The sequence below is a fragment of the Mobula birostris genome, chromosome 3 (genome assembly GCF_030028105.1).
Source record: "Mobula birostris isolate sMobBir1 chromosome 3, sMobBir1.hap1, whole genome shotgun sequence".
NCBI classification, from domain to species: Eukaryota; Metazoa; Chordata; class Chondrichthyes; order Myliobatiformes; family Myliobatidae; genus Mobula; species Mobula birostris.
This window is the reverse complement of record NC_092372.1, coordinates 117,386,825-117,642,168: the sequence shown is the minus strand read 5'-3', so window position 1 is coordinate 117,642,168 and position 255,344 is coordinate 117,386,825. Positions and strand designations below refer to the sequence as shown.

Genomic DNA, 255,344 nt, shown 5'->3' with positions numbered 1-255,344 from the left:
GCGGATGGCAGAGGGGAGGAGGCTGTTCCTGTATCATTGGGTCTGTGCTTTCAGGCTTTTGTACCTCCTTCCCAATGGTAGCAGTGAGAAGAAGACATTTCCTGGGTGGTGGGGGTCCTTAATGATGCATGCAGCCTTTCTGAGGCACTGCTCCTTGCAGATGTCTTGGATATTACTGAGGCTCGTACCCATGATGGAGCTGACTAATTTTACAACTTTCTGCAGTTTATTTTAATCCTGTGCAGTATACCCCACCCCCATACCAGACAATGATGAAGCCGGTCAGAATGCTCTCCATAGTACATCTGTAGAAGTTTTCGTGTCTTAGGTGACAAACCAAATCTCTTCAAACTCCTAATGCCTCCGCTGTCTTGCCTTCTTTATAACTGTTAAGATAGGCTAGGTCCTCAAAAATACTGACACCCAGGAACTTGAAATTGCTCATTCTTTCTACTTCTGATCACTCTTTGAGGATTGATTTGTGTTCCCTCATCTTACTCTTTCTAGTCCACAAATCAGTCCTTTGATCTTACTAAAGTTGTTGCTATGGCACCACTCAAGTAGCTGTTATATCTCCTGAACGTCTCCTTGTCACCATCAAGGCTTAAGGGCTTCGGCTCAACGGGCTTAGGTGGAAACGGGCGAGGCGAGGAAGGTTTGGCATTCATTTTCTGTTGTTATTTGAGGAGAGGGGCAGTATGAGTGTGAGGGCAGTTTGCTGTTCTCGGTGTCAGATGTGGGAGGCCCTGGAGTCTCCAAGCCTCCCAGACGTCTACATCTGCGCCAAGTGCATCGAGATGCAGCTCCTAAGGGACCGCGTTACGGAACTGGAGCTGCAGCTCGATGACCTTCGTCTGGTCAGGGAGAGTGAGGAGTTGATAGAGAGGAGTTGCAGGCAGGTGGTCACGCCGGGGCCACAGGAGGCAGACAAGTGGGTCACGGTTAAGAAGGGGAAGGGGAAGAGTCAGGTAATAGAGAGTACCCCGGTGGCTATGCCCCTTAACAATAGGTACTCCTGTTTGAGTACTGTTGGGGGGGACAGCTTACCCGGGGGAAGCGACAGTGGCCGTGCCTCCGGCACAGAGTCTGGCCCTGTAGCTCAGAAGGGTAGGGCAAGGAAGAGGAGGGCAGTTGTGATAGGGGACTCGATAGTAAGGGGGTCAGATAGGCGATTCTGTGGACGCAGTCCAGAGACCCGGATGGTAGTTTGCCTCCCTGGTGCCAGGGTCCGGGATATTTCTGATCGTGTCCAAGATATCCTGAAGTGGGAGGGTGAGGAGTCAGAGGTCGTGGTACATATAGGTACCAATGACATAGGTAGGAAAAGGGAAGAGGTCCTGAAAGGAGAATATAGGGAGCTAGGAAGGGAGTTGAGAAAAAGGAACGCAAAGGTAGTAATCTTGGGCAAAAGAATAAATCAAGGAAGGTAGTGCACCCATGGCTGACAAGAGAAATTAGGGATAGTATCAATTCCAAAGAAGAAGCATACAAATTAGCCAGAGAAAGTGGCTCACCTGAGGATTGGGAGAAATTCAGAGTTCAGCAGAGGAGGACAAAGGGCTTAATTAGGAAGGGGAAAAAAGATTATGAGAGAAAACTGGCAGGGAACATAAAAACTGACTGTAAAAGCTTTTATAGATATGTAAAAAGGTAAAGACTGGTAAAGACAAATGTAGGTCCCCTACAGACAGAAACAGGTGAATTGATTATGGGGAGCAAGGACATGGCAGACCAATTGAATAATCACTTTGGTTCTGTCTTCACTAAGGAGGACATAAATAATCTTCTGGAAATAGTAGGGGACAGAGGGTCCAGTGAGATGGAGGAACTGAGCGAAATACTTGTTAGTAGGGAAGTGGTGTTAGGTAAATTGAAGGGATTGAAGGCAGATAAATCCCCAGGGTCAGATGGTCTGCATCCTAGAGTGCTTAAGGAAGTAGCCCAAGAAATAGTGGATGCATTAGTGATAATTTTTCAAAACTCGTTAGATCCTGGACTAGTTCCTGAGGATTGGAGGGTGGCTAATGTAATCCCACTTTTTAAAAAAGGAGGGAGCGAGAAACCGGGGAATTATAGACCGGTTAGCCTAACGTCGGTGGTGGGGAAACTGCTGGAGTCAGTTATCAAAGATGTGATAACAGCACATTTGGAAAGCGGTGAAATCATCGGACAAAGTCAGCATAGATTTGTGAAAGGAAAATCATGTCTGACGAATCTCATTGAATTTTTTGAGGATGTAACTAGTAGAGTGGATAGGGGAGAACCAGTGGATGTGGTATATTTGGATTTTCAAAAGGCTTTTGACAAGGTCCCACACAGGAGATTAGTGTGCAAACTTAAAGCACACGGTATTGGGGGTAAGGTATTGATGTGGATAGAGAATTGGTTAGCAGACAGGAAGCAAAGAGTGGGAATAAACGGGACCTTTTCAGAATGGCAGGCAGTGACTAGTGGGGTACCGCAAGCTCAGTGCTGGGACCCCAGTTGTTTACAATATATATTAATGACTTGGATAAGAGAATTAAATGCAGCATCTCCAAGTTTGCGGATGACACGAAGCTGGGCGGCAGTGTTAGCTGTGAGGAGGATGCTAAGAGGATGCAGGGTGACTTGGATAGGTTGGGTGAGTGGGCAAATTCATGGTAGATGCAATTTAATGTGGATAAATGTGAAGTTATCCACTTTGGTGGCAAAAATAGGAAAACAGATTATTATCTGAATGGTGGCCGATTAGGAAAAAGGGAGGTGCAACGAGACCTGGGTGTCATTATACACCAGTCATTGAAAGTGGGCATGCAGGTACAGCAGGCGGTGAAGAAGACGAATGGTATGCTGGCATTTTTAGCGAGAGGATTCGAGTACAGGAGCAGGGAGGTACTACTGCAGTTGTACAAGGCCTTGGTGAGACCACACCTGGAGTATTGTGTGCAGTTTTGGTTCCCTAATCTGAGGAAAGACATCCTTGCCATAGAGGGAGTACAAAGAAGGTTCACCAGATTGATTCCTGGGATGGCAGGACTTTCATATGAAGAAAGACTGGATGAACTGGGCTTGTACTCGTTGGAATTTAGAAGATTGAGGGGGGATCTGAGTGAAACGTATAAAATCCTAAAGGGATAAGGACAGGCTAGATGCAGGAAGATTGTTCCCGATGTTGGGGAAGTCCAGAACAAGGGGTCACAGTTTGAGGACAAAGGGGAAGCCTTTTAGGACCAAGATTAGGAAAAACTTCTTCACACAGAGAGTGGTGAATCTGTGGAATTCTCTGCCACAGGAAGCAGTTGAGGCCAGTTCATTGGCTATATTTAAGAGGGAGTTAGATATGGCCCTTGTGGCTATGGGGATCAGGGGGTATGGAGGGAAGGCTGGGGCGGGGTTATGAGTTGGATGATCAGCCATGATCATAATAAATGGCGGTGCAGGCTCGAAGGGCCGAATGGCCTACTCCTGCACCTATTTTCTATGTTTCTATGTTTCTATCAGAGATTCTGCCATCAATGGTTGTATCATCAGCAAATTTATAGATGATATTTGAGCTATGCCTAGCCACACAGTCATGGGTACAGAGAGAGTAGAGCAGTGGGCTAAGCACACATCCCTGAGGTGCACCAGTGCTGATCATCAGTGAGGAGGAGATATTATCACCAATCCGCACAGATTGTGGCCTTCTGGTTAGGAAGTCAAGGATCTGATTGCAGAGGGAGGGAGGTACAGAGGCCCAGGTTCTGTAGCTTATCGATCAGGACTGTAGAAATGATGGTGTTAAACACTGAGCTATAGTCAATAAACAGCATCCTGACATAGGTATTAGTATTGTCCAGGTGATCCAAGGCCATGTGGAGAGCCAGTGAGAACACATCTGCCATTCACCTATTGTGGAGATAGGCGAATTGCAGTGGGTCGAGGTCCTTGCTGAGGCAGGAATTGATTCCAGCCATGACTAACCTCTCAAAGCATTTCATCACTGTAGATATGAGTCAGTCCTGTGTATGACTCTAAATTGCAACCGGTGATGAGGCTCTGATTGGGGACTTTCAGAGCTTTGGGGAAAGTGGAGTTACTCCTAGTCATTCATTGCTTCCAGGGCCGCTCTGACCCGGAATGGTAGCACCTGCAAGGGTTCCTGCTCCAGATACAAGCGAGGGCCAACAGCAGATCTGGCAGGTTCAGTAACTGAACTTATCATGGACAAGGTGGATGAGCTAGGACCTCAAATGTCAATGGCTATAGTACAGGCGGATGAACATTTGGGAAGAAAAATGGCGATTTCTTTAGTTTGCCCAACGGAACGCAATAGCAAACCACCATTGAAATTTGCTAAGAAAACCGTGGTCAAACTCACAAAATGTATCACACAACACCAGCGTCAAGAGGATCTTCAAGACAACTCTGAAGATGTTTCGCTCTGTAGGGTTGATTCTGGCCAGCAGGGGATCCCCGACTGTCATCAAGCTACTGCTCATAAAATTCAAGTAACACCAAAGAAAATTATTGCCACTTGGAATGTAAGAACCCTATATCAAGCAGGAAAATTGGACAATGTGATAAATGAAATGGAAAGACTAAAGATTAACATCATGGGAATTAGCGAAGTTTGTTGGATAGGTGCTAGAATATGTCAGATTAGTTTATTCTTGTGGAACATCCCATACTAATGGAGTAGGAATTCTTATGGATGAAAACATTGCAAATAGTGTTTTAGGACATTGGGCAATATCAGAAAGAGTGCTTCTTGTTAGATTCAGAGGACAACCATTTGATTTAGCAATTATACAGGTATATGCACCAACAACAGATGGAACAAATGAAGATATAGATAAATTCTATGAAGAGCTTAAACAAGCAAAGAATGGATGCAAATTTCAAGATATTGTTATTGTCAAGGGAGATCTAAATGCTAAAGTAGGACAAGGTGCTGATGGAAATACCATAGGAAAATTTGGACTAAGGGAAAGAAATGAAAGAGGTGGGAAATGGGTTGACTGGTGCAAGATGAATAATCAGGTCATTATGAATACCTACTTTAAAAACCATTCAAGATACTTGTGGACCTGGAAAAGTCCAGGTGATAACACTAGAAATCAAATTGACTTTATTACTATGTAGCCCCCCTGGCCACCCTCAGGGTCGCTCGGCTCGCTGTCGTCTAGGGAAACAACCCTCGGCCCTGCCAAACTGGGTAATTAGTTTGTGTGGATGCTGTGTGAGGTACCCCACCCCGCCCAAATAACAGACAATACACCAGATAAGATTAAATGATTTACAGTTTATAGATATTACTGGGACTATATAATTAATAGAGAATAAAATATAAAAGGAAAATAAAAGGCGCCACACTTATCAAAGTTCAATCTCTTCATACACAAACAGTTGGAGCTCAGGACCCTTCTTCCTCACCCTGCGACACCTCGGACCACCTCGACCAGACGCCTGGGACCAACAACGGTGGTCGACCAGTCGCTCCACATGAGTCCGTCTCCGTCTCCTCGCGGAACGCCCTCCTCAGGGTCTGACCCTGTTAGCGGACATCACAGAACCTGGTCCATCCTCTGTCTTGCTCTCCCGCCTTCTGCCCCCAAACCCCGCTCATACAAATCTTCCAGATACACCAAAATTATAACAACTATACCAATTTGTTCATAACATCCTCTTATCACCCCCTAAACCCACAACAAGCCGCTAGCGCAAAGCTTTCTCAGCGTTTAACATAACAAAGAAGCATTCCCGATTATAACATAACAAAGAAGCTATTTTAATTAATCTCCGCAGTAACATAAAAGATGAAACTCCCTTACAACTATAAACCAAAGATTTAGAAACTCAGTGAATCAATGCAAAACTTATCCAGGTGCAGACTGTAATCCTGACCATAACCCAGTAGTACGTCATGTAAAAGTAAAACTTAAAGAACTAAAGAAGCAAAAACCTGAACAATGCCTTGACTACTTGCAATTACTTAAAGAAGAAAACCTAAGACAAAAATTTACAAATGAAGTAAGGAGTAGATTTCAAAGTCTAGAAATAGAATCTGTTGAAGATGATAGCAATCATATAGAAATGAAATTTAACTCTTTGAAGGATGCCTTGGTAGATTCAGCAAAGTTAGTGATTGCTAAAAAAGAAAAAAGCAAAAAGAATAAAGGGATGACAGATGAAATCAAAAATCTAATGGAAGAAAGGAGACAGAAGAAAGCAAATCCTATAGAATGTAAGTCCTTAGATAAAAAAGTTAAAAGCTTATGTCAAAAAGCCAAAGAAGAATTGTTAAACCAGGAATGTGAGCAAATAGAAAGAATCCATATTACTGATCCAAAAAAGGTTAAATCAACAAATCAAGATTATCACTGGTAAAAAGCTCCTCTGTTCTTCAGGTGGATGTTTGAAAGCAAAGGATGGTACCAATATCATTGGAAAAGATAAGATTATGAACAGATGGACTGAGTACACTGAAGACAATTGAGGCGAAAAACCAGAAATTAAGAAAAACATTGAAGGTCCAATTATTTTAAAATCTGAAGTTCGTAATGCAATAAATAAGATGAAGAAAGGAAAGGCAGCAGGTCCTGATGAATTAGTAATAGAACAAATTATTGCCCTTCAAGATTATGGAATTGGAAAACTTACTGATTTAATCAATGACATTTATGAGACTGGAATAATACCTGCAGAGATAAAAAATCAGTATTTATCACTCTTCCGGAGAAAGCTGGAGCAATAGAATGTGAATTACATAGGACCAGAAGTTTAATGAGTCATATCACCAAGATTACTTTTAAGAATTTTGATGACAAGAGCTAAAAGTAAGATACAAGCTGAAATAGGCAAAGAACAATGTGATTTTGTGAAAGACAAAGGTACAAGAAATGCGATATTGATGTTAAGGATACTATCAGAACGAGTTAGTCAAGTGCAAAACGATTTATTTGTTTGTTTTATCGACTACACAGAAGCATTTGATACAGTGAAACACAGCAAGTTACTTGAAATATTACAGAAAACTCTAGATCTAGATTCGAAAGACCTCCACCTAATCAGAAATCTGTACTGAGAACAAACTGCCGCTATAAGAATAGATGGAGAAGTGAGTCAGTTTATGAAAATCAAGAGAGGCGTTAGATAAGGATGTGTTTGCTCCCCTGATTTATTTAATGTGTACAGTGAAACAATATTACAAAAAATAAGAGACATCTTGGAAATCAAAGTTGGTGGTGAAAACATCAATAATTTCAGCTATGCAGATTAATTGCAAGTACGGAGGAAGAACTACAAAACTTAATTGATGTAATTGTTGAAGAAAGTGCAAAAATGGGTCTATCTATCAATTGCAAAAAGATAGAATGTATGGTAATATCCAAAAAGAAGGAGAATCCTATCTGCAGGCTGAGAATAAACGGGGCAGCCATAAAACAAGTAAAGAACTTTTGCTACTTAGGAAGCTGGGTGACATCAGATGGCAGGTGCGACTTGGACATCAAAAGAAGAATAGGGATGGCAAAAGACACCTTTACGAGAATGAAGAGTATACTGACCAATACTAAACTAGGCATGACAACCCGCCCCAGAGTACTGAAATGTTACGTTTATCCAGTTATGTTATATGGCTCAGAATGTTGGACAATATCTAGTAAGATGAGGAAACGAATTGCAGCAGCAGAGATGTGGTTTTTGAGGAGGATGAAAAGAGTATCATGGATGAAACGAATATCTAACGAGGATGTCATGAACAGAGCAAACACAAAAAGAGAAATAATGTATGCGATCATGAAAAGGCAACGTAACTTCATTGGATATGTGATTAGGAAAGAGGAGTTAGAATGCACGGTAATTATGGGAAAGATTGAAGGGAAGAAAGCAAGAGGAAGACAAAGACAAATGATGATGGAGACAGCAGCCAGAGAATTGGAAATGAATACCAATGAATTGATCCACTTGACCCGAAACAGGAGTGTGTGGCTCATGGCAATCAAAGCTCAAACTGGGCATGGCACCTGATGATGATGATGATGATGATGATGATGAGATTTGAGTGCTACTGGTTATAATTGTTCCCCTTTTGAGGCAGGTAGAAATTGTGAGAGATTGAAAATGTCTTTGAACATTCCCACAAGTTGTTTGGCACAAGTTTTCGGAACCTTACCAGGTACTCCATCTGGGCCTGCCAGCTTGTGAGGGTTCACTCCCTTAAAAGGTAGCCTGACGTTGGCCTCTGAGACAGAGATCACAGGGTTATGCTCATTATCTACCCTACTTTTATACCCCATAGTTTACCCATAACTAGACAAAGTATTTTACTCTCTCTAGTAATATACCCTGTAATTGTGTGCATCCTCTGTAATAATTGGTCCTCTGGAAGATTAGAGTGGTAATCAGCGTGTGGATCCAAAAGAGATGGGGGAGATCTTAAATGAATGCTTAGGTATCTGTAAAAATGGATAAATTACTGGACATATAGGCATCTGTTAGTCTCATGAGACCATGGATCTCGTGAGGCCTGGGTAAGGTTGTATGGAAGACTGGCAGTTGCCCATGCTGCAACTCACCCCTCTCCACACCACCCAATGTTGTCCAAGGGAAGGGCATTAGGACCCATACAGGTTGGCACCGGTGTCGTTGCAGAGCAATGTGTGGTTAAGTGCCTTGCTCAAGGACACAACACGCTGACTCAGCTGAGGCTCGAACTAGCGACCTTCAGATCACTAGACCAATACCTTAACCACTTGGCCACGCACCAACATGTGTACTGGACACGTACACAGTATAAAAACACAGCGAATGCTGGAGATACTTCATGGGTCATGAGCCATTGGTGTCAAGCAGCAGCAGATGATGTTTACATTTCAGGATGATGAGCCTGGAATGCCGGAAAACAAACATTTTAAGTTGAAAAGAAGGAAGGAAGATAGAGAAAAAAAAGGGCATGTGTGGGACGGGATCCGCCACATCAACTTGAAATACGACATAGAAACGAACCCTTTGGGCCACCCATGCCGTCCATTTTGCCTACCTACACAAAGCTCATAGCTTGCATTAAAGCTGTATACTTCTATATCTTGCCTATCAATTGTCTGTCTAAATACTGTACCTCTTAATCACAGTAATTGTATCTAAATCCATCACCTCCATTGGCAGCATATTCCAAATACCAACTATTTATACTGGTGAAAAAAATTACCCCTCGGATCCCCTTTAAAATTCTTCCTCTCATTTTAATCTTTTGTCTTTTCTTTTGATGTCCCTTTTGTCAGCAAAAGATTTTGACAATCTCTCCCAAACACACTTCCCATAATCATACATATTTCTAGCAGTTCATCCCTCAGCTTCCTTTGCTCCAGGAAAACGAGTCCATCCTACCCAATTTCTCTCACTGACTGAAGTCCTCCTTTCCAATCAATATGGTGATGAATCTCTGCTGCACTGTCACCAATGCAATCATATCCTTCCTGCAGCATGGTGACCTGATTTTCACACAGTACTCCAAGTGCAGCCTGACCGGTGTTTAATTATACAGTTGGAAAATAATGATCCGAATCTTACATTCTATGTCGTCACTTACGAAAGCAAGGTTACACTATGCTTTCTTTACCTTTCTGTTAAGCTGTGCTGCTGCTTTCAGGGAACAGTGGACCCTTCACTCTCTCTGTTCATCAGTACTCCATCATTTACTGTATGTCCTACTCCAATTTGACTTCCCAAAATACATCACCTTGCACTTGTTGGGATTAAGTTCCATTCAACAACTCCCACACAACTCTCCATCTAATTTATAAACTGCCTTATATAGGCAACCTTCTGTGCTGGCTGTAATAACACCAGCTTTCTTGTCACTCGCAAGCTTACTAACCAGACTTCCCACATTTATATCCAAGTTGGTAATATATATCACAAGCAGCAAAGCTCTTAGCACTGATTCTTGTTCTTATAAACTCCGATCAGAGGGATTTCCTTCCATCATTGCCCTTTACCTCCTATTATCAAGCCCGTTAGCCAGCTTGCTTTGGGTTCTACACGTCATAACCTTCTTGATCGGGTTACCATGCAAGATCTTTTCAAATGCATAACTCTGCGTCTTCTCTGCTTCTCTCCACAGATGCTGTCTGACCTGCTGAGTACTTCAACACATTCAATTTTATTTCAGATTTATAGCCTTTGTGTTTATTTTGATTTTTATTCTGTGATTTAGAAAAGCAGGCGATCAAATCCTTAGCACACAGACTGCGGGAGATGGGAGACCTGATAAACCAGGAGCACTTGAATTCCTTCTCAAATGAATTTCAAACACTCGTAGCAAACCATGCAAAGGACCAGGTAGGTGAACAAACTTTACCATTAGCCAAGTTGATACCTTTTCCCAAGAAAAAGATTTTGGGTGACTCTATGACATGATGCAATCCTGTCAGAAGTACTGCGATTGAGTCAAAATGGAGTCTACAATGCCTTTGAGGACATCTTGAGCATGTGGAGTGTATGGACTGAGCAGAATTCTGGCAAACTCTCTGGATGGCAAGTGTCTGATCAGTCAGAAGACTGTAAGCTCACACCTCGTTCCCATGTCCTGATGATTTGTTAGTGATATTGGTCTGCCCTCACAAATGGTTATAGATCTCACACAGCTATTCATAGAGGTTTCCCCAAATATTAGCCAATATTACTCCCTAATCATGTTAGCACATTGACGTATGAATTAGGAGCAGGATTTCATTACTTGGCTCCTCAAGACAGCTCTGCCATTCCCACAATCATGGCTGATCCATGCAGCCTTAACTTCCCTCACAGCTTCCTTCTTTCCCTAATATCTATCCACCTCTGTCTTAAATAATATTCAAAGACTGCGTTCTAAGGAACAAAGTTCTGAAGACTCACACACTTTGAAAACAAACTATTGACTCTTCTCAGTTTTCATGAATCTTTATTTTTAAAGGCAACATCTGGCTCTAGATTTTCCCAGATGAATATCCTCTGCACATCCACCCTGTTAAGATCTCACAGGATCTTACATGATTCCACTAAACCCCTCTCAAGCTTCTACACACCAATTATGCAAATTGAGCCATTTTGACCTTTCCTCATAATACAGCCTGCCCTTTCAAGGTTGAATCTGGTAAACATTTTGTTTCTAAATTGTTTCTGGCAAATCCTTTGAGACTCTATACACCATATTCCACACATGGTCTCACCAATGTCTCTTAACTGAAGCACTACCTCCCTTCTTTTAAGTCTTTTCCCTCATAATAAACAACAATATTCTGTTGGCTTTCCTAATTATTTGCTGCACCTGCACACCAACTTTTCACAAATGGATCACTTAGACCCCTTCATATTGCTGTGTACTATAATCTCATTATTTAAATTATATGTTTCTCTTAAATGTTTCCTTTCAAAATGGACATTTCTACATTTATCCACTTTACTCCAATTTCTGGATCTTTGCCCATTCATTTAACCTATCTATATGTCCATTTGTAACCCATGAATGCCCCCTCACAACTTACTTTCTGACCTAACTTTGAATTGTCAGCAAATTTAGAACAGGGGACAATACAGCACACAGGCACAGGCCCTTTGGCCCACAATGTTGTGTCCAACCAATAACTAATGAAATGGCCAAGTAAACAAATCCCTTCTGCCTGCCTGCACAATGTCCATACCCTACCATTTTCCTCACATTCACGTGCCTGTCCAAACATCTCTTAAAGTCCCGAATGTACTGTATCTCATCCTACTACCACCTGGGCAACTCACTCCAGGCACCTGCCATGCTCTGTTTAAAAACTTGCTGCTCATATCTCCTTTAAAACTACCCCCTCTTGCCTTAAATGCATGCCTCTGGTATTAGACATTTCAACTCTGAGAAAAAGATACTGTCTGTCTCCTCTATTTATACCTGCCATAATTTTATAAACCCTTGTCAGATCTCCCCGCAGCCTGTGCTGCTTCAGAGAAAATAACCCAAGTTTGTCCAACCTCTCATTATAGCACATGCCCTCTAATCCAGGTACCTTTTCCAAAGCCTCGACATCCTTCCTGAAATAGGATGACCTGAACTGCATGCAGTACTCCAGATGCAGCCTAACTAGGGTTTTATAAAGCTGAAACATAAATTCTTGACTTCTGAATTCAATATGTCAACTAATCTCATGTACCATCTTAACTACTCCGTCAAACTGCGCAGCAACTTTCGTGGAGCTATGAACTTGGACCATAAGATCTCTCTGCTCACGTTTAGGGTCTTACCTTTAACAAGTCTCTTTACCTTTGACCCACCAAGGTGCAATACTTAACATTTGGTCAGGTTAAATTCCATCTGCTATTTCTCTGTCTATACCTGCAACAAATCTAAAATCCTGCTGTATCCTTTGCCAGCCAGTTATGCTATTCACAACACCACCGACTCTTGTATCATCTGCAAACTTACTAACTCACCCATTTATATTTTTGTTATGGTTTGTAACTCCAAAACATAAACTAATCGAAAAAAATACACGTGAGTCTGGGGTGCATGTGCTTAGTTTGTTTTACTTTAATGAGGCACAAACATATGACATAGTGGCGTAATGATGTATGTCATTCACATACTTATATGTATAACCCTTAATGAATTATTTAAACAAAGAATGCTTAATCAAACAATATATTTCCAATATTACTCAAATATTTCTGAAATATTAAATACACCATCAAGTCATTTATCTATATTGTAAAAATTCGAGCATTAATCTTTCTGGCATTCACTGGTTACATTAAACCTACCAGAAAAATAAAGATTCATCAGACTCTACCCTTTATTTCCTGTTTGCTAGCCAATCCTCTAGACAGGGTGCCCCCAGCCTTTTTAATGGCATAGACCAATACCATTAAGCAAGGGGTGCCCTTACTCTCGACCCAGCAAAGCAATCACCTACACTATGAGCTTCGATTTTCTGCATTTTCAAAAATGCCTTCTGTATATAATGCATCTTATCTATATCTATAGCACGTCATTTCTTCAGACCTCTAATACATTGGTCGAACATGATTTTCCTTTCTCAAGATCTTTCTGACTTTGCCTGATTATCTTGGCTTTTTTTGAAATTCCCTGCTACAATATCTTTAATAATAGTGTCATATTGATATTTTTATTTATGTAGAAGTACTGCAGGGTAACAGGCCCAATGAACTCATGCCACCCAATTACACCCACATCATAATGTCATTGTCATACAGCATTGCAGCAGAGAAACAGGCCCTTTGGCCCCTCTAGACTGTGTCTAGTCCCATCGACCTGCACCCATACCGTAGGCCTCCATACCCTTCCATTCATATACTTCTCCCAATTTCTCTTAAATGCTGAAATCCAACCCGTATCCACCACTTCCACTGGCAGCTTGTTCCATACTCTCCCCTCCCTCTAAGAGAAGGATTTCCCTCTTATGTTCCCCTTTCACCCTTAACCTATGACCTCCAGTTCTAGCCTCATCACCCAACCTTCGTGAAAAAGCCTGCCTGCATGTACCCTATCAATATCCCTCAGAATTTGAAATACATCTGTCAAATCTTCCCTTGTTTTTCAATGCCCCAAGGAATAAAGTCCTGACTTATCCAGCCTTTCCCTATAAATCAGGGCCTTGAGATACCCTGCAACATCCTGTACTCTTTCAGTCTTATATTTCCTGCAGATAGGACTGCACATATGTCTTCAAATTAGGCCTCACCAACACCTTACACAACTTGAACACTACATCTCAACTTCTGACCAATTAACCTACTAACCTATATGTCTCAGGAATCCCAATATCAAGCACTAAACACCACTGACATAAATTATCTGGACATTGGTATTATTCTTCTGTCTTTATGGGGGAAAATTGACTTCATATTTCCTGCATTACTACAATGACTACAATTCCAAAATTGTTGATTAGCTATAAAGCTGTGGTTGTTATTTTTCAGCATATCAGCATAGACTTTAATGCTGAAGTTTCTTGAATGAAGCTTCAACCCACAATCTCCTGCTGAAATGCAAAGAATTCAGAAATGACAGAAGGATTTCAGAGCTGAAGCCCTTAGCAGCTAAAGGCAGTGCTGTCACTTGCCACTTAAAAGGCCCAAACAGTAGAAGGTCAAATACATCACAGGGTTAGTTGAATGGCAGAACACCCTCAATAGGATGAATGGCCTAATTCTGCTCATAAGTCTTAAAGCCCTATGGCCTGATGGGGTTGAAGAAGTTTGCAGGATTGAGGTTAAAGCTGGATAAAGATGGCAAAGGGTTATTCAGAGGTACAGAACTGTAAAAGGAAGGTAAAAACACTGAGCCATCTTTTAAGTGAACCCCCTCTCTCTCACTTACTCCAAAGGCATGTGAACTATTTTCCAGCACAGTGAACAGAATCTTCCAGAACCGGTCCAGTGGGAAGGAACTTGCAGTTGAAGAAAATCTGCTGAAGATCTCAGCTTCATTGGGAATGCAAACTATGAAACAGATGCCAAGCCTAATTGAAGAAATTGGGGCTGCCTTGAAAACATTTATTGATACAAAGCTCGTAAGCTGGGTGAGCAATTCGAATGGATGGGTAAGTGATGAAAAAATGAGGGATTCTCCACCTTCATTAATGGGGTCACTGATCACATCCAAGTTATTTGCAACATTCAGATAGACATTGGTAACAAAAACCTGAGATTCTGCAGATGCTGGAAATCCAAAGCAACAGACCCAAAATGCTAAGGAAATTAGGCAGGTCAGATAGCATTTATAGAAATTAATGATGTGCTGAAACTGGAGGTTCATAAAAATTATTCCAGGATTGAATGATTTATCATATGAAAAGCGTTTGATGGCTCTGGGCCTATATTCAGAAGAATGAGCGGAGACCTAATTGAAACCCATTGAATGGTGAAAGGCCTTGCTAGAGTGGATGTTACCTGTGGTGGGAGAGCCTAAGACAAGAGGACACAGCCTTGAAATAAAGGGGTGTCCTTTTAAAATGGAAATGAGCAGGGATTTCTTCAGTCAGAGAGTGGTGAATCTGTGGAATTCTTTGCCACAGAGAGCTGTGGAGGCCAAGTCTTTCCGTATATTTAAGGCAAAGATTGATAGGTTTTGATTGGTCAGGCATGAAGGAATACAGGAAGAAGGTAGGAGAGGAGAAATGGGTCACTCATGATGAAATGGCAGAGCAGACTTGATGGGCCAAATGATATAGCCTTATGGACATTAATAAACAGTCCACGTTTTAGGCCAGCACCCTTCTTTAGGACTGGACGAGTGGTAACATTTTTGGTAATCAAATGTTACTTGACTTCAATACTTAACTCCATTAAATATGATTGTCTCTTGAATCTCTGAAGGGAAATTCCTCACTTTCAACATTGTATCCAGGTGAAATACAGCTGAGCTAAAATGGACACAGGAAGAAAGACTTTTGGCAACTAATGCAGAGAGGAAGGGCCTGCACGTGCTCTGGGTCACTCATCATCCAGATTATACAGTATGAATGCATAGGAAGGAGGTATACATCAGAGGATTAAACGAGCAGGTTGTTCAGCTGAGAAAATTGTGTGAGAATCAGTGCATATGGGCATGAAGAGTATTAATTCTGAAAAGAATTGGAATGAGGAGAAGAATCAATTAAAGCAGCTGGGTTTATGAATGGGTGTGGACTCGAGTGAATGGAGAGGAGTTTTCATAGGAGAGGGTGCACATATGATTAATCAAGGAGACTGGTTACATAAGACTGAAGCAATGCAGAATGTGCATGTGACAGTGTAAACATCAGAGAAGGAATGAGAAAGAGTGTAGATCAGGAAGGTACATGGCAGATTCTGTAAATGTGGAGGCACGCACGGCAACAGAAGTGAATACCAGGAGGAGTGGGTGTCAGTGGGCTCTCTGCATGCAGTCCTGTATAGGCTTGTCTGAATGAGGAAGGGAAAGGGTGGTAGGGTGAAGGAACCATGGTTGACAAGAGATATGGAACAACTAGTTGAGAGCAATAAAGCGGAATACTTAAGGTTCAGGAAGCAATGATCAGACAGGACTCTTGAGAAATATAAGGTGGCCAGAAAGAACTTTGGGGTGGTAGTAGGGGACATGGTGAGTACATAGAACATAGAATAGTACAGCACAGTACAGGCCCTTCAGCCCACAATGTTGTGCCGACCCTCAAACCCTGCCTCCCATATAAGACCCCACCTTAAATTCCTTCATATACCTGTCTAGTAGTCTCTTAAACTTCACTAGTGTATCTGCCTCCACCACTGACTCAGGCAGTGCATTCCACGCACCAACCACTCTCTGAGTAAAAAACCTTCCTCTAATATCCCCCTTGAACTTCCCATCCCTTACCTTAAAGCCATGTCCTCTTGTATTGAGCAGTGGTGTCCTGGGGAAGAGGCGCAGGCTATCCACTCTATCTATTCCTCTTATTATCTTGTACACCTCTATCATGTCTCCTCTTATCCTCCTTCTCTCCAAAGAGTAAAGCCCCAGCTCCCTTAATCTCTGATCATTATGCATACTTTCTAAACCAGGCAGCATCCTGGTAAATCTCCTCTGTACCCTTTCCAATGCTTCCACATCCTTCCTATGGTGAGGCAACCAGAACTGGACATAGTACTCCAAGTGTGGCCTATCCAAAGTTTTATAGAGCTGCATCATTACATCGCGACTCTTAAACTCTATCCTTCAACTTATGAAAGCTAACACCGCATAAGCTTTCTTAACTACTCTATCCACCTGTGAGGCAACTTTCAGGGATCTGTGGACAGGTACCCCCAGATCCCTCTGCTCCTCCGCACTACCAAGTATCCGGGCATTTACTTTGTACTCTGCCTTGGAGTTTGTCCTTCCAAAGTGTACCACCTCACACTTCTCCAGGTTGAACTCTGTCTGACACTTCTCAGCCCACTTCTGCATCCTATCAATGTCTCTCCGCAAACTTTGACAATCCTCTACACTATCTACAACACCACCAACCTTTGTGTCATCTGCAAACTTGCCAACCCACCCTTCTACCCCCACATCCAGGTCGTTAATAAAAATCATGAAAAGTAGAGGTCCCAGAACAGATCCTTGTGGGACACCACTAGTCACAATCCTCCAATCTGAATGTACTCCCTCCACCACCACCTCCTGCCTTCTGCAGGCAAGCCAATTCTGAATCCACCTGGCCAAACTTCCCTGGATCCCATGCCTTCTGACTTTCTGCATAAGCCTACCGTGTGGAATCTTGTCAAATGTCTTACTAAAATCCATAATCACATCCACTGCACTACCCTCATCTATATGCCTGGTCTCCTCCTCAAAGAACTCTATCAGGCTTACTAGACACGATCTGCCCTTCACAAAGCCATGCTGACTGTCCCTGATCAGACCATGATTCTCTAAATGCCTATAGATCCTATCTCTAAGAATCTTTTCCAGCAGCTTTCCCACCACAGACGTAAGGCTCACTGGTCTATAATTACCTTGATTATCCCTACTACTTTTTTTGAACAAGGGGACAACATTCGCCTCCCTTCAATCGTCTGGTACCATTCCCGTGGACAACAAGGACATAAAGATCCTAGCCAGAGGCTCAGCAATCTCTTCCCTCGCGTCGTGGAGCAGCCTGGGGTGTCACAATGGGGGAGGGCATTGGGAGCAAGGGTGGACCCAAATGCAAGACACATCTTGTGAGGTTAATTAAATTGAGTTTATTGTTTGATACCAGGAGAGCAAAGCAGAAGCAGGAATAGCGAACTGGACAAGGACTGAGGACTACGACTAGGCTGGGACAAGCGTCTGGGCTTGGACTGGGAATTGGATCCCAGAACTAGAGGCGACATGAAGAGGCTACAGTATAGACTCTGAGCCGGGGACTGGGCAAGGACCCAGTACCTGGGTCTTGCCTCGGGCTCAGACCCCAGAACCAGGCATAGACATGACATGGGCTAGGGAGAGGAGGAACATGGGAACACAGAGCCTCGGTCTCTGGAGAGCAGGTACATGGAACCATGGACACATACACAGAACACAGAGTCCGGATCCCTCCTTGGGTACAGGACATAGGGCCGGGACTCAGACATAGAACAGAGAGCCGGGACCCCTCCTTGGGTACAAGACATAGGGCCGGGACTCATGACCCTCTGCGGGGCAACGGCAAGATGGCCTGACTTGCCCCACGGAGGTGAGGACAAGACGAGACAAGACATGACCCCCAGCGGGGCAATGGCAAGACGGCCTGACTTACCCCATGGAGGCGAGGACAAGACAAGACATGACCCCCCGCGGGGCAACGGCAAGACGGCCAAACCTACCCCACGGAGGCAAGGACAAGACAAGACCGACATGAAAGAACACCAGGCAGTACCTATCTAGCTCCAGCGATAGAATTAGACCGAGGTGCAGGCAAGGGCTGCAGATGAGGGCTAGAGGCGAGAGGGGTAGAGAAGGGAATCAGACAGGAGGGTAGGACAGGAATCACAGACTGCCAGGGCCAGGACTTGACTCGGAACTTGGATGTTGCCAGGGCCAGGACTTGACTCGGAACTTGGATGCCGCCAGGGCCAGGACTTGATTTTGAACTTGGATGCCGCCAGGACCAGGACTTGACTTGGAGCCTCCGGGTAGTGGCGAGCTCTCAACTCGGCCCGGGAACAGTAGACAGCGGTTCTTGATTCCCTCCGGCGGGTTAACTGACAGACCTACCTCGGTGAGGAAACTTTGCAGGCTCGCTTTGGCGAGGTAACTTGACAGGGTTGCTCCGGTGAGGAAAGGCGAATCACCGGCACTTGCTTCAGGCGGAGACTAGGCTTGCTCTGGCCAGATGACATTGGCACGTCGTACCTTGGTGACTTTGCAAACGCTTTCGCGCCAAATAGCTGAAAGCCAGAGACTATAAACTACCGGTTCAGCTGAGAGTAAATTGCCTCTAATCACCAAGGCCGAGGGACACGGGAAAACAGGGAACCAAAGGGAAACAGGGAGTCAACGGTCCGGATTGCAACATAAACAAAGTAAATTTAAAGAGACCCCGATCCGGACCATGACATGGGGAATATTCCGTCAGGCCCCGGGGAATTACCCGTCCTAATGTATTTTAACAACTCCAACACCTCCTCTCCCTTAATATCAACATGCTCCAGAACATCAACCTCACTCATATTGTCCTCATCATCATCAAGTTCCCTCTCATTGATGAATACCGAAGAGAAGTATTCATTGCGGACCTCGCTCACTTCCACAGCCTCCAGGCACATCTTCCCACCTTTATCTCTAATCGGTCCTACCTTCACTCCTGTCATCCTTTTTTTCTTCACATAATTGAAGATTAAGAAAAGAAGAGTAGGATTAAGAAAATCCCCAAGGTGTTATACACATAAGTAGAGTGAGGGTAGGAATGATCAGAGGTTAAACAGGAAATGTGCATGGAGTTGAACAAGGTGAGCAAGCTAGGGAATTTCTCTTTGGAGTGAAGGAGGGTTTAAGAAGATAAGATGCATTGATAGAGCAGACAGCTGGCACCTTCTCCTCAAGGGCACCTTCTCCCCAAGAGCACCTTCTCCCCAAAGGCACCTTCTCCCCAAGGGCACCTCCCCAGCTGGCACCTTCTCCCCAAGAGCACCTTCCCAGCTGGCACCTTCTCCCTAAGGGCAGAAATATTAATACAAGATGGCATAATTTTAAGGTGACGGGAGGGGGATGTTTTTTTTTTACACAGTGGCTGGTGGGTGTGTGGAACACACTGCCAAGGGTGGTGGTAGAGGTGGATACATTGGAGACATTTAAGAGACTCTTAGGCACATTGATGAAAGAAAAATGGAGGGCTTTGTTGGGGGGATCCAGTAGATTTGTATTGTACATGCTACAAAATGTGTACAATTGAATACAGGAGAGGGTGACTGCAGTCAATTTGCCATCAAAGCTTGCACTTAAGGACATTAAGAAGCAGGTGACCTTTTAAATAAATTGATGCTGTGTGATGCAATCTTGGAATTTAAATACATCACCTTCACCTCAGAAAATGATAGTTAAAATAAGAGCAACGGAATCCAATATGACAAATGGTTTACAAGGTGAATTATCAATCATCAAAAGTACTAAAATGTCAACAAAGCACTTGGATTGATTTTTAGTTGGCTGGAATTCAACAATACTTTACTTATAATTAGCTTATGTAAGCGTAGTCAGTGCATATTCTTCCATGTTACAGGGAGTCCCTGATAGCTTAGGAGAAAGTCCATGAAAATAGTTTATGAGAGTAACACTAGAATTAAGAGTACAGAGCTACAATCACTAATAATTGAGAACTAGCTTTTTTTTCCAGTTCTGATGAAAGGTGTTGGACCTGAAACATCAAATTTGTCTGAAAATACCATTGGATCTGATGATTTTTTTCAGCATTTTCTGCTTTAGTTCAGATTTCCAGTATCTCTCGTATATTACTTAAAATTTTCTGGAGAACTGAGAAAAAGACTTCAAAACTATGATTAGATTGGGAAGATAAATACACAATATACGTTTCTTATGAGTATCTAAATTCAGGGGGCATCAATCAACCAGTATATACAGCAGAAATTAAAGAGAAATGCAGTAGCTTTGAAAGTGAAATATGTAACTCACCACTGCAGGAAAAGGCTGAGGCAATTGATGTCAATCCAACAAAAATAAAACAAAGCAGGAGTAGGAATAGGGAAGAATGCTGAATGGAATGAGTGAGGATTTGTGAGGAATATTAGCACCGACACATGAAGAGTCTGTTATGAGGGGATACCGGGGAAGAGCATTGACTCCAGTCTCTATACGGTACTACAGGGAACAGGAAGGAATTTAACATTGAATATTTTCAGTATTGTATACAGCTGCCCTTAAACTTAATGGGCTAATACTTTTGTGGAAGGTTTCCTGTTTGTGTTCCTCAAGCTGTTAAAGAGTGTGGTCTATCTTCTACATCTATTAAAATAAGAACAACTAACTTATTTACTATTTCCTTTTTCTCTTCATGGTTTCTGTTAGTAGTTTCGTTACTTATCTTATTGCAGCATGTGTAACTTTATGCCCTTGTTTATCATTCTGCAGCCTCTGTCTCCACCTCTCACAAGCTGGCTCCATCTGGCCTAAGACTTTGCTGTAGTAAATTTATGTACTGCTGCCACACGAAAAAAATCATTACATATCTAAATGTTGATAAACCTGATTCTGATATGGGTCTCTACTGTGGACTGAGAGTGGGAAGGGGACAGGGAGAGGGGGATCATGGCTGGGAAAAGAGGAAGGGAGAGGGGAGGGAGCAGGAAGCAGCAGAGAGACATTCTGTAATGATCAATAAACCAGTCATTTGGAATCAAATCACCTTGCCTGGTGTCTCAGGGCTGGGTGTCTGTACCCATGTCACCCAGCCCCGTCCCCTCCACTCACCGGCCCTGGCACTGCTCTGCCACCTGCCCCACACCCTCCAGCCTCGCCATTCCCAACATCCTTTGCCCCTGCAAGATTAACAAACTCGCTCTCTTTTCCACATTGACAAATAGAGCACTGTTTAAAAATCTTAGGCACCCTAGCTACATATATGCACCTAAGACATTTGCACAGTAATGCATATGAGACACATGACATATGAGTGTTCCAGGGAAGGAATACATCTGAAAAGAAAGATGCTGGCAGAGAACTATATTCCGGTGTGGAAGGAGACAAGACCATGGGAAGGTGATTGCAGGCAAGGGAACAACTGTACATGGAGGAGGAGTGAGGTCGTGTAGTGACAGACTATTCACAGGAAAGAGTTTGTGTGTACATGAGGAGTATTCTTGCAGAAGTAGCAGGCATTAGGATTGTAAATGGTACATACAATAAGAAATCTATACCACAGATACAATAAATTGGTGTTGCAGCTACTGCTCCAACCTTTTAATCACATTTCTTTTCCCTCAGGCAAATATTAAAATTGAGTGAGGAGCGTCCAAGAGATCTTCTAACACATCTGCTCAAAGGCTGTCTGCTGCCACCATCCCAGAAAAAAATGATGATTGCACAGAAATGACGTAAATTTTCAATTTGTACTGGAGGAATGGAATGTATATCCCTTAAAGATGATACCTTGTGAGACCACCATGGTGCATAGAGACCTGCAATCAAACATCTGTTCAGGGTTGACTGAAGGTTTCTGTGTATATCAGCAAGTGCAGTATGTGTGAAGTTTGCTACTCTTTTGCAGCTCTTAAAAGCAATCAGTCCTGAAGAATCCTCAGTTCTTTTAGACTCTATTCTCCAGTTGTTGTATTCAGTGAATTTCCTCAGGACCTTCTTCAGTATATTACATTGGATGTGGCAAAAGTGGCACTTTCTGCTCTGCACAATACACATTTGAACTGATATCTGAAAGATTTAAATTTATATACTCAATGGCCATAACATTTATCTTTTCAGTGGATGGATGTGAGTATAATCATATGTTAGTATGAACTGACGATACATGACATTGAGTGGTTTACTATGGGGAAGAGGGTAATAGTGAGATTACGCATGAGGGAATTTGCGTGAGGCAGTATTTGCTAATGTGGGTTTATGTATGACTCTGTGAGTTTGAATGCAGAGGTGTGAATTGATAGTTTTAACGTATAGTTGGGTGTAAGTGAATGCCTGTGACTCAGTGGGTATGACCAAGTGGTTACAATGCTAAAATAGATATGAACTGATTGAATATGTATGTGGATTAACTATTTCAGGTTATTACCTTCCACAAAAGGGATTTACATTTCAAACTGTTTGTACTGTATTAAATCATATTTGAAGGATGAATTTGAATTAAAATAAAACGTCATATTTATCTGTACAAAAGAAGTAAAACAACTTGTTCCATTTTATCAGCAAAGTTGCTCTCCCGAGGTCCTTGACCATGTCATCTCCTCACACAGATCAGCATATTACTGATTGTGGCTAGAGGGCGCCAGTGAGCAATGGCAACATCTTGCTGATGGCCTTACAAAATGACTCAATGCTCTTCTGCTTCTGAACGGCGGTCGGTTGCAGCCTGTAATATCCTTTTCAAGAATATCTGTTTAGGCTGACTGAACAACCTGGCGCTTCTGAGGGGTTCGGCATCGGTGAAATTCCTAATCTGTGGTTGGCTCCGTTACTATCAGGATTCAAATTGTCGAGGATGAGAGTGGAAAACGAACAGATGTCCAGCACTGTGTGCCTGTGTTTGACGGTCCCATGGTGCCTAGTTTGATGGGCTTCACTCACTTTAACACTGAATGCACTCTGCAGCTGTGGACTCACTTTTGGCAGCCCTGCAGTTCATATTCCTGAGCTTTTTGTTTACTTCTTATTTGCTATTTGTGCGATTTGATCAAGGCACTTTGGTGGACTGACTCTGCACCCATCAGCACAGTGCTGAGGACTCTGCAGTTAACATTATTTGTTTACTTTTTATTGTTTACACAATTAGTTTTTTTTTGTACATTGGGTGTTTGATGATCTTGATGGTACACAGTCTTAAGTTTTTAAGATAAAGTCTGCCTTAGGGCAAGAAGGCAGAAACGCCTCTACACCTCTTCCTTCACAAGGCAGACAGCCTGCTGTGAATGCTGAATCATTGGGTGTGAGGAAAGAGTTGGAATGGCAAGTGGGAGGATGGAGGAGGGGAGCAGGGATGGGGACAGCTGACTGTTGGTGAAGGCAGGGCCTGAAGGGTCATATAAAAGGAATGGGTGCAAGATGATAGGTGAAGTATGGTAGGGAGAATAGGGTGATGTGGAATGAGGAATGGCAGGGTTATGAGTAGAGTGATGGTTAGATGGTATAGAAGGGGAAATGGTGGTGGGTGGGTTTGATCAACTGGATTGCAGGAGAGGATCTAAGGCAGGTAATGTTAGGGGCAGCGTGAGGAAGAAGAGAAGGAAGGAAGGGACAGGAGTTGGTAAGAATGGAGTGGGTGGGTGGAAAGGAATAGGGTAGGAGCAGAAATATAATGAGGGCTTGACTTCACCGCAGTGGCAAGGGAATGCAGACACAGAGGGAGACTGGCGGGGTGAGTATAGTCACTGTCAGGTGGGACAAGAAATTGTGGGAAGTGCTGTGAGGGGTGGGACAGGTTTCAAACAGACGGGCTCAGAACAAGCAAGGGGGCGTAGATTGACACGATCACGGCGAGGGGGCGGGGCTTGGTTCGACACGGCAGCGGGGGCGGGGCTTGGTCCGATCGCGGGGGCGGGGGCTTGGCCCGGGCTCGGCAGCGGGGCGGGACTTGGTCCGATCGCGGGGGCGGGGGCTTGGCCCCGCTCGGCAGCGGGGGCGGGGCTTGGCCCGGGCTCGGCAGCGGGGCGGGGCTTGGTCCGATCGCGGGGGCGGTGCTTGGCCCGGGCTCGGCAGCGGGGGGCGGGGCTTGGGGCGGGGCTTGGCCCGGGCTCGGCAGCGGTGGAGGGGGGGGCTTGGCCCCGCTCGGCAGCGGGGACGGGGCTTGGCCCGGGCTCGGCAGCGGGGCAGGACTTGGTCCGATCGCGGGGGCGGGGCTTGGCCCGCGCTCGGCAGCGGGGGCGGGGCTTGGCCCGGGCTCGGCAGCGGGGCGGGGCTTGGTCCGATCGCGGGGGCGGGGCTTGGCCCGCGCTCGGCAGCGGGGGGGGGGGCTTGGCCCGGGCTCGGCAGCGGGGGGGGGCTTGGCCCGGGCTCGGCAGCGGGGGGGGGGCTTGGCCCGGGCTCGGCAGCGGGGGGGGGGGGGTGCTTGGTCCGATCGCGGGGGCGGGGCTTGGTCCGATCGCGGGGGCGGGGCTTGGCCCGCGCTCGGCAGCGGGGGGGGGGCTTGGCCCGGGCTCGGCAGCGGGGGGCGGGGCTTGGGGCGGGGCTTGGCCCGGGCTCGGCAGCGGGGGCGGGGCTTGGCCCGGGCTCGGCAGCGGGGGGGGGCTTGGCCCGGGCTCGGCAGCGGGGGGGGGGCTTGGCCCGGGCTCGGCAGCGGGGGGGGGGCTTGGCCCGGGCTCGGCAGCGGGGGGGGGGCTTGGCCCGGGCTCGGCAGCGGGGGGGGGGGGTGCTTGGTCCGATCGCGGGGGCGGGGCTTGGTCCGATCGCGGGGGCGGGGCTTGGTCCGACGCGGCAGCGGGGCCGGGCCCACGTTTTGTGGAGGAAGAACGGCGGCGGTGCAGTAACTTCCTTCTTCTCTGAAGCGGGCACATTGCAAGTTCGGCGCACTATGCGGGAACTGAGTGAGCAGGTCGCGCTCATCGTGGAGCACCTGCTGGAGCAGGACTTCCTGGAGACGGACTGTGGCGACCCAGGTTGGAGGCACCTGGGGCCGGGCGGGAAGGGCGTTTGAGCGGCCTCCATTGCTGTGGGAGGGGGAATTTGGCCGCGGGGGGGTGGGGCGGTGGTGGGAGAGAGGTGTGCGATGAAGAAAGGGGATGCTGTGAGGGGGATGGATTCCGTGTGGTGGGCTGGAGGAAGAGGGGCTGTGATAGGGGAGGGACCTTGTCGTTTGGAGGGGGATGAGGGCGGCTATCGTGGGAGGAGGGACTGTGTGGGGTGGTGGAAGAGGGTCTGTAATGGGAGGAGGTGTCGCCATACTTGGGAATGTGGAGGAAGTGAAGATGATGGAGCAGGAGGTTTGAAGGCTCTTGCCCATCTAGTTTAAAAATCTTTGGGGGTCAGCGAGAGAGCGAGAGCATGAATAGAATTGTTATAAGATTAATAATGAAAGTAGGAGTCAACTGTTTTCCCTCCTCGTGCCGTTCATTATGATTACCTTTTAAACATCCCACTGCTTTCCCTTATCCCTGGATTCCCAGGTGTTAAATGGAACCATACAAAGGCAGTAATAAACCTCCGCCACTTTCCTGCGTGTACCATGTATTCCTTTGATTTCCTTCATAATTAAAAATTTGTCAAGGTCTATCGTGAATGTGCGCACTGCTGAGGTAGGGAATTACAAGCACCATGTAAGTGAAGGATTTTCTTTTCTCAGGCCTGAATGGCTTGTGCTTTGTTTCGCTGCACTGGGAATATATCAATTGGGAAACAGTTTGCTTATATCTGCTAAATTCAGGAGAGTACGGGTCTCTCCACCAACACTCTCCTTACTGAACAATTCCCCATTACAAGAATTGATCCAATAAACCTTTGGTTACACCCATCTTCTTCCTTGGGTAGGGAGACCAGGGCTGTACAGTGTGGCTTCACTCGGTCTCGTTAAAATTCCAGTAATACCTCCTGTTGAAAAATCTATTTACAATAAGGGTAACCAAGATATTGTGCTCCTTCCTCATTTCTTTCAGTACCTACAGGTTAACTTTCAGTGATTAAACCTCTCACTGTTTAATGATATGCTGCTTTTTTTCTACTTTATATTTCACCTATGTCCTTATTTGTTCACTGTACCTCTTAGAGCATCACTTTACAGCACCAGCGATCGCCAATTGGGTTTCATTTCCTGTTGGCACCTGCTCCTTGTCCATGGGGTTTTCCTCCGGGTGCCCTGGTTTCCTCCTACATTCCATAGATGGTTAAGGTTAGTTGTGGGCTAATTATGTTGGCGCTGGAAGCATTGTGACACTTGATGGCTGCCCTGCAAATCTTTGCTAATTTGATTTAACACAAAAGACACATTTGATTGTGTGTTTTCAGCTAACCTTTAATCCCTGCAATCCACACTGGGACCCAGGTTTCAATCATCAGCAAAATTTTTAACTTATCTCATGGAAATCATTGATGTAGGTTGTACACACCTGAAGTTCCAGCACTCTTCTCTTTGTCAAATACCTAGTCATAGTCTTCCAACTGAATATGATTACTTTCTTCCTCTTCTTTACTGTTCTTTAACCAGTCTCAATCCATGCCAGTATAGTACTCTAATTGCACTGTGATCATATTTGACATGTGGAACCTGAACATCCCAAAGTCACATACGTCTTCTCTTGAATTTGTTTCAGCTTCAGATGGGATCGTCTCTTCATAGCTGCAGTTTTGTGCAAGTAATAACAAAGAAATAAGAAAGCTTTTCAGGCAGAGTGAAGGGACAAGTTCCAAAGCAGAGCAAACAGCCCAATAACCTAGACTCCTATTTGTGCCAAATATGAATTGGCATGGAGTCAGATGATCTGAACATGCACCTTAACTCAAGGAAGTCTAAGGTTATGACTACTGGCAGCACAACCAATTTCAATCTCGATGGAGAGGAAATTGAAGTGGTGAAAGTTTCAACTTACTTGGATCAATGATTAATACCAAAGTGGTAAGCAGTCAGGAAATCCAACGAAGGATCACTCTTGGCAGAGTAGCCATTAAGGATTGAGAGAAGATCTGCAGGAACAAGAATCTATCTCTGCATACAAAGATTTTACTTATGCAGGTGATAGTGTTCTCAATGACATATGGTTGGGAAAGGAGGAGGATAGGAAGTGTATTGATGCCTTTGAAATGTAGTGCTAGAGAAAAATATCACACATCTTGTGGACCTCTCTCAGAACAATCAGTCCTCAACAACAGGGGTCCCCAACCTCAGGGCCGCGGACCAATACCAATCCGCGAAGAATGCAGCGGTGCAGCGGTATCCGGAGCACACCCAGCACATCCTTAAGTAAAAAGCCGAAATAAACAAGCTAATTGATTAGGTAATACACACAAAAAATGCTACCTGGCCTGCTGCGTTCACCAGCATTTTTTGTGTGTATTGCTTGAATTTCCGGCATCTGCAGATTCCCTCGTGTATGCATTTTTAATTAATTAGGTGCAGCCCAGATCAGAGGTGACACCTAATTAATTAGCTTGTTTATTTCGGCTTTTTTCTTAAAGATGTGCCGGGTGCGTTCCGGCTACCGCTGCACCACTGCATGCTTCGCGGATCGGTATTGGTGCGTGGCCCGGAGGTTGGGGACCACAGCTCAACAGGATCAAACCAAGTCTCTCTCAGCAGGACCAAATGACAAGACTCCGCCTGTTGTACTTTGGCATATTATGCGAAGAAACAGCTCCTTGGAAAAGGCTATTCTCCTCAGCATGGTGGAAGGACAACAGAAGAAAGGAAGGCCACCAATCGGATGGACACAATAAGGACAGCTTTACTGCAACGTGATCTACGCTGAGCTGCCTTTGCGTGTATCGAAACCCATTTAGGGCAACTATCCATAGGGTCGCCATGAGTCGACGACTTGATGGCACTTAACTAATCTGTACTGAGGACAGGATTAACTTTCATGGGATATGAGTGGGCCAGAAATAAGATGAACCACTTTTAGACTACAGAGAGTTGAAGATAAAAGTTGTGTCATATTGAGTGTTGACTAAGGTGGGCAGGGACTTTAAATTAAAGTGTGTGACAGTAGATGACCAACAGCAATGTTTAATATTTCATAAATATTAACAAGAAAGAAGTGCCTAACTAAAGGCATTAAGAGTAGTGTTAGAAAGAAAAGGCTGAATTATTTTGTGAATAACAATGGCAGGCTTAAAGATTAGAAAAACTTGAGAAACCAGCAAAGTATTGGGGGAAAAAACTTAAAAGGAGCAGATGTAATGAGAAACTAGGCTAAAAATGTGATAGCTGAGGAAGAAATAAAAGACAGTTGAAGGAGTTCCCATAAGTATGCACAAAAAAATAGCTGAAGCTGAATCCGAATTAAAAGTGAGGAATTTGCAGGGGTGCGAAATGTTGTTTATACACAATGAATACAAATCAAAAAATAAGAAATCGAGGGCGCACATTGTAAGCCTATTAACAGCTGATGTTAGCGGAGATCTTGGTCGCACAAGCATTAAAATTAAAATTCAGGTATTTATTAAAAGACTGGCATATTGGCCTTTTTTGCAGGAGGAATGGAATGCTTATCAATAGGTACATTTTGGCACAGCTATACAAGAATTTGGTGATATTGTTGGCCTCTGTATTTAAGGAAGAATATGATGGTCTTCGAGATTTTTCATGAGATCAAGGTTACCTTGAGCTTGCACTCTGCAGGAGTTCAGAAAAATAATAAATGATATTGCCGAACATGTAAGATCCTGAAGATAAAGTGAAAAGAACAGCAGATGATGCAAATCTGAAATAAAACAGAAAATGCTGGAACTGCTTCTCTCTGTTTACAGTTGCTTCATGATCTAACTACAGATGGTCCTCCGCATCCACGGATTCAACCAACTGTGGATCAAAAATATTGGCAAAAAAATTCCAGGAAGTTCCAAAAAGCAAAACTTGAATTTGCCGCGCGCTGAGCACTACGCTGAATCCACGCAAATGAAGTGATGTGTAGGCATACCCTGCTGTAGCCTCCCGCCATTTCACAGATCCTCAGTCTCTCTCCAGCACTCATTGTTTGAGTGTTGTTCGCCTCGCGTCTCGTTCGTTCGCTACTTGTGAGCGAGAGGAAGGAGTTTAAGGCTAGTAAGGGATGGCTGGCTGGCTATGTAAAGTGCTATAGCCTCAAGAACCTAAAGATCACAGGAGAATCGGCATCGGCTGGTGCCGAGGCGGCATCAGCGTTCCCAGAAGAGCTACGAACATGTACAGACTTTTTTTCTTGTCATTATTCCCAAAACAGTACAGTATAACAACTATTTACATTGTATTAGGTATTATAATTAATCTAGAGATGACTGAAAGTATACGTGAGGATATGCATAGATTATATGCAAATACTATGCCATTTTATATAAGGGACTTGAGCATCCGCGGATTTTGGTATCCGCGGGTGCCCTGGAACCAATCCCCCGCGGATGCCGAGGGACGATTGTATTTCCAGAATTTCCAGCTTTTCTTTAAGATACTGCCCATCTTGAAAGGTTAATATTGAGAGGATACTTGCTTCCTGGAGAATTTGGAATTGAGGTCTCAGGATAAGGTGCACCCTCTTTAAAATTGAAATGAAGAAGCACTTCTGTTAAAAAGCTGTGAATCCTCAATTTTCTACCCAGAACATTGAAGACCAAGATTGATGGACTTCTCGTTCTTAGGGAAATTGGCGAATTATAGGAACCAGGCAAGTATGTGAAAGTGAGATAAAGTGTGTCAAATAATGCAACAGGCTCAAGGGGACCAAATGGCCGCTGCATTTCTTGTGTCCTTATTGTACCCTGTATATGTGGCTAGGAATAACTGTGCAAGTTCCTGACTAGGATGCAGTAGATTGTGGTGTCACTATTTCTTGAGAACAGGCAAGTTTTGATTTGTGCAGCCATTCCTGCTTTCAAGAGGAAGTTTGTTATACTCTATGTTGAAGCAATGCACTTCAGATCTTAAAGATCTTCAAATGCTACCTCAAGTTTGAGTTGGTCTACAAAATGGAAAATATAGTTACTGAATGTTGCACTTTTCTAAGCAACTCCTTCCTTCCTTTATACAATGGACCTGGGAGAGACTGTGCTGTTTTTATTTGCATAGATGTGATGTGGATGTTTACAGTAGACACACAGATCTGGGCCTGCAGCCCAGCTGGCCCATGGAAGCGCGCAGCCACATCCATGCTAACCCCAGTGGTTTGGCCCGTAAACTTCTAAACTTTTCCATTCCATGTAGTTGTACAAGTGTCTTTCACAAGTTATTGTAGCTACCTCAGCCACTTCCTCTGGCAGCTGATACCACGTAGCTGCCGCTCTTTTTGTAAATAAAAAGGTACACCACAAATTCCTCTTAAATCTTTCCTCTCTCACCTTAACCCTACGCCCTCTAGTTCTTAATTCCCCAGCCTTGGAGGGAGGAGCGAGTGCTTTCATTCTATCTATGCCCCTCATGATTTTGTACAACTTTGTAGGATCTCCTGTACTCCAAGGAATAAAGTCGACTGTTCATAAGTCCTGCTGGAGTAAACCTTTTCAGCACTCTTTCCAGCTTAATAACATCTTTTCTATAGCAAGGCAGCCAAGACAGAACACAGTACTCCCAGTCAGCCTTGCCAGCATCTCGTACACTGCACCATGGCTTCCCAAATTTTATACTTAATGCTCAAGCTTCTGATGGCCACCATCCCAAAAGCTGCAATCTGTGACAACACGCACAAAACACTTGAGGAACTCAGCAAGTCAGGCAGCATCTGTGTTTTTTCTCTATCTGTGACTCCACTTTCAGTGAACTATAAACATTCTTCTCACTCATTCTGTTGTACAGCACTCCTAGGGCCTTGCCATTCACTGCGAAAATCTTGCCTAGGTTTAACCTTTCAAAATGCAGCATCTTGTACTTATCAGAATTAAGTTCAGGTTCAACATGAATACAGCCAAATGAAACAGCGTCCTCCAGGGCCAACCTGCAAAGCATGTAGCAGACTGCCCGGAGTATATATGGTGGTGTCTGTCTGTCTGTGCCCTTAACTCCTGGTGGAGTTGCTGGGACGCCATCATGACAAGCTCATTTGGTGTACTATTCGTACGGTGTGTCTTGGGCATCTGAAACCTGGCGGAGCCCCTCCCACTCCCTCTCCCACTCCCTCTCCCACTCCCTCTCCCTCTCCCTCTCCCTCTCCCTCTCCCTCTCCCTCTCCCTCTCCCTCTCCCTCTCCCTCTCCCTCTCCCTCTCCCTCTCCCTCTCCCTCTCCCTCTCCCTCTCCCTCTCCCTCTCCCTCTCCCTCTCCCTCTCCCTCTCCCTCTCCCTCTCCCTCTCCCTCTCCCTCTCCCTCTCCCTCTCCCTCTCCCTCTCCCTCTCCCTCTCCCTCTCCCTCTCCCTCTCCCTCTCCCTCTCCCTCTCCCTCTCCCTCTCCCTCTCCCTCTCCCTCTCCCTCTCCCTCTCCCTCTCCCTCTCCCTCTCCCTCTCCCTCTCCCTCTCCCTCTCCCTCTCCCTCTCCCTCTCCCTCTCCCTCTCCCTCTCCCTCTCCCTCTCCCTCTCCCTCTCCCTCTCCCTCTCCCTCTCCCTCTCCCTCTCCCTCTCCCTCTCCCTCTCCCTCTCCCTCTCCCTCTCCCTCTCCCTCTCCCTCTCCCTCTCCCTCTCCCTCTCCCTCTCCCTCTCCCTCTCCCTCTCCCTCTCCCTCTCCCTCTCCCTCTCCCTCTCCCTCTCCCTCTCCCTCTCCCTCTCCCTCTCCCTCTCCCTCTATACAGAACCAAGGAAAACATATATAGTCTAAGTCTCTGAATGGTTTGACTGTAGAATTCATGTTAAATTGGACTGGATTAGCCTGTCTGTCCACTGAGCGAACACCGGTGGGTGGGGGGTGATGCTTAGCAGAAATGGGAGGGGCCAGCTCACAACCCAGTGTAGCCCACCGAGGCTTTACCACACTGCCTCTGTGCCACCTCTCCTGGTTGGCTACAACAGGTGACTCGACAGCATGGCCCTTGTCTTTGCTACAAACAAGGGAATGCAGCTCCCCCCCGCCGTCAGTCTCATGAATGAACCACTGAACTGGACTTGTATTCTATTACTAATGTAAAACAGGGTCTTGCGATCACAATAAAAACGTCCAAGACAGTCACTTGCACCATGCACCATCCAAAGGTACACGAGAAGTCCAGATGACAACACAGCAATGATACCCAAGTCCAGCTCCATCCTTATATCAAGCAGCTTGGTGATGGGAAAGTCCTGCAGTACTTGATGTTCTTAGTATCTAGCAGAGTCTTTTGCGATTGTGGGGGGAAAAAAAAGAAAGACATGCAAGACAAAGCATCCCCCTTTGGTTGGACCCGGACAGGCCACTGAGGCAGAGCATATTATCATCTTACCAGAAGACTCTATTTACCATTCCTTGGTCCACTCACTCAGCTGATCAAGAGCAAGATCCCACACCCTGCACTTCCCATTTCTACCTCCTACCCAAGATCCACACACCTGCCTGTCCAGGTAGACCCATTGTCTCAGCTTGCTCCTGCCCCACCGAACTTATTTCTGCATACCCCGACACTGTTTTATACCCCCTTGTTCAATCCCTTCCTACCTATGTTCGTGACACTTCTCACGCTCTGAAACTTTTCAATGATTTTATTTTCACCATGGATGTCCAGTCCCTATATACTTCCATCCCCCATCAGGAAGGTCTCAAAGCTCTCTGCTTTTTGGATTCCAGACCTAATCATTTCCCCTCTACCACCACTCTGCTCCGTCTAGTGGAATTAGTCCTTACTCTTAATAATGTCTCCTTTGGCTCCTCCCACTTCCTCCAAACTAAAGGTGTAGCTATGGGCACCCGTATGGGTCCTAGCTATGCCTGCCTTTTTGTTGGCTTTGTGGAACAATCTATGTTCCAATCCTATTCTGGTATCTGTCCCCCACTTTTCCTTCGCTACATCGACGACTGCATTGGCGCTGCTTCCTGCACGCATGCTGAGCTCGTTAACTTTATTAACTTTGCCTCCAACTTTCACCCTGCCCTCAAGTTTACCTGGTCCATTTCTGACACCTCCCTCCCCTTTCTAGATCTTTCTGTCTCTATCTCTGGAGACAGCTTATCCACTGATGTCTACTATAAGCCTACTGACTCTCACAGCTATCTGGACTATTCCTCTTCTCACCCTATCTCTTGCAAAAATGCGATCCCCTTCTCGCAATTCCTCCGTTTCCGCCGCATCTGCTCTCAGGATGAGGCTTTTCATTCCAGGACGAAGGAGATGTCCTTTTTTAAAGAAAGGGGCTTCCCTTCCTCCATCATCAACTCTGCTCTCAAACACATCTCCCCCATTTTACACATCTCCCTCATTTTACGTACATCTGCTCTCACTCCATCCTCCCGCCACCCCACTAGGAATAGGAATAGGGTTCCCCTTGTCCTCACTAACCACCCCACCAGCTTCCGGGTCCAACATATAATTCTCCGTAACTTCCGCCACCTCCAGCACTAAGCACATCTTTCCCTCCCCCCCCCCCCCTTTCCGCAGGGATCGCTCCCTATACAACTCCCTTGTCCATTTGTCCCCACCCCCCCATCCCTTCCCACCGATCTCCCTCCTGGCACTTATCCTTGTAAGCGGAACAAGTGCTACACATGCCCTTGCACTTCCTCCCTTACCACCATTCAGGGCCCCAGACAGTCCTTCCAGGTGAGGCGACACTTCACTTGTGAGTCGGCTGGGGTGATATACTGCATCTGGTGCTCCCGGTGTGGCCTTCTATATATTGGCAAGACCCAACGCAGACTGGGTGATTGTTTCGCTGAACACCTACGCTCTGTTCGCCAGAGAAAGCAGGATCTTCCAGTGGCCACACATTTTAATTCCACGTCCCATTCCCATTCTGATATGTCTATCCATGGCCTCCTCTACTGTAAAGATGAAGCCACACTCAGGTTGGAGGAACAACACCTTATATTCCGTCTGGATAACCTCCAACCTGATGGCATGAACATTGACTTCTCTAACCTCCGCTGATGCCCCCTCGTACCCCCATCCATTATTTATTTATTTATATACACATTCTTTTTTTCTCTGTCTCCTTTTTCTCCCTCTATCCCTCTGACTATACCCCTTGCCCATCCTCTGGGTCCCCCCCCCCCCCCCCCTGTCTTTCTCCCTGGGCCTCCTGTTCTGTGATCCTCTCACATCCCTTTTGCCAATCACCTGTCCAGCTCTTGGCTCCATCCCTCCCCCTCCTGTCTTCTCCTATCGTTTTGGATCTCCCCCTCCCCCTCCCACTTTCAAATCTCTTACTAGCTCTTCTTTCAGTTAGTCCTGATGAAGGGTCTTGGCCCGAAATGTCGACTGTACCTCTTCCTAGAGCTGCTGCCTGGCCTGCTGTGTTCACCAGGAACTTCTGTGTGTGTTGCTCAAGATCCTCCTGTAGGTTTGATAATCTTCATTGTCTGTTATCATCATCATTATGCCCCATGTTGTATGACGTAGGTGATCATGGTCTTATAACCTTGACTGTTCTTGGTAAATTTTTCTGCAGAAGTGGTTTGCCATTGCCTTCTTCTGGGTAATGTCTTTACAAGATGGTGGGTACCAGCCATAATTATAGTCTTCAGAGATTGTTTGCCTGGTATCAGTGGTCACATAACCAGGAATTGTGTTATGTACCAGCTACTCATATGACTATCCACCACTTGCTTCATATGAACCTGATCGGGGGGCTAAGCAAGTGCCTACACCTTTCCCAAGGGTGACCTGCAGGCTGGCGGAGGGGAGGAACATCTTGACCTCCTTTGGTAGAGATGTTTCTCCACCTCTCCACTTTAATTATTCCACCTATACTTCCATCGTCTGCAAACTTTCTATTCGTGACTTGTATATTCTCATCGACATCCATGATATAGATGACAAGTAACAATGGGTCCAACACTGATGCAAGATATGTGCTAATCACGGTCCTTCAGTTTGAGAAACACTATCACCTTTGTTTTTTGCTGACAAGCCATTGTGTATCCATTAAGCAACTCTCCCTGAGTTTTATATCTTCTAACCAACAGCAGCTTAACATGTGGAACCTTACCAAAGGCCTTGTTAAATCTCATAAATCAAATCTATTGTCCTGCCAGCCCTAAATTTTGTGCTCACTTCATCAAACAGAATCAAGTTTGTAAGACATGATCTACCATGCACAAATCCATGCTGACTACCCAGTTGCAATTTATCCATCAAAACTCTAACTTACCTAACTATTGGCCAACAGTTCCCAGGGTTTTTCTTTGCTGTGCTTCTTAAAGGCAAAATATTTGTTATCTTTTATTCGGTTGTATAGCCCATTGGTGTACACTCTGCTCAGCCATGACTATGCAGCTCATCACTGACAATGATGAGATGGCCTACAGAGATGAGGTGGAAGAGTTTGAGATCTGATAGCAGACAAATAATCTCTTCCTCAATGTCAACAAGACAAAGGAGTTAATGACCAACTTCAGGAGAGCTCTCACCACTCACATCCTTCTGTACAACAGTGAAAACTGCGAGCAGTTTCAGATTCCAAAGAGCGCACATCTTGTGCAACCTCTCGTGGTCCCAGAACACATCCTACACAGTCAGGAAAGGTCACCAGCTCCTCTACTTTCTCAGCAGGCTAAAAAGAGCTGGACTATGTACATCTTTACTCATGTCATTCTACAGAAGTGTTGTAGTTTCCATACCATGCATCACTGAATGATATGGAAATTGTACTGCGGCAAACAGGAAGGCTCTATGCTAATGCATCACTGACATCAGCCCACCCGTCATCAAGGACGTTTATACTGAAAGGTGTCGAGAAAGGGCCATTAACACCATGAAGGATCCCACCCATTCTGCTTTAGATTTGAAAGTCTCTAAGGTACTACTCTCAACTACACAACTAGATAGTTGTTCCATGTGTCCACAACTCGCTCTGCAGTGAAATGCTTCCTGATGTTAGTCTGAAATCTCCCTGTGTCCTTGTTGATGGATTAATGTTGAACTAGCAGCTGGCATCCACCTTACTTTTACCCTCAATGATTTTGAACACTTCTGTCATGTCTCCTCTCATTCTATGTCTACTTCGGCTAAAAAGATTTAGTTCTTTCTTTATAACACATACCCTGCAGACCTGGAAAGAGTCCAGTCGCCCTTCTCGGAACACTCTCCAGTGCCTTCACGTCCCTCATAATATGGAGACCAAAATTGTACAAACTACTCAAGGTGTGGCCTCACAAACGCATTATACAGCTTAAGGAGATCGTTTCTAGATTTGACCTCCACTGAGTGCATTATGTAGTCCAATATTCTGTTAGCCTTCCTGATTGCTTCTGTGCATTGTCTAAATGTTGATAGTGATGAGTCTATCAGGACTTCCAAATCCTTTCTAACTCAAAGCCCCCCCCCCATTGTATATTTATATTTAATGTTTCTACTTCCAATATGTAATACTTTAAATTTACTTAGATTAAATTTCATCTGCCCACATCCTGATTTTGTTTAGATCTAACTGTATTGATTCTGCTGCCTGAATGTTGTCCGCCCATTCCTCTAATTTTGTGTCATTGCAAACTTTATTTGTTTATTTGTTAATGTGCTTATCCAAATTTTTAAAAAAAAAGCACCGACCCCAAAACTAATCCCTGCAGAACCCCACTTTTAACATCATCCAGGTGTGAAAATGATGCTCTCACCATAATTTGTTTTTTTGTTTTTAAGTCAATTCAGCACCCATTTGCACACCTTACCCTGAATCTCTACTTCCTGTAATTTGATTATTAACCTCTTGTGGGATACCTTGTCAAAAGCCTTCTGGAAGTCCAAGTAAACTGCTGTATTGTTATCAATTTTATAAAAACTGATAAAGGCAAGGCTAAAGCATTCATGGGTCTGCAATCATATAAAGACCAGATCTGCCACAACAGGCAGGATTTCCCATGTGTCTGACCACCCATTTTAATTCTGCTTTCCATTCCCGTTCGGTTCATGGCCACCTCTGTTGTCACGATGAGGCCACACTCAGCTGAAGCAGAAGCATCTCATTTCATCTGGGTAGCCTCCAACGTGATGGCATGAACATTGATTTCTCTAACTTCCAGTAATTTCTCACCCACTCCCCTTCTCTCTTTTCCATTCCGCATTCCGGCACCAGTCTTATCTCTTCCCTTCTTACCTGCCCATCACCTCCTCCTGGTGCCCCCCCCTCCTTCCCCTTCTCCTATGGTCCACTAACCTCTCCTGTCAGATTCCTTCTTCAGCCTTTACCTTTTCCACCTATCACCTCCCAGCTTCTCACTTCATACCCCAACCACACCCAGCTACCTTGCCCCTCATCTGGCATCACCTATCACCTTCTAGCTCATACTTCTTCCCCTTCTCCTCCTCCCCCCCCCCCCCAATTTGGATTCTAGCCCCCTTCTTTTCCAGTCATGATGAAGGGTCTTGGCTTGAAATGTCGACTTTTTATTCGCCTTCATAGATGCTGCCTGACCTAATGAGTTCCTCTAGTGTTTTTTTTGTTGCTTTGGATTTCCAGCATTTACAGAATCTCTTGTGCTTAACACGCAATACTACCTTATTCTGGAGTAATTGACTGCCGTGATAAATTGGTTCCTGACACAACACATTGAAATCAATCCCCTTCTTGATGAGGAGAGGATGTATTCATTTCTCTTGTTCATTTCTGTTTTTTTGTGTGTTGCAGGGGATGAAGAGGTTCTCAAGGTAGCTCAGTGTCTACGGAGGCTTGGAGATGAATACAATCAAATAATTCAGCCACATGTGAAAAATCTTCAACCCAAGTTGCGTGAGCTGGCAAAGGATCAGGTATGTAGTTATTAAAGTAGCATACAGAACCTTAGAATATGCAGAAACTTTAATGTGTTGCATAATTCAAACTAAGCAGCCAACACCTTAGTTTAGACAACACATCACTTGCCAGCTGATAGGTTTATGTGGCAATCATTCACCAGCATTAACAATGTGATAATTATCCTGTTTTCTATAGTACAGGTGAACTGGGGGGAAAACGATCAAGAGTTTGTCAATTTTCAATCGCTGTCACTATTAATGAGTTAACAGCTCATTGGAGGGAGATGATCTAAAAGGAATGTTTTGATGTTGAAGCCAATGGTGGTACAGTCAAGAATGTGCTACACAAAGCAAATTTACCATTCCTTTAACTATGTTACTGATCTGTAATCAATAGATTTAATAAGTGAAATTTGAATCTTCAGAAAGACATCATTCGTAAAGGTAGCCTGTAGAACCTTAAGAAATTAGCAAATTTCTATGAGATATCCTTGTTCTTCCAAATTTCAGAGATTACAGAAGTAAACAGAATTGTCGAAGGCACTCAGGTAGTGTTTGATGTTTTAGATCGAAAACCCTATATGCTAACAAAGAACAGAAATACGAGAAAATCTGCAGACGCTGGAAATCCAGAGCAACATGCACACAAAGTGCAGGAGGAGCTCAACAGGTCAGGGAGCATCTGTGGAAAAGAGTGACAGTCGTCATTTTGAGCCTAGACCCTTCATAGGGGCTCAGCCCAGAATGTCATCTGTTTGCTCTTTTCCATAGATGCTGCCTGCCCTGCTGTGTGTGATGCAGGACAGTGTCCTGGGCATAGGCAACTTTAACTGCTTCATCAGTTACCTTTATTCCATCACGGAGTCAGGAATGGAGATGTTGATACATTGTCAAGCAGTTGCATTTGAACATTATCTGCAGCTCCACTTAAGTTTGTCACAAACTTGATTTAGAAATGAATCCCTGGTCCTTCTACATTACCAGGGCTTAATCCTTGAACTCCCTGTTCAGTGGCACTGAGAAAAAAAACTCACTTGCACTTCCTCAAGGAGAATTAGATGGGGCAATTAATACTGGTCTCTTGATGCCTAGATCCCTGAGGTAAATGAAAAGCCCACCAATCCTCCAGTCATATCTATTTTTTTCAACCATGTTCCTTAAACAAAACTCGCCCTACAACACTTCCCTTGCAGAGAATCTATACCTCTTCTTTGTCGGCAGTACACACTACATTCATTCCCAGTTCTCCTTGAGGTGTATTTTCTCTCTCTATGCCTCATACAGGCACTCGCTGTCATTATCACCCCATTTTTAAACATGTATTCCCCTTTCCTTCTCATCTAGCTCTAGCCATCTAGTATCCTAGCCATCCAGCTGCAGCTTCTAACAGGCAATGTCAAGGAATTGGAACTGGATGAACTCCAGACCGTTCAAGGTGCTGAGGGGTTAATAGAGAGGACATACAGAGAGGTAGTTACACCCAAGGTACACAGTTACGTACAGATTACACAGGCAACTGGGTGACTGGCAAGAGGAGGAAATGGAATAGGCAGCCAAGGCAGAATAGCCCTGTGGCCATTCCCCTCAACAACAGGTATACTGCTTCGGACACTTTTGGGAGGGATGACATAGTAGAAGAAAGCCAAAGCAGTCAGGTCTCTCGCACTGAGTCTGGCTCTGGTTCAAAACGTGAGGGGGAAGAAGACGTGTGTAGTAGTGATAGGGGTTCTATAGTTAGAGGAGTAGTCAGAAGATTCTGTAGACGTGAAAGAGACTCCCAGATGAAATGTTGCCTCCTGGGTGCCAGGGTCAAGAGTTGAGTCCATAGCATTCTAAAGAGCAAGACAGAGCAACTGGAATTCATAGTAGATACTGGCACCAATAACATAGGTTGGAAAAGGGAGGAGGTCCTGAAGAGAGAATTCAGGGCGTTACATTGAAAGCTGAAAAGCAGGACATCCAGGCTAGTAATCTCTGGATTGCTGCCTGTGCCACGTGCCAGTGAGAGAAAGATTGGGATGATTTAACAGATGAATGTGTGGCTGAAGAATTGGTGCGGGGGGGGGGTTCAGATTTTGGGATCATTGGGATCTCTTCTGGAGAAGGTATGATCTGAACAAAAAGAATGGATTATACCTGAACCTGAGGGAGAAACAATATTCTTGCTTCGGCTGGTTTGCTCGAACTGTTGGGGGCAGGGTTATAAACTAATTTGGCGGTGGGATGGGCCAGAGTGATAGGGCTGAGGATGGGGCAGTTGGTATACAACCAGATGTAGTGTATAGTGAGACTGAGGAAGGATGGGCAAATTGATGTCAGTAGGGTGAGTTGAAGTGTAAACATGGACCCAAAATCAAAAAGGGGGGTGAAAACAGGACTGGAGGTGTTATTTGAATGTATGCAGTATGCGGAGTAAGTTAGATGATCGTGTAGTACGGATAAAGATTGGTAGGTAAGATGCGGGCATCACTGAGCCATGGTTGAAAGAAGATCATAGTTGGAAGCTTAACATCCAAGGATACACATTGTATCAAAAGGGCAGGCAGGTAGGCAGAGGGGGTGGGGTGGCTTTATTGGTAAAAAAAAAGAAATCAAATCCTTAGAAAGAGGTGACTTATAAAATTCTTGTGGGTAGTTAAGAAGCTGCAGGGGTAAAAATACCCTGATGGGAATTGTATACAGGCCTCCAAACAGTAGCTAGTATGTGAGCTACAAATTAGAACAGGGCATAGAGAAAGCTTGTCAAAAGGGTAATATTACGATAATCATAGGGGATTTCAGTATGTAGGTGGATTGGGAAAATCAGGTTGTTGCTGGATCCCAAAAGATAAAATGCCTACAAGATGGGTTTTTAGAGCAGCTTGTGGTTGAGCACCCTAGGGAAAAGGCAATTCTGGATTTGGTGTTGTGAAATGAACTAGATTTGAGGAGCTTAAGGTAAAGGAACTTTTAGGAGACAGTGATAATAATGATAGAATTCACCCTGCAGTTTGAGAGGGAGAAGTTAAACTCAGATATATCAGTATTATAGTGAAGTAAAATGAATTACAGAGGCATGAGAGAGTAGCTGGCTAAAGTTGATTGGAAGGGGAAACAATCAAGAATGATGGCAGAACAGCAGTGGCTGGAGCTTCTGGGAGCAATTTGGAAGGTGCAGGATAGATACATCCCAAAGATGAAGTGGTATTCTAAAGGGAGGATGTCACAAGTATGGCTGACAAGGGAAATCAAAGATAAGGTAAAAGCAAAAGAGGTGCTTGTTACGAGATGGCATGTGATAACATTAAGGTAGGCTAGCCAATAATATAAAAGAGGTTTATTCAGCTATATATAGAGCAAAAGAGAGGTGAGAATGGATATCAGATCACTGGAAAGGGACTGTGGGAGAGGTAGCTATTGGGACAAACAAACGATGGACTAATTTATTAAGTATTTTGCGTCAGTCTTCACTGTGGAAGAGACTAGCAGAATGCCAGTAATTTGAGAGTATCGGGGGCAGAAGTGAGTGTAGATGCTGTTACTAAGGAGAAAGTGGGAAGCTGAAAGGTCTTAAGGTAAGTAAGTCACCTGGATCAGATGGGCTACACTCCAGGATTCTGAGAGGTAGCTGAAGAGATTGTGGTGGCATTAGTAATGATCTTTCAAGAAACGCTAGATTCTGGAATGGTTCCAGAGGACAGAAAAATTTCAAATGTCACTCTGCTTTTAAAGAAGGAAGGGAGGCAAAAGAAAGGAAATTATAGACCAATTAGCCTGACTTCAGTGGTTGGTAAGATGTTGGAGTCCATTATTAAGGATGATTGTTAGGGTTACTTAGCGGCGCATGAAAAATAGGCCAAATTCGGTTTCCTTAAGGGAAAATCTTGCTTGAAAAGTCTGTTGGGATTATTTGAGGCAATAACAAGCAGGATAGACAAAGGAGTATTAGTAGGTGTTGTATTCTTGGATTCTTAGAAGGCCTTTAATAAGGTGCTGCACATGAGGATTCTTAAAAAGATAAGAGCCCATGGTATTACAGGAAAGATGCTCAATGGATTGATTGACTGGCAGGAGGCAAATCGTGTGAATAAAGAGGGATCTTTCTGGTTGGCCAGTGGTGAGTAGCGGTGTACCACAGGGGTCGGTGTTGGGACCACTTCTTTTCATGCTATATATCAATGGCTTTATGGCCAAGTTTCCGGATGATATGAAGATAGATGCAGATGGTGTTGAGGAACTAGGCATCTGCAAAAAGACTTAGACTGAGAGGAAAAATGTAGTGGCAGATGGAATCTAGTGTAGAGAAGTGCATGGACTATTTTCTAAATGGGGAGAAAAATGCAAAATCAGTGATGCAAAGAGACTTGAGACTCGATCAAGATTCCCTAAAGGTTAACTTGTAGGTTTGGTCTGTGATGAGGAAGCTGCATTGGTCGCATTCGTTTCGAGAGGTCTAGAATGAAAAAAACAATGATGTAATGCTGAGGCTTTATAAGAGATTGTTTAGACCACACTTGGGAGTGTTGTGAGCACTTAACTAAGAAAAGATGTGCTGCATTGGAAAGCATCCAGATGCAGAGGAAGTTCACAAGAATGATTCGGGAATGAAAGGGTTAACGTGTGTGTTTGATGGCTCTGGGCCTGTACTTGCTGTATTTTAGAAGAATGAGGGGGATCTCATTGAAACCTATGGAATATTGAAAAGCCAGGACAGAGTGGATGTGGAGAGGGTGTTTCCTATAATGGGGGAGTCTAGGACACAGTCTCAGAATAGGAGATCCATTTAGAACAGAGATGAGAAAAAAATCTCTGCAGCGAGTGTAATGAATCTGTGGAATTTTTTGCCACAGGCAGCTTTGGAGACCAAGTCATTGCGTGTATTTAAAGCGGAGGTTAATAGATTCTTGATTAATCGGGGCATCAAAGAGATAAATCAGCCACAATGGAACGGCGGAGCAGATTTGATGGGCCCAATGTCCTAATTCTGCTCCTGTATCTTGTGGTCTCTGGCTGATGTAGCTCAGTCCCAATTGAATTTGGCAGTCTTTTTTCCCATCCCCAGGTAATAATGGTGTCCTCTGCATCCCGAGCACTCTTCTAGATTTGTAACTGAGGTAACTAATCTTTAAAATATTATGAATAACTTCAATGGATGGTAGTCTCCAACTGTAGAGTAATGGTTTCTGGATGAGATGTGAAGTGCAAAGAGATATAACAAGTAGGTTGTTACTGCCTATATAGTGATATGTTGTCATTTATAGCACTTGCCTAACTTTATGGAACTTGGTTGCGAGCTCCTTGTATGGTTTCAGCACTTTATTCCATTCAGTGGGATGAGGGTGAAAGAAGTTTGCTGTTCTAATCACATAGGAGGAAAGAAATCATGAAAATCCAAAAAGAAACTGTAGGTATTTCCAGAGGAGATAGTAGAGGTACTTAATGAGTACTTTGCTTCAGTATTCACTAGGGAAAACTACCTTGGAGATTGTAGGGATGACTTACAGTGGATTGAAAAGCTTGGGCATGTAGATATTAAGAAAGAGGATGTGCTGGAGCTTTTGGAAAGCATCAAGTTGGATAAGTCGCCGGGACCAGACAAGGTGTACCCCAGGCTACTGTGTGAGGCAAGGAGGGAGATTGCTGAGCCTCTGGTGATGATCTTTGTATCCTCAATGGGGACGGGAGAGTTTCGGGGGGATTGGAGGTTTGCAGATGTTGTTCCCTTATTCAAGAAAGGGAGTAGAGATAGCCCAGGAAATTATAGATCAGTGAGTCTTACTTCAGTGGTTGGTAAGTTGATGGAGAAAATCCTGAGAGGCAGGATTTATGAACATTTGGAGAGGCATAATATGATTAGGAATAGTCAGCATGGCTTTGTCAAAGGCAGATTGTGCGTTACGAGCCTGATTGAAGTTTTTGAGGATGTGATTAAACATATTGTTGAAGGTAGAGCCATAGATGTAGTGTAAATGGTTTCAGCAAGGCATTTGACAAGGTACCCCATGCAAGGCTTATTGAGAAAGTAAGGAGGCATGGGATCCAAGGGGACATTGCTTTGTGGATCCAGAACTGGCTTGCCCAGAGAAGGCAAAGAGTGGTTGTAGATGGGTCATATTCTGCATGGAGGTCGGTGACCAGTGGTGTGCCTCAGGGATCTGTTCCGAGACCCCTTCTCTTCATGATTTTTATAAATGATCTGGATGAGGAAGAGGAGTGATGGGTTAGTAAATTTTGCTGATGACACAAAGATTGGGGGTGTTGTGGATAGTGTGGAGAGCTGTCAGAGGTTACAGCGGGACATTGATAGGAAGCAAAACTGGGCTGAGGAGTGGCAGATGGAGTTCAACCCAGATCAGTGTGAGGTGGTTCATTTTGGTCGGTCAGATATTGATGGTCAGGCTCTTGTGGAGGATCAGAGTGATCTTGGGGTCTGAGTCCATAGGACAGTCAAAGCTGCTGCGCAGGTTGACTCTGTGGTTAAGAAAGCATATGGTGCAATGGCCTTCATCAGTCGTGGGATTGAGTTTGGGAACCGCAAGGTAATGTTGCAGCTATACAGGACCCTGGTCAGACCCCACTTGGAGTACTGTGCTTAGTTCTGGTTGCCTCACTATAGGAAGGATGTGGAAACCATAGGAGGGGTGCAGAGGAGACTTACAAGTATGTTGCCTGGATTGGGGAGCATGTCTTATGAGAATAGGTTGAGTGAACTCGGCCTTTTTTTCCTTGTAGTGACAGAGGATGAGAGGGGACCTGTTAGAGGTGTATAAGATGATGAGAGGCTTTTTCCCAGGGCTGAAATGGCTAGCACGAGAGGGCACAGTTTTAAAATGCTTGAAGTAGCTACAGAGATGTCAGGGGTGAGTTTTTTTATGCAGAGTGGTGAGAGGGTGGAATGGGCTGCTGGCAACAGTGCTGGAGGTGGATACGATAGGGTCTTTTAGAAGACTCCTGGGCAGGTACATGAAGCTCAGAAAAATAGAGGGCTATGGGTAACACCAGGTAATTTCTCAGGAAGGGACATGTTCGGCACAGCTTTGTGGCTCGAAGTGCTATATTGTGCTGTAGGTTTTCTGTGTTTCTCTGTTGGAAATCTAAAATAAAAATGATGGAAATATTCAACAGCTCAGTCAGTATATCTGGAAAGGTGAGCATTGCTATTGTCACAATATTGGTGAAAAAATGTTGATTTAACATTACATGAATGTTCTAATTTACAGTTCAGACAATAGAGGAGGAACCCAATTACTACAGTTCCATAATTCAGGTCCCATTTCCATCATTCTTTTTCAATTTCTCTCTCTCTTGTTCCTATTCTTCCTTACTCAAGAAGACTGTTATAGTTTATTTATGAGGAAAACAAAATTTCAAACGGGGAAAAGAAATAAATACTGAAGATGTGTCAAAACGCACTTGGTAAAATACAGTGCTTATCTAAATGAGGACAACTGTTCAGAAATGGAATGGCTTCTGAAAGGTAAAGAAATTGGATATCTAGAATGGCATGTGCTGAGTTGCAATTCTGTTTAATAATTGTTTTACATTAAAAATTGTATTATTTTTACAAGGCTTCTGAAGTGTTTTCGGGGATGGTGACTGGGCTATGCAGCACCCCTGAACTGCAGGCACAGGCTCAACAGTTGGGTCCTGAGATAAATCTCCTTGGAATTGCTATCGTTGTGGGAATGAACATTTCTAAGGAAATGCCTGAATTGCTTCCTACAGTCAAAGTTGCGTTGACAAACTTTATCAATACAAAGCTGCTGCCATGGATTCAAAGTTCAGGAGGATGGGTAAGCATCATGCCTAACATTACAATAGCGATTGAAAATTCAAGCAGATAGCTGCCTCCTCTGCCCCCCCCCCCCTCCCCCACCCCCGGTTCTTTGTTTGTCCTCTCCATCGGTCATCTACTCCAGCTGTACCCATCCCCTACCTGGCTCAACCTGCCTACCTCTCTCGATCCACCAATCACCCAGTCTCACTCTCTGATTATACTGGAAATCTCCCCTCTGCATTTTTGGTCCTGATGCAGATGTGCAGATGTTGTTTGACCCACTGAGTTACTCCAGCAGCTTGTTGTTACAGATTACTTTTCAGGAAAGCTAATTCACCAGAGCAATACTGTACTTCACCCTTTTCTTCTTTACTTTATATTACAATGCAACTTTGCCATGAGCTTTTGTTGAAGGGTTAAGTCCTTTTCCAGAAATGAGCTTAAGATCTGAGCAATACCTTACTAACATTGTTGTAGTTGCTTAAATATGCCTTTCAACCAGATCCCTCTGGTAGATATTCAAGGTTCCATAGGAAGCAGTGTTCTTCTGGTGTCCTGCTTAATGTTTATCACTTGGCTATTATCCTTAAAATATGTTTTCTATTATCTTGTGCATAAACAGGCTACAGTATGACAATAAAACACATCTGTAGCAAGGATGTAAGAAGTGGCCAAGATTGTTTAGATGCCAACTGATTGTTTTGAAAAAAAAAATTAAATCATTGTGAAGTGCTTTGGGATATGTCACCCTACACAACTATAACTTATCAGTGGACAGAATTGGAATCTCACCTGCATTAGATACAGAACAAGATAACATGTACCTTCCTCTTAATGAGGGTTGTGTTCTGTTAATGTTCTAATTGGTATGGGGAGGGTGCTACAGCCATTTAAATGCTACATTAAACCTGTATTGTACAGGAAGGAGGGACAAAATTCAATTAGTAATTTCTAATGGCTTTTCACTCTTAAGATATTTGGAAGCAATCAGCACCTATACCAAAGCAAGAAATATGTATTTAAGGGCTAGAACAAGAGCAATAAAGTTGTTCATTCCTAATCAGTTGGATAAGAATACTATAGAAAGAGCAGAGATTGACTTGTGTATTGTGTTTTGTGTATGAGATTTGAAAAATGAAGTGCAGCCAGTTGTGTCATTTGGCAGGTTTGAGATCACGAGAGCTTGTGGATTGTGAGCCTGAGGTTTGAAAAGCAAGCAGGGCCAGTAGTGACATTTAGTGGCTTGAGATTGCGAGAGAAGTTGACTTGTTGTGAGTGCGAGATTTAAAAAAGCGAGCGGGGTCAGTTGGGATTTCCAGTAGGCTTGAGATGGCTGGATATTCAGGCACTTGGCAAGGTAAAAATCAATTGGGTTTAAGCAGATCAACAAATGTGAGGATAGTATCAAAACTGAGGGTGAACAGAGAGGATGGCTATCAAAGCTTGCAGTGGGATCTGGATCAAGTGGAAAAATGGCAGGTGGAACTTAGTGCAAGTCTGGGGTGTTGCACTTTGGGAGGACTAACCAGGGTAAGACTTATGCAGTGAACGGTAAGCCACTAAGGAGTGTAGTAGAACAGAGGGATTTGGGAATACAGATCTATAATTCCTTGAAATAGTGTCACGGGTAGATAGGGTGCTTTTGGCACATTGGCCTTGATGAATCAAAGTAATGAGTACAGGAGCTGGGATGTTATGTTGAAGTTGATAAGATGTAGGTGGGGCCTAATGTCGAGTATTCTGTGCAGTTCTGCTTACCTACCTACAGGGAGATGTCAATAAAATGGAAGGAGTAGAGAAAATCTATGTTGCCGGGCCTTGAAGACTTGCTCTGTACTACTAGCTGGGCCAAAGGGACTGTTTTTATGCTGAGGTACTCTGACTATAGATTAATTGTAGATGTTTGGCAGTTTGTGTGAAGATTCTTGTGCTGTAGTTGTATAATCAATAGGATTAATCTTAGACATTGTGTTACAGTTAGTGAATATAGCAGACTGCAGAAACATAGAATAGTGAAATTAATTTTGGAATGATGCAGAGCTGAAGGGAGTGAGTGGGATAGTGTGTTAAATGTGGATTATGAAAAGCAATGGGGTTAGTTTAAAACTGAATTCTAGACCTAGTCCATGGTAGTTGAGGCGCAATTGCTGGTGATCAAGCAATTAAGTTTTGTGCCATGTAAACCAGAATCTGAGGACACATACCTTGGAGTCAGAGACTGGACTCGATTTGAAAAGGAGAACAGAGATCTGCAGATTTGAAAATAATACAATTTTAACATTGAAATTATGCAAGCACAAGGGTTATGTTCTGAAGAGGATTTACTGTGAGAGAGAACGTGATTGGATAGCAGTGTTTTAGGAGGCTGGTGAACACAAGAATGGTGGTTACTGGATTAGTATAGAGGCAACAGTGGCATGTACTGAGAGTCCAGCAGTAGGTGAGCTGAGCAAAGGTAAGACTTTTATGTAATCTAAGTTCCTATTTAAAGTACGAGATTGAAAATACAGCTGATCAAATATGATATCACAATTGCAAATTCTATGATTTCAGTTTTTACATTGTTATCAGAAAGTGGAATGGAGTTGTTGGCTGAACAGAGACAAAAGACGGTATTTTCAGTGTTTCCAATACTAGGGAAAATTTGCATTCTTCAATTCCAGATGTCTGGCAGTTTGATCATTTGGAGATGGTGGAATTTGAGATCTGTTGTCTGATAAAGTTGGACATAATCAGTAGGGGAAGCTTTTGGATGAGAAATAGTTGCAGGGTGGGGACAGCAAGGGTGAATCTTTGGTGTATGGTGGGTGTGGGAATACTAAAGACAGTGATTTCTTTACCCTTGCTGGGATCATTGTTCGTAACTTTCTGGATAGGTAGCTTCCTGACTTGAATAGATGAAGGGAATAACACATCCTATTGCAAATGGCTGCAACCACATGAAAAGGAACACAAGAAATGATTCCTTTCACTATTACCACATAGGATATAATTTTCTACTTTATGTTTCAGTATTGTGCCATGTGCAGAATGTTATCTGAAAACATTCCAAGTGGAATTAATGATACGGCTATCTACAAAGGAGCTGTTTCCTGAAAGGCTGGCCTTTAATTTTGAAACTATGCCCTAAAAGTCCCATTTTGCCAAATCCTTTGAATTCTCTTTGGTATTTTGAAACTGTTGACTACATTACCCATAATCCTCATCAGATTTTTTTACATGATGTGAAATGATGAGAAATTTGCTGTGTTGCAGCACTAGAACAGTGCACAGACATAATCTAAAATTACAAAAACAAATAATGCAAAAAAAAAGGTAGCATTCATGGGTTCCTGGACCATTCAGAGATCTGATGGCAGAGGGGAAGAAACTATTCCTAAATCGTTGAGCATGGGTCTTGAGGCTCTTGTACCTCATCTGACGATAGTAACCAGGAGAGCATGTGACAGATGGTGATGATGGATGTCACCTTCTTGGGGCACTGCCTCTTGACGATGTCCTCAATAGTGGGCAGGGTCAGAAAACCTAAATTGCAGAAGAAACACTGCATTTTGTTTTATCCCCTGGGATTGGAGAAAGGGAGCCCGAATCTAAACTATATATGTTCATGAGCATCCTTTCTTTTGTTTCCATTTCAGGAGAAGATCTTATGACCTGTAGACACATTCTTGGAGGCTGGAAGAAGAGCCAAGATTGGTGAAGTTAGTGCATTTAAAAACACATTCCAAACACAATTTCATGGGGGCTGCAGTACATTCTAAATCGTTGAGTGCCATTTCCCCTTCTAATATATCAGAGTAACATGATTGCCAATCCTTGTACACTGATAGGGAGTAGGTAGACCAATGAAGATTGAGACTATTTTGTCCACTTTGCAACAGTGATGGCTTCCTTTCTTTATATAGAGCAATGTATTCATGCTGTACACAAGAGCTGGAGTGAAAAACAAATCAAGGTGTCTCACAAACTGTAAATACAGGTGGTAGGAAAATTTGTAACTCGTCTTAGCTTCTATTCACATGGACCTATGAAACAGATCAAACTAATGTTTGAACCAGTTGACTGACTAATATAAAGAATGAGCTTTCAATTTGTTTTCAAATTCTTAAATGCAGTTTTTAAAAATATATTTTTAGGTTACTAAGTGTTAGTTCCCAGGCTTGGACATCAGATAATTGGAAAATTCCACAATTTAAAAAAAAAAAAAAAATATCAGCATCTGAATCAAACTTTTCGAATATCACAAAGGACTAGCCACCATGACCAAAATCAATGATGGTATTAAATTCACATAGTTTCTCAAGCTAATTAATAAAAAAAACCTGACTGCTGTAGATGCTGGGAATAACCAACAATTTGGGTGATATCGATGGAAAGAGAAACCCGTAACAGTTTGAATTTATAAATGTTGAACAGCAATTCTAATACTGGATCATTGTCCTGAACTTTTGCTGTTTCTGTCACCACAGATGCTGTCTGAACAGTTGAGTAATCATTACTAAATTGAACCTGCCAGGCTAACGGGATGAGTTTTCCTAAAACCATCTAAATAGCCCCATTTTCTGATACAGCAATGAACTTGATTAGTTCATCAGCTTGTCTAAACTGGGACAACATTGACTTGGAACTAATTGCAAATTCATCACTGATATTCATCCAGAGCAGCAATATGCCACGTTGCCTGGTCCATGCAAACTGTTGTACTAAGGCTCTCCAATCATTTTTCTATAGCCTACGAGTTTAAAAATTGCACCTTGTGCCTTTGTTTCTACACACAAATGTTAAAGTTTGTCTTTCACCCTGCCTCTCAGCACCAATATTTAATTACTGTAAATCCAGTATGCTGTTGCTATGTCAGCCAACTGCCTTTTTTGATGAGAATTTACAGAGATATCACAAGGGAATCTTTCAGATTATTTTTTTTACAAAAACTATATAAATTGTATCTTGCGTTTTAATGTCAGTTCTGACTGACATTGTGCACTTGCATATTTATAGAAGAATTCCAGATACTTTGGTTTATGGAAGATTAAAGAAACTCCAATCTGATGCAAGATCAGCTTGTTATGTGTGCTCTTTAGTCTTTTTGATGATCTTGTCACAATTCACAAGCATTCTGCTTGTTTTGTAGGGTACAAATGGGAAGATATTGGTTAAAAATAGTATTTTACTGAGCATTTTGCACACATTGCAGGATAACTGTTTACTTATCATCTTTAACATAATACAATCATGCTTTAAACCATTTGTGCAGACCTATGATTAAGAATGTATTTCTGTAAATTTTATTGTGCATTCCCATTATTAGACTGAAAACTGTTGGCTTTAATAAAATGTAGCTGGATTGTGCTTGTGCTCATTTTGCCTAAATTGAAACTTTGAAATAAAATGGTTTTCATTCAGTTTACACAATTCAGACATTAAGTTGATGTTGTTCCTTTAAGTAATGGGTGTAAGAGCCCTTGCATATGTTGGTGAGTGGGTGATTTTAAGCCACTTTTTTCATTAGATTGTGTTACATACACAATACTGCTTAGGTGGAATATTCCACAATTTTGACTGCAGTGAAGGGAGAGAAACTGGAAAATGTTTACAGTTCCACAGTGATCTTGTAGTGAAAACAGTTTTTCAATTGCTGCTACAATCTTGAGTTACTGCAGCACGTTTGCAGGGGCTGTACACAATGGCAACATTATCAGTGATGGAAGGTGAAGAACTATAACCTTACACTGCACTCAACCAGGCAAATGGAGAACATTTATGTACAAACAAGAGAAATCTGCGGATGCTGTAAATCCAAGCAAAACACAAACAAACACAAGCGTGCGCGCGCATGACTGCTGGGCAGAAATTTTGACACTTTATCTTGTAATATCACAACATTGGGTGAACTAATTCCATTGTGGAATAAGGTGTTGCACAATAATGGCTGAACTAGGCAGGTTAGATACCCCACAATATCTTTGAGTGCTGATAGAGTTGAGTGCGGATAAGGCGATAAAAGAAATGTTGAGGAATTCTAAATTCACGTCTTCTCTGAAGGTAACCCTGCTGGTGAAATATGCTAATGCCTTATATACAGCCAAGCTGTTTCACAAGTAATAAATGAAAATCTACAGCAAAATTTAACATCTTTACAAAAGTGCAAAGGTTATGTATTAAATTTTTGTCATTTTTCCTTTACAGGTATAAATTAGTTAAAACAATTAGTAAGAAAGGGCTGCCACTGGCGAGTGTGTAAAATTTGTTTCAGTAGTGCTCAGGACTGAGAAGTCACTTTAATATAAATAAGATGCCGCAGCAGTCTTGGAAACATGAACATTATTATCTAATAAAACTGTTCTCATGATGTGCTCTCGTTGAAGATTTGAGCATGATTACAACTATAAAGATTAAGCACTAGCAGTGATATGTGGACATTAGAATGTCATACTTCACATTTGTAGAAGCAGTAAACACAGATCTTTCCTGCCCTTGATACTCTGTACTGTTTGTTTCGTGGTAACTGATCTCTGATTCGTACAAAAAATACTGTTATCTACTATGTCAAAATTTTCCAATTCTTGCATTTAATCTAGATTCTGGGCCGCAGAACTACTTTTCTGTGCAAACTACTGCTTACTTATGGATGGATTTACATTTAAGTCCGAATATTGCACTTAGAGACAAACAACAAAACTGAAATGAAACATGGCTGAGATTCAGTTCTTCTCCTTGACTTTTCTTATTCTTGCTTGGTTTTTCACTTCTCCCGCAGCACGCACACACCAGCGTCACAGCGTTGAGTTCCCATTGAAGTTACTATATCCCAGCTGTCAATAACTGGGTCATAATACTCGATACTGCTCAGCAAAGAATTCCCGTCATACCTGTCAGGAATAAAGCAGAGGATTAAGGTATTCACCTGTAATGTGGAGGATTTTCTTCACGTGGAAGCAATTCTCTATTTAGAACCTGCACACCGCTGAAACCTTACAGGCAGACTACCTTAAGTGTCAGTTCCTTCCATAAGACAATGGTGGCCAGTACGTAGTAAAACATATCCCAAACCAAGTCATGTATTAACCATAGAGTTGTACAGCACAGAGTAAGCCCTTTAGAGCACCGTGTCCATACCAACCTTTTTGCCCATCAACACTATCCCATTTACCTGCAACAAAAATCTTGTATGTCTTGCCTTTTTTAATACCAGTCTAGATGTTTCTTTAACACAGTGATGCTGCCACCACCTCCTCTGGTAGCAAGTTTTATTTTTTTTTGGCATGTCTGTGATGATGTCTTTTTCATGACTTTTACAAGGTGCAGAGAGAGAGAGAGAGAGACTGTGTGGCGCGCCACTCCTCACACAGACATTTTCGCAGTACTGTATTTTCCCTTTTATTTTACAAGGTCGAGTTGCGATCTCGACACTCAACCCGGCACGGATGGGAAGCGTACTCAGGAGCAGACCTGACTAGTTTCGAACCCGGGAACCTCCACCCCCGGGTCCGGCGCCGATGTTGTTGCACCACCAGCCGGCCCTGACAACAAGTTTTAAATGTCGACCAGAATAAATGAAACTTCTCCCTTAAATGCCAACTTGCTTACGCTACACCACACAGTGAAAAGCTGAGAACTGCAGCTGATAGTAACTCAAGACTGATGCTGCTTTCTTGGTTTAGGATAATCAACTTTAGTCAAGCTCTCCTGAGAAAAAAAATGGCACAGTACCAGAAAAGGAGCAAAGTTAAGCTTTGGAAAGTTAGGTGGATGTTAGAGAAGATCTTGCCCCAAACCTTCACCCACTGCATTCCCAGAGATTTCCATGAAACAGCAATTCTGAAGTGGGAAAAATAATCCCATTAAGGCAGCTATTACAAGTAATGACATACTGGAAGACAATTAACACATCTCTTACAAGTAACAATAAGTTAACAGACAAATAATTTGATTTAGTAATAAATCATGTCCAGAATCCAAAGTATCAGTACGTTTGACAATACTTCCAAGGGATACTTTTACATCCACCTGAGACAGGAAGCAGAACATTGTTGCAAAAATGCACTCTATTACATGAAATTTTAATTGGTTGAGGCACCACTGTTATAAATCCAGAATTTCTTATCAGCTAAAATTGAAGAATTTTCACCTAAAGCCCCAGTGTATGCACATTTCGATCACACAGTCTGCTGGACTATTAAATTCTGGAAAAGTTAGCATTTACAGAAGTGTGAAAACATTGTGAAGAGAAATGATGGTTATCGACTTCAGGAGAACTTGCGTCAGTTACACCCCTCTACATCGGCGGCACAGCAGTGGAGACTGCGAGCACTTTCAGACTCCTGGGAGTGCAAAATCAGGAAAGCCCACAAACACCTCTGCTTTCTAAGGAGACTGAGAGAACTGGACTACACACATCTATATACTCAAATGCACAGTTGATAGCATCCTAACATGCTGCATCACCACTTGGTACAGAAACCTCTGCGTCGGACAAGAAGGTTCCACAATGTGCAGTCAAAATTGCCCAACGCATCCCAGGCACTGGACTACTCACCATCAAGGTCAAATATATAGAAAGCTGCTGGAAAAGGGCCAGTGACATGAAGGATCCCACACACCCTGCTCATAGACTGTCCCACATCCATAGGGAAAAGGCTATGTTGCATCCACGCCAGCAGCTCTGAGGCCATCCATTACCCAAGGTCAACCACGGATGTTTGTCCCAGCTTTTTATGTGATACACAGGCCAGAGCAGTACGATGTGGAGAGCAAGCTGTCGTCTATGTAGCAGGCCCCCTTTTCAAAGGAATGGCAGAGATTGATACAGCACTACATCAGCAGCATCACAGGAGTTGCCAGTCAATGTTGAACTGCCTTTGGGACTCCAGCTCTGGATTTTTCCCTTCATGTTTACTTCTGAAGCCTTTCCCATGAATGGGAATAGCCTCAAGGCAGCGGAGGTTTGAGATCAGAGTTTTCTTCTAGATGAGCAGTCAACCATGGCTGACGAGTCCCATCTGCCTGAAGCCACTGCTTTTAAGGTGCCAGTAACTTGACTTTTCCTCTTCTCCTGTCAGTAGTAATGGTTCTGCTGGGCTTAGTAGCTAAGCTGCACATGAAGGTTAGGTGCTGGACTTGGTTGTCGGAGGCTATTTGAGATACGTGCCATTGGGAGCATTTAATAGTGAGAGTTTATCCCTAATACCACCACCCGCTATAATAACCTTAAGGAACCACACCAGGGCCACCAGATACAAAAACAGTTACTTTCCCCAAGCAGTAAGGCTGATAACACCTCCACCCCACCATCACACTTTATCATTTTCTGTCAAAGACACCTTATGTACAGACACTCCTGTGCTGAGTGTCACTTTATAGACTATAAGCTGTTTTATATCTTTATATTTATGTGTTTTAATTACCATTGTCACCTTTATCTTATTGTGTTTTGTGCTGCATTGGGCCTGGAGTAAGAATGATTTTGTTCTCCTTTACACTTGTGCACTGGAAATGACATTAACCAATTTTGAATTCATATCCTCTTCCTTCTGAAGAGCAGAAAAGACCAGCTGATTTTAATGGGGATTTTAATTTTGACACTAACAAACAGTCCATCTCAGAGCCAAGAACTATCATATTCTTAAGATTAAGAGGTCAAGATGAAATTTTGTACATGTGGTTGGAATTCACTGCCACATGTGTAGGCAATAAGTATATTCAGGGTTGAGACTGATAGTTTTGTCGACACTAAGTAAATCAAACTACCTACATTTGACTTTTGAAGCTTGACTATCAAGATCCTGTGGGGGGTGGGGGGGTTGTCACTACTGAGCAGATGGCTACAATGCAAGTTCAAGACCGGGTTTCCTATAGTGAGTGATTCACTTACTCACGCCCTAACAACTTCCAACAATAAACAAAGTGCACGTCAGAATGTGATGAATACAGATCCAACAACACTCAAGAAGCTTGTCACCACCTAGGACAAAGTAGTCTACTTGACTGGCACCATAAATATCAATTTCTTCCACTACCAGGGCAGAGTGATTGCAATGTTCTCAATTAGCAATTATGCTAATTGCTGCATAAAATGCACCAGAGTTACATGACTAGGCTACTCCGCTGGCACCTTCAAAACCCATAACTTCTACCACCAAGCAGGAGGAGGAAAACAAGCCACCCATCACTCTAATGGGGACACTTTATTAGGTACATCTGTACACCTGCTCATTAATGCAAATATCTAATCAGCCAGCCAGCCAATCATGTGGCAACAGCGCCATGTAGAAAAGCATGCAGACATAGTCTGGAGGTTCAGTCGCTGTTCAGACCAAACATCAGAATGGGGAAGAGATGTGATCCAAGTGACTTTGTGGGGTGATTGTTGGTGCCAGATTTGAGTGTCAGAAACTGCTAATTTCCTGGGACTTTCATGCACAGCAGTCTCCAGACCAGGGGTGTCAAACTCATTTTAGGTCACGGGATGGATTGGGCAAAATGTGACTTCATGCGGGCCGGATCAGTTGTGCACGCGCATGTGCTCCCGCAGCTTTCATTGCCTTCATTTTTTCAACCTGCTCTCATGTGTCTCAGTCTCTGCTGTAACTACAAAGTGTTTCACTTTACCAATTTCGTTTCTTATGAAGAAGATTGCCCAGCAAGCATTATTTTTATGATTGGTATTAACTTACAGTCGTAGGCTACAAGAAAGTTGTGATGAGAGAGAGAAAAATGATGCTATTTTGGCTAAGGTGGTTTTGGGAGCCACACCCTGTCCATTAATCAACCATTTGAAATCGAACTTTAGCAGACACAAATGTAGACCTAACAAACCAAATTGTAAATGTAGGCTACACAACTGCACCTAATTTTTATTAGCCTGCTTCCAGCAATCAAATTCAGACAATGAACACAGTTAGCCTCTAATTTTTATTGAATTGATCACATTTACAATAATAGAACAGTCAGAAAATGAATGAATGACAATATTATAACACTCAATATTCCATAATGCATTTTGCTTATATGTCACAGTGCATCGGACAGTGTCACTCATTTTTTGCTTGCTGCTTCCAGACACCTGACATCTCTTGGCTTTAACCAGCCTGCCGCCATCAGGGACCAGTTTCTGGGCAGTTGTGATTTTCATAATGTATAGATATCTGTGTGTCAGCTGTGAGCGCAGTTTGGATTTGTTAATGTTCATTATGGAGAACACCTGCTCACAGAGATATGTTGTCCCAACATGCAAAGGATCTTTGAGGCAAAGTTTGTCATCTTGGGGTACATCGGTCCGAGGTATTGATAGAGTGAGCCCAGACCCACAGTCTCAAATCTATATTTCGAAGCCGAGTTACACTGAATTTCAGTTAGTTCCATTTGGAGTTCCTCCAGCACATCTGATGCTGCGTTGACGGCAAACGGCGAGCAAAATAGTGAGAATTCCTTCTTGAGCTGAGTGAAGACGTGGAAACGATTCTGAAACTCACTTTTCAGCTGTGATATTTTGTCCTTGTACCTGTCCATGTTGTCATTATTCCCATGAGCGACACGCACAGACTGCAAAGAGGGGGAATGAGCTGGGTTGCTCCGGGATAGTTGCATCTCCCACAGGCCTAATTTAATTGAAAGGCACAAATGCTGTCATAGTATTCCGTAACAAGTTTGTTGCGGCCTTGCATGTTAACATTAAGCACATTTAAGTGCTCTGTTATATCCACCAAAAATGCAAGATCATGAAGCCAGTCTGGGTCATCCAACTCTGCCACTGGCTTCCCTTTCTCGTTCATGCATTGTCCAATTTCCCCATGTAATTGAAAAAAAATTGAGCACAACCCCTCTACTCAACCAGCGGACTTCAGTGTGGGAGGGTAGGCCGTGTCCAATATTACTTTCGGACAAAAGAGTGTCAAATTGCCGATGGTTGAGTCCCTTGGCTCTAATAAAATAAACCGTTTTGATTACTACATCCATGACATTGTCCATTTTCAGGCTCCTGCTACATAACGCCTCTTGGTGTATAATACACTGAAAATTCCAGAATTCCTGCTCTCGATTCTCTGTCTGAACTTTCTCTCTGAGTTTCGCAACAACACCTGCCTTTTTCCCGACCATGGACCGTGCGCCATCTGTTGCCACGCCGACAGCGTGACTCCAGTCAACCCCCAGTCTGTCCAAGGCCTCGACGAGGCTGGAGAGAATGGTGTTCGCCGTTGTGGTGTTTGTCATGGGCACCATCTCCACAAACGCCTCGGTGGCGGTCAAAGATGCAATAAATATTCCCAATTGAGCTACATCAGTCACGTCGGTGCTCTCATCAATCGCAATAGAGAAGGCAATAAATGACTTCACTTCGTCTTTTAGTTCACTGTTCAAATCTCCTGTAAGGTCCCCGATTCTCTCTGCCACAGTATTTCTTGACAAGCTGATATCACCAAAAGCCTGTATCTTCTCAGGACACACCAGCTCAGCCGCCGTCAGCATGCATGCTTTGATGAATTCCCCCTCTGAGTATGGTTTCCACACAGCAGCTATTTTGTTGGCAATAATATAGCTGGCCTTGACAGCTCCATCATGAGTCTCTCGACTTTTGGTGAACACCGATTGCTGTTTTTTCAGAGCTGCTTCAAGCTCGTTCACCTTTTGCGTTCTGAGTCGTCCTGCGTACTTGTCATATTTTTCTCCGTGGGACGTCTCATATTGTCGTTTGATATTGTACTCTCTTGCTACAGCCACTTGTTGCGAGCATATCAGACACACAGGTTTGCCGTTGACCTCACAGAAGTAAGAACGATCTTTCCAATTATCGTTGAATATCCGACCTTCGATGTCAACTTTTCTTTCCTTGGAAAGCATTTTGAACCACAGCAGCAAACAGTCTCAGCCTTGCTACAGGTGTTACTCACCTGAGTACTCTGTGTGGTTATACCGTGTCCGACGACGCAAGTGGGGCGCTAGTGGTCTTCGGTGCAGGGTGGTATGTGCTTATTCACAGCGGGTGGTTAACTGCCGCCGTTTGTTTTCTAAGTACACACAACAAGCTGCCGGCGCAGTCGTGAATATATTTTTTTCCCCCAAATCATCCCGCGGGCCGGTAGTTTGACACACCTGCTCTAGACTTTAATGAGAATGGTGTGGAAATAAAAAAAAATCCAGTGAGCAGCAGGTCTTTGGGCGAAAATGCCTTATAAACGAGAGACGAAGGGTCTCGGCCTGAAACGTCGACTGCACCTCTTCCTACAAATGCTGCTTGGCCTGCTGCGTTCACCAGCAACTTTGATGTGTGTTGCTTGAGGTCAATAGAGAATGGTCAGACTGGTTCAAGCTGACAGGAAGATAGCAGTAACTCAAATAACTACATGTTACAACAGTGGTGTTCAGAAAGAATTCTGGAACACACGACACATCGAGCCTCGAAGAGCAGCAGCAGAAATACACAAAGAAATACTCAGTATCTAATAAAGAGGCGACAGCTATTAGCTATTAGCTGTTACCTGTTACTGCTAAAAAGCTAAACTGCTTCCAAGGTCAGTACAGTCGAACAAAGATGTCTTAATGCGTTTAAACGAACTGTCACTGCTTAAAACCAACGGAAACAACAGTCTGTGGTCGGAAGTGCCCACGGACAAAACCTCGGAGGAAGTGTGGGTGAAGATCAGGATTACAAGTGCATTTAAGGAAACGGGGTTTTAAACTCCTTATACCAACCATCTTGCTGGCGAACGTGCTGTCTCTGGTGAATAAAATCGATGATCTCAGAGCCAGGATGCCAAATCAGAGGGACATTAGGACCGCGTGTATCCTTTGTTTCACGGAATTCTGGTTAACCCTTTCCGTACCGGATGCAGCAATTCAGATTCACAGGTTTACTATACACCGTTTGGATAGATCTATAGAGTCTCTCAAAAGCAGAGATGGAGGAGTATGCCTCTTGATCAACTCTTCTTGGTGCACAAATATATCAGCGCTATCCCAATTCTGCTCACCAGACCTGGAATATCTAGCAGTAACGTGTCCTCCGTTTTACCTACCACAGGAGTTTTCTGGGGTCATTCTGGTTGCAGTCTACATTCCACTTCAGGCCAATGTCAAGCAGGCTTTGGATGATCTGAGCAATGGGATCAAGGTGCACAAAACAGCACACTCTAACACCATCACCATCGTTTTGAGAGATTTTAACAAGGTCAGTCTGAAAAAATCACTAAGCAATTACCATCAACAGATCACTTGCAATACCAGAGGAAACAACACACTGGGCCATTGCTACACCACCATCAAGAAAGCCTACCGTGCTATTCCATGCCCTCACTTCGGGAAGTACGATCACCTGGTTGTATTCTACACCCTGAGTATAGGCAGAGACTGAAGACGGCAGCACCAGTGGTGGGACCAAGAAGTTATGGACAGGGGAAGCACAGGAGTGCCGGCAGGGCTGCTTTGAATCGGTGGACTGGACTATATTCAGGGATTCATCTTTGAACCTGGATGGGTATGCTGCAGTTGTTACTGATTTCATTAAAACCTGTATGGATGAGTGTCTGCCCACAAAGACTTACTGTATATTCTCAAACCAGAAGCCGTGGATGAACCAGGAGCTAAGTTGTCTGCTGAAAACTAGATCTGTGGCATTCAAGTCTGGCAACCCAGGCCTGTACCAGAAAACCAGGTATGATTTGCAGAGGGCTATTTCAAGGGCGAAGAAACAATTTCGAACAAGGTTGGAGGCAATATCAGATGCACCGCAACTCTGGGAGGGACTGCAAGACATTACTTCCTAAAAAGTGAAACCCAATCGTATGAATGGCAGCAATGCTTCACTACCAGATGAACTCAACACCTTCTATGCACACATTGAAAGGGAGAACACAACTACAGCTGTGAAGATCCCTGCTGCACCTGATGACCCTGTGATCGCTGTCTCAGAGGCCAATGTTAGACTATCTTTAAAGAGAGTGAAACCTCACAAGGCAGAAGGTCCCAATGGAGTACCTGGTAAGGCTCTGCAAACCTGTGCCAACCAACTAGCGGGAGTATTCAAGGACATTTTCAACCTCTCACTACTACGGGCAGAAGTTCCCACTTGCTTCAAAAAGGCAACAATTATACCAGTGCCTAAGAAGAATAATATGAGCTGCCTTAATGACTATCGCCCGGTAGCACTCACATCAACAGTAATGAAATGCTTTGAGAGGTTGGTTATGACTAGACTGAACTTCTGCCTCAGCAAGGACCTGGACCCATTGCAATTTGCCTATCGCCACAATAGGTCAATGGCAGACGTAATCTCAATGGCTCTCCACACAGCTTTAGACCACCCAGACAACACAAACACCTATGTCAGGATACTGTTCATTGACTAGAGCTCAGCATTTAATACCATCATTCCCACAATCCCGATTGAGAAGTTGCAGAACCTGGGCCTCTGTACCTCCCTCTGCAATTGGATCCTTGACTTACTAACTGGAAGACCACAGTGTGTGCGGATTGGTGATAACACATTCTCCTTGCTGATGATCAACACTGGCGCACCTCAGGGATGTGTGCTTAGCCCACTGCTCTACTCTATGTATACATGACTGTATGGCTAGGCATAGCTCAAATACCATCTACAAATTTGCTGACGATACAACCATTGTTGGTAGACTCTCAGGTGGTGACGAGAGGGTGGACAGGAGTGAGATATGCCAACTAGGGGAGTGGTGCCGCAGCAACAACCTGGCACTCAACGGCAGAAAGATGAAAGAGCTGATTGTGGACTTCAGTAAGGGTAAGAAGAAGGAACACATACCAATCCTCATACAGGGATCAGAAGTGGAGAGAGTGAGCAGCTTCAAGTTCCTGGGTGTTAAGATCTCTGAGGATCTAACCTGGTCCAACATATTGATGTAGTCATAAAGGCGGCAAGACAGCGGCTATACTTTATTAGGACTTTGAAGAGATTTGGCATGTCAACAAATACACTCAAAAACCTCTATAGTTATATCATGGAGAGCATTCTGACAGCTTGCATCACCCTCTGTTATGGACGGGCTATTGCACAGGACTGAAAGAAGCTGCAGAAGGTTGTAAATCTAGTCAGCTCCATTTTGGGTACTAGCCTACAAAGTACCCAGGACATCTTTAGGCAGCAGTGTCTCAGAAAGGCAGCGTCCATTATTAAGGACCTCCAGCCCCCAGGGCATGCCCTTTTCTCACTGTTACCATCAGGTAGGAGATACAGAAACCTGAAGGCACACACTCAGTGATTCAGGAACAGCTTCTTCCCCTCTGCCATCCGATTCCTGAATGGACATTGAAGCTTTGGACACTACCGCACTTTTTTAAATATACAGTATTTCTGTTTTTGCACATTTTATAAAATCTATTCATAATTGATTTACTTGTTTATTATGTTTTATTTATTATTATTTTCTCTCTCTGCTAGATTATGTATTGCATTGAACTGCTGCTGCTAAGTTAACAGATTTCACGTCACATGTCGGTGATAATAAACCTGATTCTGATTCGGATTCGGAGAGCGTACTGTCCCTTTATCATTCTGTGTCTAAACTATGGACCTTCCTTCCCAGCTGCACTGTAGGAATTGCAGCAATTCAAATGTGGTTCACTGATCTCATGAGATGAATAAAAATAAAAAGACAAGGTACAGGAGTTGCTGAGAATCTGATTAAAGGAACAAGTTTGAAACCTTCATGGCTTTTCTCTGCCTACCTTTCATCTGTTACTTTGCACACTGTGCCAAGAAGATTGCAGAGACAGGAAATGGTAAGGCCTGAGATCTTTGAACTTGATTGCCCGCAAGTAAGAACAGGAGAAACACAAGGGGTCAAAATGTAAGAACACTTATTTACTCATGGGTTTAGATTTGTCACTTCCCACACCCTATCAGCTTTTTTTTGGTGGCACAGTCACAGTCAAATCAGCAGAGGAGGCCTCACAAAGGTCCGGGAGTGAGAGATTTAAACGAGCTTTCTTCGGATTTCAGCTTTTATTGGCGGCACAGTAATGATTCATTAACAAGGGCAAGTAAAAATAAAGCACGGACAAGCAGAGCAGCCATTGTGTGAGTGGACCACAGTTAGACTTGGTGAGAACAGACTTGGGAAGCTTTTTCTTCTTCTGTTAGTATATAGTTAGATCAGTGAGAATGGCTCCAGGTTCTGTGCTGTGTTTTTTGTGTGAGATGTGGGAACTCTGAGCGACCTCCAACCTTTGGGATAAACACATCTGCACCGGGTGCATCAAGCTGCAGCTCCTCAGTAAACACGTTAAGGAACTGGAGCTGCAGCTCAATGACCTTCAGCTCATACAAGAAACTGAGGAGCTGACAGATAGGAGTTAGTGGGAGGTAGTCACCCCTAAGTTGCAGAAGGCAGGTAAATGGATGACTGTCAGGAGAGGGAAGGGAAATGGACAGCCAGTAAAATATACGATTGTGGCCGTTCCCCTCAATAATAAATATACCATTTGGACACCGTTGAGGGGAGGACCTACTGTTGGTGTGGGGGCGGGGGGTGCACAGTGATCAGGTCTCAGGCGCTGACTGGCGCTGTGGCTCAGAAGGGAAGTGGGGAGAAGAGGACTGCAGTAGTGATAGGGGATCCCATAGTTAGAGGAGCAGACAGGACCTTCTGTGGACACGGTAGAGACTCTCGGATGGCACATTGCCTCCCGTCAGGGTCAGCAATGTCTTGGATCAGGCCCACGACATCCTAAAGGGGGAGGGTGAGTAGTGTTACATGCCTCAAGGAGATCTGTGATTTTTTTTGGTGAGAATGATATAATGACCATATTACTATTTAACTATTTATGGTTTTATTACTATATAATTATTTATGGTGCAACTGTAACGAAAACCAATTTCCCCCGGGATCAATAAAGTATGACTACGACTATGAGGTCACCTGATGTAATTTTCCTGTCGATGGGAGGTCATGTGATGACATGTGCACCACGGGTATATAAGGGTAGATCCCAGATGATGCAGTTAGTTTTCAGTTTTTAGATTTCCAGGTAGAACGTACTGTGTCTCCGTTTCTGTTGCGTATTTGTTTTTATGACGTAGTTTCATTTTTAAAACGGTTGTACGTTCTGTTGTAAGATACAATATTATTGGACTGGAAATTTTTGGCTAGATGTGCTGATTTACCCTATTCCAGAAGTAGAAGGGAGAGTGAAGACTTTGTCGAAGTACAGGACCCAAGGATTGAGAGGAGTCGGTATCGTTCGGCAGTTTAACAAAGGATCGACCTTATTGAGTCTTCGTTGAAGGAGTAGCGACCTGCATCAAGATAACTCTTGCCAAAAGAGAAAAGGGTTCATACAAAGGTTTGCTCTCTCTCTAAAAGAAATTAAGGGCAATAGTTTTAAACTGTTTATTTACTGCATCGTGAATCCATTGGACAGAACCAGCAGGAAAGTCACATCTATAAAGGAATCCTTCTCCAGAGAAGTCTCTCCCAACTGAACGTATAAATCTGCTGGACTTTCGAATTTATCATTTTAAGAACTACATCTGACTTTACCGCTTTAAGGACTGTTTTCGCATTTAATACTTTAAGAACCAGTGCCGAGTGACCATTTGCTGAACGGCCGCATAACGGTTAACTTCCGGTTAAGGTTTTCGTTTGTTTTTTGTTTTTATCGTTTATCCATGTTTAATAAATGTTTGGTTGTTTTTATATAACCTGTCTTGATTGATATTCATTGTTGCCGGTTACGTAACAGTAGCCACAATTCTTGGTACATATTGGCACCAGTAACATAGGTAGGAGAAGTAAGGAGGTCCAGAAGAGAGAATTTAGGGAGTCAAGTAGAAAGCTGAGAGGCAGGATATCCAGGGTAGCAATCTCTCCCTGATCCTGCTGCCTGTGTCACATGCCAATGAGGGTAAGAATAGGATAATTTGGCAGATGAATATGTGGCTAAGAAACTGGTGCAGGGGGCAGGGCTTCACATTTCTGGATATTTGGGATGTTTTCTGGAGAAGGTGACGGGGCAGAAAGGGACAGGTCACACCTGAAGCTGAGGGAACCAATATCCTAGCAGGCAGGTTTGCTAGTGCTGTTGGGGAGGTTTACATGAAACTACAGTGGTAATAAAGGGAGCAGGGGTTGGTGTTAGGACCGCTTCTTACATTGTATGTCAATAATTTGGATGACAGAATTGATGGCTTTCTGGCAAGCTTGCAGATGATAAGGAGAAAGGTGGAGGAACAGATAGTACTGAGGAAGTAGGGAGACTACAGAAGGACTTAAACAGATTAGGAGAAGGGACAAAGAAATGACAGATGGAATACAGTGTCAGGAAGTGTATGGTCATGCACTTTGGTAGAAGGAAAGACCCAATGACAATTTTCTAAACGGGGAGAAAATTAAAAAATCTGAGGTGTAAGGGAACTTAGGAGTCCTTGTGCAGGATTCCTTAAAGGTTAACTTGCAGGTTGAGTCAGTGATGAGGAAGACAAATACAATGTTAGCATTCATTTCAAGTAGAATATAAAAACAAGGTTGTAATGCTGAGGGTTTATAAAGCACTAGTGAGGCTTCTCTTGGTGTACTGTGAGCAGTTTTGCACCCCTTATTTAAGAAAGGATGTGCAGACAGTGGAGAAGGTTCAGAGGAGGTTCATGAGAATGATTCCAGAATTTAGTAGAGCTCAGCAGGCCAGGCAGCATCTATGAAAAAGACTAAACAGTTAATGTTTCAGTCTGAGACGCTTCATCAGGTCTCTGCCTGAAATGTCGACTGTTCACTGTTTTCCATTGATGTTGCCTGCCTTCTGAGTTCCTCCAGCATTTTGTGCGTGTTGCTTTGGATTTCCAGCATCTGTAGATTTTCTCACATCTGAGAATGAAAGGCTTATTGTAAGAGGAGCAATTGATGGCGCCAGACCTTTACTTGCTAGAATTTCAAAGGAGGAGGGGAGATCTCATTAAAATATACCGAATGTCTAGATAGAGTGGATGTGGAGAGGATGCTTCCAGTGGTGGGGGTTTTGAGGATCAGCGGGCGATGAATAAAGAGATGTCCATTTAGAATGGTGATGATAAGGAATTTATTTAGCACGAGGGCGATGAATCTCTGGAATTAGTTGCTACAGGTGCCTGTAGAGGCCAGGTCAGCGGGTGTATTTATGGTGGAGGTTGATAGGTTCTGGATGAATCAGGGCATGAAAGGAGAAGGCTGGAAGATGTGGTTGAAAGGAAAATGGATTAGCTATGATGAAACGGCAGAGAGGACCTTTAAACAGGATAGTCCTGCTCCTGTGTGTTATGGAAAGAAAACCGTGATATGACAAAGGCTATATTTTTGGATTGCTGTTCCTTTTTGTGCTTTATGGTGCATCAGGCGGCAATTCGCTGTTTCTGTAGCATTTGCTTTTGTTATGAGGCCGAGTTGCTAGCTTGCACGGATGGAAGCATGTAAAGAGCCAGCCAGATTCAAACTTGGGATCATTCCCCAGCTATATTTTTGCATATCCTCATGATAATTCCATGAGTCCTATTCCACACATTTTCTCTCTCATGAGCCCATTAACTCTACTGTCATCCTCCTAGCACCCACCTTCACTGGGCCAAGTTACAGGTCAATTATCCTACCGACCGGCATGCATGTGGAAAGAATCCAGCGCACAGAAACCCACAAGAAAAACGTGAAAAGTAGCTAGTCAGGATGAAGCCCAGGTCATTACAGCTATGAGGAAGTATCACACTGCCACCTTTGAGGAAAAATACAAAGTCATATAGAGTTACACAGCAAGGTCTTTTGGCTCAAGTCTCCATGTTGGCCAAGTTATCTACTTCAGTTAGTCCTATTTCCCTTATTTAGCCCACATCGCTCTGAATCTTTCCTATCCATGTACCTGTCCCATCTAAATGCTTTTTAAACATTGTAATTGTACCCATCTCTACCACTTCCTCTGGCGGCTTGTTCCATATAGCACCATGCTCTCTATGAAAGACACAGACACTGGAAATCCAGAAAGCATACACAAAGTGCTGGAAGAACTCAGTAGGTCAGGCAGCATCTTTAGAGAGTAATAAGCAGTTGATGTTTTAGGGTGAAATCCTTCATCAGGACTGTAAAAGAAGGAAGAAAAGGCTAGAATAAGAAGGTGGAGAAGGGAAGGAGTACAAGCAAGGAGATGATAGGTGAAGCCTTCCGGTCCTGGCAAAATCCTCGTGAATCTTTACTATACCGTTTCCAGTTGAATTATATCCTTCCTTTATCCAAGCTCCCAGAAATGCACACAAAAATCAAAGCATGGTCTCACCAAGATCTTATATTGTTGAGGAGCACCAGTGAGAATAACTCAATTAAAGATCTCATTGTAACTTATTTAATATATATTTCTTCAATTATTTCTGCAAAATACAGACCATGAGCAGGTAATTGGTTTAACAAAGAGCAGACAACATAAAAATTGCCCCATCTTGTTTGGATTTTGACATACCCAGCAATTGCATATAATCTCCCACGAAGTACTGCTGCTCCCACGTAACATCGAGGTGTTGTCATGTTAGTTATCATCACCCACGAGTCTGTGCGAATGTTATATGCTTCAACTGATGCAAGATGGGCTGTTCCATCAAAGCCACCAACCACGTAAATATGGTCATTCAGCAGAGCCACCCCAGCTCCTATTAATGAGTGGACAGAAGAGGCAAGATACAATTAAACACACTGGCTTTTGGTTTTGTTTGAATTTCAGAGTACATGTCAGAGTTCAGAAATGAAGGGTAGTCAGACAAGGGCACTGTCTTGAAAGACATGTTCATAGATGAAGTACAATGCAGACATCCCACCCTGCAAAAACTCACTTCCCGGAACTTCCAGGAGAGGTGGGATGTCTGCAATAGAGTAGCTCCTTAGCAACTAGCCAACTAGTTTAAATAACGTTAGCTATGCTAATAAACGAATGACACCTGTTAAACTCACCTCAACATGCCTCTTACGGTCTTAACCCATCATGGGTAATAGAAAAGTCACTGTTGCAAAAAGTGCAGCGAGCAACACTGTCATTATTTTTGACCCCTGTTAGGCAGGGGTACACTTTAGTGTAGTCTGGGGTGACGTAGATTTTATATTTTCTTTTTTTGGAACACTCTGCCATGGCGCTCTCTCTCGCTCACTCTCTCTCTCTCTCTCTCATTTGCTCGCTCTCAAAAAAATCGATTTCCGGGATATTACATATAATTTGTGGGCATCAGGGAGCCACTATCAATATGCGGGAGACTCCCAGAACTTCCGGGAGAGGTGGGATGTCTGACGATGTATTTTATCTCTTGGAGAAAATTTCTGCAAGGATTATCACTGGCCTTCCCTATGGTCAGCAAAATCCTGATCCTTGATTGTCATCTGAGATATTGAATTACACAGTAAATCACCTATCACTATCTAACAGATCCTGGTTCAATCTCCTCTCACCCTGGTTCGATAAGACTTCGTTCATTCCTAGTTTCTTATTACCATTCCTTCTGTTCTAATGATACAATCTTCCGTACAGATTCTTCCTCAACCAGAGCTAACAGGACTTCAACAGCTTCTATTTCAGTTGTGAATCCTTCTCCACACTTCCAGAACTAGGAACACAAAATAATTTGCAAATGCTGGGGTCAAAGCAACACTCACAACACGCTGGAGGAACTCAGCAGGTCGGGCAGCATCCGGAGGCTGGTGGGGTGGTAGGTGACGACAAGATGAACTCTGTCCCTGTTGTAATACATTGTTGTTGTCCCTGTCTCTGTCCCTCTGTCTCGGTCTCCATCTCTGGAGACAGACTGTCCACTGACATCTTCTACAAGCCCAATGACTCTCATAACTAGCTCAACTATACCTCTTCCCACCCCGCCACATGCAAAAACGCCATTCCCTATTCCTAGTTCCTCCGTCTCCACCGCATCTGCTCCAAGGATGAGGTTTTCCGTTCCAGGACATCTCAAATGTCCTCTTTCTTTAAGGATCGTGGTTTCCCTTCTGCTGTCATCAATGATGCCCTCACCTGCATCTCCTCCATTTCCTGCACTTCGGCTCTCACCCCATCCTCCCGCCACCACAACAGGGACAGAGTTCCCCTTGTCCTCACCTACCACCCCACCAGCCTCCGGATCCAGCACATTATCCTCCGCAACTCCCACCACCTTCAACAGGATCCCACCACTAAGCACATCTTTCCCTGTCCACCCCTCTCCGCTTTCTGCAGGGATCGGTTCCTCAGCGACTCCCTGGTCCACACATCCCTCCCCACGGATCTCCCACCCGGCACTTATCCCTGTAAGCGCAAGTGCTACACCTGTCCCTACACCTCCTCTCTTGCCACCATTCAGGGCCCCAAACAGTACTTCCAAGTGAGGCAACACTCCAAGTAAGTCTGTTCGGGTCATCTATTGCATCCGGTGCTCCCGGTGCGGCCTCCTCTACATCAGTGAAACCAGATGCAGATTGGGGGACCATCTCGTCGAGCACCTCCACTCCGTCTGCCACAACAGACAGGATGTCCCAGTAGCCACCCACTTCAACTCTGCTTCCCACTCCCATTCAGATACGTCCATACATGGCCTCCTCTACTGTTATGATGAGGCTAAACTCAGGTTGGAGGAGCAACACCTCCTACCTGTCTAGGTAGCCTCCAGCCCATTGGTATGAACATAGAATTCTCCAACTTCCGGTAATTCCCTCCCCCTCCCTTCCCCTATCCCTATGTCACTCTGCCCCCTCCCCAGCTGCCTATCGCTTCCCTCATGGTTCCACCTCCTTCCACTACCCATTGTGTTTTCCCCTATTCTTTCTTCACCTTTCCTGCCTATCACCTCCCTGCTTCCCCTCCCCCACCCATTTATCTTTCTCCTTACTGGTTTTTCACCTGGTACCTACCAGCCCTCTCCTTCCCACCCTCCCCCCACCTTCTTTATAGGGCCCCTGCCCCTTCCCTCTACAGTCCTGACGAAAGCTTCCGGCCCGAAACATCGACTGATCTTTTCCACGGATGCTGCCCGACTTGCTGAGTTCCTCCAGAGTGTTGTGAGTGTTGTCCAGGACCAGGAGAGGCATTTCTTTCACCTCAGCCTTGCCCTTTAGTCATCAAGTATCTCCTGGTCTGCACCCAACTAAAGATCTTCCTTTCTGTTGTCATATCCCTTTGTCTCTTCCTCTGCACCTTAGATTGCTACTTCCAGTTCTGATCAAAAGTTCACTGACTGAAATATTAACCCTGTTTCTCTCTCTCGATAAGTGCTACCTAACTTGCTGAGCTTTTCCATAATTTCATGCTAAATAACTTCACAACTGATACGGCCAAAGTTTGGCAACCACTCCAACTCTCTAAGCATTAAGTCTCTCCATTACAGGAGTACTGTAGTTATTGCGTATGCAATCTACAAAAGAGTACTGTGGTTACTCACTCTGACAACTCCCAGCCCACAACCTCTACCTCCGCCAAGAAGGAGGAAAGAATCTCTGTGCGTCTGATGTGATAAAGTACAGTTAAGCCAGACAGGTGAAGTGGTGTTCCAATAATTCGTGGTGGGATACACTTCGAATGCTCTTCAGTCAATCATGCCTTTTACGTGAATAGACTTGTGAAGCCTCCTTCAACACAACATAAAGGGATACAGTAAATCTGAGCCATCTGCCACTGGAAACTGCTCAGTCAATTACTGAATTATTTATTTAACTGAGTCTCACAAATTCTTGATTTCCTTATCGGAGACCATAGTCAGTGCAAATCAGTGGCGCTCCTCAATGATGTGTGCTCTTTCTACTCCCATGACTGTATGACTAAATAAATTAAATTAAAGGCATCCGTTAGGCTTGCGAGACCATGGATCTGCGCCTGGAAAGTCTTCACTCTCCAGGGCGCGGGCCTTGGCAAGGTTGTATGGAAAACCAGCAGTTGCCCATGCTGCAAGTCTCCCCTCTCCACGATACCAATGTTGTTCAAGGGAAGGGCATTAAGACCCATACAGCAGTGTCGTCGCAGAGCAACGTGTGATTAAGTGCCTTGCTCAAGGACACAACACATTCCCTCGGCTGGGGCTCAAACTCACAACCTTCAGGTCGCTAGTCCAATGCCTTAACCACTTGGCCACATGCCCACTGTATGACTAGGCACAGCTTAAATACCATCTATAAATCTTACGATGACAAAACTGATGTTGGCAGAATCTCAGATAGCGATAAGGAGATGTACAGGAGTGAGATAGATCAGCTGGTCACAACAACCTTGCATTTAACGCCAGTAAGACCAAAGACCAGTAAGACCAGTAAGTCAAGGGAATAAAAAATTCTAGTCCTCATCAAGGGATCAGCAGCGGAAAACGTGAGCAGTTCCAAGCTCTTGGGTGTCAACACCCCTGAGGATCTATCCTGGTCCCAACATATTGATGCAATTACAAAGAAAGCATGTCAGCGGCTATATTTCATTTGGAGCTTGAGGAGATTTGGTATGTCACCAAGTTTCTTCAGATGTACTATGGACAACATTCTTACTGGTTACATCATCACCTGGTACAGAGGGGCTGCTGCACCAGAGGATTGCAAACTCAGCCAGTTCTATTATGGGCACTGCTCTCCCCAGCATCAAGGACACCTTCAAAGAGCAGGATCCACCATTAAGGACTCTCATCACCCAGGACAAGCCCTCTTCTTACTGCCACCATCAAGGAGGAGGAACAGGAGGCTGAAGACACACATTCAACATTTTAGGAACAGCTTCTTCCCCTCTACTATCAGATCTCTGAATGGACATTGACCCAACCATGAACACTACCTTGTTTTTTTTAGCTCTCATTTTGCACTACTTGTTTACTTTAATTTTTTTAATATACATTTCTAATGGTAACTTATAGTTTTCTACGTATTGCACAGTAGTGCTGCCATGAAACAACAAATTTAACATGCCAGTAATATTAAACCTGATTCTGATTCACTCCATGAGCTTCATTTGCCATTGTGCTGCTGCATCCAACCCCTTGTTCAACCACTGACCTCCAGCCTTGCCTGATCCACACCAACTACCACCTCCAGGGACTCCATCTTGCCACTTAAAAATTGGTCATTCCATCGTCTTCCAACATCCAATAACTCGCATCCCAACTCATGAAACAAACTACCTTCACCTCCATGATCTCTGACTTCCATCCCTCAACCAGAAAGTCCTTCCCTTTACTCCCCAGGCCTTTACATATTACACCCATCTCTTTCTCTCTCTCCAAATTTGTGCTAGCTCTGATGTACCTGACCTGGTGAATGCAAGGGAAAAGTTTTGTTTCATGTAATAATGGTTCAGTAGCATGTGTCCTCTTGAGCCCCAATGAATTTATAATACTGCACAGCAAATGTTTAATGCCTTGTTGTAAGTGCTGACCAGATCCAAGGCCCATATCTTTGTAACCAATCACTGAATATTTACTGTTACTGAGTATAATAACAAGATGTAAAATTCTTGTGAAGAGGTCCTCAAGAATTTAAGAATTCAGTCCACCTGCACATTCCAACTAACCTGAGCGCTTGGTAGCCATTGGTGTGACATGTGTCCAGTGTCCAGTGTGTGGGTCATATCTCTCCACAGAGCTCAAGATGTTAATCCCATCATATCCTCCTAGGACAAAACCAAGAGTATTGCAACAAGTAATTTCAGGCTTGATATATTGACCACATCTCCAAGAAATTACAAAATCATTCAGAACTACAGCAGTTAATGGAATGGAGGAAAAGCAGCCATAAATTTAGCATTTAAATGAAACATGAACCTTACCATTTTACAGGCATGCACAAGTCCAGGCATGAGAAAACTAAAAGCAGAATAATATAACTAGAATCAAGGTTTAAGGATACTGTCTGACAACCTTGTCAGAGCTTCTTGTGAATTCACAATTCAAATTGAATGTAGAGAGCCTTTTGTAGAGTGCATTTTGTTTCTACAAATTGAGGGCATTACTGCCAAAGTCCACCCCTAATTGCCCAAGAAGGTGATAGCAAGCTCCCTAGCAGACAGAGGATTTCAACCTCTTGACTTAGAAAGAATTACAGTATGTTACCCAGTCGGAATGGCGACCTGCAGGGGAGTGCTCTGATCCTACAGACTAGTAGTCACCAACCTTTTTAAGCCCAAGATCCCCTACCTCGACCTCAGTGAAAGGCAAGACCTACCTACTAAATCGTTTAGAGAAAAAACAGCTCAGATCGTACTTCCAATTTGAGGCCTTTTATTTGGGCGAATTGTATTTGAATTACACAAAATACTTTTGTCAAATTTTCAAATTAATTCAAACAAGAAAACACTGTAACTAGCACCTCAAACAGGCCATAGCTGTCTTTCTTTAAGAATATTACAATGCTTCACACCTTTAATTCTAAGTTTCATTATTTAATTTTATTTCAACACGAAAAATAAATGAATAAAAATTGACTGTTGCACTCAGTGTGATGACTGGGACTGAATATTTTCTGCTAGTTCCCTGAAATTTGGCTCATAACTACAGACAGCCAGTCTGGTACAGTTTGTGAGGTGTAGGGTTGCCAACTGTCCCGTATACCCCCCGCTAAGGTAGAACGTTCCTATGAAACCTTTCGTGCCGAAATGCTTTACGCCGAAGAAGCAATTACCATTAATTTATATGGAAAAACATTTTGAGCGTTCCCAGACCCCAAAAAATAACCTACCAAATAACACATAAAACCTAAAATAACACTAACACATAGTAAAAGCAGGAATGATATGATAAATACACAGCCTATATAGAGTAGAAATAATGAAAATTAAGCCAAAACCGATTTGTGGGGTAAAAAAAATCGGCACGTACACGCATGCGCACACAGGTGCCCGCACAAGACTTCATGGTCATGGTAGTCTTTCTCAGGGTAAACACAAATGTCCCGGGATTTGACTGCTACTTTTGTCCATTATTTGGGAGTGAGAAAGTTGGCAACTCTAGTGAGGTGTCTGTCAGTAAGTCAGCTCCTGTACTTAGATTTAATAATTTTCATCTGTGAAAATGCAATTTCACATAGATAAGTTGACCCGAAGTAGGCAATGACTTTTAGTGATATAAAACCAACGCGCATACCGCGCATTGCTCGGCCCCATCAGTAGTAATTACCACCAGTTTATGAATGGGGATGTCATTTTCACGGACATATTTTTTTAAACTCATTGTAAGTATCCTCACCTCTTGTTCTTTCCTTTAATTGCAAAAGAGCAAGGAAGTCCTCCTTTGTTGTAAAATCCTGGAAAGCCATTCTGACAAACACAACAAGCTGAGCTGTTTGCATTATATCCAGGGATTCATTGAACTGTAGTGAAAAATATTCACGTCCTCTGACAGTGACTCTACCCTCTTTGTCACTGTTGCAGGGCCAAGCAGTATATTAGGTATTGCGGTTGTGATGCTGTTTTTGTTTTTAAAGTCATTAAAAGCAGTCTCTGCGGTAATGACCATTGCTTCCTTGAATAAATCGCCATCTGTAAAAGGCTTCTTGTGTTCAGCCAAAAGGTGACTTACACGAAATGATGCTTCAATAGCAGCCTTACTTTGAGCAGCATGTTTTGTGGAAAATGACTGCTGGGCCTTCAACCCTGATTTCAGCTCAACTTTCCAGGCACGAATTGCATTCTTTGGGGGGTAGGTGTCTTTAAATTCCTGGTCTCCAGATTCCCTCTTTTAGTCAGTGCTTGTGTTTGGTGGCATAACATACATACACACTTGTCTTTCACCAAGGTAAATAGAAATTCCTTTTCCCATTCTGGATGGAATTTGTATGTTTTCGCCTTCTTTCGTGGAGCCTCTGCTATGCTATCAGGATATCACGAGCGATTGCCAATTGCATCGCCTCTGATCTGAGCCGACATTTACGTGCCGGATGGCTCCTAATTAATTAGCTTGTTTATTTTGGCTTTTTTTCTTAAAGATGTGCTGTGTGCATCCCGACTACCGCTGCACCACTGCATGCTTCGCAGTGCAGGTTGTGGTTAGAAACACAGAAAATGGGTGCAGGAGTAGGCCATTCGGCCCTTCAAGCCTGCACTGCCATTCAGTATGATCATGGCTGATCATCCAACTCAGAACCCCGTACCAGCCTTCTCTCCATACCCCCGATCCCTTTAGCCACAGTGGTTGGGGACCACTGCCGTATATTGATGTTTGCAACAGTCTGTACTCTTATCTAATCTGATTGGTCACTTTGATGCAGCACAGGCTTCACTGAGAATGCGGTGCATGGCGGGGGAACTACACACACGCGCACTGGGCAGAAAGAACGGAACTAAACTCCCGCAACCCAGAAACAATCTCTCTTTACAAACAGCTTTTTAAGCGAAAATATTGCTATATTACCATTATCCTAATTAGTATTACTTACTTTTATAATGCTCACATTACAACAGTATTTGTGTATTTATTTTTGATTTTTCTTCGGGATCTACTGGGAAAGTCTCAAAGATCAACCGGTCAATCACGATTGACGGGTTGGCAACCCCTACTATAGACCTACTGCTTTTATCGTTGGTCATAGAGGTCACAGCTTAGGTAAAGCATTCCTGCAAAGTAACTGGAGTGCATCTTGTACATAGTACTCAATGTAGCCAGAGTGCTCTGGTGGAGAGAATGACTGTTTAGGGTGGTGAACTTAGCTGCAACTGAGCACAGGGCTTTGTCCTGAAAGGCAAAAGCGTCATGTGTTACTGGAAAATCCAGAAAGCAGTACGTATTCCATCACATTTCTGACTTGCCTGCATGGTCAGTGAAAAAGCTGTCAAGGTGTGACAAATCATTTGTCACAGATTCCCCACTCTGCCCTGCTCTTGCTGCTGTAATATTTGAGTGGTTGGCCTAGCTGAGCTTCTCAACCAAAGTGGTAATCGTGTTGAATGGCAAAGTCTACAGTCAAATAGCCCTGATGACACCAAAAGTTAGCAGCAGTGAGCGAGTAAGTGCTGCTTGGTAGTATAGTTAAATACACCTTACATCTTTTTGCTCTTCCACGTAAACTTTTAGTTAAGATCTACCAAAGCCTTAAGCTGAAAAGATTCAGGGTTAAGGCTAGGAATGAACAAGCAGTGAATGAGTGACAGAAATATTCATTTGTTGAAAGAGGTGAGGGGTGACGGTGGAGAAACAGGCTTTGATGCTAGGGCTATTCACTTAATTTGTTAGCAGGGGCTCTCCTTTCAGTCTGAGTCCCACTCCAGAGGCTTCAGTATCAAATCCAGACTGATGATTCACAATGCTGCATTATAAGAATGATATTAAACCAATGCTCCATGTTCCCAGTCAGGTAGAGAAGAAAGATCCAATGATGATCACAAAGGGCAGTAAAGTCCTTCTAGGATCTTGGCAAATATTTATTTCTTAGTCGATAGCTAAAAGAGTATCTGATCTATATCTGAACACTGATGAAAGGCCCCAAGTACACAAAATGACTGCTGTGTTCCTGTGTTTCCACAGTGACAAAACTTCAAATACTTCATCATATGTAAAACAACCAGTGGGACACTGGAAGATGTGTAGTTGAAGGTCTTTAATTGGAACTCAAAGTTCATCAAAAACTAGGATAAAAGTATAAAAATATAATGAGATTGCAAATGGATCACAGACACGGTAGGCTGAAGTTAGATTCTGACTCTGAGGCTAAATTTGGATTTAAGACAGAGGAATAACACATGGCATTTACTGACAAGTACTTCAAATAGAAAACAATCAAATTGTTCAGAAAATGGAAAACTTGTCAATTAGTGTGAGAATGGCAAAGATCAGACGCATCAATAGAGAGATACCGGGATCCCCAGAAGGATGAACTAAAAAGCCCTGAGTTAGTTCTTGCTCTTACCCCATCCTCCTGCCACCGTACCAGGGGTAGGGTTCCTCTTATCCTCACCTACCACCCCAACAGCCTCCGCATCCAGCACATAACTCTCCGAAACTTCCGCCAACTCCACATCTTTCACTCCTCCCCACTTTCTGCTTTCTGTAGGGATTGCTCCCTAGGTGACCTCCTCCTCCATTCATCTCTCCCCACTGATCTCCCTCTTGGCACTTACCTTTGCAAGTGGAACAAGTACTACACCTGCCCCTACACCTCCTCCCTCACTACCATTCAGGACCCCAAACAGTCCTTCCAGCTGAGGTGACACTTCACCTGTGAGTCTTTTGGGGTCATCTACTGTGTTTGATGTTCCCGGTGTGGCCCCTTGTATATCGGTGAGACCCGACATAGATTGAGAGACTGCTTCGCCAAGCATCTACGCTCCGTCCACCAGAACAAGCGGGATCCCCCAGTGGACACCCATTTTAATTCCACTTCCCATTCCCATTCCGATATGTCCATCCATGGCCTCACCACTACCCGACGAGGCCACACTTAGGTTGGAGGAAGAAACACTTTATATTCCATTTGGGTAGCCCTGATGGCATGAACACTGATTTCTCAAACTTCCAGTAATGTCTCCCCTCAACCCTTCACCATTTCCCATCCCCTTGTCGCTCTTTCATGTTATCTCCTTGCCCACCCATCCCCTCCCTCTGATGTTCCTCCCTCCCTTTTTTCTTTCTTCCATGGCCTTCTGTCTCTTTCACCAATCAACTTCCCAGTTCTTTGCTTTCACCTATCACCTGGTGTTTCTCTCTCCCCTCCCCCACCTTTCAAATCTACTCCTCATCGTTTTTTCTCCAGTCCTGCCGAAGAGTTTCAGCCTAAAACATTGACAGTACTTTTTTGCATGGAAGCTTCCTGGCCTGCTGAGTTCCTCCAGCATTTTGTGTGTGTGTGCTGCTCGGATTTCCAGCCTCTGCAGATTCCCTCTTGTTTGTGCTAAGAAATACACAAGTACCTTCCCTTGCATGAGTTGAAATCCCAACAATGGCTCTGCAGCTTCATTTGCTGAGTAGGTGAGCAGACAACCATAGCCTCTCTAAATTTCCTCCCCCTTCACTTATCTCTCGCCCCAAATCCCTCTTCCCCATTTCACATTTGCTGCGTTTCACATGCTTACTGGCCTGTCCCTCAGAATAAGTGCAGGTCTCAACTTCATTCAATCAAACTTTGCCTCACTTTCACCACCTCCACCCCTCTCCGCCACAATGTAGACAGACTTGCAACCTCTCCCATACTCTAGCATGTCAATAGGTCACCATTTTTCCAATATACCTGTCTCACCTGGCCATATCTGTATTTCCTTTCTCTTGCAATAGGGTTGTACAGCATAGAAAAAGGCCCTTCCGCTCAAACTTGTCCGAGCACACCTCTAACCTTAAAACTATGTCCTCTAGTTTTCAATTCCCCAGCCCTGGGAAAAGGACTACTCCCCTACTTTATCCCTCATGATTTATATACCTCTATGAGATCACCAGTCAGTCTCCTACACTGCAAGGAGTAGAGGCCCCAACTGTCTAACACCATCCTATAACTCAGTCCTTTGAGTCCTGGCAATATTCCTGTAAGACTGCTTTGCACTCTTTCCATTTTAACCACACCCTTCCAATAACTGGGTGACCAAAACTAAACACAATTTCTGGCCTCACCAACGTCTCTCACAATCAGAATATAACCTCAAGTGATGAAGGCCAGCATGCCAAAAACCTTCTTCACTGCCCTACCTATGACTACATTTTAAAGGAACTATACACCTGTACTCTGAAGTCCCTCTGTTCCACCACCATACCTAGCGACCCTCCGTTCATTGGAAAAATTCTACCTTGACTGCCCTTCCAAAATATAGTACTTTGCACACATTTAAATTACATTCCTTTTGGCATTCACCAGCCTATTGCAATTCTTCCTACTCCTCATCATTGTCTACAACACCAGCTAGTTTAGTGGAAACTGCAAACTTAAAACTATTCCTCATATATCCTTGTTAATAATGATGACAATGACAATGGACTCTGCACCGACCCCTCAGACATATCACTAGTCACATAACTCCAGCCTGAGAACCATCCTTTCACCTTCACACATAAAAGTTGCTGGTGAACGCAGCAGGCCAGGCAGCATCTCTAGGAAGAGGTGCAGTCGACGTTTCAGGCCGAGACCCTTCGTCAGGACTAACTGAAGGAAGAGTGAGTAAGAGATTTGAAAGTTGGAGGGGGAGGGGGAGATCCAAAATGATAGGAGAAGACAGGAGGGGGAGGGATGGAGCCAAGAGCTGGACAGGTGATAGGCAAAAAGGATATGAGAGGATCATGGGACAGGAGGTCCGGGAAGAAAGACAAGGGGGGGGGACCCAGGGGATGGGCAAGGGGTATATTCAGAGGGACAGAGGAAGAAAAAGGAGAGTGAGAGAAAGAATGTGTGTATAAAAATAAGTAACAGATGGGGTACGAGGGGGAGGTGGGGCATTAGCGGAAGTTAGAGAAGTCGATGTTCATGCCATCAGGTTGGAGGCTACCCAGACGGAATATAAGGTATTGTTCCTCCAACCTGAGTGTGGCTTCATCTTTACAGTAGAGGAGGCCGTGGATAGACATGACAGAATGGGAAGGGGATGTGGAATTAAAATGTGTGGCCACTGGGAGATCCTGCTTTCTCTGGCGGACAGAGCGTAGATATTCAGCAAAGCGGTCTCCCAGTCTGCGTCGGGTCTCGCCAATATATAAAAGGCCACATCGGGAGCACCGGACGCAGTATATCACCCCAGCCGACTCACAGGTGAAGTATTGCCTCACCTGGAAGGACTGTTTGGGGCCCTGAATGGTGGTAAGGGAGGAAGTGTAAGGGCATGTGTAGCACTTGTTCCGCTTACACGGATAAGTGTATCCTCCAACTTCCGCTAATGCCCCACCTCCCCCTCGTACCCCATCTGTTACTTATTTTTATACACACATTCTTTCTCTCACTCTCCTTTTTCTCCCTCTGTCCCTCTGAATATACCCCTTGCCCATCCTCTGGGTCCCCCCCCCCGCCCCCGTCTTTCTTCCCGGACCTCCTGTCCCATGATCCTCTCATATCCCCTTTGCCAATCACCTGTCCAGCTCTTGGCTCCATCCCTCCCCCTCCTGTCTTCTCCTATCATTTTGGATCTCCCCTTCCCCCTCCAACTTTCAAATCCCTTACTCACTCTTCCTTCAGTTAGTCCTGACGAAGGGTCTCGGCCTGAAACGTCGACTGCACCTCTTCCTAGAGATACTGCCTGGCCTGCTGCGTTTATGTGTGTTGCTTGAATTTCCAGCATCTGCAGAATTCCTGCTGTTATCTTTCACCTTCACCTTCTTTTCCTCCCATCCAGCCAATTTTGTACCCAGTTTGCTAGCTCACTCTTGGGTACCATGTGATCTAACCCTTCTGAGTGGAACCTTATCAAAAGCATTAGTGAAATCTATACTATGGCTACTGCCCTCCCCTCATCAATCTTCTTCATCACTTTGTCAAACAACTCAAACATATAAGACAAGATCTTCCATGCACGAAGCCACGCGGGTACCCCTAATCAATCCTTACCTTTCTAAATATATCTTATCCATCAGATTGGTTTCCAGCAAATTCTCTCCCTGGTGACTCTTATAACACCCTGGGAAAGGTTTCACTGCTAATGCAATGGTCTTTCTGTAGAAGCAGGGCTTGGGTTAAGGTTAGAGGTAACGGGTGCTTTGGAACATGAGCCATCCGATCAGGGAAGCAGGTTTTTTTGTTGTGTGATTTGGGGTGCTTTGGCGGGAGATGAAGAGGGAAGATGCTGGAGAAAACTGGTCATAGGATTACACCCGGCGGGGGACCGTGATTCAATGGAGCAAGGTGCCACAGTCAACTGCGGATTGGTGAATATTACCTTTGGAAGAGTTGAGCTCCAACTTGTCCACCTTTGACTGTTGAATTATAATGGGCCCTTTTTGTTTTTTCTTTCTTTTCTTTACTAACCCTTTGGTTAAGTTAAGATTCATAAATTCCTTTAATTGTATGCAGTGCGCTATCCGTTATTTCTTGGCACTAAGTTGTAACAGGGTTGTAAATTACACAGCATCCATACAAACCGGGGTTTGGAGTGGGTGAACCATCCCAATCTGAAGGCTTTGGCGGGATTGGGGTGTTTATTCCCTAGACTTAGGAAACCAGGTGGGTTTCACTCTTTTTCTCTTATTTTACTTAAAATATTTCTTAGCATGCTCCTTAAATTTCTCTATGAAAGCCATCTTATGCTTCACTTTGCCCTCCTTGAGTATACTCCAGCATCCCCTGTATATCTCCAATAACTCACTTGATGCAAGCTGCTTGTAGCTGAATCAAGCCTCCTCTTTTTTCCTGAACAGGGTTACAATATACCCTGACACCCAGGGTTCCCAACTTCCAACTGTTTTTCCTTTTACTTTAACACAACATGTAGATCCTGAACTCTTGTGCTATCACTTTTAAAAACTCACACTTGTGAAGGATCTCTGTACTGCAAACAACATAGCCCAAATCGACCTTTGCAAGTTCTGTCTAATCCTGTTAAAATTCACCTTGTCCCAATTCAGAACTTAAACCTACAGCCTATTTTAAAACAATTGAGTATGGAGATCCATTTTTTTCCAACCAAACTATAAACCATGCTCTCACTCCTTTCCTTCTTCCTTAGAACCATTAAATTTTCTCAGTTTCCACCCTACCAGACATCACATTCAATAAATTACTCTTCCACATCTTCACATGAGCACAGAGCCACCACAAAACAGATCTGTCCTCTGGAGTTGGAGTCATCTTGGGCAGAAGCAGGGGGACATTAGCTGGCCTTCATAGTCTGCTCCATCTAACACAAAGGAGGAATCTAACACCCATACTCTAAAGCCCCTGCACAGCACACTGGGTTAAGGACATCAAAAAATGAGTTAGTTGGCAAGATTCAGCTTTTACAATCACACATGGCTGATTAGAACACTTTAATTCACTATCTTTTACTAAACAGCACAATGTAGTTAATCCACACCCAATGAAAACAGAGCCCACTGCAGCTACCTACCAAGACAGTAGATGATTCCATTAGCCACAACAAGACCAGCCCCTTCTCTTGCCGTCTGCATGTCCCCCAGCATACTCCACTGATCAATGTTTGGGTCGTACCTCTCCATACTAGTGTGTCGTCTGCTCCCGTCAAAGCCACCTGCTACATAGATCATATCTGAAAACGGAAAAAGATCAGACAGTCAACAGTTAACAATGCAGGAGGGGAGCAGTGGTACACATACCGAGGCTGGGTCGAACCAGGTAACCTTTGGACTTCAATACTTGAAGGATTTTGCTGAACATTTTTTATGCACTGGACCTGATGTTAAGAAGGAGACACAACAGACTGCAGATACTGGAATATGGAGCAAGTAACAATGTGCTGAAGGAACTGAGCAGCTTGAGCAGTAACTGTGGGGGAAAGCAGCTGTTGACTTTTTGGACTGAAACCCTGCATCAGCAGAGGAAGAAAACTCCACAGTGAATGAGAAGGAAAGGTTTCAACCTCCATACCTACAATTTCTTCATTCCCCCCACCCCACAGATGCTACTCAACACACTGAGTTTCTCCAGTTTGACATTAAGAAAGTTCATTGGACATCAGTGACACCAAAGAAGATTCATGAAAACCTGAGGTCAGATAACAAAACTTGAGAAGGTTGTTGGTGCCTCCTCAGTCAGATCCTGTAACAGACTGAGCAGGACAGGGAGCAACTCAATTATCCAACTGCTCATCATCTGATTTACAAGAAACCAGGCTCACCTACAGAAATGATTTTATTTTTTTCTCTCCAAAAGAACAGGGAAAGAATCTGTGGCAAAAATCACAAACAGATTCTGTAGTTCATTGAAGCTGTACTAGAATGGCCTTCAGCACTAAGTTCCCCACATTGTGAATACTATGACAACGTGCTCTCATGTCAGGCTCAGTCAGAATAGATGAGCATCCCATACACAACACAACTGAGATCAAATTCCAATATTCTTTTCTTTCCAGCCTGATTAATCAAATATTAGACAGTGAAATTTAATTGCAGCAAATATCCCACAGACCAACTCAGAACCTTCTCTGAGAAACTTTGTGTACATGTTCTGTAGGTCCCTTTAACTGAGGATTAGCTGAAGATTTTGTCACTGACAATTTATCAGAATTCCCAGGACAACAGTGAACCTCACCTCCAAGTGTTGTGGCTCCTGCTAGGCCTCGGCGCACATTCATTGGGGCAACTGAGTACCAGACTCCATCCTCATCAGATGTGTAGTCCAGACATTCCACTGAGCTAAGTCGAGATCGACCATCATATCCACCAATCACATATATCCGATCATTCAATGACACTGTGGCCACATATCTGCGTTTCCGGGTGATGCTCTGTGAGAAAACAAGTAGATGATGTGAAGCTTGAACAAAACCCTGAAATGGGCGATGGCTTGGGATGCCTCAGTGAATGGAACTGTTGGAACTTTCCTTCTTGCATCTTTTGTCTGCAGTGAAAAGTCTGAATCACCATTCTCTCCCCAAATGTGTACTGAACTATTGTGTTCTCCTTGCATTTCCATGCACTATTACTCTTGAATGTGAAGAGCTTGCATGGACACATAAAATGACCAACTTAAATTTCAGCTCCTCAAAATCTCAGTGAACAATAAAGAAGCAGGCAACACACTCAAAATGCCAGAGGAATTCAGCAGGCCAGGCAGAGTAAATCTATGGAAGAGTAAACAGTCAACATTTAGGGCCAAGACCCTTCATCAGGCTGCCTGGCAAGCTGAATTCCTCCAGCATTCTGTGTGTGTTGCTTGCATCTCCAGCATCTGCAGAATTTCTCTTGTTTATGAATAAAGAAGGAGGGTTGTGAACAATAATGTACAGACTAAGCTTGTTGGCTGAGAACAGGGCAGTAATGTAGATTGAAGAGCTAATCACACTGGTCTTCTACTGGAATTGCACACAATCTGCACCAGCTCAAAACTGCATATTTTCTTCCTTAGAGGATATTAACCAGTTGGATTTTTACTATGTATTAAAATATATTTTCTTCACATATTCATTCACTTGTGGACATCACTTGAAAACCTGGCATTTTTTTGTCCATGCCTAATTGCTTCTGAACTGAGGCAAGGTGGTTTAGTTTAAAGACACGTTAAGGCCTAAAAGGGTGAGGATAGTGTATTTTGTTCTTTTTTTTTAATACTTTATTTACAATTTTGAGTTTTCCAAAGACAAAATATGTTGAAGACGTACAAAACAATACAAAGGAAATACAGCTCCAGTTGGAGCACAGACAAAACAAATCAAAAACAAAAACAAAAAGGCTGCCAGACAATTTACAAGATTACATAGATAAACTTTCAGAAAAAGAGTTGACATAATAGTGACATCACGGAAGCAATGTAAAGTAAAATGAATAAAGGAATCTGGTTAGGCACCACACCCACTCATGAGACTAGACAGGTTTACGGTCACGATGTATGTGAGGTAATATGACACTGAGCCAATAAGGGTCCCCATATTCTCTCAAATATATTCTGTGTATTGGGTTTGTGCAGACGCAGTCTTTCCATTTGTATAATACAGAACATCTCCTTGAGCCAGTGTGCGAAGGTGGGTGGTGTAGTAGACTGCCAGGTTAGAAGAATAAGTTTCTTAGCCACCACCATTCCCAGATGCAGAGCAATCTACATGTCGTGTGGCAACTCAAGAGTCTCTGCAGAGCATCCAAAGATGGCGAGGTCGTGATTGGGCTGAATGTCTCTAGAATAGACTTTTGAGAGCCACTCAAAAATTGCAGTCCAAAAGTTGTATAATGTAGGGCAAAACCAGAAAAGATGTGCTAGTGAGCCCTCAGCAGAGTGGCACTTGTCGCATTCAGGAGACACAGATGGGAAGATGTGATTCAGTTTTGTTTTTGAATAATGCATCACCTTGTACTGGATTAACCTGTAGCGTGAATTAATAGAACAACAGTGAACCCGGGACATTGCCTCCTCCGATATCCGCTGATATCTCTGAGTTCAAGTCCCTGGCCCAGGCTTCCCTAATAAAATCTGTAGAAACCAAAGGAGTAAAGCAATTCACAAATTTTGATATTAACTGCTTGGAGTCTGGAGGGAGTAAGAGGTTTTCAAGAAAGGGATGGGTGGTGGAAGTAGGCTCAGAGTGTGGGCACTTTTCCTTAACATAGTGTCTGACTTGGAGATAGCGAAAAAAATGTGAATTTGGAAGGTTGAACTTAGTGCTTAATTGTGTGAGTGATGCAAATTGATGTACAGATCTAAGAAAGTTTTGATACCCCTCTCTCTCCAGACTGCAAACACCCCATCTAATTGTCCAGGCTTGAGTGAGTGATTTTGACAAATGGGAACTTGTTGTTTGGAAATTTGGTGAGCCACTTTCATCTGATTTAATATTCGTAAAGAATTCTTTAAGGTAAAGCTTTGTTGGATTAACTTGTCTGTTGAGGCATGAGTGGAAAGCAGAAGAGTAGGAAGTAAAGAATATTTAACAATAGATGCCTCCAGCTGTAGCCATGAAGGTTTTTCTTCGGTCTCAGCACCTCCACATTTCCATTCCTTGGAGTTAGCTGCCCAGTAGTAATGTTTAAAAATTGGCGGACCAAGACCGCCCTTCTTAAGAGGTTTGTGTAGGTGAGCCTTAGATATCCTGTGTGATTTGTAGCCCCACACAAAGGGCAATATGATAGAGTCAAGTTTCTTAAAAAAGGGTGCATTTAAGTATATAGGCAGGTTTTGAAAAGATATAGAAACCTGGGTAGGCTCACCATTTTAATCACATTTACCTGCCCAATCATGGATAAGGGCAGTACCCTCCAGGACTTGATATTTGTTCTGAGTTTTTCTAATGATTCTGTAAAGTTAAATTTGAAAAGATGCTTTGGGTTCTTAGTCAGTTTAATCCCCAAGTAGGTGAAACAGTCATTCTCTACTCTAAAAGGCAACTTTTTCAGGAAGTCTTCAGTAAATTGATCCACTAAGTGCATGAATTCGCTCTTTCCCCAATTTACGGTATAGCCAGAAATACTCCCGAAGGAATTTATATATTCTAGTAGGATGGGAATAGAGACCGCTGGGTCGGCTAGACAGACAAGAAGGTCATCCGCGTACAGAGTCACACGGGTCTCAATATTGCCCAACTTAATACCTTTAATGTATGTGTGGCCCCTAATGCCAATTGCCAGGGGCTGCAGCGCTATGTTAAACAGCAGGGGGGACAATTGATCCCCTTGGCGAACACCACATTGCAGAGAGAATGGATTGGATTTATCCTCATTTGTGAGAATGAAGGATTTTGAATTAGTATATAATATTTTGACCCATTCTATAGAAGTGTCGCCGAATCCAAACTTCTTGAGTGTTGCAATTAGATAGGGCCACTCTATCATATCCAATGCCTTGTGGGCATCTAGAGACAGTTTAGCAGCTCTATCATCTTTCCCATAATCAGCATACAAAATATTGAGAATTTTGCGGACATTACAGAAGGAGTACCTGCCCGGGATAAATCCCATTTGGTCCGGGTGAATGATATTTGCTATATGCTTACCCAGCTGATTTAATAACACCTTTGTAATTATTTTCAGATCATAATTTAGTAGTGCAATGGGCCTATAGCTTCCAGGGTCCGTTTCCTCTTTATCTTTTTTTAATAAAACACAGATACTTGCTTCACTGAGAGAGGGTGGGAGCCTCTTGTTTTTAAAGGTATCCTGAACCATTCTCAACGATGTTGTTGTAAGGACATCTCCGAAGGCTTTGTAGAACTCTGGCCCGAACCCGTCCAGTCCAGCAGCCTTACCGGTGGGAAATGCTTTGATGGCATCCTGTAACTCAGATAGCAAAAAATCCAAATCCAAATTCTCCCTGAAAACTGCATCTAATTGTGGGAAGTGAAGCGGATCAAAAAACTTATCAAAATCTTCCTGTGTTGATTTGGAGGTGTAAATTTCTGAATAGAACTCACCGAATCGTTTGTTAATATCCTTTAAGTCCATAAGCATCAGGCCAGATTTGGATTTTATTTTGTAAATGGCTTGTTTTGCTTGTTCTCCTTTTAACTGTCTTGCCAATAACTTCTGTGGTTTGTCACCAAACTCACAATGTTGCTGTTTAATTTTAAGTAGTATGTTGCCAATTTGTTCCCCTAGAATGGAGTTGTATTTGTATTTTAATTTGAGAATGTTATTATAATCTGATTGGAGCAAAGAGTTTTTGTAAGCCTGTTCAGCCACTAGTAATTCTTTCTCAATCAATTCCAATCGACCTTGCTTAGCCCTTTTCACTGTTGCTTCACAAGAAATAATTTGTCCTCTGATAAACACTTTAAGTGTTTCCCACAGTGTTGAGTCATTCACCTCGCCGTTGTCGTTGGTCTCAAGGAACTGCGAGATGTGCATTGTAATGTATTCTTTAAATGCCTGATCCTTGAGCAAAAAGGGATTAAAGCACCAGTTATAGGCTTGCTTAGGGAGGGACAGTTGAAGATTGAGATTGACAGGACTATGGTCAGATATTATTATGCTGTGATATTTTGTGTGGTCAATATTAGAGATTAATCTGGAGTTGACTAAAAAATAATCGATCCATGTATATGACCTGTGTACATGAGAATAAAAAGAATAATCACGGTCAGATGGGCATTGTAGTCTCCAAATATCCACCACTTTCTTCGACTTCATCAAATTGTTAAGAGTTTGCACAGCAAGAATATTGGGTGGGGGGCACAGGACAGCCTATCTAAATATGGGTTCAGGTAGCAATTAAAGTCACCCCCAATCAATATGTGGCTTGAATCGTTATCTGGGATCAAGTCAAATACCTTACTGAAAAAACCTGGATTGTCCGAGTTCGGCCTGTAAAAGTTTACCAGCGTAATGGGAAGTAAAATGTTATGCCCAGCTAAAATTATAAACCTGCCATTTGGATCAATTGTGGATGAATGAAAACGAAAAGGCACAGTCTTACGGAAAAGAATGGCAACGCCTCTGGCATTGGATGTGAAAGGTGCCTGATAGACCTGTGAAATCCAATTAGCCCTGAGTTTCTTATGCTGAGTGGCTTTAACGTGAGTTTCTTGTAAGAATATAATGTCAGATTTCAATGACTTCAAATGTGCAAAAACTTTACCTCACTTTATTGGGTGACCTAAACCGCGCACATTCCAAGAGATCAAGGATATGGAGTCAAGAGTATTATTCATTTGTGGTACCTTTTGCATTGTAATGAAACACAAAACCTAACATTCAGTCTGGCAGTCAGCAAAAACCAATAAAAAAAACATGAACAGTTAACAAATATGTGAACAAAACCCCCACCCATTGCTTCCCCAAGCGAAGCAGAGTTGCCCTCATCCTAATCTGGGACTGCCGGACAAAGGCGGAGAAAAACACCTCCAACTAACAGCCCCTCATTAGCACACATAATAAAGAACAAATTGAGGATAGAAAAAAGAACTGCCATGATTAAAGTCTGCTCAGAATACATTTAGACTCTCTTCATTTATGTTGTGAAAAATAACCTTTCAAAGTTTTCGGTCTACAAAAGTCTTAGCTTCAACCGGGTTGCTGAATACTTTTATTTGCCCTTGGTGATGAACATGGAGCCTGGATGGGAAATGTAGTGAATGCCGGACCTCCTTCTCTCTCAGCAGTTGCAGCACCTCACGGAAACTCCGCTGTTGCTCCATAACCTCTGCGGTGTAATCGGGGAAGATTAAGATTCAATGACCTCCATAATCCATCGAGTGTTGCCTCCTGAGCCGCAGAATCTTTTCTTTCTCCTGTGCGAAATGCACCCATGCAATTATCGTGCGGGGCCTTGAGCCTTCCGGTGGTTTGGGGTGTAGTGTGCGGTGCGCTCTATCGATAACGACCGGCTTGGTGAAGTTGTCATCCCCCAGCAGCTTGGGGATCAGGTTAGCGACAAATTCAGTCGGCCTCCCTTTCTCCTCGCCTTCTGGGACGCCAACAATCTTTATGTTATTGCGTCTGGATCTCCCTTCCAGATCTGAAAGCTTGGCCTGCAGCCTTTTATTTTCTTGCTGTAGCTCAGCGACTAAAATTTCCACGGCGTGGATTCGCTGCTCGTGGTTGGCGGTCTGATTTTCGATGCTCTATTGTCTCTCAGTGAACGCTTGCTGGACAGGCAACAGACTCTAGAAACTGTGCTCAAGCTTGCCAAACCGTTCGTTGAAGGACTGCAAGAGCTTGTTTGACATTTTCTGTCAAATAAGAGGAAGCTCGTCTTCCTCTTCGGCTGATGACATGTCTGGAGGGTTCTTGCTAGCTTGGTCCCGGCTAATGTTAGCCGCAGCATTGGCTAGCGGGCGAGTGGCTCCCTTTCTGCCTCATGCTGTTTTACTGGACATGTTCATGTTACACTTTTTGGTGGCGTAAAAGAGAAACAAACAGCAGAGATCTTGCAACAAAAATTGAGAGTCAAGTGTTCAAAAAGGCAGTTTTAACTCATAAAGTTTGGTGTGTCATGAGGAGCTTGAAAAAACACGTCTATACTGTGTATTTTGTTCATGAAGGACTGGTGGGTTTAACAGCCATCCAGTATTTTCCCATTAATTGTTCCTGTTACCAAGATCTTTTTCCTTAATTGAATTAAAATTTCAGAGTATGACATGATTCTGGCTCCTCTGATCTAAGTTTCTGGATACCAGTTCTTATATTCTATTACAAAAGTCCCAGAAACATTTACTAAGAGGCTTATGTCTTATGATGATAGGTTGAACAAGTTAGGGCTTTTCCCTCTGGAGTGAAAGAGAATGAGATGTCACTTGATACAAGATAAGAGACATAGATCAAGTGGGTTGCCCGAGACATTTTCCCAGGGCAGAAGTGACTAATAAGAATTTTATGGTGATTGGAGGAAAAATGGGGGGAATGTCAGAGGTTAATTTTTTTTATACAGTAAGTAATGTATGTGCTAAAAGCTCTGCCGAGAGTGTTGGTACTGGCAGATCATGAAGGACATTTAATAAACTCTTAGACAGGCACATTTCATTCATTCATTATGTGCCGTGTCCTGTGATGTGGGCGATCATGATCTTTCCACGACCATGATTGTTCTTGGCAAATTTTTCTACAGTGGTTTGCCCTCGCCTTCTTCTGGGCAGTGTCTTTACAAGACGGGTGACCTCAGCCTTCATCAATACTCTTCAGAGGTTGTCTGCCTGGCGTCAATGGTCACATCAACAGGACTTGTGATCTGCACCAGCTGTTCATACGGCCACCCACCATCTGACTGGGGGAGTTAAGCAGGTGCCACACCTTGCCCAAAGGTGACCTGCAGGCTAGCAGAGGGGAGGAGTGCCTTACACCTCCTTTGATTGAGACGTATCTCCACCCTGCCACCCAAGCTAGGCACATGGGTGACTGAAAAATGGAGGCTATGTAGGAAGGAAGGGCTAGATTTTCAATGATATTCAGAGATATAGCATGGTAACAGGCCCTTCTGGCCCAACGAGCCCCTGCTTCCCAAATAACCAACATGTTTGGGACGTGGGAGAAAAACAACGTACCCAGAGAAACCACGTGGTCACGGGGTGAATGTACAAACTCCTTACAATGGCGAGAGTTGAACATGGGTCTCTAGTGCTTTTATAGCATTACACTAACTGCTACAGTACCGTTCCGACCCTGCACTAAGATTATGGTCCTAATGTCCTGTACTGTGTTTTCAAATACTGTCAGATGGTTTTCTTCTATAGCCCACTCAAACTCTCACATTAAATCCACATCATATAATTTGCAGCAAGATACAATTTAAAGTAACTACTCACCGACAGGAAACTCCACTCTTGAGACTTTGGATTGTACTTTTCCACCACATCAATAGGAGACTGCTGGCTTCCAAACCCGCCAATCACTAATAATACTTCATTGGCTCCTGCAGAAATAAGTATACATTCCGAATATAAAAATTTAGCCCCTCACCATGAAGAGAATATTCCAGCATTTTTTTTGTCCTGACTTCAGGGCATCCCAAACCTGTGTGATATTCAGCAGAGTGGTAATATATTGTAGAAAATTCTCAGCTTCTGCAGTGGAGACCAAGCAACTGAAATCAGAAATCCCAAGAGAAAGAAATGAGGGGCTGGCTTTCTTTTGCTATATAGTTGCTATAGTTCAAGACATGTGCTAAGTTTGCTTTGCAAGAGAAAGGCAGACATCTTTGGGAAGTGCATGATAAGCAATGGCATTGATAATGTTAACAGATACCTGTTGGGAATGGAGATATACTGTAGGTGATTGTCCAAAAATAATTAAGCCTGGGTGATAGAACAAAGCCACATCCACGGCCCAAATTCTTATATGGAGACAAGGAGACTACAGATGCTGGAATATGGAGCAACAAACAATCTGCTGGAAGAACTCAGCAGGATGAGCAGCATCTGTGGGGGAGGAAAGCAATTATCAATGTCTGAGGTTGAAACCCTGTATCACGACTTCAAACTCTTATACTTTCATGATAAGTGCAGGCAATTGGAAGAGTGTAGAGATAACAGGAAAACATATGGGATGGCACAGTAGCATAGTGGTTAGCACAACACTTTACAGTACAGACCTGGGTTCAATTCCTGCTACTGCCGGAGTTTGTCTGTTCTCCTTGTAACGCTGTGAGTTTCCCCTGGGTGCTCTGGCTTCCTCCCACAGTCCAAAGACATACCAGCTGATAGGCTTATTTGGTCATTGTAAATTGTCTCATGATTAGACTAGGGCTGTATTGGAGGATTGCTGGGCAGCATGGCTCAAAGGGCCGGAATGGCCTGTTCTACACTGTATCTCAATAAATAACAATTTGCACAAGGCTTATACTGAACCCCTATGTTGAAAAAGTTTACATTTAAGCTTCTACGTTGAAAAGATCAGGTGGAGCTGCAACAATAAAAGACATGAATTATGGATTGGAACAGCTCTTCCCACTTGATCTCTACAGCTTATAAGTAGATGGGGTTTTCCCAAGGTTAGATGGTCACTTGATGACAAACCAGGAAAGGTTTCGACCCGCATCAACAAAATCTGGTGATCAAAGCTCTGGGTGGTGATCATCATGGAACAGTTTTTGGGTGCTACTTACATTGAGTTTTTCAGATGGGAAAATAGTTAAATAGAATAGTCAACAGGAAAGTAAGAGGTGTAATGGGTTTAATTTAGTTGCTGAGAATTATCATAGACTTGAAGGTATTTGGTCCCTCTTCTCTGTTGTCTGAAATATACCTGTGTCATCTGAAGTATAATCTTTGCAAGGTATTTTTGCCCCATGAGGTCTCCTGGTGTTACCAAGTAGAACAATCTGTGTGTACCTAGTTTTTTGGTGATTGAACATACTTCAGGCCTGGAAGCACCTTTTCCTCTGCATGTCCACTCTATCTAGCCCTTTCAATGAGAACCCCTCACTACTCTAAACTCCAACAAATACAGGCCCAGAGGCATCAAACACTCCTCATAAGTTAACCCTTTCATTTCCAGGATCACTCTTGTAAACATCCTCTGGACCCTCTCCACACTTAGCACACCCTTTCTTAGATAAGGAGCCCAGAACTGCTCACAATACTCCAAGTGCGGCCTGACCAAAGGCTTATAAAGCCTCAGCATTACACCCTTGCTTTTCTAGTCCTCTTGAAATTTATGCTAACATTACATTTGCTTTCTTTACCACCAACTCAACTGCAAGTTAACCTTTATGGAATCCTGCACAAGGATTCCCAAGTCCCAAGTCTGATTTCTGAATTTTCTCCCTGTTTAGAAAATAGTCTATGCCTTCATTCCTTCTACCAAAGTAACTACACATTTCTCTATGGTGCATTCCATCTGCCACTTCTTTGCCAATTCTTCTAATCCAAGTCCCTCTGCAGACTCCCTGCTTCTTCAACATTACCTACCTCTCCACCAATCTTTATATCATCTGGAAACTTAGCCACGAAGCCATCAACTCTGTCATCTAAATCATTGACATATGATGTGAAAAGAAGCGGTCACAACAGGCTGCTGTGGAACATCACTAGTCACCAGAGTTGACCAGAAAAGGCTCCCTTTATTCCCACTCCTTGCCTCTGCCAGTCAGCTAATTTTCTATTCATGTGAGTATGTTTCCTGCAATATCTTGTTTAGCAGCCTCATGTGTGGCATCTTGTCAGAGGCCTTCTGAAAATCCAAGTGAACAATATCCACTGACTCTTCTTTATCTATCCTTCCTGTTATTTCTTCAAAGAATTCCAACAGGTTTTTCAGGCAAGATTTCCTCTCAAGGAAACCATTCTGACTTCAGCCTACTTTATCATGTGCCTCCAAGTACCCTGAAACCGCACCCTTAGTAACAGACTCTAACGAACCTATAATTTCCTGTCTTTTGCTTCCCTATCTTCATACAGAGTGGAGTTTCATTTGCAATTTTTGCAAGTTTTTGTAATTAGCAATACCCATTGAGCAAAAATTTTTTTCACTCCCTGCATGACGAGATTGTTGTGGTTCATGAGAAGAATCCTATCATAGAACAGGCCTTTTGGCCCAGGATGACCTTTTAATATACTTCAATCTATAGCATCCTCCCCACGTGACCCTTCAATTTCCTAGACCACACCTGGAGTATTGTGTGCAGTTTTGGTCCCCTAATCTGAGGAAAGACATCCTTGCCATAGAGGGAGTACAAAGAAGGTTCACCAGATTGATTCCTGAGATGGCAGGACTTTCATATGAAGAAAGACTGGATGAACTGGGCTTGTACTCGTTGGAATTTAGAAGATTGAGGGGGGATCTGATTGAAACGTATAAGATCCTAAAGGGATTGGACAGGCTAGATGCAGGAAGATTGTTCCCGATGTTGGGGAAGTCCAGAACGAGGGGTCACAGTTTGAGGATAGAGGGGAAGCCTTTTAGGACCGAGATTAGGAAAAACTTCTTCACACAGAGAGTGGTGAATCTGTGGAATTCTCTGCCACAGGAAACAGTTGAGGCCAGTTCATTGGCTATATTTAAGAGGGAGTTAGATATGGCCCTTGTGGCTACGGGGGTCAGGGGGTGTGGAGAGAAGGCTGGGGCGGGGTTCTGAGTTGGATGATCAGCCATGATCATAATAAATGGCGGTGCAGGCTCGAAGGGCCGAATGGCCTACTCCTGCACCTATTTTCTATGTTTCTATGTTTCTATGTTTCCACTCTGTGTAAGATGTACCTATAACATCCCCCTTATACTTTCCTCCAATCACTTTAAACTTATGCCCTTCATATCACTCATTTTTGCCCTGGGAAACTGTCAGAGACTGACTATCCACTTGATGTATGGTCCTTATCATCTCGTACACCTCTATCAGGTCACCTCTCATCCTCTTTTGCTCCAGAGAGAAAAGCTCCAGCTCGCCCAGCATATCCTCGTAAGGCAATCTCTCTAATCCAGGCAGCTTCGTGGTAAACCTCCTCTGAACCTTCTCTAAAGCTTCCACATCCTTCCTATAGGCGAGCAGAACTAAACATAATATTCCAAGTGTAGTCTAAACAGGGTTTTATAGAGCTGTAATGTTACCTCATTGCTCTTGAACTCAGACCCATGACTAATGAAGGCCAACACACCATATGCCTTCTAAACAACCCTGTCAACTTGTGTGGCAACTTTGAGGGATTAAGGACATGGACCCCAAGATCCCTGTTTCTCTACGCTGCTAAGAATCCTGCCATTAACACTGTATTCTGCCTTCAAATTCAAACTTCCAAAATGAATCATTTCACATTTTTCCAGGTTGAACTTCATCTGCCAGTTCTCAGCAAACTCTACAATCCTATCAATCCCCACTGAAACATACAACAACCTTCTAAAGTATCCACAACTCCACCAACCTTTGTGTCATCTGCAAACTTACAAAACCTATCACTCCACTTCCTCATCCAAGCCATTTATAAAGATTACAAACAGCAGGGATTCTAGAACAGGTGAATATGGAACACCTCAGGTCACCAATCTCCAGGTAAAATACCCTCTATCTAACATAGAAACATAGAAAACCTACTGCACATAGTATATATATATATATATATATATATATATATATATACATATCGTATCTGCCTCCACCACCGTTACTGGCAGCCCATTCAACGCACTCACCACTCTCTGCATAAAAAACTTACCCCTGACATTTCGTTCACAATAATATTGGAGAGGGATAGGAACAGAGAAGTTAGGAAAACGTTTAATTGGAGTAAGGGGAAATATGAGGCTGTCAGGTAGGAACTTGGAAGCATAAATTGGGAACAGATTTTTTCAGGGAAATGTAGGGAAGCAATGTAGCAAATGTTCAGAAGATATTTGCATGGAGCTCTGCATATATATGTTTCAATGAGACAGGGAAAGGATGCTAGGGCACAGGAACCGTGGTGTACAAAGGCGGTTGAAAATCCAGTCAAGAAGAAAAGCTTACGAAAGGTTCAAAAAACTAGGTAGTGATAGAGATCTAGAACATTATAAGGCTAACAGGAAGGAGCTTAAGAATGAAATTAGGAGAACCAGAAGGGGCCATGAGAAGGCCTTGGCGGACAGGATTAAGGAAAAACCCAAGGCATTCTACAAGTATGTGAAGAGCAAGAGGATAAGACGTGAGAGAACAGGACCAATCAAGTGTGACAGTGGAAAAGTGTGTATGGAACCGGAGGAGATAGCAGAGGTACTTAATGAATACTTTGCTTCAGTATTCACTAAGGAAAAGGATCTTGCCGATTGTAGGGATGACTTACAGCAGACTGAAAAGCTTGAGAATGTAGATATTAAGGAAGAGGATGTTCTGGAGCTTTTGGAAAGCATCAAGTTGGATAAGTCACCGGGACTGGACGAGATGTACCTCAGGCTACTGTGGGAGGCAAGGGAAGAGATTGCTAATCCTCTGGCAATGATCTTTGCATCATCAATGAGGACAGGAGAGATTCTGGAGGATTGAAGGGTTGCAGTTGTTCCCTTATTCAAGAAAAGGAGTAGAGATAGCCCAGGAAATTATAGGCCAGTGAGTCTTACTTCAGTGGTTGGTATGTTGATGGATAAGATCCTGAGAGGCTGGATTTATGAACATTTGGAGAGGCACAACATGACTAGGAATAGTCAGCACGAGCCCGACTGAATCCCTCAAGGATGCAACCAAACACATGAACGAAGGCAGAGCAGCAGATGCAGCGCACACGGACCCCAGCAAGGCACCCGACAAGGCACCCATACAAGGCCCACCGAGAAAGCAAGGAGGTACGGGATCAAGAATACATCACCCTGTGGATGTATAAATCACCCACCCACAGAAGGCAAAGACTGGCCACAGACGGGCCACACTCTGCATGGAGGCTGGCGACCAGCCACCCTCCGCGACCTTCATAAATACCACTACCCTACCTTGTATGGGCAAACCAATTAGAGTCTATCATGGAGAACCTTATTAAATACCTTACTAAGATCCATATATATCACATCCTCTGCTCTAACCTCATCAGTGTGATCTGTCAGATCCTGAAAATTACAATCAGGCCTGCTGATTATCTTCTCCAGATGCTTGTAAATATTGTCTCTAAGAAGCTTCTCCAATAATTTGCCCACTACTGAAATAAGACTCACTGGTCTATAAATCACAGAGTTATCCCTACTCCATTTTTTGAACAAAGGAATAACATTTGTCACCATCCAATCGTCTGGTACTACCGCTGTGGACAGTAAGGATGCAAAGATAATTGCCAAAAACACAGCAATCTCTTCCTTCGCTTCTTGTAGTAACCTGAGGAATATCTCTGGGGACTTACTTATCCTAATCTTTTTCTAAAGTTCCAGCATACACTCTTCCTTCGTCAACATATTCCAGCTTATTAGTCTGTTTTCTACTGTGCTTACAAACATCAAGGCCCCTTTTCACTGGTAAATACTGAAGCAAAGTATTCACTGAGGACCTTCCCTACCTCCTCCGACTAGAGGCACACCTTTCCTCTTCTATCCCCGATCAGTCCTACCCTCACTCTCGTCATCCTTCTGTTCTTCACATACTGTATGTGTAGAACACCTTGGGGTTTTCTTTAATCCTACTCACCAAGGCCTTGTCATGCCTCCTTCTAACTCTCTTAAATGAATTCTCCAGCTCCTTCTGCTTTCTAAAGGGATCGCTCCCTAAGCGATTTCCTTGTGCATTCATCCCTCCCCACTGATCTCCCTCCTGGCATTTAACATTGCAAGCGGAACAAGTTGGGTTACACCTGACCCTACACCTCCTCCCTCACAACCATCCAGGGCCCCAAACAGTCCTTCCAGATGAGGGGACTCTTCACCCATGAGTCTGTTAAGGCATATACTGTGTTCGGTGCTCCCGGTGTGGCCTCCTGTATATTGGTGAGACCCGACATAGATTGGGAGACCGCTTCGCCAAGCATCTACGCGCCGTCTGCCAGAACACTTCCCATTCCCATTCCAATGTCCATCCATGGCCTCCTCCATTGTCGGGATAAAGCCACCCTTAGATTGGAGGAACAACACCTTATATTCCATTTGGGTAGCCTCCAACCTGATGCATGTTATCTCCCTGCCCACCCATCGCCTCCCTTTGGTGCTCCTCCTTCCCTTTTTTCTTTCTTCCATGGCCTTCTGTCTCTTTCACCAATCAACTTCTTAGCTCTTTGCTTCATCCCTCCCCCTCCAAATTTCACTTATTGCCTGGCGTTTCTCTCTTCTCTCCCCCCACCTTTCAAATCTACTTCTCAGCGCTTTTTCTCCAGTCCTGCCGAAGGGATTCGGCCCGAAACGACAATGGTACTTTTTTCCATAGATACTGCCTGGCCTACTGAGTTCCTCCAGCATTTTAGATAATAGACAATAGGTGCAGGAGTAGGCCATTCGGCCCTTCAAGTCAGCAGTGCCATTCACTGTGATCATGGCTGATCATCCACAATCAGTATCCAGTTCCTGCCTTATCCCCATAACCTCTGATTCCGCTATCTGTAAGAGCTCTATCCATCTCTTTCTTGAAAGCATCCAGAGACTTGGCCTCCACTGCCTTCTGGGGCAGAGCATTCCACATATCCACCACTCTCTGGGTGAAAAAGTTTTTCCTCAACTCCGTTCTAAATGGCCTACCCCTTATTCTTAAACTGTGGCCTCTGGCTCTGGACTCACCCATCAGCGGGAACATGCTTCCTGCCTGCAGCGTGTCCAATCCCTTAATAATCTTATATGTTTCAATCAGATCCTCTCTCATCCTTCAAAATTCCAGTGTATACAAGCCCAGTTGCTCCAATCTTTCAACATATGACAGTTCTGCCATCCCGGGAATTAACCTTGTCAACCTACGCTGCACTCCCTCAATAGCAAGAATGTCCTTCCTCAAATTTGGAGACCAAAACTGCACACAATACTTCAGGTGTGGTCTCACCAGGGCCCCGTACAGCTTCAGAAGGACCTTTTTGCTCCTTTTTGTGTGTCTTCTTCAGCTCCTTCCTCGCTAGAACCCTCTAGAGCTCTGTCTAATCCTTGCTTCTAACCCGTAAGTGAGCTTCTTTCTTCCTCTTGACTAGATGTTACGCATCTCTTGCCAGCCACGGTTCCTTCACTCTACCATCCTATCCGTCTCAATGGGACAAGCCTATCCAGAACCCGATGCAAACAACCTTGACATTTCTTTTGTGCATTTTCCTGAGCACACCCATTTCCAATTTTTCCTCCTAAATTCTTGCCTAATAGAATTTCCCCTCCGCCAATTAAATACTTTCCCAATCCATCTGCTTCTATCCCTCTCCAAAGGTAAGGGAGCTCTGGTTACTGTCTCCAAAATGCTCAGCCCCCATGAGATCAGACACCTGACCTGGTTGATTGCCTAGCACTGCATCCAGTGTGGCCTCTCCTTTAGTTGGCCTGTCCATGTAAACCCTTTGCACCAAGGAGGTGCTAATTGATATTACGGCAGTCGAAGTCACCCATGACAGCCCTGTTATTCTTGCACCTTTCTAAAACCTGCCTCTTGATCTGTTCCTCAGTGTCTCTGTTGCAATTGAGGGTTGGGGGAAGTGTCTATAGAATATTCTGAAGAGAGTGTTTGTGCCCTTCCTGTTTCTCTCTTCCACCCACATTAACTCATTTAATGACAGTACGTTTCCCGACAACTCTCACAACTCCTTCAGCCTGGTGTCTTCACAGGTTCCGATGAAGGGTCTCGGCCCGAAACACTGACTGCTTATTCCCCTCCATAGATACTACCTGACTGGCTAAGTTCCCCCAGCATTTTGCGTGTGTTTTCCACGTCCATTTGTTAAGTTCAAGTCCAAGTTTAATTGCCATTATGCAGCCATACGAAATAGCATCCCTCTGGGGCCAAGGTGTCAAACAACAGTCAAACACAGCACACCTAGTTACCATAGCAGAAAAATATACAGTCACCAAAAAATAATATAGCCCAAGTCCCTGAGCTGCATGGCCTATAGATTGATGGTGCATGGGAGCCACATTTACGTAAGAAGAAGTACACAGCACTTCCTCATCATGTGTTAGCATAGCCATAGATGAATAAAATCCAGCTCATCTTCCACTGAGCAAACACTGGAGAGCAGCACTGATGGGAGGGGCCAGCCCAGCATGGACTCCAGTGCACCAACCACACCTCTACACTCTCCCCATCTCTTCCAGCATCTCCTCCCCTGGACGGCGGCCGTGGCACGATGGCTTGGTCTGCACAACTACTGTGATTACAAGACAATAATTTGCAACGTTGTTGGAACGCCTTCTTTCCTGGGGGAAGCGGAGGGGAGGGGAGGGGGGGGGGCTGTAGCAGGTAACAACATGGGAGGCAACAAGCTCATGCTGAGCTCCACCACTATTCAGCAACTCAGTCGTGGGACAGACCTGCAGTACTTGGTGTCAATATCCAGCAGCGTCTTGCAATCATAAGAAGGACATAAAGGACGAATGATTACGCCCAGCACGCCATCATGTTACCGGAATCAGTACGCCATTATGTAGTTAAAGAAATCCAGGTGATACATGCTGATTTGCAAGTCTACCTACTCCAATTACTTAAATAGCTTGCTTAAACATCTCTGCACTTAAAGTTCTTTGATCTCCAAATAAATTTTGCAGAGGAGCACCACTCTATGGGTGTTAACATCATTTGCATTTCAGCCTATGGTCAGCAAAAATGGATATCTACATTGAAGCTGAAGGAAACACACATCCCAATATATTGATCAGCACAAGTGGGAAATGGACTGAGTTGCTAATACTTCTAGACCAAGAAAGCCCATACCCATTCAGTGCTGTTAAATGCAAGTCAATGAACAGCTGATTATTTCAAGATGTAAAAAGGGGAAAGAACTGAACACTAGTGCAGAAATTCATAACAAGATGTGATCACTGTAGCGTCACGCTACCCTGCTCAAGCGATCACTAACATGTTTTCAATCCCATGCATAGAAGCAGATGTTTTCTCTTAGCCTTCAACCATTTTCAGCCTCCTATATGAACCCCTCTCTTTGAGTTTGCTATTATCTATACCTTAACAGGATATCCAATTGAGAACCCAAAGTTAGAGGTAATTCTCAAAATAACATTAGCTATATCATTCTTTTTTTTTGCAATAATGTGTTGCTATGCCACAAGTCTTTGTTTAAATAACGCATCCATCACTGTTTGTTAGCGATGTTTCCCTCAAACATGTCAACCAGGACTTCAGGAGGTGAGGCACTGCAGCTTGTGCAACAATGCCAGCAGCTGCCACAGCCAGTGTGACTCATCTTTGCACATGCAAAATGCTACAAGTTTTAAACGAGAATGCATTTGAATACTGTTATAAAACATTTCATGCGATCGGGAAAGTGAAACACAATTGGAACATAACATTGCCTGCAAAGCTGCACTGAATGGCACTGTTCACTTTTAACTGTATCGTAGGTGGGTTTCAATAGCCTGGTGCTTAGTGACAGGGGCCATTCCAAGTCTGCAGTCTAGCCCTTGGAACACTTTCCCTTTGAGTTAGCACACATGCCTTTTGATAATCTCAGAAAAATTCTTCTTGTGGATATACTGAATGAGCAGTCTAGGATGGCAGGCTATGGTACACAGGTGCAAGCATTGTATGAGGTGGTGAGAGCTGAATTGCTAACCTCACCTGCTACCATCATTTTCTCCTCCTGCCTGGAGGATGAGCCTCAAACCATGGGTGTCGAGATCTTGCTGACATCGTTCCTCTCCCCTGGCCCTGGTCTTCAGATAATCCAGGGGGGACTCTTCTCACATGAAGTTCACTTGTACCTTTTCTCGGAGCAGGGCAGTAAACTGATCACATGTGGCATCACTCTCCTCATGCAGTTGCTCACATGCAGCAATTCTGCTCACAAAGAACAGCAGATGCTTAAGCTGGAGCACCACTTTCCCCTTTGAGGATCACAAAATGATGTCTACTGTCAGAGCTAGTCTGACTCATAGCAGGTTGCTATTTGGTAAAGTCAAGCATCTGGTCTGTTTTTCTGGACAATGAGAGCATCCCGCTGCCCCCTGGTGGCCTATCACTGCTTCTGCAGGAACCATAGAGACCATAGAAAAACTACAGCATAGAAACAGGCCTTTTGGCCCTTCTTGGCTGTGCCGAACCATTTTCTGCCTAGTCCCACTGACCTGCACACGGACCATATCCTTCCATACACCTCCCATCCATGTATCTGTCCAATTTATTCTTAAATGTTAAAAAAGAACCTGCATTTACCACCTCGTCTGGCAGCTCATTCCATACTCCCACCACTCTCTGTGTGAAGAAGCCCCCCTTAATGTTCCCTTTAAACTTTTCCCCCCTCACCCTTAACCCATGTCCTCTGGTTTTTTTCTCCCCTTGCCTCAGTGGAAAAAGCCTGCTTGCATTCACTCTATCTATACCCATCATAATTTTATATACCTCTATCAAATCTCCCCTCATTCTTCTACGCTTCAGGGAATGAAGTCCTAACCTATTCAACCTTTCTCTGTAACTGAGTTTCTCAAGTCCCGGCAACATCCTTGTAAACCTTCTCTGCACTCTCTCAACCTTATTTATATCCTTCCTGTAATTTGGTGACCAAGACTGAACACAATACTCCAGATTCGGCCTCACCAATGCCTTATACAACCTCATCATAACATTCCAGCTCTTATACTCAATACTTTGATTAATAAAGGCCAATGTACCAAAAGCTCTCTTTACGACCCTATCTACCTGTGACGCCACTTTTAGGGAATTTTGTATCTGTATTCCCAGATCCCTCTGTTCTACTACACTCCTCAGTGCCTTACCATCAACCCTGTATGTTCTACCTTGGTTTGTCCTTCCAACGTGCAATACCTCACACTTGTCTGTATTAAACTCCATCTGCCATTTTTCAGCCCATTTTTCCAGCTGGTCCAAGTCCCTCTGCAGGCTCTGAAAACCTTCCTCACTGTCTACTACACCTCCAATCTTTGTATCATCAGCAAATTTGCTGATCCAATTTACCACGTTATCATCCAGATCATTGATATAGATGACAAATAACAACGGACCCAGCACTGATCCCTGTGACACACCACTAGTCACAGGCCTCCACTCGGAGAAGCAATTCTCTACTACCACTCTTTGGCTTCTTCCATTGGGCCAATGTCTAATCCAATTTACCAGCTCTCCATATATACCTAGGGACTGAATTTTCCTAACTAACTTCCCATGCGGGACCTTGTCAAAGGCCTTACTGAAGTCCATGTAGACAATATCCACTGCCTTCCCTTCATCCACTTTCCTGGTAACCTCCTCAAAAAACTCCAATAGATTGGTCAAACATGACCTACCACACACAAAGCCATGTTGACTCTCCCTAATAAGTCCCTGTCTATCCAAATGCTTGTAGATACTGTCTCTTAGTACTCCCTCCAATAACTTACCTACTACCGACGTTAAACTTACCGGCCTAACAATTTCCTGGATTACTTTTTGATCCTTTTTTAAACAACGGAACAACATGAGCCACTCTCCAATCCTCTGGCACTTCACCTGTAGACAGTGACATTCTAAATATTTCTGCCAGGGCCCCTGCAATTTCAACACTAGTCTCCTTCAAGGTCCGAGGGAACACCCTGTCAGGTCCTGGGGATTTATCCACTTTAATTTTCCTCAAGACAGCAAGCACCTCCTCCTTTTCAACCAGCCCTCAGCCAAGGTAGAACTACAAAAAGGCAAGTTTCTTGTCTTCACATCAGCTATCACCTGAATTGATTGTTGTCAAGTTCTTGCAAGGAAGGATGCATGGCCTCAGCATCCATCACCTAATGGCTCCAAAAAAAAACTCCTGAGAGGACCTGAAGATGAGCTCCTCCCTGCTTCTTATCAGCTTCTGTAGTCAAATAGGCCTGACAACACACTCACTATTTTGTTCTGCGTCCACTTCTTCCAAGGTTGAAGGAGACAAATCTATTCCTCATGGTACACCAGCTGTTGTCCTCCACACAGCAGATGTAGCTAAGCCCTCTCAAGTGAACAAGTAGGTCCGATCCATATGCCTTGCACCTGATTGAGCCCGCTCGTGCCTAGTGAAGCTCTCCATGACACACATCTACTTCTGCACTGCACTAGTGCTGCTTCCTGCACCAATGCTGAATCTGTGAATTGCTTGCAACTTCCAGCCTGCCATCAAATTCACTTGGTCCACCTGGACACCTCAGAATCAGCTTTAATATCATCCGCATATATCGTTAAATTTGTTGTTTTGTGGCAGTTGTACATTTCAATAGATAAAATTAAAACCTATATTTCAATAAGTATATCATTCATTTGTTATGTGCCATGTCATATGACGTGGGCAAGCATGGCCTTTCCTTTACCATGATTTTTCTTGGCAAATTTTTCTGGAGAAGCGATTTACCACTGTCTTCTTCTGGGCAGTGTCTTTACAAGATGGGTGATCCCAGCCATTATCAAAACTCTTTAGAGATTGTCTGCATAGCATCAGTAGTCACATAATCAGAACTTGTGATATGCATTGGCTGCTCATACGACCATCCATCCCATGGCTTCACACAACCCTCATCGGGGGGCTAAGCAGGTGCCACACTTTGCCCAACCAAGAGTGACCTTAGGCTAGCAGAGGAAAGGAATTCCTTCCACCTCCTGTGGTAGAGACGTATCTCAATCCTGCCACCCAGTATAACAGAAAACAATAAATTAGTGCAAAAAAGTAAGGGAAATAGTGTTCATGTGTTCATTGTCCATTCAGAAATCTGATGGTGGAGGGAAGAAGGTTTTGAAGAAACGTTGAGCATGTGTCTTCAGGCTCCTGTACCTCCTCCTTGATGGCAGCAATGAGAAGAGGGCATGTACTGGGTAATGAGAGTCTTTAATGATGGATGCCGCCTTGAAGACGTCCTGGATGCTATGGAGGCTCAAAGTCCGAATGAAATATAGCTGTTGTCGTGCTTTCTTTGTAATTACATTAATGTGTTGGACCCAGGATATAACTTTGGAGATGTTGACACCCAGGAACTTGAAACTGCTCACCTTTTCCCCAGCTCATCCCTCGATGAGGATTAGTGTGTGTTCCGTCGACTACCCCTTCTGAAGTGCACAATCAATTCTTTGGTCTTACTGACGTTGAGTGGAAGGTTGTTGCTGTGACACCATTCAACCAGCTGACCTACCTTGCTCCCGTATGCCTTGCCACCATCTGAAATTCTGCCAACAATAGTTGTGTTGTTGGCAAATTTATCGATGGTGTTTGAGCTGTGCCTTGCCACACAATCGTGGGTGTAGAAAGAGTAGAGCAGTAGGCTAAGTACACATCTTTGAGGTGCGCCAGTGTTGATTGTCAGCAAGGAGGAGATGCTTTTTCTGATCAGCACAGACTATGGCTCCCAGTGAGGAAGTCAAGGATCCAGCCGTAGAGGGACGTACAGAGGTCCAGAGGTCCAGGTTTTGGACTCTCACTTTCTCAATTTTTCTGTCTTCATCTCTGGAGACAGACTGTCTACTGATATCCAAGATGGCATCAGAAGATTCAAGATGGCAAAAAAAAGTGGTGACTCCTAGTGTGCAACTCCAAAAGGAATCTTTAAATGTTAACGTTTTGGGCCTCTACAGCTGAAATCTACAGTCACAGCCATGAGTACTTTAGTAAGAAACATTGCTTTAAGTATTTAAGAAATCTATTGATCCTCAAAATTAGCAGATTCTGGACTGCAAACTCAGGTCACAACAGCAGTTTCCCTTTAAGAAAGTACGGATGGCATGCTGTGCTGCAGGTAAAACTGAAATGCAGGGTCCTAAAGCCCTGATCCTAACCATCTTCCTTGACAATTTAGTCTCTGGAAAATAACATTGAAGACGTCAGAGCAAGACTGCAGCACCAGAGGGACATCAGAGACTGCAGCGTACTTTGCTTCACAGAGACGTGGTTCACTCCCAGCACCGTGGACACAGTGCTGCAGCCTGACAGATTCATCTTCCATCGCATGGATTGGACAGTGGCATCAGGTAAAGGCAGATTCAGCGGCATTTTCTTCATGATTAACTCAACATTGTGTACAGACCTGGCGGTTCTGCCTCAGTCCTGCTCCCCCAACCTGGAACATCTAGTGGTCAGGTTTTGTCAGACTTTCGAATCAGATTTAATATCATTGGCCTATGTTGTGAAATTTGTTGATTCGCAACAGCAGTACATTGTAATACCCAATTTTAAAAACTATAAGCTACAATACACCTCCCCCCATACAGACAGTGATGCAGCCAGTTAGAGTGCTCCCCACGGTACATCTGTAGAAATGTGTGGGTGTCTTAGGTGACATACCAAATCTCCTCAAGTTCCTAATTGAATATAGCTACTGTTGTGCCTTCTTTGCAATTACATCAATGTGTCGGGCCCAGAATAGATCCTCAAAGATGTTGACACCCAGGAACTTGAAATTGCTCACTCTCTCCACTTTTGATCCCTCTCTATGAAGACGTTATCAATGTCCAACAGGGCTTTGTGCTCGCAATAAAAAACATCCAAGCCAATCATTTCCACCGTTTGTTGGACTAAACACCACCTCTGATGCCTTCTTCCTGGGGCAGCAACACTCCTGAGCAGCTCACTAGTGGGGTAGTCGTGCAGTACTTGGTGTTAATATCCAGCAGTGTCTTGTGATCATAAAAAAGACAAACACCTTTGTTTGGGCCCTGAGACGTCACTGCAACTAAGCAAGCCTCCACCTAACCAGCTTAATCAAATATGCTTACCATGCTCACACTTTAACTAGTCTGATCACCCGGCTGTACTTCTACTCCCAACATACATGCAAAGACTGAGGACCATGGCAGCAGTGGGGTGGACCACAGGGGTATGGTGAAGGGAGGCAGAGGAACACTCACGGGACTGCTTTGAGTCGATGGATTGGACAATATCCAGGGATTCATATTTGGATCTGAATGAATATGCTACAACTGTCATTGACTTCAGCAAGACCTGTGCGGATGAGTGTGTGGCTTTGAGAACAGACTGCACAAACATAAACCAGAAGACTTGACATAGACCATGAGACTTGCAGTCTGCTGAGGGCTAGATCTGTGGTGTTCAAGACTGGTGTTCCAGAACTCTACAAGATGTCCAGGTACAACCTACAGAAGGCTATTTTAAGAGCAAAAAGCAATTCCAAGTGAAGTTAGAAAGGGAATCAGATGCACATCAGTTATGGCAGTGAAAGTTAACATCATAAATGCTTCACTCCCTGATGAGCCAAATGTTTTTAATGATACTTTGAAAGGAAGAATAAAAGTATACTGGTGTGAATCCCTGCAGCAGCTGGTGACCCTGTGATATCTGTCTCAGATGTAGATGTGAGAATATCTTTCAAGAGGGTGAACCCTCGCAAGGCGTCAGGCCCTGATGGTGTACTTGGTAGGACACTGAAAACCTGTGCCAACCAACCGGCAGGAGTATTCAAATTCATTTTCAATCTCTCAATGCCGCAGTCAGAGGTTCCCACCAGCTTCGATAGGGCATCAATTATACCAGTACCCTAGAAGAACATGGTAAGCTGCTTCAATGAATATCACCCAGTTACACTCACACCCACTGTAACAAAGTGCTATGAGAGGTAGACCATTGGTAAAATTCATTCCTGAAGATGGCATAGAAACATAGAAAATAGGTGCAGGAGTAGGCCATTCAGCCCTTCGAGCCTGCACCGCCATTTATTATGATCATGGCTGATCATCCAACTCAGAACCCTGCACCAGCCTTCCCTCCATACCCCCTGATCCCCGTAGCCACAAGGGCCATATCTAACTCCCTCTTAAATATAGCCAATGAACTGGCCTCAACTGTTTCCTGTGGCAGAGAATTCCACAGATTCACCACTCTCTGTGTGAAGAAGTTTTTCCTAATCTCAGTCCTAAAAGGCTTCCCCCTTATCCTCAAACTGTGACCCCTCATTCTGGACTTCCCCAACATCGGGAACAATCTTCTTGCATCTAGCCTGTCCAATCCCTTTTGGATTTTATACGTTTCAATCAGATCCCCCCTCAATCTTCTAAATTCCAACGAGTACAAGCCTAGTTCATCCAGTCTTTCTTCATATGAAAGTCCTGCCATCCCAGGAATCAATCTGGTGAACCTTCTTTGTACTCCCTCTATGGCAAGGATGTCTTTCCTCAGATTAGGGGACCAAAACTGCACACAATACTCCAGGTGTGGTCTCACCAAGACCTTGTACAACTGCAGTAGTACCTCCCTGCTCCTGTACTCGAATCCTCTCGCTATAAATGCCAGCATACCATTCGCCTTTTTCACCGCCTGCTGTACCTGCATGCCCACTTTCAATGACTGGTGTATAATGGCACCCAGGTCTCGTTGCACCTCCCCTTTTCCTAATCGGCCACCATTCAGATAATAATCTGTTTTCCTATTTTTGCCACCAAAGTGGATAACTTCACAGTTATCCACATTAAATTGCATCTGCCATGAATTTGCCCACTCACCCAACCTATCCAAGTCACCCTGCATCCTCTTAGCATCCTCCTCACAGCTAACACTGCCGCCCAGCTTCGTGTCATCCGCAAACTTGGAGATGCTGCATTTAATTCTCTCATCCAAGTCATTAATATATATTGTAAACAACTGGGGTCCCAGCACTGAGTCTTGCGGTACCCCACTAGTCACTGCCTGCCATTCTGAAAAGGTCCCGTTTATTCCCACTCTTTGCTTCCTGTCTGCTAACCAATTCTCCATCCACATCAATACCTTACCCCCAATACCGTGTGCTTTAAGTTTGCACACTAATCTCCTGTGTGGGACCTTGTCAAAAGCCTTTTGAAAATCCAAATATACCACATCCACTGGTTCTCCCTTATCCACTCTACTAGTTACATCCTCAAAAAATTCTATGAGATTTGTCAGACATGATTTTCCTTTCACAAATCCATGCTGACTTTGTCCGATGGCGGCACGACTAGATGCAGCGGCCTAGCGCTCTTTGAGTTTTGGCAGCTATTTTATTTTCATAGTGTTTCTATGTGTTTTTATTTGTGTAATAGCATGTGTACATTGCAGTAGGGCCGAGATTCTAGCGATGGCGGACTACTGCACTCCAGACTTTAACAGCTGGAGCTTTACTCCTCCGGAGATCCGGCGCTACCCTGCGAGCGAAGGAATCAATGTCCCCACGCTGAGATGGCGCAGACGGTGGCGACACAGGAAGCAGAAAAGGGGTAAGAGAGGAGGCCTACAGGCTAGGCTAAAAGCTGACCCCTACAAACCGGCCATCCCAAGCCTTTTTCTCGCCAACACCCGGTCACTAAATAATAAGATGGACGAGCTGCGACTGCGGATTACTTTGCACAGTTTGAATCATTGTGTGATGATAATAACGGAGACATGGCTCGACCAGTATATTCCGGATGCAGCTATCGAGTTGGCGGGCCGCGCCGTTTTCAGGGCGGACAGGACTAGTCACTCCGGCAAGATCCGAGGAGGGGGACTTTGCATTTATATACATAACAGTTGGTGTACAGAAGTTACGGTTATAGATACTCACTGTTCCCCGGACACTTAATACCTGATGTTGCAGTGCAGACCTTTTTACTTGCCGAGAGAGCTTACATCGGTTGTTATAGCAGCTGTTTACATACCACCGCAGGCTAACGCTAAGCTAGCTATGGAGAAGTTACATCACTCCATTAGCCAGTGCCTATCAGCACAACCAGACAGCATTGTTATAGCAGCTGGGGACTTCAATCATACCAACTTGAAGTCTGTTTTACCTAAATTCCATCAGTATGTGAACTTCCCGACAAGGGAAAAGAACACCTTGGATAAAGTCTACTGCAATCTTCCTCATGCATATAAAGCCAGCCGTCTGCCACATTTGGGACTCTCAGACCATCTGTCTCTGTCCCTGACCCCGGCATATAAACCACTCAGCTGTAGACAAAGACCATATATGAAGACAGTCAAAGTATGGACTAAGGAGGCTACCTCTGCTCTACAAGACTGCTTCGATAACACAGATTGGGAAGTTTTTGATGAAGGGGAAGATCTGGAAGGGCACACATCAGCTGTTCTTTCCTATATAAACTTTTGTGCTGAGAATGTCATGGACACAAAGTCTGTTAAGGTGTTCCCCAGCCAAAAACCTTGGTTCAATAGCATGGTGAGGATCTTGCTAAGAACACGGGATGCTGCTTTTAAATCTGGGGATCTACAGGCCTATGGGCAGGCAAGAAGAGCCCTGAAAAGCGGCATCAGATAGGCCAAGCGCAGATATAAACAGCGTATAGAGGAGCACTTTACCAATAACAACTCCAGATGTATGTGGCAGGGGATAAAGACTCTTACTGGCTACAAGGACAGCTATACAGTCACAAACTCCTCAGATAGGACACTGCCAGACACTCTGAACCAGTTCTTTTCTCGCTTTGACAGTCAGAATGGAGAAGTCGGCATCCAGTCAGCACTAGCAGAGGAGGATGACCCTATACAATTACACCAACACCAGGTCAGATCCGCCCTGCCCGGAGTCAATGCGAGGAAAGCAGCTGGCCCAAATGGAGTCACCGGAAGGATTCTTAAGGACTGCGCAGATCAACTAGCGGGAGTATTTACTACCATCTTCAACCTCTCGCTACTACATTCTGTAGTCCCCACCTGCCTTAAGTCAGCCACAATAATACCCATACCAAAGAAAAGTACAGTGAACTGCCTTAATGACTATCGCCCAGTTGCTCTAACTCCTATCATCATGAAATGTTTTGAGAGATTCATACTGTCTTATATTAAGTCTGCCATACCTGCTGACCTTGATAAATACCAGTTTGCGTATCGTGCAAACAGATCGACAGAGGATGCAGTCATCACATCGCTCCACACGGCCCTTACAAACCTGGATCAGGATAACACCTTTGTAAGAATGCTGCTTGTGGACTACAGCTCAGCTTTTAATACAGTCATCCCCTACAAACTGGAGCAGAAATTAAGCAACCCGGGCCTTGGCAGTTCACTGTGCTCATGGATACTGGATTTTCTGAGTAACAGACCCCAAAGTGTCAGGATGGGAGAACACACATCATCTACTCTCATCTTGAACACCGGTACACCACAAGGGTGTGTTCTCAGCCCCTCCTCTATTCTCTTTTTACCCATGACTGCTCTACCATTCACTCCACCAACACCATTGTCAAATTTGCTGACGATACCACCCTAATAGGTATCATATCAGACTGTGATGAGACAGCCTATAGGGAGGAGGTACAGCATTTGACAGAATGGTGTTGTCATAATAACCTGGACTTGAACATCACAAAAACCAAGGAGCTGATAGTAGACTTCAGGAAATCAAAGCGCGTCGAGCATTCTGCTCTGCACATATACGGGAAAGAGGTGGAAAGAGTAGAAAGTTTCAAGTTCCTCAGCGTCCACATCTCCGCTGACCTCACCTGGACTGCCCATATCTCTTATCAGGTGGGGAAGGTCCAACAGAGGCTCTACTTCCTAAGGAAGCTAAAGCACGCTCTCCTCCCTCATCACCTGCTGATCAACTTGTATCGGACAACTATAGAGAGCCTCCTGACGTATTGCTGTGCAGTGTGGTTTGCCAGCTGCACAGAACAGAACAGGAAGGACTTGCAGTGGGTGGTGAGGGTAGCAGAGCGGGTTACTGGTACATTACCCTCCCTCAGAGACATTTATACTGGCAGACTTCAAAAGAAGACTACTTAAAAGAAGGCTACTTGTATTTCAAAGGATCCCACTCATCCTGGACATCACCTGTTTTCCCCTCTACCTTCTGGGAAGAGATACAGAGCATTAAGGACGAAAACAAAGAGACTCCTTAACAGCTTCTATCCACAAGCAGTGAAATGAATAACACCCCCTTTCCTTCTCCTGCCCCCGTCCTAAGACGGCGGCAGCTAAATGCATCACACTTCCAGGAATGGCAGGTGTGCAATAGTCCTACCCCCCCCCCACCCATATATTATTAATTTTGGACTGCACTCCTGAGGTTTTAGAGTTTGTTTTATGTATATATTCTTTGTCATGCTGCAAAACCTTGAGCTGCTAGACTGTGTTTCATTGCTCCACAACAATGACAATAAAGATATTCTTCTTCTTCTTACCGAAGCAAGGACCTCAGCTGGCTGCAACTTGCCTACCACCACAATAGGTCTACAGCGGATGCAATCTCATTGTCTCTCTACTCAGCCTTAGACCACCTGGAAACCAGCAATACGTAAGGCGGTGTGCTGCTTATTGATCACAGCTCAGCATTCAACAGCATCATCCCCTCAGTACTAATCAATAAGATTCAAACCCGGATCTCTGTACCTTCCTCTGCAACTGAATCATTGACCTCCTCATCAGGAGATCACAATCAGTGTCGATTGGAAATAACATCTCCTCTTCGCTGGCGTTCAACACCAAGGACGCAGACAGCTCCTCGTTCTTTCAGTTCTGCCATGAACTCAAAACAATGACACTGCCAGGCTCATTTTTCTCACAACACCGTAGACCTTACCAGACATCTGTTTCAATGTTTCTCCTTAAATTGTCAACACAATCTCATCAAATATTTGCAAATCACAACAGCTCTCAGCTGTAGTTTTTTATCTTCATATTTGCAGTGTCAAAGTCAGTGGAGATCACATAATTTCATTAAGCAATCAAATCACATTATTACATCAATGAGGCAAAACATCACTCCTTACTCACACAAAAACTAATATTAGTCATACTGTTCTTTCTTTCTCAAAGCCTTTTTGCAATTGCAAAATCAATGTTTTGCACTCCTCTGCTTTTTTTTAGATTAGATTAGATTATGAGGACACACAGTCCTCCTTTATGGTCATTTAGTAATGCATGCATTAAGAAATGATACTATGTTCCTCCAGAATGATATCACAGAAACACAAGACAAACCAAGACTAAAAAAATTGACAAAAACCATATAACTATAACATATAGTTACAACAGTGCAAAGCAATACCGTAATTTGATAAAGAACAGACCATGGGCACGGTAAAAAAAAGTCTCTGAGTCTCTCGAAAGTCCCATCATCTCACGCAGATGGTAGAAGGAAGAGAAACTCTTTTCCTGCCATGAACCTCCAGCGCCGCAAACCTGCCGATGCAGCACCCTGGAAGCACCCAACCACAGCCGACTCTTGAGCCTGTCCGAAAACTTCGAGCCTCCGAACAGCCCTCCGACACCGAGCACCGAGCACCATCTCTGCCGAGCACTTCGACCCCAGCCCTGGCAACAGGCAATAGGTAAAGCCAAGGATTTGGGGCCTTCTCCTCCAGAGATTCTCGAATGCACAGTAGCAACAGCAGCGAAGCAGGCATTTCAGAAGTTTCTCCAGATGTTCCTCCGTGTATTTTTCTGTTTTAACATATATCTTTTATTTCAATGTCCCTCATAACCATAAAAATGGTTTCCTTTTTACTTTAGTCCTTTCTCTGGCTGTCGTTGTTTTTTGGCACCAAGGTTTGGACCCATTGTACATCTTCAATGACTTCATCCTGTTTTCCACCTGAATGGTTTACAACCAATATTTGAACAAATGTGTTCTAGTTCTGTTGTTTACTTTTTCCCAATGCATTTCTCACATACAAATCTGGGATTCCCCTTGATAATAATTCCTAATTCCCAACTGAGGTATAGAAATGGAATATAAACTCCAAATGACCCTCCCTGGTAGTTCAGCAAGCATTTCCAGCAATGGCTACGGACATTGTTATTAGCTGAATGCAGTCAACCTGGACCAAACTGACTGATCTCACACCAGTAGTAACCCAAACTTAAAACATAGCCTTCTAACTACAGCTTGAAATTTACAAACTTTGTAAAAAAAAACTGGCATAAGAAGCTTCTCTTACACAATTTTTCCACTCATTAAATAAATACATTTCAATTATTCTTGATTTATGTAGTTCTATGTGTATTTGATGCTTGCATGTGTTTTTAAGCGATGTGTTGAAAAGAGGAGCACATGTAATTAAAGCAGCCTGATTAAAACTCAGTGTTTTAACTGCACATGGTTTACCTCATTGTTGGATGGCATTTAAGATACAAAATGCTTTTGATTACCTCAAATATCCCAAATGTGAGCAACTCATCATACTAAATAAATAGTGGTCACCTTTAATAAAAAATGTCACTGAGAAACATAGGGTAGTGCACTAAATCAACACAGACAAAATGCTGGAGGAACTCAGCAGTCAGGCAGCATCTATGGAAATGAATAAACAGTCAATGTTTCAGGCTACGACCCTTCTTCAGGACTGGAAAGGGGGAAGATGCCAGAATAAAAAGGAGGGGAGAGGGAAAGAGCTGGAGAGGAAGGAATTTGATAGGAGAGGAGAGTGGGCCATAGGAGAAAGGGAAGGAGGAGGGAACCCAAGGGGAAGCGATAGGCAAAGTGAGAAGAGCAAGAGGTAGATCTTCACTTCCACAGATGGAAAAGTTCTTTCTTTCTTTTCAAATCTTTTTATTTTATATATATATAGGAAAAATAACATGAGTACATCGAAGTAACAACACTTACAATGCCTCAAAAAAACCCCATCATCTTAAAGATTGAAAACAAAATTTTGTGATAACAAAAAAAACTACTAAGCAGGAAAATGAGGGAAAAAAAAAGAGAACCCATTAGGTGTACAACCCCGGAGCCATGCGTCATACACAAAGCTTCTAAAAATAAACATCAAACCACCAGCAAGAAAAGAAAATATACTAAAAGAATTTACAATTAGATCGTGGAAAAATTATATCAATTAACTCAAATGATAATAACCAGCAAATGAGCCCCATCTTTTCTCAAAATCAAATAAAGGTTCAAAGGTTCGACTTCTAATTTTCTCCAAACTAAGACACAGCGTCATTTGAGAGAGCCATTGTGACAAAGTGGGAGCTGATGTATCCTTCCACTTCAACAAAATGGCCCTCCTAGCTATCAATGTAACAAATGCAATAACATGTTGGTCAGACACAGAAATACCATGAATATTTTGGGAACTATTCCAAAAAGCACAGTTAATTTATTCGGTTGTAAATTAATTTTAAGTGCTTTAGAAATTGTTGAGAAAACCAACTTCCAGAACTGTTCCAATATAGAACAAGACCAAAACATATGTGTCAGTGTAGCTGTCTTAGTTTTACATCTATCACAATGACTATCAACATTAGGAAAGATTTTAGAAAGTCTCTCCTTCATCAAATGATAACGATGTACAATTTTAAATTGAATCAATGAATGGCTAGCACAAATTGAAGAAAAGTTAACCAACTTCAATATCCGCATCCAATCCTCCGTCATAAAAGTCAAATTAAGTTCCTTTTCCCAATCTTGTTTAATCTTAGACAAAGGACGCTTATCCCATTGTAATAATAAATTATAAATTCTTCCAATAGAACCCTTAATCAAAGGATTCATACTCATAATAGTATCTAACAGGTCAGCCTCCAATATGTAAGGGAAATTACTTAAATTTTTGTAAAAAATGTCTAATTTGAAGGTATTGCAAAAAGTGTGATTATGAAAGAGAATATTTATCAGTTAATTTTTCAAGGGACATCAATCTATCTTCTTTAAATAAATCCAAAAAAGAATTAATACCTTTATTTTTCCAAAGTAGAAAAATTGGATCACTGAAAGAAGGCTTAAAAAAGTAATTTCGGTAAATTAAACTACAAAGTTTAAATTTTGTAAGATTAAAAGAATTGCGGAACTGGAGCCAAATTTGTAAAGAATACTAAATCACAGAGTATAAATTTAAATTAACAACTTTATCTAATTGCATAGGTAAAGGAGCCCCCAATTTACAAAGTTAAATAAAATTGTTTTACAACTGTTAGTTCCAAATCTACCCAAATTGGCCAATCAGTCTTACCAACCCAGTATAACCATAAAGACATATATCGCAGATTAACAGTCTAATAATACATTCTAAAATTAGGCAAAGCAAGACCTCCATCCTTCTTCAATTTTTGTAAATGACATTTACTAATTCTTGGTCTTTTATCATTCCAAGTAAAAGATAAAAAAGATAAACGGATGGAAAAGTTGACCATGCAACCAAAGTGCTTTTGTTGAACAGCTTTTCATATCCTTGTACTGCACTCAACGATAACTAGAAAAGACTCTAAATCTTTCACCTAACAACACACATCAAAGTTGCTGGCGAACGCAGCAGGCCAGGCAGCATCTCTAGGAAGAGGTGCAGTCGACGTTTCGGGCCGAGACCCTTCGTCAGGACTAACTGAAGGAAGAGTGAGTAAGGGATTTGAAAGTGGGAGGAGGAGGGGGAGATCCAAAATGATAGGAGAAGACAGGAGGGGGAGGGATGGAGCCAAGAGCTGGACAGGTGATTGGCAAAAGGGATACGAGAGGATCATGGGACAGGAGGTCCGGGGAGAAAGACAGGGGGGGGGGAGACCCAGAGGATGGGCAAGGGGTATAGTCAGAGGGACAGAGGGAGAAAAAGGAGAGTGAGAGAAAGAATGTGTGCATAAAAATAAGTAACAGATGGGGTACGAGGGGGAGGTGGGGCATTAGCGGAAGTTAGAGGAGTCGATGTTCATGCCATCAGGTTGGAGGCTACCCAGATGGAATATAAGGTGTTGTTCCTCCAACCTGAGTGTGGCTTCATCTTTACAGTAGAGGAGGCGTGGATAGACATGTCAGAATGGGAATAGGATGTGGAATTAAAATGTGTGGCCACTGGGAGATCCTGCTTTCTCTGGCAGACAGAGCGTAGATGTTCAGCAAAGCGGTCTCCCAGTCTGCGTTGGGTCCCGCCAATATTTAGAAGGCCACATCGGGAGCACCGGACGCAGTATATCACCCCAGCTGACTCACAGGTGAAGTGTCGCCTCACCTGGAAGGACTGTTTGGGGCCCTGAATGGTGGTAAGGGAGGAAGTGTAAGGGCATGTGTAGCACTTGTTCTGCTTACAAGGATAAGTGCCAGGAGGGAGATCAGTGGGGAGGGATGGGGGGGACGAATGGACAAGGGAGTCACGTAGGGAGCGATCCCTGCGGAAAGCGGTGGGGGGGGAGGGAAAGATGTGCTTAGTGGTGGGATAGTTCAATTTTCCACAATTCACTTTACCTTCTCAGTTTAGGAACAATCCGTACGTTCAGTAGTTTTGAGAGCCTCAGTTGTGTACCCATTAGGAACTTGTATCAACAACCAAGAAAGTGGAGACTGTCATCTCATCTATTGAACAGATCCGGAAGCAAGATTTTGCACTCAAAAGGCAATCTGAACCGAAGATCTTATCAGACTGGTATCTGTTTTCAGAAACCTTTTTCTTCTACTAAAGGCCATGCAGAGGCAGTGGTAAGTTTCATCTTCAATATTGACTTTTGCTGAGAGCTGACACTCATAATGCTAATGTGATAAATGTTTTCCAAGTTCTTGATTTCCAGGAGATGTGGTAGTTCTGTGATGGTGTCACATTGGTAGAGGACCCCTGTCTTTCAAATGCTTAGTATGAGATCCATTCTTTCATAATTTTCAGTGAAGGATTTAACAGTGGCGTGGAGATGTGATTAGAAGTATACATATACGCAAGTATTATCTAGGTATTACAATGCAATGATTGATGTTTCAGCGATATTTCTAGAGTGAAGATAATGAAACACTGAAAGATAGGAGGAGGAGTAGGCCATTCAGCCTCATCATTCATCACAGATCTTCTATTTTAATACCATGTTCCTGCTCTCTCTATGCCACTGGATACCTTTCACATCCAGATATCTATCCACCTCCTTAGCCTCCATTGCCTTCTGTGGTAGAGAATTCCAAAGTTTCCATCACCCTACAGAGTATACAGGTTAACAGTTTCCAGCTCATCCTGTAGACTGACTCCACTCCAGACAAAGCTTGTTGGAGACAGTGCAGTACTGCAGTGAAAAATATTGAGCTTGGTTTACTACCAGGCAGTGATCCTTGCTCTCCTGCACTCTTCATAGCCTCCAGTAGGCAGTTCACAGCAGTGGCAAAATATCATCAATGCTGTGACCACAAAACCGTAAAATACTTTGGAAAGTAAGGGGAATCAATGTCAGTGTCTTCTCACAGGCCAAAACCTCAATACAGAGGCTCTGATCACTTAATCAGCTCTGGGTTGGTGGGCCTTGCTATCTTCATCCACCACAGTGCCTACAGAAGTGAAATGGTTGCAAATCATCCACAACCTGAGGGACTGTCTAAGATCAGATAAGGGTGACTGTAAAATTGTTGGACACTGCAAACAAAGCAATCTGTTAATGGAGTCCAAGATAAATGTTAAATGTTCCTCACTTCTAAGTGGCATCTACATTGAAGCCAAATACAATAAGCGTCCATCCTTTTATGACACTCACCTAGCCTTGGCCTGGTTCGGGGACTTTGCATCTGTGTACGAATTTCCGGCCTCAAGTGAAACTTCTTGGCTTCATCCACTAGATCTCGACACTGAAGGCTGCATCGAATCAGAGGCTGTGGAAAGAGAGAAAATAATTATTCTGAACAGTTCACCGTTTAATAGTAAGATGTCCATTTCCATGTCACTGACATGCTTCCATTTAGTCATACTGCAACACAAATAGGAGATAAGAAAGAAGCAAATTAATATCATAATTCCAAATCCTGAGATAACTTTTGAAAAAACAGGGTGATCAATAATTTCTAAGTGCAGCATTGATTCTCCAACTAGAGAACAGAAAAATCACTAAATGTAGGTCATTCTATGTGGCAGGGAAAACAACTCATTCATTTGAGGGAGAGAATTACATAATTCAATCAACAACAAAAATCTGGTATCACAGCTTGAAAGTGCACATTCATTGACAAACAATCTCTTAACAGAACACGAGAAATTCTGTAAATGCTGGAAATCCAAACCAACACACACAAAATGCTGGAAAAACTCAGCAGGTCAGTCAGCATCTATGGAGAGGAATAAACAGTCGACATTCCAACACCCTCTTCAGGACTGGAAAGGAAGGGAGAAGACGCCAGAATAAAAAGGTGGGGGGAGGGAAAGGAGGATAGCCAGAAGGAACTAGGTGAAGATAGGTGGGTGAGAAAGGTAAAGGGCTGGAGAGGAGAGTGGGCCAAAGGAAGAACAGATAGTTGTCATAAAGGTATGTTGTTAAATAATATGATCTCCATCAATACCATGAGGGCACTGAGACCAGACAAGGAATACCCTGAGCTTTGTACACTGTAACATACATAGGTATACACCACAGATAAATGACTATTGAACACCTAAAAAAATGCAGATGCCAGAAATCTAAAACAGAAACAGAAAAGAAACTTGTTGCACTGCAAGAAGGGTTGGTAAGCAGCCCATCAAGTCTGCTTTACCATTCAATCATGGCTGATTTTTTTTTAAAACCCCATTCTCTCTCCTTCTGTCCGTAACCCTTAAATCATCTGCCACACCTTAACAATCAAGAACCTAACAATCTCTGCCTTAAAACACTCAATGACTTGTCCTCCATAGCCCTCTGTTGGTCAGAGATTGAGAATTCAACACACACAAAATGAGTTCCTCCAGCATTTTGTGTGTGTTGCTCAGATTTCCAGCATCTGCAGGTTTTCTCTTGTTTGTGATTGAGAATTCAAAGTTGGTCTTGTCAATTGACATGTGCTCCCATGAAAAATATACTACATAGTTTCATAGAACCACTTGTTTACATCCAAAACATTTCAGCACAATGTACAAATGTAACCACTGAAACTGCTGATTATCTTATTAGATAGTTAGATGACATGAAAATCCAACATATCTAATGATTTGAAATTCCAAATGAAGTAGAGTCACTGGCATGCATTCTTCATCATCTCAATATTATGTTGAGCACAGTATAGATCCAAATAGAGGTTGACACCCAGAAACTTAAAGCTGTTCATCTTATCCATGTCAATCAGGACTGGAGCATGCTCCCCTGACCTCCCTTTCCTGAAGAACACAATCAATTCCTGGTCTTGCGAACACAGAATGTAACAACACTCAATCTATCTCACTCCTGAGGTGTTTTACCCACATGCCATCTGCAAGTATATAAAAGGCATTTGAGCTGGCTTGACAGAAGAGAAGCAGTGGCCCAAACATCCAACCTCGAGGTGTACCTGTGTAGGTTGTCAGTAAGGAGGAGATGTTACCATTGGTCTGTGCTGACTGGGATCTCCCAATAGTCTAGGATCCAGTTACAGAGGACGTGGCAGAGGTTCAACTTTAGAAGCTTTGTGATTAATACTGAGGGGGTAACGGTATTGAATGTTGAGCTGTATCCTATGTTCTGCTGTTATCTCCAAAGCAGAATGGAATCTAAGGCATCTGTACCCCCATGTCGATGGTAATGTAGGAAGTGGCATTGCCTGGATGGGGGGGGGGGGGGGGCGGTTTGATGATGGATACCACTTTTCTTGAGACAGCGCTCCATGTAAATGTACCCAATGGTGGGGGTGGGGGCTTTGCCTGTGGTGGACTGGGCTGCATCTGCCACTTTCTGTAACCTTTACCATTCCTGGGCATTGGTGCTTCCATACCAGGCTGTGGTGCAACCAGCTATTATTATACATCTATATAATAATATATTATATATTCTATTATTATTAATATATTAAATATTATATTAGAGATTTTGGTGACTTGCCAAAGCTACACAAACTTCTAAGACTTTTTTGTGATGACATTTGCGTTCTGGTCCCAGGACAGATCGTCTGATATGTTAACACCAACAAATTTAGAGCTATTGAGCCTCTCCAACTCTGTTCCCCTAGTAATGACCGGCACATGGACCTTGTTGATTTTGCTGACGTTAAGTGTTTGGGTGCTGCTCAATCAAAATTGCAATCTCCCTCCTAAATGCTGATTCATCATCACCTTTGACTCAGCCAACAAAAGTGGCATCATCAGCAAACTTAAATATGGCATTGGAGCTGTACTTAGCTGTAAGAAGGTTAAGCACACAGTACTGTGCTGCACCTGTGCCAATGTTGAGTGTAGAGGAGATGTTGTTGCAAATCCATACTAATTGGGATTTCCAGTGAGGAAATCAAGGACCCAGTTGTACGGGGAGGTACTGAGGCTCGGGTCATGGAGGTTAGTGATGAGAGGTTGAAGACGTCCATGAATACGTCAGCCAGTTCGCCAGCACAGGCTTTCAATACCTGGCCAGGTAGATGGACAGACAGATGCTTTATTGAACCTAAAGGATAGTACAGTGTCACAGTAGCATGACAAGTGCACAGATATACAAATATTAGAAAAGTAAGAAAGAATTAAAAAAAAAGTTACCTCAAACAGTCTAACAGGAGGGGGTTACAATGGTCACAATACTCCAAACATGGTCTGACCAATGCCTTATAAAATCTCATCATTGCATCCTTGCTTTTATAATTTGGTCCTCTCAAAATGAATACAAACATTGCATTTGCCTTCCTTACTACTGACTCAACAAGGAATTGAGTTTGTTTGCACCTCTGATTTTTGAAATTGCTCCCTGTTTAGAAATTAGTCTATGCCTTTATTCTAAAAGTGCATGACAACACACTTCCCTACACTGTATTCCCTGTCACATTTTTGCCCAGACTCCTAATCTGTCTAAGTCCTTCCGTAGACTCCATGTTTTCTCAACACGTCTATCTGTGTATCATCCACAAACGTGGCCACAGAGCCATCAATTCTGTCACCCAGACCATTGATATATAACGTGAAGTGATATATAACGGACCCTCTACTGACCTCTGCAGAGCACCCGTAATCAATGGCAGCCAATCAGAAAAGTCCTCTTATCCTACTCTTTGCCTTCTGCCAGTCATCCAGTCTTCTGTCAATGTCAAGACCTCTCCTTAGAAGCCTTGTGTGCAGCACCTTGTCAAAGGCCTTCTGAAATCCAAGTAAAATCCAGTCTTGCAAAGGATCTCCCTCTTGAAGGATGTTCTGATATCAGCTTCCCAGACAGAGATCACAGGGTCACCGGATGCTGTCAGGAGATGCATAGATCTAGTGTCTTTCTCTCTTTTAAAGTAATTAAACCCAGCAAGGTGTGAAACATCGCTGTCATTTATACCATTAGCTTTTGCTTTATAGGAAGTAATGGCATGAAATCCCCACCCCAGCTGCTATGCATCCATTTCCCTCTTTAATTTCACATGAAATTGCCTTTTACTCTCATGTTGTCCTTCCATAGGTTGTACTGGTCCAGTCTTCTGATTCATAGCAGTCTCGTAAATGCTCCTCTGCCTCTTTTTTTGTTTTTAAAAAAGAGCATTTAGATCCTTAAAAGATTACAGAGCAATTCTCAGCACTTCAAAGGCCACTGAAATACACAGATGTAAATCACAAGAGCCCACAAACCTTTGAAAAGATACTTAACAAATTGTGTTAACAACTCTCACTGAAATAATGAAATAAAAGAGGAGCAATAAAAATTTGAGGCGTTAAGGAACAAGGAATGAAAAAGCAAATATCCTAGTAAGAGGAGAATTTTTTTTGAAAAGCACTAACAGATTCAACAGATAATTTAATATAAATAGGGCTTGTTAAAGTTGGTAATGCTGAAAATAAATACATTACACTCTATGTTTAAGTGATCTTCTGTGTACTTCTTTTAACTTATCTCACTCAGTATTGAACATAGAAAATAGAACAGTACAGCATTGTACAGGCCATTCAAGCCATAATTTTGCACAAAGCTTTTAACATACTCTAAGATTAATCTCTAACACATCCTTCCCACATAACCGTCCAATATTGTTTCATCCACGTGCCTATCTAAGAGTATCTTAAATGTCCCTAATGTATCTGCCTCTACCACCACCCCTGGCAGCGTGTTCCAAGCATCCACATCTCTGGGTCAAAAAACTTACCTCTGACATCACTCCTCTACTTTCCTCCAGTCACCTCAAAATTATGCCCTCTCCTACTTGGTGCCATTCCACCTTGGGAAAAATGCGCTGGGTGTCCACTCTATCTATGCCACTTACCATCTTGTACATCTCTATCAAGTCACCTCTCATCCTCCTTCACTCCAAAGAGAAAAGCCCTAGCTTTCTCAATCTTTCCTGATATACATACTCTATAATCTAGGCAACAGTCTAGTAAATCTCCTCTGCACAGTCTATAAATCTTCCACACCTTTCCTATAATGAGATGACTGGAAATGAACACAATACTCTAAGTGTGGTCTATCCATAGTTTTATAGAGCTGCAAAACTAACTTGTGCCTCTGGAAATCAATGCCCCAACTAACGATCATACCAAATGCCTTCTTAACCACCCTATTAACTTGCACTACAACTTTGAGGGACCTATGGACGTGATTCTGAAGATCCCTCTGTTTCACCACAGTGCTAAAAATCCTGTCATTAATGCTGTATTCTGTCATCAAATTTGACCTTCCAAAGTGAATAACTTCACGCTTTTCTGGGTTGGACTCCATCTGCCACTTCTCAACCCAGCTCTGTCAATATCCTGTATTGTAGACAACCTTCTACACTATTCACAACTCTATCAACCTTCGTGTCATCTGCAAACTTACTAATCCAACCGTCCACTTCCTCGTCCAAGTCATCTGTAAAACTATCAAAGAGCAGGGGTCCCAAAACAGATCCCTGTGGAACACCACTGGTCACCAATTTCCAGGTAGCGTATGCTCCATCTACAACTACCCACTGCATTCTGTGGGCATGCCAATTCCAAATCTACATAGCCAAGTTTCCCTGGATCCCATACCTCCCAACTTTCTGTATGGACCTACCATATGGGACCTTGTCAAATGCCTTACTAAAATCTTTATACACCAGATGTACTGCTCTACCTTCATCAATGTGCTTTGTCATATCCTCAAAGAATTCAATCAGGATCATGAGGCATGACCTGCCCCTCACAAAGCCATGCTGACTATCCCTAATCAGTTCGTGCTTCTCCAGTCCATGCTTCTCTAGATGCTTGTAAACCCTGTGTCTAAGAATAATCTCCAACAGTTTACTTATCACTGATGTAAGGCTCACTGGTCTATAATTTGCAGGATTATCCCTATTACTTTTCTTGAAGAAAGGATTTCGTTTGTCACCCTCCAATTCTCTGTTACTACTCCTATGGCCAGTGAGGATGCAAAGATCATCACCACAGCCATCTCTTCCCTTGCTTCCCGTAGTAAACCGGGATATATCCCATATGGCTCCGGGGACTAATCTATCCTCATATTTTTCAAAAGTCCTAGGACATCCTCTTTCTTAACATCGACATGTTCTGGCCTACTGGGGACTCCAGCATGCCTGCCACACCTCAGCTCTCTTCTACCGTGCCTCCAGTGCAAACTCCCCTGGGTGGCTGCAACAGGTGATGCCACACAGTGCCCCCGCATTCAGTTTCGCTAATAAACTGGACTTGCAAAAAGAGCCCGTAGGATCACTGGAGACCCAAGTCATCCCAACCACAACCTATTTCAGCTGCTACCATCGGGGAAGCAGTATCGCAGCATAAAAGCCAGGACCAACAGGCTCCAAGACAGCTTCTTCCACTAGGCCATCAGACTGATGAACTCACGCTGAGTTTAGTGTACTCTATATTACATTGACGGTTTTATTTATTATAAGTTATTATAAATTACTATGATTGCACACGGTACATTTAGACGGAGATGTAACATAAAGATTGTTACTCCTCATGTGAAGAATGTAAGAAATAAAGTCAATTCAATTAAATTCTACATTATCAACGTCCAAAAAGGTTTTGCAATCACAAGACAGGCACTCAAGACTATCATTTGCATAGCTTGTTGGAAGAAGATCTCCTACATCTTGCAAAGGAGCACACCATTTTCATCAGATCTATTTTCACTGCTATAGCTAGGAACTAATAAAAAAAAACAAAACTTGATAGAAATCTCAGCCTCCCCTCACCTACCTCTTGCCAAAGCCTCTTGAGCAAAAGTCTCAGTTCCCCACTCTAACCTTGACCCACTCACACTATAGCTACTCCGCAGAAACCTAATTTATTTTTATTCCCTCAAGCTAAGTGCCCAATAACCCAAATGATCTCAAGCTTTGCAGGAAATCCTGATAGGGCCTGGTCACTTTTAAAATCTGGCACTTACTCACCACAAGTATCGGCTCCTGTGATTTCAAGTTCTGCAGAAAGTCCCAACAAGTGCAGCCTGGTTTTTAACTCTGACCCTTACTCACTAGAAACAAGGGCACCTGCAATCTCAAATATCCTGAGCCTTTTCTTCCCCCTTCTTTGTGCATTATCTGCCTTCACTGTTATCTTTTTATAGACTTTTTTGTGTCTTCTATTCTTTCAGTAAGGCCAAAAATAATATATTTGTTTAATCCTTCCTGCCACCTTTTACTGAGTCTTGACACAATCTGTTTCTCCAAACTCCAACTCTCTCTTACCATCACTTACTTATCTATCATCCTTCCCACCAGCCAAGTTGTCCTTGCCACAGTTGCCTTCCTCAATCACTACGATCTTGGGCACCACCTTCTTAATTCCCATCTTTATCTCAATTTCTAATCAAACTTACCTGGCTGATTAAGGGTACTTTACCTCCCTTAATCGCAGGACTCTTCAGAGAGTGGTGCAGACAGCCCAGCGCACCTGTAGTTGTGAACTTCCCATGACCCAGCACATTTACAAAGACAGGTGTGACAAAAGGGTCCGAAGGATCATTGGGAACCTGAGTCAACCCAACCACAATCTATTCCAGCTGCTACCATCCGGGAAACGGTACCGCAGCATAAAAGCCAGGACCAACAGGCTCCAGGACAGCTTCTTCCACCAGGCCATCAGACTGATTAACTGATGCTGATTTGAGTGTATTTGTACATTACATTGACTGTTCTATTTATTATAAGTTAGTATAAATTACTATGATTGTCATTGCACACTGAGACGGAGAGGTAACGTAAAGATTTTTACTCCTCATATATGTGAACGATGTAAGAAATAAAGTCAATTCAATTATATATTTTACTTCCGAATGCCAAATGTCTCCCATAGAGTGGCAAGTCCTCATCCACTGAAAAAGCCTGTTCCCCTTTTTGTTTATTTAAAAGTACTGACAGTGACTTTGACCAGCTGTAAAACAAATGTGGTAACATCACACGGATCCTGGAATGAGACTGAAAATGAGAACAGCCTATATTTGGAACTATCCACATGGAGGAGGGTGTGAGCAAGGGTGGCACTGCAAATTCCAAAAATGACCAAGGTAGTCATGAGAGCAAAGTTGAGGAGGCAAAGAGTTTCACTAAGTCTTGCAAAATGGAGGACAGAAAGTAAAGTACAATAGCAAATAAACAGTTATTACAGCCTACAGGTTAAAAGTAACATCTAATTAAGATGACAGGTGCCACCGTGTTATCTGCAATGAAAGAGCATGACTTATAAACAATGATCAGTTGATTGGCTATTATATAGTATGGGTCCTAATGCCCTTCCCTTGGACAACACTGGTGTCATGGAGAGGGGAGACTTGCAGCATGGGCAACTGCTGGTCTTCCATACAACCTTGCCCAGGCCTGCGCCCTGGAGAGTGAAGACTTTCCAGGCGCAGATCCATGGTCTCGCAAGACTAACGGATGCCTTTACTTTACTTTTATATAGTACATGTAGGATATCAAGCTCCATACAGATGTTGATAACTTTGTTAACAAAACTTCCTAAAATTCAATACACCCTTAGACAATTTGGGGCACCCTGGTAGTGTAGCTGTTGGTCAGAGTTCAAAGTTCAGTTCCAACGTCATCTTAAGGCGTCTGTGTATCCTCTCCATGGAATGCATACGTTTTCTCTGGGTGCCCTGGTTTCCTCCCACAGTCCAAAGATGTACCAGTTAGTAGGTTAATTATCATTGTAATTGTTCCATGATTATGCTGGGGTTAAGTCGGGGGTTGCTGGGGCAACACAGCTCAAAGGGCCAGAAGAGCCTATTCCAAGCTGTATCTCTAAAGAAAGAAAGAAATAAACAATCCCATAAGACTATAATTAAGTCCCTATGACTCCACTGATCTAAGGGGCCAGTTTTTCATACAGAACAAGGTGGTTATATGGAACGAGCTGCTCAAAAAGTGATAGAAGCAGATATAATTACAATGTTTAAAAACCATCTGGACAAGAACTTGTGTAAGAAAGGAATAGAGGGATTTGAGCTAATACAGACAAATGGGATTAGTGTCGCTAGCCAATACAGCCTGCATGAATAGGTTGGGACAAGGCTATTTTCAACGTTGTACAACTAATTCTGTGACACAATAGCATTAGGTAACAAAAACATACATGTTGACAAAAAGATTAGCATGACTTGAAAATTAAATAAATAATGAGATAAATAATTTTAAGCCGTACAATTGCAGGAGAGGAATGGGCATAGCTCATTGGTAGCAAAAATCCACTGAACATTGCGTAACATACACAGCAATGATCGAATAAACCTATAGCATAAAAGACTCCAGCAACAACTGATCACCCACTAAAACAGCGAGCAACAGTAATTAAATGAAGTGAGCAGGTAATCTCTGATCTACATAAGCTGTGATTTGAGCTTCCTTATGAGTTTGTGGATGGTATTAATCCAGTATTTTGTTACGTAACTGGCAACAATGAATATTAATCGAGACAGGTTTTATGAAAACAACCAAACATTTATTAAACACATATAAACGATAAGGGGGAAAAAAGCAAAGGAAAACTTTAACCGGAGGTTGACAGGTACGCAGCCGTTCATCAATTCCACTCGGCTCTGGTTCTTAAAGCGTTAAATGCGAAAACAGTTCTTAAAGTGATACAGTCAGATATAGTTCTTAAAGTGATAACTTTGGAAGTCCAACAGTTTTACACATTCAATTGGGAGAGACTTCTCTGGAGAAGGATTTCTTCACCGACGCACTTTTACTGCTGGCTCTGTCCACAGGATTCCCGATGCCGAAATTAGACAGTTTAAATCAACTGACCTTAAATTCCTCTAGAGAGAGAGAGAGAGAGAGAGAGAGCACCTTCTTGCATGAACTGATTGCGCTTTTGCAAGAGTTATCTCGATGCAGGTACTTCCCCAACGAAGACTCAGTAAGGTCAATTCTTTATTAAACTGCCAAACGATGCCGACTTCTCTCGATCCTTCACTTCGATGAATTCTTCACTCTCCCTTCAAAACTGTCGGAATTGAGTAAATTGGCACTTCCAGCGACAAATTCCCAGTCCAAATGCAATATCTTGTCAAAGAATGCACCTTCCGTTTTAAAAATGAAACTGCGTCACAAAAAAACACGCAACAGAAACGGAGGCACAACATGTTCTACCTGGAAATCTACAAACTCAAAAAACCTACTGTGTCACCTGAGTCGACCCTTATATTGTCACGGGGCACATGTCATCACGTGACCTCACATCGGCGGGAAATTCACATCAGGTGACCTCCAAAAGACAATTCCATCATTCTCAAAAAAAAAACAGATCTCCTTGAGCATGTAACAATTTCTTTAGGATTCTACTGATCCTTCCAGAAACTGTGTAAATATAGGGAAGACAGGCGGTAGCGAGGGGTTCCTCCTCGTTGTTAGGTTTCTTAGTTTTTCTGTCAGCTCTTTTAACTTCCTTCATTCTGTAGCCATTCTGTAGGAATGTCATGCATGATCGTCTTGTTTCTCTGGGGAGACTTTCTGGGTCTGAAATAGTTTTTGCACGGTTAATCAAAGTAGAAAGAACTGCTCTATGCTGGGAGGCATCATGGTGGTCGTTATTGTTGAGGTATAAGTCCATGTGAATGGGTGCCATGTCTGACGCAACAGGCTTCGACACAAAACTACTGTGCCACGCCAATGGCTTTTGGGACCTCCTGGTAAAGGAAGCCATTGAAATAAAACCAGTGGAAAAGAATTTTAACAAAGATGAAGGCCTCGCTCTTAGTAAGAACTAAAATTTGATTGCAAGCAAGGTGGAAGAGTAGAAACCTGATTGGATAATGACTAACCAATCAGGAGCGACAGGCTCCGGGGGTATAAATACCAGCAAACTAGACATGCCCTGATAAAGATGGCAGAGTTTGTCATCGAAATATTGGTTATAATCGATACCTGTATCCAGCTGGAAGCCTGAGTTTATTCGTCACGTACACCGGAAGAGCATGCGATCCTTTTTCAATTGTAATTGTATTTAATAACCATGGTAAAGTACACAACTGTCTCACTTACCATTTAAATTACAAGTAACAGCAGTCTATTTTTAAGAGTTACCCACCTCGGCATCAATAATATCCGTGATATATCTTGGTGTGAGCAGTGGCATCCTTACGTATTGCAGCAGATCTGGTAGGAAGTCTTCTCGCTCCTTCTTAGAGTGCTTTACCCAGTTTATTACTGCTTCAAACACAGGTTCTTCCGAATCCACCTGCAACAGTGGCAGCTCATCAGAAAGCAATCAATAACCCACAGTACTTCAGTTAACTAACCACAAACTTGTAAACTGGGTCATATTGCTCACAATGAGATGCTGTGGAGGAGCAGAATTGTGCCGTTAATGGTGGTAAGGGTCATAGTTACTTTCCCCTAAGAATACATCAAAAATATTCTGTTTGCTCAATGGAATTGCACAATTAAAATTAATTTTATTTAAATTAAATGCACTTTTCAATGTAAGGCAGTAATAGTAAGCATCACTTAGTTTTACTGGTGGATCTTCGAAGTTCTCTCTCCAGCAAGATAAAGAACAATTAACAAAGGATGCAAATGTATGGTGGTAATGTTCCTCATGGACAGCAACATTTTTTTTGCTGTGTGATAAGTGTCCAACTGCAAAAGGTACAATGGTACTAAAAGTGCACTTAAATATGTTATTTCACACAACTAATCAATGCAACTACTTATATTCCACAATAACTTTCTCCCTTTCTATTAACCTTATCTCAAACTTTGAATATATCTTTCCAGTCCATCTTTCACCATCTACTTTTCACTTGCTCTGATATCAAGATCTAGTTTCAGATGAAGGGCCTCAACTGGAAACATCAACTGTCCATTTCCTTCAGATGCAGCCTGACCCGTTGAGTTCCTCTAGCAATTAATTGCTCAACTTTCTAAACATACCATTAAAGGAAATGATTCTTTATTACCAAATAGTAACCATTCCACATGCTTATTTGTTTTTACTCTTCTTCTGATTTTCATGCTCAGCTGAACTACTGAGTCTGTTATGCTATCCCTGTATATTAAGTTGTTTGCCATTTAACTGGTCTGGCAGGCTGAAAGTTTTCTTGTGCTTTACTGCATTATAATCCATTCGTCAGCAGATGGCAGCACAGCCCTGTTGGCAGCTGATGGAGTAACATCATTTAAGATTGCTCCTACCGTATTTACTTCATTGTCTCCTACCAGGTTTTTTTTTGAAACCTTATTATAATACTTTAATACTGCTCTATGGCTGGGAAAAAAAAACAAAAGCTTCTGCAAAAGAATGGGAAATAGAAGATGAATCCCCAGTCACCTTGAATTCAATCAGCGACTTCCTTAAACGGCAAAAACCAAACTTTCTGAGGAGTTTCAATGACTTAATGGCAAATCGGATACAATCCAACAAACTTTAACTGAACATGAGAACTGAATTTAGGAAAATACTGCAAAGCTGTTGACAATTGAAGAGGATGTTGAAGATACAATTAATCTCTGCAAAGAGTTATCTTTATCCAATGAAAAACTGATGAAAAGGATTACCAATCTAGAAAATAGAAACAGGAGAAATAATTTGCGAGTTCTGGGTCTTAAAGAATCAATTGAAGGTGCTGACCCTACGAAGTTTTTTGCAAACTTTCTGAAGCAGCTATTCCCTGTTTTATTCACCTCTGAGCCTAAGCTTGATCAAGCATATCGCTCGCCGACTTCGAAACCACTGTCATCGGCAGCGAGACCTAGGTCGGTCATTCTAAGTATTCATGAATTTCGTATTAAGGACCTTTTAATTCGCCATACCCGTTGACAAGGAATGATCGATTTCCATGGTTACAAAGTCAGACTTGTGGAGGACTATTCGCCTGAAGTTATGGCTGATCATATGAAATATAAAGAAGTTATGTCGGAACTTTACAATAAAGAATTTAAACCATCTCTTCGTTTTCCTGCCCATCTGAGTATTGTTTTGAAAAACGGATTGCAAAAAAGAAAAAAAATCAGTTGAAGGAGCAAAAGAGATTCTGAAGGCTGAAGTCTAAAACTGTTATATTTCTTATTTGATCAATTTTTTTTCTGTTAATATGAATTTGAAATAAGGTTTCAATAAGCTTACATTTTGGCTGTTTATATTTTGGTGTTTGTTTTTTTTGATACTTTTTTATTATATTCCTTTTTGAGGCTTTATTTTAATATATCTTTCTTTGAATTTGTTTAAATCAATCCTTCTATATTTTCGAATACTGAGTTATTTTTCTTTTTATGTTGTGTCTTGGTAGGGACATAATTGACTTCGAAGGACTGGAGTTTCTGTCAACAGGATTTTTTTGGGAGGGAACCTTTTAGTTGTTAGCTCGCTGACTGTTTATTGGTCAGCCTTCTGGCTTTGGTAGGAAAGGGGGTAGGACCTATTCTCTCTGGGAGCTGTGTTGGGTTGATTATATAATTGTCTGTTTGACTACCTTACCTTACAGTTTGCTCTCTAGTTTTAATAACTTATGACCAGATCTTTTAATTACATGATGATTGGTATTTTAAATGGTTCGAAATATTAATTTATTTAGTTTGAATGTGAAAGGGCTAAATCACCCCATTAAACGGAACAAAGTGTTTGCTTATATTAAAAAATTAAAAGCACCCATTATTTTCTTACAAGGAATGCACATACACAGTTGTGATAGCTTACATTTTTTTACTCGGTGGAAGGGTATGCAATTCCATTCTTCTTTTAATGAAGAATCACGTGGAGTTTCAATTTTCGTAGATAATACAGTTACTTTTGTTCAGTATAAAGTTGTTTCGGATCCTAATGGTCGACTTGTTATTGTATCAGGGAGTTTAGACAGTAAATTGATTGTTTTTGCCAATGTATATGCCCCCAACATAGATGACCCAGGATTTTCTGAACATCTATTTTCATTTTTCCCAGATTTGTGTACTTACTCTCTTGTGATGGGAGGAGATTTTAACTGCTGGTTAGATCCAGTATTAGGTCGCTCGTCTGTCAAACTAGCCACACTTAATAAATCAGCTTTGTTTATCCAAACCTTTGTAACTAAATGTGGTATAGTTGATGCTCGGCGTTTTCTTTATCCGACTGACAGGGAGTATTCTTTTTTCTCTCATGTCCGTCATTCTTTAACCAGGATTGATTATTTTTTTATTGACAGTCAAATGATTCCATTGGTTCGATCAATTGAATATAAAGAGATTGCTATTTCTGACCACTGTCCTGTACTTTTATCTTTAAATCTTCCTGGTCCTATCCCTATGAGTAGATTTTGGCAATTTAATTTAACTCTGTTATCCGATAAGGACTTTTTAAAATTTATGGGGAATCAAATTACCCCTTTTTTTCAAGAAATTACGTTGGAAGAGACGTCTAGCCTTATTATATGGGATAATTTTAAAGCATATATACGGGGTCAAATTATTTCGTACACTGCAAACATCATTAAAAAAGTTAACCAAAGAGAGAAACGAACTAGTTAATCAGTTAAAAGAACCGGACCATAAATATGCTTCGGTATCCAATCCTGAAACATGTAAGCAACGTATTGAAACCAAAACTAAATATGATCTTCTTTTAATGCATCCAATTGAAAGCCAGTTTTTAAAAGATAGAAGTCAATTTTATATTCACGGAGATAAAACTGGTAAGCTACTGGCTAATCAATTGAAGCCATTTATAACCAAGCGGCAAATTAAAGAACTACGTAAAATTAATGGGGACATGATAACTGACCACTTTGAAATTAATGACACTTTTAGGGAACCTTATTCCAAATAGTATAGTTCTGACTCTGTTAATGATAATATTGCAAGATTAGTAAGAACCCGAGCAGAGGGAAATAAATAAAGTAATTTAATCCAATGATAATATTGTAATGACTAATTTTTAGATCAATTCCTAACCTTTCGATAGATGATTGTAGGCAATTGGATCAACCTACTTCCCAGGAGGAAATTGCTCAGCTATTCGAGAATTGCATTCTGGGAAATCCCCATGACCCGATGGATTCTCTGGAGAGTTTTGTAAGGCTTTTTCATCCTTGCTTATAGCACATTTATGTTCTACCCTTACAGATTCCTATAAGGTAGGAAGGTTACCGCAGTCTTTTTATGAAGCTTCCATTTCGCTTATTCTTAAAAAGAATAAGAATCCTACTGAATGTTCTTCGTATAGACCTAACTCTTTACTCAATTTTGATACTAAAATTTTATCTAAAGTGTTGGCTCGCAGACTTGAAATATTATATCCTCTATAATTTCGGATGATCAGACAGGATTTATTAAAAATCGATATTCCATTTTAATATATGGCATTTGTTAAATGTTATGTATTCTCCATCTAAGGAAATAGCGGAATGTATGATATCTTTGGATGCGGAGAAGGCCTTTGACAGAGTTGATAGGTATCTGAGTAGCCAGGGCATCAAAGGTTATGGTGAGAAGACAGGGGAGTGGGACTAAATAGGAGAATGGATCAGTTCATGATAAAATGGCGGAGCACACTCGATGGGGCGAATGGCCTACTTCTGCTCCTTTGTTTTATGGTCTTATGGAATTACCTTTTTACATCCTTAGAAAAATTTAATTTTGGACCTAACTTCATTCATTGGATTAAATTATTTATTTCCCTCTGCTCTGGTTCTTACTAATCTTTAGAATTCTAAACCCTTTAAACTCCAATGTGGGATTAGACAGGGTTGTCCTTTGAGCCCTCTACTTTTTGATTTGGTATTAGAACCCTTAGCAATTGCTTTTCGAGAGTCTAAAGAGATTACTGGTATTTTAAGGAGAGGTACTATTCATAAAGTGCTGCTCTATGCTGATGATTTATTGCTTTTTATATCTAATGTTACAACCTCTTTACCATCTGTGTTCTGTTTACTGACCAATTTTAGCCAGTTCTCACAATATAAATTAAATTTACATAAGAGTGAACTGTTTCCTCTAAACAATTTAATACCAACAGATATTAACCCTCCTTTTAAAATTTTAAGAAAACAATTTACGTATTTAGAAGTAACATTTACTAAGAATTATGAAGATTTATTTAAGGAAAATTTTTTAACTTTAATGAAATATGTTAAAAAAAACTTACTAATTGGTCGCCTCTCTCTTTAACACTGATTGGCCAAATTAATCCTATTAAAATAAATATCTTACCTAAATTTATACACCTTTTTCAAGCTGTGCCTGTTTTTATTCCTAAATCTTTTTTTGACTCCTTGGGTTCAATTCTTTCTTCCTATATATGAAAGAATAAAAAACCTTGAATAAATAAAGCTCACCTTCAAAAAACCAAACAGAATGGCGGCTTTGCCTTACCCAATTTTAGGTTATATTATTGGGCAGGTAATATACGAAATATTAAGTTCTGGATATATTACATTAACCATGAGAATTGTCCTATATGGGTCTCTTTAGAAGTCAATTCTGTTATGAAATTTTCCATTATTTCTTTACTTGGACCCTCGCTTCCTTTATTTTTAAATAAACTAACTGACAATGTGGTAGTCAAACATACTTTGAGGATTTGGTTACAGTTTAGAAAACATTTTGGTTTATTGATTCTCCCTCTCGAGATTCTTTCCTAGTTGTTTTTTTAAACCATCTATAATTGACTTATATTTTAAAGAATGGGATAGGTTGGGTATTAAACGATTTCAGGATTTGTTTGATGGAGGGAATCTCTCTTCTTTTGTGCAACTTTCAACGAAATTTAACCTTTCCAATACCCACATTTTTCCATACTTACAGATCAGAGACTTTTTTAAGATCTCAGTTACATATTCTACAAGTCCAGATAAGAATAGATACAATTTTTAATCTGAAACCCTTTGACAATGGTTCAATATCTTACATTTACGGTCTGCTGTTGGGACTGAAAAAGGCCTCTTTAGATAAAATTAAAGGAGACTGGGACAAGGATTTACAGATTTTCATATCTGAAGAGAGCTGGAAGATTATTTTAAAATTGATTAATTCTTCATCATTATGTGCTCGTCATTCTTTATTACAATTCAAAGTGGTGCATAGAGTTCATACGTCTAAAGACAAGCTCTCTTGCTTCTACGCAGGTATTTCCCCTTACTGTGATTGATGTACTAATGGAATGGCCACACTAATTCATATGTTTTGGACATGTCTGAGCCTTGAAAAAATTTTGGAAAGATGTATTTCAAACTTTTTCTGTACTTTTCAATGTTAGTTTTAAGCCCAATCCCTTGACTACTATGTTTGGTATTGTTGAAGATAGTGCTACAAAACTGAAGCCATCTAATTTGCGGGTATTGGTCTTTATGTCTCTTATGGCCAGTAGGGCAATCTTGCTCAAGTGGAAGGAGGCCACCCGACCCACTCATGTCCAATGGCTATCTGATGTTATGTTGTGCCTTGATCTAGAGAAGATTCATTGTTCAATTTCTGATTCTAAACATGATTTTCTAATGCTATGAGGACCCTTTCTGAATTATTTCCATAATCTTTGAACTGTTATTAAAGTATGGATCTGAGCTATTATTATAATATTATATGGTAAGGCATTTTTTTCTTCTCTTTTTTTTTAGCTCATTTTCGTAGTGGGGGTAGATATTTTTTAAATAAAATATAATTATTTTATTTTATTTCATTTCATCATTCAATCTATTTTTCTACATAATTGATAGGGATAATAATATGGGATACTGTGATCATATCACTGTGATTTTAATGTAATGTAATTCGTATTACTTGTATCCTTATGAATTTTGTATTTGTATTCATGCAATTTATATAATATTAATAAAAATATTGAAAGAGCAGATGGCGGCAGAGGGAATCCCTAGATCTGAGGCTTTAGCTCAAGAGATTTTGGAATGGAGGCAAAGGCGAATAGCAGTCAAGAACAGGTAAGGTTTTTATTTCGCTGCTGATCCGAATTGCTGTAGACAAATGATAGTCAAGGCACTGGAATGCTCCTCCTGCAATATGTGGGCAGTCAGGGAACCTTGAGGTCGCCCTGATGGAAATGGGCATCCATAAGACAACCATAAGACCAGAAGACAAAGGAGCAGAAGTAGGCCATTCGGCCCATTGAGTCTGCTCCGCCATTTTATCATGAGCTGATCCATTCTCCTATTTAGTCCCATTCCCCCACCTTCTCACCATAACCTTTGATGCCCTGGCTACTCAGATACCTATCAATCTCTGCCTTAAATACACCCAATGACTTGGCCTCCACTGCTGCCCGTGGCAACAAATTCTATAGATTCACCACCCTCTGACTAAAAAAATTTCTTCGCATTTCTGTTCTGAATGGGCGCCCTTCAATCCTTAAGTCATGCCCTCTCGTACTAGACTCCCCCATCATGGGAAATAACTTTGCCACATCCACTCTTGTCTATGCCTTTCAACATTCGAGATGTTTCTATGAGGTCTCCCCTCGTTCTTCTAAACTCCAAGGTATACAGTCCAAGAGCGGACAAACGTTCCTCATATATTAACCCTCTCATTCCCGGAATCATTCTAGTGAATCTTCTCTGTACCCTCTCCAACGTCAGCACATCCTTTCTTAAATAAGGAGACCAAAACTGCCCACAGTACTCCAAGTGAGGTCTCACCAGCGCCTTATAGAGCCTCAACATCACATCCGTAGTGTATCCAGCTGCAGCTCCTGACAGACCAGTCATAGAACTGGAGGTGCAGATGAATGTGCTCAGGATCATCGAGGAGCTGAGGATATCATAGATGACAGTTTTAGTGAGGCAGTCATACCTCAGATACAGGCTATAGATAGATAGCCTGCACTTTGCACGGTTGCACTCACATCTACTGTGATTAAGGACTCTAAGAGATAGGTCATGGCCAGAATTATCACATGGCTAAGCAAGGAGCTGGACCCACTGCGATTTGCCTACGGCCACAATATGTCCACAGCAGATGCAACTTCACTGGTTCTCCACTCAGCCATGGAACACCTGAACAACAGGAATATCTACGTCAGGCTGCTGTTTACTAATTACAGCTCAGCATTCAACAGCATAACACTCTCAGTACCGTAAGACATAGGAACAAAGTTAGGCAATGTGGCCAATCGAGTCTGCACCGCCATTTCATCCTGGCTGATCCATTTCCCTCTCAGCCTCAATCTCCTGCCTTCGACCTATAACCCTTTGTGCCCTGACTAATCAAGAATCAAGCTCTGCCTTAAATATACCCATTGATTAGGCCTCCACAGTCACCAGTGGCAACAAATTCTACAGATTCACCACTTTGGCTAAAGAATCGAGGCTGTGTCCTTTGGTCCTAGACTCTCCCACCATAGGAACTATCCTCTCCACCTTCACTCTATTGAGGCCTTTCAACTTTTATAGCTGACAAGTGAAGTCAGAGCTGAAGTAAAAGCAAAAGAGAAGGCATACAAGGAAGCCAAAGCTAGTGGGAAGATAGAGAATTGGGAAGCTTTTAAAAACTTGCAGAAGGAAACTAAGAAGGTCATTAGGAAGGAAAAGATGAATTATGAAAGGAAGCTGGTGACTAATATTAAAGAAAGTACAAAATATATAAAGGGTAAAGGAGAGTTGAGGGTAGATATAGGACAAATAGAAAATGACGCTGGAAATATTGTAATGAGAGATGCACAGATGGCAGAGGAACTGAATGTGTATTTTGCATCAGTCTTCAGAGTGGAAGACATCTGCAGTATACTGGACATTCGTGAGGTGTCAGGGAAGTGAAGTTTGTGCAGAGAAAATTATGACTGAGAAGGTGCTCAGGAAGCTTGAGGGTAGATAAATCTCCTGGACCAAATGGAATGCACCCCCGGGTTCTGAAGGAAGCAGCTGGAGAGATTGCGGAGGCATTAATGATGATTTTTCAAGAATCGATAGATTCAGGCATTGTACTGGAAGACTGGAAAATTGCAAAATGTTACTCTGCCATTTAAGAAGAGTGGGGGGCAGCAGAAAGAAAACTATAGACCTGTTAACCTGACATCAGTGGTTGAGAAGTTGTTGGAAACGATTGTTACGGATAAGATTACGGAATACCTGGAGGCACATGACTAGATAGGCCAAAGCCAGCATGGTTTCCTGAACGGAAAATCCAGCCTGACTAACCTACTGCAATTTTTTGAGGAAATTACAAGTAGGGTAGACAAAGGAGATGCAGCGGATGTGCTGTACTTGGATTTTCAGAAGGCCTTTAATAAGGTACTGCACATGAGGCTGCTTAGAAAGATAAGAGCCCATAGAGTTACAGGGGAGTTACTAGCATGGGTGGAGCGCTGGCTGGTCAGCAGAAAAGAGAAAGTGGGAATAAACAGATCCTATTCTGGTTGGCTGCTGGTTACCAGTGGAGTTCCACAGGGGTCAATGTCGGGACCGCTTTTTAAGATTTATGTCAATGAATTAGACTATGGGATTAATGGATTTGTGGCTAAATTTGCCAATGATACAAAGATAGGTGGAGAAGCGGGTAGTGTTGAGGAAACAGAGAGCCTGCAGAGAGACTTACGATAGTTTAGAATGGGCAAAGAAGTGGCAAGTGAAATACAATGTTGGAAAGTGTATGGTCATGCACTTTAGTGGAAGAAATAAATGGGCAGACTATTATTTAGATGGGGAGAGAATTCAAAATGCAGAGAGGCAAAAGGACTTGGGAGTCCTCGTGCAGGATATCCTAAAGGTTACCTGCAGGTTGAGTCAGTGGTGAAGAAGGCAAATGCAATGTTGGCATTCATTTCTAGAAGTATAGAATATAAGAGCAGGGATGTGATGTTGAGGCTCTATAAGGCACTTGTGAGACCACACTTGGAGTATTGTGTGCAGTTTTGGGCTCCTTATTTTGGAAAGGATATACTGACATTGGAGAGGGTTCACAGAAGATTCATGAGAATGATTTCAGGAATGAAAGGGTTACTGTATGAGGAACATCTGGCAGCTCTTGGGCTGTATTCCCTGGAGTTCAGGAGAATGGGACGGGGGGATCTCATAGAAACATTCCAAATGTTAAAAGGCCTGAACAGATTAGATATGGCAAAGTTATTTCCCATAGCAGGCAAGTCTAGGACAAGAGGGCACGACTTCAGAATTGAAGGGCGTCCATTTAGAAAAGAGATGTGGGGAAATTACTTTAGTCAGAGGGTGATAAGTCTGTGGAATTTGTTGCCACGAGCGGCTGTGGAGGCCAAGTCATTGGGTGCATTTAAGGCAGAGATAGACAGGTTCTTGATTAGCCAGGGCATCAAAGGGTATGGGGAGAAGGCAGGGGAGTGGGGATGACTAGAAGAATTGGATCAGCCCATAACTGAATGGCGGAGCAGATTCAATGGGCCAAATGGCCTACTTCTATTCCTATATCTTATGGTTTTATGGTCTTATTTGTTCGGTTTCAATGAGATCTCCCCTTATTCTTCAGATTGCCACTGAGTACAATCCCACAGCCACTCCTCATATGACAAGCCTTTCAATACCTGAATCATTTTTTGTGAACCTCCTATGAATCCTCTCCAATGTCAGCACACTCCTTCTTAGATAAGGGGCCCAAAACTGCTCACAATGCTCCAAGTGAGGCCTCACCAGTGCCTCATAAAGCCTCAACATTACATCCTTGCTTTTATATACCAATCCTCTTGAAATGAATGCATTTGCCTTACTCACCATTGACTAACCTGCAAGTTAACCTTTAGGGAGTTTTGCATGATAACTCCCAAATCTCTTTGCAACTCAGGTTTTTAATTTTCTCTCCATTTAGAAAATAGTCTACACTTCCATTTCTTCTACCAAAATGCATGACCATACACTTCCCTACACAGTGTTTCATCTGCCACTTCTTTGCTTAATCTCATAATTTATCTAAGTCCTTCTGTAACCTCTCAGCTTCCTCTACACTACCTGCCCCTCTACCAATCTTCCTATTGTCCACAAATTTGGCCACAAAGCCATCTATTCTGTCACCCAAATCATTGACATATAACATAAAAAGCAGTTAAAACACAGAACCCTGCAGAATACCACTCCATCCACGCTGATCTTTCCTGTAATACCATGGGCTCTTAACTTCTTAAGCAGCCTCATGTGTGGCACCTTGACAAACGTCTTCTGAAAATCCAAGTTTACAGCATCCAGCAATTCCAGTTTGCCTATCCTGCTTGTTATTTCTTCAAAGAATTCCAACAGATTTGTCAGGCAAGATTTTCTCTTAAGGAAACCATGCTGACTACAGCCTATTTGTGCCGCCACTCAAAACCACATCCCCAACAATGGACTCCAACATCTTCTCAACCTCTGAGGTCAGACTAACTGCCCTATAATTTCCTTTCTTCTGCCACTCTCCCCACTTGGAGTGGTGTGACATTTGCAACTTTCCAGTCCCCTAGAACCATGCCAGAATCTGATGATTCTTGAAAGATCATTACCAATGCCTCCACAATTTCTTCAGCCATCTCTTTCAGAACCCTGGGGTGTAAGCCATCTGGTCCAGGTGATTTATCTACCTTCGGTGCTTTTAGTTTCCCAAGCACCTTCTCACTAATAATGGCAATTAGACTACTTCTGCCCACTGACACTCTCAAACTTCCAGCATACTGCTAGTGTCTTCCACAGTGAACACTGATGGAGATACTTACACAGTTCATACATCACTTCCTTGTCCCCACTACTACCTCTCCGGTATCATTTTCCAGCAGTCTGATATGTACTCCCGCCTTTGTTTTACTCTTTATATATCTGAAGAAAATTTGGTGTCCTCTTTAATATCATTGGTTAGCTTACCTTTGTATTCCAACTTTTCATTCTTCATGACTTTTTAGTATCCTCCTGTTGCTTTTTAAGAGCTTCCCAATCCTCGAACTTCCCACTAATTTTGCACTATTATATGCCCTTGCTTTGGCTTTAATGTCGGCTTTGACTTCCTTTGTCAGCCATAGTTACATCACTCTGCCTTCAGAATTGTTAAAAGAATCACCCCTTGTAATAATGATCAGTGAGGCACACAGAATCTGTATTTACCGACAAGTAACTTTTATTGTCTCAACTAAAAAGGCACGTGGATTCACAAGATAACTACCTGTGTGCACCCCACTAGAATTCTCTGACCCTCCGTGAACAGTCAATGAGGAGAAAATATATTACCCAGAAAAGGAGTCTACACTGGTCAGCCATTCCTCATGCTGCTGATCTCCACATGTCTGTGGGGTCCTCCATATCTGTGATGGTTGGTCTCTGGTTGCTGGAGAGTTATCATTCCTGTGTATTTGGAGCTCCTGAGTCTTATAGTGTTCCTCACCAATTGAATTCGTGGATCTTTATCCCATTGACTCAAGGTCACTTATCCTACCTGGGGCACCTTCTTGCTGGTTCTTGGCCATGGTGTTTCATGGTTCTGCCCACCCCAGCCTTGTGTATATGTGTCCTTCACCTCTGACTGCTCCAAACCAGTTAAATGAGGCGACAAGGTTACTGATTGTTTCTTAGGTAGGTCTGACATTTTACATAATTAAGATTAGATTAGATTAGATTATGAGGACACTCAGTCCTCATTTATTGTCATTTAGAAATGCCTGCATTAAAAAAATGATACAATGTTCCTCCAGAATGATATCACAGAAACACAGGACAAACCAAGACTAAAACTGATAAAACCACATAATTATAACATATAGTTACAACAGCGCAAAGCAATACCATAAAAGAGCAGACCATGGGCATGGTAAAATAAAGTCTCAAAGTCCCGATAGCCTCATCATCTCACGCAGACGGTAGAAGGGAGAAACTCTCCCTGCCATGAACCTCCAAGTGCCGCAAACTTGTCGATGCGGTGCCATTGGAAGCTTCCGACCGCAGCGGACTCTGAGTCCGTCCAAAAACTTCGAGCCCCTGACCAGCCCTTTGACACCGAGCACCATCCTCTATCGAGCGCTTTGACCCCGCCCCGGCCACCGAGCAACCATCAAAGTCGAGGACTCGGGGCCTTCCCCTCCGGAGATTTCGGACCATGCAGTAGCAGCGAAGCAGGCATTTCAGAAGTTTCACCAGATGTTCCTCCGTGCTCTCACGTCCATCTCCATCAAATCAGGATTGTGCACGGCACCCTACTTGACAAATAACAGACAAATCCACCGGGGTGGCTGCTGCGAGCTGCGTCGCACCATCATCTTCTCCTCCATCACAATTTTCATTGTAATAAATAGCTACTCCTCTGAGAACGGTCTCAGGTTCAGCAAATCATTACCTGAAGCTTCCTGTGTTCACATTCAATTGCTCTGATTAGATTATCCCAGAGCAAGAATCAGTTCAGAGTCCACAAAATGGGGGGGAAACAAAGATAATTCGTTAGACTGCTTCCCCTGTCCTTTATTCATCAAATCTACAAACTGCAGACTGTAGTTTTTTCTGGCAAACAGAATACTATTCTTCTTTGGGATATACCTATCCTGCACTTTCCAAATTGTTCCCAGAAACTGCAGTCATTGCTGCTCTGTCGTCATCCCTACTAGTGCCAGCTCCTCTCTCATGCCTCTGTAATTCCCTTTACTCCACTGTAATACTGATACATCTGACTTTCGAGTCTGTCTCTCTCTCTCTCTGAATTCTATATTATGATCAATGTTCCCCAAGTGCTCCTTTATCTTAAGCTCTCTAATCAATTCCAGTATGCTACCCAACACCCAATCCAGAATAGCTGATCCCTAGCAAGTTGCTCTGCAAAGTCACTTTGCAGGCATTCTATAAGTTCCCCCTCTTGAGATCCAGCACCAACCTGATTTTCCCAATCCACCTGCATATTGAAATCCTCCATGACTATTGCCCCTTTGACATGCATTTTCTAATCTCCCGTCTTTTGGCCCAGTTAACCGGCTGCCCTATTTAGCCAGTTTAATAGAAATTTGTTTAAAAGGTATAAAAAGCAAACTCAGTAAAAAAAAATTGTATTTAAATGAAACAGAAAAAATTAGAACACTACCAATAGTACTACAGTACTATAAAACTATGTATTAGTACCTAATAGTTATCAATGGAGGAATTCATCCAGTGTATGCAATGAACAAAATCAGTGCAGACAGCCAGTGCAGATAATGGACTGTCTTCATATAATGCTGTTGATGCATCCTCCAAATCTTCATTTTCATTGTAACATTCAAGATGATTGATGATACCTTCAAATTCTTCAGCTACTATCTTGTTGGAATTAGTGAAATCATTTCATTTTTCACTCCTGACTATTTCTAGCATCTCCCAGCTTGAATGCTTGAAACCACAGTGAGCAAACCAATTCTGAATTTTCTTCCAGCTTATTTCTCACCAACTATCAGTGACAAAAATCAATGCTTTGAATGCAACACGATCAACTGATTTTATATAAAAACTGTTTGCTTGAAACACGTGTCATGTCTAATGTCCACACAAGTGCTAGCCACAGTCTCCTGTCCCAATTAAGCAATGTCCCCAACAACCAAGGGGAATTCCTGCATTCTTCTCCACTACTTTTGTCCCAAATAAGTGGCTACCTTTATTAACCGATATCCTGATTAACTAGAATCTGCTGTATATAGTTATTCTTATCTATTGCACTGTACTGCTCCGACAAGACAACAAATTTCTTGACATATGACATATGTCAGTGGTTTGAGATCAGATTCTGATTCTGATTTGAGACCAGATTCTGATTCTGATGGGTGACCACCAGGAGAAGTAAGGGCAGTGCACGCTTCCCCTGTGGTTACTCTCCTCAATAAAAGGTACATCTCCTTTGGATAAAGTTTGGCGGGGCGGGGTGGAGAGCTCTCAGTGGCTGGATTAGTGGCGCCCTGCCCGGATCTGAAGTGAAGAAGGATGAACACAGGATGTCTTGCTCACTGTGACAGGGGACTCAATAGTCTGGCGTTTCTGTGGAGACAGTTGAGGCTTCAGGATGGTGTGTTGCATCCCAGATTCTTGGGTCAAGGATGTCTCAGCAGCACCAAACATCCTGAGAGGGGAGGGTGAGCAGCCAAAAACTGTGGTTCATTTGGGCAGAAGCAGGGATGAGGTCTGCAAAGAATTTTAAGGAGTTGGTAGAAAGTGAAAGAACAGGATTTCCAGGGTTGTAATCTCAGGATTACCACCCATGCCAAGTGCTAGTGAGGTACATTCAACGTGGGGCTAAGGAGCTGCTGCAGGAGGGAGGCCTCAGATTTATAGCTTTCTTGGGCTGTCTTTGAGAGCAGGTGAGACCTGTACAAATAAAACTGTTTGAATCTGAACTGGAGGAAAATCAAAATCTCTGCTAGGTGGTTTGCTAGTATTACTCAGGAGGGTTCAAACTAGGGTGGCAAGGGGATGGGAACCACAGCAGCAAGGCAATAGATGGTAAGGTTGAAGGCAAGAGACAGATGGTACGGCAAGACTAAATGGAAAGACAGCAAGGGACTGGCTAATAAACATGGTGAGACTGATGGGCTGAAATGTGTTTGCTTCAATGCTAGGAGTATTACGGGCAAGAAAGATGAACTTAGAGCCTGGATCAGTACATGGCATTACCATGGCAGCTAATACAGAAACGTGGTTGGGTGAGGGACATGACTGGTATGTTCCTGGGTTATGTTGTTTTAGAAGTGACAGCGAGAGAGGGGTAAAATAAATGGAGGGCTTGCACTACTGATAAGGGGAAAGGTCACAGCAGTGCTCAGATAGGACAAGAGGAGGGCTCAGCCACAGAGGCAATGTGAGTGAAGCTTTGAAATCAGAAAGGTGTAATTTCACTAATGGGATTATACAGTCTCCTCAAAAGCCACCAAGAGGTGAAGGAACAGGTATGTAAACTGATAATGGGAAGATTCAAGAACAGCATTATCATGGGAGGGGACCTTAACTTTCCCAGTATTGAATGAACTTCCTTCATACAAGTGGCTTAGATGGGGCAGGATTTCTTACTGCACACAAGACTGTCTCTTAAAATAGTATGTGGAGAGTCTGACTAGAGAACAGAACAAACTGGACCTGGTTTTGGGAAATGAGCTAGGCCAGGTGGGAGACTTGGTAACGTGTGAACACTTTCGGAATTGTGCCACAACTCATTATGTTTTAAGACAGTTAAAAGTAAGGATAAAATCATATCTTGTAGGAACATACTTAATTGGAAGGCAAATTGCCACAGGATAAGCAAGGAGCTAAGGGGTGTTGAGTGGGAACAGCTGCAGCTGGACAAGTCCACATCTTACACAGTGGAGCTACCTAAAGACCAGCTGATCAGAGTTCACGACCGGCATATCCCCATACGGTATGGGAACCTTGGATGACTTGAGATGTCTTCATTTTAGTCAAGAATGAATGAAGGATGCATAAGGTTTAAAAAACTAAAGTCAGACTGGGCTGTTGTGGAACATAAAGGTGGCAGAAAAGTGCTGAAGCAGGTGTTTCAGCAGGCTTAGAGTCTGGATGAATACATGGAAGGACCGTGTCATTACTACTACAGAAACTTTGTTGTATGAGGGAGGGTAGGGCAGTGGAAGTTTAGTAAGGCATTTGATAAGCTCCAAGGAAGACTCCAGTTTGTGAAGCTTTTTCATACCACTGCACGCGGACTTCTTGGGTCGAGAGAGTGGAACTGCCCAGTGCAATGGCTTTTCCACTTTAAAAACTCTCCGTCTCTGGTTTCCTGTCATTGTCGGATCGGATGACAGAATGATAAGGACCCTCATGGCAGGTCATCAGAAGATAAAGATGCATATGATCCATGCGATGCAAGTTTGGATTCAGAACTGGCTTACACTCAAGGCAGAGAGTATATGTGAAGACTGTTATTCTGGCTGGAGGTCCAGGACCAGTGGTATTCTGCAAGGGTTACTGCTGGGACCTCTGTTGTTTGTGATAACAGAGGTATCAAAGACCTGGGGAAAAATATAGATGGATGCATTAGCAAGCTTGCAGACTGGTGGAGTTGTGAACAGTGTAAAGGACAATCAAAGATCAATTATAGAGAAGTGGCAGGTGGAGTTTAATCCAGGTAATGTCTGGTGCTGCTCTTGGAGGTCAGATAAAAGGAGAAACTATACAGTTAGTGGTAGACTCCTTAAAAGCATTAAGGATCTTGGGGTCCAAGTCCACAGTTCACTGAAAGAGGCTATGTAAGTGTATAAGGTGGTAAAGAAGGCATGTGGCACACGTGTCTTCATTGGTAGAGGTGCTGATTATTACAGTAAGGAAGTCATGATTACTATATGAAACTTTAGTCAGACCACACTTGCAATATTGTGTACAGTTCTGGTTGCCCCATCATAGGAAGGATATGAAGACTGTGGAGAGGGTGCAGAAGAGGCTTAGTAGGGTGCAGCCTGATTAGAGGATATGAGCTATGAGGAAAGGTTGGACAAACAAGGATTTTTCTCCTCAGAGCAGTGGAGGCTAAGGGAAAACAATATGACCATAGATTGTTCATAACAGAGGGGCAGTTTACTGTATAAAGTAATGAACAGTTCACAGGTTGAGCAGAGTTCAATTTAGAAGAGAGACTATAACTAAGGAATAGTGAACTGATGAAGAATTACTGCCTGTAGGGCTACTCAGCACAGAAATGTTCATTATGTTTGATGGACAAGCACTTGAAGAGTTAAGACCATAAAGCTATACACTGAGATCTGGAAATTTTTTTTTTGTCATTGTGAACACAATGATCTGAATGACCTGTTCCCTGTGCCATAGATCTCAATCAATGATTTGTTAAATGTAATTGAGATACTTAATGAGGTGAAACAGATTGTTGCAGAGTAACGTGGTTAATACGTGGCTGAAGTTTCAAAGGTTATATGGCAATGTGCCTCATAATAAGCTTGTCAGTACTTCCCATTCTCTCTCCACTTTCCACAGGGATCACTCCCTCCATGATTCCCTTGTCCATTCATCCTTATCCACTAATCTCCCTAGTGGCACTTATTCCTGTAAGCAGCCAAAGAGCTACACCTCCCCATTCACCTCCTCCCTTACCTCCTTTCAAGGCACCAAACAATCCTTTCAGGTGAGGCAACACCTCTCTTGCGAATCTGTTGGTGTCAATTTACTGCGTCCGGTGCCCCCCAATGCAACTTCCTCTACATCAGTGAGACCCATCGTAAATTACCTCCACTCCATCCGCCAAAAGCAGAACTTCCCAGCAGTCAAACATTTTAATTCCGATTCCCATCCCTATTCCAACATGTTGGTCCATGGCTTCCTGTTGTGCCATGATGAGGCCACCCTCAGGGTGGAGGAACACCACCATATATTATGTCTGCGTAGCCTTCAACCTGATGGCATGAGTATTGGTTTCTCCTTCCAGTAGAAAAATGTTTCCTTCCCTCTTCCCTCTTCTTCTATTTCCCACTCTGGCCCTTGCCTCTTCTCACCTGCCTACACCTCCACTTGGGTCACTGCCTCCTTCCCTTTTTCCTATGGTCCACTCTCCTCTCCTATAAGATCCCTTCTCTCCAGCCCTTTACTTTTCCTGCCAGTTATCATCCATCCCCTCACCCCACCTTTTTATTCTGGCATTTTCCCACTTCCTTTCCAGCTCTAAAGAAGGGCCTGGGCCTGAAACATCGACTATTTATTTACTTCCATAGATTTCGCCTGACCTGCTGAGCTCCTCCAACATTTGGTGTGTGTTGTCAAAAAACTGAAGCACATGGCATAGAGGGAGCATTTACAGTTAGTTATAGATTAACTTTCAACACAGAAGCCTACAGCACCTTCAAGTCGGTCAGTTCTGACCACAGAGTAGTGTCAATGCAAGTGAGACTGAGCCTGCGGCAACCCAAAGCCACAGGTCCCAAGAAGACAGACTGGAAGGTATTCTCCTCTCAACCTATTCTTCAAGCCAAGTACACAGTGGAGGTGAGAAATCGCTTCGGCCCACTGGAAAGGGGGGAGGAAGACACTGCTACCGACTGCTATCAACGGCTCATAGACGCACACACAGATGCAACAAAGAGTTTGCCTACTGTGAAGCGAATCAAGAAGAGTCGGATCTCGAAACATCCTGACGTCATCGCAGCAAGAAGTGTGGTCAATGTTTGTCACATCGAACTTAGAAGGAGCAAAACAGAAGAGCTAAGAGACAAGTTCAAGACAGCAAAGAAGAATCTCTTTGCCACCTACCACCAACTGAAGGAAGAGGAACTAGCTGAGAGGATTAGAGAGACAGAAGTTGCTAATGAAGACATGCAGCATGGAGAAGCATGCCGCCTAGTCAATGAGATCAGTAGTCGGAAGAAGTCCCCATCAGGTCAAATAAGTAGTAAAACAGCAGAGGACGGTGTCCTGACATGGTTTACCCACTTTAAGAACCTGCTGGGAAGCCCTCCAACGACCACGGAAGAAGAGGAGGACATACCCAGGATACTAACGCAAGTCGACATCGATGACGGCCCATTCACCATTGAGGAACTGAAGAAGGCCAAATATGCACTCAAACAGGGCAGGAGCGCTGGATCAGATGGGATACCACCAGATGTCCTAAAGAACTGCGACCTGGACAACATCTTGCTGGCCATATGTAATACCAGAACAGTGGTCACTCTCAAACATTATCCCAGTCCCTAAGTCTGGATCCCTCACAAAGACAGATAACTACCACGGTATCAGCTTGACCTGCATCTTAGCAAAGTTATACAATCGGATGATCTTGAACAGGATTCGCACTGCCATTGACCCTAAGCTAAGATTCAATCAGAATGGTTTTCGGCAGAAGCGCACAATAGTAATGCAAATACTTGCTCTCCGTAGGATCATCGAGGAAGTCAAGAATAACAACCTACCAGCCGTGCTTACTTACAGCAATTTTCACAAAGCTTTTGACTCCATTCACCGAGGTAAAATGCTGAAGATCCTGAAAGCTTACCATGCCAGACCAGACCATCTACTGAGAGCAATAGAGTCCAGCTATACCAAAACCATGGCGAAAGTTGTATCACCAGACGGAGAAACAGCAGTGTTCGAGCTCCGAGCTGGTGTGCTGCAAGGAGACACTCTGGCACCCTACATTTTTATAATCGTCCTTGATTACGCTCTGCGTCAAGCTACCAAAGATCATGACAAGCTTGGTTTTACCATAAAACCAGGGCGAACCAATAGATTCAGACCAGTTACACTCACAGATCTCAATTTTGCAGATGACATAGTCCTGCTCTCTGACCAGATGGAGGAAGCACAGCAGCTACTGACAAAAGTGGAAATTGAGTGCAATAAAGTTTTACTTCACCTAAACGCTAAGAGGACAGAGTACATGGCGTTTAACTGAGACGAAGGTACTCTCAAGACCGTAGAGAATGATACCATTAAGAAAGTCTTTGACTACAAGTACCTCGGGTCAAGAATGATGAGTTCGGAGAAGGACATAAAGATACAGAAGGCGCTGGTGTGGAGGGCTATGAACGACATGAAAGAAATCTGGAAGTCGAACCTGACCTGAGGGCTTAGGATTTTCATAACAGTCACAGAGTCCATTCTCACATACGGATGTGAGATGTGGACACTCACCAAGTCTCTAGATGGTTGCTATACACGAATGCTCCAGATGGCTCTTGACGTGAGTTGGCAACAGCACATGACGAACGTCGAGCTCCATAACAACCTACCGATGCTCACCACTAAAATCGAGGTGAGAAGACTGCAACTAGCGGGGCACTGTCTACGCCACCCTGAGCTACCTGCCAGCCTAGTCATCATATGGGAGCCCAAGCACGGGAGGATGAACCCTGGGCTATGAACCCAAGACTAAGGTCAACACGCTTCTAGAAGACAGTGGCGCGGCTAATGTAGATGAACTAAACACACTGATGAGGGAGAGGGAGAAGTGGAGAGTCTGTCATCGTGCCCGACACTGGCCCCCTAGGCCTGAGTCGACGTAGTAGTAGTAGTAGTAGTAGTAGTAGTAGTTCAGACAGGAAACCAAAATGGTAGAGAACTTCTCAGACTGGACAGACGTGTGCAGAAGAGTTTCCCCAAGTGCTAACACTGATACTGCAGCTTTTCTTTGTATGTATTAATTAATTACACGGGGGCCAGATTGATTTGTAGATGAAACAAAATGGATGCATGGTAAACAATAAGAAAAATGGTTGCTGGACTTCATGAAAACAAAGATTGATATAAGGAGGGAGGGGAGGGGAGGGAACGTCGACTCAGACCATGAGAGGCCTGCATCGGGCATTTTCATACCTTACAAGGCACAGATTGGAAGTCTGTGTGGGGCGCCACTCCTCACACAGACATTAGAGCAATGTGTGATTAAGTGCCTTGCTCAAAGACACAAACACGCTACCACAGCTGAGGCTCGAACCAGCGACCTTGAGATCACTAGACGAACGCCTTAACCACGTGCCTAACACCACGATTGATATAACAAGCAGAAATTTATATCAGGGAGGTGCAAAGAATAGCATTGTTAGAAATAACGACAAAAATATAACAGATACAATTCTTTCTCCTGAGAAAACAGTGATGGAGATTGTCCCCTCCTGTGAGCATCTCCTGCTTTACTATAGTGACTAGAACGAAGCATCTCAACTCATCCAATGCACCCTTTTATAATACTATCATTAGTGCAATCTGGTACAATAGTGTCCTTAATCATCTACCTTTTGCAGCTCATATCCACAATCACAAGAGGAGAGGGGGGAATACGTCTTTGGATACCCAGAATTATCTTTAGTAGTCTGAAACAATAGTGTCCTTTCTCCTCTATCTTCTACAGCTCATAGCCACAATTACATGGGGGTGGGGGAGTTATGTCTATGTAAAGGGCATAGCTATACAGTGTGTTTGAAAAGAGCTGATTGTGACCGGGGCCAACAGAACTGAATTCAATAAAATTTAGAAGAAGGTTGAGGATACACAAAGTAAGTGCTTCCTATGGAGATTGATGGCTTCATCCAAATTGCCCTCTGTTTGGGCCTGCATTACTTCAATGTCTATGAAGAGGAGGATCTGCTCTTCATGAAGCCTTCATTCTAAAGGCTCCCACATCTTTCTTCTCTGGAAACTAGCCTGTAAGCCCTCATCACTTCGACATGATTTATCAATGAGGTCCTTGACTCACCAGATTCAAATGAAGGTGCACATATTGGTGTGTGCCCAAATGCACTTATGTATGCTTGAATGTTACAGCTGAGGTCAGGATACTTGAGGAGATAGAAGTGTCAGAGATTGATTTAACTAGCACAGTATGGATCTATTATTCAGCTTTATGCTCCATTTATCAAATATCACTCCTTGAAAACCACTTTGACATCATAATGGACTGCAGCGAGGAGGTCAGCGGTTGTTTAAATGGAGAGCTTTGCGGGAGTTTGATGTCCAATCAATGGTGAGAGCAGCACAGAGGGGAGTAAATAAAAGAAGAGAAGCGACAAGCGGAGTGGCTATTGTTAGGAGTGGGTCAGTAGTGAGGGTGGGAGTGTCAGGCTTTGGCTCAAATGAGGCTTCAACTCAGAAGAGACATTGGCTCTGATTAAGTTGTCCGGATAAGTTCCTGTTAAGTTTCCCTTTTTTTCTTACTGTGTCAGGAGTACTTAATGTAGTTTAAATGGTCACTGTGTGTGCTTTATGCCAGAGTCTCCCAGGGACCTACATCTGCGTGAAGCGCATCCAGCTGCAGCTCTTTGAAGACCGTGTTAGGGATCTGGAGCTTGTACAGGACAGTGAGGAGATCATCGATCAGAGTTACAGGGAGGTAGTCACCCTGAAGTTGCCAGAGGTGGGTTACTGGGTGACTGTCCAGAGAAGGAATGGGACAGTGAACAGGCAGTTAGTGCAGGGCACCCCTATAGCGATTCCCCTCAGTAATAAGTATACTGTCGTGGGGGATGACCTCCCATGGGGAATGTGAGGGAAGAAAATTGTTGGCATTGAGCATGGGTCTGTGATACAGAAAGGAAAAAGGGAGAAGAGGGGAGCAGTAGTGATAGGGGACACAACAGTCAGAGGAACAGACAGGAGACTCTGTGGACGTGAACAGAGACGCCCGGATGGTATGTTGCCTCCCAGGTGCCAGGGTCAGGGACGTCTCGGATCGCGTCCACAGCATTTTGGAGAGGGAGGGAGAGCAGCCAGATGTCTTGGTACATATCGGTACCAATGACATAGGAAGGAAAAGCAAACAGGTCCTGAAGAGAGAATTTAGAGAGCCAGGCAGAAAGCTGAGAAGCAGGATTTCCAGGGTGGTAGTTTCTGAATTGCTACATATGTCACGCACCAGTAAGGGTAGAAACAGGATGATTTGGCATATAAACGTGTGGCTGAGAAGCAGGCGTGGGGGAGGATTTAAGTTCTTGGATCATTGGAATTTCTTCTGGAGGAGGTATGACATGTACAAACGGGACGGATTCACCTGAACCTGAGGGGAACCAATATTCTCACAGGCAGGTTTGTTAGACCTGTTGGGGAGGGCTTAAAATAATTTGGCAGGGGGACAGGAACTGAAGTGAAGGTAAAAAGCAAAGATAATGTGCAGTCAGACTGTCCATAACGCCATAAGATATAAGAGCAGAAGTACAGCATTCGGCCCATCGAGTCTGCTCCACCATTTAATCCAATTCTTCCCGTCATCCCCAGTCCCCTGCCTTCTCCCCATACCTTTTGATGCCCTGGCTAATCAAGAACCTATCTATTTCTGCCTTAAATGCACCCAATGACTTAACCTCCACAGCCACTCGTGGCAACAAATCCTACAGATTTACCACCCTCTGACTAAAGTAATTTCTCTGCATCTCTGCTCTAAATGGACGTCCTTCAATCCTGACAAGTCGTGCCCTCTTATCAAAGACTTCCCTACCATGTGAAATAACTTTGTCATATCTAATCTGTTCAGGCCTTTTAACATTTGAATGTTTCTATGAGATTCTCCTCTCCCCCCTCCCCTTCTCCTGAACTCCAGGGAATACAGCTCAAGAGCTGCCAGATGTTCCTCAAATGGTAACCCTTTCATTCCTGGAATCATTCTTGTGAATCTTCTATGAACCCTCTCCAATGTCAGTATATCCTTTCTAAAATAAGGAGCCCAAAACTGCACACAATACTCCAAGTGTGGTCTCACGAGTGCCTTATCGAGCCTCAATATCACATCTCTGCTCCTATATGCTATACTCCTAGAAATGAATGCCAACATTGCATTCGCCTTCTTCACTGCCGACTCAACCTGGAGGTTAACCAGCAGCCAGCCAGAATAGGATCCCTTTTTCCCTCACTCTGTTTTCTGCCCATCAGCCAATGCTCCACCCATGCTAGTAACTCCCCTGTAATTCCATGGGCTCTTATCTTGCTAAGCAGCCTCATGTGCAGCACCTTGTCAAAGGTCTTCTGAAAATCCAAGTACACTGCGTCTACTGCATCTCCTTTGTCTACCCTGCTTGTAATTTCCTCAAAAAGTTGCAGTAGGTCAGTCAGGCAGGATTTTCCTTTCAGGGAACCATGCTGACTTTGGCCTCTCTTGTTATGTGCCTCCAGATACTCCGTAATCTCATCCCTAACAATCAATTCTAACACTGATGTCAGGCTAACAGGTCTATAGTTTCCTTTCTGCTGCCTCCCACCCTTCTTAAATAGCGGAAGGGCAAGCAGATGATAGGACAAAATTGCAGCCAGCAAGATGAGTATCAGTGCATTGGGAATCAGAAAAGGTAGCAAATACAGTACTCAAAGTGTTAAATCTCAAGGCACAAAAGTATAAAAAATAAGGAGGATGATCTTGTTGCATTACTACAGATTGCCGGGTATGATGTTGAGAACATCACTGAATCATAGCTGAAGGATGACTGCAGTTGGGAGCTGAATATCCAAGGTTACAGATTGTATTGGTAGGCAGAGGGGGTGGTGTAGGCTCTGCTGGTAAAGAATGAGATCAAATCATTAGAAAGATATGACATGGGATCAGAAGATGTTAAATCCTTATGGGTTGTGGCTTGAGGGTTGAGTTAAGAAATTGCAAGGGTAAAAGGACCCTGATGGTAGTTATATACAGGCCACCAAACATCAGCTGGGATGTGGACTGCAGATTACAATGGGAAATAGAAAAGGTGTGTCAAAGGGACAATGTTATGATAGTCATGGGAGATTTTAACATGCAGGTAGATTGGGAAAATTAGGTTGGTAATGGATCTGAAGAGCGTGAATTTCTTGAATGCCTATGAGATAGCTTTTTAGAGCAGTTTTTCGTTGAGCCTACTCGGAGATCAGCTATACTGGATTGGGTGTTATGTAATGAACCAGAGGTGAGTAGCAGGCAGTGATCACAATATGATTGAGTTCAACTTGAAATTTGACAGGAAGAAAGTAAACTCTAATGCAGTGGAATAAAGGAAATTACTGTGGTATGAGAGAGGAGTTGGCCAAAGTAAATTGGAAGGAGATGCTAGCAAGGATGTCAGCAGAGCAGCAATGGTGTGCATTTCTGAGAAAAATGAGGAAGGTACAAGAATGTGTACTCCAAAAACAAAGAAATCCTCAAATGGCAGAATAGTACAACCATGACTAACAAGGGAAGTCAAAGCCAGTGTAAAAACAAAAGAGAGGGAATCAAACAATGCAAAAATTAGCAGAAAGATAGAGGTTTGGGAAGCTTTTAAAAACCGACACAAGGAACTGAAAGAATCACTAGAAGGGAAAAGATGAAATACGAAAGCAAGCTATCAAACAATATCAAGGTGGATAGTAAAAGCTTTTTCAAGTATGTAAATATAAAAGAAAGATGAGAGTGGACATAGGACCGCCAGAAAATGAGGCTGGAGAAATAATAACGGGGAACAAGGAGATGGCAGATGAACTAAATGAGTATTCTGTACCCAGTCTTCACTGTGGAAGACACTAGCAGTGTGCCAGGTGTTGAAGAATGTGAGGGAGGAGAAGAGAGTGCAATTACTATTACAACAGAGAAGGTGCTCAAAAAGCTTAAAGATCTAAAGGTACATACTCATTGGACTCTGGTAAGGTTCCTGAGGACTAGAAATTGCAAATGTCACTCCACTCTAAGAAAGGAGGAAGGCAGCAGAAAGGAAATTATAGACCAGTTAGCCTGACCTCAGTGGTTGGGATGATGTTGGAGTCAATTGTTAAGGATGAAGTTATGGTGTACTTGGTGATACAGGACTAGATAGGACAAAGTCAGCATGGTTTCCTTCAGGGAAGATCTTGCCTGATGAACCTGTTGGAATTCTTTGAGGAGATTACAAGTAGGATAGATAAAGGAGATGCAGTGGATGTTGTATATTTGGACTTTCAGAAGCCCTTTGACAAGGTGCCACACATGAGGCTGCTTACAAAGTTAAGAGTCCATGGTATTACAGGGAAGTTACTAACATGGTTAGAGCATTGGCTGATTGGTAGGAGGCAGCGAGTGGAAATAAAAGGATCCTTTTCTAATTGGCTGTCAGTGACTAATGATATTCCACAACAGCCCTTGTTAGGACCATTTCTTTTTATGCTGTATATCACTGATTTAGATGATGGGATAGATGACTTTGTTGCCAAGTTTGAAGACACAAGGATTGGTGGAGGGCCAGGTAGCGTTGATGAAACATTAAGGCTGCAGAAGGACTTAGGCAGAATAGCAGAATGGGCAAGAAAGTGCCAAATGAAATACAAAGTTGGAAAGAAAATACATGGTCATGCACTTTGGTAGAAGAAATAAATGTGCAGACTATTTCCTAAACGGGGAGAACATCCAAAAATCTGAGACGCATTGGGATTTGGGAGTCCTTGTGCAGAACACCCTTAAGGTTAACTTGCAGGATGAGTTGGTGGTGAGGAAAGCAAATGCAATGTTAGCATTCATTACAGGAGGTCTAGAATACAAGAGCAAGGATGTGATGCTGAGGTTTTATAAGGCACTGGTGAGGCCTCACCTTGAGTATTGTGAACAGTTTTGGGCTCCTTATCTAAGAAAGGATGTGCTGGCATTGGAGAGGATTCAGAGGCGATTCACAAGAATGATTCCAGGAATGAAAAGGTTATCATATGAGGAAATGTTCGATGGCTCTGGGTCTATATTCGCTGGAATTTAGAAAGATGAGGGGGGATCTCATTGAAACCTTTCGAATGCTGAAATGTCTAGACAGAATAAATGTGGAAAGGATATTTCCCATGGTGGGGGAGCCCATGACAACAGGGCACAGCCTCAGCATAGAGAGGCGTCCATTTAAAAGACAGATGCTCAGAATTTCTTTAGCCATTTGGTATTGAACTTGTGGAATTTGTTAGCACAGGCGGCTGTGGGGGCCAGGTCATTAGGTGTATTTAAGGTGGAATGGCAGGTCATTAGGTGTATTTAAGGTGGAATGGCAGGTCATTAGGTGTATTTAAGGTGGAATGGCTAGGTTCTTGATTGGCCACAGCATCAAAGGTTACAGGGAGAAGGCCGAGCAGTGGGGCAGAGGAGGGGGAGAAATGATCAGCCATGGCTGAATAGTGGAGCAGACTCGTGGACCAAATTACCTAACTCTGCTCCAATGTTTTATGGTCTTATTGTAAAGAAGCTTTAGAGATATAGCATGATAACAGCCCCTCCGATTCAATGAGCCCTCACTACCCAACTACACCCATGTGTCTACCTGTCCTTCTACCTACCTTTGTATCATCCACAAACTTTCAGAATCGGAACCAGAATCAGGTTTAGTATCTCCAGTAAAGGTGTTAACTTTGCAGCAGCAGTACAATGCAATACATAATAAATACAGGGAAAAAAAACTGAATTACAGTAAGTATATACAGTGGTGCTACAAAGTTTGTGAACCCTATGGAATTTTCTCTATTTTGCGTCCTAAAACTAGATAAAGAGAACCCAATTAAATAAATAACACAATAAGCATTATACTTGTTGACTTATTTAATAATTGAGAAAAGTGATCCAATATTACACGTATTTGTTGGAAAAAGTATGTGAACCTCTGAAGTAACGCCTTCTACTACTTGGAGTCAGGTGTTCCTTCCAATCAATGAGATGAGATTGGACAAGAGTCCTGCCCCATTAAAAAGTCAAAAAGTCAGGTTACTGACGCAGCCTGCTCTCCTCAAAAAAGGTCTGTTTATGTGCACCATGCCTTAATCAAAACAACTTTCAGAGGACCTTAGAAGAAGAATTGTAAAGATCCATGAAGCTGGAAAAGGCTACAAGAACATTTCTAAAGACCTGAGTGTTCATCAGTTCACAGCAAGAAAAATTGTCTACCAATGGAGGAAGCTCAGTACTGTTGCTACTCTCCCTAGCAGTGGGCATCCTGCAAAGATCACACCAAGAGGTGTGCCAATGTGCAATGCTGAAGGAGGTGGAAAGAATCCAAGGGTAACAACAAAAAACCTGCAGAAATCTCTGGAACTTGCTAAAGTCTCTGTTCATGTGTCCACTATAAGAATAACACTGAACAAGAATGGTGCTCATGGAAGGACACTTCTCTCCAAAAAAAAACCTTTGCTGCATGTCTCAAGTTTGCAAAAGACCACCTGGATGTTCTATAATGCTTCTGGGACAATGTTCTGTGGATAGATAAGACAAAGGTTGAACTTTTTGACAGAAATACACATTGCTATGTTTAGAGGAAAAAAGGCACTGCGCACCAACATCAAAACCTCATCCCAACTGTGAAGCATGGTGGAAGGAGCATCACGGTTTTGGGCTGCTTTGCTGCCTCAGGGCCTGGACAGCTTGCAAATCAGTGAGGGAACAATGAATTCAAAATTGTATCAAGACATTTAACAGGAGCATGTCAGGGTAGCAGTCGTCAGCTGTAGGTCAATAGAAGTTAGATAATGCAACAAGACATTGATCTGAAACACAAGAGTAAATCAACAACAGAATGGTTTAGAAAGAAGAAAATTTGTGTTTTGGACCTGAATCCTACAGAAATGTGGTGGAAGGACCTGAAGCAAGTAGCTCATGCAAGGAAGCCCTGCAACATCCCAGAGATGAAGCAGCTTTGTAAGGAGGAATGGCCTAAAATTCCTCCGAGCCGATGTGCAGGACTGATCACCAGTTACCGGGAACGTTTGGTTGAAGTTATTGCTGTACAAAGGGGTCACACCAGTTACTGAAAGCAAAGATTCACATACTTTTTCCAACAAATACGTATAATATTGGATCATTTTTCTCAATAATTAAGTGAACAAGTGTAATGTTTCTTGTGGTATTATTTAATTGTGTTCTCTTTATCTAGTTTTAGGACACATGACAATCTGATCACATTTTAGGTCATATTTATGCAGAAATAGAGGAAATTGTACAGTGTTTACTGTAAATGGATATTAAGTAGTTAATTAAAATAAGTAGTGCAAAAACAGAAATAATAAAAATGTAGTGAGGTAGTGTTCATGGGTTCAATGTCCGTTGAGAAATCAGATGACAGAGGGAAAGAAATGGTTCCTGAATTGCTGAGTGTATGCCTTCAGGCTTCTGTACCTCCGTCCTGATGATAAGGATGAGGAGAGGGCATTTTCTGGGTGATGGGTGTTCTTACTGATGGATGCTGCCTTTCTGAGGCACCACTCCTTGGAGATGTCTTGGATACTACGGAGGCTGGAACCAATGGTGGAGCTGACTGATTTTACTATTCTCTGCAGTTACTTCAATTCTGTGCAGTAACTGCCCCCCACCCCCCCTCACCAGATGGTGATGTAGCTAGTCAGAAGGCTCTCTGTGGTACTTCTACTGCTAGTTGAAGTTTGAGTGTTTTAGGTGATCAGAGGAAAGGGGGGGGGAGGAGGGAGGGGGAGGAGAGAGAGAGGGGAGAGGAAGGGGATGGGGGATGGTGGGGAGACAGAGAGAGAGAGATTTCAAGTTCCTGGGTGTCAACATCTCTGAACATCTAACCTGATCCCAATATACTGAATTTTTTTTTGCATCCGTTAGTCTTGCGAGACCATGGATCTGCGCCTGGAAAGTCTTCACTCTCCAGGGCGCAGACCTGGGCAAGGTTGTATGAAAGGCCGGCAGTTGCCCATGCTGCAAGTCTCCCTTCTCCACGACACTGATGTTGTCCAAGGGAAGGGCAAGGGCCGATACAGCTTGGCACCAGTGTCATCGCAAAGCACTGTGTAGTTAAGTGCCTTGCTCAAGGACACAACACACTGGGGCTCAACCTTCAGATCGCGAGTCGAATGCCTTAACCACTTGGTCACATGCCCACACAACATATTGAATATAGATGCTCAAACAGCATTTATAATTTTGCTGGTGATACAACCATTGCTGACAGAATTTCAGATGGTGACAAAAGGGTGTACATGAACAAGCTACACCAGTTAGTTGAGTGGTGTTGCAGCAACAGGTTTGCACTCAACGTCAGCAAGACCAAAGAGCTGATTGTGGACTTCAGGAAGGGTAAGACGAAGGAACACAAACCAATTCCCATAGAGGGATCAGAAGTGGAGAGGGTGAGCAATTTCAAGTTCCTGGGTGTCAAGATCTCTAAGCCTTTAACCTGGTCCCAATATATTGATGCAGCTATAAAGAAGGCAAGAAAGCAGCTGTATTCATTAGGAGTTTGAGGAGATCGGGTTTATCACCTAAGGCACTCGAACTTGAACTAGCAGAACTGAACACAATATTTCAAGTGTGGTCTAACCAGGGCTTTATCGAGCTGCAACATTACCTTGCGACTCTTGAACTCAATCACCTGACGAATGAAGATCAACATGCTATATGCCCTCTTAACCACCCTGGCAACTTGCGAGGCAACTCTGAGATATCTATGGGAGTGAGCCCCAAGATCCCTCTGTTCCTTCAAACTGCTAAGATCCTGCCATTAACCCCATCTCTGCCTTCAAATTTGAACTTTCGGACTGTTATCAGTTCACACTTTTCTAGATTGAACTCCATCTACCACTTCTCAGCTCAGCTCTCTCAAAGTCTTCCTGTTGTAACCTCTGACAACCTTCTAGATTATCTACAACTCCATCAACCTTTGTGTCATCTGCAAACTTACTAATACATTCTTCTGCTTCCTCAACCAAGTCATTTATCAAGATCACAAAGAGCAGGAGGCCCAGAAGGTCCCTGCAGAGCACCACTGGTCACCGACCTCCAGGCAGAAAGCACTCCATTTATAACCACCCTCTGCCTTTGTGGACAAGCGAATTCTGAACCCCCTGGATCCCATGCTGCCTGATTTTCTGTATGACTTTACCACGAGGAACCTTACTGAATGCCTTATTAACATCCATATACACCACATGCAAACATCCATTCATCAATGTGCTTTGTCACATCCTCAAAGAATTCAATCAGGTTCCTGAAGCATGACCTACCCCTCTGAAAGCCATGCTGACTATCCCTATTCAGACTATGCTTCTCCAAATGCTTGTAGATCCTGCCTCTAAGAACGTTCTCCAATAATTTGCCTACTGCTGAAGTAAGACTCACGTCTACAATTCCCAGGGTTATTCCTACCCCTTTCTCAAACAATGGAAAATAATTCCCTACTCTCCAATCCTTAGATATTAGCTCCGTATCCAGTGAGGATGCCAAGATCATTGCCAAAGGTACAGCAGTCTCTTCCTGCAGAAACCTGGGGTATATCCCGTTCAGCCCTGGGGATTTATCTATCTTAATGTTTTTCAAAAGTTCCAGCACATTCTCTTTCTTAATGCTGACGTGTTCTAGCATATTAGCTGCTTTATGCTGTCCTCACAAACATCATGATCCCTCTCACTGGTGAATACTGAAGCCAGGTATTCATTTACTACCTCTTCCAATATCAGCCACGTTTCCTCTTCTATCTCTCTTGGTCCTACCCTCACTCTAGTTATCTTCCTGATTTTCACATACATGTAAGAACACCTTGGGGTTTTTCCTTAATCCTATTCACCCGGGCCTTCTCATGCCCTCTCTAGCTCTCCTAAATACATTCTTCAGCTCCTTCTTGGCTACCTTGTAACTCTCTAGAGACCTGTCTGATCCTTCCTTCCTAAATCTTAAGTAAGCTTCAATCTTCCTCTTCACTATATATTCCATATCTCTTGTCAATCATGGTTTCTTCACCCTACCATCCTTTCCCTGCTTCAGTGGGACAAACCTATCCAGAAACCCATGCAAGTGCTCCTAAACAACCCCCACATTACTGTTGTGCAATTCCCTGAATATCTGTTCCTAAATTATGCTCCCAAATATCTGCCTTATAGCATCGTAATTCTCCTCCCACTCTTTTGGACTCTAGTGTAATCAGATTTTACTGACAAAAGGAATTACCCATTCTCTTAGTCTCCTGAATACATTGTTGCTAATTCACTGTGACATCTTTTAATCACCCTAATTCCAAATTTCAAGCTTTGTCCAACCTAATAATTTCTCAAGTACTATTTATTCATCCCGGTTTCACATTTCTCTGATATTAAGAAGGCACATCAATGGAGCAGAAGGTAGATTAAATGTTGAATTACTCTCCTCCCTGAGTAATTATTATTTCATATTGCTGCTCATTGTTTTCTTTTTTTCAGGCATCCATTAGTCTCATGAGACCACGGATTTGCACCTTGGGAGGTTTCCAGGGCACAGGCCTGGGCAAGGTTGTATGGAAGACCAGCAGTTGCCCATGCTGCAAGTCTCCCCTCTCCACACCACCGATGTTGTCCAAGGGCCCATACAGGACCCATTAGGACCCATACAGCTTGGCACCTGTGTCGTCGCAGAGCAATGTGTGGTTAAGTGCCTTGCTCAAAGACACACACGCTGCCTCAGCCAAGGCTTGAACTAGCGACCTTCAAATCACTAGACAAACACCTTAACCACTTGGCCACACAATGCTTTAGTTTGAAATGCAAAGGACTCACCTGAATCTCATCACACCTGATGAGTTTTTCCACTTCCTCCTTATTTAGAAGCATGAATTCTTCATGCTGCACTACTTCTGGGAAGTTCTTCTGGCTGAACACTTCTGCAGCCTGCATCAGATCCACACAGCTGTGAGTTTCGGCAAACTCTTGGATTCCCAAGCAGTTGGATGGGTCTAACTGACTCTCCAAGAATTCACAGCAAGCCTGCTTCACACCTAGAGAAAATTATACAAAAGACACTGACCTCATGAAGGAATGGCCGTATCTCAGTGCTGGTATTCAGGATCCCTGTCTGTGCCTTCAGCAGGTAAATGATACTCTATAGACAGAAGCAGAGTCTGAAGTGTCAGCCCTGCCTTATGCAATCACCTTCATCTCAGAAAATTCTGAATTAAAGCTCAGAGGCAAACAATCCATGAAACATAGGGAGAAGTCTGCACTGAGGTGCTGTATTCATATGAGATATTAAATTGTCATGTTTATCTTCCCAACTGGATGTACTAAATTGGTTTTATTGCCAGCCTGAAATTTCAAAATAGGTTCACTCTTTCACTGCTGTAAGATGAGACTCTGGTTTGCAAACTCCCCTGCTTCCCTCCACAGCAAATGAGACGACATTCTATGATTATGTGTTTGGCTGTAAACCTTGTTGATAGAATCCAGGATTAGAAGAGCCACCATACAACAACGTTGATTCTTCTGAATTAGAGGTGGCCATGAGTGATTCTTTGCACCAGTGAAGCACAAGTATAAGAATGGTTTCATACCATATGCCTTGATATTTTTTTACCAGAGCAGTAGAATGGAGATGAAAGCTCACCTTTCAGCTGAAGGAGGCAAGCTGCAGGAAGTAGTTCCTGGACATTCTCCACGGTGACATGAACCGTTTCTGTGTACACAAAGTCCAGTAGAATCTCCATGGTGGAGGCTGTCAGACCCTGGATATCAACATCAGGTTTACTCTTCTCTGAAAGCTGCAAGGAAATGAAGAGAGGCTCAAAAAGAGTGTAGTGACTTAACCAATCTCAGTAGTGTATAATTTCTACAGAAACAAACCACCTTCATGCTCACCCATCCTGCTGGGTCAGACTTCCCACACTTGCACACTGGAAAATATCCACAAACACTGCTCTACTGATGCTGAAAATGTTGTCTCCTTTTCTTTGTTCCCAGACACTGCCTGCTTGATTGAATACATCCAACATGTTGTGTTTTCAATGAAGGTTTAAAACATTTGTCATATCTAGCATTTAGCTGGCAATGCATCAATTACTCGTTCTTCACTGCCCGAAATATGTGGGTTTGCTTCCCAGGCAAATGGTGAGATCTGAATTCCATTGAAAGGTTCACTCAACCACTCCAACCACTTCATGAAGAGTTAAGAGTTACCGATTTGGCTGTGCGACCACTCAATCCCAAAAGGGACAAAAGTGTTACTTCCCAAACATTGCTAATTAGCATACACAAATGCTTGAGGAATTCAGCAGGTCAAGCAGCATCCACGGAAATGAACAAACAGTAGACGTTTCAGGCTGAAACCCTTCCTTGATGGGTTTACAAAAATCCAATATAGTCAAGTTGCTTTTATTGTCAACAGGTATTTCAGAGTTAGAATTTACACACTGGTAAATGCAAATGAGCATTCTCTGGACTATTAATCCATGCATTTGGATTCGCTATTCATCAATATAACCATTGTGCTGCTTACTTTATTCAAAGATCATCATACAGTGCAGTATTTTAGCCCATACAATTGGGAATAGCTAGCTTAGAGAACATTTATACTGACAAAGCCCTGCCTCTGAATTCACGAGTTGAAAAGAGTTGCTTAACATTTTTACTCAATTTGCCCACCTCTTTTAGATATATATATATATATATATAAAACATCAGCTTGCAATCAAAGGGTCTTACAAAGGACTTAGAAGATACAAGAGACTGCAGATAATAGACTTTGGAGCAATACAAAAAGCACGAGAGGAACAGCTATGGATATAAGTGGACAGGAGACAAAGGGTCCAGTTGAAGGGTCTCAACAAGAATGTCGACTGTCCATTTCTCTCCACAGATGCTGCCCTGACATGATGTGTTTCTCCAGCACTCTGTGTGTTATTAAGATTTAATTCATGTTACAAAATATTGGAGGAACACAACAGGTCAGGCAACATCAATGGTAGCAAATAAACAGTTGAAGTTTTGGGCCAAGATCCTTCAAGATCAGAAAGAAAGAGGGCAGATGCCAGAATAAAAGGGTAGGGTGGGAAAGGAGCATGAACTGGCAGATGACAGGTAGATCAGGTGAGGGATGGTAAGGTTGGAAAGTGGGAAGGGTTTGTGTGGAAATGAATGATGTGAAAAGCTGGAAGGGAGTAGATGGAAAAGGCAAGGGATGGAGGAGAGGTATCTGATAGAAGACAGCAGACCATGGAATAAAGGGAAGGAGGTGGGAAACCAGAGGGAATTCTCATATCTTTCCTTTCCCCTATTCCCCCCACCTTCCTACTTCCCCTTCTCACCTCTCACCTGGATTCACCTATTACACACCAGCTCATGCTCCTTGCCTCCACATACCCTATTTTCTAGCTTCTGCCCTCTTTCTTTCCATTCCTAATGAAGGTCCTCGAACCAAAACATCCATTGTTTTATTTTCTTCCACAGATGCTGCATGATTTACTTTTCATCCTGCATTTTGTTGGTGTAGCTCCAGATTTCCAGAACCCTTGTGCCTCATTAATACATGTTACCTAGCTACCCCTGAAAATTAGTAATGATTAGCTAAGGAATAAGAGGGAAAAACAGATTTTACTGTTGGATGGAGAAGAACAATTTCTAACCAGAATTTGAAGAAACCTAATGAGTTCTCCTTTTTGAACAAAAAGAACTTGATAAAGGAAAGAAATTCATCATTGTGCAAATGCCTCAACTCTTGTGCAGTCACATACTGCAATCTCAGAGAAGGATTTAGCAATCCATTAAGGGAAGGGGTTAAAAACACTTCTACCAGTTAATGTTTTACGCTAGTTAATAACAGTGCTACAAATAGTACCCAGAATTTAACTAGAGTCATTCATCAAAATGCTTTGAGGTGTTTTCTTAAATTTAGAATGTTTTCAAAAGCAATTTTTCTCAACAAGGATGAACAATTCTCACTGCAAGTACTTTTCCCCAGCACTATTTCAGTAACATACTTCAATGATATTTTCACAACCTATATTCTACAGCTTTTAAATGATGCTCTCATATAATTTCTCTTCTATTTTCTATGGTTTTAAATAAAAATAACTTCTCTGGCAAGAGCCAGACAGAATGAATTAAAAGGTAATGAAGGAAGTAAATTACACCCTTTTTGTCTACTACATAGCAACATGGTAATATAGTAGAAGATAACAGCATATGCCTGGCTGATGCCCTGCTACTGAATCAAATGCTATTTCTTTCAGCAGCAGAATCCAATCAAATTGTAAAGTTAGAAACACAGAACTGAAGTTGCAGCTCCATCGTTCAGTCAGATCATGACTGATTCAAATTTTAACTCCATTTATCTGCCTTGTTTTCATTTCCCACTAACTTCTTATCTAACAAAATCTATTAAAATTTTGGTGCCTAAGCATTAAGAGTGTTTTTGAGGAAGTGCAATCCAAGTTCCTAGTCTAGATAAGAGCTTGGTCATCAGGTATGAAATCAAGCAGAACTACCTCGCCTAAAGCCTATCTAACGTCACCACAGTGAGAAGCAAGATAGAAAACATCAATGGAGGAAACTATTGAAGCAGAGACTATCATATTTTTTTTAGGGATAAATGTTTGAAGTCAACAAAGATTGCGACACCTCAAGTTTTGTATTTGAACAGTAGTAGTACAGAAGCACTAGACTAATTAGGTGCCTTCCAAATTCTGATAGCTCATTACTATCAGTTGGTCACTAAGAGCAGCCTCCCAAAGTTACAGTCCAATGCACTACATGGAACTTCTCTTGCTAAGATAAAACTATTAATACTGCATAGACAACTCTATCTTAAGATGCCATATTGACAAAGTGACAGTACTAACAAGAGTAGACAATGAACCTGCCCCTCTACCAACATAACAGAGAAGAATCCATCAGCTACAGACTACCTGCTTACCTCACTGGTGAACATAGCACAGAAGTAATCACTGCATGCTGCCAGCACAATACGATGCACAGGAAAGTCCTTGCTGTCAACTCGCAGTGTGACATCGCACAGGGTGTTACTCTTCCTCAAGGAGTTCATCGTGTTAAGAATGGACTTGGCATGAGAGTTCGTCATTATGTCCCGAGGAGCCATGTTGAAGCTTGCCACTTGTAATTCCAGGAAAGTGAAATTTTGTAGCCTACAGCTGGATTTAAATTGCCAACAATACATTGTTAACATACTGAAATAATAGACCACTGATATTTAATACTTCATATGCAAAGTCTGATAAATAAATTCATTATCAAAGTACATACAAAAACCATAATATAGTACATATATTAACCATAAAAACTCTGAGATTTGTCTTCTTGCGGGCATACACAGTAAATCCAAAAAACACAATAGAATCCATGAAAGACCACTGACAACCAATGTACAAAAGACAACAAACTGCGCAAATGCAGAAGAGAACAAAAATAACAATAATAATAGATAAGCAATAAATATCGAGAACATGAGATGAAGAGTCCTTGAAAGTGAGTCCGTAGGTAGTGGGAACAGTTCAGTGCTGGAGTGAGTGAAGTTATCCCTTCAGTTCAACAGCCTGATGCTTCAGAGGTAATAACTGTTCCTGAACATGGTGGTATGAGTCCTGAGTAGTGTGCGTCCCTTGATGAAGCTCTCCATGTAGATGTGCTCATTGGAGGGGGGGGGGGGAGGGCATTACCCATGATGGACTAGGCTGCAGGAATTTCCATTCAAGGGCACTGGTGTTTGCATACCAGGACATGATGCACCCACTCAACACTACACATCTATAGAAGTTAGTCAAAGTTTTAAATGTCATGCCAAATATTCACAAACTTTTTTTTTTGGTGATTTATTTTTTATTGAATTTCATCATCAAACAAACATTTCCATAAGATGTATTTCAGATACTGTACATATATATCACATAATCATATTTGTCACAAATCTCCACATAACATTTATCTGAGGTATATACTTATAGAAAGGAGAGGAAAGAAAGAACAATCGAAAGAAGAAAACTATGTACAGAGTAGGGAGTGATCTTTTTTTTATATAACATATTCATTGACTTGTGAGAATAAAAGCAGGCCTATGAGGTGTGATGTAGTTAAACCATTTTTTCCAGCATGAATAAAATTGTTCCAACTTATGATTAACAGATGCTGTTATCTTCTCCATTTTGTAAATGTCCATTGTAATTTCCATCTATACATTTAAAGTTGAGCTCTCCTGTGATAACCATTTCCTGGTAAGGGTCTTTCTACCAGCCACCAGCAGTATATTCATTAAATATTTCTCTTTTCAACCATTCTTGAGGTATATACCCAAAATATATGGTCTTACTCCCTAAGGGTATTTCACATTTAAAGATTTCTTGTAGGGCATTATGTGTCCCACTCCAATAGTCTTTGATAACGGGGAGTTCCCAGAAAATATGATAATGGTTTGCATTTTGTTTTACACAATTTCTCCAGCAAACAGTGGGGTTACTATCATAATGGATTTCTGAGAGGGTGTAATAAAATATCTTATCAAGTTTTTCCACACGAACTCCCTCCATTTCTGTGAACTGGTACACTTCCATTGATACCTCCATATTATTGTCCAGTCTTCCTCAGATATTATTATTCCTCCTCCTTCTCCCATTTTGTTTTAATGTATGAAGTCGAATGTGTTTTAAGATTTGACAAACCGTTATACATGCTTGAAATGATTCTACTACCGTTGTCTGAATTATATGTATTCACAAACTTCTAAGGAAGTAGAGTCACTGCTGAGCTTTCTTCATAATGGCATATAAGTGTTGGGCCCAGGACAGATCCTCTGAAATGAATAATACCAAGGAATTTAAAGTTGCTGACCCTCTCCACCTCTGATCCTCTGATAAGGACTGGCTCATGGACCTCTGGTTTCTTCCTCCTGAAGTCAATAATCAACTCTTTGGTCTTGCTGACAATGAGAGGGAGATTGTTATTGTTGCACCACCCAGCCAGATTTTCAATCTCCCTCCTATATGCTGATTCATCATCACCTTTGATTCGGCCAACAACAGCGGCGTCTTCAGCAAACCTAAATATACCGTTAGAGCTGTGCTTAGCCTCACAGTCATAAGTATAAAGTGAGTAGAGCAGGGGGCTAAGCACACAGCCCGTGGTGCAGCTGTGCTGATGGAGTTTGTGGAGGAGATGTTGTTGCCAATCTGAATTGACTGGGGTCTGCAAGTGAGGAAATCAAAGATCCAATTGCACAAGGAGGTACTGAGGCCAAGGTCTTAAAGCTTATTGATTAGTTTTGAAGGAATGATAGTATTAAATGTGTAGATGTAGTCAGTAGAAATATCGTGATGTATGCATCTTCGTTGTCTAGATGTTTCAGGGTTGAGTGAAGAGTCAATGGAATGGCATCTGCTGTGGACCTGTTGTGACGCTAGGCAAACTGGAGCAGATCAAAGTCACTTCTCAGGCAGGAGTTGCTATGTTTCATCATCAACCTCTCAAAATACTTCATCACAATGGATGTAAGTGCTACTGGATGATAGTCATTGAGGCAGGTTACTACATTCTTCTTAGATTATGAGATAAGAACAACATTGACATTTTAACTGCATATGGTGTAAGAAAGTATTAGGCAATAAAAACATTGAATGCATTGAAGCAATCTGAATAATTCTGACTCCGGCTTTTTCCTATAACAAAGTAAGAACATCTTTATGTCTCTGCCTGTTGCCTGTATAATCCGAAATCAACCATCAGGCCACACTCACCATGTTTCTAGCTATGGAAATTAAGGAAATTGACTAAACTGAAGCACACTCATCTCAGAATTAGAAGATTGTGAACCTGAACCTGCCAAGTTTAGAATGCTATTTTTCACTACTGGAGATGCCATTTATCATGCTAACAAGCATTTGATGAGGGATAAAAAGAGCTGGTTATATTGTCAGTGCTCTTTATGTGTCAAATAAATTTCCCCAAAACCAATGAGCACTCTTCTAAACTCTATTGACTACAAAGGTCAAAACTGTAAAAATTTTGCAAGCTTTCTTTCTTTCTTCATTATTTTCAGTTTCAGGTCCATCAGGATGCCAAATCGCCTTAGCCATACCTATACAAGTTGATGGAACCAACTTAAGTTTCACAAGGCTTCAAATAATTACTTTACAAAATGCCTTAGCACATTGAAATGTCACAAAGATCCCCATTTATAGTTATTTTTGAGATACAAAGCTACTGATGGCTCTGCAAGCAAGTTTGTCATAATTAACAATGCTTTTGCTTTGCTTAGGTAGACACTGTCCGAGCAACAGACTGAAACAAAGAAAAGCCTGTATCTGAGCTGAGGTGCCATCATGGAAGTGGAAGTACTTCGAAACTCAGTCATTAAAATGACAAGTTCAATACTGTTCCAAATGTCAATGAAAAGGATATAAATTAACTGCAGTCTGTAATACATCCTGAACAGGATTAGATGTAAATTTGCTTCAAAAATCGCTGACTAAAGTCAACCACAGAGAGCCTGTTGTACAAACTGATCTGCAGCCTCCCACACAATGTACCAATTCAGTACATATTTCACGCACATCTGATTTTTAGGTAGTAGACATTTATTATAGTCATAGATCTCCATCCAGTTCCACTACTTACTAAAACATTCGGCCTTAAAAAAGATCAAGCCAAGATTTAAAAGCATACCAAAACATTTCTATCAATAGTATTTATTGTTAATATTTTAATTCAATCTAATTATTTCTGACTAACAAGATTAACATGCAACATTGTACTCATTAGTATTCTGAAGGAGAAGAATTTTTTAAACCCCGTGAGAATTTTCTCATGCTTAAAGTAGATGGTGGAAAATCATAATATACGGGAAGACTACCTGCCACTAACTGATTCCCTGTTCCAGTTTATTAATTCTATTATCAGAGGCAGAAAGGGGTGTGGTGGCATGTATTTATGAAATTGAAGATTTTTTTGTGATGGACATTCATTTCCTAAAATAATTCAGAAAAAAAACAATTTCTTATTGTACTAAGATAGGCAAGAGCGCAGTATTTTTCATGATGTTACCATGTTCCAAACATTTTAAATATTGCCACTGCAGATTGCTCTGTTATGCATCTTGCAAAACCACCAAACAATGAATGAAGCACAATCAGCCTTGTCCTGAAGCCTGGATTTCCTTTGGCTTCCATACCTCATGTAACAATCTTGTTTTCCCAGTGCAAACCATCTGAATATAAGAAATAAGAGGAATAAGTCATATGGACCTCAAGCCTGTTTTGCTATTCAAAGGGGTCAAGATAGCTTTGATCTTGGTCTACACTTTGAATACATTTAATGATTCCATAGTGTTCAGTAGCTCAGAATTCCAAGGATTCAGAAGTTACATTCTCATCTTATGTGGTAAACTACCTAACTCCAAAACAGCATCCTCTAATTCTAGATTCCCAATAAGAAATCATTCCCAGTCTTCCCCAGTCAAAAGCCCTGGATGAACCATGAGATCCGCAATCTGCTGACAGCCAGATCAGAGGCATTCAAGTCTGGTGATCAAGAAAGTTACAAGAGGTCCACGTACGATCTCGGAAAGTAACCACACAGGCTAAGTGGCAATTCCAGACTAAACTTCAGTCAATGAAGTAGCTTGACTGTTGTGGCAGGGCTTGAATGTTATCAATCTCTTATAAAATTAAATCAAGTGACATAGGCGACAGCAGAGCTTCACTTCCAGATGAGCTCACTGCCTTCTATGCTCACTTTGACTGTCAAAATATGGAGGAACCATCACAAACTCCCGCATCTACCAATGATTGCCTTCAGGAATGTAAACCCATGAAAAGCATCCGGCCCAGATGGGGTACATGGCCAAGTATTAAAGACCTATGCTGATCAACTGGCTGGAGTGTTCACCGAGAACTTTAACCTCTCATTTTGCAATCTAAAGGTACCCACCTGCTTCAAGCAGGCCTCAATTATACTGGTGCCCAAGAAGAAAGTGGTGACCTGCTTCACTGACCATCGTCCAGGAGCACTTACATCCACAGTGATGAAGTGTTTGAGAAGTTGGTGATGAAACGTATCAACTACTGCCTGCAAAGCGACTTAGATCTGCTCTAATTTGCCTACTAAAGCAACAGGTCCACCTCAGTGGCTCTTTACTCAAGCCTGGAACATCTGGACAGCACAGATGCATAAAACTGGATGCTCTTTATTGACTACAGCTCAGCATTCAATACCATTATCTCTTCAAAAACTTATCAATAAGCTCCCAGACCCTGATCTCAATACCTTCTTGTGGAATTGGATCTTCGATTTCCACACTTGCAGACCCTAGCCTGTTCGAATTGGCAACAATATCTCCTCCACAATCTCCATCAGCACAGATGCACCACAAGGCTGTGTGCTTGGCCCCCTGCTCTACTCACTTTACACTTATGACTGTGTAGCTAAGCACAGTTCCAATGTCAAATTCAAGTTTGCTGATGACACCACTGTCACAGGCAGAATCAAAAATGGTGATGAATCAGCATATAGGAAGGAGACTGAAGATCTGGCTGAGTAGTGTCATAACAACAACCTCTTACTCAATGTCAGCAAGACCAAGGAGCTGATTATTGACTTCAGGAGAAGGGAACCAGAGCACCATGAGGCAGTCCTCAGGGGATCAGAGGTGGAGACTTTAAATCCTTCATAGGACCGGTCCTGGGCCCAGCACGCAAGTGAAATTATGAAGAAAGCAGGGCAGCAACCCTACCCCCTTAGGTGTTCGCGAAGATTTGGCATGACATCTAACACCTTGAAAAATTTCTATATTAGTGCAGTGGAGAGTATATTGACTAGCTGCTTCACAGCTTGCCATGGAAACACCAAAGCTCTTGAATGGAAAATCCTACAAAAAGTAGTGGATATGGCCATCAGGGGTAAAATCCTCCCCACCATTGAGCACATCTACATAAGATACTGTCGCAGGAAAGCAACATGCATCATCAGGCAGCGGCTGCCTTCTCACTGCTGCCAGCAGGAAGAAGGCACAGGAGCCCCAGGTTCAGGAACAATTACTACCCCTCAAGCATCAGGCCCTTGAACCAAAGGGGTAGCTTCACTCAACTTCACTTGCCCCATCATTGGAATGTTTCCACAACACGTTCAAGGACTCTCTGTCTCAGGTCCTTGATATTTATTGCTTATTTAATCACCCAGGGCATGCCTTGTTCTCACGGCAACCATCAAGAAGGAGGTACAGAAGCCCGAAGGCACACACTTAATGATTCAGGAACAGCTTCTTCCCCTCTGCCATCCGATTCCAAAATGGACATTGAACCTATGAACTCTATCTCATTACTTTTCTTATTTCTATTTTTGTATTACTTACTTAATTTAACTATTTAATATATATATATTCACTGTAATTCACGTTTTTCAATTGCATACAACATATTTCAAAACATATGCCAGTGATATTAAATCTGATTCTGATTATTATTCCTTTCTTTCTGTGTTTGCAGTTTGTTGTCTTTTTCACACTGCTTGAACAACCATGTTGATGCGGTCTTTCATTGATTTTGTTATGGTTATTATTCTATAGGTTTATTCAGTATTTCCATAAGAAAATGAATTTTAAGGTTGTATATGATAACACAGTATATGTACTTTGATAATAAATTTACTTTGAAGAACTATCCCTACACCAACTCCTCTGTCAAGTGCCCTGCAAACTTTAAATATATTATGATACCTTTACATTATATTAAACTGCAATGAATAAAAACCCCACCTGCTCAACCCTTCTTTACAGAAGCAGGGATGGCCAATTTCACATCGTGGTAAAATTACTGCCTGTGATCTTATTCTTTCTAGGAACTAACCATGTGGATTTTCTCTTATCAGCCTGCAATGCAAGTATGTAACCATCTAAATAAGGAGTCCTACACATTATTCCAAGTGTGGTCCCACAATGCCTTGCACAGTTGTAATAAACCTTGTTGTACCTGTTTGCTAACTTTGTGCTTCATGTACAAGTACACCCGGATTTCTTTGCCCCACAGCATTCCATACACTGGTAGTGGAATCAGTCCTGAAGCAGTCATTGTGAAACAAACACAAACACAGCAGGTGCTCCCTTTCTGAGTCCCTGCCACAAACCCAGTGATGAATCACTCCACATCTCTGTGTGGAAAAGCTGCTTATGAGGACCAGTGTTGTGGATTGGTGTTGACATGTTGTCTTCAGGCATGAGGTCACATGAAGGTACACCAGTGAGTGCAAGGCATTGCAAGTGACTGGCTGCACCTGATCCTTGTGTTGGTATATTGGTCAGACCCCAGAATTTCACAACAGTGTGATGGAAGCTGACATATCACCCTCCGTTACACTACACTACTCATCCAGGCCAGAGCTTTCTCGGGTCGATAATCGCAATAGAGTATGTTTTTCTAATCCTCCTACCCAAGTAGTTAAGGCCACATTCTCACAGTTATACTGTGTTCTGAAAGTTTCTGCCCAACACTTTACAACCCCTCCACATTCATTCCCATCAGTCATGAGCACATATACCCCATCTCCACTCAAAGCATTCATCTAAACTGCAAATAGTTGAATCTCAGGACAGATCCCTGTGCTCTACTGGTAACAGCGCACCAACCTGAAAATGGTCCAGTTATCCTTAATGTTTTGTGTTGTTAGAGAGCTACTTCTCTACAGGTATATTGCCCCAAATAGCGTGACCACTAACATGCAACATACCCCTTTACATGGCACTTTATTGAATTCCTTTTAGTGGGCTTTTACCAATTTAATTTAACTAAAAATCCTTGAATTATTGATCCGTCTCGTAAGGAAATTGTGTGAATTCTTCCATTTCTAACTCCATAAAATTTTACATCCTTAACTACATGTCTCTGTTAAAATAAAGCAGCCCCAGTCTATCTATTATTTTCTCATAGCTTAAAATTCCCAGTTTAAAATATTCCAATTACTATTAATAGATAGATGCTCAAAGAAGTCTAAAAAAATGTCAGGCACCAGGGTGCAGTGGGTAGTGCTCCTACCTCAGTTATAGTAACTCAGGTTGTCACTGCCACAAGGTGAGCTGGCTAGGTGAATAGACTACTGTAGATCATCCCTATTGTCGACGGTGATAGATTTGGGTCGACTTAATGGGCATATGCAAGAGAATGGGAACTAAGTGAGGGAATGGGGACTAAGAGTTTGATAGGATTTTGAAGACTGGAGCTTCTTCTATTGTAAGAAATATGAAACAATATGAAATCTGCCAAACACCATTTCTCTTTAATAAAATTGCATATACTCTCATGCCTCCCTACCCCATCCCAATGATTTAATCCCAAACTCCTTTAATTTATAATCTCCACAATGGTGATAGGTTTCACCAGGCACAGGGGCGCCCAATCATTTTTATGTCCGGAGCCTCACGATTAACCGAGGGGTCTGTGGACCCCAAGATGGGAACATCTGCAGTAGGGGCCAATCAACCATTTGTGGGGGAAGGTCCAACACACAGTGGAACACTGAAGTCCATTCCAAGAGCCGACACATGCTTTAATTCTGTACAGTACATCAACCAAAGCATGCCTCAGTCCAATTATCTCATTAGGTCTGAATCCAATTTAATTTTATAATTTTCCTCTGTTGCTTGGCATCTTTGAATTCTCTGTATCAAGCTAAAGAACTGGAACACAATTGTCACAACATCATGATTTAAAAAGGAAAAGAGTACTCCTAACCTAAAGGATTGGATACAATTTTCAGGTACACCAGCAGTGGTAATGGATAGACTGGAAAACTCGGAGGATGCTGACATGGGAATTTTACGCTATGAGAAAATAATAGATAATCTGGGGCTACTTCACTTTAACAGAGACACATAGTTAAGGATGTAAAATTTTATGGAGTTAGAAATGGAAGAATTCACACAATTCCCTTACGAGACGGATCAATAATTCAAGGATTTTGATTTAAATTGGTAGAGTTGTGGGAAGGTTTGGAAACATCTGCACCAGATAACGCAGGGAGTTTTGAATTCATTGCCTGAATATATGGAAGAGGCAGAAATGTTAATCACATTTAAGAAATACCTGGATGAATACCTGAAGTTCAAGAGCTAGCAAAATTTTTCAGGAGGTTGGATTTGTTTTTCTTTGACCAATGTGGACATCATCAGTCAAATGGCTTCCTGCGTCTAAATTTCTATATTTTATACAAACAATGAAACTCAAACCATCCTGTAGAGTTGCAACATTGGGTATTAGTATAAGAACTAAGAGAGAAAATTTGTTACATTGAACAGTTCAAATTAGCTGCAACCTAGTCACTGCAAGACTGGAAGAATCCAATTTGTTGTTGTGGTTTGCAAAAGTATCAGGAATGTGAAAAGGAGTAAGAATCATTGTCTTTTCACAGAGAGATCATTCTTACTTTCACTTAGGGAACTAGATTTACTAGAGCATCTGAAACGCCATGGCAGAGTTCTAGTCTAGCAGCTGCTACCTCCGTCCAACCACGTCTTTTCTGCTCTTCCAGAAATGAGTAAAACCAACTTCATGGAATCAGTTATTTCAGTCGTCTTCGGCCATATCCAGTCATACCACCTAGAATATTAATAGAAACATCAATATATTAAAACTAATTAATCTACCAAAAAAAAACTTCTACTGCATCAGTATTTACTAGGTGCTAGGCAATAATAACACCCTCTCTTGTTAACCATTTTAACTTGACATTACAGCATTAAGCTGCACACACCAGAGCAAGAATCAGAAATTAAATAGCTCAACTGTGCAAACATGCAATATAAATGGGATCTGCAGAATAGTTGCAGATATTTCTTTTATGGATTTGGATAATGCACTGAGGAGGCTGTGCTCCATCTTTTATACCTTACCATACACATCAACTCTGGCAGGGTTTGCAGACCATTAATTCCCACAGAGCAAAACCCAAAATCGTGAATGGCACCCATGCTTCATTTTCAGACAAACTCAACCCCTTTTGTGCTCGCTTTGAAAGGGAGAATAAAACAACAGCTATGAGGATCCCTGCAGCACCCTATGACTCTGAAATCTCTGTCTCGGAGGCTGACGTCAGGCTGTCTTTCAAGAAGGTGAACCCTCGCAAGGCAGCAGGGCCTGATGGAGTAAGGCCCTGAAAACTTGCGCCAACCAGCTGGTGGGGGTATTCAAAGACATTTTCAATCTTTTACTGCTACAGTCAGAAGTTCACAACAGCTTCAAAAGAACAATTATACCAGTGCCCAAGAAGAGCAGTGTGAGCTGCCTCAATGACTGTTGTCCAGTACTGCTCACACCTACAGTGATGAAAATGCTTTGGAAGGTTGGTCTTGGCTAGAATGACTATCTGTTTCAGGAAGGACCTGGACCCACAATTTGCACATTGTCACTATAGGTCTGTAGCAGACGTGATCTAAATGGCTCTCCACACAGCCATAGATCACTTGGAAGATGCAAATACCCATATCAGGATGCTGTTCATTGACTATAGCTCAGTATTTAACATCATCACTCCTACAGTACTGATTGAAAAGCTACAGAACCTGGGCCTCTGTATCTCCCTCTGCAACTGGATCCTCAGCTTCCTAATTGGAATACCACAATCTGTGCAGATTGGAAATGACTTCTCAACCCCGTTGACAATTAATATGGGCGCTCCACAGGGATGTGTGCTTAGCCCACTGCTGTAGTCTCTACACCTGTAACTGTATGGCTAGGCACAGCTCAAACAACATCTATAAATTTGCTGATGCTACAACCATTGTCAGTAGAATCTCAGATGGAGATGAGAGGGTGTACAGGAGTGAGATATACCAGCTAGTGGAGTGGTGTCACAGTAACAACCTTGCACTCAATGTCAGCAAGACCAAAGAGCTGATTGTGGACTTCAGGAAGGGCAAGATGAGAGAACACAAGCCAATCCTCATAGAGGGATCAGAAGTGGAGAGAGTGAGCAATTTCAAGTTCCTGGGTGTTAATCGCTCTGAGAACCTAACCTGGATGCATCATATTGACGCAGCTACAAAGAAGACAAGACAGCAGCTATATTTCATTAGGAGTTTTAGGAGATTTGGTTTGTCAACTAAAACACTCAAAGACTTCTACAAGTACAGGGGAGAGCTTTCTAACTGGCTGCATCACCATCTGGTATGTGGGGGTGGGGGGAGGAGAGGCTACTGCACAAAATGAAAATAAGTTGCAGAAACTCTACCATGGGTACCAGCTTCTGTAGTAACCAAGACATCTTCAAGGAGCTGTTCCTTAGGAAGGTGGTGTCCATCATTAAGGATTCCCATCACCCAGGACATGCCCTCTTCACATCGCTACCATCAGGAAGGAGGTACAGGTGCCTGAAGGCACACACTCAGTGATTCAGGAACAGCTTCTTCCCCTCTGCCATCTGTTTTCTGAATAGACATTGACCCCATTAACACTACCTCACTACTTTCTTATTTCTGTTATTTTGCACCACTTATTTTAACTAATTAACAGGCATGTATACTAAACACAACACAGTTTTTTTCACTTTATTTATCATGTAATTCATTGTACTACTGCTGTAAAGTTAACAAATTTCACAATATATGCTGGTGATATTAAATCGGTTTCTGATTTATTTCCAGATCCTAGCCCAATTTCATCCCTACCCTTCTCCAATTTATTACTCTGCTTTCCACATTCAGTCCCAGTCTCCTTGTCAATCCATTCAGTTTATTCTACCCCTCATGTGTTCCCTCCCCCTTTTCTTTCTCACCAGTGGATTTTCTGGTTATGTCAACCTCCACACTTCCTCCTCCTGAGGATTTTCCCACCTCCTCTATATTACACTCCTCTTTTGTCTCTTCTCCTTACTGGGAAATTGCCTATCTACACCCATGAATTTAATACACCATAAAATTACCTCGTTTCCATTTTTCAAGGTATTCCTTCTTCCCACATTATTCCAACCTAACTTCCTCTTTGGTCAGACCCTTCCATGAACCATTCTGCAATTTCTTTTTTTTTTGAGAATACTGTATTCATATCCCCTGATTACTTCCCTTCCTCGATTTCTTTCTGAAAATATTCCCACTCCCTGATTATTCCCTATATCCCTTTCTCCTAGTTTAATCCCACATCCAGCCACTTTATCAGCTTCACCTCCCTGGGCTTTCATCTTCAGCCTCCGTCTCCACCGACTGTTTTTTTCCCTCCCCCTCGCCCACCTGCTCCTTCTCTCCCAGGGTTCATCCCTATTTCATCCTTCCTTGATATTTCCCTGTCCTTCCCCATCTCAGCCTTTCTCCCCTTCTCTTCTCCCTCCCTTCCTTCCTTTCCCGGGTGCCACCCCCTCGGTCCCCTGCCAATCTCCTCCCATTACTCCCCTTGCCGGGTATTCTCCCCTTCGGCCTCCTGTCCCACCTGCCCCCGCCCCCCTCGGTTGTCAGTAACAGCGGCCCACCTGCGCCCATTCTAATGTTCTTACCCTGGGGTCCAGGGCCTAGTGTGTTTGTGGAATTCACTCAAATAGACTCCACGCTCGGACATTAACAACTTCCAGTTTTCCTCTGACGGATCGGAGAGTCGGCTGACAGCTCACCCCCAACTCCCCTTCCCTCCCTCCGTACAACCGCCATCAGCCATCCCTACTTACCGTCTAACCCGGGTTTCAACTCAACCATATGAACTACAACTCCCACAATGCACGGTGGGAGCGCCGGCCCAACTGCAGACGCAGTCCCTTTCCGCTGGTGGGGTGGGCGGGGGAGGGGGGGGGGCAATGTTGAGGGGTTATCACGTGATATATTTGGAGAGGTTGAGCATTTCCCAGTTTAAAATTGTTCAGTTTTTCCACGTTTCGTCCCTAGCTCCGAGTGCAATCTGCTTTTCAATCATGGACCCATTTCTGTCCTGCAGCCCCGACATCATTTTTTTTAAAGTGGTGCCCCCTCAGATTTTTTTTCGTTTATGATAGGCAGCTTGAAGCTGAACACACATATAATTTTAGACTACTTGCATCACATGACATAGGAATTAGGAGAAACAAGAAATTAACTTTCATTGAATATAATACGTTTAATTGCACGACGGTGCTGACGCTTTGCAATACAGCAGTTCAACTAAGCTAAAAATGTTTTGTTGATCATTTTCGTTTGTACTCAGTGTCCGAGTCTTTTCGCTTACATATCTAACAATAATTAGCCAGCATCGATGGATTCCAACTGCCCTGATACTGTTTCTACGTGATTGAATGTCCCGGTGAAACTTTTCACCGTACTCGTCGCTGACAGCTCCAAGAATTGCAGGGAATTCGTCTAAACGGGAATGCAGAAAACGAATCTTTAGCGACATGTTGCTGCACATAGTTTGGTGCTCGGTAGTTGCCAAGAACATTTTTAACAACATCTTGAATGCCTTCCATGTGATTTTCTCTATTTGTGGACCAACAAAAATGCCTTAATCTTGGTGTCGTTATTCTGGGAAACAACTGTTTGAAATATTGAAATCCTTCATGGAAATTTATAGCCTTTCTCAAAACCTGCCCTGCCATGCAGTATCCACCCTGCCCAAGCATTCCTAGACAACATAGAAAACTTTTCAGCTTATATGTGGGCAATTTTTCAATTGACTTGAATTATGAATTGAAATAACAATTATAGGCAATTTTATTACAACAATTTGGTGTGTGATAGGGAAATTTCATAGTGACTTCATGATCAACAGTCCAAGATCCAAACGATACACCCAAAAGTATTCAGGAAGCAAAATCATTGTTGTCTCGTGTTATTTGCACCCATCTGCACCTCCATGCAAATCGACCATAAGACTATATGAGATAGGCGCAGAATTCGGCCATCTGGACCATCGAGTCTGTTGCACCATTCAATCATGGCTGATCCTTTTTCCCCACCTCAACCCCATTTCCCTGGACTCCTCCCTGTAACCTTTGATGCTGTGTCCAATCAAGAACATTTCAAGCTCTGCCTTAAATACACCCACTGATGAATATCTGCACAGATTAAGGGTTTTGACTTAAAACATCAAGGATACATTTCCCTCCATAGATGAAGCCTGACCTGCTGATCTCCTCCTCGTCTTCCGGCAACTTGCCATACCCATAAGCCTCCTTCCTTTATCGTTCTACATTTGGATGGCATTGATACCAGGATACTGCCTGCTTTAGAGAGTATGCATTATGATCAGAGATTAAGGGAGCTAGGGCTTTAGTGTTTGGAGAGAAGGATGAGAGGAGACATGATAGAGGTATACAAGATATTAAAAGGAATAGATAGAGTGGACAGCCTGCACCTCTTCCCCAGGGCACCACTGCTCAATACAAGAGGACATGGCTTTAAGGTAAGGAGCAGGAATTTCAAGGGGGATATTAAAGGAAGGTTTTTTACTCAGAGAGTGGTTGGTGCGTGGAATGCACTGCCTGAGTCAGTGGTGGAGGCAGATACACTATGAAATTTTAGAGACTACTAGACAGGTATATGGAGGAATTTAAGGTGGGGGGTTATATGGGAGGCAGGGTTTAAGGGTCAGCACAACATTGTGGGCCAAAGGGCCTGTACTGTACTGTGCTGTACTATTCTATGTTCTATTGTGGTGAGACATATTGCTACACCTTTCAAAGTGATTTGGATACATACCTAAAGAGCACCATGATTCAAGATTGTTTAAGTTCATTTCCCGTACACAGGTGTGGGAAGAACAAAATGATTGTTACTCCAGACCCAACGCAGCACAAAATCAAACCCAAATGATAAAGAACAAAATAGTAATACCTATATACATAGACTGATTTTATGTCCGTAAGGTGACACTAGACTGTACGTCAAGTGACTGACTGATGGGAAATAATAAAGTAGTGGTGGAGTTAGTGGGAGGGGGTGTTGATCAGCCTTACTGCTCGGGGAAAGTCCCTGCTTTTGAGCCTGTTGGTCCTGGTGTGGATGCTACACACCCTCGTCTCTGATGGGAGTGGGGCAAACAGTCCATGAGTGTGGTGTGGGTGGGATCCTTCATGATGTTACTGGCCCTTTTCCAGCACCTTTATGTATATATGTGCTTGGTGGCAGGTAGGCTAGTGCAGGCGATGTGTTGGGAAGTTTTGACTGCCCACTGTAGAGCCCTCCTGTCTGCCGCAGTACCGTTCCTGTACCAGTGATGCAGCTTGTTAGGATGCTTTCTATTGTGCACCTGTGGAAGATCGTGAGTATAGATGTGCAGAGTCCGGCTCTCTTCAGAAAGTAGAGGTGTTGGTGAGCTGTCCGGATTGTATAGGATGTGTTCTGACACCATGAAAGGTTGCAGGTGATTTGCACTTCCAGAAGTTTGAAACCGCTTGCAGATTCCACTGCTGAGGGGGAAGTGTGAGTGGTGAGAGTTCTCCTGAAGTCGATAACCATCTCCTTTGTCTCACTGACATTAAGGAAGAAGTTATTTGCCTGACATCAGTGAGTGAGTGAATGCATCTGAAAAATACCTCAAATTTGCTATTACGGGACAAGCAAAGAAATACAGTCAGACCTAGTCCAATCTTTTTTATTTGCAGGGTAGATTACATCATCAATGTCAGATCAAGTACTACTACATACATTCTGTACATTGTTACTCCCCCCCCTAAAAATTAATTTACAATGCCTGTGAAGAAATATACATATCTATAAGCAATCTTAAAGCCCCCTTTAAATAAATACTGTGCACTACCTACATCACCTACTATAAAGTGCCCATTCATCAGCACTACTGCTCTGCTAGTTTTATTCTCGCCCCACACTCAGTCACAGTGCTTACCAACAGATTTCAGCTGCTGAAGAGGAGCAGCTCAGTAGATCACATAAAAGGAATCCGAACGTACTAGCATTCTTCAGACACAAAGCAAACCCAGAGTGTATCTTATGTGAATGGACAAGTGTAACCTCTCTCCCCCTTCACCTCCCAATCCAGTTACAGCCTCCTCTGACTAGGCTGACCACACCATCTTCATCCAAAGCCTCTCCACTGAGTATAGTCTCCTTGCTCCATTCATATCACCAATGTCACCCAGGCATAGCTAAAGCATTGTACAGAGTAACTTCTCTTCTCACCCATGTAATGTTATCTCCAGAGTTCCTTGCACCCTCTAAAGGACAGGTTCACTCACATTACACATCTACAAAACAATAACAATCCAGCTCACCTCACCATAAGCTTTCTTTCAACATCTCCAAATTATCAGGCAGTTTATTGATCTCCTGCACTGGATGTGCAGTAATTCCCCTCGGACATGCGTTGGGACAAGTGAAGCCAGAGCACCCAGCCATTTCCACAAACTCAGCTCACAAGCCATCGCTTCTAGTTCTCTATTGCACTTGCCTGAGACTGTACAGTTTTAGTGTCATTTTGACTCTAAGTATGACATCCCCACATATTTAATCCATCTCTTCAGAAATACTGCCTGGCTCCAACCTTGTGGCATACACTGCCCCCACCCCCAACACAACCTACCTGTCAATTGACAACACATGGCTGCTTCACGACATCCCTGGCATCCTTAGTTCTACCTTCCATAAACAACGTCATTAAAATTCTTACAACATCCTCAAATCGTCTGATTCAAATGGGCATCTGGATAGGCACAACCTGATTTCAATCTCCTCACTATTTTTAAACTTCCCTTGGCCTCTCTCCTCTCCTCCCCTCTGCAACTCTGCAATCTCCTCCAGACCCAACTCCCTCTGAGATCCGTGCTCCTCCGCTCCAGGCTGCTGAACCCCACAAGTGTAGGCTCTCCCGCACTGGTACCTGCCCTTCAGATGACAGAGCCATTTTAAAACCTACCTTTCAGCCACTTACTACCCTGTGTGGCTTAGTGTCAAATTGTGCATGATTGTGTTCCTGTGAAGCCTGGGATTGTATTTTTACGTGAAGAGTGATGTTTGAATTTGAGGTGTTGCTTCGTTGTAGTACTGTCGAGGTTCACTTCTGCTCCAACTGCAAGGGTTTCCAATAGGCTAATGAAACCACCACCAGCCTAGCTGGTGAGACCATTGTCCTTAGTGTTGCCTTCTTATTGGGGCATTTCTGAATAAAGTTACTGAGACTAGAAATCTGGCAGGGACTAACAATCTCACTAACATTCACCCAGCCTGATTCTGCCTGCCTTCACGCAGTTCACTGAAAAACGCTGTCCTTTTTAAAAAAAAAATTCTTTTTTGGAGGGGGGAGGCTAGGCGAGCGACAATTTGTTTTGTAAAAGGAACCGAAGAAAGAGAATATTCAATGCACTTTAGGTCTTGTCGTTAAGAATTTTGTGCAACAGTGCTGGGGTTCAGAGCAGTGAGTCGTCTGTGCAACCTCCTTCGAGCCCATATCGGAATTCCTGCAGGTTGGAAACTCCATGGAAGTGAACAAAGGCTGCAATCACCACCAGCACATGGAACAACTGGTGCGACTGGAACTGAGCAAAGACAATTAGAAGTGTTGGTTAGTGATGGGGGAAGGAAAGACAAGCAGACATACTTACTGCTCAACATTAACTGATTCAAACAAGTTACATTTACATTGTGCTTCACAGGACGTCCAAAGGCCATTCACGGCCGAGGAAATCTTTCTGAAGTCAGGTACTACAGGAAATGTGGTGGCCAATTTGGGCACTGTATGGCCATTAAAACCGCAATGTAATCAAAAGCAGGCTTTGTTTTTAGATTTGAAGAACAAATCATGGTCAGGATACTGAGAGAGGTCCCCTGTTCATTAACGTTACCGGGGACTTTAAGACAACCAGAAAGATCGGAAGTGGCTTCTATTTGATGACACATCTTGGAAAGTCACCTGCATAGTCATAAGCTACATTTTGTGTTCAAGTATGTCTAGTACCCACACTGCTCTGGTTGAGGCAAGTTGATTGATAGCTAAAATAAATTTATTTACTTATAACATACAGAACTTTAGGTGGCTTGGAGAAGTATCTCACAAGCTATCCGGAGGCTCTCTCTACCCTTCTGTTTCCCTCCCATCACCTCCATCTGGTTTGCCACCAACTTCCTTTTAGTCCTTGGTTCACTGTCCTCTCCTATCAGCTTTCTTATTCAGCCTTTTACCCTTTCCCCCTCGCCACCACCAACCATCCCCTCTCACCTGGTTTCACCTATCACCTGTACACCTCCCTTCCCCCACCTTATTCTGGCATCTGCCCCCTTCCTTACCAGACTTGGCTCAAAACATCAGCTCTTTATTTTCTCCCCATAAATGCTGAGTTCTTCCTGCATTTTGTGCATATTACCACAGCACTTGATTCCTGACCTGTTTTGAGATCAGGACCTTAGCATTCCTGAACTGGGGAAAAGTTTAAATTAGGGGTGTCAGTGTGATGTAGCAGAAAACCAGAGGAACTGGGAGAACATCCAAACATCGTTAGCACTGGAAGTGAGGACTGAAAGCAGATCACTGGATCTGAGATAGTGGCTCTACTAAATGCACCAACACAGAACTGGTACAAGCTACAGAAAATAGAGTGACAATCTGGGGTGCTTGTGACTGGAAGAACTTAGCCCCTCTGGAATCTGATACAGATTGGGACCAGTTACAGTGGGAAAGTCTCTTAGGAATTTAACTGTACATTACCCAGATATCACACTTTCCAGGGAAGAAGCGTTCTGGAATGCGAGCTGCATACAACCCAGCCCCAGTGATGTACATCGCCGCCATCAGGTAAAACCAGCCCATCTGTCCAACAGTTGTTGCTTTTACAAAGCCTTCAGCGATAGTAAAATGTAGAGTGGGTACTATACCACTCAGGCCTAGACCCAGAAACACCCCTGTGGAAATGAATGGAAGAATAAATGCAAAGCACAATGCGCACATACTCACGAGAACATAGCCTAACACACCAACATGGACTGTACACACTGCAATTTCACACATTTTGCACATCAATTACACATATTTTACAAAAGACTCTTCACGCTGTACATACACTGACTGCTTCAGTCACAAATTATGCATATGTTGAATGAAGTCTACATATGTTGTAAGTTATGCATTAATACACTCTGGACCATGCATGTTACCACTGGTTTGAAGCAGTACCAGAGAATACTTAGCCTGACTTCAGTGATTCAGAATTAAAAATCCACGAGAATAAAAGAAACTACCTAGCCAAATTTGGACTAAAGGGAGGCAGCCTGCTTGCATTTGTTAAAACTGAATTTGATTAACAATTCCTTCTTTTTTGATGAAGCAGAACAAGATCACACAATTGACGTTAAGTGCACTGACAAAAGCCTTTTGATAACGCAAGTGCTGCAAGCAACAATGGGCCTCAAGAAATGAAAAAGCAGAATGAATATTAACTTGGCTAAGGTTCAGAAAGTACAATGACCGATATTTTGTTTGACATACATCATACGGTGGATAGGGAATAAGTAACTGGGCAGAAAGCAATGTGTGGGAATAAACAGATCCTTCTGCCCCCTTGAACCAACCTGAGAAGCCAGAATAAGAAAATGGAGGGAGGGGAAGAGTACAAGCTGGCAAGTGGTAGGTATGGCCAGCTGAGGGGGGAGGAGGGTAGATGGGGGAGAGGTGATGTGGGAAGCTGGGAACTGACAGGTGAAAGAGGTAAATGACTGAATAAGGAAGCTGACGGGAGAGGACAGCGGGCCAAGGAATAAAGGGAAGGTGGTGAGGAACCAGACAGAAGTGCTTGGAAGTCATGAGGGTGGGATGAGGGAAGAGGAGGGTAAGAAAGTCTTAATGTAAGGCTGGTCTTATAGTGCGGCACATATTTAGCAGAGCTGGTAAGGGAGTCTTCTTGCAATTGTAAAAGGTTCTATACATGAAGTACTGTGTAAGTTTTAGTCTCGATACCCACAAAAGACAGAGTTAGCAAAGATTCACTGGACTGTTTCCAAAAGTGGGGGAGAATTATTCCCTATGGTCTACAAGAATAAAAGAAGATCTCATCAAAACTCACAAATTTTTTTAAAGAGTTCCTCAGGCAAATGCAGAGGGGACCACAAGCACAATTTGAGAATAAGGCTATACTGTTGAGATCCTGTGAACACTGAGTCATTGTGTGAATTTAAAATGGAGATGAATTAATTTCTAAATTTCAGGAAACAAGCAGTATGGAGATAGTGCTGGAAAATGGCACTGACGTAAATGATCTTGAATAGCCAAGATGCTTGAAGGGACAGATATGTCTGCAAATATCTATAACTTTTGATGTAAGATATAAACCTTAAATTTTATACTATATACTTCAGCAAGGCCTTTGACAAAGTCCCAAGTCTGGACAAGAAAGTTCAGTCGCTTAGCATGTGGGAGCAGGTAGTAAACCGGATTTGACACTGGCTTAAGTGGGAGAAGCCAGAAAGTGATTGTAGATGGTTGAATCTTTAACTGGAGGCCTGTGACTAGTGGTGTGTCTGTTGTTGTTTGTCATCTATATCAATGATCTGCATGATAACGTGATAAACTGGATCAGCAAATTTGTGGATGACACCAAGATTGGGGATGCAGTGGACAGTAAAGGAAGACTATCAAAACTTGCAGGTGGGGATTTGTACCAGCTGGAAAAATAGGCTGAAATTGGCAGATGGAATTTAACACAGACATGTGTGAGGTGTTGCACAAACCAGGGTAGGACATACACAGTAAATGGTAGGGCTTTGTGGAGTATGGTAGATCAGAAAGATCTGGAAGAAAAAATACAGAACAGGTAGATAGGATTGTAAAGAGAGGTGTTGACAAGTTGGCTTTCATAAATAACCGTATTGAGTCCAGGAGTTGGAAATTGTGTAAGATGTTGGCAAAGGCTAATTTGGAGTATTGTGTGCAGTTCCGGTCACCTACCTACAGGAGAGATACCAATACGATTGAAAGAATATAGAGAAAGTTTTAAAAAATTGTAAAATTTTCCAGGACATGAGGACCTGGAATTTTTGGGAAAGGTGAAAGCAGGCTCCTTCCTACTGAGGTTGGGTGACACTAGAGCCAAAGGGTGAAAGATGAAATTTTTAAGGGAAACCTGAGGGGGAATTTCTTCACTTACAGAGTAGTACGAGCGTGTAACAAGCTGCTAGGGGAAGTTGTAGATGCGGATTCAGTTTCAACATTTAACAGAAATTAGGATAACTACATTGTTGGGAAGGGTATAGAGAGCTATGGTCCAGGTGTCGGTCGTTGGGACGCAGCATAAGAGCAGTTTGGCATTGTCTAGATGGGCTGAAGAACCTTTTTCTGTGCTGTAGTATTCTATAAATCTTTTGTACATTCCATACACTCGATATTTGCCTACTCTATACAGTGGTGTATGTAATGTGTGTGGACTGCAATGTACACACCATGGTGAACTCAGATTCTGCACACAGCATACAGTGACAGTGTACAATGCCAAAGACACACATTCTTTGATTACATATGGAAACTTGCCAATTTGCGAAATTGTGGCATAAGTTAAGCTGACGGATACAGTCTCCAGTTTTTTGTGAATTACTCCTTTTCTAATCAAGATCCCCTCCCCCAGTATTCTGCTCTGCCCTACCCTCCACACTCTGTTCCACACTCCAATTAGAGTCCATCATTTTCAGCCCTTTGTCACCTCCACCTCTCCCTCCCACCCCCTCGGGTTCTGATGTTACTGCCACTTTCCCTACCCCATCACCTCCAACTCACTCAAGGCTGCCACCTCTTGATCCATCCCTTCCCTTCACCCTTATACCGACCACCTCCCCTCTATCTTTCAGTCCAGATGATGGGTCTCAAAGAAGAACACTGATATCTAGTTCCCTCCATAGATGCTGCCTGACCCACTGAGTTCCTCCAGGGTTTCAGCGGCTGCAGTCTCTCATGTCTCCAACGTATCTGATGTCCAGCTGAATAGGATGGGAGAACAAAGTCAGACTGAGTGGCTGAAGGGAAAACGGTGGCACGAAATTCCACCTTGTCCTCAGAATACAAAATCCTGAACCGGTAAAGATGATCAATAGGTGAATTTGCCCAAGTACTGTTTCTCTACTCCATCATAACGCCCTCACCTGCTCTTGTAAGCCGGTGCTTAGGTGTTGCAAATCGGTCCCACTGAGCAACGATAATGGCTGATATCCCTAGAGCGCAAACAATGCCGAGGTAGATGAGGCGGGGCTGGGGGGAGCAGTAGAATGAATAGTACAGCCAGGGCACGAAGCTGCCCATAATGAGCAAGGCGATTCCTGAATAGTCCAATCTGGGAACAAAGAGCAACACACGAAGATGAACCTAGTGCTCGATTACACTTGCATGTGTTTGCACGAGAAGAGCAGACTTTACACTAATTTCCATTACGTAATGTATTTAATATATAACATCCCAAGACCCATTACATGGATGTGTATGATACTTGGCCACGTTAGCAGGTTCAGTCAAAGGGGAGTGTTTTTAGGACAGGTGACAGAGGGAATGAGGATCATGAAGATCTAGAATTTAAATTCCAGAACCCAGGTCTTGGATGTACAAGTACCAGTACTGGTATGATTAAAATAGAGTTTGTTGGAAAAGCATAGAAATCTCAGATTGTGTGAATGGAGACCGTTCAGCGAGAGGGAGGGGTCGGTCCAGAAGGACTGGAAATCAGGGAAGGGAATTTTAAAACTGAGATGACGCTAGACTGGGAATCAATCATCAGTGAGCACATGCAGCAAAATGAAAGAACGTATCAGCCTGTGGAGAACACTGACATCTCACATTGAATAAGACATATCCAGGCTGGATCACGACCAGTTGCACTGGTAATGTATTGCAGAGATTGAGTGGGATCCAAACCCAACCCCCAGGTTACCAATCACTAATGCCACCCTACTTGTAGTGCAGCTGAATCACTGCTTCAGCGACTTGGCTTCAATTCTGACTTCTGGTGCCGAGTGGCTCTGACTGTGCAGGTATTCCCAGGTGCTTCAGTTCTCTTGCCCAGAAGATGCATGGACTGGTAGGCTAATTGGTACCGACTATTCAGTTAAAGGATACAACCTTGGAGGGAGCGAATGGGAAAGCGTGGAGATAAACATGGGATACTGAAATGGGTGTTTAATGATTGCAGTGGACAGTGGGCTGGAGACCCCGATACTGTTCTATATGATTCATTACCACTAATAGCTCAATTCACCTTCTTACCCTTGTGTTTGGCATCTGTGCACCCAATACACCTCATCACAACGGTGTATTCCCCCATCAAACACACCTATATCCCCCTGCCTCTGATACAAGAGTCAGAGTGTACGTCAATACGCAGGGCCTGGGTCCCCAGTACTCACTTCGAGAATGTTCTGGAGACTTTCTCAGAGTGGCAGTACACTGTGTGGAAGAGCCAGGAGAAGCTGAGACAGAGGACAGCTCCCAGGAAGAACATTCCGAAGACCACCTTTTCCTGCAGGGGGGCCATGAAGTACATATTGGGCCTCAGGAGAGTCAGGATTCCCAGACCCAAGAAAAAGACAAAACCTGCGAAAAAGCTGCAGTTACTGATTTGTTCACCAATATATACATCAGACACTAAATTATATTAAAAAAACTGTTACAGTTCTCTCAGCAAAGATGTTTCTTGTGAATAATACAGCTGACCAAAAGCATGAACTCACTGCAAGCCTGATGTTGTCTATAGATTTGAATAAAAGTTTCCCCTTCCTCTCACCATTCTTCTCCCTCCCCAGGCCATGCATTCTCACCTCTACATGCCCTCATTCATTCTCAGCGTTGTATATGTACTTTGATAATAAATTTACTTTGAACTTAAAACTGGATGAATTGCAGCTTAGAGTATTGTGTGTAGCCCTGCTTGCCAAGCTAGTAGGAAGGTGTCATTAAGCTGGCAAAGAGCCAGGAAAGATTCACAGGAATGTTACTGGGGTTGGAAGGCTTCATTTATTATGAGAGGCTGGGACTCACCCCCCAACCCCCCCCCAAAGCACAGGAGGCTGAGGGGTCACCTTATTGAGGGAAATAAAACTATATATAAGGTGATTGGTTGTAGTCATTTTTCCCCATGGCAGGAGAATCTAAATCTAGACGACAGAAATTTAAGGTGAGAGGGGACGATTTGAAAAGGATCTGGGGGGGGAAACGTTCACTCAGAGGGTGGAGGGTTTATGGGAGGAGTCAAGTGAGTAAACTGCAGAGGCAGATACATTTACAATGTCCATCACACTTACACCGGTGCATGGACAGAAAAATTTTCAAGGGATGTGGACCAAATGCAGGCAAATAGTACCAGCTCGGTGAGACACCTTGGTTAGCATCTACAAATGGACTACAGAGCCTACTTCCATGCTGTAGAATGCTACAATAATCTCATTACCAAAAGCAGAACAACTATTTACAGCTTCCTACAATTAGTCAAAGATAAAAGCTGTTTCTGTACTTCACTATGTGGCCGCTTAGCGACTGAACAGCTGCAAGTTAGACTTACGAATTCATTCTTTCCCTTACCCAGGAGATGCGTCCAGATGTTACCGGTCTCTGTGTGGATTCTAAAGATGCTCTTGAAGCAAGCTCGAAAAGAGGGCATTGGTGGCCTGTGTCCATAAAGGAGATAGTCATTGTCCTTCAGCCAGTCGGGGAGCACATCATAAGGGATCACTCGCCAACGGCCCTCCCAAACCTGAAACACACAATGCTTCCTTTTTATCTCAGAATGCCTTCCACAGTAGAAGCAAATCACAGCCTGGGGATGTACTTGTAATCCTTGCATTATTGCAGGCAAATCTCACCCTGTGGACAATGATTCTGGATTCAGGACACTTCGGGAAGAGACCGCAGACGCTGGAATCTGAAGCAATAAGAAAAGAAACTGTTGGAACTCAGCGGGTCCAGATGAAGGGTCTTCACCATCCATTCCGGGTCCAGATGAAGGGTCTTGACCGTCCATTCCGGGTCCAGATGCTGCTGAACCCACTGAGTTCCTCCAGCAGTTTGTTGTCTGCTCAATGCATTATGTTAGAAATTGTCAGGGATGGGGATTAAAGGTGCTAAAATTTAGTTGGCAGGTTTGGGTGTCCCAGAACTAATGGATGGTGGAGGCTGAGATATTAAAACCACATAAGATTTTCAGTGACTGAGGACATAGGGTAGGAACAAAGTCATACATCTTTACTTATTTATTGAAATACAGCGCAGAACTGGCGCATCCGGCCATTCAAGCCACGCAGTCCATCAATCCCCTGATTAAACCCTAGCCTAACCGCGGGACAATTTACAATAACCAATTAACCTGCCAGCTAATATATCTTTGGATTATTGGAGGAAATGGGAAGAACGTACAAACTACTTACAGACAGCAGCAGAAATGAACCTGGGTCGCTGGGACAGTAAAGCGTTGTGCGAGTAGCTCAGGGTCTTGGTGAAGGAAAAGTATGATGTTTATGTTTTAGCATAGGGGTGCCACAGCAAAGTAGCAAAATGTTCCACTCAGAGAAATCGCTATGACAACTGATCACAGGACAATGATACCACTGGAGAACCAACGTTTACTGTCCATCCTTTGGGCAGATCGTAGGCGACTTCTTGAATCTTGCAGTTCTTACGGGGAACGCACCCTCACAATGCTGTTGGGAATGGAGGAGCTGATGGATTTTGACCCAGCTACAATGAAGAACCGGTGACTTCCTCCCAGACAAGGATAGTGTGTGAGAGTCGTCTTATGTGCCAGCCGGCATTGTCCCACTGTTCTTTTTGGTGCTGGTGACAGAGGTCATGACAGCAGCTACTGGAATAACCCAGCTGACCAACGGCAGTGCTTTGTGCAGATTGTACTGTGGTTGTAGAAATAGATGCCCGGGGTGCTGTGGTTGTAGAGATAGATGCCCGGGGTGCTGTGGTTGTAGAGATAGATGCCCAGCGTGCTGTGGTTGTAGAGATAGATGCCCGGGGTGCTGTGGTTATAGAAATAGATGCCCGGGGTGCTGTGGTTGTAGAGATAGATGCCCGGGGTGCTGTGGTTGTAGAGATAGATGCCCGGGGTACTGTGGTTGTAGAGATAGATGCCCAGGTTGCTGTGGTTGTAGAAATAGATGCCCGGGGTGCTGTGGTTGTAGAGATAGATGCCCCGGGTGCTGTGGTTATAGAAATAGATGCCCAGGGTGCTGTGGTTATAGAAATAGATGCCCGGGGTGCTGTGGTTGTAGAAATAGATGCCCCGGGTGCTGTGGTTATAGAAATAGATGCCCGGGGTGCTGTGGTTGTAGAGATAGATGCCCGGGGTGCTGTGGTTGTAGAGATAGATGCCCAGCGTGCTGTGGTTATAGAAATAGATGCCCGGGGTGCTGTGGTTGTAGAAATAGATGCCCGGGGTACTGTGGTTGTAGAAATAGATGCCCGGGGTACTGTGGTTGTAGAAATAGATGCCCAGGGTGCTGTGGTTGTAGAAATAGATGCCCGGATTACTGTGGTTGTAGAAATAGATGCCAAGGGTGCTGTGGTTGTAGAAATAGATGCCAAGGGTGCTGTGGTTGTAGAAATAGATGCCCGGGGTACTGTGGTTGTAGAAATAGATGCCCAGGGTGCTGTGGTTGTAGAAATAGATGCCCGGGGTACTATGGTTGTAGAAATAGATGCCACGGGTGCTGCGGTTGTAGAAATAGATGCCAAGGGTGCTGTGGTTGTAGAAATAGATGCCAAGGGTGCTGTGGTTGTAGAAATAGATGCCCGGGGTACTGTGGTTGTAGAAATAGATGCCCCGGGTGCTGTGGTTGTAGAAATAGATGCCCGGGGTGCTGTGGTTGTAGAAATAGATGCCAAGGGTGCTGTGGTTGTAGAAATAGATGCCCGGGGTACTGTGGTTGTAGAAATAGATGCCCGGGGTACTGTGGTTGTAGAGATAGATGCCCCGGGTGCTGTGGTTGTAGAAATAGATGCCCGGGGTGCTGTGGTTGTAGAAATAGATGCCCGGGGTGCTGTGGTTGTAGAAATAGATGCCCCGGGTGCTGTGGTTGTAGAAATAGATGCCCGGGGTGCTGTGGTTGTAGAAATAGATGCCCAGGGTGCTGTGGTAGTAGAAATAGATGCCCAGGGTGCTGTGGTTGTAGAAATAGATGCCCAGGGTGCTGTGGTAGTAGAAATAGATGCCCAGGGTGCTGTGGTTGTAGAAATAGATGCCCGGGGTACTGTGGTTGTAGAAATAGATGCCCGGGGTGCTGTGGTTGTAGAAATAGATGCCCGGGGTGCTGTGGTTGTAGAAATAGATGCCTGGGGTGCTGTGGTTGTAGAAATAGATGCAAAGGTGCCTTTGTCTGCAATGGTGTGGAATATTTTTGGATTTGCACTCACCAGGGAGGGAGGGGTCATTCCACCTCACTCCTATCCTGTGCCTTGTAGGCAGTACAATGTCAGGTGTGGAGTTCCCTGCCACCATCAATCTGCTCTCATAGCTGCAGTGTTTATAAGTCTGCCAGCTGAGCATTTGGTACGTTTGAGTAAGGTACTACAGAATAACAATCTCTCTGGGTATGACACTCGGACTGTTGTGGTGCTACGTTCATTCCACACTGACGTATGGAACTGAGTGTTAGACAGTATCAGAGCAAAACGAGGGAAGACTCGAAGCAGCAGAACTATGGTTTTTGAGAAGAAGGATCAAAATACGTGGAAGGACAGATATCCACAACCAGGAAACAACAGGTGGAATTTCTGGGACATGCTCTGAGGAAAGAGAAGCTTGAGTGTCTTGCAGTGACAGTAAAAACTGTGGGAAGAAAAAGTCACAGTCGACAGCTCATGAGTTACATCAAGGGATGACAGCAAAAGTTTCGTAGTTTATTAGAACTTCTCAGACTAAAGACTATGATCGCCTACATGATATAACATGGCACATAATGACAATGATGATGGCCCAGCTGAGTTTATGGTCCTCCTGAAGGCTGATGGTGGGGAACTTGTCGATAGTTTGTCAAGAGAAGGTGGTTAGACTCTTTCTTATTGGAACTGTTCATCACCTGGCACTTTTGTAGCAACGATGTTAATTGTTACTAATCAGCACTTGCCTGAATGTCATCTAGGTCCTTGATTCAGGCATGGTCTGCTTCATTTGCTGAGGAGTTGTCAGTGGAAACAAAAGTGATGTAGGTGGATCATTGAGGAAGTAGCTGAAGATGGTTGCACCTAGGACAGTGCCCTGAGAAACTCTTGCTGTAACGTCCTAGTGCTCTGAGAAGTGACCTCGGCAACCTGACCTTCCTTGCCTGAGGCTTTGTGCAATTTTTGTCAACTCATGTACTTTATGGTTGTCATGTACTGTGTTGCTGCTGCTGCTGCTGCAAAAAAAATGGCAAATAAACCCTAGGTATGTATGCCCATGACAAAAAACTTGAAGAAGGGTTTTAGGCAGAGTGCTGTGTGTAATTTGGCTTATGAGCCCAAGGCAGGACAAATCAGTGGAGGCACAGCATAATGATATCTGAATAATTCACAATTCTTATTTTGAGGGCCATTTCTCCAGTGGAAAAGATTAATAAGATTGTCTTAGTAAGATGATATAATCTCACCAAACATCCACAAGATTTTGAGAGGGATGCCAGGAGGTTGGAGCAGGGGTTCCCAGTTTTCTTAATACCACAGAGCTCTAAAATTAGCCGAGGGGTCCGTTGTCTGCAGGTTGGGAACCCTTGGTCTAGAGCGATTTACAGCTGAGTGGGTGGCAAGATTTTGGAATTCCTTAGAAGGCTGTGAATTTGGGTTTGGGATAAGGTTTGAACATACTGAACCACTGGGCGAAGCTCAGATCAGTAAGACTTTCAGATGCAAATCAGAAGTCTCCACGGAAATCACAGGGAATGGGGAATAGATGGGAAAGTGGAATTCGGAGTGTCAGCACAGTCTTACAGCAGGCTGAGTGGAAAAGGTTGTGTGGTCTACCCCATTACTATTTGTTAAACATGTTACCAGGACAGTACCTTGTACACAAACTCCTCCATCTTCTCCATTGCATGATGAGCCTGAAGAGGGAGGGTCAGTACTCGCACCTCCTCTTCTTCTTCCTCCTCATTCTGTGTTCCAGGGTCTGTCTTAACTTCCATTCCCTATGAAGTGAGAGCAGTATCAGTCAGTCACAAGCGGCACAGTAACATCCAGTAAGTGAAGCTATCCAGTAACCTATCCAAGATTTTCCTAACACATTTACATCCCCAGTTTGATTCTTTCCAGTGCTGGTTACCAATGCTGCATATCACAGCCCTCTAACAGTTCCCCTGAGTGACAGTCTTTACACAAACCTGGCCTACGAGCGCTCAGCACTGTGAACCATAGTGCTACAAAGATTCAACTCGACCCTGACCTTTTCTGACAGCGACAAGTCTGACACGAATCCTTGGACTGTGCTGAGGGAGGGGAATTTTGGATTAGAATCTAAATTAAGAATCAAAAGTAACTTACTTCTCTTGTACTCTTACTTTCTTTATGCTTAAACATTTGTATTATAGATAGATAGATAGATAGATATACTTTATTGATCCCGAGGGAAATTGGGTTTCGTTACAGCCGCACCACCAAGAATAGAGCATAATTATAGCAATACAAAAACCACAAACAATCAAACAACAAAATGCAAACTATGCCAGATGGAAATAAGTCCAGGACCAGTCTATTGGCTCAGGGTGTCTGACCCTCACGGGAGGAGCTGCAAGTTCGATGACCACAGGCAGGAACAACCTCCCGTGCCGCCCAGTGTTGAATCTCGGTGGAATGTGGCCCAAGTCCGACAGTACAATGTTCAATATCCGGTCTACAAACACGTTCCTCGATCGTAATATGACCTGGATTGCACCATCTGTTGTTAACCAGAACAGTAAGCACCCAACTCCTTTACGCTTACCGCTCTCAGTGCACGTCCGGTCAGCCAGAACGGTCTGGAAGCCATCCATGCAAAAGTTTTGATCGGGTATGTCCTCGTGCAGCCCCGTTCCAGTGAAACACATAACACTGCACTCCCGAAATGTTCTCTGACGCCTGGCTAGAGCCGTGAACTCATCCATTTTATTACCCACCGAACTCCTCTTCTCCATAAGTCTCTGATGTCTCGACCCGGTCCTCTTTCCTCCCTTTTGTGATCCCCCTCTGCATCCTCTGTGTGTTTTCCTCCAGATTTCAGCAGGGGTGTCCGCCGCTCTGCTCGCTAAACCGGCCGGCATTAGCACAAGCAGCTGGTCCCTGGAATGAACAATGCGACCATGCTTCCGTCCCGTGTATCGGGATGCAACTATTTCCAGCGCTAAAAACCCAAATAAAACTCTCTCTACCAGCATGTTAGAGAAGGTGCAGCTTCAACGTGTTACCGTGAAAAAAAAAACAAAAAATAACGTAAATTAAAAAGTAAGAAGAAAAAAGTAAAAATCCGATCGGAACGGCTGTAACAGGCTGCATGCACGACCGGCGCATGCGCACTCAGGCTTCGTGTCACTTGCTTGCCTGTAGATTTTCAATAGTTTGTAATATAGCTGGTTCTGGACTTCTGTAATTTCTTTTCCTGTGAGCCTGAGACGTCATGGCAACATCCTTACTGTCTCATAGGCTGTTCGTATCAGAGACAATTCCCTTACCTGTCCAGCTTCAACTCATTGCCAGTATAAAGAACGACCATGAGACAAGCTCTTTATTGGAGTGAATTGGTTACGGTTACTTGCTGGCAATGTTTTTCTGTATTTCCTTGTTATGAATATCTAACAAAACAACTGTTCCTGACTTCAGAAGAATGTCTTGGACAATATCATCTCCACATCCAACAGCAGGGACCAAACACAAGCAGATGATTTCTTTGGGGTAACATGGTAGCCTAGAGATGAGCACAGTGCTTTACAGTACCAGCAACCAGGTTCAATTCCCACTGTTGTCTGACGTTCTCCCCGTGATTGTGTGAGCTTCCTCCGGGTGCTCCGGTTCCCTCCCACAGTCCGGTTGGTAGGTTAATAGGCCATTGTAAATTGTCCCGTGATTAGGCGAGGGAGAAGTCGGGGGATTGCTGGGCAGCGTGGCTCAGAGGGTCAGAAAGGCCTGTTCCATGCTGTATCTCAATAAGTAAATAAAATCCCCCCAATCCTGAGGAAACAGGAACGTCAAAACAGTCGACAGATTCTCCCGTCATTCCAAGGATACAGGATCCAGGCCTGGGCAAAGGTCCTGCAGATGTTGCAAGTCAATCATTGGTCCAGTTTGGACCAGTTATCGTGGAACCCAGCCGGGAAGCCTTGTATCTGCAGACCAGTGCTGAGAAGGCAGCAGCTTCAACGACTGAGACATGAAGGGAGCAGAAAACTCTTTGAGCAAGTTACACCATACCACTCAGAGTAAGGACAGAGAGGAACATTTAAGGAAGAGGTGGAGGACAAGTATTTTTTTAATAAACGGAGTAGTCGGCACCTGGAACACACTGCCATGTGAGACAAATGAGATAGTAGTGTTAAAGAGGCATTTAGACAGACAATATCAACATGCAGGGAATGGGTAACATACCGGCACATGGGATCAGCTTAAATTGGCATTTTGTCAACAGACATCATGGGCCGAAGGGCCTGTACTACTCTCAGTTCTGGTTTAAATGCAGCAGTACAATCAAAACAACATCATTGAAAGTAAATTTATTATCAAAATACGTATACATGACCCTGAGAGTCATTCTTTTGCAGGTGAAACGCCCTGGTTAAGATTTTTACTGCTATGCTGTACTTATTTCTTATGCAGTTCTGTAAGAGCAGTCTGTTCTGCTTTCAGCCTGTTTGGGTTTGAGCTGAGATAACAGCAAAGTTCAACTTAGGAATGTGGTGTCAGCCAGTCAGGATGGTGGAATTGGGAGAAGGTTCTAGAGAACGTTGGGGGGGAGAGGGGGGAGATTTTTGCGAGGGACACTGGTGTGAGGCTTTGTTGGGAAGAGATGGGAGAAGACAGGAGGGAAAATCGCTCAGGATGCCGTCCCTGTCGCACAAGGTGCTTTGTGCAGATGAACGGGTTCCAGGAAGAAGGACTAATACCCCTGCAGGCGAGCCCGTTTGTTCGAGATGGATTTTGTGTGACATTCGGAAGGTGGTGTGCGTTTTCACACAGACCAAGGGTTCAGTGCGTGCTTTACAGACAAGTCCAAGATTTGAGCTCCACCGTGCACATGTGACTGTTTAAGTATAGTGCTGTTTCTTTCTTTCCTTTAATAACTGGTTAAGTTAACCTTCTTAAATACATTTCTGATTAATTGCATACAGTGCGCGATCTGTTATTTCTTGCCGACGGGCGATTACTGGGGGCAGTAAATGACATGGCATTCACACAAACCCGGGTTTGGGTGGGCGAGACATTCCTATCCCACGGGTTTGGCAGGACCAAAGTCATATATACCCTCGATGTGCAGAGCCTGAAAATGATGGGTTTCTCGCCACGGAATCCAGTGGCTTTTAGCGAGAGGCAGACAAGCCGTATTTCCAGAGACGCCCAGTAAAAGAGGGTTTCACAGATTACAATAATACAATAAAATTTAATGACAAACTACACATAAACAAAGACTGACAAACAACCAATGTGCAAAGGAAGACAAGCTGTCCAAATAAAAAATAATACTGAGAATATGAGTTGTAAAGGGTCCTTCAAAGTGAGTCCATAGGTGGTAAAATCAGCTCCTAGTAGTATGAATGAAGTTATTCACGTTGGTTCAGGAGCCTGATGGTTATAGGGTAATAACTGTTCCTGAATCTAGTGGAGTGGGACCCAAGACTAATGTCAGAATAACAGAGATGGTTTGTACGTTCTTCAAATTGTGTCAGGCTGTCAGAACATTGAAGCAGGGAGCCAATCACAGACCAAGTACTCTGCGCACTGTGATATTTACTGAGTAGCAAATCCAGAGGGGCAACAAAGTTGGCGTAGAAGTTCAGGCGGAGATCAAAAGTTCCAGAGAAATCCAAACACCAGAATCGGGAAACAGGCAGAGTTCGATATTCAGACGGACAGAGTTCAGATACGAATGCTGGAAAGGCTCAGGAAAATTCACTGGCACAATCTGGCAACAAACAGGTGAAAACACAGGACTGAAATACACTGAGCAATAAACAGCGAGGCAGATGATAGATGGAGCACAATGAGACAGAAGTGGCAGCAAAACAGGTGAGAGCCGGAGTACTCAGTAATACAGGGGCTGGAGTAGAGCAGGAGCAGGGACAGAAGCACATGGGGCATGAAAACAAACAAGAGCACATGGCAATACAAAACCACAGACTGACGACTAGGGAGAAACACACAAAAAGACAGAGTTCAACTGGAGGTACTGCCACAGGTGATACTTTTTGTTTCTGCCATCAGAGCAGGCTAAGCCTTGTTCAACATACCAGTGACGCATTACTTTGCTCTCGCAATTCTGAGAACTGCACTGGAGTTTCAGCCCTAAACTTGTGCTCAGGTCTCAAGATTGGGCTAATCATGCTTAATAGCAGAACTGTGGAAAACCTCAGACAACCAGAGAGGACTGCACCAGTACAGCTCAAACTGTCTGACTTGACACACACTTAAAGCACAGATCATGGTAGGGTCAAATTACTCTCAAGCACAGACGTCAAATGCACAGCAGCCCTTACTGATCCCAGTGGAACTACACAACCCTGTAACACACTGAACTCATCTACTGCAACAAGTTCATTATTAGGTTGTAACTAGATGTTGAGGCTGAATAGCAATGCCTGCTTCTGAAATCCTTGGCTGCTCAACTAACATTTCTTCTGTAAATATACTGGCGGAGAATCGGGTCAGGGCTCAAAACAGGGAGAGAAATAGAACTTTTACTCTAACCCATAAAGTGGAAAGATATGAAAATGATTTGTCACTGGGCTATCAATCTGATGCATTACAGCCCACTGCCAGAATGCATACTGATCTCGCCTCTGCTGTACACCGACCAACCTCAAAGAGGATCCATTCTGCTTGCAAGTGTTGGCCATAGCAGCAAGGAATCTAATGTCAACCATGGGAAAATAATTTAAAATCAGCAAGCTCAAGCCTGTTGTGCGGCAACGTCAAACAGACGTACTCAAAAAACTAAGAATATAAACTAGAAATGTTTGGATTCCCTGCATTGTCCCCGTTGCCCCGACGACACCCCACACTTACGCCAAAGGCACTTACAACTGCAGAGTTCCCACCGGCCTGGGGCTTGGGCTTGTCATCCAGCAGTTCAGCTAGTTCAATGTTGCTTGCCTGGCCACCGTTACTGGATGCCCCACACACTTCACTCGCTGACCTCTGGACAGACATGGACGCTGCACCCCAAGCCCTCTACCTAGAGTAAAACAGCAAACGAGGAAAGTGAGGGCACACTCATTACTCCTGCACATCCTTACATTCCCCATTTAGTCAAATCCTGGCACCTCAACCCAATTAATTCCAAGGGCTTGTCCAGCTTGGCCACGAGCTGTCAATAACATTGACGTTTAATTGGATGCAGATTAAGCCCTACATTAGACCAATAAGATTCTGACATTTGAGTTCACTCCCAACTTTCTGACAGCCATTGGCTGTGCCATACACCATTAATGCTCTATAAGCTCTGGCATCTTCTGCAGCCGAGCACCTTACAACCCAACTTATAACATAAAACCAAAGGAAGCAGGAGCGGGAATCATATTTGTCTCTTTAAACCTTTTGCACCATTCATCAAGATGATATTTAATGTAGTTCTTAATCTTTCAGTATGTACCCTCTATCCTCTGTGCTAGAACCTTGCTGACTAACCTCCCGACTAGGGACAATGTATGCCTTCTGAACATATAAAATACACATTAATTGCTTTTCATAATCTGTCCTATTTGTCATATCCTCAAATATCTGAACCCTCCACCCTCAATTTAATCCTCCTTCTCTGTAATTTACAAATTAGTAGATAGGTTTCTACCCTCCAGGCCAATTGTACTATTTCACAAGGTCATGCCTGACTGATTTTAAACACAACTCTGTGGCCCTTTCTGTACAAAGTAACCCTTTACCACCCACCCCACCTCAATCCAGGATTTATCTGATTCTAATGTATCATAAGACTCTGCTCTCACTGGCTTTTGAAAGGACAAAAACTGCCTTACATAGGGGACACCCAACTCCAAATATTCTCATAAGAGGAAATACCTCTTGTACATCAAACCTATGCAATCTCATTGTTATGTTTCCTACCATAATGGAAGTGTCATATTTTCCTCATATTATTGCATTTGAGATATTTTTGCCCACTCCGTTTTCAATTTCCATATCCTTGCGTGTTCTCCAAAACACGTCACCCAGAAGTCTCGCAAACGTGGCTTCAACATTTACATAATTTATTGCCAAGTTGAACAGTCCCACTAATGCCTACTCTTTGGCTGGCCACTCTTCCACCCGAACTACCTTCACCTTCAAGTAAGCTTATACTTTCTAGAAATCACCTTTGTTGTGGCACCTCATCAAATGTCTTCTGGAAACCGAAGAAAAGTATATCCACCTGGTTCTCTGCGATCCCAACCACCCCCGAATCGTGCAGAAGGTACTGGAGACATTCAGCAGCCCAGGCAACGTCTGTGGAAGACAGCCGACCACCGACCAGAAGGGTCGTCGCGCTGAGACGAGAATTGTTTCTCTCTCCACATACGCTATCTGATCAGCTGAGTACTCTCAGCATTTGCTGCCTTCGCTTCAGATTTCCAACGTCGGCATTTGCACTCTTTGATCCGATCGGACCGTTAACACCTTCCCCCACCCCCCGACACACACATACATCCGACCCTCTCTGCGTTGCATCTCGGTTCCTGATCTCCCGCACTGCTTTCCCTGCAGCTTGCAACCTTACCCAAGTGTGGCGAGAGTGCCTGTGGGCGCCGATGGCCGTCCAGAGAATAGTTCCGACCCGAACTGACCCGTCACCCTGCCCCAGGCCGGCGACCAGTTCATCCGTTCCCCGTAACCCCCTGCCCGTCACTTCCGGGTCTCGGGCAAACTTTTCCGGGTTTGACGTCCGGCGGGACGCGCTGACGTTGGCCGCTGGATGCGGTGACGTATCGTCATCGCCGGCCAGCCCCGCTCGTTGATCCCGTGTGCGCCAGCACTTACTTGCAACAGCACAGCCGCATAAGCTCGTATAAGCAGAATTTACAAGATAAATTACACACGATCTTTACAAGAAAGAACACAATACAAAGAAATAACATAATACTGCTTTAATCTCTTGATAGTCACGGTTCTAAACATTTAATATTTACAACCAGTGTGTCGATTAAAGTTGGTCATTCCTGGTTTAATTGCTGTGTTTTTAATGCAAGAGCTCATACACACCACTTATCTTTGCAATTTCCTCCAAGAGGACCACAACCTCATCGTAGGGTTTGGAGGCTTGCGTGCCTCAGTGACCCAAATAGCTATGCTGGTTGGAGTCAGGGCCTTCTGCTTTGACCCTGGGTGGGGTCACCCATGGCAAACAGGTCAAAGGGTAGAGATCAGACTCAGAGTGGCCAACCGATCCTCCAGGTTCAGGGGTTCAGCTCGGGGCTAACAACCCTGAATGGTAAAAAAAAATGGTCATGGAAACAGCAATGAAGAATTCTATATCTGTGTGCGACAGTATTTCTGAGTCTCCCCCCAGGATTTGATGACTGAGAGTAGTGTAAACCGTGAGGAAGTTACAGGCATGATGGAGGGAGCCTTGAACACTGCCAAGATCAACACCAAACCTTTTTTTTTTGAAATGTTCGAACCATTGGCAAGCTAGAACAAAACAGTGCAGAAATGCAGAAATGTGTTGTTACAACCTACAAAAAAGCAAAAGCACATGGACAGGTCTGACAGACTAAAAGCGGCAACTGGTGAAACAGTTTTATACTCAGGAAGGGAAGGTGGTCAGCGTCATAGTGGTGTGGCTGTCACTTTGAAGAAAGGCATTGAAAAGTGCTTGCTGGACTGGAAACCAATCAGCAGGAGGCTGAAAGGGAAGCAAATGAATATGACTACGATCTGGTGCTGTGCTCCAACTAACGACAGTGACATTGAGGGAAAGGATGTTTTCTACGAACAGCAGTTGGAGGTAGAGTTAGCACCTCGCCATGACATGATCATCGTCGTGGGAGATCTAAATGCCAAAGTGGTAAGTAACAACTCATTCTTCACTCGAGTGATGGAACAATGAATATCAATGGTGAAAGGCTGGTGGAATTCTGTGCCATGAACAATCTGATCATAAGAGGGATCTTCATTCCAAAAATTGAGATGAAAAGAATCAGACTGACCATTTAACGATCAATGGTGCGTGGAGACAATCTTTGCAGGGTGTAAAGGTGAAGACAGGAGCAGATACGGGAAGTGATCAGCAGTGATGAAACTCAAACTGAGAAGGACTGGGACCAGAACACATACACAAAGATGCTTTGATGTTGAAAAGCTCAAGGACAGCATCTGCCTTCACCATTCAGCTTCAGAACATATTTGAGGCCTTGCAAGACCTTGACAAGGGTGTGTCAGTGTGACAAATGTGCAAACAGATTGCCTCAATCTTCAAGGAGAGCAGCAAGGCTTGTCTAGTGTACAAAACTGGAGAGAAGATCAAGGAATGGATACCGCAGGAAACATGGACAGAAGAAAGACGGAAAATTAAGAAGCAAGTGTTAGAAGCCAAGTCAATACGAATTAAGGAGAAACTTAAACCAGCCTATACTGAAGAGAACCAGAAAGTGAAGAGGCATGCAAGAAAGGATAAGGAAGCCCTTGCAGAGGAGGCTGAAGCAGCAGCCAATTGAGGTGATCAGGGAAATATACACAAAATTTCAAAACTTGTACGTGGAAATATTCCAGGCCTGATCCAGTGGTCCTGTGACAGATAAGAACACTCTGCTTTTGACAACTGAGAAGGAGAAAGAAATACAATGGGTGGTGTACTTCAGAGAATCACTGAGTAGACCATCACCAAATGAAGAGCCTGACATACACAAGGCAGCAGAGCACCTCGACATCAACACAGATCCACCCAAGAAAGAAGAGACTGGTGCTCTGATTAAATCATTAAACAACAACAAAGCTCCAGAACATGACAATTTGAACACTGAACCAAAAGTAGCAACAGCCATCCTGCAGCCACCATTGATGATAATCTGGGAACGGGGACAAGTACCCTAGAACTGGACAAAGGGGGGGTATTGTAAGGATCCCCAAGAAAGGAGCACTAAGTGATTGCAACAACAGTGATTGCAACAGCAAGATTCTCGCCAAAGTCATATTCCAAAAGGACTGTGGATGCTGTCAATATGTGCTTGAGGAAAGAACAAGCTGGCTTCAGGAGAACGGAGGCTGTGTTTACCAAATCTTAACACTGTGTAACATCACAGAGTAGTGCACAGAGTGGCGGAGGCAACTTCATGTAAATTTTGTGGACTTTGAAAAGGCTTTTCATAGCATCCACAGGAAGAGCTTCTGATGAATTCTCAGGTTATACGGGATGCCTTCCAAAATTGTTCAGCTTATCCAGAGTTTCTGTGCTAACTTCACCAGCACAGTTGGGGACTGTAGTCTGAGCTTTGAAGTCAAGACAGGAGTCAGGCAAGGCTGAGTGGTGTCGGCAATATTATTTAACCTAGTGATTGACTGGGTTATGAGGCAAACAATGAAAGATAATGAAAGATAAGCAGAGACACATTAGGTGGACTCGGTTCTCTACTTTAGAAAACCTTGACTTTGCTGAGGACCTCACATTATTATCACATACACACCAGCGCATACAAGGGAAAACTCAGTGCCCGTGTACCTTTAGTGGACAGGTTGAACACAGAGTCAGCCGGAGAAAGACTGACACCATGGCCGTCTGTGTAGGGTCTCCTCTTCCTGTCAAGGCATATAGTGGAGTTACCCAGCAGTGGCAGATTCACCTCCCTGGGCAGCATCATCCTGCAGATTCACCTCCCTGGGCAGCATCATCCTGCAGATTCACCTCCCTGGGCAGCATCATTCAGCAGATTCACCTCCCTGGGCAGCATCGTTCAGCAGATTCACCTCCCTGGGCAGCATCTTTCAGCAGATTCACCCCCCTGGACAGCATCGTTCAGCAGATTCACCTCCCTGGGCAGCATCATCCTGCAGATTCACCTCCCTGGGCAGCATCGTTCAGCAGATTCACCTCCCTGGGCAGCATCGTTCAGCAGATTCACTTCCCTGGGCAGCATCATTCTGCAGATTCACCTCCCTGGGCAGCATCGTTCTGCAGATTCACCTCCCTGGGAAGCATCGTTCAGCAGATTCACCTCCCTGGGAAGCATCGTTCAGCAGATTCACCTCCCTGGGCAGCATCATTCTGCAGATTCACCTCCCTGGGCAGCATCGTTCAGCAGATTTACCTCCCTGGGCAGCATCGTTCAGCAGATTCACTTCCCTGGGCAGCATCATTCTGCAGATTCACCTCCCTGGGAAGCATCGTTCAGCAGATTCACCTCCCTGGGCAGCATCGTTCTGCAGATTCACCTCCCTGGGAAGCATCGTTCAGCAGATTCACCTCCCTGGGCAGCATCGTTCCGCCGGATGGTGGGACCAAGGATGACATTCAGTGCAGACTCAGCAAATGAAGAAGAGTCTTCAGATCAATGAGCAACATACGGGGATCAACCAACTACAGTGTTCACACCAAGGTAAAGCTGTACCTGAGCTGTGTTCTGTCCACACTCTTGTTTGCGTCAGTGTTGGCACATAACAGAGAACAACCTTGCCAAGCTGTATTCACTCCACGCCTTGAACCTGTGGAAAATTCTCTGTATTTTCTGGCCAAGGAAGTTCTCCAACCACGGTCCACTCCTTCAGAGTCACCAACAGAACATGGCCACAATCATCACGAGGAAACACTGGAGACCGACTGGGCACGTTATGAGAAGAGAGGCCAACTCCACCATCAAGACAGCAATTCATTGGACCCCTGAAGGGTGGAGGACACACGGGAGGCTAAAGACGATTTGGCGCTGTACCAGTTGGGGCAGAAATGAGGTCGTTGGACCACACCTGGGGCACAATAGAGAAGATGGCCAAGTACAGACAGAGGTGGAGGACCTTCATTGCTGCCCTAAGTGCTACAGGTTTAACAGGAAGTAACTACATTTGTAATTTGCTTCACGATTTTAAGAACCCAATTTTATATTGAACTAAATAATTTTCAATTTTTAATAACATTTGATCATAGCATTATCACAGTTCCCCATCAAATAATCAATGAACCTTCATTAATTACACAGATTAGATATTTGAAAGGACAGTTCCTTCTTTGGTCCCTCAGTACTGATCTAGAATTGAACCTAATAAGTTGAATGGCCTTTTGTCATGATTTGAAAAACATCATTTGTATGCCATAAATTTATCCTCAACGCTCCAATACACGGTTACTTCTCCCCTGCAGTGACACCTTTTCCCCAAACACTTGCTTTCCCCACGCTATATCCTCCCCTTTCCCTTGTCACCCATCAAATTCCCTTTTAATACATTATACTTTTCACACTCACTTCCTCTACACTCATCCCCGACACGGCCTGCTCTTTTCGTACAATTATTTCAATGCAAACCTAGAGCGGTGCAGGAACTTGTGCTGCTGCCTCACTGCTTCAGAGACCTGGATTCAATCCTAATCTACTTGTTGAAGGTGGGATTTGCATATTCTCATTGTGACTGCATGAGTTTCCAGTGGGTGCTCTGGGTTCGTGCTGCTAGGTTACTGCAAATTATCTTTTAATCAGAATCTGAATCTGAATCACCTGCATGTGCTGTGAAATTCGTTAGCTTTATGGCAGCAGTACAATGAAATACATGATAAGTATAGAGAAAAACATTGAGTTACATTTAGCATGTCTATTATAAGTACGTAGTGCAAAGTAACAGAAATAAAAACGTAGAGAGGTAGTGTTCATGTGTTCACCAGATGGCAGAGGTGAAGAGGCTGTTCCTGAATCACTGAGTTTGTGCCTTCAGGCGTCTGTACCTCCTTCCCAACAGCAAGTGTGATAAAAGCATGCACTGGGTGGTGGGGATCCCTAATGATGGACGCTGCCTTCCTTGAAGACCTCATGGTGACTACCTACGGAGGCTGATACCCATGACAGAGCTGACTAACCTTACAAGTTTCTGCAACTTACTTCAATCTTGAGCAGTAGTGTCTCCTCACCCCCACCTATCAGATGGTGATGCAGCCAGTCAGAAAGCTATCCAAGGTACTTGTAGAAGTTTGAGTTTTAGTTGACAAACCAAATTTCCTCAAACTCCTAATATAGCTGTTGTTTTATCTTCTTATAGCTGCACCAATATGTCGCATCCAGGTTAACTCCTCAAAGATATACATACCTAGAAACTTGAAATTGCTCACTCTCTCCACTTCTGATCCCTTTATGAGGATTGGTTTGTGTTCCCTCATCTTACTCTTTCTGAAGTCCACAATCAGCTCTTTGGTCTTGTCGAGTGCAAGCTTGTTGCTGGGACACCACTCAACTAACTGGTATATCTCGCTCCTGTACACCCTTTTGTCACCATCTGAAATTCTGCCAACAATGGTTGTATCATCAGCAAATTTATAGATGCTGTTTGAGCTATGCCTAACCACAGTCATAGGTGTAGAGACAATAAAGCAGGGGGCTAAGCACACATCCCTGTGGACTGCCAGTGTTCATTGTTAGCATTGTCAAGATGTTAGTTCCGATTCACACAGACTGAGGTTTTCTGGTTAGGAAGTAGAGGATCCAGAAGTTGGTGAAAAAGAGAATCAAGAGGCAGTTAATTCAGGTTAGTGGCAAAGAGAATAAAGAAATAGTTGCTGGACATGTGAGAGACTAAATTGCAGGGATACAGGGAAATAAGGAGTGACATTGGGAATAATGGAATTGCTCTCCACACACACACTTATTTAATGAGCTGAATTGCAAGGTTGGTGATAGTAAATTGCATCTCCAGCCTTGTCATTTCGACAAGTCTTTTACTCCGAAGCTGCAATCATTGTGTTTTTTTTTAAAGTTTTGCAGGTGAGATATTAAATTAGATTCAATCATTCAATCAGAAAACAGATCAATACAAAGACCACTTTGCCAGATTTATTAGTTTTCACACACGACCAGGAACACGAAACTTCCCACTAAACTTGCCATGGTACTTTAAATCAAATGGACTCAACACTTTGCGAATACCCATCATGTTCATAGATGCAATCCTTTGAAAAGTCCAGGGATTCTGGTTGTTTTCAGCTTTCTGCTCCTCTTCCTTGACCATCTCCTCCAGTGATTCCTTGCTAAAAACCTTGGCAGGAAATGGCAGTTTTTTGGCAACTTCTGACAGGAAGGGCTCCACCTCCTTTAAAGCACATTTCCCCCCAAGCTCCATAATTACCCGGCCATACTTGACAGGAGTGACATAATGGTCAATAGCCCCTTTCCCACCACCCATCCTCTGTCCTAGTCCTTTACGTGTGATGGGTTTATAGGGGGCATTCACACGCCAGCGTGCAAACATGGTTTTGGCATCCATTCGCCGGTTAATGGTGAGCCGCATCATTTCAAAGTGGCCCCAGTGCAGGTAGCCACCTCCAAGTGCCTGAAGATGGAGAAAAAGTGAAAAAGGGACAGGTTGCGGGAGGGGAAGGGAAGGGAATGGAAAGGGCGAGAAGATGAGGCAGATTAATAAGTAGTCACATTAGAAAGAGCATTGGCAAAACAATTGACTTTTGACAATATTTTTGCTTTGTCTCATATTTGGAACCATGATTAGGGCCATTTCTTTTTCGTCCTGAAATATTAAATCTGCTATGTTATTTATATTATTTTGTTATATTATTTACGTGTGGATTTCAGTATTAACAATCTCAACATAATATGAATTGTTACATTTCTGAGTCAAAGGGCACTTCAGCCCATCTAGTCCATGCTGCAACAACGTTCTGCTTCGTCCCGTCAATCCACAGGCCTCCATACCCCTCCCATCGAAGGACCTAAAAGTCAGAAACTTCAGAGAGATAGCAATCAGGTGCCAGGACTGGAGCTCTACCATCTGCCAATGACTACTTGTGTTCCCTTATATGTCGTACTATCATGTCAAAAGCAGATATCAGATGAATGTTAGTTTCACCTATAACCAGCGTTAAAGTTATTCTCAAAACTCACATTGCATCAAGTTTGCACTGTATTTCACATATGCAGCTTGGTCTAGAATTACAAGTCTATACTTCTTCATCTGTGCTCTGGATTTCTGCTTGGACCTTCACAAACCAGGTGGCACTCCATTCTCTCTTTGGTGACAGCATTGCTCCCTCTCATACTGCTCTACTAGCACATCTGAGTTCCCATGTCTCCATTCAGACTAGAAGCAGTAAAGGAAATGATAACCAAAGACCTACCATGGTCTGGTTTGGAGCGACCCATTCAAGTGTTAACATGTTTTGGAAAACATGCTTCCACCTGTGAGATCTTCTGCACACCCACCACTGACTTCATAATGCACCTGGGCAAGAAGTCTGCATGGGAGTAATCAAACCAGATTGTATTTGCACATTCAACTCCACAAAGCAGCCAGAGTTTCAACAGCATAGGATATTGAGAAACCTACCACAATGGCATACTGTCCCCAGACAATTTTATTGGCCCGTGTTGCTGCCCCACGGATATCGCCCAGCCTTTTCATCCAGCGCCTGGGCTTCTTGTAGTTTGGGATCTTATTTAAGAATTTCAGCTTTGGCTTCTCAGGAATAATCACATCTGAGGAAAATAAACCCCACAGGTGTCAAAGAGATTGCTCGGGCAGTTTTGTCATCCCTGCCGAAGTCCATATTCAGCAGCTAATACCGTTAACAACACTGTAACCATTATTTCAAGGTTCATAAGTAATTATGGATGTCATCTTAAGAACAGATCTATCTTCTTGGCAAACTTGAATACAGTTACATGCAACCCACTTCTATTTCAAAGGCAGAATATACATTTATATTGCATTGCTCATAATGTTCCAAAACACTTCACAGCCAATGAAAAGCTTTTGCATGTAGCTAGAATATACGGGCAATTTTGAACTCATATCATCCACACAATGCAATAGATCTAATGACCTGCAACACACATCAAAGTTGCTGGTGAACGCAGCAGGCCTGACGGGTCTCAGCCCGAAACGTCGACTGTACCTCTTCCTAGAGATGCTGCCTGGCCTGCTGCATTCACCAGCAACTTTGATGTGTGTTGCTTGAATTTCCAGCATCTGCAGAATTCCTCATGTTTACGATGTAATGACATGTTGTTACCTTGACCACATGGGACAAGTTGTCAGACAACTCCCCCACTATTAAGTTGGTTTAATATTTCATCCACAAGGTGACAACCCTTGACCATGCATTGATCTCTTAGTTCCTAGACCACACCAATTTTGACATTGGCTATGAAGTGCTTTGGAAAATTTTGAACTATATAAAGGTAAATTCTTCCTTTGAAACAGAAGTGGGCTACATTTAATTGTATTCAAATTTGGCAAGAAGTGTAGAATAGCCTCAAATGTTTGGATATTATCATTGGATGAATTCTTTTCCCCATCAGCTCTTGTCTAATTTTTAAAATTTACTCAAATCTATACCCTTTCTCTTGCAGGGGAAGTGATGACCCCCTCCTGTTAGATTGATTGAGGTAACTTATTTTTTTCTTCTTTCTTACTTCACTTTGAACATTTGTATATGTGTGCACTTGTAATGCTACTGTGACACTGTAACTTCCTTTGGAATCAACAATCTATCCATCCAGCCCTTTCATCTCCTCAGTGTTATGCATGACCAGGTTAAACGTCTGCTTGGTCTCATAAAGCCATAGTTGTAATTGTCCAAACCCTTACTACATAATTGTAAATTTCCTCTGCTTCATTCACATTGCCACATTCTTCCTGTGGCACGGTATGGTGACCAAAACCATACACGCACTTTAGCAAAAATTTGCAGCTAGCCTGTTGGTTATACAGAGCCTGAAACTCGTTTTCCAAGTAGAACCATAGGATGGTATAGCACAGAAACAGGTCCATGCCAACTATGATGCCTATCTACACTCGCCCATTTGCTGGCAATAGGTCCGTCCCATCCTCAGATTTGCGAAAACACTTTCTAACTGTTGTAATTATCACTGTGTCCACCACCTCCTCTGGCATCTTGATCCAAATAACCACCACCACGTATAGTGTGGAAAAGTGTACCCCTTGGATCTCTCCCCTTTCACCTTTCCCCTCTGCACTCTAGTTCTGGACTCCCTACCCAAATACAGTAGAGTCCTGACACACAGTGTGAGAGTCAACTGTGTTCCATTTCCATGGCTCTGCGCCAGTGAACAGCTTGCTGTGCATTTTATCCTGAGCTAGAGCTGCACATAGGACCCAGACTGCAGAGGCAACACTTGGTCCTTACCAACACATCCATCCTGGGCCTCCCATGTCACGTCACTGATTGCCTTCTCAGGGCTCGGCTCCGATCCCACCTGACCCCCCCCCCACCCCCCCGATGATTGCTCAGCCTTTAGCTGCACACAATGGTGACCCTTATCTGATCCCACATTCCTTCACGCAATCCCCTGCCTCGCCTCCACACCCCAGTCCATCCCATTCAAGCATCCCTGACACCGACAGGCCACAACCCCACTTTTCACATGACACTTGGAGCAAACACAATAGAAGAACAATACATCTCCATCCACCTTTCATCTGACCTTGAAACAGCAAAACCTGTGTGTCTTAAGCTTTCTTAATACTGGTAAACATTTAGATGTACTTCAGAGGAAGCATTATATTTATCCTTCATCACAATTAAACTATTGTGCCACGAGGTCACTCCAACCCACAGCATAGCTAAAGAATGTTGCATGTGTGTGTTACCTTGTTTGATTATGATCGTCAGAAAAATCAATAGTATTATTATATTCAGGCGTGTGATGATTCTATATTGAATCTAATAAGTATTTTACTTCACTTTCTGCAGCTTCAATAAGTTTTCTCATTAAAATCCCTGAAGAAAGCTTCCAGCTTGGGTGATTTTTGAGAAGGTGTTTAACTCCCTAGCTTCGTACACACGCATCGTGAGGGCAACAGAATAGATAAAGGAGAGCCAGTGACGTTGCTTACTTGAATTTCAGAAGATCTTTGCCAAGCTGCTGCACCGGAGGCGGCTAAACAAATAACAGTCCATGGTACTAAAGGACAGAAGATTGGCCAACTGCACAAAGCAAAGAGCATGAATAAAAGGGACCTTTTCTGGTTGGCTGCCAGTAACTCATGGTGTTCCACAGGCTTGGTGTCGGGCTCGCTACTTTCACATTATATGTTAATTAATCTGGATGATGGAAATGATGGCTTTGTGACCAAGTTTGCAAATGATACAAAGAGGGCAGGAAGAAAACCTTGACAGATTAGGAGACTGGGCAAACAAATAGCAGGTTAAATAAGTTTAGGGAAGTGTAAATTCGTGCACTTTTTTAGAAGGAATAAAGGCGTAGACAATTTTCTAAATGGGGAGCGAATTCAGAAACCAGAGGTACAAAGAGACTGGAGAGTCTCAGTGCAAGATTCCTAAGGGTTAACGTGCAAGTTGAGCTGGTGGTAAGGCTGGCAAATACAATGTTAGCATTCATTTTGAGAAGGTTTGAATACAAAGGCAAGGATATAATGCTGAGGCTTTATAAGGCATTGCTTAGACCACATTTGAAGTATTGTGAGCAGTTTTGGTTCTCATACTCAAGAAAGGGTATGCTGGTATTGGGGAGGGTCCTGCAGTTATTTACCAGAATGATCCTGGGTATGAAAGGGCTAACATAGGAGGAGCATTGATGGTTCTGGGCCTGTGCTCGCTGGAGGTTAGAAGATTGGGGGTGGGGTGGGGTGGGGGGAACGTGGTTCTCATTGAAAGCTTCTGAATATTGAAAGGCCTAGATAGAATGGAGAGAGCAAGGATATTTTCAATAGTTGGCGAGTGTAGGTCCACAGGTCACAGGCTCAGAATAGAAAAACACCCATTTTAAACAGAGATGAGAAATATCTTTGTTCAGAGGGTGGTGAATTTGTGGAAATCATTGCCATAGGTGGCTGTGGAGGCCAAGTCATTGGGCATACTTAAAGCAGGAATTGATTGATTCTCGATCAGCAAGGCATCAAAGGCTACAGGGCAGGAATATGCGATTAAAAGGGAAAATAAATCAGTCACGACGGAATGGCAGAGAAGACTTGATGGACCAAACAGCCTAATCCTGTCCCCATGTCTTATGGATAGGCATCAGGATGAATGGGAGAGTAAAAGTTTATTCTAACTCACCATCGTAACTGGGAGGAAGCTCATAGGTCTTTAGCCCAACTGGGAAAACTTTTGCAATCTTCTGATATTGGCCTGTAAAGAAGATGGCTGTCATTATACAGAGTTATACAATACAGAAACAGACTCTTTCCCCTAACCATTCAAAGCCAACCAAATTCCATCGAAGTCAGTCCTATTTGCCCATTTTTGGCTCAGATCTCTCAGTGCCTTTCCTATCCACTAACCTGTCAATTAACTTTTAAGTGCGGTTAATATACTTGCCTCAACCACTTCCACTAGATTATTCCATAATACAATTTGCCCCTTGGTTTTCCACTAAATGTCTCCTCTTGTCACCTTAAATCAAGACCTCTAGCTCTTGATTCTCTAAGCCTACGTGAATTCAGTCTTTCTGCGCATACAGGAAAAATATCAGTTAAACATATATTACCCTTCAGGTATATGCACAGTACTATGCAGCGTAGATAGAAGGCAGGTCTGACAGGTAACACCCTCAACCAATTTACAGAGGAACCACGGTCCTGATTCAAAGTTGCAATCTGCACAATAAGGCCTGGGAATTACTCTGCTGCTCTTGGCCATGCGCTTGGTTCGCCCTCACCACAGCGAAATCACTCCGACCAAGGGGACGGGTCCAAGGCTGGGGCAATAGTAACGCCCGTTCCCAAAACAGGACCATCAGCCGGATGTAACCTTGGAGCAAAATCACTGGCCTGAACACAAGATTCAGCCCAGTAGAATGTCCACGTTCCCCCTCCCACGCATACACCGGTTTAGTTTATCTCCGCGCACCCACCTCCGGCTCGGTACCCACCTGCCTCGCCCTCCCACGGACAGAAACCGACCCGGCGCAGCACCATTAGCAGCGCCATAGCGACGGACAAGGTGGTCACACTCAACCGTTTCCCCACACACCCGCAGCCTCAGCACAAAGGTTCCGCTTGCGCTATAAGCCCTGTCATTGATCAGATTCACGTCCTGATTGATTTATCTCTATCTATCTCCCTATCTATCTATCTATTTAAGACCATAAGACATAGGAGCCAAATTGGCGTCCACAGTCGTCTGTGGGAATTAGTTCCACAGATTCACCACGCTTTGGCTAAAGAAATTCCTCCTCTCCTCTGCTCTAAAGGGATGTCCCTGTATTCTGAGGCTGTGCCCTCTGACCTTAGGCTCTCCCACTATAGGAAGCATCGTACCTAAATCGACTCTATCTTGATCTTTTCAGGATTCAGCAGTTTTCAATGAGATCCACCCCCCCCCCATTCTTCTAAACTCAACGAGTGAAGACCTAGACAAATACTCATTCAAGATTCAAGATTGTTTGATGTCATTTCCTGTACACAAGTGCAAAGGAGGACTAAATAATTGTTGTTCTAGACCTAATGCAGCACAAAAAACCCACAAAAGACAAAGAACACAATAAGAATAAAAAAACACAAAACTATAATCACACTCGGTAGCTTATATACATAGAATTATTACATGTTTATAAAGTGATACTAGGCTGTGCATAAAGTGACTGACAGGAAATAATAAAGTAGTGGTGGAGTTGGTGGGCAGAGGTGTTGATCGGCCTTACTGCTTCGGTAGGGTAACTGTTTTTGAGTCTGGTGGTCCTGGCCTGGATGTGACTTCGTCCCTTCTTCCCTCCTTAATTCTCCACCGCCTTTACTTCCATATTCTGCAGGTTTTCGCAAATAAATTCAAGTGAGGTGTTTTATATTAATAAAACCCACAACACATATTACTGAACTCCAAAACCTAAACACAAAATTGTGCCAAAAATCCTAACATTACAATGTCATCACATCAGACCAGCCTCTTAAAGGTGAATCAGGTACGTATCTCCCATTTACATTATCCTACACAGCAGCCCCCGCCCCAGAATTCACTAAAACCGGCCTCGTGAGCCTGTCTGGAGCTCGGACGAGCTGCCTGGCTCGGGTGCTACGTTCCAGGGGTGGAGGATCAGCAGGTGTCTGTGGCTACCCCACAGGTGCGTGACACACTCAAGGTCATGTTCTAATGCCAGGGACATGGCAAAGGAATACTCCAAATCTTGGGGGGGCCTCCCAAAGTACATTCAGGTTTACCCCTCTTATTTATGATAAAAGTCTTTTCTCTACATTCCAAAATGCGAAAGGGGGTCTAAGCGAATGTTGGTGTGCATCATGGCAGACGAAAACAAACAAGGTGGAACGTGGGTCAGCAGGGGCCGGTGATGGAGGTAGGAATAGGTGAAAAGGAATTGAATTTGCTGAGGAGGGTGGAATGCTGTTGAGAGGCCGACCAGGAATGAAATCACCTGGCACTTGTATCATCTACCTGTACACCAACTCAGCCACGGACAACTGCAGGTCCTCTTTTGGAGCTGTTCTGAGCCCCAGCAGGACACATGGGAGATGTTCATGTCAACACTCATCAGCCAGAGAAGCCCTCAGAGCAGCCTTACAGGAGAGGTGAAACCACTCACTTAGGCCGCTGTTCTGTGGGTGATACGCTGTGGTGTGATGTAGCCTAACACTGAGGTTCTGGTCCATTGCAGCCCAGGGGCTGGAAATGAACTGGGGACTGCGGCCAGAGGAAATATCAGGTGGGGTGCCAAACCAAGCAACTCAGGTGCTGATGAATGCATGAGCCACCTCTGCGGCCATCGTCGATGCTACAGGCATGACCTCTGGCCACCTGGTGGTACAGGCCTCCATGGTAAGAAGGTGAATGAAACCACAGGACAGGGATAAGGACCAACAAGATCCACTTTGACTTGGTCGAACCATTGCTCAGGGACCTCAAAAGGCGCCAATGATGCCTGAACATGATGGCTAATTTCTGCCCGCTGGCAGTCCCCACAAACTGTAGGCCAATCACGCTGTCCTTTGTAAGACTGTGCCATATGAAACTTTAGTGCAACCAGTTTCTGCGAGGCCTTCCAAACTGGATGCGAGAGGCCATGTATGGACAGTCTGTCTCTAGTTTGCAGGCACGATGGGGCAAGGGTGATCAGTTCAGACATTGCACAGGAGAGACACCCCAGCTTCTGTGAATTTAATGTAAGCCAACCACAGGCCCACGACTGGTGTTCCGTATGTCTGTTCTCTGGGTCAATAACTTGCTTGGCTGCCATGTCGGCACAGTCAGCTCTACGTGTATGGCCTCAATGACTGGTCGTGAGAGGCAATCAGCCGCAGCATTATTTTTCCCTTTGATATGGTGGATATCCACTGTGAACTCTGAGGTGTAGGCCAGGTGGCTTTGCTGTCGTGCTTGGTACTATAATTTTGGAACATCTTGCCTGCACCCAGGACATAAGTGCAATTATGAAGAAAGAACTCAGCACCTCTACTCCATTGGGAGTTGGCGAAAATTCCGCATGACATCTAAAACTTCGACAAATTTCTATAGATATGTAGTGGCTACACCATGGCCTGGTATGGAAACACCAATGCCCTTGAATGGAAAATCCTACAAAAAATAATGGATACGACCCAGTCCATCACAGTTAAAGCCCTTCCCACCACTGAGCACATCTACAAAAAGCGTTATTCCAGGAAAGCAGGATCCATCATCAGTGACACCCATTACCAGGTCATGCTCTCTTCTCACTGCTGCCATCAGGAGGAAGGTACAGAAGCCTCAGGACTCATAACACCAGGTTCAGGAACAGTTACTACCCTTCAACCATCAAGCTCTTGAACCAGAGGGGGATAACCTCACTCAACTTCTGTCATGGCATTTAGATATAGTTCAAGTGTGGAGAGAGACACTGAAGTGGTTCAATAGTTCACAGACTTTAATGTGAACAGGATGCTGGGAAAGGAAAGGCTTGTATATGCGTAACCCTCTCACCATAACCTCGTAAAGAGTTAACTATTACCGTGAATCTAACCCAACAGAAACATAACTTGACAATGCACAGGGAATAATGATCAAAACAGGCATTTCAAATAGATAAACATGTCTACGGTAAATATGATTCGGGTGAACACAAAACATGAAAGTTTGAATGTTCCTTTAAGAGAAAACATTACTGTTACTTATATGAGTGCTGACACACCCATGCAAATTTACAGTTTGCCAGGAAGCAATAAGTTAACTCACACCAGTATAAACTTGGATCGAAATTGCATTGACAAAATAATTAAAACTATAACAAACAAAATAAAGAAAGGTGCCCATTATAAAAAAAAGTAGTGGATACGACCCACAGGTAAAGCTCTGCCCACTACTGAGTGCATCTACAAAAAGCGTTGTTGCAGGAAAGCAGCATCCATCATCAGTGTCACTCATCACCAGGTCATGCACATAACTATTGGAGCTCATTGTTGTGTGGTCATTCCAGGTTGTTTCACTTCATTTACTCACGCTATGGAAATGGTTTTGCCAGAAACCCCAGTCCAAGCAAAATATAAATAAGTACCCTTGCCATTTCCAAGGAAAAAGGCATCAAACTTTCTCCAAGTTTGTATGATAGCTAACTAAAAAGTTATCTCTACATTTTCCGTGAGACCATTGTCTGCATGTGGATTTACTGACAGTGGTAGCTGCTCTTTCACATGGTTTCTGTGAATGTTTCACCATGTTTTTCTGCTACGTTCATTGTCCGTTTCCATTCTCCATCTTCGATCCGGCGCTCTCTCTAGAAAATGGCTCCCTGTACTTTTCCTCATGCTTTCGCTAGAATGCTTCCAAGACAAAGCCTACTGGCTAATTCAACGAGCCTAACTTAATCAACTGAATTTTTATCTTAAACTGCAAAAATAAAATTTTTGATTATATAATGCAATTAAAGGAACACATTGCATTTTGAGAAAGTCTACAGAAAATAAAATACCCAACAGAATAACTGTATTAATAAAATAAAGCATAATCTTAAATCAGAGTATTAAATATGGTTACATATAAGTACAGTGAAAATAAATTTTCTTTGAACTTTGAACTTTGTAAGGTATGACAACCCTCTACACTAGCTACACTACACCATTCATAAACAAAGGAACATATTTGCCATCCAGCCCCATCCCGGAGATTTAGCAATCCCAGTGAGGTCGGGCAGCATCTGTGGAGACGATCAGTCAATTTTTCAGGCCGGAAACCTTCGTCAGAACTGAAGAGGGAGAGGACAGAGGCCCTATAAAGAAGATGGGGGGAGGGTGGGAAGGAGAAGGCTGGTAGGTGCCAGGTGAAAAACCAGTAAGGGGAAAGATCAAGGGGTGGGGGAGGGGAAGCAGAGATAGGCATAAGGGAAAGCACAATGGGTCGTAGAAGGAGATGAGTTATACATCTATCGTTACATGCGCATGTAGGTCAAATCTTTGAGTGAAAATGCAGAAAGTCTGAAGTTAATAACTAATCTCCTTCTACCTTAGGCCACGAACTTATCAATCACCCCGTGCTGTGCACCACTTTCTGGAGGTCCAAGCCGCCGACTTCTACAAAGAAGGGATCCGTATGCTCCACGACCGCTGGACTAAGTGTGTAAATGCAGGAAAAAAATGTGCTAGGTTTTCTAAAATTGACTCGTTGTACCTTAGGCCACGAACTTATCAATCACCGCTTGTATTATATTTAATCTCAGTTTCAGCTTCAGGTCAAAATGTCTACAAATTCAAATTCAACCCCCCCCCCCCCCCGGTATATGTATGTATGCATGTGTCTGTGTGTGTCTATATATATATATATATATATATATATACACACAGTAATGTATATATATATATACACACAGAAAATCAAATTCAGATCCATGGAATGAAAACTACACTTTTACATTCAACCGTATTAAATCCTCAAACAACAGGAATTCTGCAGATGCTGGAAATTCAAATAACTTTTATGTGTGTTGCTTGTATTAAATCCTCTACGTCTAGAAGCATTGTGTTTCCCGACTGGTACTTCGATATTGGGTGGCTCGCCATCTTGCTTCCTGGATCGTTGGGTGAAATGGTGAGTAATCTACGGAAGGTCAATTCAAAATACCTACACAAAAATAAACCTGACCAAATCCCTTGGAATAATTTAACAGAACTAATTCTGGGTTGTACGGCAGAGATCTTGGACGCCCGTCTCTGCTGATATCATCTCGCTATAGCTGGTGCTTGAAATATAGCTGTAGCTTCAATAGATCTTTTATCGTTATGGTCTCCCCTGCAGGTGTTTCACCCTGGGGATTTCCGGTAAGTAGGGTAGAGATACTAATTACTAATTCCACTTCTAACGGTTCGTATCTTTTGTTAGTTTCGTAATTTTGAGGCGTTCCTGTCACTTGTCCACGCCTGCATCAGCCACGCCTCATTCTCACATAGTCCTCCCCCCCGCCCAAGTTCTCTTTGCAATCCTGTAGGTCTCGTTTTTATCCCTCCACCAGGTGGAGCTCTAACATCGCTTCTTTTCGTTTAATTCATCTGGGTTACACCCCTCCCTCCTACGAATTTATGCAAGGCCTTTTGCATACTGATGCACTGTAATGAGTTTCGGGTGTTCAACATACGTGCAATCTGGAAGAGACTGCAATAGCTCAATTCAGAGTTTGGAAAAGGGATTGAACTGTTGTCACTATTCCCTAGCTCAGAATATGTCAGATTTCTAGGTTTTTCTCTGTGTCTAAAAGACCTCGTGAGTTCAGGCTCTCCTTTGTGAGAATTCTCATTTGTCGTGTCTTTTCTAGTCAAACATTTCACCACGTGTCTCTTTTTCTCGTGTAATCTCAGACTCATCTGGGATTGACAGAATTTCCAGACTTCTTCCATCAGGTAGGATACACTCATCACACATTTCCTCATTTGTTATTTATTCCAGTGGGTTTTCTTCATGACTGGCAGTTAAGTTACCTTCTACAATGGATTTCTCTGCATCGGGTAACTAACTCCTATTTCTTCGGGTTCCAGCGCTGGTCTGCAACCGGAGTGGTTGTAAATGGCTGATTTGGGTTTGGGTTGGAGCTCACACTTACTGTTCAGAGGTTTCTCGTCCTCGTCCTCTTCAGAGTCAATTGGACTGTCTTCCTCTTCAAGTGACGATTTGTTCTTTGTACTCCTGCAGGATGTGTACTTGTGAAAAGGAACAGGAGAAAGTTGTTCATTGTTTTCCGAAGGAAGAAATCCACAAGAGAGCAATAGATCCCTATGGAATGTTGGTATGGTCCCAGACTGGTTCTTAGGATGTGCCTTGTAGACAGGCAGATCATCAGCTTGACTCACCACTACACAGACTACTTCTAACCATTTATTGGCAAGTTTGTTTTCACTTCGTAGGCGCACATTCCATACTAGCACTCGTCTCCTTCTTTCAACTCTAAAGCTGTCATGTTTGTCATATCTGGTCTCGTTTCAGTCTGTCATTTTCCATGAGTTCCCCATTGCTATCTTGAAGCTTCCCTGGAGTTGAGGTTTTACATTTTGTACATCCTGCGAGTGTGATGTACCATGTTTGTCTTTCAAGGGTACTCCGAATGCTAAGTCAACTGGGAGACTGGATTGTCGTTTAAAATTGAATTCATACAGACTAAAGCCAGTCGTCTCATTCCTCGTACAATTATAAGCATGAACTAGGGGTATCACAAATTTCGCCAGCGTCTTTTATCTTTCTCCTCCAGGGTGCCCAGCTTATTTACGAGGGTCCTGCTAAACTTCTCAACAGGGTTTCCTCTGGGATGATACGGCATAGTTCCGACTTTTTGAATTCCATCTATCTCACGCAATTCTTTAATCAAGTGGGATTCGAAGTCAGGGCCTCTGTTACCGTGTAAAGCGCTCAGGATAACCACAATGCTAGATGAAATGCTCCCATAGGCACCTTGCAACCATCTTGGCTTTTTGGTTGGGTGTAGGATTAGCCAAAGCATATTTAGTGAAATGATCAGTTATTACTAGCACATCATTAATGGAGCAGCTTTCTCAGGTAAGGTCTTCCGCCTTACACATCGACTGCATGTTTTAATCTCGTGTTCCACATCCGCAGCCTTCTTCGGCCAATAGAATTGGCTTCTGCTAAATCCAGGTTACGATTGATACCCGAGTGACCAAAGTGTGTCACAAGGTGGGCGTTGTAGGGGACCCAAATGCAAGACACAGACAATGAAGTACAAGGAACAGGACTTGACTAGAGTAGGGACGTGACAGGATACAGACAAGGAGCAGGGACAAGAACGCAGACTTGGGCTAGGACATGGACTAGACAGGGAACCCAGACAAGGAACTAAGAACTAGGAGCCTGGGCTAGGGAAAGCGGGACCAGGATTAGAAACCATGGACTAGGAGACAAGGCTTGGACTCCGAGCCAGATACTGGACAAGGACCGAGAACCTGCGTCATGCCTCGGGCTCGGACCCCAGAACCACGCAAGGACATGACATGGCTACAGGACAGGACGTGGCTGGGGTCTTGAGGCCTGAGCTTGGAGACAAGCTGGGGTCTTGTGGCCTGAGCTTGGAGACAGGCTGGGGTCTTGGCTCTTGAGGTTGTAGTCTGGGGTCTAGGGTCTTGGAATGCGGAGGCTGATAACTCGGAGGCTGGAACTCGGAGACAGACTGGGAACTATACATCAACAAAGAGCCGGGACTTATCCTTCGAAAAGCCAGGACTCATCTTTAACACGACACTGACATGAGACTGGACAGAACATAGACATAGAGCAGGGACTTATCCTTAGACAAGCCGGGACTCAACTTCATCTGCACACCAAGGTGGGACAGGTCCCTCCATCGGGTAACAGCAGAACGACCGGACTTACCCAACAGAGGTGAGGACAAGACGAGACAAATCCCTCGCAGGGCAACGGCAGAATGGCCTGACTTACCCCACGGTGGCGAGGACAAGAAGAGACAAACACCAAAGAACTTCAGGCAGTTCCATCTCTGCATCAGGGTTGCTCCGAGTCGCAGTTATGGCCAGCAACCTAGGCTGGTTATGGAAACAGCCGGATCCCTACCTAGCTCGGAGTGGCTGACAGCCACTCAGCTGGCCCGGGAAACAGCCGAATCCATACCGCAAAGACAGCTCCGACTACTGACAGCAAGGCTCCATGAGGGGATGGTTCTCCAATGCCGCCTAAAGATGACAAATGGCTGCTCTAGCCTTCTACCAGCAGGTTGCTCCCAGGGAATCTTGACAAGAAAAACCAGCAGCTCATACTCGACACCACGGCCACTTATATTCCAAGCCCCAAGATGGTAATCAGATGCCTATGATTACCTCAACCAAACAAGGGACAGGTGGAAGACCCGGAGTCCTGAGTCCACGGACCAGACCATGAACGGGAATGCGGACTTCACGGACCGGACCATGATAAAGTCATTGTGAAGACTCTTTCGTACATCAGATTGAAACTTTTCAGGGAAAACAAGCTGGAATGTTCTTGTATCTCTGGCTTCAGACTCATTGGAAGTTTTATTTGGTGGTTCTTCTGGAAGTATAGCTTGTACTGAACTTAGTTCACCTATAACGCACCTGGGAGGAATCGTGACATCTCTGTATTGGAGATCACTACAGGTAAGTGACAATGTTGTTTGTTTTCCAAAGTTAGCAGGGAAATCTTTACTATAAGTTATCCAGGCAAGACAGAAGAAAATGAGTGCTTCACAATCGCCCTTTCATCAGGTTGCAGCTTTCTGAAGGTGATTGATCCACATAAGACTACAGACTGCCCAGCTGGAATTTTTCTAAGGTCCTTGCCGGGTACTCTCACCAGCCCAACAGTTCCCTCTGTAGTCTCTCTTTGTCACATTTGCAAAATATCCAGGACTTGCTTGTAGCCAAACTTGGGAGAGAATTTCTGGCTACTTTGCAGTTTAGGGTAATCTTTATACAGCTCATCACGGGTATTCATGCTAATTAACACACAGATTGTAACGTAAAGAGACATCTGGAACAATCAATGCCAGCGTGGGCGCTTCCACATCCATTCCTTTAAACTCTTTTGGGAATGTAACATCGACTTCTACATATCCCAGGTATGGGACAGCTTTTCCTTTGACACCCTCCACTTCCCACAAGTTGGTGAGAGAATGAACTGGTAAGTCTGACATAGTAGGGTTTAGAGATGGTAGTGACCGGCGATCTTGTATCTAATAAGCAGTTACATTTTCTTCCGGCTAAGGTTATATGAGCAGTGCATTCCCTGCCGACTAATCCCTTAGGTAGGTCAACAGTCTGTCGTCTTAACTTTGTTTCACTGAACAAGATCTTGAAGCTTTTGGGACATGCTTTGCCAACATAAGTCCCCCTTCGTCCCGCAACGGGACCCGCTTCTAGTTTAAGTGCGGCTTAGGATACCATGATGTGACTCCAACTCACACAGACTTTTTCGAGCTGTCTTTTCTTTGCTGCTGTTAATGCCGGATCTTCGCCACATTTAAAACACAACCAAGGTTTTGGTTTGACACTTGGCTGTTTGTCAGTGGTTGTGGACTCTTGTTTATCTTTAGTGCCAGCCTTTCCTTTTAGTGGCTTATCACTTGTGTTTAAGCTTGTTTATACCTTCTGCTGTTTTGTAGTTTGTAGAGTATCTAGTAGACTTTGAAGCTTAGTGATTTGTTTAGTCTGAGAAGTAACTGAAATTATCTGTGCTACATCATCTTCTTTACAGGATCCTGTGGCCTGAGACTGTACACCGGCACGTTGTTTGACTGTTCCTAAATGATGTTTCATGTGTGCGGTTCTGGAAGCATGCTTGTCTTCTTCGGTGTGTAGAAATGTCAGTAGTTCGGTAAACGATGGCAGGTTTTGTTTTTCCTGTTCCAGTTACAGCTCTAAGATCGGGGGGGGGGGGGGTTCCCAACATGCCCTATGAAACTGCTTTAAAAGATGCTTGTTAATCTTGATTTCGGCAACTCTGTATTGCTTTGCAATGTCAGCGCTACCTATAGCCGCTGTAGGTAGACAAATGGTCCTTCACCCACGTTTTGTACCTTGTTCATGAATTTGGCGAATCATTCATCACCGCCTTCCATGGCGGTAAAGGCTGAATCTAGGAGTTGATGTAAATAGCGGGTGAAGCTCCAGGGCTTGTTGACCTGATGATGTCAGAAACTGGTGGAAGAATACTTTCAAATATTTTCCGTGTTCTATGAAGATCAGACACTCTTGCGTTTGCAAGAACAGTCCAACACTGGCACACCGTCTCGTAGTCTGCTTCATTAGGTAGGCAACGGAGTCTACCAGAAAAAATTCGGAGCCTTACTGATGGATTGCCATGAGCTATCAAGTCATTTCTGCATACAATGGGCTCCACTATGAGTATTTGAATATCAGGAGTGTTAGGATCACTGAGAAAGAGGGATGGGTTCACCGAAACTCCATTAGTCTGTATTACAGGGATTGAGTTATTCTGCGTAGCAGCTGTTTCTGGCTGGTTAGCATCTGAGGAGGCTGCTCTGAAATGACCAGTTGTAGTCTTGTTACATCTTCCGCAGTTTCAACAGGGACTGTTTCCCCACTCCCGATAGTAAGGTTTTCACTGATTTAGGGTAATATCTCTCCCAGGATTTCATCATAATCTTTAGCACTGCGCTTCGCTAAGGTTTTCAACTTACCAAGGTATGCTTGAGTGCTGTCTTTTCCAATACTGTATTCTGAGTGGAAACACAGGCTAAAGTAACTGCATGGCAGGAAACGTATTGGTCACTGCTTGCCTGTTGAGTGTACGGTAGCAAGGGCTGGAGATCTCGCACTGCAGAGCTAAAATTGTACTCTACTATAAAGGACTTAGGGACTGCACCGGGGTCAGTTAGGGGAATAACTCTGGCAACTGAACCATATACTTTTAGGAAGTAACACACATAAAAGTTGCTGGTGAACGCAGCAGGCCAGGCAGCATCTCTAGGAAGAGGTACAGTCAACGTTTCGGGCCGAGACACTTCGTCAGGACTAACTGAATGAAGAGATTTGGAAGTGGGAGGCGGAGGGGGAGATTCGAAATGATAGGAGAAGACAGGAGGGGGAGGGATGGAGCCAAGAGCTGGACAGTTGTTTGGCAAAAGGGATATGAGAGGACCATGGGACGGGAGAAAGAAAGGGGGAGGAGGAAGCCCAGAGGATGGACAAGGAGTATAGTGATAGGGACAGAGGGAGAAAAAGAAGTGTAACCAGACGGAATATAAAGTGTTGGAGGAACTCAGGTTGGAGGAATAATACCTTATATTCCATCTGGGTAGCCTCCAGCCTGATGGCATGAACATTGACTTCTCTAACTTCCGTTAATGCCCCACCTCCCCTTCGTACCCCATCCGTTATTTATTATATATATATATATATATATATATATATATATATATATATGTATAATTTGTCTAATAGACTTCCTCCTGCCTGGCTCACCCGCCAAGTTTTACGTAACACCTGTGTAGTGCTGGTTTGATCTTGTGAGACTCGTTGCCACACTCTTTATGAAGAAAATCTAATTACACAGCACTACATTAGGTGCTAGTGGGCGATTAGAAGCTCTAGGTATTGTAAAGTACACTTCTGAAAGTAAGTTTTGTTTATTAAAAAACAGCAATGTAAATAAAATATTTACATAAGTAAGAACAATTCAAAATTCCAACATTCTGTTTTAGGTTCCAAATCGCAGGTATCAAACGTAAGGCAATCTGTTTCCTCAACGACTCCACTATCTATTCTGGCATTCTTGTTCCTATCTTCCTGCAACTGTAGTTTAACTCCCCCCACCCCCCCACCTCCGTGCAGTACCAGCAAACCTTACCCCTAGGATATTAGTCCCCTTCAGTTCAGGTGTAAACAGTACCCACCTTCCCCGGAAGAGAGCCCAATGATCCAAAATACTTCAGCCTGCCCTACCTCCTACATGAGCTCCGTGTTAAACTGTATGATTTTCCCATTTCTGGCTTTAGAAGCATGTGGCACGTGTAGCAATCCTGAGATCACAGTTTTGGAGGTCCTGCCCTTTAATTTAGCACCTAACTTTCTGAGTTCACTTTGCAGAACGTCATCCCTCATCCTACCGATGTCATTGGTACGTATATGGACCACGGCTTCTGGTTGCTCATTCTCCTACTTGAATGCTGAGGATTCGATCTGAGATATGCCGGACCCTAGCAGCCGGGAAGGAATATACCATCCGGGAATCTCGTTCTCGGAGCGCTGTCGCTGGGAAGTAACATTTGCCATCAAGGGCTCCCACCATCTTGACCATGCTCTCTTCTCGCTGCTGCCAGCAGGAAGAAGGTACAGGAGACTTAGGACCCACTCCACCAGATTCAGGAGTAGTTATTACCCTTAACCACCAGGCTCTTGAACCGGAGTGGGTACCTTCATTTGCCCCTTCACTGAACTGTTCCCATAACCTTTGGGGTCACTTTCAAGGTGCCTTCATCTCATGTTGTCGATACTTAATGCTTATTCATTTATTTAATCAGAGCTTGCACTTTATTGTCTCTGTATAAACATCAACGTAACTATTTAGATCCAGGCGAACAAACTTAAAACATGAATTCTCCTGTTCCCACTGTACAAATGCTCACTCAAACCACTTCTTCAATTTATAGTACCACTACAGTACTACGTTGACTCAGGCCTATAACACCGATATAGAGGATCTCCCATTGGCCGGATGATTGACCCCTCTTCTCCCAGCCATGGTATGGGGGTTCCTCTTTGCGATGGTGAGTCTGCTTGTTGAACTGTTCAGGCAAGTGACACCGCCCGAACGCTTTCAGCAGCACAGTCACTCCTCTCATCAAATACAAACGCGATCTTTCCGTCAGTATGCAGAACATTATTTTTCGCCACCCGAGATATGATTTAAATAACCCCTCCTCGAAAGGGATAGACTCAAATTCAAAGGCGACTTCTTCCAATATGGCTAACGAAACCATTGCGTGGGCTACAAACGTTTCAGCATAAGATCATAAGGAAAGGAACAAGGCTAGGCCATCTGATACCTCAAGCCTGCTCCACCACTCAATAAGATCATGGGTGATCTGGCCATGGACTCGTCTCCACCTACCTGCCTTTCCCCATAACCCTTAATTAACCTACAAGTTAAAGTCTCTTACAATAACTGCTGTTCCTTTCTTACATGCCTGAGATATTTCTCTGTTTATTGCCTGTGCCACTGTGATGTTACTATTTGGTGGCCGATAGACAACTCCCACTAGTGAGTTTTTCCCTTTACTATTCCGAATCTCTACCCAGATGGATTCAGCATTCTGCTCCTTAGATCTTATATCATCTCTCACTATGGCCCTGATCTCATCTTTAGTTAAGAGTGCTACCCCAACTCCCTTACCTTCCTGCCTATCCTTCCGTATTACCTGATATCCTTGGATATTTAATTCCCAATCCTCTCCACCCTGCGACCACGTTTTTGAAATGGCCACTAAATCATACCCCTTCATACGGATTTGTGCCACACGTTCACTGATCTTGTGACGAATACCCAAACGGGCATTTCTCCGAATTACCTGGGTTTTTGTGCGCACGCTGCGCATGACTTCGATGTTATCAATGACAAGTGAATGTTCCGTCTACACTCTGAGTGGCCTTGGAAAAGAGATTGCTGGGAACAGCTTTAAGTGTTTCTTTTCTGTCTGTGAACCTCATTAGCGTTTACCGAAACCGTCCTGCAAAAAAAATGTTTTTTTTTTCGGAGTCTGACCTCACTTCCCGACCGTGACTAGTGTCATCAAATGCTGGAACTCAGAAAAATGTGCCAGTATGGAACGAATTCACACCGACCGTCAAACCCCAGCAAAACCTAACTGCACTCATCCCAGTTTGTTGTTCTAGATTCCCCAGATCGTACCGCTCACCGACATGGGAAAGGTAATTTACGGTGATTGAATAAACGGCGATAATGGAATGTGCTCCCTTGTACTCCAAACCCACAGTCATACACGCAACTCTGATCAATACGCAGATCGATTGATAATTTCGATAATGAGATATGTAGTGTTACGTAACCGGCAACAATGAATATCAACCGAGACAGGTTTTATAAAAACAACCAAACATTTATTAAACATGAATAAACGATAAAAAAACAAACGAAAACTTTAACCGGAAGTTAACCGTTATGCAGCCGTTCAACAACTCGTCACTCGGCACTGGTTCTTAAAGCATTAAATGCGAAAACAGTTCTTAAAATGGTAAATTCGAAAGTCCAACAGATTTATACGTTCAATTGGGAGAGACTTCGCTGGAGAAGGATTTCTTCATAGACGCGACTTTCCTGCTGGTTCTGTCCAAAGGATTCACAATGCAGTAAATAAACAGTTTAAAACAACTGACCTTAAATTCTAGAGAGAGAGCAAACCTTTGCAAGAATTCTTTAGTCTTTTGGCAAGAGTTATCTCGATGCAGGTCGCTACTCCTTCAACGAAGACTCAGTAAGGTCGATCCTTTGTTAAACTGCCGAACGATGCTGACTGCACTCAATCCTTCGGTCCTGTACATCGTTAAAATCTTCACTCTCCATTCTACTGCTGGAATTAGGTAAATGAGCACATCTAGCCAAAAAGTTCCAGTCCAGTAATATTGTATCTTGCAACAAAACGTAACAACCTTTTTAAAAATGAAACTGCGTCTTAAAAAGAAATACGCAACAGAAACCTGGAAATCTAAAAACTAACTGCGTCATCTGGGGTCTCCCCTTGTATACCTGTGGTGCACCTTTCATCACGTGACCTCACATCGGCGAGAAATTTACATCAGGTGACCTCCAAAAGACCATTACATCATTCTCACAACAAAAAAAAACAGATCTCCTTGAGGCATGTAACAGTAGATTTTATTCCCCTTTCTTATGGCAACCAGGCCTTTCGTTCTCTGCAAAACATCATCCCAGCATCGAAGCCTGTCTACACTAGGGGTTCCCAACCTTTATTATGTCATGGAGTCTTACTATTTACCGGGAGGACCGTGGACGGCAGGTCGGTATCCCTATCTACTCTAACACAAGTCTGCGCCACATGTTTAACACTGATGCTCTGCAGGATAAGATGTACCAATAGGAGTGGAATGTGCACAACGGCCCTTAGCTATCTCCTCAGAGATGAGATCAATTAGCTAAACAAATTGGGATGGATTTGACCCAGAAACTGCGTCGTCGACGGCCTGATGTTCTCTCCTGCCTATGTGGGGTTCCTGTGAACACCTCATTCTCACTCTTCCACCCGGATACAAAAGCTTGAAAATATGCAGCAGCAAGTTCAGGCACAGCTTCTATTCTGATTCTGTTGTTACATGAGCATTGAACGTAACTCTTGTACCTTAGAGATAAACTTTCCATCAACCTAGTTACGGCGCATGCGCATTATTTGCTGTCTGCCAATGCACCTTCTGTGTAGATGTAACACATAATTCCAGACACCATCTCCTTTCGCAGTCGGGTTTAGAACAGTCCTTTGCCGTTAATAGAAATGCCTCAATGCAAAATACCTCAGATTGTCTCATAAGAAACGGACTGCAGTTACCAAACTTATCACCATGGCGGCCCTGCTCGTGGTACTTGTTTAGCGATAAACCGATCCAAGGTGAAAGCAGCTGTCAACCACGCCTGAGCATATTTTGTAACTCCAGAAACTAATCGAAAGAAAAACACGGAGATCTGGATAATTGGTCTATTTAGAGTTTTCTTTTCATCGTGAGGCACTCTGAGTTGAATGATCAGCCATGATCATACTGAATGGCGGTGCAGGCTGGAAGGGTCGAATGGCCTACCCCTGCACCTATTTTCTATGTTTCTGTATGATGTGTGGCGTAATGACGTATGCATACACGAGCTGGTTGCGCGATGCGCTGCTCTTGGACGTGTTGGCATCCCGAACAGCGGATGGCAAGCTGCTCGATCTGCTGATCTATACCAGGGCACCAGACTAAGCTCCAAGCCAACGCCTTCATTTTCACCATGCCTTGATGACAGACCTGTCGCTCCTCCAACACCTTAGCTCTCCGCTTGAATGGTACAACAACTCTCAGTCCCCATATAAGGCAACCCCTGTCAAGGGCAAGATCGTCCCTGCGCTGGTACACATGGAGAAAATGGGGGAAATTTAATTTATGCTGTACATTCCAGCCGTTTTTGGTTGCGATGTAGACCTGAGACAGTCTAGGGACTTTTTGAGTTTCCCTTTGGATCGTCTCTGCCGTAATAGGGAGACTTTCGATTTTCCTTAGGGAGAATACGTCGAGGAGTGCCCTCTTTTGAAAAAAAATCAGGTGCTTTCTTTTTCAAAGGTAAAGAGGTAATCCATCAGCATTTCTATGATTAGTGCTGCTCTTGAATTCGGTTTGTAGTTGCGTCCTCCAAGACACAGAGGACATTCGCGCAACAGCCGTAGGTGTAACACCCTTCTGTGGGTTGAAAATGCGCACCAGATGTTGATGATTAGTCATTAGGGTAAATGCTATCACCTACAGGAACTGGTTGAAATGCTTCACACGACAACCTATACTCAAAGCCTCTCTGTCAATGTGTGCGTATTTTTTCTCTGCAGCGGAAAGGACCGTGATGCAAAGGCCATGGGGCGTTCACTTCCATCACTCATAACATGTAACATGATTTTATCTATACCATAAGCAAGGCGTCATAGCAAGCTTCACTGGACGATCGGGATCGTAATGTGTGACGCGGTGTCTGAGGTCACCATTTCCTTTGCATTTTAGAACGCCATATCACACTATTTCGGCCATTGCCATTTCTTCCTGATCTGTAGTAATGAATTCAAGGAGTGGAGCACAGCAGCTAGATTTGGCAGGAGCATGTCAATGTAATTCACAAATCCTAAAAAGGACCGCAAATGTGACACGTCCTTTGCCTTGGCGCATCCACCACTGCTTGAGTTTCCTCAGCACACTTGTACAATTCTTGTGCGTCAATCGTGTGCATACAGTAGTAATCACTACTGGTTTAAATATTTCATACTAATTGCGTATTGTGCTAAGCCCATATTCTTCGAATTTTTCTAACATAGACTTGAGATTTTGGAGATGTTCCTTGTGCTTCTCACAATTATGTAATCAAACAAAGAATAATTACTCAAACAATGTATGTTCAACATTTCTCAAACATTACTGAAATACTAAACCTGCTACAGCAGAGCATTCATTTGTTCATAATTCTCACCGCCTGAGTGAAGAAGTCGTTACCCAGTCTGGCAGTCCTAGCCCTGATGCTGCTTCTGAAGGTATTGGGTCACAGAGTGTGGAAATGGTGGCAGCGATCCTGAACAATGTTTCAGGCCCTTCCTGTCAGAAATAGGGAGGATGGAGAGCTCGGTGATCTTGGCAGGTTTCACTATGGTCTTAATGTCAGATGCCTTGCACCTTCAGTACCACACAATGGTTCAGCCAGAAGGACACGCTGGATGGCACTCCTGTAAAAAGTTGTTAGAATGGAGACAGGGAACCTTGTACGTCTCAACTTCCTCAGAAAGTATGGCTGCTGCGGGAGCTGGAAGGCGTGATTTTACACGATCCACTGCCAGCGGCTCATTATTCTTCAGTTCAGTGCCACTGGGCTGAAATTCTAGCGCCTAAATGCTGGTGGCTGCCTTGAAACCTGCAGGGACAGTGGACTGTGGCACAGAGCTATTAAAAATGTCCGTTAAGACCTTTGTTAGCACAATCCATCTGCACCCAACCTGGTATGTTTCCCTGCCCTGCAGATTTGCCTGGGTTTACCCTGTCTATGATTCTCCTCAGCCATAGTTCCCTGTTTGGCCTGTTTGTGGTGTTTAATCACGTTAACATTTTCAGTGTATTTCCCTATTAAGCCGGTCATCGATCCCACACATTCATCAATGTTGACGCGATGATGAATATGGTCCAGTCTGTGCTTTCCAAACAGCCCTGCGGCACTAAGGTGTCGCTTTCTGATCAGGTTCTGATCCCTTTGTAAACTAGCCTGACTCGTTTAAGCAGTGGTCTGTATAAAGGGATTAATAAAATCAGAATGCTGTTTGGGTGTCCGAGGTGAGGACGGTGTGGGGGCACCCTAACAGAAACATAGAAAACCTACAGCACAACACAGGCCCTTCGGCCCACAAAGCTGTCCTTACCTTAGAAGTTACCTAGGGTTACCCATAACCCTCTATTTTTCTAAGTTCCATGTACCTGTCCAGGAGTCTATTAAAAGACCCTATCGTATCCGACTCCATCACCATCGCCTGCTGCCCATTTCACACACTCACCACTCTGTGTAAAAAAAACTTACCCTGACATCTCCTCTGTACCTACTTCCAAGCACCTTAAAACTGTGCCCTCTCGTGCTAGTCATTTCAACCCTGGAAATAAAAAGCCTCTGAGTATCCATACGATCAATGCCTCTCATCATCCTATACACCTCTATCAGGTCACCTCTCATCCTCCGTAGTTCCAAGGAAAAAAGGCCGAGTTCACTCAACCTATTGTCATAAGGCATGCTCCCCAATCCAGGCAACATCTTTGTAAACCTTTCTATGGTTTCCACATCCTTCCTACAGTGAGGCACAGTACTCCAAGTGGGATCTGACCAGGGTCCTATATAGCTGCAACATAACGTCTCAGCTCTTAAACTCAGTCCCACGGTTGATGAAGGCCAATGAACCATGTGCTTTCTAAGCCACAGTCAACCTGTGCAGCAGCTTTCAGTGTCTTATGGACTCGGAATCTCTGATCCTCCACACTGCCAAGTCTTACCATTAACACTATATTCTGTCATCATCTTGGACCTACCAAAATGAACCACCTCATGCTTATCTGGGTTGAACTCCATCTGCCACTTCGCTGCCCAGTTTTGAATCCTATCAATATCCCGCTGTAACCTCTGACAGCCTTCCATACTATCGACAGCACTTCCAACCTTTGTTTCATCGGCAAATTTACTAACCCATCCCTCCACTTCTTCATCCATGTCATTTATAAAAATCACAAAGAGAAGGGGTCCCAGAACAGATCCCTGAGGTATACCACTGGTGACCGACCTCCATGCAGAATATCACCCGTCTATAACCACTCTTTGCTTTCTGTAGGCAAGCTAGTTCTGGATCCACAAAGCAATGTCCCCTTGAATCCCACGCCTCTTTACTTACTCAATCAGCCTTGCATGGGGTACCTAGTCAAATGCCTTGATAAAATCCATATACACTACATCTACTGCTCTACCTTCATCAATGTGTTTAGTCACATTCTCAAAAAATTCAATCGGGCTCATAAGACACGACCTGCCTTTCACAAAGCCATGCTGACTAATCATATTATGCCTCTCCAAATGTTCATAAATCCTGCCTCTCATGATCATCTCCATCAGATTATGAACCATTGAAGTAAGACTCACAGGTCTATAATTTCCTGGGATATCTCTATTCCCTTTCTTGAATAAGGGAACAATATCCGTAACCATCCAATCCTCCGGAACCTCTCCCGTCCCCATTAATGATACAAAGTTCATCGCCAAAGGCTCAGCAATCTCCTTCCTCGCCTCCCACAATGGCCTCAGGTACATCTCGTCCGGTCCCGGTGACTTATCGAATATGATCCTTTCCAAAAGCTCCAGCACATCCTCTTTCTTAATTTCTACCTGCTCATGCTTTTCAGTCCGTGATAAGTTATCCACAATCTCCAAGATCCTTTTCCGTAGTGAATACTGAAGTAAAGTACTCATTAAGTATCTCCGCTATCTCCTCTGTTTCCATATACACTTTTCCACTGTCACACTTGATTGGTCATATTCTCTCACGTCTTAACCTCTTGCTCTTCACACACTTGTAGAAGGCCTTGGGGTTTCTCTTAATCTTGTCCACTAAGGCCTTCTCATAGCCCCTTCTGGCTCTCCTAATTTCATTCTTAAGCTCCTTCCTGCTAGCCTTATAATCTTCTAGATTCCTATCATTACCTAGTTTTTTTGAACCTTTCGTAAGCTCTTCTTTTCTCCTTGACTACACTTATAATAGTCTTTGCACACCACGGTTCCTGTACCCTACCATCCTTCACCTGTTTCATTGGAATGTACCTATGCAGAACTCCACGAAAATGTCCCCGAACATTTGCCACATTTCTTCCATACATTTCGCTGACACATCTGTTCCCAATTTATGCTTTCAAGTTCATGCCCATTGGCTTCATATTTCCCCTTAATCCAATTAAACGCTTTCCTAACTGGTCTGTTCCCATCACTCTCCAATGTTATGGTAAAGGAGATAGAATTGTGATCACAATCTCCAAAATGCTCTCCCACTGAGATACTTGACACCTGACCAGGTTCATTTCCCAATACCAGAGCAAGTCTCCTCTTGTAAGCCTATCTACATATTGTGTCAAGACACCTTCATGAACACATTTAATAAAGCCCATACCATCTAAACCCCTCGCTCCAGGGACATGCCAATTGATATTTGGGAAATTAAACTTTCCCAGCACGACAAACCTGTTATTATTACAACTTTCCAGAATCTGTCTCCCTACCTGATCCTCGATGTCCCTGTTACTATTGGGTGTTCTATAAAAAATACCCAGTAGAGTTAACGACTCCTTCCTGTTCCTGACATCCACCCATAGAGACGCTATAGACAATCCCTCCATGTCTTCCTTTTTTTTCTTGCAGCCATGACACTATCTCTGAACAGCAGGTCTACACCCCCACCTCTTTTGCCTCCCTCCTTGTCCTTTCTGAAACATCTGAAGCCTGGCACTCGAAGTAACATTCTTGCCCCGCCATCCAAGTTTCTGTAATGGCTACAACATCATAGCTTCAAGTACTGATCCATGCACTAAGCTCATCCACTTTGTTCATAATACTCCTTGCATTAAAATAGACACATCTCAAACCATCAGACTGAGTGCGTCCCTTCTCTATCACCTGCCTATCCTCCCTCTCGCACTTTCTCCAAGCTTTCTCTATTTATGAGCCAATAACCTCCTCCTTCGTCTCTTCAGTTTGGTTCCCACCCCCCAGCAATCCTCATTTAAACTCTCCTCAATAGCCTTAGCAAATCTACCCACCAGGATATTGCCCCCGCGGGATTGGAGTGAAATCCGTCCTTTTTTGTGCCCCAAAAGAGGTCCCAATGATCCAGAAATCTGAATCCCTGCCCCCTGCTCCAACCCCTCAGTCACACATTTATCTTCCACCTCACTCTATCCCTAAACTCACTGTCAACGTGGCACAGGCTGCAATCCCAAGTTTACCTTTGAGGTCCTGCATCTCAACTTCCTTCCTAACTCCCTGTAGTCTGCTTTCAGGATCTTCTCCCTTTTCCTCCTATGTCGTTGGTACCAATATGTACCACGACATCTGGCTGTTCTCCTTCCCACTGCAGGATATGGTGGGTGCGATCTGAAACATCCCAGACCCTGCCACCTGGGAGGCAAACTTCCATCCGTGCTTCTTTCCTGCGTCCACAGAATCGCCTGTCTGACCCCCTAACTATGAGTCCCCTATCACTGCTGCCATCCTCTTCCTTTCCCTACCCTACTGAACCACAGGGCCAGACTCTGTGCCAGAAGCGTGGCCAATGTTGCTTCCTCCAGGTAGGCCGTGCCCCCCAACGGTACTCAAGCAGGAGTACTTATTTTCAAGGTGTACAGCCACAGGGGTGCTCTCGAGCCTCTGACCTTTGCCCTTCCTTCTCCTGACTGATACCCACTTATCTGTCTCCCCAGGCCCCAGTGTGACTACCTGCCTATAACTCCTATCTGTCACCTCCTCACTTTCCCTGACCAGACGAAAGTCATCGAGCAGCATCTCCAGTTCCCTAACCCATTCCCTAAGGAGCTGCAGCTCAGCTCACCTGGCGCAGATCTGGCTGTCCGGGAGGCTGGGATTCTCCCGGACTTTCCACATCCATCACCAAGCACAGAAAACCGGCCTCACACATTCTTCCTCTCTGTATTCTACACAAGCAACCTATCTGGCCTCAACCCGTTATTGCCGAAGTCCCGCTGAGCCAAAGCCTTCCTACTCTGTCTGCCTCTATTCTGTCGCCCGCTCCTACTGTGCCCGCTCTTCAAAGCTGTTTCCTTTCAAACTCTTCTCGTTGTTTCATTGGATGACATCCACGTGCTTGCGCAGTCATGCCCCGATCAACCCGCCGAAGAAATAGGCTCCATGAAATGTAGTAGAGATCAGGTCCAATATATTCACTTCTCTGGTTCAGAAGTTGACATGTTGGTAGAACTTTGCCAGGACTGTTTTTAAGTTGGTACAATTGAAGTCAGCAGCAACAAGCAGCAGCCATCGTGGTGACTGACTTCGAGGTAGCAGATGGCGCCGTAGTGCGACTGAAACTCCACCCCAGCAATAGCGCGGGGGTAGGGCGGGATGTAAACAGAAACAATTGTAGTGGCCAAAATGCTACCTGTGCCAGTAAGGTGGGAGATCTCCAAACACGGGGAAAAGTACTACTCAGTGCGGAGAGTTCCCTTAAATATACTGCATCCAAAGCTCCTATAAATATACTCACTGCTATCCACTGACAATCTGCGCTTCACGCATCCTCGGAGGATTTCTCGAATTTTATGTTCCAAAGCCACATCTGATTGATTGATGAAGGGCAAGGGAATTGTAGAAGGCAGATACAGAGAGGAGTCCGTAGAAAATTGATGGATGGGATATTAACAGAGGACAAGACAGAAGTGGATATTGGGGGAAGGGTGTGAAGGATGAAGTCAGATGGCGAGAAGGAGTACGACGGCAAGAGAGCGCAGGAGGGCGGGAGATTTGAGAAACACAGGTAACATTGATAATAGGCGAGTCGTTGCGTGCAGCTCTGGTGAGAATGATCAAATATACCACTTCAGGGATACGACAGCTGAAATCCACAGTCACACTCATGGGTACTTCAGTATGTAACATCGTTTTAAGAACACAACCTCACACGTTTTACCACTCTTTTTGAACTAATTTAATTAATTTTTTCATATTGGATTCATAGTCGTAGAAATTTACAGTTATTCAGCCCATCTAGCCTGTGCTGAACCATTCAAATTGCCTCGTTCTGTCGACTTGCATCCAGACCTTTCTTATCCTTCCCATCCATGTGCTAAAGCAAACTTCTTTTAAAATTTGATATCGAAGTCACATCCACTACTTGCGCTGTTAGTTCGTTACATACTCACCAACCTCTGTGTGAAGCATTTTCCCCTCAAACATTTCACTATTCTCTCTTAACCCATAATCTCTTATTGCAGTATTCACCTAAATAAAAGCCTGCCTTCAATGATCCTATCTACATCCCTCATAATCTGCCTTCAGGCTTGTACGCTCTGCGAAATAAAATTCTATCCTATCCAATCTTTCCTTATAATTCAGGTCCTCTAGTCTCAGCCACACCCTTGCAAATTTTCTCTGTATTTTTCAATCTTAGTCGCATCTTTCCTGTAGGTAGGTGACCAAAACTGCAAACAATACTCCAAATTAGGCCTTGCCAACGTCTTATGCAACTTCAAACATAACATTCCAACTCCTGCACTGAATAATCTGATCTATGAAGGCCTTTTCTACCAGTGACGCCACCTTTAATGAATTATGGACCTGCATTCCTTTGCTCTACCGCACTCCTTAGTGCCCGACCGCTCACTGTGTAAAACCTGCCCTGGTGCGAAACCTCACAACTGTCTGCATTAAGTTCCTCCTGCCATTTTCAGCCTCTTTTTTCCAGATGGTCCAGATTCCACTGCAAGCTTTGGTAATCTTCCTCGCTGTCCACTACACCCCCAATCTTGGTGTCATCCGCAAATTTGCTGATCCAATAACCACATTACAGTCCAAGTCGTTTTATAGATGACAAACAGCAATGGACACCCACAATGATCCCCGCTGCACTTCACTAGTCAGAGGCCTCCAGTTTCGAGGCAAGCATCTACTACCACTTTCTGGCTTCTCCCACAATCCTAATGTTTAATCCAATTTAATACTTCATCTTGAATTCCAAACGACTGAACCTCCCTGACGAATATCTTTTGCGGGACCTTTTTAAATACCTTGAGGTCCATGTAGACAACATCCACTAACTTGCTTTTATCACCTTTCCTGGAAACGTCCTTGAAGAACTCTAAGATTTCTTCGACGCGACCTACCACTCAGAAAACCACGCTGACTATCCTTAATCAGTCCCTGTGTATTGAAATACTCATATATCCGATCTTACAATACCTTCTAATAACTTTCCCACTACTGATATCAGGATCAGCGGCCTATAGTTTCCTGGTTTATGCTTAGAACCTTTCTAAAACATGGGGACAAATTTCTCTAAACTCCATTTCTCCAGTACATCACCTGCCTCTAAGGATGATTTAAATATCACTGCTAGGGCCCCTGCAATTTCTGCACTTCCCTCCCCTTGTCAGGCCCTGTGGATTTGTCTGCTCTGCTTTGCCGCAAGATGGCAAACAACTCCTCCTCTGTAATTTTGCATAGGGTCCACGAGCTCGCTGCTGCTTTGCAACAATTCTACAGCAAATACAGCATTCAAGGCGTTATATCTCAATACACGGAGGAATAGGTGGATGCTTTTGTTGCACTATTACAGAATGCCAGGTATGATGTTATGGCCATCTTATTTAGTACCCTAGGGCCTAGGATGCAGACCATCTGGACCAGGGGATTTGTTAGCCTCAGTCCCATCAGTCTACTCATCACCGTTTCCTTCCTAATGTCAATCTGTTTCAGTTCCTTTGTTACCCTATGTCCTTGGCCCATCCATACATCTGGGAGATTGCTTGTGTCTTCCCTAGTGAAGACAGATCCAAAATACTTATTAAATTCACCTGCCATTTCTCTGTTTCCCATAACAATTTCTCCTAATTCATTCTTCAAGGGCCCTACATTGTTCTTAACTATCTTCCTTCTCTTCACATACCTAAAAAAACTTTTGCTATCCTCCTTTATATTCCTAGCTAGCTTGCGTTCATACCTCATTTTTTCTCCCCTTATTGCCTTTTTAGTTAAGTTCTGTTGCTCCTTAAAAATTTCCCAATCATCCGTCTTCCCACTCACCTTAGCTCTCTTATACTTTTTTAATGCTATACTATCTCTGACTTCCTTTGTCAACCACTGTGGCCACTTTCCCCCCTTCGAATCCTTCCTTCTCCGGGGGATGAACCGATTTTGCACCTTGTGCATTATTCCCAAGAATACCTGCCATTGCTGTTCCACTGTCTTTTCTGCTAGGATATCTGACCTGTCAACTTTGGCCAGCTCCTCCTTCATGGCTCCATAGTCTCCTTTGTTCAACTGCAATACTGACACTTCTGATCTGCCCTCTCAACTTGCAGATAAAAACGTATCATATTATGGTCACTACCTCCTAATGGCTCCTTTACTTCAAGATCACTTATCAAATCCTATGCATTGCACAACACTAAATCCAAAATAGCCTTATCTCTGGTCTGCTCTCGTACAAGCTGCTCCAAAAATGCATCCCGTAGGCACTCTACAAACTCCCTATCCTAGGGTCCAGTACCAACCTGATTTTCCCAGTTCACCTGCATGTTGAAATCCCCCATAACTACTGCGACATTTCCTTTGCCACATGCCATTGTTAACTCCCTTTTCAACTTGCACCCACTATCCATGCTACTGTTTGGGGGCCTGTAGATAACACCTATTAGGGTCTTTTTGCCCTTACTGTTCCTCAGTTCTATCCACACTGACTCTACTTCTCCTGATTCTATGTCCCCCCTTACAAGGGACTGAATCTCATTCATCACCAGCAGGGCCACCTCACCCCCTCTGCCCACCTTTATGTCCCTTCGATAGCACGTATACCCTTGTACATTCAATTCCCAGGTCTGATCCCCCTGCAGCCATGTCTCCGTTATCCCAACAACATCATAGTTACCCATTCGCACCTAAGCTTCAAACTCATCCGCCTTATTTCTGACACTTCGTGCATTCAGATATAGAATTTTAACCCATTTCTCTTCTCTCTGTTTAAATCGCTGCCTATTGTGCATAACCCAGCTCCCCGAACTCTCACCAGGCTATACGCCCCTTGAATTTTTTTGTCCTTCTTAAATTTACTTACTCTTTCTGCACATTTAACTCCATGCTCCATCAGACCATCCCTCTGCACATGTATTCTCCTTATCACTCATTCCGCCTCACCTTTCTTTACTTCACACTTAATATTCCGGAACCGTGTAGTCCCCACCTGTCCTGTATACTTCATCTCGCTATCCTCTCTCACATTCTGGATCCCTGCCCCCTGCAAATTTAGTTTAACCCCCCCAAGCAGCACTAGCAAACTTTCCTGCAAGAATGTTAGTACCCCTCCAGTTCAGGTGTAAACGGTCCCGTCGGAACAGATCCCACCTTCCCTGGAACAAAGCCCAATTATCTAAAAATCTGAAGCCCTCCCTCCTGCACCATCCTCTCAGCCACGTATTGATCTGTATAATCCTTCTGTTCCTCGCCTCACTCGCACGTGGCACAGGTAGCAATCCTGAGATTAGAGTACTAAAGGAGGTGGCTCTGGAAATTGCGGATGCATTGGTGATCACTTTCCAATGTTCCTGGGATTCAGGATCAGTTCCTGAGGATTGACGAATGGCTAATGTTATCCCACTTTTTAAGAAAGGAGGGAGGGAGAAAACAGAGAACTATCACCCTGTTAGCCTAACATCAGTAGTGGGGAAGATGCTAGAGTCCATTATTAAAGATGAAATAGCGGCATATCTTGATAGCAGTGATAGAATTGGGCCGAGCCAGCATGGATTTACCAAGGGCAAATTATGCTTGACTAATCTATTGGAGTTTTTCGAGGATGTAACCAGGAAGATAGATGCGGGAGATCCAGTGGATGTGGAGTACCTTGACTTTCAGAAGGCATTTGATAAGGTACCACATAGGAGATTGGTGGGTAAAATCAGAGCTCATGGCATTGGGGGGAGGGTAATGACATGGATAGAAAACTGGTTGGCACATAGAAAGCAAAGGGTAGCAGTGAATGGGTGTTTCTCGGAATGGCAGGTGGTGACTAGTGGGGTGCCACAGGGCTCGGTATTGGGACCACAGCTGTTTACGATTTACATCAATGATTTAGAGGAAGGCATTGTGAATAACATCAGCAAGTTTGATGATGATACTAAGCTGGGTGGCAGTGTGACATGTGATGAGGATGTTAGGAGAATTCAAGGTGACTTGGGTAGGCTGGGTGAGTGGGCAGAAACTTGGCAGATGGCGTTTAATGTGAATAAGTGTGAGGTTATTCACTTTGGGAGCAAGAACAGGAAGGCAGATTATTATCTGAACGGTGTGGAGTTAGATAAGGGAGAAATACAAAGAGAGCTAGGATGTACTTGTTCATCAGTCTCTGAAGGTGAATGAGCAAGTACAGTAGGCAGTGAAGAAGGCTAATGGAATGTTGGCCTTTATTACAAAGGGAATTGAGTACAAGAGCAAGGAAATCCTTTTGCATTTGTACAGGGTCCTGGTGAGACCACCCTGGAGTATTGTGTGCGGTTTTCGTCCCCAGGGTTAAGGAAGGACATTCTGGTTGTGGAGGAGGTGCAGCGTAGGTTCACTAGGTTAATTACTGGGATGTCCGGACTGTCTTGCGCAGAGAGGTTAGAGAGACTGGGCTTGTACACGCTGGAATTAAGGAGATTGAAGGGGGGGATCTGATTGAGACATATAAGATTATTAAGGGATTGGACAAGATAGAGGCAGGAAATATGTTCCAGATGCTGGGAGAGTCCAGTACCAGAGGGCATGGTTTAAGAATAAAGGGTAGGTAATTTAGGACAGAGTTGAGGAGGAACTTCTCCCAGAGAGTTGTGGAGGTGTGGAACGCGCTGCCTGAGAAGGCAGTGGAGGCCAATTCTCTGGATGCTTTCAAGAAGGAGCTAGATAGGTATCTCATGGATAGGGAAATCGAGAGATATGGGGACAAGGCAGGACCCGGGTATTGATAGTAGATGATCAGCCATGATCTCAGAATGGCGGTGCAGGCTCAAAGGGCCAAATGGTCTACTTCTGCACCTATTGTCTATTGCCATCACTGAATCATGGCTGAAGGATGGTTGCAGTGGTAGCTGAATAGCCAAGATTACACGTTATATTGGTGTCACAATGGGGCACTGGGAAGGACCCAAATGCGAGACACAGACATTGAAGTACAAGAAACAGGACTTGACTTGATTAGGGACGTGACAGGATACAGGCAAGGAGCAGGGACAAGAACGCAGACTTGGGCTAGGGAAAGAGGGACCAGGACTAGAAACCAACTAGGAGACAATGCTTGTACTCCGAGCCTGAGACTGGACAAGGACCTATAACCTGGTTCTTGCCTCGGGCTCGGACTCCTGAACCAGGCAAGGACATGACATGGCTTCAGGACAGGACTTCGTTGGGGTCTAGAGGCCTGAGCTTGGAGACAGGCTGGGGTGTTTGCGCTTGAGGCTGGGGTCTTGGGTCTTGAGCTTGGCTGCAGGCTGAGGTCTTGCGTCTAGAGCTAGGCTGCAGGCTGGGACCTTGGGTCGTGAGCTTGGAGGCTGGGGACTTCAGGCTTGTGTTCTTGGAGCTTGGCTTGGGATCCTCGAGGCTTGGGTCCTTGGAGCTTGGCTACGGGAACTTCGAGGCTTGGAGTTTTGGAGCTTGGCTGCAGGATCTTCGTCTTGAAATACGGAGGCTGATAACTCAGAGGCTGGAGCTGAGAGACCGATTGGGAAATGAACATCAACATAGAGCCGGGACTTGTCCTTCGAAAAGCCGGGACTCATCATTAACAGGACACCAACATGAGACAGGACAGTACATAGACATAGAGCCGGGCCTTATACTTTGACAAGCTGGGACTCAACTTCTCCACACCAAGATGTGACAGGTCCACCTGTTGGATAATGGAGGAACGGCCAGACTTACCCAACAGAGGCAAAGACAAGACAAGATTTGTCTCCCCCCACCCCCACAGGGCAACGGCAGAATGGCCTGATTTACCCTACGGAGGCGAGGACAAGAGAAGACAAGGCATGACCCCCCACAGGGCAACAGCAGAATGGCCTGATTTACCCCACGGAGGCGAGGACAAGACAAGACAGATCCCCCCGCAGGGCAACGGCAAAAATGGACTGACTTACACCACGGAGGCAAGGACAAGAAGAGACAAACAACAAGGAACGACAGATAGTTCCATCTCTGCTTCGGGGTTGCTCCGAGTCGCAGTAATAGCCAGTAACCTCCGCTGGCTACAGAAACAGCCAGATCCCTACCTAGCTCAGAGTGGCTGACAGCCACTCCGCTGGCCCGGGAAACAGCTGAATCCATACTGCAAAGATTATTCCAACAAGTGGCAACAAGGCTCCATGAAGCAGTGGTCCTCCAGCCAGGCCTAGAGATCACGAATGTTTTCACTAACTTTCCATCAGCAGGTTGCTCCAACGGGGACTGACAAGACAAACCAGCAGCTCACACTCAACCCCAAGGCTACTTATTTTCCAAGCCCAAAGATGGGAATCAGGTGCCTATGATTAACTCAACCAAACGGGGGACAGCTGGAAGACCTGGAGTCCTGAGTCCACGGAGCGAACCATGAACCGGAATGCGGACTTCATGGACCGGACCATGACAATTGGAGGGGTAGGAAGGTAGACAGAGTGTGGCGTGGCTCTGCTAGTAAAGAATAGCATCAAATCAGTAGAAAGATCTGACAGGATTGGAAGATGTTGAAACTTTGTAGATTGAGTGTAGAAACTACAAGGGTAAAAAACCCTGTTGGCAGTTATATACAGGCCTCCCAACAGTAGCTGGGCCGTGGACCACAGATTACAACAGGAAGTAGAAAAGATGTGTCAAAAGGCCAATGTTATGAGAGTCATGGGAGATTTTAACATACATGTCGATTGGGAAACTCAGATGGGCAATGGATCTGAAGTGAGTGAGTTTGTTGGATGCCTAAGAGGTATCTTTTTAGAGCAGTTTTGTTGTTGAGCCTACTAGGGGATCAGCTATACTGGATTGGGTGTTGCACAGTGAACCAGAAGTGATCAGGGAAGTTAAGGTAAAAAAGCCCTTTGGAGACAATGATCACAATTTGATTGAGTTTAACTTGAAATCTGATAGGGAGAAAGTGAAGCCTGACGTAGCTGTATTTCGGTGGAATAAAGGAAATTAGAGTGGTATGAGAGGGGAGTTGGCCAAAGTAAATTGGAAGGATCTGCTGGCAGGATGAGAGCAGAGCAGCAATGGTGAAAGTTTCTGGGAAAATAAGTGAACTGCAAGACTGACGTATTCCAAAAACCAAGAAATACTCAAATGGCAGACTAGTGGCTGTGAAGAAAGTCAAAGTGAATGTAAACACAAAAGAGAAGACATGCAGCAAAGCTAAAATAACAGAAAGGTGGAGAATTGGGAAACTTTAAAAACATTCAGACAGCAAACAAAAGAATCATTAGAAAGGAAAAGATGAAATATAAAAGCAAGCTAGCAAACAATGTCAAAGTGGATAGTAAAATTTTTTTCCAAGTATGTTGAAAATAAAAGAGACAGAAGAATGGACATAAGACCGCTAGAAAGATACAGACATTAAAGTACTAGGAACAGGACTAGGATGAGAGACTCTTGGACAGGACGAGGGAACTCCACCACAGGACGAGGGAACCGCAGCACCGGGCTGGGCGAGGCACATGGACAGGATGAGAACACAAAACCCTGACTTGGTCGAGGGAGAACAGGAACATAGAACACAGAGCCAGGACCCCTCCTTGGGAACAGGACATGGGGCTGGGGCTCATATTCAGAACACTGAGAGACAGATTTCCACTCAAGGTAGCAGCAAAGGGCTGGACCTACACAGCTGAGGCGAGGGCACAAAGAGGCAGTTCCCAACTCAGGGTAGCGGCAGACGGCCGGACCTACCTAGCGAAGGTGAGGACACAAAGAAGCAATTTCAAACAACAACAGACTATTCCTTATCTTGACACAACAAAGCCCTAGTCTTGTTCCGGCGGTTGAACTTGACGGGGTTGCAGGCAGGGCTTCAGAAGGAAGGAGTAAGAGGGGGGAAAGGGAAGGGAACAGTCTAGAAACTAAAGCTGCCCCCAGGAGCTGTTTATGTAGCCAACCCAAAATGAAAATCATGTGCTTCAATTAATGCACACAACAGAACAAAGAAAAACCGGAAAACCTGGAATAAGGATCAATGGACCGGACCATGAACCGGAATCTGGACTTCACGGACCGGACTATGACACAAGGAGATGGCTGATGAACTAAATGAGTATTTTGCATCAGTCTTCACTGTAGAATTCACTAGCAGTATGCGTGATATTGTAGTGTGTGAAGGAAGAGAAGTGGGCGCAGTTACTGTTACAAGAGAGAAGGTGCTCAAAAAGCTGAAAGACCTAAAGGTATATAAATCACCCAGACCTGAGGAAGTGCACTCTAGGGTTCTGAAAGCGTTGTGGAGATTGTGGAGCTATTAGCAATGATCTTCCAAAAATCATTTGGACACTGGTATGGTGCAAGAGGACTGGAAAATTGCAAATGTCACTCCACTCTTCAAGAAAGGAGGAAGGCAGCAGAAAGGAAATTATAGACCAGTTAGCCTGACCTCAGTGGTTGGGAAGATATTGGAATCAATTGTTAAGGATGAAGTTATGGAGTACTTGGTGACACAGTACAAACTCGGCATGGTTTCCCTCAGGGATAATCCTGCCTGATGAACCTGTTGGAATTCTTTGAGGAGATTACAAGTAGGATAGATGAAGGGGATGCAGTGGATGTTGTATATTTGAACTTTCAGAAGGCCCTTGATGAGGTGTCACACATAAGGCTGCTTACCAATTTAAGAGCCCATGGTATTACGGGAAAGTTACTAACATGGTTAGAGCATTGGCGGATTGGTAGGAGGCAGCAAATGGGAATAAAAGATACTTTTCTGTTTGGTTACCAGTGACTGGTAATGTTCCAAAGGGGTCGGTGTTGAGACCGCTTCTTTTTTGCTGTATATCAATGATTTTGTCATGGTCCGGTCCGTGAAGTCCGCATTCCATTTCACGGTCCGGTACATGGACTCAGAACTCCGGGTCTTCCAGCTGTCCCTTGTTCGACTAAATCAAAGGCACCTGATTCCCATCTTTGGGCTTTCAATATAAGTAGCCTGGGAATTGAATGTGGGCTACTGGTTTGTCTTATCAGTTCCTCTTGGAGCAATCTGCTGATGGAAGACTAGTAAAACCATTTGTGATCTCTAGGCCTGGTTGGATAACCACTGCTTCATGGAGCCTTGTTACCACTTGTAGGAGTAGTCTTTGAGGTATGGATGTGGCTGTTTCCTGGGCCAGCTGAGTGGCTGTCAGCCACTCTGAGCTAGGTAGGGATCCAGCTGTTTCTGTAGTCAGCTGAGGTTGCTGGCTGAACTGAGACTTGGAGCTACTCTGGAGCAGAGGTAGAACTGTCTGTTGTTCTTTGGTGTTTGTCTCTTTTCTTGTTCTTGCCTCTGTGGGGTAAGTCAGGCTGTTTTGCTGTTGCCCTGTGGGGGGACATGTCATGTCTTTACCTTTGTTGGGTAAGTCTGGCTGTCCTGCTGTTACCCAATAGGTGGACCTGTCCCACCTTGGTGTGGAGATGTTCAGTCCTGGCTTGTCTTAGGATAAGTCTGGGCTCTATGTCTATGTTCTCTCCTGTCTCATGTTTGTGTTGTGTTAAAGATGAGTCCTGGCTTGTTGAAGGATAAGTCCTGGCTCTCTGTTGATGTTCAGTTCCCAGTCTGTCTCTCAGCTCCAGTCTCTGAGTTATCAGCCTCTGTATTTCAAGATGAAGATCCCAAGCCAAGCTCCAAGAACCAAAGCTTTGAGGATCCCTAGCCAAGCTCAAGACCCAAGACCCCAGCCTGCAACCAAGCTCAACACCCAAGACCCGAAGCCTCAAGGATCCCAAGCCAAGCCCAAGACCCAAGACCCCAGCCTCAAGCCAGGTCATGTCCTTGCCTGGTTCTGGTGTCTGAGCCTGAGGCAAGATCTAGGTTCTGGGTCCTTGTCCAGTCTTGGGCTCAGAGTCCAAGCCTTGTCTCTTAGTTGATGGTTCCTACTTCTGGTCCCGCTTTCCCTAGCCCAACTCTCCGTTCTTCCTGCTCCTTGCCTGAATCCTGTCACGTCCCTACTCTAGTCAAGTCCTGGTCCTTGTACTTCAGTGTCTGTGTCTTGTATTTGGGTCTGTTTCTAGCACCCCATTGTGACAGATTTAGATGTTGGAGTAGATGGGTTTGTTGCCAAGTCTGCAGATGATACAAAAATTGGTGGAGGGACAGGTAGTGTTGAGGGGAAAAAAAGGCTACAGAAGGACTTAGGTAGATTAGGAGAATTGGAAAGAAAGTGGCAAATGAAATGCAGTGTTGGGAAATACATGATCATGCATGTTGGAGGTAGAAATAAAGGTGCAGACTATTTTCTAAATGGGGATGAAATCCAAAAATCTGAGATACAAAGGGATTTGGGAGTCCTTGTGCAGAACACCCTAAACATTAATTTGCAGGTTGAGTCGGTGGTGAAGGAGGCAAATGCAATTTTAGAATTCATTTCAAGAAGTTTTTATGACAAAAGCAGTGATGCAATGATAATGCTTTATAAGGCACTGGTGGGGCTGCACCTTGAGTATTGTGCGCAGCTTTGTGTCCCTCATCCAAGAAACGATGCGATGGCATTGGGGAGGGTGCAGATGCGGTTCACAAGGATGATTCCGGGGATGAAAGGTTTATCATACGAGGAATGTTTGATGGTTCTGGGTCTGTACAGAATTCACAAGGATGAGGGGGATCTCAATGAAACATTTAGAAAACTAAAAGGCCTAGATAGAGTATTAGTGGAAAGGATATTTCCCATGGTGTTGGAGTCTAAGACAAGGGTGCACAGCCTGAGGATAGAGGAGTGTCCATTTACAAAGCGATGTGGAGGAATATCTTTAGCCAGAGGGTGGTGAATTTGTGGAGGCCAGGTCGTTGGGTGTATTTAATGCAGAGATTGATAGGTTCTTGATTGGACACAGCAGCCATGGTTACGGGGATAAGGCCAGAGAGTGGGGTTGAGGAGAGGGAAAATATCTGCCATGATTGAATGATAGGGTCAGATTCGTTGGGACAAATAGTCTAATTTTGCTCCTATGTCTTCTGATATGATGGTTTATATATTCTGCATGCATCTCCCACTTAAATCCTGAGTCAAAATATAATTTAAAAAAGCGATTTAAGATCTGTCCCACCTCTTTTGGTTTCCCATACTGATTCTTTTGGAGGACCAATTTGGTCCCTTACAATCCTTTTGCTCTTAACAGATCTGTAAAAGCCCTTAAGATTCTCCTTCACCTTGTGTGCTAGAGAAACACATATCTTTTTTCAGCCCTCCCGATTTCCTTCTAAGCGTCTTCTTACATTTCTTATACTCCAAGTACCCCATCTGTTCCTACCAGTATCTGTCAAAGATCAAAGTTCCTTAAAACTGTTATCCCTGCCTTTCATTCTGACAGGGACATATAAGCTTTGAACTGTGAAAATTTCACTTCCACATCCCTTGTAGAAAGTATAACTTTCCTGAAAACAGCCTGTTCATATCCACACTTGCTGGATCCTTTCTGATACCATCAAAGTTAGCCTCTCTCCAATTAATAATTTCAACCTGCAGTCCAGAACTTTCTTGTTCCATAATTACCTGGAACTAATGGCATTATGATCACTAGATGTAAAGTGTTCCTCTATACCAACTTCTGTCACCTGCCCCACTTCGTTCCCCAATAGGAGTCCAAGTATTGCACATACTCTAGTTGGGATTTTTCTGTACTGATTAAAGAAACTTTTCTGAATACAATTGTCAAACGCTATCCTATCTGGTCTTTTACCTGTATAGGAGTCCCAACCAATAAGTAGAAAGTTAAAATCACTTACCATGACAACCTTATGTTTCTTGCATCAGTCTGCGATCTCCTCAGTGGTAGGGTAGGGGCAAAGCAAGGGGAGAGGCAGAAGTGTGCAGAGATCCCAGAGTCGTAGCACAATGAGAAGGCAAGAAACGGGTCAATGGGAAGGGAGGACATGTACAATAGGGTGTGAAGACATGAGGCACAACGGCGGAGAGATTTAGGAGTGGAATTGGGGGGTGGGGGGGCGATATATGACCTGTAAAGAAATGTTGAGAGGCACAACTGAGGAGTAGATAAAAAAGACAGAACTGCTCGCCCAGGCAAAGTCGATATTAATACATCAGAACCGGGATAGCTGAAAATAAAGGGTAAGAACGAGGACAGGGGAGGGAATAGAGGCAGGCGAGCTGAAGGAATGACAAACAGAGCAAGAGAAGTGACCAGATGTGAAGCGTCACACAGAAAAACAATTAATTGATTAACCACTATGTTTCACCTTTCATGTCTGCGTTCTTTTTCAATGAGTCACAAACTTGAATGGAGCCCTGCAGCGTCTCGCAACGATGCGAATTATTAAGATTTCTATACCAATCCTATTTAGCAATATATAGTGCGTAACATTCAATGCGTCCATACATGATTAAATATTACGGGAGTACTTGCTGACTGCATCCCATAAATCAATGGATTTCCCACTGACTAATTGGAAAAAAAAAACCCTCGTCTTTGCCTGTTTTATTTTTCTGTTTCCGTAGATGTAGGCTGAACTGCTAAGTGTTTAAATGTGTCTGATTTTTTTTTTTTGCAGAGGTCTCAAGTTTCTTTTTCTTTATTATTGCTGCGAGTCTAGCTGGGAGATCTACCTCAGACTCGGGGGACGTTAGCGGGTAATTTTCCCATGAGGACCATTCATGATCTTCATCTCGCAGCCTAATTCGAGGACCAAAGGTTCAATTGGAAAGATGTTTGTATTATCGTGGTTGGTGACCCGTCCCAGTGGGTAGCGACTCTTTCTGGCTGTCGTGATTTTTGTCCCTTTGCCTGTTTTTTTTTTTTTTTTTTTTTTTTTTTTTAGAACAAACTAATAGTTTAATCAACATGGATCAATAGATACATTTAATGTCAGAGAAATGTATACAATATACATACTGAAATTCTTTTTCTTCGCAAACAGCCATGAAAACAGAGGTGTGCCCCAGAGAATTAATGGCAATTAAACATTAGAATCCCAAAGCCCTCCCCCACCGGCAAAAAAGCATCAGCACCCTCCACCAAGCTCTCAAGGGTGCAGCAAAGCATCAATAAAGAAACAGACTTCGCAGTACCCCAAAGACTACTCTCTCACCCGGTAATTTGACATAACACAGGCTCTTTCTCTCCCTAATAAAGGAAAAAGATGTCCCCTTTTCACAGCGAGGGGAGAGACATAACAAACAACTCACAGATTTATGACATTAGAAGTCTGTAGCGTCGCTTTTTTCTGAACTCTGTGCCCAGAGAGCCGGCCCCAGGGCTCAGGTCTGTGGACACACAGCCTACGGCAGCTAACTTGCTGCTCCCGATGTTAAATAGTTTAACCATATCAAAGATGAAATTGCAGTATGCTCAAAATCGCATTAGGGTCGCATTCAATGATGTTGTAGCATGCATATCGTACTGCTCAATATCATAGGGAGGGTCTCGTAGTCAACAAATTTAGTTGAACGTTTCAGGTTTTTTGAGTTACTTGAACAATTGCCAAATTGTCCCCTTATTTGAGAAATGTAATATTTGTAAAAATATATGCAGTATATTTAAAACCATAAGAGCATAAGATATAGAACACGAACGAGGCCATTTAGCCCATAAAGTCCGCTCCGCCATTTCATCATGGCTGATTTCGGATCCTATTTAACCCCATACTCCTACCCTCTCACCGTATCCCTTGATGCCCTGAACAATCAGGAAACTATCAACTTTGTCTTTGAATATACCCACGGATTTGGTCTCTATCGCAGTTTGTGACAGAGCATTCCACAGATTCACCACTCTTTAGCGAAAACAATAGCTCTTGACTTCTGTTCTAAAAGGGCAATCCACAATTTTGAGGCTGTGCCCTCTAGTTCTGGATACCACCACCAGAGGAAACATTCTCCTCACATTCACCTTATCTAGTCTTTTCAGCATTTGGTAAGTTTCCTTTTTTTGTAATTTATTTTTTTATTGAAGTTCATCATCAAGCAAGTCTTTTCATAAGATTTATTTCAGATACAGTACTGTACATATATATCCAAGATATCCTGAAGTGGGAGGGTGAGGAGCCAGAGGTCGTGGTACATATAGGTACCAATGACATAGGTAGGAAAAGGGATGAGGTCCTGAAAGGAGAATATAGGGAGCTAGGAAGGGAGTTGAGAAAAAGGACTGCAAAGGTAGTAATCTCAGGATTACTGCCTGTGCCGCATGACAGTGAGAGTAGGAATGCGATGAGGTGGAGGATAAATGCGTGGCTGAGGGATTGGAGCAGGGGGCAGGGATTGAAGTTTTTGGATCATTGGGACCTCTTTTGGCGCAGGCGTGACCTGTACAAAAAGGACGGGTTGCACTTGAATCCTAGGGGGACCAATATCCTGGCAGGGAGATTAGCGGGGGCTACTGAGGTGACTTTAAACTAGAATGGTTGGGGGGTGGGAATCAAACTAAAGAGGCTAGGCGTGAGGAGGTTAGTTCACTACAGGGGGATGGGAACCAGTGTAGAGAGGCAGAGGGGTGTAAAGTGAGGGTAGAAACAAAAAGTACTATGGAGAAAAGTAAAAGTGGCAGGCTGACAAATCCAGGGCAAGCATTAAAAAGGGCCATTTTTCAGCATAATTGTATAAGGGCTAAGAGAGTTGTAAAAGAGCACCTGAAGGCTTTGTGTGTCAATGCAAGGAACATTCATAATAAGGTGGATGAATTGAAAGTGCAGATTGTTATTAATGATTATGATATAGTTGGGATCACAGAGACATGGCTCCAGGGTGACCAGGGATGGGAGCTCAACGTTCAGGGATATTCAATATTCAGGAGGGATAGACATGAAGGAAGGGGAGGTGGGGTGGCATTGCTGGTTAAAGAAGAGATTAACACAATAGAAAGGAAGGACATAAGCCGGGAAGATGTGGAATCGATTTGGGTAGAGCTGCGTAATACTAAGGGGCAGAAGACGCTGGTGGGAGTTGTTGTCAGGCCACCTAACAGTAGTAGTGAGGTCGGAGATGGTATTAAACAGGAAATTAGAAATGTGTGCAATGAAGGAACAGCAGTTATAATGGGTGACTTCAATCTACATGTAGATTGAGTGAACCAAATTGGTAAAGGTGCTCAGGAAGAGGATTTCTTGGAATGTATGCGGGATGGTTTTTTGAACCAACATGTCGAGGAACCGACTGGAGAGCAGGCTATTCTGGACTGGGTTTTGAGCAATGAGGAAGGGTTAATTAGCAATCTTGTCGTGAGAGGCCCCTTGGGTAAGAGTGACCATAATATGGTGGAATTCTTCATTAAGATGGAGAGTGACATAGTTAATTCAGAAACAAAGGTTCTGAACTTAAAGAAGGGCAACTTTGAAGGTATGAGACGTGAATTAGCTAAGATAGACTGGCAAATGACACTTAAAGGATTGACGGTGGATATGCAATGGAAGCATTTAAAGGTTGCATGGATGAACTGCAACAAATGTTCATCCCAGTTTGGCAAAAGAATAAATCAAGGAAGGTCGTGCACCCGTGGCTGACAAGAGAAATTAGAGATAGTATCAATTCCAAAGAAGAAGCATACAAATTAGCCAGAGAAAGTGGCTCACCTGAGGACTGGGAGAAATTCAGAGTTCAGCAGAGGAGGACAAAGGGCTTAATTAGGAAGGGGAAAAAAGATTATGAGAGAAAACTGGCAGGCAACATAAAAATGGACTGTAAAAGCTCTTATAGATATGTAAAAAGGAAAAGACTGGTAAAGACAAATGTAGGTCCCTTGCAGACAGAAACAGGTGAATTGATTATGGGGAGCAAGGACATGGCAGACCAATTGAATAATTACTTTGGTTCTGTCTTCACTAAGGAGGACATAAATAATCCTCCAGAAATAGTAGGGGACAGAGGGTCCAGTGGGATGGAGGAAATGAGCGAAATACATGTTAGTAGGGAAGTGATGTTAGGTAAATTGAAGGGATTGAAGGCAGATAAATCCCCAGGGCCAGATGGTCTGCATCCCAGGGTGCTTAAGGAAGTAGCCCAAGAAATAGTGGATGCATTAGTGATAATTTTTCAAAACTCGTTAGATTCTGGACTAGTTCCTGAGGATTGGAGGGTGGCTAATGTAACTCCACTTTTTAAAAAAGGAGGGAGAGAGAAACCGGGGAATTATAGATCGGTTAGCCTAACGTCGGTGACGGGGAAACTGCTGGAGTCAATTATCAAGGATGTGATAACAGCACATTTGGAAAGCGGTGAAATGATCGGACAAAGTCAGCATGGATTTGTGAAAGGAAAACCATGTCTGACGAATCTCATAGAATTTTTTGAGGATGTAACTAGTAGAGTGGATAGGGGAGAACCAGTGGATGTGGTATATTTGGATTTTCAGAAGGCTTTTGACAAGGTCCCACACAGGAGATTAGTGTGCAAACTTAAAGCACATGGTATTGGGGGTAAGGTATTGGTGTGGGTGGAGAGTTGGTTAGCAGACAGGAAGCAAAGAGTGGGAATAAACGGGACCTTTTCAGAATGGCAGGCGGTGACTAGTGGGGTACCGCAAGGCTCAGTGCTGGGACCCCAGTTGTTTACAATATATATTAATGACTTGGATGAGGGAATTAAATGCAGCATCTCCAAGTTTGCGGATGACACGAAGCTGGGTGGCAGTGTTAGCTGTGAGGAGCATGCTAAGAGGATGCAGGGTGACTTGGATAGGTTGGGTGAGTGGGCAAATTCATGGCAGATGCAATTTAATGTTGATAAATGTGAAGTTATCCACTTTGGTGGCAAAAATAGGAAAACAGATTATTATCTGAATGGTGGCCAATTAGGAAAAGGGGAGGTGCAACGAGACCTGGGTGTCATTATACACCAGTCATTGAAAGTGGGCATGCAGGTACAGCAGGTGGTGAAAAAGGCGAATGGTATGCTGGCATTTATAGCGAGAGGATTTGAGTACAGGAGCAGGGAGGTACTACTGCAGTTGTACAAGGCCTTGGTGAGACCACACCTGGAGTATTGTGTGCAGTTTTGGTCCCCTAATCTGAGGAAAGACATCCTTGCCATAGAGGGAGTACAGGGAAGGTTCACCAGATTGATTCCTGGGATGGCAGGACTTTCATATGAAGAAAGACTGAATGAACTGGGCTTGTACTCGTTGGAATTTAGAAGATTGAGGGGGGATCTGATTGAAACGTATAAGATCCTAAAGGGATTGGACAGGCTAGATGCAGGAAGATTGTTCCTGATGTTGGGGAAGTCCAGAACGAGGGGTCACAGTTTGAGGATAGAGGGGAAGCCTTTTAGGACCGAGATTAGGAAAAACTTCTTCACACAGAGAGTGGTGAATCTGTGGAATTCTCTGCCACAGGAAACAGTTGAGGCCAGTTCATTGGCTATACTTAAGAGGGAGTTAGATATGGCCCTTGTGGCTATGGGGGTCAGGGGGTATGGAGGGAAGGCTGGTGCAGGGTTCTGAGTTGGATGATCAGCCATGATCATAATAAATGGTGGTGCAGGCTCGAAGGGCCGAATGGCCTACTCCTGCACCTATTTTCTATGTTTCTATGAATCTCCACATAATATTAACCTGAGGTATACACTTATGGAAAGGAGAGGAAAGAAAGAACAATCAAAAGAAGAAAACTGTGTACAAAGTAGGGAGTGATTTTTTTTTACAGCATATTCATCGACTTGTGAGAACAAAATCAGGCCTGTGAGGTGTTATGTAGATAACCCATTTTTTCCAGTATGAATAAAATTATTCCAACTTAAGGTTAACAGATGCTGTTATCTTCTCCATTTTGTAAATGTCCGTTGTAATTTCCATCCATACATTTAAAGTTGGGCTCTCCTGTGATAACCATTTCCTGGTAAGTGTTTTTTTTTTACCAGCCACCAGCAGTACATTCATTAAATATTTATCTCTTTTCAACCATTCTTGAGTTATATACCCAAAATGTATGGTCTTATTCTCTAAGGGTATTTCACATTTAAAGATGTCTTGTAGGGCATTATGTATCCCACTCCAATAGTCTTTGATAACGGGGCGTTCCAGAAAATATGATAATGGTTTGCATTTTCATTTCCACAATCTCTCCAGAAAACGGGGGGTTGCGATCGTAATGGGATTTCTGAGAGGGTGTAATAAAATATCTTATCAAGTTTTTCCACCTGAACTCCGTCCATTTCTGTGAGCTGGTACACTTCCTTTGATACCTCCATATTATTGTCCAGTCTTGCTCAGATATTATTCTCCCTCCTTCCTTCTCCTATTCTGTTTTAATGTATGAAGTTGAATGTGTATTAAGATTTGACAAACCCTTATACACGCTTGAAATTATTCTGCTACCGTTGTCCAAAATATATGCTTTTCTAAATAGCTCTATCAGACATGTACTTGCCTTGGGCACATTTTTAACCGTCCTATTAACATACTGTTGCATCTGTAAATAACGGTAAGAGTCTAGTTTTTCTGATAAGTGTTTCTCTTTGAGCATTTTAAAACTGAACAGTGTTCCTTCTTTCATTATATTGCAAATAGCTGTTATTCCTTTAGCTGTCCAGTCCTTAAGTCTAGCATCCAGTTTATTCGGCGTAAAATCCGAGTCATATGCACACCATTTAAGAATTGCAATATCTCTCTCTAGTTTATATTCTTTTATAATGGTTTTCCATACTTTAAGAGTCCAATTCACCCACGGGTTATCAGTAGTACTTATGTAACTTTGTAGGTTGTTATCAGCCAAAATTGCCTGTATGGGGATGGAAAGTATCCTCTCCTCAATGTTTTCCCATTGAGTGTCATATGATGGGTTGCACCAGCATATCACAG

General features: G+C 43.5%; 4 protein-coding genes across 7 annotated transcripts; 1 reads left to right on the top strand and 3 right to left on the bottom strand.

The window, feature by feature from the left end:
• The first annotated feature begins 25,038 nt into the window (after positions 1–25,038).
• LOC140195235 (bcl-2-like protein 15) lies at positions 25,039–51,166 on the top strand. The gene is made up of 4 exons (XM_072253241.1): positions 25,039–25,224; positions 37,917–38,038; positions 45,571–45,795; positions 49,418–51,166. The coding sequence occupies exons 1-4, from the start codon at positions 25,140–25,142 to the stop codon at positions 49,430–49,432; spliced, it is 447 nt and encodes a 148-aa protein (XP_072109342.1). The 5' UTR covers positions 25,039–25,139; the 3' UTR covers positions 49,433–51,166.
• klhl12 (kelch-like family member 12) lies at positions 49,976–178,005 on the bottom strand. Of its 4 annotated transcripts, none has more exons than XM_072253237.1 (13): positions 177,918–178,005; positions 174,693–174,865; positions 165,193–165,427; positions 161,890–162,043; positions 161,067–161,284; positions 128,396–128,545; positions 117,522–117,636; positions 90,477–90,583; positions 82,847–83,042; positions 81,687–81,845; positions 72,261–72,359; positions 67,215–67,401; positions 49,976–52,648 (listed from the first exon to the last, which is right to left on the bottom strand). In XM_072253237.1, exons 3-13 carry the CDS (start codon positions 165,373–165,375, stop codon positions 52,522–52,524), a joined length of 1,695 nt encoding a protein of 564 aa, XP_072109338.1. In that variant the 5' UTR covers positions 165,376–165,427; positions 174,693–174,865; positions 177,918–178,005; the 3' UTR covers positions 49,976–52,521. The 4 variants fall into 4 exon arrangements, with proteins under 4 accessions (XP_072109338.1, XP_072109341.1, XP_072109339.1 ...); XM_072253240.1 differs by having other exon boundaries at positions 174,765–174,865; XM_072253238.1 differs by lacking the exon at positions 177,918–178,005 and adding an exon at positions 177,750–177,867.
• Positions 178,006–180,795: 2,790 nt separating this feature from the next.
• On the bottom strand, positions 180,796–201,200 carry LOC140195232 (adiponectin receptor protein 1-like). Its single transcript, XM_072253236.1, has 8 exons — positions 201,054–201,200; positions 199,367–199,520; positions 194,170–194,295; positions 189,713–189,884; positions 188,542–188,728; positions 187,291–187,478; positions 183,875–184,068; positions 180,796–182,708 (listed from the first exon to the last, which is right to left on the bottom strand). The coding sequence occupies exons 2-8, from the start codon at positions 199,493–199,495 to the stop codon at positions 182,580–182,582; spliced, it is 1,125 nt and encodes a 374-aa protein (XP_072109337.1). The 5' UTR covers positions 199,496–199,520; positions 201,054–201,200; the 3' UTR covers positions 180,796–182,579.
• Positions 201,201–207,268: 6,068 nt separating this feature from the next.
• Positions 207,269–213,432, bottom strand: mrpl16 (mitochondrial ribosomal protein L16). The gene is made up of 4 exons (XM_072251942.1): positions 213,328–213,432; positions 212,514–212,585; positions 208,799–208,947; positions 207,269–207,790 (listed from the first exon to the last, which is right to left on the bottom strand). The coding sequence occupies exons 1-4, from the start codon at positions 213,383–213,385 to the stop codon at positions 207,305–207,307; spliced, it is 765 nt and encodes a 254-aa protein (XP_072108043.1). The 5' UTR covers positions 213,386–213,432; the 3' UTR covers positions 207,269–207,304.
• Positions 213,433–255,344: the final 41,912 nt, after the last annotated feature.

Coding starts and splice junctions, on each gene's coding strand:
- mrpl16 (XM_072251942.1), bottom strand. CDS start 213,385: ATGGCGCTGCTAATGGTGCTGCGCCGGGTCGGTTTCTGTCCGTGGGAG. Junction 208,948..212,513: donor GCTTCCTCCCAGTTACGATG/GTGAGTTAGAAT, acceptor TATTTTCCTCAG/ATGTGATTATTCCTGAGAAG. Junction 207,791..208,798: donor GGGGACAGTATGCCATTGTG/GTAGGTTTCTCA, acceptor CTCCATCTTCAG/GCACTTGGAGGTGGCTACCT.
- klhl12 (XM_072253237.1), bottom strand. CDS start 165,375: ATGGCTCCTCGGGACATAATGACGAACTCTCATGCCAAGTCCATTCTT. Junction 161,285..161,889: donor TTGCCTCCTTCAGCTGAAAG/GTGAGCTTTCAT, acceptor AATTTTCTCTAG/GTGTGAAGCAGGCTTGCTGT. Junction 83,043..90,476: donor AAGAGTGGAGTTTCCTGTCG/GTGAGTAGTTAC, acceptor GTTTTCTCACAG/AGCATCACCCGGAAACGCAG.
- LOC140195235 (XM_072253241.1), top strand. CDS start 25,140: ATGCGGGAACTGAGTGAGCAGGTCGCGCTCATCGTGGAGCACCTGCTG. Junction 25,225..37,916: donor GACGGACTGTGGCGACCCAG/GTTGGAGGCACC, acceptor TGTGTGTTGCAG/GGGATGAAGAGGTTCTCAAG. Junction 38,039..45,570: donor GTGAGCTGGCAAAGGATCAG/GTATGTAGTTAT, acceptor TATTTTTACAAG/GCTTCTGAAGTGTTTTCGGG.
- LOC140195232 (XM_072253236.1), bottom strand. CDS start 199,495: ATGTCTGTCCAGAGGTCAGCGAGTGAAGTGTGTGGGGCATCCAGTAAC. Junction 187,479..188,541: donor GTCTCCAGAACATTCTCGAA/GTGAGTACTGGG, acceptor CTTTGTTCCCAG/ATTGGACTATTCAGGAATCG. Junction 182,709..183,874: donor CTGGAAAGTGTGATATCTGG/GTAATGTACAGT, acceptor GTCTTTGCTCAG/TTCCAGTCGCACCAGTTGTT.